This window comes from Podarcis raffonei, chromosome 8 (assembly GCF_027172205.1).
Source record: "Podarcis raffonei isolate rPodRaf1 chromosome 8, rPodRaf1.pri, whole genome shotgun sequence".
Taxonomy (NCBI): domain Eukaryota; kingdom Metazoa; phylum Chordata; class Lepidosauria; order Squamata; family Lacertidae; genus Podarcis; species Podarcis raffonei.
In genome coordinates, this window is record NC_070609.1 from 84,048,173 (window position 1) to 84,250,794 (window position 202,622).

At 45.1% G+C, this 202,622-nt stretch overlaps 7 protein-coding genes across 17 annotated transcripts; 5 read left to right on the top strand and 2 right to left on the bottom strand.

The window, feature by feature from the left end:
• Nucleotides 1-40,261: 40,261 nt before the first annotated feature.
• PPP1CC (protein phosphatase 1 catalytic subunit gamma) lies at nt 40,262-85,958 on the top strand. 3 transcript variants are annotated; one of them, XM_053401293.1, is made up of 8 exons: nt 40,262-40,448; nt 51,372-51,503; nt 52,492-52,722; nt 55,239-55,343; nt 60,627-60,850; nt 61,535-61,669; nt 62,501-62,561; nt 67,347-67,483. In XM_053401293.1, the coding sequence occupies exons 1-8, from the start codon at nt 40,394-40,396 to the stop codon at nt 67,466-67,468; spliced, it is 1,065 nt and encodes a 354-aa protein (XP_053257268.1). In that variant the 5' UTR covers nt 40,262-40,393; the 3' UTR covers nt 67,469-67,483. The 3 variants fall into 3 exon arrangements, with proteins under 3 accessions (XP_053257268.1, XP_053257269.1, XP_053257270.1); XM_053401294.1 differs by lacking the exon at nt 67,347-67,483 and adding an exon at nt 85,871-85,958 and having other exon boundaries at nt 40,263-40,448; XM_053401295.1 differs by lacking the exon at nt 67,347-67,483 and adding an exon at nt 63,326-63,449 and having other exon boundaries at nt 40,263-40,448.
• Nucleotides 73,916-132,372, top strand: LOC128419976 (cytochrome b-c1 complex subunit 6, mitochondrial-like). Its single transcript, XM_053401314.1, has 2 exons — nt 73,916-73,926; nt 131,846-132,372. Exon 2 carries the CDS (start codon nt 131,866-131,868, stop codon nt 132,133-132,135), a length of 270 nt encoding a protein of 89 aa, XP_053257289.1. The 5' UTR covers nt 73,916-73,926; nt 131,846-131,865; the 3' UTR covers nt 132,136-132,372.
• HVCN1 (hydrogen voltage gated channel 1) lies at nt 85,909-103,182 on the top strand. Its single transcript, XM_053401306.1, has 5 exons — nt 85,909-86,106; nt 93,544-93,648; nt 95,687-95,918; nt 98,831-98,943; nt 102,965-103,182. The coding sequence occupies exons 1-5, from the start codon at nt 85,909-85,911 to the stop codon at nt 103,028-103,030; spliced, it is 714 nt and encodes a 237-aa protein (XP_053257281.1). The 3' UTR covers nt 103,031-103,182.
• On the bottom strand, nt 103,524-125,674 carry TCTN1 (tectonic family member 1). The gene is made up of 14 exons (XM_053401315.1): nt 125,180-125,674; nt 123,455-123,575; nt 120,122-120,252; nt 116,294-116,463; nt 115,916-116,003; nt 115,250-115,359; nt 114,941-114,961; nt 113,664-113,789; nt 109,621-109,746; nt 108,655-108,737; nt 107,445-107,585; nt 105,843-105,996; nt 105,457-105,582; nt 103,524-104,324 (listed from the first exon to the last, which is right to left on the bottom strand). The coding sequence occupies exons 1-14, from the start codon at nt 125,535-125,537 to the stop codon at nt 104,181-104,183; spliced, it is 1,899 nt and encodes a 632-aa protein (XP_053257290.1). The 5' UTR covers nt 125,538-125,674; the 3' UTR covers nt 103,524-104,180.
• A 2,567-nt stretch (nt 132,373-134,939) lies between the features above and the next one.
• PPTC7 (protein phosphatase targeting COQ7) lies at nt 134,940-158,543 on the top strand. 3 transcript variants are annotated; one of them, XM_053401304.1, is made up of 7 exons: nt 134,940-135,212; nt 136,215-136,443; nt 146,569-146,748; nt 149,134-149,332; nt 151,879-152,002; nt 153,955-154,084; nt 155,254-158,543. In XM_053401304.1, the coding sequence occupies exons 2-7, from the start codon at nt 136,242-136,244 to the stop codon at nt 155,310-155,312; spliced, it is 894 nt and encodes a 297-aa protein (XP_053257279.1). In that variant the 5' UTR covers nt 134,940-135,212; nt 136,215-136,241; the 3' UTR covers nt 155,313-158,543. The 3 variants fall into 3 exon arrangements, with proteins under 3 accessions (XP_053257279.1, XP_053257280.1, XP_053257278.1); XM_053401305.1 differs by having other exon boundaries at nt 134,940-135,206; XM_053401303.1 differs by lacking the exon at nt 134,940-135,212 and having other exon boundaries at nt 135,574-136,443.
• Nucleotides 158,544-159,551: 1,008 nt separating this feature from the next.
• On the bottom strand, nt 159,552-173,874 carry RAD9B (RAD9 checkpoint clamp component B). Of its 6 annotated transcripts, none has more exons than XM_053401299.1 (11): nt 173,696-173,874; nt 171,619-171,689; nt 170,606-170,669; nt 169,527-169,641; nt 168,626-168,725; nt 167,277-167,383; nt 165,319-165,425; nt 164,882-164,946; nt 164,315-164,437; nt 161,887-162,025; nt 159,552-160,284 (listed from the first exon to the last, which is right to left on the bottom strand). In XM_053401299.1, exons 2-11 carry the CDS (start codon nt 171,648-171,650, stop codon nt 160,159-160,161), a joined length of 978 nt encoding a protein of 325 aa, XP_053257274.1. In that variant the 5' UTR covers nt 171,651-171,689; nt 173,696-173,874; the 3' UTR covers nt 159,552-160,158. The 6 variants fall into 6 exon arrangements, with proteins under 6 accessions (XP_053257274.1, XP_053257277.1, XP_053257273.1 ...); XM_053401302.1 differs by lacking the exon at nt 173,696-173,874 and adding an exon at nt 173,483-173,676 and having other exon boundaries at nt 170,606-170,755; XM_053401298.1 differs by lacking the exon at nt 173,696-173,874 and adding an exon at nt 173,483-173,674.
• A 79-nt stretch (nt 173,875-173,953) lies between these two features.
• VPS29 (VPS29 retromer complex component) lies at nt 173,954-180,464 on the top strand. Of its 2 annotated transcripts, XM_053401310.1 has the most exons (5): nt 173,954-174,128; nt 177,372-177,383; nt 178,588-178,779; nt 179,085-179,320; nt 180,052-180,464. In XM_053401310.1, exons 1-5 carry the CDS (start codon nt 174,126-174,128, stop codon nt 180,167-180,169), a joined length of 561 nt encoding a protein of 186 aa, XP_053257285.1. In that variant the 5' UTR covers nt 173,954-174,125; the 3' UTR covers nt 180,170-180,464. The 2 variants fall into 2 exon arrangements, with proteins under 2 accessions (XP_053257285.1, XP_053257284.1); XM_053401309.1 differs by lacking the exon at nt 177,372-177,383 and having other exon boundaries at nt 174,014-174,128.
• Nucleotides 180,465-202,622: the final 22,158 nt, after the last annotated feature.

The following is a 202,622-nucleotide window of genomic DNA, read 5'->3' on the forward strand; positions in this document are numbered from 1 at the left end:
TAGAAATTTTCAAAAATTACAGAGAAAGAAAAAAGAAGAAAACAACAACAACAACAAATTTTCAAAACATACATAACAATACATAAAAAAGAGGGGGGGGGACATAAAAGCCAATACAACAATAGCAATAAAAACACACATCCAATATTCCATAACTTTATCTTTCATTTACTTGTTTCATCGACCTCCTCACACCTCCCTTTTTGTATTCTAGTTTAGTTATTTATTTCAGCAAATTCTTTCCATCTTTCTCAATTTTTATTGAGTAGTTTGTCTTAACAATCTAACCTATTAATTAACTCAGCAAAACCTTTCCATCTTTCACTATATTCTGTCATTCAGTGTACCATAGTTTATTTTAACCTTATCTTACCATAAAGTACCTTAAAGCTTAAAACTTAATATTTGTTTGTACATAATTCCTTATATCATTTCTACTAAAGCCAAATATTTTCATTCCAACATTTTTCCTAATACTCATTAATTTTACACTAATTCCCAAAATAAATTTTTAATAATTTTCTTCCAATCTTCCTCCAGCGTCTCTTCTTCCTGGTCTCGGGTTATGTCAGTCCTTACTGTCCATTCCATCTAGTCCATCAACCTGGTAATCTTATGTCCGAGGCTCTTAAGTCTTTTCTATGTCCCTTCTGCAGATCTTCTTCTTGTTTATACCTGCACTTTACCTTGTCTTTTGTTGATCTCTTTCTTAATTTCTTTCCTTTCTCATTGAGGAGTAGGTCTCGGGGATGTTCCAACTCGAAAATATCTCCGTCTCTCCTCAGCAGATCGGCCCATTCCCCACAGTCCCATTCCCCACAGTCAACAGTGTAGTCCAGAAAATATTTAAAGGCATGTTTCAAAGCCCCTCCAAGCTTAAGGGCCCCCACAACTCCAGACCCCCCCTGGCCCACTCCAAATTCAGCCTTCAACAACAACGGCTTATGCTCCTGTAGGGCCTCGGGCCTCTCCATTTGTGTTACTTGAGGTCAACAGCAGCCTCCTCCATTATCTTCTGCGTTTGCACTTGCTCTATCAAAACAGGTTCCTGGGTTGGCTCCTGAATGTTTTCTGTATATATATTCACTGTTTGTCCAAAATTTTTGACTGCAGCAATCATCAAATCCATCTTCTCATGCATCTGCTCCAACAAAGCGCTTGTCTTGCAAAAAGCAAGCACCAAAACTTCTTCCAAACACATTTTTATTCAAGGTCACAGTCTGGTCCCACAATCCTAATCTCCACAGCTGTAAGGTCCCCAGATCGACTCCAGCAACAATTTAACAAGCTCCCTCTAGAGGAGACAATTTCTATTTGTATCCATCTTTTGAAAGGAGGTCCAACAAAAGAAAATTACTTTCATTTTTCGGATTTTTTGTTTCTTTTAAATGCAAAAGGCAACATTGGAATCAATTTGTTTCTCTTCTTTAACTATCTGTCAAAAGATGTTCCATTCAGAGTCAATGAACTTCACCAAAAATCTCTGTCTCTGACACCCCGTTCCCAGGTTTGAGACGGTGGAAATTTATCTTTCTTTACTCTCTCTCCTGCAGGCTTGAACAGTCAAAATTCCCCCTCTTTACTCCTGCTTCCAAGAGGGGTTTAGGTGGTTAAAACAGGAGAAATTTTAAACCTTTATGTACAACTTTCCAGACTTTAGCTTCCACAATTTTTGCTTCAGTCTATTTACAAAAGCGGAAGGCGGACTTCCTGTTTAGGACCTTCCCGCTTGAGTGCCAAATTAAAATGTTTCTTAGCCCAATTTTCCGTTCTACTCACGGGTACTTGTTTAGAGTCCAATTGTCCACAGGAAAAAGTCAGCGCTCTCCGGCAATGGCTGTGCGGCTTCACTCCGTAAAAATAGCGGTCGATTCAAAACACCGCGCCGCTCACCCCACGTCGCTTCGGATCCCCGGAAAAGGGGTTTCCTTGCGTGTAGGGGGGGCGCTCCTGGTGTCAGCCGAATCCCACGTTCCCAGGCTTCCTCCGCCTGGGATTTTTAAAGGGTCTCCGCCTTCGCCGCGGCGGCAAGACCCGATTTTCGCGGAGCGGGTTCCTCTGGATCAGAGGAATTCCGCCATTGCCGATGGCGCTAACCCGGAAGTCCTTAACCTAGCAGTTCAAAAGCAGGTCAAAGTGCAAGTAGATAAATAGGTACCGCTTTGGCGGGAAGGTAAACAGCGTTTCCGTGCGCTGCTCTGGTTCACCAGAAGCGGCTTAGTCATGCTGGCCACATGACCCGGAAGCTGTACGCCGGCTCCCTCGGCCAGTAAAGCGAGATGAGCACCGCAACCCCAGAGTCGGCCACAACTGGACCCAATGGTCTACCCTCTATAGTCTAGCTGAGGTTCCCAGATGTCTCCAACATTTTTTTTTTAATGACCTCATGCTGGCACTGTTTGCCCATCTGGTCTCATATCCTCTGAAATAAAGTCTGGGCGCTGGTGAGGTCTTCCTGTTGACCTTTTGAAATTTTCAAGAGTCTACAACTTGTTTTCTTCATCTGAATTTCCAACCTGAATTCCAGAGCTGCCTATTCTTGTTTCCAAACTATATGGAATTATTTAAACATAGACTCAGGAGAGACACTAGAAGTTATCTGGTTGCCTTGTTCTTCAGTACAGGGTTTCCAGGGCCAGAGTCTTGCAACTGCAGCATCCCCTAGTAGATGGCCAAGCAGCTTCCGCTTCAAACATCTCCAGCCAAGCAGAGCCTCCTGAGGCATCCTGTCCCACAGCCAAGCAGCCCTTACAGCTGGGATGTTTCTCCCAATGGCTGGCCCAAATCTGCCATTCTCTGTCATTTCCACCCCTTGGGTCTTTTCCTCCCCTCTGGAGAATGAGCCTGGTCTATCTTCTGCATGATATTTGAAGGCCCCGACCATGCCCCATAGGGACGCAGGTGGCGCTGTGGGTTAAACCACAGAGCCTAGGGCTTGCCGATCAGAAGGTCGGCGGTTCAAATCCCCGCAATGGGGTGACCTCCCATTGTTCAGTCCCTGCTCCTGCCAACCTAGCAGTTATATATATATATAAAATTATTATTATTATTAGAGCCAGTGTAGTGTAGTGGTTAAGAGCAGTAGACTCGTAATCTGATGAACTGGGTTCGCATCTCCGCTCCTCCACATGCAGCTGCTGGGTGACCTTGGGCCAGTCACACTTCTCTGAAGTCTCTCAGCCCCACTCACCTCACAGAGTGTTTGTTGTGGGGGAGGAAGGGAAAGGAGAATGTTAGCCGCTTTGAGACTCCTTCGGGTAGTGATAAAGCGGGATATCAAATGCAAACTCTTCTTCTTCTTCTATTTCTCACCTTTGCAGAGAGTACCGTCACGCCAAGTGGCACTTGTGGGCTGGCCCAGGCATTTTGCCGGTCCCCAGAGGAACTGTGGGGGAGCAAAGGAAGCACAGGTCGTTGCCAAGCAAAGGATGCATGCCACCAGCCTCCCAGATGTATTTTGAGAGGGCATCCTCCGGTTGCTTAGCAACCACAGGCAGCATGCTAGACAGCCACACGCCCTCCAGGCAAAGGAGCAGGGTGTGTGTGTGTGTGTGTGTGTGAAAGATGGGGAGCAGAAGGTGATATGGTCAGATTTGGGGGGGGGGCTGGGCTAGGCAGGAGCAGACATGTATAGGTTGGGGAAGAGGATATCCTCATTCCCAATAACAGGGTCTCATCTATGTCATGTAGATGTAGCCCAGTGAGAGAGTTTCATATACTGTAATTATTCCTTACCAAACACTTACTGGGACAATTGCATGACATTTAGTGCTTGGGTACGTTTCGTTCATTTTGGGAAAAGCAGCCACAAATGTAATTCCGCCCCCTCCCCTCCCAGTTATAAGGGAAGGGGAAACTTGAGGCTCTCTGAGTAGCTTACTGAAGGCTCTGGGGCGGGGGGGGGAGGGGGGAGAAAGAGAGAAGTACATTTTTTTAAATGCACGGTAAATTTGGGAACAGACCCAACTCCTGTTTTCTGGCTCTAACGCACCCTTTTCAAGGAAAGCAGCCGTCACCCAAAAAAAGAGTGCTCTGTTATATTTAGCTCCCAAGGATTTATGTAACATCTCTGACGCACACTGCTTTAAAATTTACAAGCTGTGCTCGCCCTGTTCTCTACCCGGGCCTCAAATGCGCAACCTCAAATTTGCTTTGATCAGCCTGACGGCCACAGAGCGCTTTGACTATCAAGTCTCTTCCAACAATTACCCCACTATTCTCTCGGGATTTCAAATTCATGTGTCCCTTTTTTCAAGGGGAAAAGAAGAAGAAGGTCTTACATACTTGGGCTTTTAAAAACAGAAACCTTGCAAGCTCTGCTAAGCCAGTGGCTGAACATTCTGTGATGTCAGGGGGGGGAAGCATTCTTAACAGCTGAGGAACTATCACTGGGCAGTGAGAAACCACAGATGGGTTCAGTTTGGCAAGATGAATGTAGAACATCAGGAGTTGCCTTATTCCGGGTCAGACCATTCATCCATCTAGCCCAACACTGCTGACATGGACTGGCAGCAGCTGTCCAGGTTTTCAGACAGGAGTCTTGTCCAGCCTGTGATAGGAATTTTGAGGTCTTAGATATATGGTAATGTTCATAAGTATACCAACCAAGCACGTACATAGATCAGCACAGGAAGACAGACCTGGAACCATTTTGATTCCCAAACTGTTCCAAACTGACCAAATGTTTTCTCTGCAAGGTCAAAGGAAAATGGAAAAGCCTCCCCATTGTATTTTCCTTCACAAATCCTGTCTTAAGGGTATGTCTGTGTTTGAATAGGGTGTGAGCCTGTGACCTGGCCCAGGAACTAAGTATTTATCATTACAAAAGACTGGCCAGGCTCCCCAGGCAATCCAATCAAATAACCTGCCAGACAGGAGATAAACAAGGACAGGAGAAAAACAACATTCAAATTTCTGTTTTAGACCGCCTTTTCTGTGATGTAGGTATGATGTATCTGGGGGGTGGTCTTGATCTACAGGGTGGCAATTTTAAAAGTCTTTATAAGGCCTTGCACAGCATTTTTCTGGGTCCCTCCTCTCTCCTGCAGGTGAGGGGAGCACACTGTTTCAACAGATCAATAAAGATCAGGCTTACTAGCTGCTTTGCTTCTCAATATTCTCTGCTTGGCCTCTGTTATTTTCTCCTACCAATAGTGAACCTACGTAAGGACTCCATGGGTACCCCATAAGGGAAAAGGGCAATTTTTGTTTACAACAAGCCTTACCTGGAGATGTTACTGGTGGTTGAACTTGGGACCTTCTGCATGCAAATCAGGTGTTCTGCTGCTGAGCTAGGGCCCTTCGTCTACCTGAAACCACCCTACCAGGCCTTGCATGCTCAGTTGGGGGAGAAACCTAGTATTAATTTTGGCAGCATGTGGGGCAAAAAAATCAGCACGGGGTTGCTGGTCCCGAGGGCTAACCGTGCGGCGAGGTCCGAGTCCAGTCCGAGGTTGAAGATGCGGTATGGAGTCTGTCCGTCAAAGCTGAAGCGGGGTCAAAGGCAGGGAGTCGGGTGAGGTCAGGAACTCCAGCAGAAGAGCAGGACAGGGTGCAGGCAGGAACAGGCTACCAACAATGTTGCTCCCTTAACTTGGGACTGGGGCTGGCCGGCTTTTATCTGCCCCGCGGCATAGGGCGGCCCCGATCCTCCGGTGACTCGCCTCTCCTGGCCTGGAGGCGAGCACTCCTCCTGCGGGAACTTAGTTCCCTCCGCCTCTCTGCCCTGAGCCTCTGCAGCGCAGGAGAGGCTGGAGGGTTACCGGACCCAGAGGCAACCTCAGCTTCCTCTGACGGGGCTGAGAGTGGAGCACCTGCAGGCAATGGGTCCTCCATCACCTCAGGAGCCAGAGCAGACTCAGCTGATGCCTGCACCTGAGGACCCAGCACAGGTGAGGACCCTTCAGGCTCATGCCCCAGCCCCGGCTCAGCTGGTTCTGGAGGCGGGGAATCCTGTGCAGGCTGGGATCCCTCAGGTTCAGCACCCGAGTCCGAATCCCAGGCCATCACAACGGGAAAGTATTCTAGGGTTTTCAACTTTTTTGAGTCCACAGCTCCCTTAAGTAACTGCCTTCTTTCTGCGGCACCCTTGTGGGGCTCAGGAGCCCAGTTATGTCACCCCTTACCTGCAGAGCTGGCAGCCTCTCACCCCTTTTCAAACACCCTCCCTTGTGGAGGGTTCCTTCAGCCTCCTCTCCCCTCTCCTTGGGAGTCCTCTGAGTGGCCGCTGTCCCTGAGTCCCTGAGCTGCCCCCTGCCCAAAAGAGAGGTGCTTCCTCACACTGCCCTACAAGGGCCTAGGACTTGTCTGCCTTTCCCAACAGCAAGGGCTGACAGACTGGCTGGGAGGGCTCCTGTTATGTACTGAGTTGAATAGGATCCAAAATGCAGCAGTCTGATTGGTCCTAGAACAATAGGATCCAGAATGCAGCAGTCTGATTAGTCCTAGAACAATAGGATTCAGAATGCAGCAGTCTGATTGGTCCTAGAACAATAGGATCCAAAATGCAGCAGTCTGATTGGTCCTAGAACAATAGGATCCAGAATGCAGCAGTCTGATTGGTCCTAGAACAATAGGGTCCAGAATGCAGCAGTCTGATTGGTCCTAGAACAATAGGGTCCAGAATGCAGCAGTCTGATTGGTCCACAGGAGCCACCCAATCCAGCTCCAGGTGGAAGTGAATCCGCAACCTGATTGGCCTACAGGTGAATCCCAGAATTAGCCAATCACGTGGGGCCCATTGTGTAAATAATGTATATAAAGCAGACATTCTGGGGGAACTTCCATTCCTCCTCACCACTATGAGCTGAATAAAGAGCATGAAATCTGTTACGAAAAAGGAGCAATGCAGAAGCAAGCACCAGGTGGCTGGAATGGTAAACAGGATGTGGGTGTTATTGGATTGTACCGTGGGAACCAGGAACAGTCTATTCACTGCTCTGAGCGCCGGATGTTAGCTCAGAGTGACACATGACCCTGTACTGGAAGTACATGGGTGGAGTTTATTCTCTCTCTGCAGTGGGAATCAGAGTGTGCAGACATGTTTCTCTGTACTGCTGAAAGACAGAAATAAAGACATGTAGATACATTTCTGTCTGTCTCTTTCCCCCTCCCTGGGGGAGGAGTGGTGTGTTCTTTTCACGTTTGAAAAGGATCGCCGAAGAGACCTCCCTTGATCTTGCCAGCAGACGCTGGCAGGGGAGGTCACAAGGATTCAAGCCGGGCACCTGGAGGGTGGCCAAATTCCTAAGAGCTGGAGGCTCTGCTCGCTTGAATTCCGACATCTGGTAGCAGACCGATGGTTATCTGATCTATGAGAATCTGCATGAGAGGTGAGAGGTCGATGAATCGTTGCCATCCTCTGCACCTAAGGAGATAAAGAAAAGCGTCTGCCTGCAGCCAGAAGCTGAACAGACAAGCTTGACACCGAGAGGAGTGTGTTTCAAGGCAACGGAGCCAGAAAAGGTATGCTGCATTTCGGGCTAGAGAGAATGAACGCAGAAAGGCTTATTTTCTGGTTCACAATAGCTGCGTTTGAAAAACAGCTCTGAAAGAGCAAGCTTGCATACCAGGAATTCCTGTGGTTAGATAAGGAATTCCGTCCTGAGCAGGTTGCTAGGCAACGTCTGCCAGCACTTGTGAAGTTAAAGAATGGCTAAAAAGAGCCTGGGAAATTGAAAGTGTATCTGCGCAGCTGTGCAAGGGTTTTGAAAAAACAGCCCAAAGGTTTGCCTGCCAGTGAAGTAGTAAACAGAGACTTTTGGAGTTTACTGGCTTGAAAAGTGAAAGCTGGCTTGAGATTGACTGTAAAGCTGACCCTTGGATTCAGCATGGATGCCAAGAAGGGGGGAGTGCCCCTGAGTGCCGTGGTTCTAGATGAACACAGCCGGCATGCTGCACTGGAAGAAAAGGACAGGGGGAGGGAGGAACGGAGTTCTAATTCCCCCACCGATGAGGCTACTGGAAAGGATGCTGTAGCTTTGAACGTTGTCCAGTGTTACAGTTGTGGACAGGCTGGGCATCTTCAGCGGAGCTGTCAGAAGCCACGTCAGCCTAAAGGAGCAAAGGGCCGCTCAGCAAAGCCTGAGGCGTCAGGCAAAGGTCACACCAAGACTTCGGTGAAACCTGGAAAAGCTTTGATGGCGAAAGGAACCACGCCAGATGTTGGGAACGCGTTTATTATCGACACTGCAGCGACGGTTCATATGTCCCCACACAGAGAACTCTTTTCAACGTTTAAGAAGCAAAGCTTCACTGTGACACAGGCCAACGGTCAGGAGCTGGAAGCGGCCGGCGTGGGGACTGTCTATCTTAAGAGTCTGGACTTGACAATAAACAATGTTTACTTGGTTCCTGAATTGAAGTTCAATCTGCTGAGTGTTTCGCAGATTGCAAAGAAAGGACTGAGATTGTGCTACGATGCTGAGAGCTGCGAGATCTACAAAGATGGAGAGTTATATCTTTCTGCCAAACAGAAGGATGGACTATATTTGTTGACTTTTGCACAAAGTGATTACATGGAATGTAATTCATCTGTGTCTAACCTAGTTTCTCTTGCAGGTGTGAGCAAGAAGGTGACCGGAGTTAACAGAGCATTTCAGCGGGTGTATGCTGATGTGATTGGTCCTCTAGAACCATCTAGAGGCAATGCAAGATATTATCTTGTGTGTGTGGATCATTTCTCTAACTATGTCTGGGTTTATGTGTTGAGAAAGCCACAGGAAGCCTTGGAGAGGTTTCAGGAGTTTTGTGACAAAGTTAAGAGTATGCATGATGCTAACATTGATTGTCTATTCACAGATGAGAAGCAGATTTTTCTTTTACAGGATTTCCAAAGGTTCCTGCAGAAGAAGGGAATAAGACACAAGGTTTCTGTTTCAGCGGAAGCGTGGAACAGGGGTGTCTGTACGGGTGAACAGAGAATTGCAAAAGGGGATGGAAGCGCAATTGCTAAGTTCACATCTGCCACATGAGTACTGGGCCGAGTCTCTAATGTCGTTCTGTTATACGAAAGTGAGAAAGGTTTCAAAAGAGTTGGGAAGTTCTCCTTTTGAGAAACTGTTCCACAGAAAACCTTCTGTTGCCCATTTCAAGGTTTTTGGGTCTCATGTGAGAACAGAAGCTCCAGGTGGAGTAAAGAATGCCAGAGGCATTTTTGTGGGGTATGAAAAGGGTCTCTACAGAGTAATTTTGTCTGAATCTGGTCAGGTGATTCTCACAAAATTTCTAGAGAGTGCTCCTGAACAGGAGAGAGTGATAGTACACACATTTCCCACTGAGGACGATTCAGATGATGATGATTTCACTGATTTCAGCTGTACAGAAAGTGATGACACAGATAGCTCGGAGAGCTCAGTTGTCACAGTCATTGAGAGGAAGTCTCACACAATCGATAGGCCTTCACAGGTGAAGGATGAACCACTGTTTACCATTGGAACTGGTTCTCCAAAGAGTCCTGAGACTGGACCAGAGAGCAGAGAGGATCAGCACCTCATACGTAGGTCTGAGAGAGTTACAAAGGGTCAACCACCCAAGAGGTACTCAAAAGAGTTTGCTAACTTAGCTGTTGCATGTGTTGCTGTTGTAAACAACCGAGGACAGGTTGGAGCTGTGTCTAAGTCAGAGACAAAGACACAACAGAGAGTTGCTAGCCAAGGTAATGCAGATGCACTCATTCCTTGGAAACCAGACAACCAGAGAGGTACACTGGGGAAACCAGTGGCGGGGAGTTCCAAGGGTGGAACTGAAACAACAGGGGAGTGTTATGTGTATAACAACTGTTTGTTTTCTTCTCTGGATCATGCTTTGCTTGCTGCAACACGCATTGATTCTTTTGGAGGAGGATGTTACGAAAAAGGAGCAATGCAGAAGCAAGCACCAGGTGGCTGGAATGGTAAACAGGATGTGGGTGTTATTGGATTGTACCGTGGGAACCAGGAACAGTCTATTCACTGCTCTGAGCGCCGGATGTTAGCTCAGAGTGACACATGACCCTGTACTGGAAGTACATGGGTGGAGTTTATTCTCTCTCTGCAGTGGGAATCAGAGTGTGCAGACATGTTTCTCTGTACTGCTGAAAGACAGAAATAAAGACATGTAGATACATTTCTGTCTGTCTCTTTCCCCCTCCCTGGGGGAGGAGTGGTGTGTTCTTTTCACGTTTGAAAAGGATCGCCGAAGAGACCTCCCTTGATCTTGCCGGCAGACGCTGGCAGGGGAGGTCACAAGGATTCAAGCCGGGCACCTGGAGGGTGGCCAAATTCCTAAGAGCTGGAGGCTCTGCTCGCTTGAATTCCGACTCTCGACTCCGAGTATATTTCAGCTCCCTTGCCTGCTTGCTTGCTTACTCAGAGGCCACCTCAGCTCCTGGCACCCAGTACCCCCTGGCCAGCCCCAGAGGCACCATTCGCCTGGGGAGCTTGTAGCCAGGGCTGCTGCAACAAACAGCTGTGCAAGCCTTGGGGGAGGCAGAGACACAAGAGGACATCAGAGGAGGGAGGGACAGAGGCCAGTGTTGCCCATGGCACCCCCACAGCTGTCAAGTGTCCCTTATTTGAAGGGACAGTCCCTTATTCCATCACCATGTCCCGCTGCTGTCCCTTATTGATAGATGTTCCTTAAATGATGTCCCTTAAATTCAAAGGAAGCAGCTCCTCTCCCTCCCTCCCTGCCGACCAGGGAGGAGGGAGGCTCCACCTGTGTTGCTTGGCTGTGTTGCTCACCCAATAAAAAGTCTAAGAATGACTGGGGGGTGGAGCTTGCATGCCTTGTGTGTGGCTAGTTAATGCAAGCTGAGGCGGTTTTTGAATGCTGGACGCCATTTTGTTGCACGTGCTGCTGCAAACTGCAGTGCAAAGCCAGGCTGGGGAGCATCTTAAGTTGAGGCTGCATAGGCCTTGTGGTGCATGTGATTCAGATTCTATTCAGTTGAACCTCTGGTTACAAAGTTGATTGGACAGTGTTCTCGAAGCTACCAGCATGAGTTTGACCAGACTGCAGGAGAGCAGGAAGACTGGAGTGCCTGGAACAGGTGAGCCTGCAGGTCCCTTATTTTGGCTGCTGGTCCCTTATTTTCAAGGCCGCTGGTCCCTTATTTTCAAATCTGTAAGTTGACAGCTATGGGCACCCCTGACCATCATTCAAGGCACCGCAAGGTGCCACAGCACACTGGTTGAAAACCACTGCTCTAGCGGTTTCCATAGAGGAAGAAAAGTAGGCTCAACATCTCAGAATGCAGGAGACAATGCAGATGGCTCTACTCCACAAATAGGTTTTGCCAGCTTGATTGTTAGCCCAGAAATGGAAGCAAGAAGAAATTCCGACGAAAGAAGAATGGCAGACGAAAATAATGGACTTTGCAGAATTGGACAAAATGACAGGAAAGATTTGAAACCTGCGGGACCAGAGATTTACAGAAGATTGGAAGAAGTATATGAACTATTTGAAGAGCGATTGTAACTGACAAATGACGCTAGTAGGACTACAATAAGTTTTGTAAGGAGGAATATACAAAGTGTTACAAAGTAGATAAAGAACAGAGATGTTGGTTATGAGTTTTAAATGTAACAGGGAAAATAAGAAATGTATACTAAGAGATTAGATCGGAAAATTTTCAGGGCTGATGGAATTCAAAAAAATTGAATAAAATGTAAAAAATATGTTTAATTACTGTTGAAAATGGTATGTTAAAAAACCCATATATATATATGGTTTTGCCAGCTTGATACAGATTTACCCGTCTTGCTGGTGAGAAGGCGAGCAGGAAGGATTCATCTTTCACATGTGGTGGAGCTGTCCCCATATCCAAAAGTTCCAGGGTCAAGCATTTGCTAGCATTTCAGTCCCACAAGCTGCTCTGATTCACCTGGACCCTGCCTGAGCATTTCACTAGAGTAGTAGCTGAGCCCCTCTATCAAAGATAGGCAGTGCGGTGCCCTTCAGAAGTTGTGGGCCACAACTCCCATTACTCTTGACCATTGGCCATGCTTGCTTGGGTTTATGGGAGTTGTAGTACATCAACATTTGGAGAGCACCGTATTCACATAAGGCCAGTTTAAGTGATGCCAAGCTTTCTTTATTAACATGAAATGCAGCAAGCTCAGATGTCTGTAATTAGTGGCTGGAATTATGTCAAGTCATTGTTGTTGTTGTTGTTTAGTCGTTTAGTCGTGTCAGCCTCTTCGTGGCCCCATGGACCAGAGCACGCCAGGCACTCCTGTCTTCCACTGCCTCCCGCAGTTTGGTCAAACTCATGCTGGTAACTTCGAGAACACTGTCCGACCATCTCGTCCTCTGTCGTCCCCTTCTCCTTGTGCCCTCCATCTTTCCCAACATCAGGGGCTTTTCCAGGGAGTCTTCTCTTCTCATGAGGTGGCCAAAGTTTTGGCACCTCAGCTTCAGGATCTGTCCTTCCAGTGAGCACTCAGGGCTGATTTCCTTCAGAATGGAGAGGTCTGATCTTCTTGCAGTCCATGGGACTCTCAAGAGTCTCCTCCAGCACTATAATTCAAAAGCATCCATTCTTCGGCCATCAGCCTTCTTTATGGTCCAGCTCTCACTTCCATACATCACAACTGGGAAAACCACAGCTTTAACTATACGGACCTTTGTCGGCAAGGTGATGTCTCTGCTTTTTAAGATGCTGTCTAGGTTTGTCGATGTCAAGTCGTACCATTGCTTTAAAGAAAAAGGATGAGGGAGCTGTCTGGTCCCTAGGTGGGCCCCTGGGATGAGAGCCAATTGGCAAAGGACCAGGGGAACCCCAGGAAGAGGGGGGTCCTCCACTTGGCCACAAAGCTCACTGGTGTAGCCTTAGCTCACTGCCTCTGAACCTAAGCTACCTCACAGGGTTGTTGTGATAATGAAATGAGGAGGGAGAGAACCACGTCCATGGCCTTGTGCTCCTTGGAAAACAGGTGGGGATATAAATGCAGAAAAATAAAATCAATCAATCAATTAAAACCTATTTTAAAAGACAGGGGAGATAGAGAAATTAAGCCTGATTGGAAGACTCACTCATATTACAGGGAGAACATGTGGAATGACAACTATTGGGGGAGAAATGCACTCTGCATATGCTCAGAGGTGGCCTTCTCTCTTGGTGTCTGGAAGGAAGCAGATAATGAAAAGCCTCCCACAAAGATGAATGGCTCCATTCTGGAACCAAACCCTCCCCCCGCAAACCCCAGTATGTTGTTTAGGAAAGCTCTCAAAAAGAAAAATGAAAAAAAGACTTTTTATTAAAGTCCAGCTGATATGAAAATATCCGCCCCAATTACTCATCATGCATGGCTGCTGCAGAACGTTTAATCTTCATTAGCTGGGTGGCTTTCCAAAACCTTGCTTGGCAGAAGCTTCTGTGCTTCTATCAAGAGGGCCACTGAATCATTAGCCTGGAAGCAAGGAGAGCCTCTTTAGACGCAGGGACAAGTGCCAGACAATTGGTACCCAACTGGAAAGGAGAGGGAGGAGAGGGCTCTCCTTCCTAAGGGGGCTGAGAACTGCAGCTGGGGGTGGGCAGGGGAACACGACTGACCGTTTCCATGGTTCTTGAGGGAACGTTATGTGCTTTCAATACATGCTGCAGATCTGCCGGCGGCGAGAACGCCAGGTATAAGGTAAAGGTAAAGGGACCCCTGACCATTAGGTCCAGTCGTGGCGGACTCTGGGGTTGCGGCGCTCATCTCGCTTTATTGGCCGAGGGAGCCGGCGTACAGCTTCTGGGTCATGTGGCCAGCATGACTAAGCCGCTTCTGGCGAACCAGAGCAGCGCACGGAAACACCGTTTACCTTCCCGCCAGAGTGGTACCTATTTATCTACTTGAACTTTGCTTTCGAACTGCTAGTTTGGCAGGAGCAGGGACTGAGCAACGGGAGCTCATCTCGTCGCGGGGATTCAAACCACCAACCTTCTGATCAGCCACAGAGAACTTCCACACTCTCTCTCTCTCTCTCTCTCTCTCTCTCTCTCTCCCTCCTCCTCTCCCTCTTTCAGAATGCAAGAGCTGGCTAGATCAGGCCAAAGGGGACCCATCTAGTCCAGCATCCTGTTCTCACAGTGGCCAAGCAGATGCCTAATACGGGAAGCCTGCAAACAGAGCACAAGAGCCCTCTGCCTTCCTGTGGCTTCCGCCAACTAGAATTCAAAAGCATTGCCTCCTCTGAAACGGGGAGAATGATACAAAAGAAGAAGAAGAAGGAGTTTGGATTTGATATCCCACTTTATCACTACCCTAAGGAGACTCAAAGCAGCTAACAATCTCCTTTCCCTTCCTTCCCCACAACACTCTGTGAGGTGAGTGGGGCTGAGAGACTTCAGAGAAGTGTGACTAGCAGCTGCATGTGGAGGAGCGGGGAATTGAACCCGATTCAGCAGATTACGAATCCACCGCTCTGAACCACTACACCACACTGGCAGTTCCCCTGTTCCAAGGAACTTACAGCAAGACCCCAAATTTGGACCTCTGAGTGGCGGAGCAAGGCTTGGGAGGCTTACTCCCAAGTAAGCAGGACCAGATCACTCTGCTTTCAAACCCCAGATGAAAATTTTCTGTTAAGTTGTGGGTGGACATATCAGACGACACAACGATTCTTCAGACAGCTCTTGTTTATTCACAGGCCAGAACAGAACTGAACTGAAGGGTTCAGCCAACCTGCTTATATAGAGCTCAATACAAAGCAACAGTAACCACTTTCTGTAACTATACAATTACTGAATGTCACTTTCAATTCCTTATTTGCATATGCAGACCTGAGTGAAAACTACCTACAGTATCCCCCTGCTGGCCCAGGGTGAGAACTTCAGTACATAACACTTTCCAAACCCAGGAGGAGTGAAGAACTTGTCACTTGCTCCTGAACTCCCGTCAGCCCTGGCCAGTTCAGCCAGTGATCTGGGTGGAGTATTCCAGTAACATCTGGAGGGCACCAGTTTGCCCCCTTGGGCCTGACTGAATTTATTTTCACCGTTTTTGTAATCTCGAGTTGTCCCCTATGCTCATTTTCCCCTCACAGCAACCTTGAGATTTAGGCTCAGGAGAACCGGCCCTGGTGAGATTCGGGGCTGAGTTGGGATTTGTGTCTGTACTTCTCCAGTCGTAGGCCAGGCCAGCAGATGTGGCTGTCCCTGTAAGCTCCTTGGGGCAGGGTTCTGCCGTATGTTATTCTTTGTATTGATGGGGTTGTAAGAAAGATGCAAGAATTGAGTCGAAATCACTAGGCAACATGAAGGAGCTGCAAATTTTAACGACCACAACTGCTAACAGGAAGGGATTTCTCCCCTCTCCTGTTTTTTTTATGTAAAGCAAAATTAAAACAGCTCCCTAAAGGTGAATGTAAGAAGAGAACTGCTGGATCAGGCTAACCAGATGCCTTTGGGAAGCCCACAAGCAAGACCTGAGTGCAAAAAGTGCTCTCCCCGTTTACAGCTTCCAGAAACTGACATACTACCTCTGATCTTGGTGGTAGCATCCAGCCATCACAGCTAGTAGCCACTGATCACTGCATACCTGAATTTGTGCCATTCAAGTTGGTGGTCATCACTATATCCTGTGGCAGAGAGTTCCACAGTTTAATTATGCGCTGTGTGAGGAAGTACTTTCTTTTACCTGTCTCCTGCTCTCCTAACATTCAGGGCTGACGAAAGGTGGAGGTAGAGACCATGCTGTTCAGGAGAGGGAATGGAAGAAGCCCTGCAGAAGACAATTCAAATGGGGGAGGTGGCGGAAGCTGCAACAGAAGCACAGGATGGTGTGGGGGGGGGTGTTGCTCCGGCTCCTTTAATGTTAAAAGGTAACGGGGAAAAGGGACCCCTGACCATTAGGTCCAGTCGTGACCGACTCTGGGGTTGCGGTGCTCATATCTTTTTATTGGCTGAGGGAGCTGGCGTACAACTTCCGGGTCATGTGGCCAGCATGACTAAGCCGCTTCTGGCGAACCAGAGCAGCGCACAGAAACGCCGTTTACCTTCCCGCTGGAGCGGTACCTGTTTATCTACTTGCACTTTGACGTGCTTTCGAACTGCTAGGTTGGCAGGAGCAGGGACCAAGCAACGGGAGCTCACCCCGTCACGGGGATTCGAACCGCTGACCTGCTGATCGGCAAGTCCTTTAATAGTACACCTGCTGAAATTCCCTCTACTGCCAAACTATTAAAGGCACAGGAGCCTCCTGGCCTCTTTTGCCTCCAAACGGGACACAGGCAGATCTGCAAACCTGGAAACGGCTATTATATTTGTGGGTGGGCACCTTAAAATTTTTTAAAAATTAGAATAACACCATTCCTGTGCCTTCAACCTCAGCTTGACATGCAGAATTTTAGTTTTCCTTGCCAGTCAAAGGAAGAGAAATAATTTGCTAAAGGCCTCTATTGTCTTTTTTTTATAATAATATTTATTAAAGTTTCAAAAAAGTTACAAAAATGAGAAAGAAAAAATGGGAAAAAAACAAGAATACAAAATACAGAAAAATAAAGGCAGTTAAAAACATTTCCCTCTTTCCATGTCTTATCTTTCATTTACTTATTTCCCTGACCTCCTCACACCTCCCTTTTTTGTATTCTAGTTCGATTTAATAGAGGCGTTTTGAAGAAACCAGAGGCCTTTCTCCTGGGCATGGTCGGCCAATTGGTGCCAAAGAAGGACAGAACTTTTTTTATGTATGCAACAACTGTTGAAAGACGAGAATGTAAAATTATACTATATTAGTAAATCCTTTCCAGCTTGGTTTTTATCCTAATAGTTTATCCTAATATAGTATAATTTTACATTCTCGTCTTTCAACAGTTAAAAAATCAATTTTTACCTAATATTTTGTATCATTTCTGCTAATACCACATTACTTCATTCCAACATCCTTCTAACATTCCTGAATTTTACAATGTTTCTGTACATAAACTTTAAATGTTCTACAATCTTCTTCCACCAACTCTTCACCTTGGTCTCGGATTCTGCCAGTCGTCTCCGCCAGTTCCATATAGTCCATCACTTTCATCTGCCATTCTTCCCGGGTGGGTAAATCTTGTGTCTTCCAATACTTTGCGATGAGTATTCTTGCTGCTGTTGTTGCATACATAAAAAAAGTTCTGTCCTTCTTTGGCACCAATTGGCCGACCATGCCCAGGAGAAAGGCCTCTGGTTTCTTCAAAACGCCTCTATTGTCATGCCGCTGTAAAGCACATGATGCGGGGAAGGGCGGCTGAACTAAGAAACGTGGCAACAAGGACACTTTGCAAACTGGGAGCACTGCTGAGATTTCTTTTTCTGGGTTCCCCCTTTGCTCCCTTGCAGACCCCCACACCAGAGGAAGGCATAGGCTTCCCATAGGGGGTCAGTCAGATCAAGAATGGCAGATGAGCTTCCCAGAGTGCATCTGTGTTATGTACTGAAGTTTTCACCCTGGGCCAGGAGGATACTGTAGATAGTTTTCACTCAGGTCCCCATATGCAAATAAGGGATTGAAAGTGACGTTCAGTGATTGGATAGCTACAGAAAGTGGTTACTGTTGCGTTGTGGAGCTCTATATAAGCAGGCTTGCTGAACCCTTCAGTTCTGTTCTGGCCTGTGAATAAACAAGAGCTGTTTGAAGAATTGCTGTGTCGTCTGATATGTTCACCCACAAGTTAACAATCTGACTTGCCAATAAACAATCTTCTCCTGCAGTGCACAGTCCTAGGAATGTTACTGTTACTCCAAGCCTGCATTTTGCAATGGAGCAATATTCAGGGAAGTGTCTTGGCTCAGTAGTAGAGCATCCGTTTTTGCATACAGAAGGTCCTGGGTTCAGGCCCTGATATCGCCAGGTAAGGCTTTTGCTTCAAAACAAAGACAGAATATTGCGCTAAATGGATTTTCCATAAAGCAGCATGCTATGTCCTTACATTCCTAACATTGTAACCCAACAGACATACAGAGGAATGCTCAAATGTGGGTGGAAGGATGTATGGGGGTGCATTGAGGTAAAGGGACCCCTGACCGTTAAGTCCAGCCACTGATGACTCTGGGGTAGTGGCGGTCATCTCGCTTTTACTGGCCGAGGGAGCCAGCGTTTGTCCGCAGACAGCTTCCGGGTCATGTGGCCAGCATGACTAAGCCGCTTCTGGCGAACCAGAGCAGCGCACAGAAACGCCATTTACCTTCCCGCCGGAGTGGTACCTATTTATCTACTTGCACTTTCACATGCTTTCGAATTGCTAGGTTGGCAGGAGCAGGGACCAAGCAACGGGAGCTCACCCCGTTCAAACCGCCGACCTTCTGATCGGCAAGCCCTAGGCTCTGAGGTTTAGACCACAGCGCCACCTGCGTCCCACGGGGGTGCATTATTGGGCCACAAACCCCTCCCCAACACCTCTTTCTTTTAGCCAGGTAGTGATTGCATCAAAAAAGCAGCAGGCATAGAGGTCTGCACCCCCTGCAATTCAACGAGGCTGCAATGGTCTTCTAAACCCCCAAACCTTTGGCAGGACCCTCTGCAACATGCAAGAGTTTCATGGTAGAGTCGCAGGTAATCCTCAAGCTGGATAAACCTGGAGAACATTGCTGCACACGACTGGAAGATCCTAGGGAGGCCATGATAGTGTGGTGGAGTGGTTAGAGCAATGGACGTCAAAGAGATAAACAACTACCTGACATTTAGAAAACATCTGAAGGCAGCCCTGTTTAGGGAAGTTTTAAATGTGTGACATTTTAATGCCCTGTGTCCAGGGCAGCTGTTTACCAGCTCCATCTGGTACACAGGCTGAGACCCTATCTGCCCGCAGACTGTCTCGCCAGAGTGGTGCATGCTCTGGTTATCTCTCGCTTGGACTACTGCAATGCACTCTATGTGGGGCTACCTTTGAAGGTGACCCGGAAACTACAACTAATCCAGAATGCGGCAGCTAGACTGGTGACTGGGAGCGGCCGCCGAGACCATATAACACCGGTCTTGAAAGACCTACACTGGCTCCCAGTACGTTTCCGAGCACAATTCAAAGTGTTGGTGCTGACCTTTAAAGCCCTAAATGGCCTCTGTCCAGTATACCTGAAGGAGCGTCTCCACCTCCATCGTTCTGCCCAGACACTGAGGACCAGCGCCGAGGGCCTTCTGGTGGTTCCCTCGCTACGAGAAGCCAAGTTACAGGGAACCAGACAGAGGGCCTTCTCGACAGTGGCACCCGCCCTGTGGAATGCCCTCCCTCCAGATGTCAAAGAGAAAAATAACTACCAAACTTTTAAAAGACACCTGAAGGCAGCCCTGTTTAGGGAAGCTTTTAATGTTTAATAGGTTATTGTATTTTTGTGTTTTGTTGGAAGCCGCCCAGAGTGGCTGGGGAAACCCAACCAGATGGGTGGGGTATAAATAATAAATTATTATTATTATTATTATTATTATTATTATTATTATTATTATTTGTAGCAAGCTGCCCAGAGTGGCTGGGGAAACCCAGCCAGATGGGCGAGGTACAAATAATAAATTATTATTATTATTATTATTATTATTATTAGGCTATGCCCTTTGAGGCTCAGGTTCAAATCCCTGCCCAGCTATGACGCTTGAACTTGAGTCAGTCTCTGCCACCCTCTCCCTGTCTAGCCTACCTCACAAGATTGTTATGAGGCTCAAGGCGGTGAAGGGACAACAAACACTGCTTTGAACGTCTTGAAGGAAAAGTGAAATGCAGTGGTACCTCGGGTTACATACGCTTCAGGTTACAGACTCCGCTAACCGAGAAATAATGCTTCAGGTTAAGAACTTTGCTTCAGGATAAGAACAGAAATCTTGCTCCGGCGGCACGGCGGCAGCAGGAGGCCCCATTAGCCAAAGTGGTGCTTCAGGTTAAGAACAGTTTCAGGTTAAGAACGGACCTCCGGAACGAATTAAGTACTTAACCTGAGGTACCACTGTAGAAATGAGATCTAATGATTTGATGCTGTCTGATAAGGGTCCCTGCCCCAGTGCTGGGCTTTAAAAATCCTTTGTATGCTAGAAACCCCACATGTGGGGGAAACACTTTTCTTTTTATGAACTCTATGAACTTTACAGAACTCTAGCCCAATGGTTGTCATCAATTTGATTTGAATTAATTTTATAATGAAACGATTTTAGAATGTTGTATTATTTTATTGTTGTTAGCCACCCTGAGCCCGGCTTCAGCTAGGGAGGGCGGGATATAAATAAAAAATTATTATTATTATTATTATTATTATTATTATTATTATTATTATTATTATTATTTCCCACCCCCCGCAAGACAGATCGTCTCATCTTTCGTGGACTTGCCACTGGAGGTTTAGTACGGGAGTGCGATCTGCAGGTTGCAAGACCTGTACAAGACCAGCAAGGGGAAGGCGTAGCCCCATCCTGCACCAGGTGTACTCTCTCTGCAGACATGCACACACCTTGCACCTGGGGACCGGCTGACAGTGGCAATTAAGTGCAGGTGCACCTGCTTGCCCAGGAATGTCCTCCCAGGCCAGCCCTTCAAAAAAGCATTCTGTTGCATAAGGGCCCAGATCCTGCCTGGGTGTTCCTTGCGCTCAGAGCAAACTGGGCGTTTCTCATTCTGCTGGTCATACCAGTCTTTGGATTCAGCTGCAGGTATTTGAGTTGCCCTGTTTCTGCAGAACCGGGTGAGCGGATACATGCCTGGGTGCAGCCTGTGCTGTCGTTCTTTGGCTGCAAGTTGTTATTCTTGTAAAGCGTCATGTTATGACTGCAAACTGGCTCTGCTGGTGATACTCCTTCACTGGGAAAGTCACTGCTTCGTGGTTCAGGATGGGTGGTTTGGTGTCTATTTCCACCAGCCTATGCCAACCTGGTGCCCTTGGTTTGCTTTGGACTACAGCTCCCATTGGGACGCGGGTGGCGCTGTGGGTTAAACCACAGAGCCTAGGACTTGCCGATCAGAAGGTCGGCGGTTCAAATCTCCGCGGCGGGTTGAGCTCCCGTGGCTCAGTCCCTGCTCCTGCCAACCTAGCAGTTCGAAAGCACATCAAAGTGCAAGTAGATAAATAGGAACCACTCTGGCGGGAAGGTAAATGGCATTTCCGTGCACTGCTCTGGTTCGCCAGAAGCGGCTTAGTCATGCTGGCCACATGACCCGGAAGCTGTACGCCGGCTCCCTTGGCCAATAAAGCGAGATGAGCGCCGTAACCCCAGAGTCGGCCACGACTGGACCTAATGGTCAGGGGTCCCTTTACCTTTACAGCTCCCATCAGCCTCCGCCAGCATGAGGCTGATGGGAGCTGTAGTCCAAAGCAAACCGAGGCCACCAGGCTGAGAGATGCTGGTGGAAACAGATAGTTATATCAATGGATCAACATAGCGACCTGCTGCATTTTTGGATTCTCCTGGGGGTGGCTATGGGGGCTGGCAGGATGTGGGCTTCTGCACCTCACATTTAACCAGTGCATTGCTGGAGGATGCTCAGCTAGGCCAACAGGAGGTGCAGCATTTCAGCAGATGGATCTCTTTTCGAAACCTGATCCTTGCAGCTGCCTTGGGTGTCAAAGGAGCGGTTTCTCATTCCAAAGGTCTGCGGCTGCCAAACCACAACAGTAATTGCTCCTATTGCTGCAATTTGCCTTATCATGCAGAGTTGCGCTTTCAGAGGAACCCTCAAGGATTATGTAAGCAGGAAGACATCGGCCAACTCCATCGCATTATTTATTCTTTTGTTTATCCCACTCCTCCGCATGTACCTCCTCTCCCCGCACTTCCTGCTCAAACTGACAGGTTCTTCCATCCCTAGTCCAGAGGCTTCCTCCCCACAGGGAACTTTAGGACTACCTGTCTCTTTTCTTTTGCAATGCACTCTGAGCATGCCCAGAGGCTGCCTGTTGTGCTGCAATGCATGGCTCCTTACTGGCTGCAGTGTCGTTTTTATTGCAAGGCACTCATGGTATGCTCAGAGTCTCCCTGCCCTGGGACCAGGCAAGCACATTTCATTTATTGAACGAGTTTTTTAAAAAAGCATTTCACTCCTCCATTCTATCTGCTCCCTGTTATACCAATTAATTCCACTGGGGTCATTATAGTTTCTTTAAAGGTAAAGGTAAAGGTAAAGGTACCCCTGCCCGTACGGGCCAGTCGTGTCCGACTCTAGGGTTGTGCGCCCATCTCTCTTAAGAGGCCGGGGGCCAGCGCTGTCCGCAGACACTTCCGGGTCACGTGGCCAGCGTGACGAAGCTGCTCCGGTGAGCCAGCACCAGCGCAGCACACGGAAACGCCATTTACCTTCCCGCTGGAGCGGTACCTATTTATCTACTTGCACTTAGGGGTGCTTTCGAACTGCTAGGTGGGCAGGAGCTGGGACCGAAAGACGGGAGCTCACCCCGCCGCGGGGATTCAAACCGCCGACCATGTGATCGGCAAGCCCTAGGCGCTGAGGTTTTACCCACAGCGCCACCCGCGTCTCTTTCTTTAAGACCCACTTAAAGCTAGGGTTCGTTAAAGGGCAACGTACGCAATCGAAGTATCTCAAATCTGCCGAAATGCCACCATAGGCAGTTGGATAATATGGGCCTTTGTGGGGAAAGTTTATAGTGATTGCAACATATTAAGTTGATCAAACTTTTGGGATTTTGAAAATCTGTAATAATAATAATAATAATAATAATAATAATAATAATAATAATGCTGCTTTGGCAGAAGCAGCCCCTCTCCAACTGTGTTTGGGGAAAGAGGGGAAAGAGTGAAAACTAGAAAAATGGAAAGGTCTCCTTCAAAAAAGGCTCATATTTTGCACAAGAAGCTGTCCAACCTGCTGAAGGCAGCTGAGCCAGCGACAAGGGCAGATGGGACCTTGCTAATCTCTCTCCCTCTCATTCTTTTCATCGGGGGGGGGGGGGGGAATAACAATCCTTTACATTTCTTTGTTTAATGAAACTGGTGGCGGCAGCGTGCTGGAAAATACATTTTACTGGCAGCCATGCAAGAAGCTTGCCATGCAATTCCCCCTCCCTTCCAAGAATTGAAACAGATTAAAAAATAAAATAAAATATGAATGTTAGCTGCTGGGTTCCTAAGGCTTCCTGGTGACCTACATGCAGCAGAGGAAGAGGAAATTACAGGAGTGGGAATACGCTGCGGGGGGGCAGGAAGTACACAGGATTAGTCCCCCATATTGGCTGGGGGTGGGGGAATTGCTCCTTAGCAGCTAGCAGCGTGCATCTTCCATTGGGTAGCTGCTGAAGGAAGAGGGTGACTCAAAGCCTGCCATCGCAGCTGTGAATGAGAAGGGGAAGAATGGAAGGGCAAGGATTGCGCTACAATCAGGGAAGAGGGTGGCCTGGCCAGGGCGGGTAGGCTTTGGCAACCGTAAGGGCAGCCAGAATGACCAAGGGGGTGGAAGGACTTCCCTACAAGGAAAGGGTGCAATTTGCGGGGTTTTAGGTAAAGGTAACGGGAACCCTGACCATTAGGTCCAGTCGTGGCCGACTCGGGTTGCGGCGCTCATCTCGCTTTATTGGCCAAGGGAGCTGGCGTACAGCTTCTGGGTCCTATGTGGCCAGCATGACTAAGGCGCTTCTGGCGAACCAGAGCAGTGCACGGAAACGCTGTTTACCTTCCCGCCAGAGTGGTACCTATTTATCTACTTGCACTTTGATGTGCTTTTGAACTGCTAGGTTGGCAGGAGCAGGGACCGAGCAACGGGAGCTCACCCCGTTGCGGGGATTCAAACCGCCTACCTTCTGATCGGCAAACCCTAGGCTCTGTGGTTTAACCCATAGCGCCACCCGCATCCCATAAAACCATAAACCAATAAAACCATGCGGGGTTTTAGGTTTAGAGAAAAGGTGAGGAAGAGGTGACATGATAGAAGCTGGCAATATTATGCCTGGCATGGAAAGAGAGGGAGAAAAAACTTCTCCCTTATCCGTTGTACGTGTCACTGGACTTTTCACGTAAATGGCCCTTATTTTATCTCCAGAAAAACTTGGCTGGAGACTTGCGGATTAAACCAATCAGTCAATGTTACTTTGATGATATCTGTCAGGGAACTGCCATCTGAGACGCAGGAGGTGAAAGGGCTCACGGAGGGTGAGAGAGACCATTCAGCTGAGGAGGGGACCAGCAGGGGGAGAAGTGGAGTTCCAAAGGAAAGTGAGTCGGAGGGAGGGCTCAGAGACACTTCAAGCGAGAACAGTGGGGAGGTTTCAGGACCTCCTGTAGGGACACCCACTCCTCGCCGGAAACTGTCACGCCGAGAGTCCAGAAGACGCGTTTCCGTTAAGGAGCTTTTATGCTGGAAGAAGTTCCGTAAACGCCCACTGTCCGATTCAACGAGCGACTGATGGAGCCATGCTTAAGGAGCTCCGTCACAGACAGAGGTTTGTGGACTTAGCCAAACTCTGAGGGACTAGGATTTTACGCACAAGCAGCTCACCATCCCATCACAGCAATCGGACAGTCCCTGAAAGCAGCTTGTGCAGAGAGGCATCATGAGCAACCCAGCCGGAGCCGGGGGAGCAGGAGGAGCTGGAGAGGGTCCAAGCCTGGAAGAAAGGTACAGGGTGTTGGAGGTCCAGCTAGCACTGCAAACGGCGAGGCTAGAAGAAAGGAGGGCGCAGGATGCAGAAAAGGCAAAAGGCGCTACACTAGCAAGAAAGATGCCAGGATTGGTGCAGAAGTTTGGGGGGGACCCCAGGAACTACCAAGCCTTTAGGACAGAGATGCAGTATGCTCTCGAACTGCAGTTTAACGACTTTCCCGACGAGGCATCGCGAGTGGCGTTTGTGATTGGCCATCTCGAAGGGGGGGCGAGAGACTGGGTTAGACCCCTGATGGCAGGGAATAGTGAAATGCTGAAGGACACGAGGAAGTTTTTTCACGCCATGGATTTGATGTTTTCCAGGGAGATTGAACAGGGACTGGTGCGCAGACAATTGATGGCTTGTAAACAGGGGAGCCGATCGGTTCGTGAGTACTGGACTGAGTTTACAATGTTGATACATAAATTGGGATGGGACCTATCGGCGGAACCCATTCAAATGCTCTTTGAAGAGGGGCTTTCTTCGGCGGTGAAAGACGAACTTTCCCGGGCGCCCAGGGCGGAGTCTATGGACCAGCTGACCAAATCAGCGCTGACCATTGGAGCGCGCCAGGAGGCAAGAGCCTTGGAGAAGCGGGAGGGGAAAGGAGAGCGTTGGAGGGATTTCCGCATTCCAGAGATTCCAGAGCCAAGTTTCCTGCCAGGAGAGCCGATGGAAGTTGGAACAGCGCGCGCGCGCGCAGTTTCAAATCCCAGTGAAGGGAGGAAGAAGGAGGGAAAGAGCGCCAAGAAATGTTATCTCTGCCAGCAGCCAGGTCACTTTGCCAGAGTCTGCCCGCAAAGAAAGGAATGGCAAGGGATGGCGGGAGCTGTTGGGGGGAAGGAGGAGGGAGTCCAGGAGCCAGTAAAAGCCAACGCCTGGCTGCCACCGTCAGGGCACTGCAGCCAGGCCAAGGAGCAGTAAAAGTGCCCACCCCGGAACCTCCAAGACCAGCCCTAGTAATAGAGGTGTTGCTAGAGCTGGCAAACGGATACCCACTAAAGACAAAGGCGCTGTTGGACTCAGGCAGCTCCTGTAATTTTATGAGTAAGGAGTTTGCAGCTGAACACCAGATACAGACACTCCCTTTAAGCAACCCCCTGCAGGTGACCACGATCGATGGGAGGGAGCTGTTGGGAGGAGAAGTTAGCCTACAGACCGTCCCAATGGTTATGAGGGTGGCCAGGCACACCGAAAGGATAGCGTTCAATGTGGCCACCCTGGGAGGGGCTCCCGTCATTTTGGGAATGAGCTGGCTAGCGTTGCATGACCCGCTAGTGGGCTGGCATCAGAGAGTGGTCTCCTTTGGGTCAGCACATTGCCTGGAACACTGCAGAGAGAGAAAGGTGCCAGAAGGGGCAAAAGCCTTTCTAGCAGGGACGGAAGTGGCGGACAAAGGGAAGGTGCCCAAACAATACGCTGACCTGAGCAAGGTCTTCAGCGAAAGGGAAGCAGATAAACTACCACCGCATAGAGACTTTGACTGCCAAATTAACCTGGTCCCTGGGGCCCAGCTCCCCGTGGGCAAGCTGTACGCCATGTCAGACAGGGAAATGCAGGAGTTAAGGGAGTTTATTGATAAAAACCTGAAGAGGGGCTTCATCAGAGAGTCCAGAGCGGTGGGGGGGAGCCCAGTGTTTTTTGTGGACAAAAAAAACACGGATAAACCCAGGCTTGTAGTGGACTACCGGCGGCTAAATGCCGTGTCAGAACCAGTGACTTTCCCCATGCCCAGGATTGATGACATTTTGACCAGGGTGAGGAAGGGAAAGATATTCACGAAACTGGACCTGAGAGGGGCATACAACCTGATACGAATAAAGAAAGGGGATGAATGGAAAACCACCATGTTCACCCCTTTGGGGGCTTTTGAATATCTCGTTATGCCATTCGGATTGCAATCAGGCTCCGCCTGTTTTCAATCGCTCATGAACCATGTCCTGGGACCTTTGCTCTACAAGAATTGCGTGGCCTTCCTCGATGACGTGCTGATATATTCAGAGAATGAGGAGCAGCATGTAAAGGATGTCAGGGAAGTGCTGAGCCAGCTGCAAGCAAACCAGCTGTGGGTGAAATTGGAGAAGTGTCAGTTTCACACCAAGGAGGTGGAATTCCTGGGGTACCGCTTATCAGACAAGGGATTAGCCATGGATCCAGGCAAGGTCCAGGCGGTGCTGGAATGGAAGACACCGAAAACGAAAAAGGATGTGCAAAGGTTCTTAGGGTTTGGGAACTTTTACCGTAAATTCATCAAGAACTTTGCCCACTTAACGGCTCCCATCACGGACTGTCTAAGCAGCAAGAAGAAATTCGTTTGGACGGCGGAGGCGGAGCAAGCATTTGAGGAATTGAAAAGGGCTTTCGCTTCGGAAGAACAGCTCCTGCATGTGGATTTACAAAAACCCATGAGAGTGGAAACTGATGCCTCAGACCGGGCGGTGGGGGCGGTGCTGCTTCAGCCAGGGAGCAATAAGTCGGAATGGAGACCGTGTGCCTTCTTTTCGCGTAAGCTGAACAAATCCGAGAGGAACTACACCGTATATGACCGAGAACTACTCGCCATTCACGAAGCGTTCCGGAGATGGAGACACTTACTAATTGGCGCACAGCATAAGGTGCAAGTGTGTACGGACCACAAGAATTTGGAGTATTGGAGAACGGCACGAGTGCTCAACCAACGACAAGTGAGATGGGCCCAGGAGTTCTCCAAATTCCATTTTGAAATCTGCTATGTGCCAGGTCCAGAAAACATCAGAGCGGACGCTCTCTCTCGCAAACCTGAATATTTGGAGGGGGAGGGAGCGCCTGAAGAGAGACATATCATCCCAGAGGACCACTGGGTGTGTGGGGCGGCCTGGGTGGGGCAAAGAGAACTGGTAGAGGGAATGGTAAATGATGAATACGCCCAGGATAAGCTCAGAGGTTTAAGGAGAGAGGGAGAAGACCCCGGAGGTTTTGAAGAAAGAAACGGGGCATTGTATTACAAAGGGGCACTATATATACCCGAAGGGGAATTGAGGGGGAGAGTACTCAAACAGCTGCACGACAATCCCACAGCGGGGCATTTTGGGCAACACAAGACCATGTGGTTGGTGACCAGGGAGTTTTGGTGGCCCAAGGTGAGGGAGGATGTACGGGAGTATGTGAGAAGGTGTGACCAATGCCAGAGAGCCAAAGGAGAAAGGCGGGCACCAGCGGGGTTATTAGAACCGTTACCCACACCAGAACGACCGTGGGAGGCGGTATCGATAGATTTTATGACTGATCTGCCTAAATCCCAGGGGAAAACCGCCATACTAGTCGTAGTAGACCTGTTAACTAAGATGGGTCACTTTGTAGCTTGCTCACATGCAGTCACGGCGGAAGAGACAGCGAAATTGTTTGTAGAACATATTTTTAGGCTGCATGGCGCCCCCTTGAGGGTGGTCTCCGACAGAGGGAAACAGTTCACGTCCAGATTCTGGAGGAAACTTATGAGCTTGTTGCACGTAGAGGTCAACTTTTCGACTGCCAGGCACCCTGAGACCAATGGGCAGGCGGAGAGGGCAAACGGTATCCTCCAACAATACCTGAGGTGTTATGTCAATGACAGAGAGAACGATTGGGTCGAAAAGTTGGCACTAGCGGAATTTGCTTACAATAATGCAGAGAATGTGTCCACCGGGATGAGCCCCTTTTTGGCTAATTATGGGTGCCACCCCAGGGCGTTTCCAGGGGGAGGAGGGGAGAGATGGAGTGTCCCGGCCGCTGAACATTTTGTAGAAGAAATGGAAGCGATCCATCGTCAACTCCAACTCAACTTAGAAAGGGCCAAAGAAGAATATAAGAGGCAGGCAGACAAGAGCAGAAGGGAAGGTGAAACCATTAGGGTGGGGAGTCAGGTCTGGCTATCAACCCAAGGGTTGCCGTTCAAGGGGGGTTGCAAGAAATTGAGACCCAAAAGATTGGGACCATTTGAGGTCATCCAACAGGTCAACCCAGTGGCTTTCAGACTCCGGTTACCGAACCACATGAAACTGCACCCAGTATTCCACAGGTCATTACTGTCACCATATAGGGGGGAAGGTGAAGGGGTATCCACACGGGGGCCAGCCATAGAAGAAAGGGAAAGCAGCAACCATGTGGCGGAAATCATCGACTCCAGGTGGAAGGGTAATCAGGTGGAGTATTTGGTCGCGTGGGAAGGGGAACCGGAGTCGGAAAACACCTGGGTGACAGCAGAGGAGGTCCGTGACGAGATCTTGATCGAAACGTTCCACCAAAGGTTCCCCAGGAAACCTCAGCCAGTAGCGAGGTTCCGGAGGGAGTACTTTGGCACCACCGACGATGAGGAGGAACTGGAAGGATTCAGGGAATCGGAGTTGGAAGGAGGAACAGACTCCGATGAGGAGGAGTACTTGGAAACCGGAAACAGCAAGAGGTGGAGGGAAGTGTTCGAAACTTCGGAAGATGAGGGAGGTTCCTTCAGGGGTTTTGCTCCCTCGCCTCCCGCAGAGGAGGGGAGGGAAGGGGGTGAAGGGGGCCCTGGAGGGGAGGTGGATGTCAGGGAACTGCCATCTGAGACGCAGGAGGTGAAAGGGCTCACGGAGGGTGAGAGAGACCATTCAGCTGAGGAGGGGACCAGCAGGGGGAGAAGTGGAGTTCCAAAGGAAAGTGAGTCGGAGGGAGGGCTCAGAGACACTTCAAGCGAGAACAGTGGGGAGGTTTCAGGACCTCCTGTAGGGACACCCACTCCTCGCCGGAAACTGTCACGCCGAGAGTCCAGAAGACGCGTTTCCGTTAAGGAGCTTTTATGCTGGAAGAAGTTCCGTAAACGCCCACTGTCCGATTCAACGAGCGACTGATGGAGCCATGCTTAAGGAGCTCCGTCACAGACAGAGGTTTGTGGACTTAGCCAAACTCTGAGGGACTAGGATTTTACGCACAAGCAGCTCACCATCCCATCACAATATCCTACCACAAGATAAGAAGACCAAAGTCTATTTACTGAAGAAGATTAGGGGAGTTACCAACTTTTGTGCAGAACACCATTCCATATTGTTTTGGCTATTCCTGCATTAAACTGGAATGTTTAACAGGTTGCACAGGGCTGAACCCGGGTTTTGCTATCAGGTAAACTGGGCAAGGTGTTGCCTACGGACAAGGGTCCTGTTGACAAAAACACCCGTGTAATCTTTGTTTACGCAACTGCCAAATTCACACCTTGCCTTTTTATGTTTGCACTTAAAACATCTCAGGTGAATGCTTCAAAATGCATTCAAAGGATCGCTCCACCATGAAGGAGGGACACCTTTGTCCAATTCATACACATTTCTGAACAGCTTAGTTGTCAAAAAAATTGGCTCCTGAACACTGCAAACCCGGAAGTAAGTGTCAGGTTTGCTAATGTTTTTCAGAAGCCGAACACGGCTTTTGATGAAGTGCAGGAAGCTCCTGCAGCCAATTGGAAGCCGAACCTTGGTTTTTGAACGGTTTCGGGAGTTGAATGGACTCCCAGAACGGATTAAGTTCGAGAACCAAGGTACCACTGAACACTGTACAGGTTAAGAACTGAATTCGTTCTGGAGGTCCGTTCTTAACCTGAAACTGTTCTTAACCTGAGGTATCACTTTAGCTAATGGGGCCTCCTGCTGCTGCCACGCCGCTGGAGCACGATTTCTGTTCTCATTCTGAAGCAAAATTCTTAACCTGAGGTACTATTTCTGGGTGAGTCTGTAACCTGAAGCGTCTGTAACCCGAGGTACCACTGTACAGTAAAAGGAATAAGTGTAATCAATACAAATGCATGCAGAGATAGAAAAAATAAAATGAAGATACAATTGGGAGGAAAACCTAAATGCAACTGAGAATACAGTCGTACCTCGGGTTACATACGCTTCAGGTTACATACGCTTCAGGTTACAGACTCCGCTAACCCAGAAATAGTACCTCGGGTTAAGAACTTTGCTTCAGGATGAGAACAGAAATCGTGCTCCGGCGGTGCGGCAGCAGCGGGAGGCCCCATTAGCTAAAGTGGTGCTTCAGGTTAAGAACAGTTTCAGGTTAAGAACGGACCTCCAGAACGAATTAAGTACTTAACCCGAGGTACCACTGTACAATACAGCCAGGGGATGCAGGTGGAGCTGTGGTCTAAACCACCGAGCCTCTTGGGCTCGTCAATCGCAAGGTCCGCAGTTTGAATCCACGCAACGGGGTCAGCTCCCATTGCTCTGTCCGACATTAACTACAGTAAAGTGGGGGCTATTTGTTTATTTTAATTTTTGTTGCATTACTTGTATACTGCTTAGAGACGATTGCAATTAAGCGGTGCATAAATGGTTGAAATAAGAAAATAATTTCTTGCATGCCACTTTTCTCACAAAATTACAACAAAACATTAGAGCCACAAGTGCACCCTGATCTTCAGCACTGGGGGTGGGGTGAGGGCTTTTTCAGCCCGAGGGGTTTATTTCCTAGTGGGCCACATTGCCATACCCTCCAACATTTCTCCAATGAAAACAGAGACATCCCAGTATTTCTCCGGTGAAAATAGGGACATCCTAAAGAAAAGTGGGACATTCCGGGATCAAATCAGAAACCACGATGGCTTCTGTAAATCTGAGACTATCTCTGGAAAATTGGGACACTTGGCATTCCCCGTGTTGGTCAGGGAGTGATGACTGTGAGCCTTACCTTTGTGCAATAGGCTTTATTCCTTCTGTGCAAAAGTCAGAGGTTTCAACGCATGCATGCGCACATCTTACTGTGGTCCCAAGGTTATATTCCAGCCATGAAAAGCAAGACAGGAGGTGCCTCACCAGGGCTGGGCTGGGAGATGGCCTGGGTGAGAATTCTGAAGGCCTGATACAGAGGCTACATTCAGCTGCCAGTCCTGGGGTGCCACATCCATTTCCTGCAAAGAACCTGGCGCCCTCCAAGTCTTGTTGGACTACAACTCCCATCAGCCCCAGCCAGCTGATAGGAGTTGTAGTCCAACCACATCTGGAAGGCACCAAGCTGCCCTACAGCATCTGGCTGGCTATGGCTAAAGACAGGGAAGGTCTTTACCACCTGACAGTTTTGCGGTAAAAAGGAGCTAAGCCTTTTCTGAAATCCAATTAACTGAATAGCAGCACCTTGCTAAGTCTTGTCTAAAGTCGGTGCCAGTAGGAAGGTCACCAACTATTGGATACGCGTCACCTTCAGCAGCCCAGAATCTTAATGCAACTTCCCTCTGAAGTGAGTGAACTAGATGCTGACTCGAAGGGAAGACTGCAGCAGGCTGAATCATCAGGGAATTTCCCCAGAGGGGGCGCCTTCCCTTCAAAGGAAGAGCCAGTTAATGGATAAGAGCTGACAAGAACATCCTTCCAAGGTGAAAGCACCTGCCAGGGCAAAGTGGCAGGCCTACTGGAAGCAGAGGTTCTGCCAGGTCTTTAAAAAGGCTTTGGGGTGCCATGGCACAGGCTCGAGTCTCCTCAACCACTCCCCAGTAAACCCCAGCTGGAAGGCTTACAACGTAGGGATCAATCCAGTGTGTTAGGGGGGGCAGCTGGGAGAGATGCAGGATCAGGGCTGAATGATTACCTCTAGAGGCACTGATAATGTTGTTGTTGTTTAGTCGTTTAGTCGTGTCCGACTCTTCGTGACCCAATGGACCAGAGCACGCCAGGCACTCCTCTCTTCCACTGCCTCCCGCAGTTTGGTCAAACTCATGCAGGTAGCTTCGAGAACACTGTCCAACCATCTCATCCTCTGTCGTTCCCTTCTCCTTGTGCTCTCCATCTTTCCCAACATCAGGGTCTTCTCCAGGGGGTCTTTTCTTCTCATGAGGTGGCCAAAGTACTGGAGCCTCAGCTTCAGGATCTGTCCTTCCAGTGAGCACTCAGGGCTGATTTCCTTCAGAATGGATATGTTTGATCTTCTTGCAGTCCACGGGACTCTCAAGAGTCTCCTCCAGCACCAGAATTCAAAAGCATCAATTATTTGGCGATCAGCCTTCTTTATGGTCCAGCTCTCACTTCCATACATCACTACTGGGAGAACCATAGCTTTGACTATACGGACCTTTGTCGGCAAGGTGATGTCTCTGCTTTTTAAGATGCTGTCTAGGTTTGTCATTGCACTGACAATATTACGGTGTCCCAAACATGTAGTTCATAATAAAAGCAGTACTAAACCGTAAAATAATACAATGCGGATTTATTTCAACACATGGCAAAATCAGTTTCCCTCGCATAATTTTGATCTATGTTAATAAGACACCCCCTGGTTTAGGTGGGGATAGTTAAAAAGAATTGAAAAAAGGGGGAGTTCTTATTTTCCCCACCATGACTGCTTTAATGTTTTCTTCTTCCAAGTATCAAATTATTTTAATTTTATTCTATTTTACGGTTCAGAATTGCTTTGATCTTATATATTGGGGGCACCATAATTTTCTCAGTTCTTAGGTCCTTTAAAGGCCTTGATTCACCCCTGCGCAACTGAGAAAGGAATGCTGTGTCACTTCCTGTCTTCTCAGTTGTGTGCTGAAACGTCACCAAACTGAAAGCACGTGAAAGTACTGTCATGCTCCTGTTGTTGTTGTTTAGTCGTTCAGTCATGTCTGACTCTTTGTGGCCCCATGGACCAGAGCACGCCAGGCACTCCTGTCTTCCACTGCCTCCCACAGTTTGGTCAAACTCATGTTGGTAACTTTGAGAACACTGTCCAACCGTCTCGTCCTCTGTCGTCCCCTTCTCCTTGTGCCCTCCATCTTTCCCAACATCAGGGTCTTTTCCAGGGAGTCTTCTCTTCTCGTGAGGTGGCCAAAGTATTGGAGCCTCAGCTTCAGGATCTGTCCTTCCAGTGAGCACTCAGGCCTGATTTCCTTGTCATGCTTCTGAGACTCCCTTAAATGTCAGAGAGAAAGGAAGCACACATTTTCCCTGTATTTTCCAAATGCAAAGTAATACCTTTTTTAAATTTTTGAATAGTCAACTATTCTTGTTGGTCATAGGTGCCTCCAGAACTTGGAATCTTTTTCAGTGTGATATTACGTAGGAGCATTCTATTAAATCATTTGGTCTTTATATCATTGGGCAGTGAAACACAAACTTGGGAAACATTTCTGTTGGGAACAGGGACATCCATCTTAACCTAGAAAGAAAATTCCTTAAAATGGGGAATAAGGAAAGAGCCAGAAGCCTTATCACAGAGGAAGAGGACCTTGTAGGGCCATCTATTCATTTCATTTCATTTCTTTAAAAACATTTCTTGCCAGTTCTTAATTGCACATGGATTTCAGAGTGGGTTGCGACTCAAAGTTTTAAATTCTCAACACAATTAGCAAAAAAATAGGCAGGTAAATTTCACAACCAGTCAAAGGCACTTTCAGACAAACTGTCGATTCATTCTGATTTGTTAGTGGGGAGCCAAAGGAGGCTAGATGATATTGCATCAAAGCCAGAGTCACCTCACACTTTCATATCCCTTTCCTTGGTGCAAAAAGTCAGAAATTTTGGGGAAGCGGGTTTGTTTCGTAAACCCTCCCAGTCTACTGAAATTGTGAGACCTGAACCCCATGTGAAAATAGTGACAGCCTGGAAGCAACCTAAAAGGTCTAAATTTCAACATCAGGTTCCACTAAAAGCCTGAGCGAATAAACAGGTCTTGGGCTGGCCATCTACTCCTTCAAGGACTAAGCTCCAACTGTATCTCAGAGGGATTCCAAAATGGGGGCTCCCTTTCCACTGCCAGATTCAGGGAATCCAGAGCTGAATGGCTGCACAACCTCTGCTTGAAGGTCACTTCCCCTCTTAGGTCATTGGCTTCACTGTTGAGCTGCTCATCAAGCAATTTCTCCTAATGTTCAGTCAAAAATCTACCCTCCTGTAACTTACGCCTCTGAGAGTGAATCTTGCCCTCTGGGGCAGCATACAAGGCTCTTCCTGCTTCTGCATGACACCCTTTTCCAGGGCTATCAAACCCCTTCCCAGGGTAACTATACCAAGGTTCCTTCCATCTTTCCTTACAGGACTTGTTTTCAATCTGTCTGACCACCTTTGTTGGCCTTCCGGCTTGTCTACGTTCTTCTTACAGTCGAGTGTCCGGAACAGGGCGCAGAATAAAGTGGAACTATTAATTCTTCCTATTATTATGTTGCAATGTTGTGGTCACGTTGATACAGCTGAGTCACGTCATACGTGGAAGATTCTGTTTTGAAGGTCATGCATATAGGGGGAAATCATGTCTAGCCCATTTACCTTTTCCTTTGCTGGCCAGAGAGGGAAGCCTCCCCCATTGCTGACTCCTCTGACCCCTTCGCGTGCAAGCGACCAGCGGAAGGGAGGAGGGCAGAGAGATGCAGGCTGAAGAAAAAGGCAGGACTAGATCTTGAATGGAACTGCATGATGCAACTCAACTGTGCAAGCTAACAGTGCATCAGCATTTTTTAAGGATCAGCTGGAATCCTATTAGGCCATTATGTCACCTGACCCCTGTCAAACTGGTAAGCTGCAATACTACCCTCTGGCCACTCAAAGTGGTGGCACCAATGTGCAACAGACAGCAGGTCAGCCTCTCCCCTCGGACCCCTGCCATGGAGCTACATAAAATGGACCGTGCCTGGGTCTCCTTTGTCAGATTCTCTGCTTAAGAGCCCTGAAGCCTTCAATAATTTTTCGATCCGTCTTGGAATACATTTATCCCCTTGCAAAAGTGATGTAACCTTTCATTTAAAATATGCATGCATATAGATATCAATACTGCAAATGTGATGACACCCACAGAAAAAATGGGACCTTGTCATCTATTATAACCCAGCTAATTTACAACTATAAATCATTTACTTAAGAAGAAGTAGAAAGCAGCCACAGTCTAAGAAGTCAGCAACCTTTTCAAGAGCAGAAACAACATCCAAGAAGGAGGAAGATATGAAAGGGAAACTTAAACAAATAGAGGCATTTCTAAACTGGGGTCTATTTGTGGAATTCTTAGAGGAGCAGGAGGCGGCTATGCAAAGAACGAAAACGCAGGGAGTGAAATAAATAACATGTCATCTTATATTATTTAGCCAAACTATAATTCAGAGCTTGGAAAATGTCAAGAGGGAGGAAGTACCCAGCGCATGGGGAGGTGGGGGTGGGGGGGCTGTGCCTGCTTAGTTTTGCCAAGTACAGCAAATGTAAGGGATTGTCCCAGAATTTACCTTCAAGAATCACATCACTGCTCTTAACGGGAAGAGTGTGGAGCAATTAAACTGAAACGATTAAAGGCCTGGTTGGTGCTTTGTTGATGCGACAAAAAAAACACAACAAGCAAACTTAAGAGCTGCCTTCGCTAAAGTAACATTAATTCCATAAGAAATGTATCTTCGAAGCCTACATTTTAACAACCAGTGTGTTCACAAGCAAAATGCTATTGCTTAAGAATCATGATTGTACTTTTATTACTGCAGTGCCTACAAAATAAAAAAATTAAAATCCCACATGGAGCTGGCTGTGTAGAAGGAAGCAGTGCAGGGGAGAAAACATGTGAGCTAACTTGGGGGTCTGGCTATCAAGTCAAAAGAGGGGGTGTTGTTTGCGGTTTGTAACTACGGTGCAATGCAAACACATGCAAAAGCTGGGTTGAAAGTTCTTTTGGGAAAAGGATTTTAAGAAACAAACAACCAAATTCCATCTGGAGTGCAAGATCCTGACATGGCCTGCCTTCCCACATAGGACTTTGTTGTCTATTTATAAAGCTCTTCTTGCCCAGCTGGTGCGATTTGGAACTCTTTGAGGCCCAGCCTGCTTCAAAACCCTTTTGCGGTTCCAGAGTCATTACCTATAGGTTGCCTGCAGCAGCGATGGTTACCTAAGCGGCAGGTGACCTACATCTTACTCGCTCTGACTCTCCCTTCCTGACTTGCTTCAAGGTAAGCTGACACTGCAAATTCCTCCGACTCATCGTTCCAGCCTGAACTGTTAACTTGCAAGTTCCACCAGTTATAATGAGATGTTATGGGTATGGTTATTATATAACCGCCAGGGTAAAAGATCCAGTTGGTGTGTACATAAAGATGGCATTTGCCCTGGAGGAAAAGAGAGGCAGAGCTGGCTTTGCGTCAATTAAAAAAACAACAACGCTACCCTAACTATTAAAGGAGCAATAAGTATGCTAATTAAACGACATTCAGCCAAAGATTAAAACCAAAAGTAGTTAAACATTGCACATCCTTTCTCCCTGCCAATGGAATTATAAATATTATCAGCACTTAGCTGATTTAAATTGCTTTGGGTTTTCCTTGGCTTCGCCCTGATTTCTGCAGAATCCAGAAGAAAAACAATGAATATTAAAACATATCCAATTGTGGGCCTTTCTGAAGGAACACAAGTATGTATTTGACAAAAGCTTACTGTATAGCAAATTCATTTTCTGTGTGCTAATCCTTAGGCAGCCAAAATGGCGTCACATGGACAAAAGCAGGTTCGGGGGAACCCCAAGGTTTGCATAAAAACAAAAACTTAAAGGGTGGTGGGGAAACACCACAACAGCCATATAAGGATGTGGGGTGCTCAGAACCCACAGAATGTTGAGCACCTATGGGGCTGAGGAGAAATATAGGGCTGAGGAGAAATGGAGTATCTGAAAGAATATGTGGCTGAAACAAAAGTGATTCATACTGCAAGATTTTGTTGCAGGTCCAGCTCACATGGGTTACATGGGTTCCCGCCTACACCACAATCCCATGAGTGGGAGTTAAGATTTCCGTTGCACAAAGTACCACAAGAACAAAGAGTCTTGTGGTTCCTTGGAAACATTTATTATGGCACAAGCTTTTCTGAACCACTTCATCAGTGGTGCATGAATACACACACAGGAACCTCGGTTGTTGAACGCTTCAGAAGTTGAACGTTTCGCCTTTCGAACACCGACAACCTGGAAGTGAATACTTCTATTTTCTAAAGTGCCTCAGAAGCCGTTCAACTTCCAAGGCGTGTTTTCCCATTTTTTCAATGGATTTTGCCAACTGCCCATTGTGCCTCGGTAGTCAAACATTTTGGAAGTTGAACAGTCTTCCGGAATGGATTACATTCGACAACCGATGTTCCACTGTATACAGAGAGAGTATATGTATATTCATATCTTTCTATAGACATAAAAATGTAAGCCTGTCATCACGCTCTGTTTGCATGGCTGTCAATAGGTGCTCACAGCAATTGCAGTGTGACAAACAGCAAACGGGCAGGGGAGCAAGGAAGCAACACAGGTGGCAGGTGGACCAGGTAAGCTGTTTAATGGGGGAGATGCTGTTTAAACACACACACAATCATGGCTTGCAGGATGGGAGTTTATACACTGTGAGGTCAGAGTGCATCACAATGCAGAAAATACAGGCTCATTGCCTGTACTTTTCTGCACGTACTTTCCTTCCCCCCGCCAAGAAAACCACGTGCCTACATGCCCACAACTAAGGACAAGACTTCATGGTTCTGCTGAAGTAGAATGTAATCCACAAAAGCTTATGCCACCATAAGCATTAGTTTTTCAGGTGCCACAAGACTTTCTCTTGCAATCTCTATTTTAAATCTGAAATTAACATATGGCCCACATTGTGGTTTGTCTACCATGCCCCCCAAATGCCCCCCTTTTTTGCTATATTTAATTAATTTGATATGAAGAAGAGTCCTCTAAAGCGTGCTAGTAAAAATAACACAAAAATGTACAATATTGGCAGAAATTGCTTGCAAAAATGTGTGCCTTAATCAAAAACGCAAATCGCTGCAAAATGTGGAGAACTGAAGTTGACTGGAAAAATGAGAACCTGGAAGGACAACAACTACCAGAGCCTTCCATCCATACTGGGACCTTCTGCTTGGAAAGGTGGTGCTCTAACATTGAGCTGTGGTTCAAGTTGGGTTTCTCAAATAAAATTCATTTAATAAAATAAGTGAAAGTTCACACTTTCCCCGAAAGTAACTCCCCTCTCCCAATGCAACATTCCACATGGAAAGTTCTCAGAAAGAACTGTAGAAGACTTGCGAAAGCCCTAAATTTATAAGCTTTTGTGCTTTATATTGCTGCAGGTTTGTGGGTAGGAACCCCCCTAAACCCAAGAAATCAATAAATGGTAAGAGTTTGATTATTTGGGATATGAATAAAAATGCAAGCTGCAGAACTGTCACAGATAAGGAACCCCTGGGCCAGCTTATGCAAACCAGCCTGGCCAGGCTAGTGAACAGAAGCTTTTTTATTTTGCGTTTGATAATTAATTTCTTAAATGACAGGTGGTGGGGCTTTAGCTTTCGATCCAGTTTATTGTAGCTGAGTTTCTTTAAGGCAGGGCTTAGCCCCAGAGCACAAGAGGCAATTCAAAGGACGAGTGTCTCTGAGCATGAGCAAATTGTATGGTGGCTCAGTTGGTTAGAGCATGGTGCTAGTAATACCAAAGTTGCAGGTTCGATCCCAGTAGGAGACAACTGCATATTACTGCATTGCGGGCAGTTGGACTAGATGATGCTCAGGTCCCTTCCAGCTCTATGAAACTCCCGTATGATGAAAGGTTGCAACTCCTGTAAAATTAAACATCTGGAACTGGGAGAGGGGAAGTGAAGCTTTATGGCCCCAATTTCCAGACACACACCAAAGTTTCTTGAACCCTCATTTTAGAAATTAAGGCTCCGCTTGCATTTGAGCAAGTGCTACATCGTGTTGTTCTTTAGTCATGTCTGACTCTTCGTGACCCCCTGGACCAGAGCGCGCCAGGCACTCCTGTCTTCCACTTCCTCCCGCAGTTTGGTCAAACTCATGCTGGTAGCTTTGAGAACACCATCCAACCTCTCGTCCTCTGTCGTCCCCTTCTCCTTGTTCCCTCCATCTTTTCCAACATCAGGGTCTTTTCCAGGGAGTCTTCTCTTCTCATGAGATGGCCAAAGTATTGGAGCCTCAGCTTCACGATCTGTCCTTCCAGTGAGCACTCAGGGCTGATTTCCTTAAGAAGGGATAGGTTTGATCTTCTTGCAGTCCATGGGACTCTCAAGAGTCTCCTCCAGCACCATAACTCAAAAGCATCAATTCTTTGGCGATCAGCCTTCTTTATGGTCCAGCTCTCACTTCCATACATCACTACTGGGAAAACCATAGCTTTAACTATACGGACCTTTGTTGGCAAGGTGATGTCTCTGCTTTTTAAGATGCTGTCTAGGTTTGCCAGTCACATCGTGCCCCTAGAGCTGTCTGTGCTGGCTTCTTGTGAAAGGCTTAGGAAATAAACAACAGAACTCTGCGCATGTTCAAGGGTGCTCTTTCCCCACCACATGTTAAGGCTGAAAGCACTTAGTGGCCGCTTTCCCCATCTCTGTCTCTCTTTTTTGGGCGGATTTCCTTTCTTCTTTTTAGCCCCCCAAATGCCCTTCAGCCTTTGAGGGGAAGAAAGAAAGAACGAGCGAAGAACCGCCTCTCATTGTCCCGCCCCCGCACCGGTACCGACTTTCTATCGGCGGAAGGATTTGAGAGTGCGAGCGAGAGAAACGAGGCTCTGCGAGAGACAGCGCGCACAAACGGCCCAGCAGGCTAAAGGGAAGCGCTGCTTCCTCAATCTTCCCGCCCTTGCCTGGAAAGAAGTCCCCGGCCGCAGCTTCCTCTCGTATATCCCTGCGCGCCCGAAGGAGGCGGCTCCTTGTGAGGGGAGGAGGGAAAGGCGGCCATTTTGTTGGCCCGCCGACGCTGTTTGCGGCATCTCCACCTCCTCCTCCTCCTCCGGAACGAGCGACCGACCGAGCGAGCTGGGTTGGGGGGCGGGAAAGCGAGAGAGGGAGGAAAGGGGGCGCGCGGTAGGGCATTCAGGAGAAGGAAGGAGCCAGCTCGGGAGCGGGGGAAGAGCCGCGCGGGTCGACCCGGCGGGCTCCGGCTTCGCTCCCTCGCCCCGGCCGCTGAGAGGCGATGGCGGATACTGACAAGCTCAACATCGACAGCATCATCCAACGGCTGCTGGAGGGTGAGCGAGGAGGGCGGCTTGAGGGAACGGAGCGGCGGTGTGTGTGGGGGGGGGATAAGGATGTACAGTGAGGGTGGATTAGGGGGGGGCGAGGGCGGCGCGTGAGGCGGCTTCCTTGGGGGGCTTCCGCCGCCCTCTGGGGTTGCTGCCGCGGTTTGGGGAGGGGGCAGCAAACCATTAAAAGGGGGGTGCCCACAGGCTGGGGGGGGAGGAGCGCGGAGGGGCGAAGGCCGTTTTGTTTTATTTATTATCATCCCACCCTTTAGTTACAAAACAAAAAGCCCCACTGACTATAGCTCTCCTCCACATGACGGTTATGGGTAATAATAGTCGCAAATAGTAATAAATGAAGCCTAATAGCGTGACTTGTGTGCGCGCGCCGTTCGCCTCCTCTTCGTTTCTCGTTTCAGGCACTTTTGGGGCGCTTCTCCCTTCCTCCCGTATCTTGGGAGGGTACAATGGGGGGGGGGAAGCGTTGTTGTGTTTGGGGGAGATGGTTTGGGGGAGACCCGAAGGTGTGGAGGCCAAGGGAAGGGGGTTATCTAGGGTGTCTTGGGGGGGCTGTTGTATGTTCTCGGAGGGGGGGCGCCACCAAAAAATGAGGGACGTTTCTGGAGGGGGGTTGTACTGGTGGACGGGCGTGCATGTAGTGCTTTAGATTTAGGTATGCGTGTGACTTTATTCATTTACAGTATATACGGCATCTAAATGCTGCTGCTGTTGTTCCTTTTGCCACAAAAAAGAAAGAAAGAAGAAGACAGGAGAGACTGGTAGGAAGGAGGATGCTGTAATGGTTTTGTGTGTGTGTAATATATATTTTGAATATGGGGTACGTGGATTATTTGAGAGAGGACTCTTAACAATACAGAGGTGTGTGTGTGTTTGAATATGGGATGTATGGATACACACAGGTCAAAGTGGTATAGAGAGGATTCCCCCCCCCACCGCCCCCAAACTCTCTTGGGGGGGATGAAGGTTTTTCTTGAGAAGAGTAGGGATTTTGGAGGCCCTTGACAGACTCCGCTTGAGGGAAGATGAGTATTTGGAGTGGAATTGGGGGTGGGCTCCCAATATTTATTTGCACTGGTGTTTCTGTAGGGAGGGGGGAAGTGGGTTGGGGTGGATTGCAGAGGAGCAGTGAGATTGAGGAGCATTATTGGGAACGGAATTTGGGGTTGCTTGCCTGTGAAAAAGTGTTCCCATAAGGTGGAGGGGTGAAGTAGGTGGATGCTGTTGAGGGCAGGGTGGGGAGAAGCTGCTGAACCCAATTAGGAATGGTTTTTTATTGCAGTGGGCTCATATTTTTTAAAGTGCCCCTTTGTGGTTCTGTGAGGAGGTGAGGTGAGGTTAAGAGTTTCAGCTAGAGGAAAGGGAAGTAAAGTAGTAATTGTTGTGGGTGGGGAAAGACTATGTGGAGGATGGTAAGAGGCCCCCTCAGATATGCATGGAATACATCAGGGTATCTGAAATCCCATAGCCCTCCGCTCATCTCAATTCTGACTTTGTCTTTGGACTCTCCTGAGTTGATGTGGCAGGGAAGGAGGCAAGACTAAAGGGTCCCCATCCAAGATGGAGGGTCCGGAGGTGCTTTGTGCCTCAGTGATCTCTTTTCAGATTACAACAGTCTCTTCCTCAGTTGTTCTTGTACACTGCGTGTGTCTGTGTGTGCATACACACACAAACATATAACTTAAAGATAGGTGGGAGTGCACACATTAGATGTGCATGCAGTGCTTTATTCTGATGTTTTTCTTAGGGTAAGTGCATAAGTAGTAGGTTGGCCATTTTTCATTGTTTTGCCCTCTGCTTAGCAAAGTGGAGTCTTATTTCTGTAGTAAGGGAAATCAGTGTTGGTTTAGTTTCCCTCCCGAAGCTGCATGACTGCTGGCCTGGGGAATCATGAGGGCGTTAAAATGTTGCTCACCCTCCTATGCCAGTCTGTTGTGGCCATTATTGTGGCAAGGGTGAAGCTTGCAAACAAATTAAAAATTTAATCCTTGTAGCAACATGAACATTTGACTGCTCTAAAGACATGATTGTGAGCCACATGGATGTCTGCTCATTTGAACATTTTCATCTGTCTGACCTTGGTGCTGGCTTTGTTTCTGATATGCCGTGTTCCCTAAATCTTAGATAGTGCATGTTTTGATTTCTAGGTTTGGGTAAACATGCTTATAAATCTTGGCTGAGGTGAAGCATTGTGAAGTAGCTGATGACAAATAATCCTTGTAGCAGCAAGCAATATCACATTTAGCTAGGGAGGGAGGCTGCACTAATCTAGCTTTGTCTGAGTCTATCCAGGACTTATACTTGAAGAGTTCAATCAGGGAATTAACTTTTCATTTGATGCAAAGTAATCTGCAGCAATGTGGTCTGAGCTAAATATAAGGGATATGTCTTGCTGTAGTCTCTCGCCTCACTTCAGCGTCCCTTCCAGTTTTTTAAAGATACCTTTTAAAAAGTCTTTCTCATTTATTTTAGCATAGCCATGTAAATGGATAGGATTTGTGAATGTAGGATATTTGGGGTTGGATAAAATAGAACTAGAGACATTGCTTCCATTGGTTTGGTGTTAGTCCTTTTTCCACCACCTTGATTTACTTAAAAATATAATTTATCATGTCTCCATCTCATCAATGAGCTTAAATTTAAGATGCCAACAATATTGATTTAGTGTAGATTGATTTCTCAGTAATTTCAGTGTTAAATTTCTTGCTACATAAACTTTGAAAAGTTTGTGTAGACAGAACTCTAGGAGCCAAGCAGGGCACATCAACATCTTAGAAGGTAATATAAATCGTATGGCAATTTAATGCCAAATTTGTGTTAATAAAATGTTAAATCATTTAGTAATGGAGAGAATTTTTGAAACATTTCCACTTGGAATTTATACTTAAAAGTAGCTCAGCCCCAATGAACGTGATACTTCAAAGAGGTTAATGTTGCAAGGCATATTTGGTTGATTTGTGTATTGGATAGTGCTGTTTCTTAATTGTATATTTATACCCAGCTCTTATTCAAAGAGCTTGGGTTACTTTGTGTGTGGTCTCCCAGTCTTTTTCCTCACTGTTAATTGGTGAGAATTGTGTAATTGTTCAAGGTCTAAAAAGAACATCTCCTTGACTAATAATTGACACAATCAACAAGGAAGTAAGTTTAAAATTGTCAGAGAAATTGCTATCACAAAAGGTAAGAGACAATAGCAAGATCATAGAATCATAGAGTTGGAAGAGATCCCGAGGGTCATCTAGTCCAACCTTCTGCAATGCAGGAATCTCAACTAAAGCATCCATGACAAATGGCTACCCAGCCTCTTCTTTGGACCCACCAAGGAAGGAGAGTCCACAATCCTCCTGAGGGAATCCATTCCATTGTCAAACTGCTCTAACTGTTAAAGTTCTTACTGGTGTTTAGTCAGAATCTCCTTTCTTGTAACTTGAAGCCATTGGTTTGAGTCCTACCCTCCAGAGCAGGAGAAAACAAGCATGCTCCATCTTCCATGTGACAACCCGTGAGATATTTGAAGATGGCTATCATATCTCCTCTCATTCTCATCTTTTCCAGGCTAAACATGCCCAGCTCCTTCAATCATTCCTCATAAGGCTTGGTTTCCAGATCCTTGATCATCTTGGTAACCCTCCTCTGCATATGTTCCCGCTTGTCAATATCCTCCTTAAATTGTGGTTCCCAGAACCGGACACTATATTTCTGTTGATGCAGCCTTGAATATCATTAGGTCATCGTCTTCTTCTTCTTCTTCTTCTTCTTCTTCTTCTTCTTCTTCTGCTGCTGCTGCTGCTGCTGCTGCTGCATCACACTGTTGACTCATGTTAAGTTTATGGTCTACTAAGTCCCCTAGATCCTTTTCACATGTACTGCTGGTAAGCCCGATATCCCCCATCTTGTATTGGTGCATCTGATTCTTCCTGCCTAAGTGTAGAACCTTACATTTGTCCCTGTTGAAATTCATTTTGTTAGCTTGCACCCAGTTCTCCAATCTGTTAACGGTCATCTTGAATCCCAATTCTGTCTTCAGCTTCATTAGCTACCCTTCCCAGTTTGGTGTCATCTGCAAATTGGATGAGCATCCCCTCAATTCCTTCTTCCAAGTCATTTATAAAGACATTGAAAATGGACCCAGGACATAACCCTGTGGTACCCCACTTGTCACTTTTTCCCAGGATGATGAGAAACTATTAATGAGCACTGTTTGGGTTTGGTGAGTCAACCAGCTACAAATCTACCTAACAGTTACCTCGTTCAACCCACATTTTACCAGCTTCCTTACAAGAATACAATGGGGAACTTTGTCAGAAGTCTTCCTGAAATCAAGATAAACTTATGTCCACAGCATTCCCTTGATGCACCAAACCTGCAATTTTATCAAAAAAGGAAATGAGATTCGTCTGGCATGACATGTCTTAGTAATCACAGCATCTTTTTCTAAGTGCTCACAGACCAACAGTTGAATTATTGTTCTGGGTTCTTTCCTGGTATCAAGGTCAAGCTGACCGGTCTGTAGCTACCTAGGTCTTCTTTTTGAAGATGGGGGCAACATTTGCCCACCTGCAGTCTGTAGGGAACTCACCAGTTCTCCAGGAATTGTCAAATTTGGACAGAGGCTGTAAGATTACATCTGCAAGCTCCTTTGGTACCCTTGGGTGCAGTTCATCAGGTGCTGGAAATCAACACTTGTATGCTACTGCTACTACAGTTTGGCATGGATGTAGAGGAAAACCATAGTTTCATGCTGCAGCAGGGAGTGGCTAGCCTGTGACCCTTAAGATGTTGAATTATAGGTTTCATAATCCCTGGCTGTTGACCATTCTGGTTGGGGCTAATGGGAGTTGTAGCTCAGCAACATCTGGAGGACCATAGGTTACCCACCCCAATTCTATGGGAACAAGCTGTTGCCAGGTATTTTGTCTTCAGTGCCCACAAGGAGTTTCTTAGATTTATAAATGCAGCTCTGTGCCCCAAGAAAGTTTGGGGACCCTGGTTTAAAACTAAAAGCAGAAACTTTCAATCTCCTGGTAGGCATTATGAGGAAGAAGTTATTGTAAAGAGAAACTGGTATTCTATCGTTTCTGGATTGAGCCAGAGTGTACAAAGTGCTTTATGGTCATTTCTCATCCACTCCACTATACAGAAATTCCATTTTGCAATTGGGTAGCTGCTGGATCTGAGAGGGAATGATTTGCCCGTGAATACTGGTCATTTCATGGCTGTATTGAAAATTCGAAACTCGAGACTTTCTGGGAGATGATCTATAATGAAATGAAAAAGGTATTTAAATATACCTTTCTGAAGAAACCAGAGGCCTTTCTCCTGGGCATGGTCGGCCAATCTGTGTCAAAGAAGGACAGAACTTTTTTTATGTACGCTACAACAGCAGCAAGAATACTTATTGCAAAGTAATGGAAGACACAAGATCTACCCACCCGGGAAGAGTGGCAGATGAAGGTGATGGACTACAGGGAACTGGCAGAAATGACTGGCAGAATCCGAGACCAGGGAGAAGAGTCGGTGGAAGAAGATTGGAAGAAATTTAAAGTTTATTTACAGAAACATTGTAAAATTAAGGAATGTTAGAAGGATGTTGGAATGAAGTTACGTGGTTTTAGCAGAAATGTTATTAAAGATTAAGAAAAAATAGATTGCTAATTGGTGAGAATGTAGAGTTACACTATATTAAGATAAATTATTAGGATAAAAACAAAGAGGGAAAGGATTTGCTGAAATAGCTAATTGAACTAGAATACAAAAAAGGGAGGTGTGAGGAGGTCAAGGAAACAAGCAAATGAAAGATAAGTTATGGAAGGATTGATTTGGTTTTTTTGTTTTTTTCTTTTAATTGTTTTTCTTTTTCTGTGTTTTTGCATTTCTTTTTCTTTTTTCAATTTTGTAATCTTCCAAAACCTTAATAAATATTACTAAAAAAAAAAGAAAATTTGAAACTCTGACAATCTGAGATCATCTGAGTTCCAAGACATTAGCCCCTACTTCAGTATTCATAGGTAGTTGAGTATCTGTTAGCAAGCAGTACTAACCACTTTTCTATATGACTGGAATGTCTTGTAAATGTCTATTAACACCAATGTAAATGCTGGCTAGCTTTTTCATTTATTATCAAAGATCAAAATATTCTTTTGATCCTGTCTACAAATAAAATGTAATGGCCTGGTTCTGATATAACTAGAAACTATAGTTTCCCATTATGAGAATGATCCTGCAAGATGACAATTTGGCTTGTATATGTTCCCATGCCAATCATGCATGCGAAGTGTAGGGCTGGGCAATATCTAGTTTTCAATAAAGTGATATATCGCCAACTAAACATCATGATATACTGATAACACTGTCTGAAATAAGGCTGGCTTCATGGTTTTCCCTGCATTGTGATTTTGCTGCCCCCCCCCCACATGAGGCAGGGGTGAGCTGAGCCGGCAGAATTGACAGGGGCTGCAGGAATCGAGAGAAGCATTGGCTGGCTTCACAGTTTCCCCCCATGAAAAATCATATTGTGATTTTTTGCGTAGCACACATATAATGATTTGCGATATATTGCCAGGTCAAAAATTATGAAATGGTATGGATGATGCAGACTTCAAAGCAGTTTTGGACAATATATTGCCCAGCTCTAGAGGAGAGATTATCTGTAACTTCTGCAATCATTTTAAAATGAACTGTAGTTCCCTGTTATGTCCTAATTCAAGGGCCTATGGTTTGTTCTAACTATAATTAGCTAATCGAAATTTATCGATGAAGTTCTGTCAAGTCTTATTTTCTATTAGGTCACACAAATGGCTGACTCTAGTATGCGAGGTGGGGCTACTGATTTTTTATTTTTGTCTTCATGAGATCTGAAGAAAGATATTAAGCATGCATATATTTCATATTTATATATATATATATATGTATGTATATGTATATATATATATTGTTTGCTGCTTCATGGAGAATTTCCTTAAAGCTCAAAATGGTTTCTACAAGAATCACAGAAAGTGACTAAATCAGTTTGCTTTTAGCAGGGAAAAGGGATGGATTGACAAGACTATCCAAGGCTGCACTGTCCAAACCCTTGATGCACACAGTGAACATGGTTGCAGTTAAGCTGGTTTGCAACATGAAGGCTTATTTTAGAATAGTAAAGTTAGTTTAGAACACTATAGAAAGCAAAAAGCTGTGGAGAAGGAGTGAATTCGGGTATCAACTCTTGTACAATGTTATATAATGCTTACATAATGGCCACTAGTGATAGCTGTGGGAGATGACATTAAGGTATCAACTGAGCTCATGAATAGGGTGTCTCCCCTCTCTCTCTGCAAGTAGCCTAGCTCTGTAACCCCTCATTTAGAGGTTAGATCAGCATGACTTCCCTCACAGCATCTTTTTTGTGGGATTCCCTGCCTTGGGAGGTCTGCGTCCCTTCTGCCATTAAGTAAACAACTCCATTTCTGAAAATGTTTTTCCCCCTTCAGACCATAGAGGATGGTGGTTTGATGTTAATATAAAGGAACAATACAACTATCAGGGTATTCGCAGGGAAAACCACTAATTTCTAAATGAAGGTTCACTTAGCTACAGCAGCTTCTTATGAGATATACTGTTCAATGATCCCTTGCAAATAGTTGAGCCCCAGCTATTTTGTTCTTACAGATCAGATTTATGATGACACTTTAAATCTCTGGATACAGGATATTCAGGGAGTGGGAATTTATTTACACAAAGCAAGGTTTGGCAGAACAGTGTTGCTCCTTGGTTGGACCAAGAACAAATCCCTTAATTTGTTAATACTGAAGGAATGTCTGTTTACAAGAGGTTCATAAACTACTGACAAACTACACCTATATTTTTTCAGATCTAGTTCTAACTTGAAATTTTCAACAAGTGCATGTAAATGTCAAATATGAAAGTAGCAAAGGCTTCAATGTTACTGCAACTTTAATTGGTTAGATTAATTAACAAGATATAATTGACTTAAAATATGATTAATTGAGAAGCATTTTTTAAAGCATTTGAGAATTCTGAACAGGCAAATCACACTGGAAAATAGATAGTAGTTTAGCTGTAAGTACCTGCTGGAGCTGGGCGATATTGTAGTATGTTGTCTGAAACTGGTGTGACATTCAGATTGTGATACTGGTTTCAGACATTGAGCTGGCAATAGTTGTTTTCACTTGTTCCTGAAAACAACAAAAATGTCTGAAATTTCAGTGCTTGAAAAATGTATGCTATCTTTGCAACATGTGCAAATTCTGCGTACTTTCTAGAGGTCATCTCTTCTCATTTTAAGTCATGCCACTTTCAGAGATCTTGGTCATACTTCTTATTTATTGGGTGATTTAAGTAGCAAGTTGGAACCTGGCTTGTAGGCTATGTTTTCCAGCTTCTCCTTGAAGACATCTAGTAAGGGAGAGTTTATAGGAAATGACTAGAATTCCGAATGGCATCAAATGCAGATTGCTATTCTAGGATACATTCCTTTTCATCCCTGTCTGGCCAAACTTCTCTGCTTGTGGGGGTGATGAGAATATAAGCTGAGGCAGTGGCAGAAGCTTCTGTTTCACAGATGCTGCTGAATAGTTTTGCCTACAGGCCTTTGGTTCCCTCTTTAAGAGCATTGCTACAAGCATATCGTTTCTAAAATGCTTGATCTGTTTTCTGTCTATAGAAGCTTTTAACACGGTAACACCCTTAACTGTTTAAAAGCATATAATGTAATTATCAGTGGGTCATTTCTATAAACTCTGTTGCTGATGGACACTTTGCATTTGAGGCTGCTTATAGTTTGGAAGGAGAACTTGGGGCAATTGCTCTATTGCTCAATAGCTTCATGCATAATCACACTGCAGAGATGGGGAAATATATTAAGAGGTATATGCCTTATTACTTGTGTTAAATATTTTAATTGCACCCTCAATATATAGTAGTACTGATAATGTCACCAATGAATGCTAACAACTGATGGGGAAGAAAAATTGAAACATGTATTTGCTCATTCTGCTGGTAATTGCAACTCCTTTCTGATACTAAACTTCAAAGTAAATCGTCTTAAACTACAGCCTTTGAGCTTTTCAAAGCTTTGGTGCAAGTACTTTAAACTGCTTGTTCTGCTTCCTGTATAACATCAGTGCACAGGTGGTGTCTAGATTGAAATAGGTCAATAGAATATGTTGCACTGAAAACAACACATGCATCAATTGGGGAAGGCTTAGTTAGTTGCACTGCTCAAACATGAGGTAGCATGTCTGTCTGGTGTGAGAGGAACATTCTTGCCATCAGGTTTAATTGATGTGAAGTGACTCTTATTGGGTTTGGTGTATATCATACTCTGGCTTAGCTTGGGACCCATGCAGTTTTCAAATTCCTTTTGGTTTTGAATTAAGATATTCAACTTTTGCACCTCTTCCCTTCCATGTAATTAAGAATAGTTGGGACTGCAGCTTACATGGGGGTTTTGTTCCTGGGGGTTGCATGCAAAGGCAAAATTTTGCAGGGCAATCGGAGATCCTGTGAAATCTCAAGACAGGCTTGCAAGAACCCCCAGAGCCCAGTAAGCAAGAGTCTCCTGCTCTTTTTCTATTTATTTAACTATTGGTGATAATTTGGAATCCTTTGCTTTGTCAACTGACAGTAACTTGGAAGTTGTATGCAGGCAGTGCCTGAAATTCCCCAGGCGTGTTTTGCAACTGGTGCAGGTCCAATTGTAACCACATGGAGATCTTTAGATGCCTGTTTGGCAACGGATATATCCATCTGGCTGGCCCCTCCAGCTTGCTTAAGCAGGTAAGCAGAAGAGCCTACCTTTTCCTCCAAGGAGTACATGGCTCTCCCCTTTCTCAATCAGTCCCTACAACAACCTTATGAGGTAGGTTAAGAGGCTGTGACTGGCCCAAGGGCATCTAGTGATCTTCATGACTGAATAGGAATTTGAATCCTGATCTCCCAGGTCCTAGTCGGACACTCTAACCCCAACACCACACTGACTTCCTAGAGAGTACTTCTGTGGGGCAGCTATATAAATTAAGTAGGTAAATAAAAATGGGGAAAGGAGAATATCACTTGGAGAAGGATCTGAAATACTTTCCTTGAAGCTTGAATTTGTTTTAATGCATTGTAAACAACTTGCTTTTTTCAATTATGAAGCAGTAGAGAAATGAAATGAGTAATAACAATAATAAATGTCATCTCAAAAAAGGGCACCCAGACATTCCTTTGTGGTGACCCTAACCTAGATTTAAGGTGCCATTGGGTGATTAGCTTATATATCTTGAGTTTCTAACACTGTTGCAGGTTAAACTGAAATAGGACCATAAATGGGTACTGCTATTTAAAACATATTCTCTCTCTCTGGGAAAAGATTTTTAACTGCGTAATCTTGTCAGCTCATCAGAAGGAGCAGTGCCTTAAATCCATGATTAATCCATGTGACTGTTTTGAGTAATATACATGTTTGGGAGAGGATGGAGTTGGAATAAGCAGTGTTGCACTAGATCAGTTGTGCTTCATGGGAAAATAAATACCACTGGTGTAGAATCTGTTTCATATGGTTGTCCTCAAATTATAATTCTTGTATCTGTATCCTAAATATTTCACCAGCATAAAATACATTGGTGCAGCCTATATATGAAGCATTTGTTTCCTGGACCACTAGAATTTAGGAACAACACATATTTTAATAGGCAGTGTTTTCATTATTTGCCTTTTAATTCCAGCAGTGGGCAAACTTCCCTCAGCTTGAATCAAAATCTGCTTGGTAATCATGAGCCTTCTCTGTAAGAGTTCAGAAGATATTTCAAGACCCAAAATTGGTCATTTCCATTTATTGTAAATAATCTGTTTTATGTGTTTAATGATGATTGATTTGAAACTCAGTAGATCTCATTTGCTAAACATGACCATCCTTCTTTTCTTTCACAGTAAGAGGGTCAAAACCCGGTAAAAATGTGCAACTTCAAGAGAACGAAATAAGAGGATTATGCTTGAAATCTCGAGAAATCTTTCTCAGTCAACCCATTCTGCTAGAACTTGAAGCACCGCTTAAAATATGTGGTAAGCATTGAGATTCGTTGGCTCCAACTATTCCTTTTTTAATGAACTGATGATGATGTGGCACAACTTTTTAGGTGGCATTTTCACCATCTCTGAAGATTGCAAATCCATTAAAATATTGCTGTCAAAGTACTCTAGTCATCCTATGCAAATCATGCTACTTGAGGGCAAAAGTAGAATTGATTTGAATAGAATTCTGAAGGGAAACTTCTTCAAGTAGACAGAATAAAGAGGACACAAATCCCAGAAAGAGGAAGCTTTATCCTTCAACCCAGTGGAGATTTGATTTTAGGTTATGGATACAGGCAATGACCAGTTTGCCTGGGGTTATGTTCCTGACCCCTGTGCGCATTGGTGGAGCATGCATAAGCCCGCTTTACCACATTATTCCACTGCCCTTTTACACCCTCTTTTTCAACCACTTCCTCATTGCTGTGATGCACATGGGCGCGCATCAGTTGGTCGTTGTCTGTATCAGTGTTAGTATTATCCATAACCATTTGTATACTAAAAAGTGATGGCCCATTTTTCTTCATCATTGCATGATTCTGTAAGTTGGAGCAGAAGGTCTTGCTTTTCACAAGAAGTCAAAGTAAGTTGTGTTAGATACTGCTTAATGCAAAAGATTTAATATTAAACTGGACTTGCTTAGTCAGAATTAATAACAAATAAAATTTTCACTTCAAGCCAGCTTCAGTTTTTAGGACTGGCTTTGTTGTGCTTCTAACCTCACAGATCACAAATAATAGTATGGAAGTTTCTACTTCGGAGAAAACAGTGGTACAGTCCATTGAACATCTCTTTGCAAAAACACCAATGAGTGGAATAGGAATAATAGGCTAATTGGAGGAAACTTACTATTACATATGCTTACTTTTCTTAATGTTGTGTAACAATTCTTATTCTTTAAAGTGAGTATATTAGCATGCATTTGCTTTAATGAGCCAAACTCTCAAACCATATCAACACCATTTTGTTTTGTTTTAAGGTGACATCCATGGACAATACTATGATTTACTTCGACTCTTTGAATATGGAGGTTTCCCACCAGAAAGCAACTATCTATTTCTTGGTGACTATGTTGATAGAGGGAAACAATCTTTAGAAACAATTTGTCTTTTACTGGCCTACAAGATAAAATACCCAGAGAATTTTTTCCTCCTTAGAGGGAACCATGAATGTGCCAGCATTAATAGAATTTATGGCTTCTACGATGAATGTAAGTACTTCTGGTGCTGTCTTTTGAGTCTTTGGAAAGTGATTCATAGTGTAAATGGCACTATTTTTACTATAAAATAACCTCTGGGTTTGGAGTGAGTTGCTTATTAATGACAATACTGACTTGCCTAGTTAAGAGACTTTTCTATCATTTTGGCAGGTGAAATATAGCCTTCTTGTTCTTCCTTTGCTCTCTTCAGAAGAGAAAGGTGCAACTACAGTCCGGTCTTCACCGTCACTGCTCTGCCAGCCTCTACTTAAGTGTTAAATTAAGCTCATATTTATAATGTTAACTTTTTCAGTTTGAGTTGGCAAGTACAAAGCTGAACCCATTCCTCCTTGAGTGGGCACTGGGTGGTGTTGTCTTCCTCCAGTTGCTGGACTGGATGTGAATTCCTCCCCTTCCTTGGAGGGCAGTTCATTATCAGCCTTGCTTGAAGATAGGGCATACCTTATTACTGCTCTTCTGGTCCTTTAATAATCGATTGATTGGTTGGTTAAAAGCAAGCCTGATTGAATTGCATGCCTTTTTTTTCCTTCTCTGCATGGTGGTTAAGTACAAAAGGGATGCTCCATGCCATGACACAATGTGTAATCTCTGTTTCCTTTTGTTGCACTTTCTGGAATTGACTATAAATTCAGTTTCTGGCTGTTCCATTTGGTGATATAAACCTAGGGTTTGAAAAATATACATACTTGGTTTCAGGACTTTATGAATCAGATAGTCTGCTTTTCCTATAGCCTCTGTCACTTGCGTGTCTTTAGTAACCAGTGTGCCATTGAGCCCTCTGGTTTTAAAATGTGTTGAATCACATAGTTTATATCAATAAACACTGCATTTTTCACAGATACATTTGTACTAAAAGTGGTTTACAAAGAACAGTAAAAGCGTAATACTTCAGTAACTGCCTACAGCAAACCTACTACAAACTTTGTGGTTCGTATTAATTGAGGTGGGAGGAGATCCACTTTTTCAGCAGCTTCAGATTAACATTGCACCATTATTCTCCCCAGTGATTTTATAGTACCAAATGATGCTAATGATGGCATTTGCCATAAGCCTTGCAAAGCATGTTCATATTTCTCTGTTTAACGACTTCTTTAATGGATACAAAACAATTGAGCACCTGCTTTGCATACAGAAGATCCCCAGGTTTTATTCCCCAACATCTCCAAGTAGGGGTGGGAAAGAAGAATCCTGTCTGAAACTGCTGCTGCCAGCCAGTGTAGATAATACTGAATTAGATGTACCCAAGGGTCTAACTTGGTATAAGGCAGCTTCCTTTGTTCTGATTTGTCTGGGACTGCCTGCTCACTGATATCTGTAATCCCAGGAAGACTTGTTAATAAAGCAGAACATGTGATTAAAAACACAGCCAAATGATCCCTTTCACATTACAGCTTTATATTATGGAATAGCCTGCAGTCCGCTGGTTCCGTCTCGGTGGTTTGAACTCCCTGTCCTTTTAATGGCTTAACTCTCCTGATGCTCAGGTGTATTTTTGTATCTTGTAGGCTAATTGCAGCATTCACACTTAGATTCTCCTCATACTCCCCACCCCTTCACTCAGTGAACTTCATACTTAGTCAGGTTTCTAATAGGTTCAGCATAATTTGTTGGTTAGGCTTGCTTGGAAGCAAATTGCGGAAACTGTCCTGAGTGTGATAAGAGGATTTGCACTTGATGCTGTCACCATTTGACAGCATCTTAGGCAGCATGTGCTTCAGTAAAGTAAGAGCAATGTTCAAATAGGTCTAGGATATGGGAGCCTAAATTCGGGGTCAAGACTAAGGGTCAGTTATCAGTGGTGAAGGTGCAGTGAGGGATCATTAGCAAGCTCATGGCTTATTTTTGCCTTGGGAGTCTCTAAAAGCTAGAACAGTTATTAGAATAGCATCTGTATATGAAAAGGGTTGATAGTGATGACTGTAAGAGTCCTGCTTGACTGGGCTAAAGATTCATCTAATCAAGCATCTCATCATCCTGCAGGCAGAATGTGAAAGTGGTCTACCTTTCCCACTGTTGTCCCTCAAAGCTTGTATTCAGGGGTACACTATCTCTGAATATAGCCTGTGTTACACACCTGTGTTACACAGGTGACGTTTGTCATCAAGGGTTTTAGCTGTTGGTAGCTGCTATGAATTTGTGTCACAAGCTCATTCAAAGCCATCCATGCCAGTGACCACACTGTGGCTTGTGGAATGAGCTCCATACATTAATTATGTGCTGTGTGAAGTAGTACGTTTCTGTGGTCTGTCCTGAGCTTCTTGCCAGTTTATTTCTAGAGGACGTATCATGACAGAAGGGGAAAAGATCCTCAAAGGTTTGAGATACCCCTGTGTTTGGGTTTTAGCAGGTATGGAAAACAGTTCCTCTCTACCAACACAGACTAAGACCTTAATGTTAAGCAGATCAAAGATACAAAAATGTAAATGTAGGTCTCCTTGTCCTCCCTATTCTCTTCTTCTGCCACTGTTAAATTCCAAGTGAGTTCATGTACTGAAATATCTCCCTAGGTAAAAGAAGATACAACATCAAGCTGTGGAAAACCTTTACAGACTGCTTTAATTGTTTACCAATTGCAGCCATTGTGGATGAGAAAATATTCTGCTGTCATGGAGGTAAGTTGATATATGATTTACAAAGTGATACTTGCTTGATCATCTTGGGTAAGTCAGCATTAGAGCCACTCAGACCCATGCAGTGGGGCGGCAGCTGGGTACACTTGCCCCGGGCCCTAGAGGATTAAGCTGGCCAGGGGCCCTTGCCAGGCACCACCTTTTAAGTTTATAATGTTATTCTAACAAGACTCCTGCCCCGGGCCTCAGGCAAGCTCTGTGCAGGCCTGGAGCCACTTTCTCTGAGGGCACTGCATTTATTTCTATCTAAAGCACAGGTTGAGCACACTGCAAAGTTTCACAGCTAATGTCAATTGAGATAATGTTTCTAACTCTTAACAGGTTTTTGGTGTAACAATGTATTGAAGAATGTTTTTCCAACAGCCTATTGGTACCCTTGTTTGCATAGGGGAACACCTGTAAATTACTTTGACCGAGTGTGATATAGGAAGGAGTTACTATATACCAGAGTTAGTCTGAATATAGTTCCCTCCCCCATACCATTTGAACTGCAGTCATGACAATGAATCACCAGAGCAACGAATTTGGTGACGGGAAGTACCGTATTTTTCGGACCATAGGGCGCACCGGACCATAGGGCGCACCCAGTTTTTAGGGGGGGAAATCAAGAAAAAAAATATTTCCCCCCCAGCCCCAAAGAGCAGCGTACAGGCTGCGCACAACCTCTCCCTGCCGGAGGGGTTGCGCACAGCTATGGAGCAAGCCAATGCAGCGAGCGGGATGGATCCCGCTCGCTGTTTTGGCTTCCCCTTTAGCCCCGTGCAGCCTCTCCTTGCCAGGAGACGCTGCGGAGGGCTAAAGAATCCATAGCCCCGTGCAGCCTCTCCTTGCCGGAGGGATTGCGCACAGCTATGGAGCAAGCCAAGGCAGGGGGCGGGATGGATCCCGCTCGCTGTTTTGGCTTCCCCTTTAGCCCCGTGCAGCCTCTCCTTGCCGGAGGGGTTGCGCGCAGCTATGGAGCAAGCCAAGGCAGGGGGCGGGATGGATCCTGCTCGCTGTTTTGGCTTCCCCTTTAGCCCCGTGCAGCCTCTCCCTCCCGGGAGAGGCTGCGTGGGGCTAAAGAATCCATAGCCCCGTGCAGCCTCTCCTTGCCGGGAGACGCTGCACAGGGCTTTCCTGGCACACTTTAAAAGGGCTGCACAGCTTCTTCTGGCTTTCCTGGGAGGTGGGAGAAGCAACTGATGCGGCCAGTCAGTCCCTTCTCCCTCCTGGGGAAAAGCCCGCAAGAGCGCACAGAGCTTGGGGGCTTTTCCTGACTGCCTCCCCCCTGCATTCGCTCCATAGGACGCACACACATTTTCCCTTGCTTTTTAGGAGAGAAAAAGTGCGTCCTATGGTGCGAAAAATACGGTAACCCTGTATGCATTTGGTGACTCCATTAGAGAGAGGTGACTATAGGGTGCTCCAGCTTACATGTTACTGTAACGATGGGGCTAATGGATAATCTGAGACAGAATGAGAAGTAGACCTCTACTGAAAAGGCCTAATTTTGTAACTGCCGGAACTCTTCCACTGAAATATGATGCTATAAATGCATGCTATCTGCTTGTGGGTAATTGCATACTTGTAGGTAATTGTAGGTTATCTGGACAGTTCCCAGTGCCATGTTATAAAAATACTTGTGTTATACTAACCTAGCATCTCCTGACCCATTTTTGATTTAAATATTTAGCCTTGCCACTCCTGAACTATAAGCAACTGCAGTATGCTTACAGAGGCAAAAACATGGGAATATTTTAAAGACATTTTACCTCTTTAGGTAAAAAAAAGGAAAGCATGCAAAATGTATATTGTACAGTACAACACTCACTCTCTCACATACATACTATTTACCACCTTGATATATTTTATGAGAAAGCATTATAGAAATATTTTTATTAAATAAATATATGGAAGGAGTTTTGGTTCAGTGCTTGCGTAAGAAAAAACACTATCTCTGTAGTACCGGCACCTTCCCACTTATATAGGGCTATGTTCCTGGGTACCATGCATATACATGAAATCATGTGTAGTTGGAAACACCAATCTAAAAAGCCAAATTCCACTACAACCGCCCTCTCCAAACCGCCTTCTCAAACTTCAACTCTCCATAGGCATCAAAGGTTGGTGGCAAAGGCTCCTGGAATTGTTAGCCATTTTCCTGTTCTTTTTGAGCTGTTTTTGCCCATTTCACACCTTTCTGCAGTTTAAATCAATTTATTTATTTATTTCCCAGCACCACACACATATATGTGGTTGCACATGAGTTGAACATGCATTAAGTGAGGAGATGCCTGTACTATGTTGCTTTGGGTACCTGTTTTCACCGTGGTGATTCTGTGAAGGAGTTTGTTCCTCTTCCTGTTAAATTTTCTCATCTATGCTAGGGTTACCAGACATTCCTGGGGACAGTCCCCGGAGCTGCAAATCTGTCCCCAGACAAATTCCACCCCGGAATGTCCCCAAATTTGCAAATCTGTCCTTGGGAAACGTGGCAGCGGCAGCCTCAGCAGCCCAGAGTCAGCCTGGTAGCGCAGTTGGCTCTGGCTGGCTTCAGGAGCTGCTCGCTGCTGTGACGCCCACCATTTTTCTTCCCTGGAAGTCCCCACATGGTGTGTCTTGTGCGCAACACATCATATGGAGACTTCCAGAGAGGAAAAATGGCAAGCGCCATGGCATCAGGCAGCGAGCAGCTCCTGAAGCCAGCCAGAGCCAACTGCGCTACCAGGCTGGGTCTGGGCTGCTGAAGCTGCTTCCACCACTGCCAAAGGGGAACTGGGGACGTCCGGTGGTACAGATCTCCTGCCCCTTTCCCCCTTTGTTGTGACTGGTCAGGGGAGGCTTGGGAGTCGCGGCCGACCATTGCCCAGTTTTTTAAAAACTCTGTGCATTTATGTTTCACAGAGTGTGAAAGAAGGGCTTCGCACCTTTCTACAATATGCATGTGTGCTTGGGCCCAGGGTCTTTTGCCTTACCATCCCCACTACTTGACACCCTGTTGCTACTCAGCTTCAAAAAAAAAAAGTGTCCCCGGATTCGTTGAAAAAAATCTGGTAACCATAATCTATGGCTCTTTAAATACCCTTGATCTGCCACTTTCTCCTTCCTTCAGATTTTTTTTTTAAAGAATATTTATTAAAGTTTTCAATAGTAATACAATAAAAAGAAAAAATAACAAAAATACAAAAATAAAAATAATTAAAAACACATAAAGTTTCCATTACTTATTTTTCATTAACTTATTTCCCAGACCTCCTCATACCTCCCTTTTTTGTATTCCAATTCAAATTGTTAGTTCAGCAAATCCTTATCAATAAATTTTAACCTATTTCTAAACCTTTTTTTTCCATATTCTCTTAAAGCATTACAGCTGGAAACCACTTAATTTCTATCCGACATCATTCTAACATTCATTAATTTTGCAATATTTCTGTAAATAGTCTTTAAATTTCTTCCAATCTTCTTCCGCCGACTCTTCTCCCTGGTCTCGGATTCTGCCAGTCATTTCTGCCAATCCCATATAATCCATCACCTTCATCTGCTATTCTTCCAGAGTGGGTAGATCCTGTGTCTTCCAGTATTTTGCAATGAGTATTCTTGCTGCTGTTGTAGCATACATAAAGAACGTTCTATCCTTCTTTGACACCAATTGGCCGACTATGCCCAGGAGAAAGGCCTCTGGTTTCTTCAAGAAGGTATATTTAAATACCTTTTTCATTTCATTATAAATCATTTCCCAGAAAGCCTTAATCCTTGGGCACGTCCACCAAAGGTGAAAGAATGTACCTTCATTTTCTTTGCATTTCCAGCATTTATTATCGGGCAAATGATAAATTTTTGCTAGCTTGACTGGGGTCATGTACCACCTGTAAATCATTTTCATAATATTCTCTCTTAAGGCATTACATGGCGTAAACTTCATACCTGTGGTCCATAACTGTTCCCAGTCAGCAAATATAATGTTATGTCCAACATCTTGTGCCCATTTAATCATAGCAGATTTCACCGTTTCATCCTGAGTGTTCCATTTCAACAGCAAGTTATACATCTTTGACAAAATCTTAGTTTTAGGTTCTAACAGCTCTGTTTCTAATTTTGATTTTTCCACCTGGAAGCCAATTTTTTTGTCCAAATTATATGCCTCCATTATCTGATAATAATGAAGCCAATCTCGCACTTTGTTTTTTAGTTTCTCAAAACTCTGCAGTTTCAATCTATCTCCTCCTTGTTCCAAAATTTCCCAATATTTCGGCCATTTGGCCTCCATATTGAGCTTTTTCTGAGCTTTTGCTTCCATTGGTGACAACCACCTTGGGGTTTTATTTTCCAATAAATCCTTGTATCTTATCCAAACATTAAACAATGCTTTCCTGACACTTCCTTCAGATTCCTTCAGATTAATTAATTTTATAATGAATGATTTTAGAGTGTTGTTTGTGTTGTACTTTTGTACTGTTTTATTGTTGTTAGCTGCCCTGAGCCCGGCTTCGGCTGGGGAGGGCGGGATATAAATAATTTTTTTATTATTATTATTATTATTATTATTATTATTATTATTATTATTATTATATTGAGGGATAAACTTACCCTACAGACCACCGCTCTTGCACAGCCGTGATCTCTTAGTACCGAGTACTCTAGCTACCTTGTCTTGGGTCTGAGACGTGTGGATACAGATGTCCTATTCATGGGCATTTCCCCCATGACTCTTTAGTCTTTTTAAAGTACAGCCATTCATACATATTTGTGTGCTAGTTACAAATTTATGTCCTGTAATTCGCTTTGAGAACCTGAACCACTTGTCCCATCATCTGTGAGGCATACCAAATCAGATGCTTCCACCTAGCTGGCTCTGCAGGTGGAACATGTTTTATTTTGTCTCTACGGCTGTTTCTTTCCAGCATCATTTATGCACATAAGTGTCACGACCACTGACACTTCTTGCACAGTACCTAGGCAGCATGTGATGTCTACAGCCTCCACACCATTCATGCAAGGCGCCATGGGGGGCCCACACCAATCACAAATTCCTATGTTCCTAATCAACTCTTCTGCTACCAGTCTCCTTGCCTCACAGTAGCATGTCCTTGGCATGAGAGGATAGTTCATACCAGAAATGGGACATATCTGAGGAATAATTTTGGATTGCACTGGATAGCTTCCTCAAAATAAGCATAGATGAAGTTGCAGTTGGAATGAAGATACTGTCACCGCACAGAGTGTGCATTTGCCGGGTGCCCAGCATGTGAACAAAATGCAAAGCAGCTGCATCTTAATCCCCTGCAGGCTTATCGCCAGACCTCCAATCAATGGAACAAATCCGACGAATTATGCGGCCTACTGATGTGCCAGATCAAGGCCTGCTTTGTGATCTATTGTGGTCTGACCCTGACAAAGATGTCCTGGGATGGGGAGAAAATGACAGAGGAGTTTCTTTCACGTTTGGAGCTGAAGTGGTAGCAAAGTTCCTTCACAAACATGATTTGGATCTTATATGCAGAGCTCATCAGGTAAAGACCAAATGCTAAGAGTTGATTCTGGGGAAGGAGCCACCAGTTCCTGTGCCCCAGTGGACACCCCTTGGTCCACCACGCAAGAAACTGGTCAGTCTCTCCTATTTTCCCCCCTCCCCCTTCAAGTTCACTTGCCTCAGAACAATGCTTGCTTTACGAGTTCCTGGCCTTGCTGATCTAGCCTTGTCTCTGAATTGCAGAATGACATGAAACAAGCAGCTTGTGAGGTTAATGTGGTTTTGTAGCTAGAAGAATGACTGGGCCCTGGAGGCCTGGATTCATAGGCACAGCCATAGAACTTCCTGCATAGACCACTATGCCACTGTTATTCAGTGTCCCATGGTAAAAGATTTAGATAAATGCTCAGAGCTTCATTCATATATGTATATATATATATAGAGAGAGAGAGATGGTTACAGATCATCACAGAATGGGGTGGGGAGCAGGTGAGATTGGGAGTGGTTTACACTAAGACCATGTCGTGATGACATGGCACAACTGTGGTGAGATTTGAACCAGGGACCTCTGAGATCACGACTTGGGTTAGCAACAACACCAAAGTAATTCTGCTGCACTAGAAGGAGTGGAAGGAGGATTATAAAAAGGTTAGGAGTATTAAAATTATTGCTGTTGTGTGATATTCACCCCCTTTCAATTAATTGAATTGTCTTTGCTTTAAAGGTGGTTGAGGATGGATATGAGTTCTTTGCAAAAAGGCAACTGGTAACTCTGTTTTCTGCCCCAAATTACTGTGGGGAGTTTGACAATGCGGGTGCTATGATGAGCGTGGATGAGACTCTAATGTGTTCCTTCCAGGTACAGTATATTTTTAGGGTTTAGGTGCCTCATTTTCCCCAATAATGTTGCTTCTTTTCACTTTTAAGCCGGTCTTCCTTAAATTAAACCAGAATCATAAGCACTAGCTATTTGAAAATGCGTTCCATTTCCTTTAATCTGTGCTGAGGCACCAGCTTGCCATAAAATAAGTAGGACAGCTGTAATCTGTTCCACCTTGAATTGGATTGTCCAAAGAGTCATGGCTCTTCCCTGCTGCCTAATGCTGGTGATCTGAGAGGAGGCATTGAAAATTGCAAGCAGTGGGAGGGAAAGCAGGGTGACATTTATATCCAAGGTGCTGCTGTTTACCTTTATAGCCCTAAATGGATTAGGCCAGAGGTCCCAGGAGCACCTGTTACTGAATGAGCCTTTCCCATCCCGTGCATTGAGATTCTGGTGGCACCCTGCTTAGCTACTCTCTTAAGTGAAGAAATGTTGTCTTCCTCTTGGAGCAAGGCTGTTTTGGCAATAGAATCTGCATAGACATTCCTGAAGACCCTTCTATTCCCTCTTCCCTTTGGGAGTGGAGGGAGTCGTCTTTTCCTACACTGCAATATTTCAGTAAGGTGAGGCTGTTTAAAATTATTGCCCTGAAAAATAATTGCTTTTGTGTGTGCCAGGACCCTGAATGAATGATTTTACAGCTCTAAGCCACCTAGCCATGCCCATTGGGTGGAAATCACAAAATTATGGGTGTAGAATATATATAGCCAGGTTTTGGGATAACGCCAATAGCCCCCTTCTTGTGCTCTCATCTCTGTTGAGCTGCATACAGTGTTTCCATGCTAAGAAAGAACGTTGTCATTCCAGATTTTGAAGCCTGCTGAGAAGAAGAAGCCCAATGCTAGCCGGCCTGTAACACCACCCAGGGGTATGATCACAAAACAAGCAAAGAAATAATCACTCTTGGCCCTGCCTAGTTGGGACTTGTACTATAGTATAAAATCATTTTTAAAAAACGGTAACTTGTATCTGTCAGCTTGCTAAGACTAGATTAATGTGTTTGTGGGGTTTTTTTTTCTTTTCATTTTGATGGATGGCGTTTGCTGGTTGTAACAGCAAATGAGACTTTCTCCCTTCTCAAGAAGAGTTTTTTAAAATTCTTATGTTCATTTGAAGAGAGAGAAAAATGCTTTTTTCCCTTATTGTTCCAGCTGTATACTTCACAGCAACTTATCCTGTCATTCCGGGTAATTGTACAATTGACTCCTTGAACCTGTACAGACCAGGTGGTGTGTGATGCCTGCTTTTCTTTTAGGACCTTAAGAGGCACTAGTGTGCTGCAAGACTAGGAAACTGATTACTGTCGAATTACATATTGTTTATACGAACCACTGTGAATGTCTTTTATTTTATTGTTTTAAAGGGATTGCTTTTTTTCTTGTCATGTACACTAGTTACGTTGCTGTCAGCATTTTGAAACCACCCCATAACCTTTGCCAGCTTCCCTGGTATGATGTATATTTTAATTCAAGCACACTTCCCTCCCATATACTTCAAAATGACAATTAAAGCCATTATTTTAAAGGTTTGTGTCTCTTTTTGTGAAACCAAAGTGCATAGAGAAAACTTGTTGGCACGGCTCATAGGGATTCATTGGCAGTATCTAAGTCAGGTTTTTTCCTCTGCAGGAAGGACGATGAACTAGCAGAGAGTAATGCTGGGATCAGCTGGGATGCAGGATTAAAGCCTTTTGATACTTCCCCTATATTCAATGTCGAAGCTTGCTACTGTGCTATTTTAGCCAGTTCAGAAACCTGTCACAACCCTAATCTTTTTGAACAGATGACAGTGTACAATACAATGTGGAAAAAGCTTATTAAATGAACAACTTGTTAAATCTTCTCGGTGTCAATTTTATCAGTATTGCATGCATGCAGGGTAGAATGCAACTTTGGGGAAAAATGTTTCACAAAGAAGCTTGAGCCTACCATGCTAATGAGTCCTCCTTAAGAAATTGAATTTGAACAGCAGCTGCTCAAAATGACAGGCCAGGATACACACCTCTGAGCCATTCCTGACAGTGCAGTGACCAACTGGGCCTGGCTGTTCCTCCTGTGGTTCCCTTGTTAGAAAGAGTGAAACCCAGTGCTCCAAGAGCGTAGATTTCAAAGGCGTATCTTCTGGGATGAGCATAGATCAGCTTTGCAACAGCTGGTCAGCTTGCAGGCAAGTCTAGATAATAAGGAACTGTACCTAAAGAGTGCCTGTTTCAGAGTCTACTTGGGTTGGATGGGCACAAGATTTAAGAGGCCTCTCGGGGGTCTTAACTGCCCAGCAGATATGCAGGAAGCAGGCAGGCTGCATGAATTGTCAAAGAAGGCTGTCTTGCCCAGGGGACCAACAGTTGTACAGAGTGTGTGTTCATTCCCTTTGTTTCATACAGTGGAAAAGGAAGGAACCAAAACGTACTGCAGACCAGGGCCCTTTTGTTAACACAATTGAAGATGTACTGCAACAAGCAGAAGTGGAAAAGGGTATGCAGAGCTTGTGCCATCAGCTCTTGAGTGAGTCACGGCTCAGAAGAAACTGCAGATATGCCCCGTATATTCTAAACTGTCTCTCATTCAATTCAGTTGCATAGGTCAAAAGCGGTGAGGGGAGGAATGGTATAGCAGGAGCAAAGGAGCCTAGCCAGTGTAACTGTTGGGTTGATATTCCTTGCTCTTCCCCCCCCCCTCCCTATGCTGAAATAAGTGCTTGAATGCTTGGCATTGCAGCTCTCTGTTCTCCAGCCTTTCTAGTTTACTGCTGGGTCTTGAGACAGTCAAATCCCTAGGATGGGGTAGGATGGAGAGAGAGAACTTTTTCCCAGGCCTTCAAATCTCCAGGAAATGTTAAATCTATAAAATAGTTAATACACATCTAGTTTTTCAAATCCCCAGTTTTCATGAGCTGGCATGGTTGAGAGGAGACCCAGCAGGGTCTCCTAAGGTTGGCACAATAGGAGCTGGAAATTTTGTCGCCTGAGGCAGAGCAGCAACTTTTGTCACATCAAAGTGCATCGTATCCAAGCCCAGTCGAGTTGTTTTGGCACCCGAAGCAGAAAAGCCCCATCCTTCCCATAATAAATAATGATTTGCTGTCTTTTCATTACACCCCAATGAAAGGTGGCCATCTCAATCTGCCTAATGGTATGGCCAGCCCTAAGGCCAGTGAACTGAATTCACCTGTGTGAATAGTGTGTACAGACCTGCCTGTGTGTGAACTGCCAAATGGGTTTGGTGCAAGTTTACACAATTACATTGGAGATAGATCTGGAGTTGGAAAAATTACACCAGGCAAATTTCACAGCCAACATGCATGCATATACAAGTCCACATTGTGTAACCACAATCGTCTCTGAAAAAGCATGCAGATGTAATACTGGGTGGGCTCTTAAGATTGGTTCATAAAAACAGCTTGTCATAAGCTAGAAGTAGCTACCCAGACCTAGCCTTGCTCTGAGGCCTTGTATGATAGCAGATAGATCCAACCTATGAAGAAAACCCACCAATATGCTACGCAAACTCTAATAGGAGTGGCTGGCGAAACCCAGCCAGACGAGCAGGATATAAATATTATGTACAAAACATGGACATTGTCAAATGGCAATAGGGGTATTGGCAGGGGGGAGTCTTAGTGGATTGTTTCTACCTTTACCCCAACCTGTTGAGCCTGTGCATGTTTGTAATATGCTCCCTCTTGAAAAACCTTTCAGTTAATTCATATTAATCTCTTTAGTCAACAAAAAAGATGCCTGGAATGGTTTCTTTTGGGGCTGGTCCAAAATACAGCTGCTGGGGGCAAAGGACAAGGTTGCACCCTATTCCATGTGACTGAACAGTAATTTTATTATTTATACCCCACCCATCTGGCTGGGTTTCCCCAGCCACTCTGGACAGATTCCAGCACATATAAAAACAAAATGTCAAACATTTAAAACTTCCGGATACAGGGCTGCCTTCAAATATCTTCTAAAGTTGTGTAGTTCTTTATCTGCTTGACATCTGGTGGAGGAGGGGACGTTCCACAGGGAAGGCACCACTACCAAGAGGGCCCTCGTATCTGGATCTGTGTCCTGGCTGAACAATGGGGATGCTCCTTCAGGTATACTGGGCCGAGGTCAGCACCAACACTTTGAATTGTGCTCGGAAACGTACTGGGTGTTAAATGGTCCCAGCGGCTATTCTCAGTCACCAGTCTTGCAGCCACATTCTGGATTAATTGTAGTTTCCGAGTCATCTTCAAAGGTAGCCCTAAGCAGGAGATAACCAGAGCATGCACCACTCTGGCAAGACAGTCTGCAAACAGGTTGGGTCTCAGCTGGCATACCAGATGGAGCTGGTAGACAGCTGCCCTGGGCACAGAATTCACCTGCGCCTCCATGGACAACTGTGAGTCCAAAATGACTCCTGGGCTGCACACCTGGTCCTTCAGGGGCACAGTGACCCAATTCAAGACCAGGGAGTCTCCCACACCTGCCTTCTCTGTGTCCTCCAAAAACTACTTCTGCCTTGTCAGGATTCAGCCTCAATCCGTTAACCTCCATCCATCCTCCAGCCAGCTCCAGACACACAGGACATTCACTGCCTTCACTAATTTCGATTTAAACGAGAGGGATAGCTTGGGTATCATATGTTTATTGGTGATTGTCCAGCCCCCACCCCTACACCAATGATCTCTCCCAGCAGAGCCCTGAGACACCCCATAAGTGAGTGCCTAGGGGGTCTGAACACTCAACTCCCAACACCACTTTCTGGACACGGCCCAGGAGGAAGGAGTGGAACCACTGCATAACGGTGCTCCCAACTCCTCTAGGCAGTCCAGATGGATACCACACTACCCAATGGTAGGACTGGTCCCACAAATGACTATGGAAGGAATGAAGGAGGTGTGGCAGGCTGAACCTCAGGCAGTTAAAGATCATAAGACAGGAGCTTGCAGAAACCTAACATGTTCTGAAAAGGGGTTGCTATGAGACAAGCTGCATGATAAAATGATCAGCATTTCCACCTGCAATAAGTGAGTGATGACAATACTTTGCAGGATTGTCTAAATCAGGGGTGAGGATCCTGGTGCCCTGCAGGTGGTTCTGTATTCAACACCACAACATCTCTGGATGCCTGGGTCTGATGGGAGTTCAGCAACATCTAGAGACAGCGTGTTTCTCTACAGAGGCATCCCCTGCTCTCAGGTGGAAATGCATCTTCTAAACAGAGGCATTCTTTCTCATCTTGCATGTTAGCAGGGACTGCTACCGGGGCGCAGCCACTCCGCACGCTTGCAAAAAGGAAAAGGGGGAAAAACGGGCCATCAGGCAACGGGAAAGCGAGAGATGAAACTGCCGCTGACCACAATATGGTTTTCCTCGCCTCCAAATTTCCTCCCGCGATGGAGACACGACGAGGAGGAGGACGATGTTTTTGCAAGCCAAGCAAAGAAAGAAAGGAAACGAAAGGAAATTTCCTGTGCAAAACAGGAACTTGAGCTGGAGGCGGGGTGTACGCCTGGATTTGACCAACCCCCAATCCTCACCCAGCTGGGGATCCAATAAATAAATTCCTGCAAACTTTACTTTCCTGGAAAAGCCCGAGGGGCAGAATGGGAGAGATTCTGGGGCGGGCGGGAGTCGCTTTAGAGTTTTATCTACAGTTTATTTATTTATTGCCCCCAGATGGTCCTCCTCCAAGCCGCCGCAATCCGGGTCGCCGGGACTTGGGCTGCAACTGCGCTCCTCCCTCCTCGTTCTCTCTTTTCATTATGAAAATAAATCCCACTTTATGCACCAATGAATAGCAGGAAGGCGGAGAAAGAGGCGGTGGCAGCAGCCTCGCCATCAGCAGCTGTGCAGCGTCCGGTCTTGGGTAGGCTGGCGGCTCTGGGTCTGCTCCCTGCTGCAGCCAGACACGGTACTGGGGATGGTTTTTGGGGGGGAGCGGGGAGCCAGTGGGCAGGGCAGGGGGGCTCCCGAGCAGCACTGCCCCGCCTCTTGGGGTGGCAAGCTGGAAACATGAACCTGAGGCTCCGGGCATCCCAGGGAGGAAGCGTGCGCAGCCCCCCTGGTCCCCAACTCTGCATGGAGGGGGAACAAGGAACAAGTTTCTTTCCCTCGATTCCCCCCTCGAGGAGCTACTTGGGTGGGGGAACGAAGGGGTGTAGAGATGGTCCCTCCCCGTTCTTTGTGTTAGGTCCCAGAGGCCTCGCCTTCGGGTTTTTGGGGGGCCGCTGGGGGTAGTTTTCTGGTCTTGTGGGCTCCTGGGATTTGGTGAAGTCAGGAAGCGAGGGGTTGCTGGGTCAAAGGAGCAACAGCAAGGAGGGAAAACGAGACAAATAAACGGATGGTCTTAAAGGGGAATGGGTGCGTCCGAGCCAAACCCAGGGTGCATAAAAACAATATTTTAAAATAACTCACATATCTCACCCTTCCCTTGGGGAGCTTTGGGTGGTCTGGAGTGGTTTTACTAAAAGGGTTTGAATATGTTCCCTAAAAATTAGGAGTGGAAAATGGGTTGCCTGGGCCTTAAGGGAGCAAGGCGGCTGTGTCTCCAGATACCCAAATTGTGTGTGTGGATGTGCCTTTTTATATATAGAATCATAGAATTGTAGAGCTGGAAGGAACCCAAAGAGTCATCTAGTCTAACCTCCTGCAGAACATGTTTTAAAACCCTTTCCCCCAGCCTGCGCAAACCTCACCTGATACATGAGGAGTTAAAATGTGGAATTGGCTCTTGACTATTTTGCCTTCCTACCTTGTTTGATCCTTGGCAGTCTAACTTCCTCTCTCTTTTTTAAGTGTATTAAAATTGCATCTACCCATAGCACCAAAATTTTCTAGGTGTGGTGTAGGGTTCAGGAGTGGTGCGGTGCCATGAGGAAGCCTGGAGTGTGAATGTGTGAATCCTAGAGTTGGAAGTGACCCGCAATATCATCCAGCAACACAGGAATCCTGGACTTCTTCGTGTTGGCTCATTGGTCCTAGACAAGAGACCCAGTTTACCCCTTCCTGTCTCTGGCTTTGCAACAAGACTCAGGTAGCGAAGTCCTGTGGAGAGTGTATTAACATGGTCTGTGTGTGTGGTTTGGGAGCTGCACAGTCAGGGGAAAAACAATGCTGTCCAGGGTTGTAAAGACTGCAGAGAGAATAATTGGGTGCACTCTTCCCACCTTAGATAAAATCTGTGCTTCCGGGTGCCATAAGAAAGCTGCAGAGATAGCACAGGATAGTGATCTCTTTCAGATTCTGCCTTCTGGAAGAAGGTACAGGGTTATAAAGACTAGGACTAGCCGTCTGAGAAACAGTTTCTACCCAAATGCGTTTTTGGTTTTAAACGCAGTATAAGGAGTCTCTATGGGAGTATATTGCATTCATAGCTGTCAACTTCCAGATTTGAAAATAAGGGATCAGCAGCCTCACCTGTCCTGGAGACAGTCTACGGGATATCTAACAATCCCGGATAGCAGCAGGAAGCAGCGGGAAACGGCGCTGAAATAAGGGAATTTCCCGCAAAAAAAAGGGAAGGTTGACAGCTATGATTGCATTTAAAAATGGGGTATCAGAGTTTTTAGGGGGCTAACCAGGTTGGGATAGCTGGGGTAGCAGGCTTGTTGGTTTTTGAATGTCTTACGTAGATTTTTCAATTTCGTTGTTCTGTATGGGACAATGACAATAAAGATTATTGTATTGTATCGTATCGTCCTGATGGGAGCTGGAGAGAACCCATGCGCAGGGCAACCGATTCTCCATTCCTGTCCAGCTGTCCAGGTCAGCAGCCTGTGTTAAAAGAGCTCTCGGGATAAGGTAATAAGAGATCACTAGCCATGATGCCTCTGGGCTACTGAGAGTGGCATGACACCTCTGGATATCCCTTGCTGGGGGGCAAAGTGGGGCAGGGACTGCTGTGTTTGTCTCCTACCTGCAGGCTTCCCAGTGTTGGCCACTGCGAGAACAGGAGTCCGGATGCTGATATTTAATGATAGCAACCATTGCTGACAACGGGGGGGGGAGAGGCTCAGGCCCCCTCAGCCTCTCTATCTGGCCCTCGGGACAGTCTCCCTCACTTGCCCTTAAGAGCCCTGAACTAAGACAATGCCTCTTGTCTGCTTGCCTTGGTCATTTGACCTTTGCCTGGTTGGAAAATAGAAAGGTGAGAGCCCCATCCATTGCCCTGCAGAATCTTTTGCCTCTGCCCCCCCCCGGCATGCGGCCCCCAGAAAGTTTCCCACAAGGCAGTGCAGCCTGGAGAATCTCCCCCTCCCCCACCTGACTTGTTGCCTGCTCTTCCTCAAAGCGAGGTCCAAGGCAACTAACAACAAAATGCAAAAGAGAATAGTAAAAACAGCAAAAGCAATATAACCTTTCAAGAAATTAGTTGGCATCAAAGATAATTGGCCCTGTTCAAAGCAGTTGGCAGCACGATAAAGCAAAGCTACGAAGCCCTTGGGGACAATCCAGCAAAGACTCTTATCAGGACTAGATTCCCACCCCCCAATTTCATCTGATCCTGCAGGGCTCCTCTGAAATATTTATTGCACGGGCGTTGAGCAAAGGTGCTGCTGTCTGATCTGGGCCCATGATGGGAAAACAGTCAGCAAGTCATCATGAGCACAGTGCAACCTCAGCAGCCCTGCAGAAAGTTAAATTCACGAGGCTACTCTCTGTTCCTGTGAGATTTGTGTTTGTGTGTGTGTGTTTTGGGGCTCAGGTGTAGAGTATGTTTCACATTGCGCTCTTTCAATGGCTCTTCTGCCATTTTCCATGCTGGGCTCCTTTAGCAGGACGGGCAGGATATAAATGAGTTGGAGGAAAAGGAGAGCCTGAGAAGGACGTGGAAGGCACAGCAGAAATCAAATGGGAGCAAACAAGGGAGCCCAAGGTGTTTCAGACCTTGGTGGTCCTCTTGCCGGGACGTTCAGAGGAAAACAGAGCCAACATTCTGATTTCCGGCCAGGCATCTACGGTATTCTAACTTGTTTGCCCAAAGTGACCAGTAAGGTAGCAAAAGGGGAGGAAGCCACCTTGGGCTGTGTCCAGTTGCCATTAAGGGTGGCACAATGGGAAAATTTGATCCACTCACAGGAAACTCCAGCATGCAAAACCCCAGTTGGAAGGCGTGTCTGCTCCTGTTCTGTTCAATGGGGCTTACATAGGAAGACCCCTCTGGACATCTTGGCCATGCGTAGGGCTGGCAAGATTTTTTTTTGCTGCTCCCAGTGACTTTACTTGGTTTGGTGTCATCCTCCTACTCTCCTCCCCACCTAGCTACAAAATCAATTGCTAGGTAATTCGTAACTACGCGATGTTTGTTTATCAATATTTAATACACAAAAGAATTTATAAATGCCTTCTTAAAGGTAAAGGGACCCCTGACCATTAGGTCCAGTCGTGACCGACTCTGGGTTTGTAGCGCTCATCTCGCTTTACTGGCCAAGGGAGCCGGTGTACAGCTTCCAGGTCATGTGGCCAGCATGACTAAGCCGCTTCTGGCGAACCAGAGCTGTGCATGGAAACGCTGTTTACCTTCCCGCCGGAGTGGTACCTATTTATCTACTTGCACTTTGACGTGCTTTCGAACTGCTAGGTTGGCAGGAGCAGGGACCGAGCAATGGGAGCTCACTCCGTCACGGGGATTTGAACCGCCGACCTTCTGAGCGGCAAGTCCTAGGCTCTGTGGTTTAACCCACAGTGCCACCCGCGTCCCTAAATGCCTTCTTAATTTGCTTTAAAATATTTCTCTTTTGGAACTTTAAAAGCCGTAGAAGAGACGTTCAGACAGCACAGTCAGGCCTTCTCTCTTTCTCTTTCTCATTTTTTGGTCAATTAAAATGCAGCCCAAAGCCATTGTTGCTGCCATGCTGGCAAGAGATTTGCGGTTCAACGTCTACCCAAAGTGGCGGGGAGTGTTGTGACCATTTTGTAGATCCCAACTCCCATCATTCTTGTCTGGGGCTGATGGGAATTGCAGACTAACAGCACCTAAAGGGGACCCCTGGCCATTAGGTCCAGTCGTGGCCGACTCTGGGGTTGTGGTGCTCATCTCGCTTTATTGGCCGAGGGAGCCGGCGTACATGTGGCCAGCATGACTAAGCCGTTTCTGGCGAACCAGAGCAGCGCACGGAAATGCCGTTTACCTTCCCGCTGCAGAGGTACCTATTCATCTACTTGCACTTTGACGTGCTTTCGAACTGCTAGGTTGGCAGGAGCACACCGTTTACCTTCCCGCCAGAGTGGTACCTATTTATCTACTTGCACTTTGACAAGCTTTCGAACTGCTAGGTTGGCAGGATCAGCACCTGGAGGACCACAAATTCCCCATCCTGTGTGTGTGTGTGTGTGTGTGTAATTTCAGCCTTAAATAGGGCTGGGGAACTTGTGGCTCTCCAGGTGCTGTTAGACTCCAGCTCCCATCACGACTAAACACTTCAGGTTGCTTACCTCCTTCGCTAAGTGAGGAAGAAACCTTTCAAGGGCCCTTCAATGTTAATGAAAATATCCCTGTGTTTGGAGGTAAACACAGCTGGATGCTTAAGGTGACGGTTGTGACATCTCTGTGTGATGCAATTTTGTTCAGTTTTAAATTTAGTGCAGTTGATGTTAGAGGTCACGGTTAAGGTGTGGTACCTGTCATCATGACGGTAACTCATGTCCTGGGTTGTGACATTCAGACTGAGGTGTGCTTGGTCTTGTTATTCAGCTCACTGGTAAATATGGGTGTGAGTCAAACATAAATAAATCACTATGTAGCAAATTACATGGAAATGCCAAGTCAGAGAAGTGTAAAGGGGATCAAACCGGTTTTTTGCCCTCGTAACTTTTTAAACGACTCTTTCTAATAAATTATAACATATTTCATGGAAATAACATTGCAACTGTAGTTCATGAATCATAAAACAATAGTAAGACAGTTGTGTGGACAATGCCATATAAAATCTGCTAGTAACCCACAATACAGAAGGGAAAGTATGGATGCAGCTTAGCTATATAATTATTATTACAATAAATTATAAAAAAAAGTATTGTCTTCTAAAGTAACCTTGAAAAGTCATTCAGTTTCTCCAATAACATGGTGTCTCAAATCTTTTTTAACCATTTTGAAATGGTTTGTTATCTGTAAAGCTTTCCATTATGTGGCAATACAGATAAGATCAATATAGGGACCGGCCCTGCTGTTAGGTAGGGTGAGGCAGCTGCCTCAGGCAGCAGATTTGGCGGGACGGGAGAGGAAATGGAGGACAGAGCTGTGGGTGCTGTGTGGCCCACCGTCCCATTCTCCAAACTGCTTTGCTGCCTTTAGTTGCAGCAGAGGACACTCTCCAGCCATCAGCACCAAAGTAAGATTCAACGGCCTATCAGTGGTCATCTGTGCACAGAACTGGGATGGCCAAATACCTTTTTCCTAGATGCCTGCCCCCTTAAAAAATAAAATTGCCAAGCGCGTAAACCTGAATGTGTGTAAGTTGTGAGTTACTTGTACTCTGGTGAGATGCTAGTTGGGGCAGCGCCTGGACTTGTGTTGAGTAGCTCATTGTATCCTTTGTACAATGGCAGTAAAAAAAGAACAAAGAACTTTCCCAGTCCTACTAGCCTTTTGAGATAGCATTTCACTTAAATGAAATCAAATGCTATCTCACAAGGCTAGTGGCTGGCAAAGGCACATTTTATCAGAAAGTGTCTGAAGTCAGAAATGGCTGTGTGATGACCCCCTGGAATTTGCATTCCGAGTCTTCCTTTTCTGCAAGCTCAGGACATTTGAGTGGAGAATCTTTAACCAGGCAAAATTCTTTCTTCGGGCTTTAATGAGAGATGGGTGGAGGGAGGTATTAATAGGGCCAGGAGTGTGTAGCTCTTCTGAGCAAAGGGTTCAAAACCTGCCTGCCAGGGTGTTTGTAGCAAAAAAATGGGACGGAACAGAAAAGCTGGCCGTAATAATAATAATAATAATAATAATAATAATAATAATAATAATATTTATACCCCGCCCTCCCCAGCCAAGACCGGGCTCAGGGCGGCTAACAACCAATAATAAAAACAAGTTGATTAAAATACAATTTAAAAGATTAAGATACAACATTAAAACATTAGGGTGCAATCTCTTCATAGGAGGAGAAAGGAAAAAGAAATAGAGGGAGGGAATCAAACTGATTCTAAGCCAAAGGCCAGGTGGAACAACTCTGTCTTACAGGCCCTGCGGAAAGAGATCAGATCCCGCAGGGCCCTGGTCTCATGAGGCAGAGCGTTCCACCAGGCCGGAGCCAGTGTTGAAAAGGCCCTGGCTCTGGTTGAAGCCAATCTAACTTCCTTAGGGCCCGGGACCACTAGGGTGTTGCTCTTTATGGACCTTGAGGCTCTCCGTGGGGCATACCGGGAGAGGCGGTCCCGTAGGTACGAGGGTCCTAGGCCGTGAAGGGCTTTAAAGGTCAAAAGCAGCCCCTTAAACCTGACCCTGTACTTCACCGGGAGCCAGTGCAGCTGGAAAAGCACTGGGTGAATATGCTCCCATGACAGAGACCCTGTGAGGAGCCTCTGTATCACCACTCCCGAAAGAATGCAGAGTGCCTGTGCAAACTTAAATGTTTTGATGCAAATATAGAAATGAGGCCTGTCGTTTAAAGTGAATTGCATCTGTGCCATGGGGGAAGTCTTGTCTCGGTGACCTGTGTGTCCCCTAAGCTGACTGTGTGGAGGCTAACTGTGAATGAGCTGGTTCAAGGTGCCTTCTCTCTTCTAGGAGGGGGGTGTCTTTATCCCCCCCCCCATTCTAACATGGAATGGAAAGTCCTTCAAATCTTCTTCTTCTTCTTTGGCGATCCCTCGTAGCCGAGTAAGATTGTCTTCCATAAACACGGTTTTAACAATGAGTCCGTAAGTGACTGTGGAGGCCAGTTCTGGATCCACACGTCCTTCCACAGTGGGGACATTGGTTTCTGGGCAGGAGTTGATCACGGTGTGGATTTGCCAAGCGTGCCTTCCTCTTAGCACATTTCTCCCTTATGTTCTGAGTTTGAGTGTCTTCAAAGCCCATGACATCTTTGGTAAAGGCTGTTCTCCAACTGGAGCGCTCGCAGGCCAGTGTTTCCCAATTGTTGGTGTTTATCCTACATTTTCTTAGATTTGCCTTGAGAGAGTCTTTAAACCTCTCGTTGACCACCAGCATTACGCTTTCCATTTTTTAAGTTCGGAATAGAGTAGAGTAGAGGAATAGAGGACTGTCAACGAGAGCCAGTGTGGTGTAGTGGTTAAGAGTGGTGGACTCGTAATCTGGTGAACCGGGTTCGATTCCCCGCTCCTCCACATGCAGCTGCTGGGTGACCCTGGGCTAGTCACACTTCTCTCAGCCCCACTCACCTCACAGAGTGTTTGTTGTGGGGGAGGAAGGGAAAGGAGAATGTTAGCCGCTTTGAGACTCCTTCAGGTAGTGATAAAGCGGGATATCAAATCCAAACTCTTCTTCTTCTTCCTGGGATTTGTTTCCAAACCTGAGGAGATCAGTGGCCTCAATGAGCCAGCGGCTTTCTGGGCAGCTGCCCCCATCATGCCATCCACCCATCACAAGGGCATGATTCTGGGCAGCGGGACCTAGGGAAGCGAGCAGGACTGGCACATGACAGCAAGCCCCCAGTGCCAAGTTACACTTTGGGTCCGGTATCAGCACCCACCATGATTTTGCAGGGGAGTCTGTCCCTTTTGGGAGGTGGGTGGCGCTGTGGTCTAAACCACAAAGCCTAGGACTTGCCAATCAGAAGGTCGGCGGTTCAAATCCCCGCGACGGGGTGAGCTCCCGTTGCTCGGTCCCTGCTCCTGCCAACCTAGCAGTTCGGAAGCATGTCAAAGTGCAAGTAGATAAATAGGTACCACTCCGGCGGGAAGGTAAACGGCATTTCCATGCGCTGCTCTGGTTCGCCAGAAGCGGCTTAGTCATGCTGGCCACATGACCCGGAAGATGTACGCCGGCTCCCTCACCCAATAAAGTGAGATGAGCGCCGCAACCCCAGAGTCGGTCACGACTGGACCTAATGGTCAGGGGTCCCTTTACCTTTTACTTTCCCTTTTGGGATTTCTAGCTTGCTAGGCTCAGTGCCCTCTCCAACGTACAGAACGATAGCCACACCTGGCATGCCCTTCTATCCTTCCTATAGAGCAGTGTTTCCCAAACTTGGCTCTCCAGCTGCTTTTGGACTACAATTCCTATCATCCCTGACCCTGCTAGCTAGGGATGATGGGAGTTGTAGTCCAGAAACAGCCAAGTTTGCGAAATACTGCTACAGAGCTTATAGCCAGAGATACCTATGCCCCACTGGTTCTCTCTGTTCCACCAGGTTTCTGTGATGCTCACTGTATGGGGGGGGCGGGGTTGTGTGGAGAGAGTCTCTTCCTTTAAATTCCTGGGAAGTGAAGACCTCCCTTGGAAAAACAATATAACTCAGGTGGTTAGGAAGGCCCAACCGAGACTCCATTTCCTCAGGGTCTTGCGAAAGAAGAATTTTAAACAACAATTGATGACCTCCTTTTACCGGTCCACAATAGAAAGTGTCCTCTCATATTGTAGCACAGTGTGGTACGTTGGCTTGACAGCCACAGACAGAAAGTCTTTACAGAGGGTGGTGAACACAGCACATGATATCATGGGCTGTCCCTTAAGTCCGCTAGATGACATCACAAGGGATCGTTGCCTTAGGACAGCGAGAAAAATTCTCATGGACAATTCACACCCCGGCCAGCACCTCTTTAATCTTCTACCCTCAGGCAGGAGATATAGAAGTCTAATCAGCTGTACCAACAGGCTAAAAAACAGTTTCTATCCGTCGGCTGTTAGGCTGCTGAATGGAAAATAATATAGTGCAACCGACTTTCAGGGTTGGTGTGTCGTGTGACAAGCACACAGAGTGCAATGAGATTGAGTGTTTGTGGGGGGGGGAGAATCTTGATTAATTTCATTGTACACAGGTTGTACATTGGCAATAAAGGTATTATTCTTATTATATCCATGTTGTCCTCTAAGACCTGGCACCCCAGTTCTCCCATCTTGGCTTGGAGGCTTATAAACCCTAGGATAAAGCCTGCATCTTAAATTTGGCCTCTCCAAATTCGATTTCCATTTAAGGTGGCACAGTATTCTTCTTTTTGTCATTGTTTCTAGATGCCTCCCAAACCTATGACAGTTGAAAAGCGCTCCATTTCTGCCAGTGCCTGGAGTGGAGAATGCTTTGTTCTTAAGGGTCAGTTTGCTCTAACCACTGCGCTACAGTAGCTAAGAACAAAGCACTTGGGTTTGGGCCAGCTGACAGCCCTGGAACTCAGCCCTTTATAATAATAATAATAATAATTTATTATTTGTACCTCGCCCATCTGGCTGGGTTTCCCCAGCCACTCTGGGCAGCTTCCAACAAGAAGAACTTCAATAGTAGCGAATCCTCCGGAAAAACAATCTCTCAAAGAACCAGTTGATGGCATTTTTACCATTGTACTGTGGAGAGTGTATTAACTTCTGGTCTGTGTGTCTTGTCTGGGAGCTGCACGGTCAGGGGAAAAACAATGCTGTCCAGGGTTGCAAAGACTGCGGAGAGAATAATTGGGTGCACTCTTCCCACCTTGGATCAAATCTATGCTTCCAGGTGCCATAAGAAAGCTGCAGAGATAGCACAGGATAGTGCGCACCCCAGAAATGTTCTCTTTCAGCTTCTGCCTTCTGGAAGAAGGTACAGGGTTATAAAGACCAGGACTAGCCGCCTGAGAAACAGTTTCTATCCAAATACGATTTTGGTTTTAAACGCAGTATAAGGAGTCTCTATAGGAGTATATTGTATTTTAAAATGGGGTTTCAGAGTTTTTAGGGGTTTTTGAATGTCTTCTGTAGAATTTCATTGTTCTGTATGGGACAATGACAATAAAGATATCGTATCGTAGTACAAAGCAGGGGGGGGAGTTGCTTTCCTTTCCCTCCCACCCCCAAAGTACCCACCCACCTGAGACCCAAACTGCTCTAGGAGGCTTCTGTTGTGGGGCGAGAAGACACACTGCAAGACTTTGTTTTGAGGCCTCCTCTTCTTTCCCATTGTTTTAAACCCATTGATAGTGAGCAGGTGAGCAGGCGTCTTTCAGAGTGTGTTGTGACCCCTCACTTTTGGGCCTGCCTGAAAGCCCTCCCATGGCGGTTATTTTATGAAATGTTTCTACAGTGGTACCTCAGGTTAAGTACTTAATTCATTCCGGAGGTCCATACTGAACCTGAAACTGTTCTTAACCTGAAGCACCACTTTAGCCAATGGGGCCTCCTGCTGCCGCCGTGCCGCTGGAGCACGATTTCTGTTCTCAACCTGAAGCAAAGTTCTTAACACAAGGTACTATTTCTGGGTTAGCGGAGTCTGTAACCTGAAGCATCTGTAACCCGAGGTACCACTGTAAAATGGTCTGCACGAGGGTCTGCATCCATTGTTGGCCTTCCTCAAAACAGATCCATTGAAATGAATGAACATTGGTAACAAGGGTCCATTAATTCCAGTGAGTCTATTCTGAACAAAAACCGGTTGGCTGCAATCCTTGGTGGGCACAAAGACTTTTGTGTTGGCATTTTTTTCAAAAATAAAAATAAAATTGGGTTGTGTTTAATGTGGACATAGTTCTTCATGAGGTTTTAAAAACTAAATTAATTTTTTGAACAAGGACAAGCACAGCTCCTCACAGAATACTCTGCAGTTTTATTTTTATTTTTGCAACGTAACCTTGAAGCGTACCCAAGATGAGACCACTGGATTTTCTGGCAACTTGCTTTGCTTCTTCTAAAATATCTTTGAGGGAAAACCACAAAACAGGATGGGGTGTGTGGTTGGCTTCTGTTTTCTGTCCGGTTACCTGCTCTAAGCAGTTGATAGTTCAGTCGCTCATCCTGCCCTGATAGACCTCCTTGCCAAAGTTGCTCTGTTCAAAGCTAAACCTGTTCTTGAGTGTTTCAGAATTGGTTTGCAAGCGACCTTGACTGTGTATCACAGAAAGGCACCTTGTGTTAATTGGTTCACTTCTAAGTAGTATCAACAGGTGCTAGATTTGGCTAAACTGCAGCCGACCCATTGCGCTCTGGGGCGGATTTGACAGGTATCGGACTCCCCACCCTCCACCCCCATTCATTCACAAAATGTTCCCGTCCAGTTGTCTGACTTTCAAACAGTTCTGCGTCAGATTCCACCCCCCACCCCCCGAATCACTTGGGGCAAGTGGCTGTTAACTTGCCGAGATATGGCGATAGCTTGTGTACCCATAACAAACATGCTGAGAGGTTGTGGAGTGGGTTTTTAAATGACTGGATGTTGACTGTAACCAACATTAGTGCGCTTCTCGTTCTCTCTGTCCAACCCCCCACCCCATAGCGAGATTTAGCTAGGCAGGAAGCAATGCGGGCGTCTTGCATCCGTCTGCATTGCAACAGTATACCTCTTATGCAAAATACCAAAGCAGACAGGAAACTTTGCTTCGCTCGGCTGTCTCAGCGCTTTGCTGATACTTCCAACCCCCGGATTCTCCCTGCCTGCAGTTGTGTTTTCTCCCCACTGCTGCTAGTGAAAGCAGAAGCTGTGCGTGGACCAAGAGAGCGGAGCAGACTAGAAGAGGTAAGAGCGAAGGCATGCTAAGCTAAGTGGGGGATCAGGGATCTACGGTGGCTTTCTAGCTGGATGGAGGAAGTGGAAGGAGGAAAGTTTTCTTCCCTCTCTCCGGACGCTGGAACTTGTGGACGTCCAACAAAGCTCAGGGTTAGAAGTTTTGGTGGAACACGCTGTCACAGGAGGCAGTCATGGCCACCAACTTGGGTGGCTTTGAAAGAGGATTAGACAGTTCGTGGAGGAGAGGGTTCTCCATGGCTGTGATCGATGGCTGCACTGGAGGAAGCAATGCATCTGAATGCCGGTCATTGGAAACTGCAGGAGGGGAGATTCATGCCCTTGTGTCTGAGAGTTTCCCACAGGCATCTGGCTGACCAGGTGAGAACATGATGCTGGATTCAAGGGGCCACCGGCCTGATCCAGCAGGGCTGTTGTTGTGCCTGTATATTCTTATGAATATATATTCTGCATCCATCTTCATAATAATACAGCGGTACCTCAGTTTTTGCTAGGGACGCAGGTGGCGCTGTGGGTTAAACCACAGAGCCTAGGACTTGCCGATCAGAAGGTCGGCGGTTCGAATCCCCGTGACAGGGTGAGCTCCCGTTGCTCGGTCCCAGCTCCTGCCAACCTAGCAGTTTGAAAGCATGTCAAAGTACAAGTAGATAAATAGGTACCACTCCGGCGGGAAGGTAAACGGCGTTTCCGTGCGCTGCTCTGGTTCGCCAGAAGCAGCTTAGTCATGCTGGCCACATAGGACCCAGAAGCTGTACGCTGGCTCCCTCGGCCAATAAAGCGAGATGAGCGCTGCAACTCCAGAGTCAGTCATGACTGGACCTAATGGTCAGGGGTCCCTTTAACTTTACCTTGGTTTTTGAGCATCTCAGAAGCCAAACGTTTCGGTTTTTGGACACCGAAAATCAGGAAGGAATTGCTTCCATTTTCAAACGCTTTTAAGAAGTCGGAACAGTTTCCACTGCGTGTTTTTCAGTTTTCTCAATTGACTTTGCCAAACACCCTTTACCCCTCGGTTGTCGAACATTTCGGTAGTTGAATGGTCTTCCGGAACGGATTACCGTATTTTTTGCTCTATAAGACTCACTTTTTCCCTCCTAAAAAGTAAGGGGAAATGTGTATGGAGCGAATGCAGGCTGCGCAGCTATCCCAGAAGCCAGAACAGCAAGAGAGATCGCTGCTTTCGCTGCGCAGTGATCCCTCTTGCTGTTCTGGCTTCTGGAATTCAGATTCCCCCCCCCCCACTTCTTTTCCTCCTCCAAAAACTAGGTGCGTCTTATGGTCTGGTGCGTCTTATAGAGCGAAAAATACAGTACATTCTACAACCAAGGTACCGCTGTAATTTATTTAGCAGAGATTTATCACATTTTGGACCCCAACCGCTTTCTGAAATGTCCAGTGCAGGGCACATGGAGCTTAGAACATCATCATCATCATCATCATCAATAATTTATTATTTCTACCCCGCCCACCTGGCTGGGTCTCCCCAGCCACTCTGGGCGGCGTCCAACAAAACATTAAAAATACATTAAAACACCAGTCATTAAAAACATCCCTAAACATAGTGAAAGGAAGCTTTCTATGTTTAAGATAGACCATTGACCCACTTAGTATTGTCTACACTGACTGGTAGCAACTCTCCAGAGTTTTTGGCCCTACCTGGTGATGCTGCCAGTGGGGAATGGAACTGGGACCTTCTGCATCCCAGGCGGTTGTTCTGTCACTAAGTTGTGCAACAGCTCTATGAGCTAGGATAATACTCTCATCTCCAACTTACATAGGCGGGTTGGGGGCTGAGGGGGTGGCTTCCCTAAGGTTTGAGACTAAGCTGAGAATTTTCCTTAGGGTTTCCCAGCTCACAGATAACAAGAACATAAGACAAGCCATACTGGATCAAACCAAAGGTCCATCTTTTGTCCAATGTCCTGGTTCCACAGGTGCTCAGCTGATTGGCTCTGGGAGGTGTTAGGAGCACAGCAGTAGCTTCTTGATGCCTGGCATTCAGGGATATACTTCCCCTGCAGCTGGAGGTTCCATTTAGCCGTCATGACTCATAGCAGCTGCTGGGCTTCTTTCTCTGTGGATCTGTAGAATCTTCTAACTGTTGTGTGAAGAAGCCCATGCTTTCGTCTGCCCTGAATCTCCTTCTATTCAGCTTCATTGGATGATGTCTTTTGGCTCTAGTATTACGGGACAGGGATGCGGGTGGCACTGTGGGTTAAACCGCAGAGCCTAGGACTTGCCGATCAGAAGGTCGGCGGTTCAAATCCCCACGATGGGTGAGCTCCCGTTGCTCAGTCCCTGCTCCTGCCAACCTAGCAGTTCGAAAGCACGTCAAAGTGCAAGTAGATAAATAGGTACTGCTCCGGTGGGAAGGTAAATGGCATTTCCGTGCACTGCTCTAGTTCGCCAGAAGCGGCTTAGTCATGCTGGCCACATGACCCGGAAGCTGTACGCTGGCTCCCTCGGCCAATAAAGCGAGATGAGCGCCGCAACCCCAGAGCTGGCCACGACTGGACCTAATGGTCAGGGGTCCCTTTACCTTTTTATATGCTATATGGTCATTTATGGACCTAATAGGCATCTAAAGCCATTTGCACATGTTGCCATGCAACCCGTCCATGCAGAATGTAGGCACCCTATATATAGAAAGGAGCAAACCAGTGATATTTTAGGGAGCAGGCTAGCAAGCTGCTAGCCATTACTTACATCCTAGGAGCCTACACAACACAAAACACTGTTTCTGTTTGTAGATTTTATTTTATTTGTTTTTTATCTTATATTTTGGAAATGTACATCCAGGGTTTTTTTCCCTTTAAATTTTTTTGGGGGCTCCAAGAGAGTGGGGCCCTAAGCTATAGCTTGTTTAGCTCATACGTGAATCTGGCGCTGCTTGCAGTGGCCAACCAGATGGGAACCCAGTGGGAAACTAGGCAGCAGAACATGAGCACAAGAGCCCTATCCATAGCTGTCAACTTTCAGATTTGAAAATAAGGGATCAGCAGTCTCGAAAATAAGGGATCAGCAGCCTCACCTGTCCCGGGGACAGTCTACGGGATATCTAACAATCCGGAATAGCGCGTGAAACGGTGCTGGAATAAGGGAATTTCCCGCCAAAAAAGGGATGGTTGACAGCTATGGCCCTATCCACTGAGTGGGTCTATAGAGAAGGAGGAGGTCTTTCAGCTAATTCAGGGCCAAGTCACTCGGGGCTTCAAATCCCTTGAATTGGGGCTGGAAACCAACTGGCAAGAAAAGCAGCTGCCTTAATACAAGGGCCATTTTTATTCTCAGGGATCCCCAGCCCAGTAATCTGGCTGCTGCATTAGAAGCAGCTGAAGTTTCTGAGTCATCTTCAGAGCACGTCACAAGCACCCAGACTGGAAGTTATCAGAGCACAGAGTACTGCGGCCAAGGCATTTATGCCCAGTTTTAGCCGATGAACCAGGCAGCTCCTTGTCACCTGAGCCCTCTGGGCGCAGTGATGGATCCCATGAATGCTCTGTGGTGGTTTTACGAACAAAAATAGATCCAGAGAAGCAGAATTTCTAGAGCACTGGACAGGAGGTGGAACTTGATGTCCTCCAGATATTATTGGCCTACACCTTCCATCCTCCTTGTCTATTTCCCATGACACCGGGAGCGGAAGGAAGTTTCAATCCAGCAACATCTGGAGGACCGCAGGTTCCCTGTCCACCTAGACCAGCCCCCTGCTTCCATAAGTGCCCGATAGCGCCTGAACTCCATCCTGTTCTTTGTCCCTGGTGCTTGATAGTCAACAGCATTGTTTGGGGTAGTGAATTGTCCCCCAGAACCATCTATCTAAGGCTCTTGGCTCCATTCTAAGCAGTCAGGTGAGAGTGATTCAACAAGGAAGGCGAGCTGATCCTTGTTGATCTTGCTTATCTGGCCAGTGTGAACATTAGCAAACCCTGTAAGCTGTTAAATGAAGTCCAGGATGTGATCAGTGGGGCACATTCTGAGTTAGTCTGCAAAGTTCTTTGCTGCCTCTTAAATCAGTGCTTTATGATGCAGCACAATGCTATCTCTGTCTGCCTAGAAGTAAACCCTGTTGAATTTGGTGGGGCAGACTTCACAGGACATTAGGCTAGGACTTTGGCCTTAGCCTTTGAGGTTGTGCAGGAGGAATTCTTCATTTCCCCTGTGATGCGCCACTGAGAGAATGGCATGATTTTTACGTGGTGGCCTTTTCCAGATTGCAACACTGTGGCCCTCTGACAGCTGGCCTTGTGTCATAGCAAAGAGCCTCAGCTGTCAGCTGGGGGAAAGTCCCTGGTTTCCTTTCTCTCGAATGCAAAGTCACAAGCCTTCGACCTGAAATGAAAATGAAGTCTCAGGAAACGTAGGAGTGGGAGAGCAAAGCGTCTGTTTTGCCTTCAGAAGGCACCAGGCACGACCCCTGCAGTCAGTCAGGGTCGCCATTATGAAACTAGATGGATCCATGCTCTGGCTTGGTATCAAGATCTGTCAACTGCTGTTACCCAGGCATGGTATCCAGTTTCTGGGGAGAGGATTGGTGTGCCCAAGTCCTGGTTGTGGACTTCATGGCAGCATCTGGTTGGCTGCTGTGGCAAACCAAATACTGGATTAGAAGATGGGCCTTTGGTCGGATCCAGCAGCCTGACTATTCTGATATTCTTATGCCTGCATGCTCCCATTTGCTTGCCTTGAAACCTTATTCCTTTGTCTCCTCACCCTTCCACTACCATCCGCCCTGCCTCCCACCAAAAATGAAGATTGTTCCTCTTGGATTGGACAGGGGCTTTTGAGGTTTGTTTTTTTGGTTGGTTGGTTTCTATTTATAAAGCAGCAGGTGGTGGTTGGTTGGTTGAAAATTTGTATACAGTGGTACCTCGGCTTACATACGCTTCAGGTTACATACACTTCAGGTTACACACTCCACTAAGCCAGAAATAGTGCTTCAGGTTAAGAACTTTGCTTCAGGATAAGAACAGAAATTGGGCTCTGGCAGTGCGGCGGCAGCAGGAGGCCCCATTAGCTAAAGTGGTGCTTCTGGTTAAGAACAGTTTCAGGTTAAGAACGGACCTCCGGAACGAATTAAGCACTTAACCCAAGGTACCACTGTACTACTTGAAAGTAAGAAAACCTCTAAGCAGTTTACAAAATTACAATTCCCCCCTGGAGTGGTTTAACACAATCACTCTTTCCAAGGCACTTTGAGAATTGCAGCTCAGACAGAGGAATTGGGGTCTCCTGACAACTCTCAGCACCCTGTAGTTCCCAGGATTTGGGGCAGGGGGTGACTCTTTAAAGTGGTATCATAAGGCTTTAAATGTATGGTGCTGATGGGACCAGGAAGCTACTTTCTACCAAGTTGGGCTATTACCCCAATCCGCTGCTCTGTCCCAGCTCCTGCCAACCTAGCAGTTCGAAAGCACGCCAGTGCAAGTAGATAAACAGGTACTGCTGTGGTGGGAAGGTAAATGGCGTTTCCATGTGCTCTGGCACTCATCACAGTGTCCTATTACGCCAGAAGCAGTTTAGTCCTGCTGGCCACATGACCCGGAAAGCTGTCTGTGGACAAACGCCGGCTACCTCGGCCTGAAAGCGAGATGAGCGCCGCAACCCCATAGTTGCCTTTGAGTGGACTTAACTGTCCAGGGGTCCTTTACCTTTACCTTACCACAATGCTCTTCCCAGTCTCTATCCGTGAGGCTTTTGGGGCCTCTTTTGACCTCTCTCCCAGCCCTGGTACCCAAGACCCTTTTAAATGGCGGTGCCAGGAATTAAACATGAGACTTTCTCCAGGATGTCCTACTCTTGAGCCCATGTCCCTTAAAGGCTAGAAACTTCTTTCTTAGGATGCTGAATGTTGCCCTTGTGTGGTGGAATAGCAAAAGACACGCATGATAAATGGTCTCCACCATTACCTGTGCACAGGGCAGGTAACAAAACAAAGGGCATTGGGTTGGTCCTAGGAACACCCCTGCTTAACCAAACAATGGTTCTGAATCTACCTTTTCAACCATGAGGCCTAGGACAGGGGTCTGCAACCTTTAAGACAAAAAGAGCCCTTGGACCCGTTCCCGAAGGAAAAAAAACTGGGAGCCACAAAACCATTGCGACATTTAAAACAAATATATCTCCGGAGCCGCGATCTGACAGTGGGTGGGAAGGTGACGTCGGGACGGTGCCTAACTAACGCACGCACCGCCCCCATGCGACGCCACAGCCAGTACAGCGCCCGCCACAGTGGGAAGTGTCAGGGCGCACAATGCGCCTCCTCCCCTCACTAGTATCCGCTCCGGAGCCGCGGCAAAGGTGTAAAAGAGCCACATGAGGCTCCAGAGCCGCGGGTTGCTGACCCCTGGCCTAGGAACTTGCTGGTTGCTTTTAAATGCAGCTTGCTCCAAGGGTGCTTCAGATATTTCCAAACTCTGAATAGGGAAGTAGGTAACATCCCACACACACAATCCAGACATTAAAAAAAAATAGTCTTGTACTGTGAGATCACATGGTTTCTTCTTCTTATCCTTTTGTATTGTCATTCCTTAGAGGAAGTTCAGCTGTCATGTTCTCAGGCAGTGATGCTCTCAAGCTTTCCCTCCACAGTGTGTTTCTACAGGGTGATGCCCATTTGAGCTGCCACCATGTCCATGTACCTGAAGCATTTCACGGTGGTGGGGGATGATCCTGCTCAGTGGAACAATGACTACAGGAAATGGGAGGAAGAGGAGATGGAAGAGGAAGCGAAGACCCCTGAGACGGCTGTCAAAATCGACTCTTCCCCCAGGACCCCCACCTTCCGGGAGGTGATGAAGAAGTTGTTCCAGTCACACAAATTTCAGGTACGTGGCAGGTACCTGCTCTTATGTGCATGGAAACATTGGTGGCCAGGAGACCTCAGTGTTGTATGGAGTGCCCAGCTTTGAAGGGAAAGAAGACAGAGGCCTCTAGGGTTAAATTGGTGACCATGAATAACCAGTCATTGTCACCAGCAGGAGCAATTGAACTCCCTGTCAACTTGGGGTCTCCAAATACTTTGTGAGCTTTCCTGGTAATCACAATTTTCTTTGTTCTCGGGGTGTCCTTTTCCTCAAAGGCACTACAGTGGTACCTCGGGTTATATACGCTTCAGGTTACATACGCTTCAGGTTACAGACTCCGCTAACCCAGAAATAGTGCTTCAGGTTAAGAACTTTGCTTCAGGATGAGAACAGAAATCGTGCTCCGGCAGCAGCAGGAGGCCCCATTAGCTAAAGTGGTGCTTCAGGTTAAGAACAGTTTCAGGTTAAGTATGGACCTCCGGAACGAATTAAGTACTTAACCTGAGGTACCACTGTACAAGCATGTTTGGAGCAGCGATAAAACACACTTTTTCCATATCACATTTTCTAATCACCTTCTTAAATGATGACACTGAACTTCAAAGTTTAAAATTTGGCTCATAATTATAATTTAAGAAGCAATTACTTTTATGACACGTGTTTTGCAAATATGTGAAATTCAAAGCACATTCTTTCCTCCTTATGTTGAATTAGTGTGGTCAATCACTTTGTCCCAGATGGGTCAGGGAGATGGTTGCCCTCCATGCAAAGGCTACAGTTGCAGTCACCTGAGATATGCTGTGGAAATTGTGCATCGTATTTGCCATGTCCTTCGGGAGAGTGTCAGGGAGGAGTCTGTAGAAAGTGCTGGCCTGCAGGCCCAGGGGGTTGCCCCTTTACGAGCCACAGACTTTACGCTAAGAGAGTAGAGCTTGGGGAAGGAGAACTTGAGGAAGAGACTTGGGTGGTCAGTTGCAAGGCTGGAGATCATGCGGTTAGAAAAAGAGGGCTGGAATTGGGTAGTTAGAAAGATAGTTCTTAGATAGTTCTTAGACAGCTATTAGAAAGATAGCTGAGAGTTGTTTGATCCAGTGTTTTGTCTGGATCTTGTGATCCCCATCCTAGATTCTTGTTCACTCAATCCTTGTGGCTTCATCAGTCACATTCACTTCACCTCCTTTTACATGACTTTGTGTGTAAAAATCAGTGGATCCTGTCAGTTCCCTGCTGGTAACCTATGAGACCAAAATCTGTGTACAGTGGTACCTCAGGTTACATACACTTCAGGTTACATACGCTTCAGGTTACAGACTCCGCTAACCCAGAAATAGTGCTTCAGGTTAAGAACTTTGCTTCAGGATGAGAACAGAAATCGTGCTCCGGTGGTGCGGCGGCAGCAGGAGGCCCCATTAGCTAAAGTGGTGCTTCAGGTTAAGAACAGTTTCAGGTTAAGTACAGACCTCCGGAACAAATTAAGTACTTAACCTGAGGTACCACTGTATTTTTGTCAAGAGTTCACCCATGAGGGTGTGAGACCTGCAAGCAAGGGAGGACTTGGAAAGAACTAAGTTCAGAGGCAGAATTCACTGACTCAGCACAGCAATGTTGTGGGGAGGACCTGGGGTGTGAAGTCAGTCAATTGGAAGAAATACACAAGTCTTCTCCTCAAGGTCTAAAACAGCCAGGAAGCCCACGTTGTCAAAGAGACCTTCACCAGCTGAATCATCACCTGCACCAGCTTCAGACAGAACCACAAGATAAACACAAAGCTCCTGAACTGGAATCTGTGCCTAATCTGTTAGAAAGAGGGCAAGGAGCACATCTTCAAGATAACTTAAGAGGTTTTGTTGTAAATGACAAGACACTGCATGCAGCACATGCTCATGGAATACTGACTGCTGCTAACAGAAAGTACCGTACAAACTTTTTGAAAGCATTTTACTAGCAGACGCAGAAAACCCAGGAACAGGCTGTGACTTCGGATGTTGCCATGGAGCAGCTGGTAGAATAAATTCCACAGCACTTCAATGGGAATGGGCAGCTTGGATTGCTAGTAGAATGCGCACCTACAATTATCCCTAGGTCGTAAATCAACATATAAAGAAAAAATCCAGTTGCAATAGCATAGCAATATATGTGACAGGGCCAAGGAAAAATTAATTTGCAACTGTGCAACTTACTGTTCCAGCTAAGTTTACCTTTTATATAGTCCAAACTCTAAAACCTGATGATATTGCTAGATGTCCTGGTTCCTGCTGTAGGTTGTATAAAGCTGTAGTTGTTGACTTTACGCTTTTTCTCTAGCATCAGGAAGAAGATAGCCAGGGCTGTCTTAAACATATGCGGCGCCCGGGTGCAAAGATATACCCAGCGCCCGCCCCCCGGTTGCTCAAAATTGTTGACCTTTTTTTAGGGGGGGAACCCCAAAGTTGTTGTTGACCTTTTTTTAGCAACAGAGTTGTTGAAAACAGGAAACATAAGGGGCCCAGCACAACAAGCCAGCCTGAGGCATCAGCGATTGAGCGAAGTCGGGCACCTCATGGTGTAAGCAGCGTGCGCTGTGTGGGCCTCTCCATGGCCCTATGCCAATTCCAGACACGCAGGAGGGCGGCGCAAAGCTGCCCGCAGCAGAAGAGCCCACTGCAGCGCTCCGACTGACAGGCGGGCTCTTCCCCGAACTCCAACGCTTGGGCCCCGGACTCTCTGCCTGGCCCCACACCCCAGGCGCCTATGGTTAAGACGGCCCTGAAAATAGCAAAGGTTGGACAGAGTTTAATTGGCATCTCTCAAATGATGAGGCAGATCTGCGGATTTCATGCCTGTCCTCAGTGCTCAGGCTCAACACCCTCACAGATGCTGGCCTGTTCTGAAAAGCTTAGCCAGAAGCATACGTTGGCCAAGATCTTTTCTGCAAACTTGATGCAGCTGAAATGGGCAATGGACAATCCGTATAAAAATCCATTAGAGGTCCTGCACATTGGGGACGCGGGTGGTGCTGTGGGTTAAACCACAGAGCCTAGGACTTGCTGATCAGAAGGTCGGCAGTTTGAATCCCTGCAACAGGATGAGCTCCCATTGCTTGGTCCCTGCTCCTGCCAACCTAGCAGTTTGGAAGCACGTCAAAGTGCAAGTAGATAAATAGGTACCACTCCGGCGGGAAGGTAAACGGCGTTTCCGTGTGCTGCTCTGGTTCACCAGAAGCGGCTTAGTTATGCTGGCCACATGACCCGGAAGCTGTACGCCGGCTCCCTCGGCCAATAAAGCGAGATGAGCACCGCAACCCCAGAGTCAGCCACAACAGGACCTAATGGTCAGGGGTCCCTTTACCTTTACATTGCACAGAACTTTGCATGTTACTGGAAAGCAAATGGATGGAGCCAGTTTAGGAATAGCATAGATGGAAGGTGGACAACTTGTTGAGACTGCTGCATAGCAAGCATAAACAGGGGAGCCAGGCAGCCATAGAAATGCAGGAAGTGCCTATTACCGTCAGTGGTTCCTCTAGTAGCTATCAGCAGCACTTTAGGGTTTCAGACAGGACTGTTCCCCACCCTTACCTGGAAATGCTAAGGCTTGAGACTGGGACCTTCTGCATGCAAAGCATGTGATCTCCCACTGAGTATCTTCCCATTAAATCTGTCCTTAAATTGTGCAATATTCGCCCACTTGGCAGGCCTCTTGGCAAATGGCCCGTTTTGCAGTTTTCTTATTCTTACTTCATTTTATGTACAGTGGTGCCTCGCAAGACGAAAAGAATCCGTTCCGCGAGTCTCTTCGTCTTGCGTTTTTTTCGTCTTGCGAAGCAAGCCCATTAGTGGCTTAGCGGATCAGCTGTTAAGCGGCTTAGCGGATCAGCTGATAAGCGGCTTAGTGGATCAGCTGTTAAGCGGCTTAGCGGATCAGCTGATTGGCGGCTTAGCGGATCAGCTGTTAAGCGGCTTAGCGGATCAGCTGATAAGCGGCTTAGCGGCTTGGGAAAAAGGGGGGGGGAAGGGAAAAAAACCCGCAGGAACTCGCAAGACATTTTCGTCTTGCGAAGCAAGCCGATAGGAAATTTGTTTTGCGAAGCACCTCCAAAACGGAAAACCCTTTCGTCTAGCGAGTTTTCCGTCTTGCGAGGCATTTGTCTTGCGGGGCACCACTGTACTGGTACCTTAACATACCAGACTCATTTGTAAACCAGAAGTGAAATGATGTGTACAGACACTCCTTTAATCTCCAGCAAAGAAATTGATCACATTATGGAAATTCCACATCAGGAAAATCAAGTGCTTTCAAATGTCAGGCTTTGAGTGTCTATAAAATGGGTGGTACTATAGTAAAAAACAACAACAAACCACACAGTTTTAAAATAAAGTGATTTTAAAAATGTAAAGTACACCACCACCCTGGTGAAGGTGGGTAGAAAATGTGATGTGGAAAAAACCTGATTGTTCACAATAGCCCAAAATGTGAAAATCCAGGGCTATTTTCCAACTAATGTACAAACTAATTTTGGTCAACGTTGAATTTTTGATTCAGTATACTTTTTGTAATTTCACAAACTCTCCCCTCAACCTAATTTCCCCTTCACCTTCCTCAGTTCTGGGAAAGTGGTTTAGTCTAGGAAGACAGGGAACAGGGGTGCATCTAGATCAGTGTTTCCCAAGCTTGGGTCTCCAGCTGTTTTCAGACTACAATTCCCATCATCCCTTATCGCTGCTCTTACCAGCTAGGGATGATGGGAGTTGTAGTCCAAAAACAGCTGGAGGGCCAAGCTTGGGAAACACTGATCTAGATGCACCTTCTCTGCTTCTCTGGGTGGCAGCAAGGTAGGCAGGCTCCTCTGGGTGTCCCAGCAGAGCTCCTTGCCCTGGGCATAAGGGACTGGGGGGCCCTGGTACAGCTCCTTGTCAATGGCACAAGGAAGCCTAGGTATGTATCTTGTTGTTGTTGTTGTTGTTGTTGTTGTTTAGTCGATTAGTCATGTCCGACTCTTCGTGACCCCCTGGACCAGAGCACGCCAGGCACTCCTGTCTTCCACTGCCTCCCGCAGTTTGGTGAAACTCATGCTGGTAGCTTCAAGAACACCGTCCAACCTCTCATCCTCTCTCGTCCCCTTCTCCTTGTGCCCTCCATCTTTCCCAGCATCAGGGTCTTTTCCAGGGAGTCGTCTCTTCTCATGAGGTGGCCAACGTATTGGAGCCTCAGCTTCAGGATCTGTCCTTCCAGTGAGCACTCAGGGCTGATTTCCTTCAGAATGGTTAGGTTTGATCTTCTTGCAGTCCATGGGACTCTCAAGAGTCTCCTCCAGCACCAGAATTCAAAAGCATCAATTCTTCGGTGATCAGCCTTCTTTATGGTCCAGCTCTCACTTCCATACATTGGGCTTACTGGTGCATTGTGCCAGGGCGCTGGCCTCTCAGGGGCGTCCCAGCGAGTGGGGGAGCTGCGCGGCTTTGCCGGCGGCTTCCCCTTTCCCTGCATGCCCACCAGCTGTGCCCAGTCAACCATATGGATGGCAGGCATGCAGCTTGCCTCCCAAGGAGAGCAACTCTGGGAAACTGGGGGGGGGGGGCCCGCCGGAGGAATCTTTGAACCACGGCGCCAGGTATGCTTCAGACGGCCCTGGTTATCCCAAATAGAGAACAGTATCGTTAAACTTGCATCCCAGCTCTAAGCAGTTCCTTTTTTTTTAATACACTTTTTATTAATTTTCAACCAAAATTATACATTTTTGACCAAATTTTCACAAATTATACTTTTGAGACTTCCTTCGATTTTTCTGGTAATCATCCATATTTACCCCTAACGAAAACGCATTTCCTTTGTTGCATTGCCTTTTAACCTTCACCTCTTCCAATATATATTTTCCCAAACAATACATCTTAACCTTTACAGTGCTTCTTGGAACCCCACTAGCGTTGTTTGTAAATCACATACATTTTTCAGATAATCTACAAAGTTCCCCCAATTTTCGATGAACTTTTGGTTTTTAGTATATCTTATTTTTCCAGTCAGCTCTAAGCAGTTCCGTGTGGTTTTAAAGAGGAGTCTTCATTGCAGCCTGTCAATTTTCCTGCCGGGTGCACTAGGCCATGGGTAGGCAAACCAAGGCCTGGGGGCCGGATCCGGCCCAATCGCCTTCTAAATCTGGCCCATGGACAGTCCGGGAATCAGTGTGTTTTTACATGAGTAGAATGTGTCCTTTTATTTAAAATGCATCTCTGGGTTATTTGTGGGGCCTGCCTGGTGTTTTTACATGAGTAGAATGTGTCCTTTTATTTAAAATGCATCTCTGGGTTATTTGTGGGGCCTGCCTGGTGTTTTTACACGAGTAGAATGTGTCCTTTTATTTAAAATGCATCTCTGGGTTATTTGTGGGGCCTGCCTGGTGTTTTTACATGAGTAGAATGTGTGCTTTTATTTAAAATGCATCTCTGGGTTATTTGTGGGGCCTGCCTGGTGTTTTTACATGAGTAGAATGTGTGCTTTTATTTAAAATGCATCTCTTTACATGAGTAGAATGTGTCCTTTAATTTAAAATGCATCTCTGGGTTATTTGTGGGGCCTGCCTGGTGTTTTTACATGAGTAGAATGTGTCCTTTTATTTAAAATGCATCTCTGGGTTATTTGTGGGGCCTGCCTGGTGTTTTTACATGAGTAGAATGTGTGCTTTTATTTAAAATGCATCTCTGGGTTATTTGTGGGGCCTGCCTGGTGTTTTTACATGAGTAGAATGTGTGCTTTTATTTAAAATGCATCTCTGGGTTATTTGTGGGGCATAGGAATGCGTTCATATTTTTCCCCAAAATATAGTCCAGCTCCCCACAAGGCCTGAGGGACAGTGGACCGGCCCCCTGCTGAAAAAGTTTGCTGACCCCTGCACTAGGCTGAGAGACACTGAGCTGCACAAGGCCAAGTCATTCTCTAGGTCTCCTTGGTGCAGAGCCTAATGGTCTACACCACGGGTGTCAAACACAAGGCCCGCGGGCCAAATCCGGCCCGCCAGACCTCGTCATGTGGCCCGTGTAGCCACCGCCGGCCGCCAGCCTTCACCTTTTATTCTCACTTTTTTTTTTTTGACACAAGAAAGCCGCCTCTTCGGTGCATGCGCGGCAGCCTACAAGCCAGAGAACGTCTGCCCTCTAGCGGCGCCGGCCGTTCTACACAGGAAACCTCCACTTTACATGCATTCAGGAAACCTCCACTTGTTTTTATATTGAGCGCATATTGAGTCCTATAGATACAACCGGCCCTTTGAGGGTGACCAAACTGCTGATGCGGCCCCCGATGAATTTGCGTTTGACACCCCTGGTCTACACCACCGCACTTGAGCCACAGCTTTTGCCTCATTCTCCTCATCCCAGCTGCCACCTTTCTTCCATGGCTGATGAACACCAAGCCTTGATTTTGCAATCTTCTGCTTGGCTTCAAAGGTTTGCATATTTATTCTGGTCTGGATTCTTCCTCCCCCAGATCTTAGTTGTCTGCCTGGTTATTTTGGACGCCATACTGGTCCTCGGGGAACTGCTTTTGGACTTGAAAATCATCCACCCTGACAAACACGAGATTGCACCCAAGGTAAGGGCAATAGGGGAGGAATCTGCATATAAATTATGGTTCGTGTAGACAGTGTGTTGCAATTCTGTGAGGTGTAGAATCCAGCTTCCTCAGAACCGTACCTTCTCATTTTCAAAAGAAGCCAGTTGCTAGACCTGTAGAGAAGCATATATATACTTGAAGAGATTTGTGTAGTGCCCTTTCTCTGTGAAGCAAATATGGGAAGGTGTGTATGTACATGTGACCCACACATCCCATAGTTTGCTACGGGTTGGTAAAAGGTAAAGGGACCCCTGACCATTAGGTCCAGTCGTGGCTGACTCTGGGGTTGCGGCGCTCATCTCGCTTTACTGGCCGAGGGAGCCAGCGTACAGCTTCCGGGTCATGTGGCCAGCATGACTAAGCCGCTTCTGGCGAACCAGAGCAGCGCACGGAAATGCCGTTTACCTTCCCGCTGGAGCGGTACCTATTTATCTACTTGCACTTTGAGGTGCCTTTGAACTGCTAGGTTGGCAGGAACAGGGACCGAGCAATGGAAGCTCACCCTGTCGCGGGGATTCAAACTGCCGACCTTCTGATTGGCAAGCCCTAGGCTCTGTGGTTTAACCCACTGTGCCACCCGCATCCCGCTACAGGTTGGAGCCAAGTAGAAATGTATGAACCTGAAATATATCAAATAACCCTATATAAAGATAAAAACTTGACCTGTATAATAAATGAAACATACATTAAAAAAACAGAATCTTTGATCTCAAGGGAGGCCAGAAGGCGTTTTGTAAGTTGAGCAGCCTTCACTGCGAATTTAGCTGCATTAGATGTTTCAGACCTATCTGAACTAGACAATGGATATTTAATCTTATCCATAACAATGAGGGTAGCAAGCAATGCTAAATATGTCTCTGAATCTTTATGCCTATGTGTTTTGTACAATTCAGAGTATATCGCATAGTGTGTGGAGTTCTCAACGGGGGGCGGGGTGGCTTCCACAAATGCAAAACGGGTTGATCTCTGGGGATTTTCTTGAATCTCCCTTCCAGAAAATTAAGACTTTATAGGGTTGTAAATGCTTTGTGGAGTAAAGGTAGATTTAGCTCCAATAGGTATTTCTCTTCCCCATGCTAGAATCTAAAGCTGGGGAAAGTATTTGAAACTCTGGGTGAAGCGATAGCATCCCTGTGCTGTTCTGCAAACAGATCTTGGAACAAGTGCTGTAAATATTGCATCGGCTAGGCTGGATTTCAGCAGCAAAAGGGCCACTGGATAAAACTAGTACAGTTGTACCTTGGTTTTCGAACAGCTTAGTTCCCGAATGTTTTGGCTTCTGAACGCTGCAAAGCCAGAAGTGACTGTTCTGGTTTGCGAACTATTTTTGGAAGCCAAACATCCGATGGGGCTTCCGTGGCTTCTGATTGGCTGCAGGAGCTTCCTACAGCCAATCAGAAGCCACACTTTGGTTTCCAAATGTTTTGGGAGTTGACCGGACTTCTGGAACGGGTTCCGTTCGACTTCCAAGGTACGACTGTATATCCAGTATGTTTCCGAGCACAATTCAAAGTGTTGGTGCTGACCTTTAAAGCCCTAAACGGCCTCGGTCCAGTATATCTGAAGGAGCGTCTCCACCCCCATCGTTCAGCCTGGACACTGAGATCCAGCGCCGAGGGCCTTCTGGTGGTTCCCTCCCTGCGAGAAGTGAGGTTACAGGGAACCAGACAGAGGGCCTTCTTGGTAGTGGCACCTGCCCTGTGGAATGCCCTCCCATCAGATGTCAAGGAAATAAACAACTATCTGACTTTTAGAAGACATCTGAAGGCAGCCCTGTTTAGGGAAGTTTTTAATATTTAGTGCTGTATTGTTTTTAACACTCTATTGGGAGCCACTCAGAGTGGCTGGGGAAACTCAGCCAGATGGGCAGGGTATAAATAATAAAATTTTTTATTATTATTATTATTATTATTATTATTATTTATTATCATCATCCTCACTCAAAATCTACTGCTTGCTCTCCAGGTGTTGTTAAAAGTGAATTAACTTTTGCCTTGCCCTCTTTGCACCCTGGCAGGTGTTCCACTACCTGAGCCTTAGCATCCTCACCCTCTTTCTGGTGGAAATTTTCTTCAAACTCTTTGCCTACCGGTTGGAGTTCTTCCATCACAAGTTTGAGGTCCTGGACGCCATTGTTGTCATCATCTCATTCGTTCTTGACATTGTTCTTCTCTTCCGGGAGCACGAGTTTGAAGCACTGGGATTACTGATCCTTCTTAGACTGTGGAGAGTGGCCAGGATTATAAATGGTAAATCTTGAGGAATAGATGGATTTTGTTATGGAACCATTCACAGTGCACAGGCACTAATACCCATCCAGGAATTTCTTGAAGAAAGCCAGTGTGGTGTAGTGGTTAAGAGCGGTGGACTCGTAATCTGGTGAACTGGGTTCGATTCCCCCCTCCTCCACATGCAGCTGCTGGGTGACCTTGGGCCAGTCACACTTCTCTGAAGTCTCTCAGCCCCACTCACCTCACAGAGTGTTTGTTGTGGGGGAGGAAGGGAAAGGAGATTGTTAGCTGCTTTGAGACTCCTTCAGGTAGTGATAAAGCAGGATATCAGATCCAAACTCCTCCTCCTCTTCTCTTCTTCTTCTCCCAGCCTAACCTACCTCACAAGACTGTTGTGAGGTGTACCTTCCCCCACCCCCATATTTTATTCAAGTGGTCACCCCTGCTACTGTTGGAGGGAATATGCCTCTGAGTATTTCTTGCTGGAAGTCACAAGTGGGTAGAGTTGCTGTTGCACTCAGATCTGTTTGTGAGTTTCCTGTTTGTCAGGTCACTGCAAGAACAGGATGCTGGGTTAGAAAGGTCTTGAGTGGACAGACTCTCTGAGTGGTGCAGCTGGATTCTGGATTTATGAGGTTCTTCATATGGTGTGGCATACATGGTTCTCACCCTCCCCATTTTATTCTCACAACAACCCTGTGAGGTGGGTTAGGGTGAGAAACAGGGGTCACCAGAAACTTTTGAGGCTGTGTGCATATTTGAATGTAGGTCTCACATCCCAGTCCAATGCTCTACATCTCACTTTGGCTGCAATCCTACTTGAACCAGTGTGGTGCAGTGGTTAAGAGGGGTAGTCTCGTAATCTGGTGAACCAGGTTTGCTTCCCTGCTCCTCCACATGCAGCTGCTGGGTGACCTTGGGCTAGTCACACTTCTCTGAAGTCTCTCAGCCTCACTCACCTCACAGAGTGTTTGTTGTGGGGGAGGAAGGGAAAGGAGAATGTTAGCCGCTTTGAGACTCCTTTGGGTAGTGATAAAGCGGGATATCAAATCCAAACTCTTCTTCTCTTCTTCATTGTTTGCTGTCCCAAGTATTGCCTGAACAACAAACTTGCAGCTAGACTTCTTCTTAATCATTTTATTATTTGGCCACAGACCCATTAAAATAGAACAGTTGACAATTTAAAACATTCACTTACAATATGAAGCAAATGACTAAAACATATAGTACATAGTACAAAGATAAAATTTGAGATACAAATTGCAGTTAGAATCAGTGTACAAAGACCTTTGAGTAGAGAACAGGAACTTGGCCATTATCTCTGTTATTAACTTGTTTGTATCAGCCGAGTACTGTTCCAGTGTCCTTCCAAGCTGCTTCCGTATTTTGGAACGAGGAATAATCTCTTGTGACCTTCTCTATGAAGATTACATTCAACAAAGACCTGGCCCAAAGTTTTGACTACTTCCTATCTCCACAAGGTCACAAACAGTCCTCACGCGGGACTGTTTGTACTGTAAAGGGAGGTGGTTAAATCTGGCCCTGGAAAAGGCCTGGCGATACTTTGTCAAATGACCTAGATATGTGGCATATCTAGAAAACGCATGTCAAACTAAAAAAAAAAAAGGTAAAGGGACCCCTGACCATTAGGTCCAGTCATGGCCGACTCTGGGGTTGCGGCGCTCATCTCGCTGTATTGGCCGAGGGAGCCGGCGTACAGCTTCCGGGTCATGTGGCCAGCATGACTAAGCCGCTTCTGGCGAACCAGAGCAGCGCACGGAAACGCCGTTTACCTTCCCGCTGGAGTGGTACCTATTTATCTACTTGCACTTTAAGGTGCTTTCGAACTGCTAGGTTGGCAGGAGCAGGAACCGAGCAACGGGAGCTCAACCCGTCATGGGGATTCGAACCACCAACCTTCTGATTGGCAAGTCCTAGGCTCTGTGGTTTAACCCACAGCGCCACCCGCGTCCCTAAACTAAAAAAATACTAGAGAACAAATTCTATGACCACATGAGAAATAATATTGGCAATCAATATCCTTGATCCATTGTTCTAAAGTAGATTGTATAGCAGAATTTGATTGTGGGCAGAGGAAGTCCAGAGACTTCTGGATCATTCAAATCCAGCCCCCTCTTCCTGGTATCCTTGACCTCTCTTCCCAGGCCTCCAGGCCCTTCCTAACAGGAGTGCACACTGCTCGTGGCTTTGTCCCACGTGCGCGCACACACACTGCCTTGTTTTTACCCTTTCTGCCTCCTCCATCGCCATTCTTCCCTTGGGTCTGCTGAGACTGTTTCCACATATAGGTTCTTGTGACTTAGCCCATAACGCTTGGCAATACCAGTCTGCTTGTAAGGTAAAGGGACCCCTAACCATTAGGTCCAGTCATGGCCGACTCTGGGGTTGCAGCGCTCATCTCGCTTTATTGGCCGAGGGAGCCGGCGTACAGCTTCCAAGTCATGTGGCCAGCATGACTAAGCCACTTCTGGTGAACCAGAGCAGCGCATGGAAACGCCGTTTAGCTTCCCGCCAGAGTGGTACCGATTTATCTACTTTGACGTGCTTTCGAACTGCTAGGTGGGCAGGAGCTGGGACCAAGCAACAGGAGCTCACCCCATCACGGGGATTCGAACCGCTGACTTTCTGATCGGCAAGTCCTAGGCTCTGTGGTTTAACCCACAGCGCCACCCACGTCCCAAACCAACAGATATAATTGCTTGCAAACCAACAGATAAAACTGGACCTGCAGCTGGAGGGCCTTGATTCAGCTCCAGCTTCCTCTCTAGCCTCTCTCTCCTCTTTCCAGTGAGAGGAACATCCTAGAGGACAGTGAGGAGGATCGCTGTAAAGAGCTCATGAAGGTGATCCCTGGGTCTCAGCCAATAGGGCCTGGCTAACTTTCTTGTCTTCTGAATCCATTCCCCAAGGAATCATCTTGTCGGTGAAAACACGGTCTGAGCAGCAGATGTCCAAGCTGAAGCAAGCCAACCTGCAACTCACCCTAAAGGTCCAGGAGATGGAAGCTAGCTGTGCAGAGAAGGTAAGGCCATATTTTCAGTGGCTGAAGCTCTGATCCAGCTGCATGTAACTGAGTCGGCTTGAAATTAAGTCACAGCAGCAAAGGCACAGGACAGGGAGCAGCTTTAGCAGCCCCACACCCAACCTCATATTTGATGCCAGGCACATGGCGGGCGAGTGTGGCTTAGGGAAAGCAGGTGCATGCGACAAGTTAGGGCACGGACCATGCGACATGGGCTGGAGGTTCCCCATCACTGATGTATTCCTTTTGAGAGGTGAGAACTTTGCATGTTCCCTCGGCCCTAAAGGTGTTCAAGGCAAAAGTGGTTGCCGTGCTTGCTTATGCTGCCCCGCTCTGGGCCGTGATGACAGATCTTGCTCCCCTCGAGACTCTGCAAAGCCAATTCCTACGTCGGCTCCTAATGCTCCCCCTGTGCGTAAGCAACGCAGCCATGCGACTAGAATTGAAGATCGCATCCTTAGAAACTTGTCTATGGAAGCAAGTCTTCAATTACTGGTTATCACTGTGGCATAGATTACCAAACCATTACCTTGTCCAATGCTTATGGCGAGATGAATTCTCTAGCCTTTGGACTAGTAGAATTCATGCCAAACTCCTGAGTTATGGAATCTCTCCCTCAGATTCCCTAAAACTAGACCAAATCACTGCTCAAAGATTGATCCGCCAAAGACTGGATGACATCGACTTACAGCAAAATTATACGCTGGGGGGAGGTGTTTGCTCGCCCCAGAACATTGGTATCACTTTAACTTACTGCGTTCCATCATACCTCTCCTCCCTTTCGACTGTTGCCCATAGACTGGCCTTCACCAAAGCGAGGTTTAACGTTTTTCCCTCCAATGTCCTGAGACATAGATTCTCAAAGGGCCAAGCCCCCGCCGTGTGCGAATGTGATAAGGTGACGCCGGAGTCGCTCCAGCACATTATGTTCATTTGCCCCTTGTTCAATGTGCCACGGGCAAATTTGTTGGGATCAATCATTCAGAAACTAGAGGGTACCCCACCAAAATTCCACCTTGCCCAAATCTTGCAGGACAAGGATACCCACACGACCCTGAAGGTGGCTAGGTTCCTGGTCGCTGTCCTTTCCCAAAAGCGACGCCAAGGAGCACTACAAGCTAATTAAGGCGTAGTATGCCTTTCCATCTTATAGTATTTTATTGTTATAGTGGTGTTCTAGCGACTGCTTTTTTTTTTTTCCCCTACGGCACAAGCTGTCACTTATGTGTTGTTTTTACCTGTACCTGGGCCAGACGGTCTACCAATAGAATTATTTAAGACCTATATAGATTGGTGGGCAGAACCCTTAGCTCAATTGTTTACTCTCATAGATAAATATGGGATCATACCTGAGATATGGTTAAGATCAATAATTATCCCAATCTTTAAAAATGGCGACCCAAAAGAACCAAGGAATTATAGACCGATAAGCCTATTATCAGTGATAGGGAAAATCTACGCTAAGCACCTTTTATCTAAACTCCTTACCTGGATGAAAAATCTAAATTTACCAGGGAAAGAACAAATAGGTTTCTCCAAAGGTTGCTCTACATTAGACCATTGCCTTATACTTATGCATTTGGTTGAAAAATACAGATCTCAAAGGCAATCTAAGATATATGCTGCTTTTGTAGATTTTCGTGGTGCATTTGACTCAATTGACCGCCCAAAGCTGTGGAGGAAACTCGCAGAATTAAAAATTGATCAGCGCTTATTGATCCTAATAAAAAATTTATACTCTTCCAATATCTGTCAAGTCAAACTTAACACCAAAGGTCACCTTTCATCAGACATCCCAAACTCGAAAGGGGTAAAACAAGGGTGTATTCTTGCCCCCTTCCTATTTAATTTATTTTTATCAGATTTGCCAGATCACCTTCAAAAAATAGAATCACATGCCCCTAAACTTAATCAGAAACCAGTTTCTCTATTATTATACGCAGACGATGCTGTTCTACTATCATTAACGAGCTTGGGTCTGAAACGCCTTATATCTTCTCTGATCCTTTACTGCGAATGTAACAAGCTCTCTATAAATTACGAGAAGACAAAAATTTTGGTCTTCTCGAATGGTTGGAAATTAGAGAAATGGAAAATAAGAGGGCAGGAAATTCAACAAGTGAAAATCTATAGGTATCTGGGAATCTTATTCCAGAGCAATTTAGGGTGGGCAAATCATTGCACAAGTGCCATAAAACAGGCAAAGTGCACCTCATCAGCTGTTGCCCGTTTTTATTATCAGAAAGGCAATCAATTTATTCCTGCGGCCAATCAGATATTCCAAACAAAAGTGCAATCCCAGATACTCTATGGAATCCCGCTATGGGTCCAAGCATATAATAGTGATTTAAAAAAGATTCACTCCAGCTTTCTGAGACGTATTCTTGGACTCCCAGCTGTGATCAAATATGAAACAATGTGTGCAGAAATAGGCATACACACAATGGAATATTGGGCCTGGTCCACCTCAATAAAGTACTGGTTACGCTGCCATTTTCGCTGCCCTCCATCAAGTCTGCTCGCTGATTTGCTCAAAGACTCCTACAAATCAAGATGGTATCAGTACCTCGAAAAAAAGATTGAATCTTTAGGCATCGAGCTGGAGCCCCTGTACAATTCTAATGAGCAATACATTTTCCATAATATCCTAACTAGACTAAAGGATGTCGAGAGGCAAAATATTATGGCAGCTGTAAACAAAATTTGTTCGCCCATATTCTATGATTTAAATATCTTAGATAGCAGAGCCAATTACGTCACCAAATTAATAATTCCAGCCCAACGTAGGGCTTTTATGCTGGCCCGTTTGAATGTTTTTCCCTCAGCATTTGTCAGGGGAAGATATCAAAACATCCCTAGAAATAAGAGATTCTGCAGATGTTCTATGAATGTCCCGGACACGGTAGAGCACATTCTCTTTCAGTGCCCATTGTACAGTACGCTCCGTCAACGCGTGCTGTCCCCTCTTCTGGGTGGTCTGGAGCCCCAACAAGGTGAATGTGTGGGATTCTGCCTATCCGACGTTGACCAAAGGGTAACGGCGGGGGTAGCCGAGTTTTTGGTAGCAGTCCTCCAAGGAGCAGGTTAACAAGGAAAACCACTGATTTTATATGTATATATATATATATGTATGTAGCCAACTGCTGCCTTTCTGTTTATATCTCAAGGCTTTTATATGTTTCTTTCTCTTTTATCGTTTTATTTGTATAATGCCTAATAAAGGTTTGAATAAGTAATAAGTAAGTTTTTACCTGTATGGGCCTATGGCCGTAATAAATGAAATGAATGAGGTGAGAACATCAAGAGCCCCTCTAAGCTGATGCTCCCCCTGCTGTCTCTCAAGTTTTGCTTCTGCGCTCCAGGCTCCCTTAACTGTCTAAACAGGTGTTTGGGTTCACGATAGGTAAGTGCTCTTGAACAAATCACCGTATTTTAAGAAGTGGAGAGTCAGGTGGATCTTGCAATGTGCCCCCACTGACTAGAGCAAGTAGAGGGACCCCGTGACGCTCAAGATGTTGCTGGATCAGAGCTGCCATCACCCCTGGCTGTTGGCCACCCTACTGAGAAATTGGTGCCCTTCAGAGTCTTGGGCTCCCAAGGTCCCATCCCTGGAGTTGACAGAGGGCAGCTAGCACATGGACCTAATGCATGTTCACGTGTCTGCCTTTTGTGGGGGTTTCATGGGATAGCCCGTGAGAATCCACCACTCCTGACTGGGGCAGAATAAGCTGGCTGCCTCTTTGTGCTGCAGAGGATTAGTGGGTGATGCAAGCAATCAAAGGCTGCATATAGTTTGTTCTCCATTACAGCGCACAAACTCAAAAGATGTGCAGGTTATTCCTAGGATGTGATTTATGCTGAGTGTTCACCTAGGTTGGTTTTCCATTTAGGCTGTTACAAAGTGATTAAGTTTTGACACTTTTTCATCTTTGCTTCTTCCCCCGCACCTCAAAGCTGGGGGAATGTCCTGTAGTTCCTCATAGCCTCCCAAACTGACCTCAGAATTACTCTTCTCCAACAGGAGCTGGAAATTGAAAGGCTTAATGCTGTGTTGAAGCAACATGGACTTGTCGGCCAGTCCAGATAAGGTGCCATCCTAGGGCCCAACGGAGCCATTGCCGCCAAGGAGAAGCTAATTGTGTTTCCATACTGTGCCATTTTGAACATACTCTTTTGTACATTCCCTTCCATGCCTAGAACAATATTCTATCCCTATTGCTTGTTAAGACTCAAGTGTTGGGGGAAAAAAATCCACATATCTGAAAACCAATTATTACAATCTTTAATTGTACAGCTGTACAGTTTTTAAAAAACAGCAAAAATAATTTAATAAAAGTCAAATCTGTGAAACTGGTTGGCATTGATTAGCTTCACAAAACTGCAAGTTACTATTGAAGTACCTAAAGAGGAAGGAGGACGGATGGCAGGTGAGTCAGTGGCCTTTTCCCCCATACGCCCCCCCCCCAAATTCCTGGGTGTGCCTGACAGAGCAATTCCTTAAGTAAAGTAAAGTAAAGTAAAGTAAAGTAAAGTAAAGTAAAGTAAAGTAAAGTAAAGTAAAGTAAAGTAAAGTAAAATAAAATAAAATAAAATAAAATAAAATAAAGCAATGTCTTACAATAAGCTCTTCCTACTTGCAGGACCATGGAAATGAATATAGGAACATGCAGTGGGCTTTGGAGAGTTAGTAGTCCTCAAGAATGGAAAACATGGGGAAAATAAATTCAGAAGAAATATCAAGGTGTGTAGTACAATCCAAGTGTGTGAGTTTGGGGGGGGGCAGCAGTGGTGGGAACTGGAGCTTCCCAGGAGAGGAGGAAGCACAGCATACCCATCTTGATTCACAGCTCCTTCTTTTACGATTCCCTGCAAAGATGGTGACTGCCCACGTATTACAAGAGGAGGCGCGGAATGGCTCTGTCCTGGGGGTAGGCACAGCACAGGAGCTGAGGTGTACTCCACAAAACTTCCACTGCAGCACATGATGGAAGCTGCATTTGCTGAAGGACCCCCCTCTCTCACTGCTAAACAGGATTATGGAGGGGAGTTGCTGCTGTTGTCTCCTCTAGTCCAACCCTGCCACGGCTTAGTTGGGGCTCCTTTCCCCACATACTCCCTTTTCAGACATGCAGCCAGTCAATGTTTTGGAGGGATCTTTGATCCCAGTGGAAGAGTGGTTTAAAACCTGGTTCCCTCTCGCTCTGAGAAAAGGAAGGAAGAAGCAGTTCACGCTGCGACTAAACAAATGGGAAGAAAAAGTCGAAGGGCAAGTTGGCTTCGATGGTTGGTCGTGCTTTGTAACCCGGCTCAGCGGGCGCAGAGACGTCAACAAAAGTGGCAGAGCTGTAGATCTGGATTGTTTGTTCGCTTCCTGAGTCAACCTGCAAGAGACAGGCAGATGCATTCCACACCCTGGCTCCGCTTAGGACAGGCCAAAGAAAAGTTTCACTTCACAGAATGAATCATGCAGAACAGGTCAAATTCTGAGCTCCAAAATAAAAGAGGTTGTTGTGTCAGTGTTAGCTGGCAGAATATATATGATAAGGAGCCAAGGTCAGGAGAGCTTTAAGATCAGGACTGTGCATGTTTAGAGCACCAACTCAGTACAAAAACATTTCCTTTCCAGCTATTGGGGGTTTAGCAGCAGCTAGTTTCAGAACTGAAAGGAAGACACAACAGGCATGCTGGAGAGATAAAACACAGAGCTACTGCTGAAAATGGCAACTCTGCATCTTGTTGCCCCTGCTCCTTGTTAATAGGTAGTACAATCTACCCTGAGTCCACTTCCAGCGCCACACCACTGGCTGCTCCGAGGGTACGTGGCCATGGGAGAACTCACACAGGGCATGGGCACCAGCGGGCAAAGCAAGCTGTACCGCGGGGAGAGGGGGGCAGTGGTTGCTTTCAGCAGCAGTCCTGTGCTGCTTGTTCAATCACATTTATTCTCCTACTTTACCAACATAAAAGCTCAAGGCACCTAATGAAAGAAACATGCAATGCAAAGAGGCCCAAACAGGCTGGTGGAAGTGTCTCTCCCGTGCCGAATGATTGGCTGGCTGGCTTCTGGAGTGCAAAGGTGGGGAGGTGGCAGCTGGGGAAAAGAGGCTGCTGGGAAGGACCTCTCTCTTTCCCCTCTCTTTCTTTTTCCATTCCACCCATATTTCTGAGAGTCCCTTCCTCCCTCTTTCCACTTTAGCCACAAAGAACTTGCAGGGTTCCAGCCACCGCCACAGCTAAAAAGGACGGCTGCTTAGCAGGTCCTCCTACAGAACGCCAGGAGTCTATAAAGCTTCCTTCCAAGCATGCTGGGGCGACCACTTCAATGCCACCTTTAGAGCGGAAGCGTGAACAGAACCTTCAACGTGCCAAGATTTCCTTTTGAGTGGGAAAAGCCAGTTTCATTCGCCAGACTTCTGTCTCATATACAGACATGGAACCTTGCAAATGTGAAAGCCAATTTAGTTAAAAACACATGCGAGGAGCTCCCTTCTATCACAGGAGATCACCACCCACCTGGGGCAAGACGGCTGTCATCACCGTCGCCGTGAGACTCACGATTTTCGCCTGGGGGTTAACTAAGGAGCCATATTTAGTCCATTTCACTTCTATTTGAAATGACACGGGAATTTCGCAGGTGCTCTGAAAAAGGAGACAAGACGTTTTGCTAGCTACAAGGCATCATTGGCAAAAAAAGAGAGAACTTCAGGCTCGTTCCAGCTGCCCGAAATGGATCCCCATTCCTACTTATGCTACTGAAGACCCTCCAGGATTGCAGCCATTACATTTCCCCAGACTGAGACGGAACTTAAAATACAGGTGAAGAAGTTAGAGGGCCAAAAGTAGTAAAATTACCTCATGGCTACCCATATTGACTTAGGGCAGGGTGGGCATACTCTTACCGGTTCGGTGACGTTGTTAGAAATTTGCAGCCAGTCCAGTTCATTCTGGGGCAGAGAATTTCCAAAAGAGGCCACGTAGTCTGGGAAGTTTTGACCCCTCAGCACACTCAGGAGCGCTGGGGCCAAGAGCCTGCAGTCCGCATCCTTGGTAATGCTTTCAGAAAAGAAATTTCTGTGTCAACAGTGCTGGACAGCAACCAACTAATGAACCACTCTTCAAGAGCAGCACATAAAGGCTACTTGTGGAGCAGTCTAACCACGCCATTCCCATATTTGGCTATTCTAATCAATGCGACGGTGCTACTGGCAATGTAAGGCGGGGTTGTATATTTAGGGGGGGGGGGAGAAAACCACTTACACCATTCCCATTTCTCCATTTTGTCTACCCGAGTCAAAAGGTGAGTTTCATTCATTTCAAAGAAGTTAGCATAAATGCAAAGAGGGGGTCTGCGGTCAGTAAACTGGCAATTGCCCTAACAGTGGAAATGCAACCTTGGCTGGCAACTCAGTTTTGCCAGAATGACACTTTGAGCAGGGGGTGACAAGTGCCTACCCCACAGGCCAGGGCTGACCAAATACATTTTGGTACCTGAAGCGAACCACAAAATGGCTCCCCCAAACACACCAGGGAAGAAGGGGTGATTGAAGATCTATACCAGGAACAAGAGGCTGCTGAAGATGTGGCGTTGAGGGGGGTGCTGCTACTGAGGAGGAGGCAGCAGATCTGGTCACCAAAGAGCATGCAGCTGTTGCTGCAATAGCAGCGGCGGGCAATGCATTCCTTGGCTACCCAATTTGCTGCCCCTGTGGATCCAGCCACCTGAAGCATTTGCTTCGCCTTGCCTCATGGGCCTGCCGGGCCTGTCCCTGGCGTGCTGGAAATCAGCTTTACAGCTACCACATCTGAAATTGTTACAGGAGAGATCTCTTTTTCTCTTTCTTTTAGAAATGCGCAAGCAAAGGGTATTGGAAGGGACAAAGCAGGAGGAGGGAGTAGTGTGTGTCAAGGAATTGTATTAGACCATGTTTGCTGAAGCAAAGTCCCAAATTCAAGATGGAGGCACCCAAGGGGCATGAAACTCTGCCACTCTGCTAAGTGAGATGCCAGCGTTTTCCTTGCAACCCAACATTGTGATGAACCATTTCTTAAGCATGGAAGAATAGGAATGGGATGCTGGTGGCGCTGTGGTCTAAACCACTGAGCCTTGGGCTTGCTGATCAAAAGGTTGGCAGTTCGAATCCCTTTGATGGGGTGAGCTCCTGTTGCTCAGTCTCAGCTCCTGCCAACCTTGCAGTTCGAAAGCACCCCAAAAAGTGCAAGTGGATAATAGGTACCGCTCCGACAGGAAGGTAAATGGTGTTTCTGTGTGCTGCTCTGGTTTCAGTGTTCCATTGTGCCAGAAGCAGCTTAGTCATGCTGCCACATGACCCGGGAAAAAAGTCTGCGGACAAACGCCAGCTCCCTCGGCCTGTAAAGCGAGATGAGCGCCACAACCCCAGAGTCATTCGTGACTGGACTTAACTGTCAGGGGTCCCTTTACCTTTTAAGAATAGGAAATGGCATATGGCATGTCTAAGCACAAGACTGGTTTCAGCCCTTACCGTAGTTGGCATCCAGACAGCATGCTGTACCCAAACAATATTGGGGTTCTAACTCCTTCTACAGCTAAGCAATCCTGAGCAGGTGTGCTCTTCATGAGGGTAAGCTGTCCAGCTTCATTTGTGCTCTGAACAATTCCAGATGTAGATTTAGAGTCAAGGGGAAACTGCACAACATCCAGAATCTGAAGGAGCGTCTCCACCCCCATCGTTCTGCCCGGACACTGAGGTCCAGCGCCGAGGGCCTTCTGGTGGTTCCCTCGCTGCGAGAAGTGAGGTTACAGGGAACCAGGCAGAGGGCCTTCTCGGTAGTGGCACCCGCCTTGTGGAACTTCCTCCCACCAGATGTCAAAGAGAAGAACAACTACCAGACTTTTAGAAGTCATCTGAAGACAGCCCTGTTTAGGGAAGCTTTTAATGTTTAATAGGTTATTGTATTTTAGTGTTCTGTTGGAAGCTGCCCAGAGTGGCTGGGAAAATCCAGCCAGATGGGCGGGGTATAAATAATAATAATAATAATAATAATAATAATAATAATAATAATAATAAAAAATCTCTGAACTGCCTTGTCAGAGCATTATTACTTGCTCCAGGTGGTGGCCATTCTTTGATCCTGGAACTTTCTGAGCACAAAGCATGTGCCGTGCTATTGAGCTACTGACTGCCCCTTCCCCCAAAAGCCAGATGCAAGAATACAGAGGTGGCAGGAGAATCCCCTCCAGCCCCCTACCCACGCTGGACAAAGATCCCAAGCCCCACCATGCCCTGCTAGCCCTCCAGCTTCTAAACAGCTTGCCCAAACCCAAGCATCACCCACAAAATGACTTGGCTTCTTCTAGCTCAGTGAGTTCAGAAAAGCAAAACAGGCAAAACCAAAAGAAAAACCCTCGGCCATTATCCCACTAAAACTCCCCAAACCAAAACAGCCAAGATAGTTGGCAATGCTCTGTTGTGTGTGCTGGAGTAAGACGGTAAATTCTGTGCTGACAGTCTGGCACCAGTTTCCAGGAGAAAATTTAGAAATTGCTAATTTCATAGTATTCTTTCCCGTATGGGACTACTGTCTTCAGTTCAGGATTGAACAACTTAAAATTTCTCAGAGAAATAATCCAGAACTGATTCAGCCTTGAAAGAAATGAGCACTATGAAATGCAACTTTTTCCCAGGCAGGGACAGTTCTGCAGAGCTGTGATAAGTCATGAAAAAAGGATATCCAGGAGTCCGAAATCCAGCTTTTATTGGTAGGCCAACAACATAACCAGGGCTTCCACTGAGACGAACAGGCTGAGTTTCTTGCTATGTGCGGAGGGGACACAAAATACAATACCACTTAATTTTCCATTAACCATTTGTGGCAAAGCAGCTAATAGGAAAAATCTCCTTCAGGATTATAGATAAATTGAATTACTGTTTTCTAAGCAGTAAACCATTTGAATAATGGAGCTCATGTTATTATTACATTGTTGCTTCAGGTACATGCAGAAGATACACAGGTAGAAATGATTTTCAGAACCTATGCTTTGAAGGAAAACAGGAACACACTGAGCGACTGAAATCCTTGTTTTTTTAAGACAGCTGTGCCCCGCCCCGCCATCAGCTCTAAAATATTGTTACAAACCAGCTTCCCACAAAGTTATTAAAAATATTTTGGGAAGCTGCAGCCCAAAGGTTTATCTGCCAAGACTGGAAAAAGTCAGAGCATCTGTCAATAGAGGCTTGGGTTAATAAGAATCTGGGACATTGCTTGCCTGATTAAACCAAGATGATTAAATTAACGAATTTAATAAGGGCCAGAGAAGGAAGATATCAAGAAAACGGATTTGTTGAGAAGTGGAGTTTATTTATTAGATACTGGGGAAAGTGTAAGATGTAATCAAAACCTATACACAATGTTGGGTGAAATACAGACTGAGCTATTATAAAGTTTGTTAAGTTCTGTAAGATAAAAAAACTAGAATGATCATATGATCATCAGGACTAACATATTAGGAGGTGATTATGGATGTTTAGACAAATTAATGTGCAAAATTAACCATGCACAGAGGAGCCATAGATTGGTTATTGTATGGTACGAATGCAGCCACAGTAATTGAATTTGTGTTATATTATAATATGTAACCTTTTTAAACTTTTGTTTTGTTAAATCTTTTTGGATCTTAAAAATAATTTGGGAAATTACCTGAATGAAACGGATCTCAAAGGACTGCAATACAAAACGTGCCATCATGTTAATGGTCCCCAGGATCAAAGATACACCCGCACTGGCAATTTCACCTGCCTCTGTGAAGGTAATAAGGTAACTTGCCTGAAAAACAAAAAACAAATGCAGCTTAACTAACAGGAAAGTCCACCGCTCTTTATCATTTACTAAGGGCTGCCACCTCTGCCGACTTCACTCGCCAACCCTGCCAATCCCCCAAACCATGCCCCCACTCCCCTTACAGCAGGGGTCAGCAAACCTTTTCAGCAGGGGGCCGGTCCACCGTCCCTCAGACCATGTGGGGGGCCAGACTATATATTTTGGGGGGGGGGATGAACGAATTTCTATGCCCCACAAAAAACCCAGAGATGCATTTTAAATTAAAGCACACATTCTACTCATGTAAAAACACGCTGATTCCTGGACCATCCGCAAGCCAGATTTAGAAGGCGATTGAGCTGGATCCGGCCCCCGGGCCTTAGTCTGTCTACCCATGCCTTACAACTTACCCAAATCACACTCTCTCCATCGTCCTCCTCTTGATCCTGCCCACCCCCCCGCATGTCATACTGCCCACCTCACGCTGACACCACCATTTAGGAGGGCGAGGAGACAAAGAGCAGCAACAGGAGAGCAGGACACTTGCTGGGGAGCTGCCACAACCTGTCCTGACTTCCTCAGCTGTTTGCCTGGAGTCCCCTCCTGCCTCCATGTCCTTCTTCCTCAGCCTCCAATGCTGCCGAAGCCAAAAAGGGGGCTTCAGTGTGAGGTGGGGAGCTCCACCAGCCTGTCCGCAGCTTGCCTGGGCCACCCACCACCTGAGCGGCTAGCCTGGGCTGCCCACCTGTTTGCTTGCCTGCCCATGTCTCTCTCCTCTTCACTCTCCAATGCTGCTGTTCTGTTGTCACGCGGTAGTTTGCAGCACCATCATTCAGCAGCTACACAAACTGCGGTATGGCGACGTCCTTACATTTTTATTATATGTAACAAGGTAAGATATCCGAGATGGGAAACCTTTTTTCAGACCAAGGGCCACACTGCCATCTGGGCAACCTTCCAGGGGAAGGCACAGGACACCAGTTGGCAAGGGCAGAGACACAAGAGAGCAAAGCAACAAATGCAAATGTTACTTTTGTTCAGCAGGCTAGTTTCTCTCCGATCCGTCCAGGAAATCAAGAGGTCAAAGACACACAAGGGTATGAAGTAGGGCTGGTAAGAGGTGTGGCCTGGGTAGAGTACCCAGGGCCACATGGAGTGGCCTGGAGGGCCACTTTTGGCCCTCAAGCTTAAGACTGCCCATCCGATTTATATAGTGCCCTGGGCAGGTGGTACATGACCCCAGTCAAGCTTGCAAAAATCTATCATTTGCCCGATAATAAATGTTGGAAATGTAAAGAAAATGAAGGTACATTTTTTCACCTTTGGTGGACGTGCCCTAAGATTAAGGCTTTCTGGGAAATGATCTATAACGAATTGAAAAAGGTATTTAAATATACCTTCTTGAAGAAACCAGAGGCCTTTCTCTTGGGTATGGTCGGCCAGTTGGTGTCAAAAAAGGATAGAACTTTCTTTATGTATGCTACAACAGCAGTAAGAATACTTATTGCAAAGTACTGGAAGACACAAGTTCTACCCACTCTGGAAGAATGGCAGATGAAGATGATTGACTGCATGGGATTGGCAGAAATGACTGGCAGAATCCGTGACCAGGGAGAAGAGTCGGCGGAAGAAGATTGGAAGAAATTTAAGGACTATTTACAGAAATATTGTAAAATTAAAGAATGTTGAATGATGTTGGATTGAAATTAAGGGGTTTTCAGCTGTAATGTTTTGAGATAAGGATTTGCTGAGTAAATAATTTGAATTGGAATACAAGAAGGGGAGGTATGAGGAGGTCAGGGAAATATGTCATTGAAAATTACGTATTGAGAACTGTATATCTTTTTTCTTTTTCTTTTTGCTTTTTGTTTGTACAAAATTGGAAACTTAATAAATATCTTTATTAAAAAATATATATATAGTGTCCTGGGCATACATTTCACCTCATCATGTAACAGAAGCAAAATACAGGTCCTTGTCCCATACAATCCAAATATTGATGTGGGGTAGGGAACCCAGAGGGAGAAAGATGGCTGCTTGCTGAAATTTCTGCTTTATATTCTAACGGTTGCATTATTGTGATGTTGATTTTATGTACTGTTTTGCTTTTATGCTCCTTTTTTGTAGCTGCAAGCAGTATTAAATTCTTATTTGAAAATATGAGGGATAGAAGTTTTTTTAGAAAACAAAGTAGGGCAGGGTAACAAGGGATGAAAACCAAGCAAACTCAGTTCCACGTGGTTATTAGGCTTTTTCCACAGCTGAGTTGAAAGTGCTTCACCATGAGGTAGGATTTTACAATGGGCTTGATGGTTTATATTATGTTTTTAACTGTTACTATTGTTCATCCAGTGTTGTTATCAGTTGCCTTGGGCATAATCCAGTGGGAAAATGCAGCATGAATGAATGAAGGCACTGTCTGAGTTTCCTGGGAGAACTCTCCTGAGCAGCCTTTGCAGAGTCTGCTCTAGACGTAACAGAGAGTCCTTTGGTTTCTGATCCTTTGAGCAAAATGGGTCCAGCAGAACCAGCTCTTCACGCCTGCTGGCAAAGTGCTATTTTATGTTCATAACTGGAAATCTAGAGGGCAGGGGGAGTTAAGCAGCTATATTTCAATGCAAGTCAGAAGGGTTGACCAAAAGGAATAGAACAGACCACTTGTCTGCATGGTCCAGCTTTTTATTTTGATGAAGTTTGTTTACAGTTGGAGGATGGATGGTGGCTAACAGACTGGGATTGAATCCTGACAAGACAGAAGTACTGTTTTGGGGGGACAGGGGGCGGGCGGGGGTGGGGGATTTCCTGGTCCTGAATGGGGTAACTGTGCCCCTGAAGAGCCAGGTACGCAGCCTGGGAGTCATTTTGGACTCACAGCTGTCCATGGAGGCACAGGTTAATTCTGTGTCCAGGGCAGCTGTCTACCAGCTCCATCTGGTACGCAGGCTAAGACCCTACCTGCCCATGGACTGTCTTGCCAGAGTGGTGCATGCTCTAGTTATCTCCCGCTTGCACTACTGCAATGCGCTCTATGTGGGGCTACCTTTGAAGGTGACCCGGAAACTGCAATTAATCCAGAATGCGGCAGCTAGACTGGTGACTGGGAGTGGCTGCCGGGACCACATAACACCGGTTCTGAGAGATCTGCATTGGCTCCCAGTACGTTTCCGAGCACAATTCAAAGTGTTGGTGCTGACCTTTAAAGCCCTAAACAGCCTCGGTCCTGTATACCTGAAGGAGTGTCTCCACCCCCATCGTTCAGCCCGGACACTGAGATCCAGCACCGAGGGCCTTCTGGCGGTTCCCTCATTGCGAGAAGTGAGGCTACAGGGAACCAGGCAGAGGGCTTTCTCGGTAGTGGCGCCTGCCCTGTGGAACGCCCTCCCAGCAGATGTCAAAGCAATAAACAACTATTTTACTTTAAAAAGACAACTGAAGGCAGCCCTCTTTAGGGAAGTTTTTAATGTCTGATGCTGTACTGTTTTTAATATTCAGTTGGAAGCCACCCAGAGTGGCTGGGGAAACCCAGCCAGATGGGCGGGGTATAAATAATAAATTTTTATTATTGTTATCATTATTATTATTACAGTTCTACATGTCACCTGGTTTCCAGAATGGAGTACAGTGGTACCTCGGGTTACATATGCTTCAGGTTACATACACTTCAGGTTACAGACTCCGCTAACCCAGAAATAGTACCTCAGGTTAAGAACTTTGCTTCAGGAAGAGAACAGAAATCGTGCTCCGGCAGCATGGCAGCAGCAGGAGGCCCCATTAGCTAAAGTGGTGCTTCAGGTTAAGAACAGTTTCAGGTTAAGAATGGACCTCCGGAACGAATTAAGTACTTAACCCAAGGTACCACTGTACAAGCCTCTTCTCCTGTCTTTTCAAGAAATGCTGAGTTGAAATGCTAACTGCACACTTACCTCCAGAACCACGTTACTGCATGACTGACCATTTAATGTGGGGAGAATCAGAGCATCAGTGTTCTTCAGACGCGTGCGCAGCCCCTCCGGACTCTGCACGGTTATGGACTGGATGGTGACGTTCACCTGTAAAAATACAACAGAGCAGCCTCAACAAATCCAGCTGGCTGCAATCTTGCGCACAAACCAGGCAACGAGAACTTGGCACATTCACTAAGCTTCTCAGCGCTTTATCAAGGGGAGTAGCCTCTGAAAAGCACATTTGCATGGCTGAGAAACTGACGCACAGAGCTTCCGTGGGAGAAAGCTTGGAAAGCTCTGATGTACTGGAAGGAAAGAAAACAAATCCAAAAAATGCCGAGGGGAACAAAAACACATGCACAACCTTAGGAACATTTAGAGGAGTAAGTAGAGAAGGGAAGGCTTGAGCGCCTTTTATCCAAGAAGATTTAAGCCAGCACTCCCCTCCCTGCTGGCCCCTTGGAAAAGGACAGGGATGAGGAGGAGGAAGAGGCTTGGATGTCACTACTTGAAGCTATGCTCCTCCTCTCTGTGATGGCCCTCCTCTTCAGAAAGATCAGCATGGGGAGAGAGTAATCATCATTTTACAAAGGTGCTCAGGGCACTTTTAAACAGCAACCCTCCCACCAACCCAGCATGCACTTTGCTAGCACCTTCCTCCAGAAAAGACCAGGAGGGGGTGTTGAATGCAATTGTGAAAAGGAAAGGGGAGGAGAGGGCCTGGTGTCTTCAGGTTTTTGGCCCAGCCAACCAACAATTGTAGACCCCTCACCATTGGTATCCATTCTTAAGGAAATTAGCTCTGAGTGCTCACTGGAAGGACAGATCGTGAAGCTGAGGCTCCAATACTTTGGCCACCTCATGAGAACAGAAGACTCCCTGGAAAAGACCCTGATGGTGGGAAAGATGGAGGGCACAAGGAGAAGGGGACGACAGAGGACGAGATGGTTGGACAGTGTTCTCGAAGCTACAAACATGAGTCTGACCAAAGTGCGGGAGGCAGTGGAAGACAGAAGTGCCTGGCGTGCTCTGGTTCAGGGGGTCACGAAGAGTCGGAAATGACTAAACAACTAAACAACAACAACAACAACAACAACATTGGTATGGCGGCTGACTCAGAGCCCCACTTAATTGGAAGGTCAATTTGGAGGCAATTAAGCCTTGATTGTAGCATCAGTGTAGTAAGAGACTATAGCCAATACAAAGTGCCCACATATAAACAGCAAATCTCTCAAACAGAATAAAGAGACACTTACCACAAGTCTTGACTCTGGTGCCTAGCGGGAATAATAAAGAAGAAGCATTTTAGACACAGCTGCATTAGCTTTTGCAAAAGTGACAAGCAATTAAACCTCCATCCCAGAATCCTCCACTAATAAAATTCAATTCTTGTTAGAAAACTGGGGGTCCTGCAAACATAAGTTATAGCTGCCACTACAAATGGTGCTTACTTTTATTTCTGAATAAAAAGCAAATACATGTGCCATCCTGATTTCCTACCCCACCCCTCAGTTTGTTACATGCAAAATTCCACCCTCTGGCTGGTTCCCAAAATAATCACCTACAGCCAAAATACTAGGACTGGTGTAGAACTGCATGCTGAGGCCTGGCAGGGTGGTGCATGCATCTCCCGTGATCATCGTGTTGCATTTCACTGCCTGGTTCACAAGAAACCCTGGAGAAACCACAAAATACAAGAGAAGTGCCAAAAATATTTTTTCAGGCTACTAATAAATCCAACTGCACATCGGCGGTCAAACAAAACCACTAAAACGTTTTGCCAGCGGACAGGGACCTTTTTGTTTAGACATGCTGGCCTGTAAGTATGTTGCGATGGGCACAGAGATTCAGTAATTGCTCTCCTGGTTTTACTGCTGTTTAACCTGTCTTGCTTTTATGCTTTTTATTTGACATTTTACTGCAATTTAATTGATTATACTGCAGAATAATAACAGCAGCAACAATACTTAGAAACAACATTATTAAGCAATATGATATATTAGTAGTGGTAATAATGATATTATTTGTTGTGAAACAACCTGTGATCTTCAGAGGAAGGGAAGTATACAAATTTAATAAATAATAAATAAAAATACTTGTTAGCTACCTTGAGCGCCATCTGGTGGAAAGTCAGGTTACATATTTACAAAATTAAGCAATATTTGTTGTTCAGATAAAGCCCAAACAGGAGGGTAGAAAGAGCCAGGAAAGGACAGCACATAATCTCTGACCTGCAGGGTTACTGTGGGTACACCAGGCGAGGAAGAGTGGAGCAGGGAGACTTAGAAACCCATCTGATGTCTGTATGGGATCGTTATACTGTCAACAAAAAACACAGGCGGTTTTATTTTGAACTATAACCACCTCCCTTCCCAGCTGGTAATGCTAAGAACCTTGGGACATTAAGGATATGGTGCTTGAGTTTGCTCGCTTTCCCCTTTCCCTCCACATCCCTTTTCCTCAGATGCTGTGTCTTTTTAGACTGCAAGCCTAAGAAGAAACTGTGCTATTTTCACTGATATGTAAGCCACTCTGAAAGTCTGGTTAGAGAGCTTTCTTTGAATAAATAATTGACAAAATGGGTGTACACATGTACCTCCCCACTTTACCTTGTACTTGCTGGTACTGTTTGTACTTGTAGCCTGCCGGGTGTCCAACTCATCCTCCAGTGCAAGGTTGCTTTCAATACCAAAGGTATTGTCGCCAAATTCTTCAAGCAACCTATCAAAATTGTGCATAGTAGGTATTTCTGGGGCTTGGAACGATAAGGCAGCTTTGTCTGGGGCTGGGTAGAGAAGAAAAAGCGCTTCAATGTAGTACATTTAACTGAATTTTGGAGTTTATTTTTACTGAACTTTTGGGACTCATGGAAGTTCTTCCCAAGTCTGGGATTGTACAGGAAAAATGCCAACACATATTGGGGTAACAAGGTTGGAAACAGGGTAGAGACTGCTTTAAGAGCATGTGTGAATGGCCATTGAGACCATGCTATGGACCAACCCATAAGGGGAAGAAAATTGTCTACGCCTATCAGAGGTGCTGAGTTGCACCCAACATTTTGGGGGGGGGCATTGTGCATGCATGACGTCATGTGCGTGCCACCCCAACCCAACCAGGCTGACTTGGCCCGCCATCCCCCAACTGCCCACTTCCTTGGGGGAGCGTGTCCACCCCCATCGTTCAGCCCGGACACTGAGATCCAGCACCGAGGGCCTTCTGGCAGTTCCCTCATTGCGAGAAGTGAGGTTACATGGAACCAGACAGAGGGCCTTTTCAGTAGTGGCGCCTGCCCTGTGGAACACCCTCCCTTCAGATGTGAATGAAATAAGCAGCTATCTTCTCTTTAAAAGACATCTGAAGGCAGCCCTGTTCAGGGAAGTTTTTAATATTTAACACTGTACTGTTTTTAACACTTGATTGGGAGCCGCCCAGAGTGGCTGGGGAGACTCAGCCAGATGGGCGGGGTATAAATAATAAATTATTATTATTTGTTCACTGCCATGAGACTGAGGCTGCCTCAGCAAGGCCGCCTCCTCCCCCTCTGCCGAAGCGCTTTAGTGCGGAAGGCGCCTTAGTGATAATGAAAAGGATGCACCAGGGAGAAGACACTTCACCCCACCACGTCCCTGGCAGAGATCACTAGCACACCTTCCCAGATGGAGCCCTGGTGATCATCAAAAGGATGTGCCAGGGCGAACCGGCTCCCTGGCGGAGATCGCCAGCACACCTTTGAGGAAGGCGCTCTGGTGATCGTCAAAGGAACACGCCGGCATGAAGGCCCCGTCAACACTGAGGAGGCCCAAGATATCTTGGCCCACAGGAGCTGGTGCACCCGATTCCTATAAATGTACAGAGAGCAGGAATAGCGATGTCCAGTAGACATGTTAACAGGGGCTGGAAGACTAGAGCAGAAACCAATGAAATATACCCAGGTGTATTTGGCTGCTTTTAGCTTTTGTTACCAACTTCAAGTCTTCAGGATGGGGCGATATTCAGATGTCAGTCATACTCAAGAGTTGACACATTGAAATCAAGTAAATTTATGTTGGGTATCACCCTACAGAACAGGGGTGGGGACCTGTGGCCTTCCAAACAGCTGCTAGACACTGACCCATAAGCTCCAGACAGCACAGCCAATAGTCATGAAAGCTGAAGTCCAGAAGCATCTGGAGGGCTAGTTTCCCAACCCTGCTATAAATCCCTCTAAAGTAAATCAACTGTATTAATGAAATACTTATTTTATTATTTAAAGTATTTTTTTCTCAATTTTTCAACAAAAATAACACAAATAAAAAACAAACAAACAACAAACACTTTAAAAAGATTTTTAAAGCACCCTTCATTTACATACTGAAGGCAGTTTGCAAGAAGCAAGAAGTATTGGGGGGGTGCTTTTTGGCAAGTAGTTTACCACTTTCTGTAAGGCTACTTTTGAAGGATTTGTATCTTGAAAGGCAGGATATAATAAAATAATTGGGATAATTATAGGGGCAAAAATATAAAACAGTAAAATAACATTGCCATAATACACAGAGGCCCCTTCATGGATCACTGCCTTGCCGTGGCGAAGGGGCTTGAAGAACTCAGAGAAGCTATGAACTACGCTGAGCAGGGCACACAAGATGAACAAATAACAAGGCCAGTGGAAGTGATGGTATTCCAGCTGAACTATTTAAAATTTTAAAAGATGATGCTGTTAAGGTGCTACACTCAATATGCCAGCAAATTTGGAAAACTCAGCAGTGGCCAGAAGATTGGAGAAGATCAGTCTACATCCCAATCCCAAAGAAGGGCAGTGCCAAAGAATGCTCCAACTACCGCACAATTGCACTCATTTCACACGCTAGCAAGGTTATGCTTAAAATTCTACAAGGAAGGCTCAAACAGTATGTGGATCGAGAACTCCCAGAAGTGCAAGCTGGATTTAGAAGAGGCAGAGGAACCAGAGACCAAATTGCAAACATGCGCTGGATTATGGAGAAAGCTAGAGAGTTCCAGAAAGACATCTACTTCTGCTTCATTGACTATGCAAAAGCCTTTGACTGTGTCGACCACAGCAAACTATGGCAAGTTCTTAAAGAAATGGGAGTGCCTGATCACCTCATCTGTCTCCTGAGAAATCTCTATGTGGGACAAGAAGCTACAGTTAGAACTGGATATGGAACAACTGATTGGTTCAAAATTGGGAAAGGCGTACGACAAGGCTGTATTTTGTCTCCCTGCTTATTTAATTTATACGCAGAATACATCATGCGAAAGGCTGGGCTGGATGAATCCCAAGCTGGAATTAAGATTGCCGGAAGAAATATCAACAACCTCAGATATGCAGATGACACAACCTTGATGGCAGAAAGTGAGGAGGAATTAAAGAACCTTTTAATGAGGGTGAAAGAGGAGAGCGCAAAATATGGTCTGAGGCTCAACATCAAAAAAACGAAGATCATGGCCACTGGTCCCATCACCTCCTGGCAAATAGAAGGGGAAGAAATGGAGGCAGTGAGAGATTTTACTTTCTTGGGCTCCATGATCACTGCAGATGGTGACAGCAGCCACGAAATTAAAAGACGCCTGCTTCTTGGGAGAAGGGCAATGACAGGCCTAGACAGCATCTTGAGAAGTAGAGACGTCACCTTGCCAACAAAGGTCCGTATAGTTAAAGCCATGGTTTTCCCAGTAGTGATGTATGGAAGTGAGAGCTGGACCATAAAGAAGGCTGATCGCCGAAGAATTGATGCGTTTGAATTATGGTGCTGGAGAAGACTCTTGAGAGTCCCATGGACTGCAAGAAGATCAAACGCATCCATTCTTAATGAAATCAGCCCTGAGTGCTCACTGGAAGGACAGATCGTGAAGCTGAGGCTCCAGTACTTTGGCCACCTCATGAGAAGAGAAGACTCCCTGGAGAAGACACTGATGCTGGGAAAGATGGAGGGCACAAGGAGAAGGGGGCGACAGAGGATGAGATGGTTGGATAGTGTTCTCGAAGCCACAAACATGAGTCTGACCAAACTGCGGGAGGTAGTGGAGGACAGAGGTGCCTGGCGTGCTCTGGTCCATGGGGTCACGAAGAGTCGGACACGACTAAACGACTAAACAACAACAATACACAGAGGCAACTAAAGACAAACAGAGCAGACTAAGCAAGAGCCAACTATACGCTTTAAAGTGTCTTGAAGGAAGTTCTGACACACTGCGACAAAATGACTGTATTGCTGGCAAGGGAATTCCACAGAGAAAGTATGAAGTTGGAGATTAGTGAGTGGCACATTGTATGTCTCCCTTTCATCCTCTCTCCGTGTGTGCGTGCGTGCGCGCGCGCACACACACACACACACAGATGACAGGCTTCTTCTTTCTCTCTTCATCTCAACCCTCAACACAAGGCCTTTGAAGAATCAACCAGACAAGAGGTTCATGCCCGACTTGGCTCTACTTACTGTTGGTGGACTGAATACAGAAAATGCTGGGGTTGACCTTGTCGGCTAATTGAAAGATCCTCTCTGGAGGATGCGCTGTTGGATCTATTGAATAGAGAGCTTCTTGCTGCCAGCAGAGATGCCTGTCACCTCTGCAGGGGAAACAAACATAAAAATTAAAGCTAAAAAAACCAAACAAACCTCTTTTCACATAAGACATCCTTATTACGCAGGGCAGGAACAGCCCCCAGAATGCTTTTGGCACCAGACATAACACTGCAGCAACCACGTGCGATTATAGCTCACCACTCAAGCCTCAGAAACTAAAAACAAGGCATATAAATGATAAAGATAATTCATTGCAAAGGATTCTGGGAAAAGGATCTAAAACAGCTGGAGACCCTTACTGATATCATGCAACAATATCAAATCATACAAAGGAGTTTAACAAGGAATATTAGATATTGTTCAATAGATTTTCAAGCTGCAACCTTCCTTTGGAGTGATGTTATCTGTTTATATATGTATATTCCTGTGGAGAGAATCAGAACTCACAGGGTTAAGAAGTTCTGAGTGACGTCTCACATTCTGAGGCGTGGTTTAGAATACTGAGGGGAGCGTTTTTACTGTGTCTCTCTCTGTGTGTGTTTGCTCCGTTGCGTGAGAGGAACAAAGATGTGCGCTTTGTCACCGGGAAAGTTATGATGTTTGTTTTGCTACGGGAATAAAGACTTAAAGTAAGATAAGAAGACACCGTGCGTTAAGCCTGATTTATTACGCACACACACGGAAACTGCTTCTGTTCCGCTGTGTTTACACTCTGCTGAAATCGGAGGAGCCCCGGGAGAAGGGAGTCGCCCAGAGGAAGCGTGTGGACCCCCCGGGGGCTGGTGAAGCTACAAATAAATCACCGAACAATTCCTTTTTAGCCCTATGAAAATAAAACTGTTAAAAGTAATGAATGGTTTCCTGTATGAGACAAAGGAAAGCTTTCTATTTACTAGAAGTATAAATGCGTGGCCACCTCTGAACAGCAGCAGAAGCCAAACTGGAACAAACTGCAGGGACCTTAGTTGTCTCTGTGGAGAATTTCTGATCCCATTTTTTCTGCCACCCAAAAGGCAGGTGTGTGAAGAGAGAGCGGAGGCGGTTTCACCCCAGTGTCTCACGGGGCCTGGGCCAATGCAGCTTTTTCCTCCCTCCACTTTTCAACATCATATTGAGATGTTTGGCTGGTGATACATTGCAATGTTCAAAAGCTGATATTGCCCAGCCCTACTCTGCTGAGGGCTAGATTCAAATCCTGGCTCAGTCACATAGGCTTGAGTCAATCTTTTGTCTCACCTGATACATGTGATTACTGCTATGACCAATGAGAATGGGGCTGAGCCTCTGAAGAGTTTAACAGAAACATTGAGAGCACATTATAGGTCAGCTCCCCTGTAGCGGCTTCAACCGCCACCTCTATCGTTTGTTTTAAGCTTAAGTTTCTAATTTTTCCTTAGTTCCAACTTGTATTTATTGTTAATAAGTGATTATCGGTAAGAAGAATGTCAATGCAAGGACGTGTTTGCGTACAATGCCTGACATTTTAGCAGCACTTTCCAGAGGGAACAGCACAGAACATAAGCACATGTGATTTGCCTCTCTACTGGCAAGGCCACATTTCTTTTCATAACAGAAAATTCATCTAAAATTCAATACACTTTCGCTTTGCTGTCTCTAAGAGCTCTGAAAGTACCTGAACGTGGGTGGCAATCAGCAATGTGGGCCAGAACAATGGCAAGCATCAATCCCAGTGATGGGGTGATTCATTTCCCACAGAGCTGGAAATAAGCCCTCACAGTGAGATTGGGCTGATGTATAGAGAAGGGAATAGTTTGATAAGGGTGGCCTTTTGTCCCCAGAATTCACAGTTATTTCAAGCAATCTTCTTCTTAAAAAAAAAAAAAAAGTGAACAAAACTGGTGTTTCAAGCCCTGAATGCTGCAATAAAAACTTGCTGGCATATTTGTATTCAACAAAAATACCACCAACCAGCCTGGCTTTATTTGGTTGTCTCATTCACAACATACAAAAATACCAGAGGCATAAACAGCTGTTAAGAGGAAAGCAGCTAGATTGCCTAGAGAAAGAAAACCAGAGCAAAGCTCCCCATGCATAATATGTGGTGCTTTAATAAGACAGAGCGGGGGCAGCAGTGGGACATGAATAGCACATGCTGTATACATAAATGCATCCTTACAAAAGATCCCTCGATGGGTAGAGAATTATCCTTCCGGTATGGAGATATGAAAAGCATTGCAACACTTCTTTTTAATTAATTCTGGGATATCAAAGCCAGGAATTTTGTGCTGGATTTTGTGCAATTGATCACATATCAGAAATGCACAACTCGGCATATTCAGAGAACATCATCTTACATTTGGCACCTTACAGTGAGTTTGTGGCTTTAACACCTGCAAGGCTAGCTTGAAAAACTGTGGGTAACGGTCAGCAACATCCTAGAAGTCAGAAAAGGGGTTGAGAAGGGCAAGATAGTTCTTTTCTTGGCTAGTAGAAGTTTGGCAACATTAACGTATGTGAGCAAACTCAGCTCTACTTGCTCAGTTTCTATAATCTACTCCTCTTAGCCAATAGCCTGGATTGCCTTCTTGTGAAAAATGGCTTTTCCTTTTCAACACAGCCCTGTTAATAAATACCCCAGGGAAAAAAGCTTTCTTCTGATTTAAATATTTTTTACTCTGCTCTTCAGCTGAAAAAGGCCCCCAGAGATTTTTAAACAGACAATGAGAAAAATATTTCAGCCCAACAGATATACAAAATCCGTATTTTCTGTCTCAAGCACCATTTCTTAATATCTAAACTAAACCAAAAGTATTTTATATGAATACTATTAAAATAAAAGTTCCTGAATGGAAAGTGGGGGTGGGTGTCAATTCAAACATGTAGCCTCTTACTTTTATGGGGCTGTACCACGTCAGAATACTCAGAGGGACACATCTCCATTTCAAAACCACTGTATATGGAACGCTCATCCATCAGAGAGACTGATGTGCTGACCTTTCACATTCATGCACATTCTGATGTGGGGAAGCTTCCAGAGAAATCACCTCCCCCCAAGTATTTTGGGGTGGTACAGTGCTACAAGCCATGTTCAAAGCTGCATATTTGAACCAGCTCTTCTTTCCATTCCGCTCAGAAGCTGCACTGCACTGGGTTTACAGACTGGTTTTTAGGCAGACATATAGATATTCTGAGATTGTACTGCAGCACAGACCCTTCTTGAACTTATGAATCTGTTCAAAGTTGCATCTTTATATTTCAAGCCATGATGCATGTGCAAGCACTTACGTGACAACAGGAACTGAACACATAGTGAAGAGGCTGAAATCTGCAGCAGTGCATATGGGGTCACAGCAACAATTTACATCACACTGGTCCACCAGGAGGTCACAGACACACAACTTGGCCACTGAAAACAAACAGGTTTTGACAAATAGTACTGAATGTTAAACCTTGTGGGGGGGCAAGGAAGTCCCTCTTCCAGACGCAATACTGGATATGGCCCAACTTCTTTCTTCTATTATATACAGAGCCACAAAACCAGAAGGCTTAAAGAAGACTTGCTTTCATGCATAGTCTCTCAAAGTCTTCTTCTCCATATTCATGCAGCTTACTGTGTGCATTTTAATACTAGTAATTTGTGTTTATATGAATGTACAATAAGGGGGCAGAAATACTGAAATGGCGATACTGAAATAGGGTCACACTTAAATAAATGAACTTGACCTAATTATGACTTAGCTGGCTGCATCCCCGTTGTTTTAAAGATTTTTAATGCTTTTGGTTTCCAATGGGCTTGTTTTATGGTATCTAATTTTAAAACAGCTCTGCATAATCTGCTGTGCTGCTCATCCGCACTGAGAGGAGCTCTCCAGAGCAAACCAAACGGTCCACCTGGTTCTTCATCCTTCCATCCGTGGCAGAGAGCAGCCAGCTGCATGCACCTGCAAGAGGTACCTGCTGCCACATGTCCCTCCAACACCTATCAAAATGCAGAGCGATGTGGCTTCTGAGCAGCAGGGGCTGAACTTGTGCAATACATGTGTATAAGAAATTAGCAAAGATCTATCATAACAGTGATAATCTATGCTGGAAAAGTAAAGAAAAGGAGGGTACCTTTTATCATATGTGGTGGACCTGGCCCAAGGTGAAAGACTTCTGGGAGAAGATTTATAATGAATTGAAAAAAATGTTGAAATATATATCTATTAAGAAACCAGAGGCCTTTCTTCTAAACAGGTTTAGAATTGCCCAAGAAAGATGTTAAACTGTTTTTGTATGCCACAACTGCAGCAAGAATTTTGTTAGCTAAGAATTGGAAAACACAAGGAGTCCCTATAGTGGAGGAATGGCAGATGAAGATGATGGATTTTTCGGAGCTAGCCGACCTGACTGGAAGAGTCCGCGACCAGGAGGAAGAGGAGTACCAGAAGGAATGGATGAAATTCAAAGACTATTTAGTTAAATATGTTAAGATAATTTAATTGGAAAAACTTGCAAATACCAGATAGGTCATGTTAGAGATTAATATGTTTGAAGTTAAAATAGAAAGAAAAAAAGATGTTAAGTGATTAAGTTAATTTTATGAGAAAATTGGTTTTGGAAAACTGTTATAATGATATACACTGAAATTCAACAAGGGGAATTCGAGGAAGTCACTTAACCATGTTACTAAGATTGGTTTAAATACAGTTGAAATTTACGTTTGTTTGTTTAAAAATTTTTGGAAAATTGATTTTAAAAAATTGAAAAAAATACACGTGTATAAGAACATCAGAACTTGCACCACTGACGGGGCCAGAAGTCCGCACTGCTCCGCATCCTACTTTGAACAGCGACTACGACGGAGACCTCCAGGAAACTGGGCAGGTAGAGACGCCCCTCTGTTGCGCCTGCGCTGTGGTTCCGAGGTAGACTCCCCCTGTATCTGGAGGCTCCATTTAGCCGCCGGGCCTACCGCCTCTTCCCTTTCCTACCCTCCCCAGATCGCTCATGGCGGGGCTGGGGGCTCACCGTCGGTCACAGGCGCGGGCCACGGACCAGGTCGGGGAGTCGTTCCAGGGTCCGGCAGCTCCGAAGGGACGGGCACCCCCGCCGCGTCTGTCGGACTGGGCTTGCTGCTGGCGGGGCCCGGGTCGGAGGTCCACGCAGGGCTGCTGGCGGGGCCCGGACTAGAGGAGGCCTGGCTGGGACTAGGGGTCGGGTAAGGCGGGGTACCCGCTGTCGGGCCCCCCGACGTGGCCTCATCCCAGCCGGTCGGGGGCTCCGAGGTGGCCGCGCTCGTTGACGCTTCCGTGGACGAGGAGAGCGGCAATAGAAGGCAGGCCGCGAGAAGCCTCGGGAAGAACCCCAGCGGCGACCCGGGGCCCATCCCGCCTCCCGGTGAGCCCGCCGCGGCCTAGGCAACGGCGGACGCCCGCCGGGCGGTAGCTATGGAGACGGCGCAAGGCACGACGGGAGCATCGCCAAATCCCGCTGCAGACTTGAAGCCGGCGGCGGCTCCTGCAATCGCTTCGTGTAGAACAGCGCCGACCCCGAGGCATCATGGGAAGGAAATACAAGCATGGGGCTGTTGCTGTGGCAACGACTTTGAGGCCCAATGTTGTTGTCGTTTAGTCGTGTCAGCCTCTTCGTGACCCCCTGGACCAGAGCACGCCAGGCACTCCTGTCTTCCACTGCCTCCCGCAGTTTGGTCAAACTCATGCTGGTAGCTTCGAGAACACTGTCCCACCATCTCGTCCTCTGTCGTCCCCTTCTCCTTGTGCCCTCCATCTTTCCCAACATCAGGGTCTTTTCCAGGGAGTCTTCTCTTCTCATGAGGTGGCCAAAGTATTGGAGCCTCAGCTTCAGGATCTGTCCTTCCAGTGAGCACTCAGGGCTGATTTCCTTCAGAATGGAGACGTTTGATCTTCTTGCAGTCCATGGGACTCTCAAGAGTCTCCTCCAGCACCATAATTCAAAAGCATCAATTCTTCGGCGATCAGCCTTCTTGATGGTCCAGCTGTCACTTCCATACATCACTACTGGAAAAACCATGGCTTTAACTATACGGACCTTTGTTGGCAAGGTGACGTCTCTACTTCGCAAGATGCTGTCTAGGCCTGTCATTGCCCTTCTCCCAAGAAGCAGGCGTCTTTTAATTTCGTGGCTGCTGTCACCATCTGCAGTGATCTTGGAGCCCAAGAAAGTAAAATCTCTCACTGCCTCCATTTCTTCCCCTTCTTTTTCCCAGGAGGTGATGGGACCAGTGGCCATGATCTTCATAAGGCCCAATAGTAGGCCCAATTGCAGGTCCAATTGCCAACAGCGAGTTTTCCAGGCTGAAAAGGGATGGCGGCGTCTGCAGCAGCCTGTACACCAGTTGCATTGCTCAAAGTGCCACCTTCCTCCCCTTTTGCAAGAGCGGAAGCAGGCCATGCCATCCCACACACTGGACCAGCTTTGGCCCAAGTGATTCCAGCTGTTGACTTTGACCCTAAGCACCCCAATACATGCAGGTAGACTGAACCTTAATTTTCCGATCCAGCCACTCTGCCCTTACCATCAGAAAGTTCTTCCTGATGCTTAGCTGGAATCTCCTTTTGTGTTACTTGAAGCCAATGGTTCAGGTCCTTGGTCCAGGTCAGGAGAAAACAAGCTTACTACATCTTCCATGGGGCAGCACTTTAGGTATTTGAAGATGACCATCATATCTCATTCTTCTCTTCTCAAGGCTAAACATACCCAACTCCCTCAACCGTTCTAATAAGGCTTTGCTTCAGACCCTTTATCATCTTGGTCACCCTCCTGTGCACCCATTCCAGCTTGCCAATATGCTTACATTGTGGTGCCCAGAACTGGGTACAGTATTCCAGATGTTGTCTGACCAAGCAGAAAAGAGTGGTACAATTACTTCTCTTGACCTTGATGCAGCCTAGAATAGCATTAGAAGAAGAAGAAGAAGAAGAAGAAGAAGAAGAAGAAGAAGAAGAAGAAGAAGAGAAAAGAAGAGTAGTTTGGATTTGATATCCCACCTTTCACTCCCCTTCAGGAGTCTCAAAGCAGCTAACATTCTCCTTTCCCTTCCTCCCCCACAACAAACACTCTGTGAGGTGAGTGGGGCTGAGAGACTTCAGAGAAGTGTGACTGGCCCAAGGTCACCCAGCATGTGGAGGAGCGGAGACGTGGACCCGGTTCCCCAGATTACTCTTAACCACTACACCACACTGGCTTAGATTTTTGTGATGTTGCATCACACGGTTTGACTCATGTTAAGCTTGTAGTCTTTTAATGTTGACTTGATCCTTAAATCCTTTTTACATGTACTTCTGACAAGCTAGGTGTCCCCCATATTATATTGGTACATCTGGTTCTTCCTGCCTAAGTGCAGAACATTACAACTGTCCCTACTGGAATTCATTTTGTCAGTTTGAGCCCAGTTCTCCAATTTGTTAAGGCCATTTTGAATCCCGATTCTGTCTACTGCGGCATTAACTACCCTTCCCAGTTTGGTGTCATTTGCAAAGTTGATGTGCACCCTCTCACTTCCTTCGTCCAAGTCTTTTATAAATACATTGAACGACAGGCCCAGGACAGAGCCCAGCGGCACCCCACTTGTCACTTTTTCCCAGGATGACGAGGAACCAGTAATGAGCACTTTAATTTTTTTTTTAATATAAGATATTTATTAGAATTTTACAAAAGGCAGGAATTTACAAAATAAAAAGACAACAAGAGAAAAAAGAAAAATACAAAAAATACAAAAATACATAGAAAAAAAAGAAGGAAAAAAAATACAGAAAAAGTAAATAGAAAAAATTAAAAACAAATCCATTTTTTTCATATCTTGGATTTCATCTGCTTATTTCCCTGACCTCCTCACACCTCCCTTTTTTGTATTCCCGTTCACATAGTCAGTTCAGCAAATCCTTACCCTCTTTCATTTATCTTAACTCTATATCTCAACATATTATAACTATATATTTTCATCCGTTATCAATCCATTTTTACATATTCTTATTAACCTTGTTGCTAATGCCACTTAATTTCAATCCAACATCATTTTAACATTCATTAATTTTACAATGTTTCCGCAAATAGTCTTTAAATTTCTTCCACCAACTCTTCTCCCTGGTCTCGGATTCTGCCAGTCATTTCCGCCAGTTCCATATAGTCCATCACCTTCATCTGCCACTCTTCCAGGGTGGGTAAATCTTGTGTCTTCCAATACTTTGCAATGAGTATTCTTGCTGCTGTTGTAGCATACATAAAGAAAGTTCTATCCTTCTTTGGCACCAATTGGCCGACTATGCCCAGGAGAAAGGCCTCTGGTTTCTTCAGGAAGGTATATTTAAATACCTTTTTCATTTCATTATAGATCATCTCCCAGAAAGCCTTAATCTTTGGGCACGTCCACCAAAGATGAAAGAATGTACCTTCGTTTTCTTTACATTTCCAACATTTATTATCGGACAAATGATAGATTTTTGCAAGCTTGACTGGTGTCATGTACCACCTGTATATCATTTTCATAATATTCTCTCTTAGGGCATTACATGCCGTAAATTTCATACCTGTGGTCCACAACTGTTCCCAGTCAGCGAACATAATGTTATGTCCAACATCTTGGGCCCGTTTAATCATAGCAGATTTCACCGTTTCATCCTGAGTGTTCCATTTTAACAGCAAGTTATACATTCTAGAAAGTATCTTTGTTTTAGGATCTAACAGTTCTGTTTCCAATTTTGATTTCTCCACCTGGAAGCCAGTTTTTTTGTCCAAATTGTAAGCCTCCCTTATTTGATAATAGTGAAGCCAGTCTCACACTTTATCTTTTAATTTCTCAAAACTCTGCAATTTCAATTTGTCTCCTTCTTGCTCCAAAATTTCCCAATATTTTGGCCATTTGGCCTCCATATTGAGCTTTTTCTGAGCCTTTGCTTCCATCGGTGACAACCACCTTGGGGTTTTATTTTCAAGTAAGTCTTTATATCTTATCCAAACATTAAACAATGCTTTCCTGACAATATGGTTTTTAAATGCTTTATGTGCTTTGACCTTGTCATACCACAGATATGCATGCCATCCAAAAACGTTATTAAAGCCTTCTAAATTCAAAATGTCTGTGTTCTCAAGAAGCAGCCATTCTTTCAAGCAGCAGAATGCTGCTGATTCATAATAAAGTTTAAGGTCTGGCAGGGCAAATCCACCTCTTTCCTTTACATCAGTTAGTATTTTAAATTTTATTCTGGGCTTCTTGCCCTGCCAGACAAATCTAGAAATGTCTCTCTGCCACTTCTTGAAACAATCCATTTTGTCCAAAATTTGCAATGATTGAAACAAAAACAACATTCTTGGCAATACATTCATCTTTATAACAGCAATTCGACCCAACAAGGATAGCTTCAAATTCGACCATATTTCTAAGTCCTTTTTCACTTCTGACCAACATTTCTCATAGTTGTCTTTAAATAAGTTTAAGTTCTTAGCAGTCATATTAACCCCCAGGTATTTTACTTTCTTAACCAATGTTAAGCCTGTCTCCTTCTGAAACCTCTCTTTCTCAAACGGTGTTAAGTTTTTCTCAAGAACTTTAGTTTTTAACTTGTTCAACTTAAATCCTGCCACATGACCAAATTCTTGAATCAATTCTAATACTCTTTTAGTACTAGATTCTGGCTCCTGTAAAGTCAAAACTAAGTCATCTGCAAAAGCTTTCAATTTGTATTGTTTGGCTCCGACCTGTATACCTTTAATCAGACGGTCCCTTCTAATCATATTTAGCAGAACCTCCAGGACCGAAATAAAAAGCAATGGGGAAATTGGGCAGCCTTGTCGTGTACCTTTCTCTATCTTGAATTCCTCTGTCACCACATTGTTAACTATTAGTTTAGCCTTTTGTTCTGAGTAAATTGCACTTATACCATTTTCAAACCCTTGACCAACCCCCATCCCCTGAAGATTTTTCTTCATAAAACTCCAAGAAATATTATCAAAGGCTTTCTCCGCATCTACAAAGATTAAAACTGCTTTAGTATTGATGTTCACTTGCAACTTCTCCAAAATGTTAATTATATTCCTCGTGTTATCAGACAAGTGTCTACCTGGGAGAAAGCCAGCTTGGTCTTTATGTATCTCTTCCACTAATACTATTTTTAATCTTTTAGCCAAAATATCAGCAAATATTTGGTTGGTGGCAGTAATGAGCACTTTAAGTCAGTCAACCAGTTACAAATCGACCTGTTACCCTATCCAGCCCACATTTTACCGGCTTTTTCCACAAGACTATCATGGGGGACTTTGTCAAAAGCCTTACTGAAATCCAGATAAACTATGTCCACAGCATTCCCCTGGTCCACCAAGCCTATAATTCTATCAAAAAGGGAAATGAGATCTGTGTGGCATGACATATTTTTGAGAAACCCATGCTGGGTCTTAGCAATCAAAGCATCCTTTTCTAAGTGCTGACAGACTGTTGAATTATCTGTTCTAGGATCTTTCCTGGTCCTAGAACCAGGAAAACAGTAGAAGATGGGGAAAATATTTGCCTGCCTCCAATCTGTAGGGACCTCACCTGTTCTCCAAGGATTCACAGAGATTATAGACAGAGGCTCTTGGTTTACATCCACAAACTCCTTTAGTAATCTTGGGTGCAGCTCATCAGGTCCTGGAGATCTGAATTCATTTAAAGTAGCTAGGTATTCCGTTACTCTTTTCCTATCATTCTCTGTCTGATGCTGGCGGTGTGCAGGAAATGCGAGTTTCTACATACTGAGTATATAGAAACTTCTTTTTATTATTATGGAAGAAATTCATTATACCCCTGCAGATGGCTTCCTTCCTGCTCCACCTCACTGATCAAGTCCCCCCCCCCCCCAATTATAAATGCTCAGCCAATTCAGTATCTGAGCAGCAGAGGGCACGCTGGAGTATGTTTTGTTCATTCACAGGAGACTTCAAATAACATCTAAATAGCAAAACTTCCAGTTTATAGTTAATTCTGTTTGCGTGAGAGTATAATATATAATAAGTCCCAAGCTGGCAGAGGACAGCAGTGTGAGCTGATTATTACTCATACTGCCCATTGCCAGTGTGACTCACACCTGACCTAACCCAAGAAGGATCGGTCTTCAATGGTCCAAGTCTTTTCTCTCTGTTGAAACTGTTGGCCACTTTCTGATACCACAGCCAACATCATCATGTGTCTAACACAGGGGTAGCCAACCTAAGGCCCGGGAGCCGGATGCAGCCCAATCACCTTCTCAGTCTGGCCTGCGGATGGTCAGGGAACCAGCATGTTTTTACATGAGTAGAATGTGTCCTTTTATTTAAAATGCATCTCTGGGTTATTTGTGGGGCCTGCCTGGTGTTTTTACATGAGTAGAATGTGTGCTTTTATTTAAAAGGCACCTCTGGGTTCTTGCACTCTTCAAAAGGAGTGCAAGATAATTGCACCTAAGCAACGGCAACCAGTGATCAAGGGGATGAAGGAATTCCCCCTACAAGGACAGCTTGCAGCATCTTGAGACTTTTTAGTTTAGAGAAAAGGTGACCAAGAGTGACATAGTTCAGGGATATAAAATAATAGTTTTTTTCTCCTTCTCTCATAACACTAGAACTTGTATAGGCCAGAAATCATTAACTTTTTTGCATCCTGAGAGTCACCTTTTCTTCTATGAACAATCTTCAAGGGGGAGCCAGCGTGAGGGAGATTTGTGGCGATGGGGCGGCAGGATGAGAAGGCGCTGGAGGGCCAGAGCGGGGACCCCGAGGAGGAGGAGGAGGAAGAAGAACTTGTGGATCCTTTAACTACTCTAAGGGAGCATTGTGAACAGATTGAGAAATGTGTGAAAGCTCGGGAACGTTTAGAGGAGTGTAATGCTCGAGTGTCATCCAAGTCCAATACGGAGAAGTGTACAGAGGAACTCTTTGACTTCTTGCATGCTAGAGACCATTGTGTGGCTCATAAACTCTTCAGCAAATTGAAATAAATGTTAATATAAGCCTGTGTCGTCCTCATGCATAGCTGATGAAAACCTGAGTGTTCAGTTTGAGTAAACATGCAGCTCTGCACATGTGATATGAAAGTGAATACAACTAGCTCTGTGGTAATTCTGGGAGAATTTAAGAGTTGCCATCAGGATACATCTGTTATGTAGAAGATTTGTGGCTGCTTAACAAAGTGTTTCTGTAGACTTCTGATATTAAAGATATTTTTTAAAAAAAATCTTCAAGGGGTTGCCCATTGGCAAGGCAGGGGCCAGAGGTAGAAATGGACAAAGCAGCAACTGGAAAGTTTACCACTGTGAAGTAGTCTAGTTTCAACACAAACACACAACTCTGTTCTCTATCCAGGCAAGCAGGAAGCATTATCAAATTTCAAGGGTGAACCCCAGCTTGGCAAAAGTGCTTAAGGAAACTACAAAGCATATCTGGCGAAGGGTGTGACCTGGGGAAAGAGGGCGTTGTCTAGGGAGCACCCCAAGGGCCAGATAGAGCACCCTGGAGAGAAACATGTGGCCCCTGGGTCTCAGGGTCCCCAGCCCTGATATACACTATAAGCTTCTAGGGGCAAAGTCCTGTCCCACTTCTGCTGCAAAGTGCACATGCACTGATGACAAATGTATAAACAAATTGTGATGTTCCCTTGAAAAACAAACTAGTCTAAAATGTTCTTTAAAAGTCCCAAATTGGCACCAACAGGAGATCAAAGTTCATCTCCTTGGTGACTGTGCGTGAGCTGAATCCGCCCCACTCAAAGTCCACATGCACTTTCTACCCAATCAATTTAAATTGCAAAACAAAGTCTTGCTGGGAATTTAACTCAAATGAGCCATGCAGAGTAAGAAAAGTGATATTATTATTTTTTGAGATTCCTAGCAGCTGCACAGTAGCCCCTTGGGAAATCAGAAGGGGGTCTGACATTGAAAACAATCCCTGACTCCTCCTTGGGATTTGGGTTTAAGAAACGGAACCTGCCATGCCAGTGGAATACTCTGCAAAGAAGGACCAAACCTCTGCCAAAGCTTATACCATTTTTTATTTAATTAAAATAGAACATTTGGTGCAAAACAAGTTTATTCATGGCAGCTATAACTAGCTTGCATGTGTGCCTGTGAGATTAAAACAAACGTACTCATCTCAAATAAGATGAAAACTGTACTCATCCCCCCCCCCCAATGCGCTTAGGATCCTTCACTGTACAGTTTTACCTAGATTTAATTCCACGGACACTTTATTATTCATGATTTTAGCTCCTATGAAAATCACAGGCAAAATGTTGGCAATTGAAAAGGCAAGGGTATTTTGCACTGGTACCATACTGATAATGTCTTCCATTATCTCCCCCAAACATTCTCCTTCAATTAATGAACAAATAAATTGTTGAAGGTTGCTCAGAAGAGTCTGCATGAGGTTGACAAATAGAGTGGGAGTCCTCCTGATTCCTAAACTGTCTCTGTCCCTTTGATCTCTGTGCTGAGCTGCACTTTGAAGTCAAACTGATTTGCATTAAGTGGCATCCTCTTTCACTTCTACATCTCCTCTCACGTTTTCTCTGAATCTCGAGTGGCAATGTCATCTTGAAGAACAAAGTGGCAATGTCATCTTGGAGAACAAAGGGGCAAGCATGGCATCTTTGCTTCTCCAGTCAGTTTCCTATCAAGAATGCACTCCCCTAAGATTTCATTCTGAACGCCTTCCAATGAAAGGTGTGCTCAAAGCAAAGATGCATTTCACTAAAGGTAACTTCTTCTGTTGGATACAAACTCTAGATTTCATTCAAAAGACTGTCAAAGGAGAGAAAAAAATTCAGTGAAATTCTCTTGGACAAGACTGAACTATTCCAGAAGTGTCATGATCCCCCATTGCTCAATTAGATATCTAAGCTACTGAACTTTACAGGGCCTACAGCTTAAGGGTGCAGAGAGGACTGCGCTCATGCAGCTGCAATCTTACACACACTTGCGGGAGAGTAAACCTTCACTGTGGGGATTATTCCAGACTAAACCCGCCTCCGCTGCTCCCCCCCCCCCTTTCTGCAGCCGTCTGAAGGGTTTCACGTGTCTGGACAATCCGTCCAGGGAAGGAAGGCGGGATCTGGGAATCTGCGAACACTTCCTCCACGCCCTCCCTCTCCACGCCGTGACGCCGCCGTTGCCCTTTTGTGACCTTGCAGTGAGGCTCGCAGGAGCGTCTTCTGCGGGGATTTGCATGGCGGCACCTCGGAAGAGGCGTCACAATAGTCTTCCTCACTAGAAAACAAAGGAAACGAATAACGAAAACGTGAAGGCCCCAGCAGGGGGAGGGTCTGTCTCCGAGGGGGGGCTGCCACCCGGCCCTCTGCTGCTCAGCCCCCTTTTGCTTCTGCAAGAGAGCGGGCGGGAAGGGAAACTACCTAGGAAGAGCCGCACATGGTCTTGTAGGGCCAAGAACTACAATTCCCGGCAATGCCGCGCTCGCCCGGCGCCGGCCAGAGAGCACCAGAACAACCGCCTTGGGGGAGCGCGCTGCATGCCGGGAGTCGCAGTCCAGGCTCCGAACGGTAGGACGCCACAACGTCCGTCCCCCTCCCTCCCGCGCAAGCGCACTTGCGCGCAGCTGACCTTCACGAGCGGCGAACGGAGGGCTATGCAAATGAGGGCAAGCCGCGCAGCCAATCGCGGGGCTGGGCTGGCGCCGGAGGCCCGGATGTGAGGGAGCTCAGAGGGGTTTCCCCCCCTCCGCCCCTCCTCTCTTTCTCCTCGCCGGCGAAGAGGCGGGGCTGACCTCGCGCGTCTCCCTCCCCTTCCCTGCCTCCCTCCCTCCCTTTCTCTCTCCTTGAGGAGCCGCCGGCGGAACGCGGGCCCGAAGCACGCGACGGGGCGGAAGATGGCGGCTGCAGAGCCCGGCTGCCGGACGCGGGAGACACGCCGCCGGCTGTGAAGGGGGAACGGACGAGGAGAAAGAGAAGGGCAAGGGGAAGCGGCGACTGAGGAAGAAGAAGGGAGGCCAAGAGCGGCTGTGGGCAGAGCCCAGCCCCCGACCTCAGGGGCCGCCTCGCGCCCAGGCGCCTCAGCCTGAGGTGGGGGTTCAGGGCCCTCCCGGGAGGGGAGGCCGGCACTTCTTTCTGTCATTTTTGGGCGCAGCTGAGAGTCGCTTCCTGAAGAGAAAGAGGGGCTGGGAACGGGGGTCGTCGCTCTGAGGGGCGCCGGGCACCCCCCTCCCTCAGGGGGGGCCTCGAGGAGGAGGAGGGGGCCCCTCCCTCGTCGGAAGGGAGGCCCTTAACTGAGGAGAAATTGGCGGGAATCGAAGCAGTCTCTTTTCGGGGAGGGGGGGCTGAGCGCCCCCACCTCAGAGCCCCATTCTGGGCTGTGAACCCTCGCTCTGAAGAGGGGCTCCTTTCAGTGGGGGGCGTCTTTTATTGTAGATCTGAAGCGAGCCTCGTGGGGGGGAGGAGGAGGGGCAGGGGGTGGGGTCCTTGACCCCTGGCCTTTAGGCTAGGGCCTTATTCCGAGGAGGAGCTGGAACTCCCGCCGGTGAACTTTGACGCACTTGGAGGGCCTCGGGAAATGTGCAGCAGGGGGAGAAGGGGTCCTGTTTAGGAGGAACGCAGGTCACGGGGACCTAAGCGTGCTCACAGGAAGGAAAAACCTGCCTCAGCTTGGAGCCGCCTTGAAACTTAAGGCATTGCTTCTGTCTTTTATCTCTCATTTGGGTGGGAAGGATAGGTAATGTAGTTAGTATACAGGCCTCTTCCAGAGAGAGACCTAAGAGCTGAGTTTTCTTTTTGGAAAGGGTGGGTAAAAGTGGTGGATAAGGAAGTCTCCAGGAGACTGAATATAGGTATAGAACATCTATATCAATATCTATCTACACACACACATAAATATATATATACACACACACACACGAAAAGGAAAGGGCTCTATTTCAAGGTTGAAATAACCTTTTGTTAGAGAAGAGTTCAAACAAGGGCCCCCCACTTTTGGAGGGGTCCCCACTGGGAACCCTGGGTCTTGGGGTGGCCCTAGTTCAGAGCGGACTACGTTGGCTCCGGTGGCACATCTGCCCACGGTTTCCCTCCTTGCAGGCGGTCGGCTGCTGGGCTCCCCACACCATGTTCTCAGTCCTCTCCTATGGCAGACTGGTAGCCCGGGCAGTCCTAGGTGGCCTTTCTCAAACAGACTCTCGAGATTACAGCCTGGTGACTGCCAGCTGTGGCTTTGGCAAGGACTTCCGCAAGGGCATCTTGAAGAAAGGCATGTGCTACGGAGATGACGCCTGCTTTGTGGCCCGGCACCGATCTGCAGATGTTCTAGGTGAGTGATGTCTGAGGCCGGTCTTTGTGTTTGTCTGACTTGCCTGTCTTCCTCCTCATGTTTGAATGTTCTAAAATAGCACCCCTGGGTAGTATTTGAAAAGGCCTTATAATTGCATATCTGCAGGCTGCTGTCTGAGAGCAAAGTGTGCCAGGGAGACAGTGAAGTAGACTCCATGATTGTGGGGGGCTCCAGAACTGATCTTGCCCAGTCTAAGTTCCTGTGTGGGTTGGTTTGTTTCTTTGCTCATCAGGACCTGTCCCTAATAGCTCCCCTGCAGTTCCAAGGTGGCTGCTACGTTTTTTAAAAAAGCATTTTAGGTTTCCCCATCTTTTTAAATAGCTTGAACTTAAACTCTTAAGGTGTCCCTCCCCCCTTCTAACCCTGCAAATGAAACAAGCTGCTGGAAGCAAACACTTCCTGCCTTTAGCACACCTTGTGTCCTTGTCAGGTGAAAAGCAAAGTGACATTGAAAGCGGTTTCAGATGTCAAGCTTCACTCCCCACACCCACTTTCCTGTGGTTTCAGAGCTCCCTGCAGATCTTCAGTGCAGTGCAGCTGTGCTGTGTCAGATGTCACAGGAGCAAAAGGGGGAAATCTCCTGAGTGCAGGCCCTTTGTGGGGGATGTGGCTTCTCAAAAGCCCCTTTGCTTGCTGAGCAGCAGCAACATGAATGTAGATTGCTAAACACTCCTTAGTGCATAGTTTATTTAGAGTTGAAGATTGCTCTTGTGTCTAAACATATTATGTTAGTGAAACTTGGTGTTGCCATGGTAGCTTCTTAGCTGTTGTAATGAGTGATTTATTTTTTTTTAAATGTTAGTTGGCTTTGAAACAATGTTTTGAATAGTACATTTAAAAGAATCTTGTCAGATGCCCATGCTGTAGTTCTGGATATGGAGGACAAAGAAAAATATATCAACCTTGGTCATGCAGCGCAGTTCATCTTTGTTCTTAGGCCATAACCCACAATGCAGTTTGGCTGTTCAAGTGTCTTATCTAGCATATGATCCATGTTGAAGGGAAGGTCAGTAGAGTTCTTCCTTTATGTCAGTAGAATTACTTACACTGTGAATGGAAAGTGAGTGAGTGATGGATTTCTATCAAATGAAAGACTGATTGGAGTCTCCTTGGTTCTGCATTGCTCTTTAATAGTATAGCTGGGCATTTTTTCCTCTGGCCCTTATTTTGGTTGGATTACAGTGAATTGTATGGCAGGGTTTGATGATGTTATGTCCTTATGTTGCAGTAGTCCTATGTAAGCAGCCTTGTAGTGTCACTGAAGTGATGCAGGGATTAAATCCTTATTATTTTCATTTTTAAATACTTTGTTTCCTGTACTTTATTACTGTTACACCAAGCAGATTTTATTTTATGTATTACATTTATATCCCACTTTTCCCCCAAAGAGTTCAAGGTGTCATATGTAGTTCTCTCCACTGTAATTTTTTCCTAATTCTTCAGAAAGTGATTTTTGTGGCTTAGTATTCTTTGGATGACTGTTCTAACAGCCCCCCCCCCTCTTAATTTTGATTTAGGTGTTTATGCCCTCTTCAGTCAGTTAAGACTGACTCCTAAAGCAGCTTACAGTGTGCGCTCTCTGTGTTCCATCTCTTCTGGCCCATGAAAATACACAGGTTCCAGGCTTTTTCCTGGAGAAGGAGCTATAGGTGAACTCAGGCTTGCTGGTGACAAAGATTAACCTCTTGCTGTCATTTTTCTATTGGTTCCTTAGCCCAATCCACAGTGGATGAAATAAAATTCTCTTTTTGTTCTTAGTTCTCCATTTAATTTTTTTTTAAATGATACTTTTATTAGCCTATATAATTGGATATTTTGCCCTTCTTTCCCTCTGTTTGCGCTTCTTTCCCTGCATGTTTGGTAACCATGTTAGCTTTGCTACTTGGTGTCCTGTGCTCTGCCTGCATCTTTTGTTCTAAATTTCAAATGTCTTCAGACACTTATGCAGCTTCACTGTTCTGGATTATCTTAATTAATTTTATACAACCTATAAAATGCAGATGAGCTTGGCACAATTAGATTTTTTAATATAAATAACGGTGTAGAATGTTTTTAGCCAAAGAATGAGTTTTAAATGTGTTTCACTTTTCATTCAGTCCAGGTTAGCTTTATATATTACTCATTTGCGGATATAAGCATGCCAAGAAGATCTCTGCCTTCAGTTTTGAGAGTCTTTGTGGGCTGGGTGTGGGTGTGGAGTAGCCACATGAGCTGCTCCCATCCAGTGGAAAAAAAATTGCAAGAGCACTTGGAATCTGCCCAACTTCCAAGTCCCTGTTTGACCACAGTTAAAAAAAACACACCCCTACACATGGCCTTTTTCTGTTGTGCAATTACTAGATCTGAAGAGCAGCCCTGCTGAATCAGACCAAAGACCTGTCTCTTTCTGCTTATGATTCCCAGCGGTTGGTATTCAGAGACATACTGCATCTGATAATGGAGCTATTATGACCAATCGCCACATCCTTTGCAGCTCAGTGGTTACTGCTGCTGTCCTGTGCACTGTTGCAATCAAGGGGGCTTAATTCTAAGAAAGGCATTCATAGTACTGCACTGTGAGCCAGGAAGCCCTCAGTTCAAATCTCACCTATTGTACCATCTTAGCATGTGGATTAAGGCAAAATATTTGCCCAGCTTCAGGTACTCTCCTGCATTGTGGGAAAGGTAATAATGGCCTTTCTTGTAAAAGGGAAGAGGTTGTCAGCAGTTGACACTCTGCTGAAATTCCTACATTAATAGAGAAGTTGTGAAGAAGTGCTTTGAACACTTGCAATACGCTATCTTTATAAACGCTAATATGTTCTGGAGCTACATGGCGACTTCCTGCAGAAACCAGTGCCTTGGCTACCTGAAGTAAGAAGGTTTGGTGCCAGCTGTTGGTGATTGTACATGTTCTGGCCTTTCACCTGTAGCTGCTTTGCTAGCTTTCCTTTCATGGCAGTTATTGTAAAAAATCCTCCATAGGAATTCAGGAGAGATCAGGGTCTGTGGTGATGAAAATTTTAACTCTGAAAGGCTTACGTAAAAAGAGCATGAAACGTGATTTTGTTGCAGAAGTTGAAGGGTCCTCCTTATTCTTTTCCTTAGCACCTTGTTTGGGACATTAGTCGAGAGCAGTTTACAATGAAGCAAAGGCCACACTGAGAATGCATCAAGCATGTTTACATATATGGAGATAATTTGGATAGTTTTTTCTTCAATTAGATTGTCATAGATACTTTGTAAGGAGTACGTTGCTAGAATGAGGAAAGGGCTTGGGAGATTGAAGCGAGGATTACAGGAAGCTTTCTGTAGATTCCTGTGTTTCCAAGCTGTTTTCTGCAACCACAAGGAAAATGTGTGGGCTTTTTAAAAAAATAAAATACTGAAACTAGAGACTTGCAGGTTTGTCAGAACACCAGGTCCTGGGTTTCTGTGCAATTTGGCCAAAGTTAACAGCGTACAGACAGGCACACACTGCTTGGGTTTTCCTTTTTGGCTCTTATACTGTTGACAAATCCTAGGCTGGGCGTTTTATGAGAGATGGCATTCCAAACCGTTTAATCATTTTAATAAGCACCAAAACAGTACTGTTGAAAAGCAATAGATAAATATGAAATCAAAGACATTTCAAATATTTCTTGGAAGATCATAGAATTGTAGAGTTAGGATCATCTAGCCCAACCCCACACAATACAGGAATCTCAATACAGATGGTCTGCCAACCTCTGCTTAAAAATCTCCAAGCGTAGGTCAGCAATAAAAGACACTGTTATTGGAGTTAACTTTTTATTCAAAGGATTCAAAACAGCACAGGCCTAGTGATCCCAGCAACTGACCACTAAGTCTTGCCCCAATGAGGCAGCTGTGAGGACTACAGGCCTCCATCTTCCCATCACTTTCTAAGGCTCCTTTTTTCCAGGGTCTTTCCCAAGCAGTTGCAAACTAGACACAACCAATCTCTGCCCTGCATGTTTCATTTCTCTGAATATTCTAGGAGATAAGGGGGAGGGTAGCTGGCTTCAGTGGGAGGGCCTGTTACCTCTTCTGCTTCCTCTTCCTTCTCCCAGTCTGCACCTTCTTCTCCCTCTGTCCGCTCATTGTTGTCCCACCACCACTTCCCTGTCTCTGAGCCTTCTTTCCCTGGGGATACCCTTTGGGTTTCCCCAGCCTGTACTTCCCACCACTCCTCGGCATCCAGCCAGTCCGTGACACCAAGGTGGAGTCCACCACCTCTTGTGGGAGTGTATTCCCCTATCAAACTGCTCTTGCCATCAGAAAGGGCTTCCTGATGTTTGGTCAGAATCTCCTTTCTTGTAACTACCCTCCGGAGCAGGGGAAAACAAGCTTGTTCTATCTTGCAGTCAAGTTTGCAGTCATAGCTACTCAGAAGCAAGCCTCATTAAACTAAACGGCGCTTACTCCCAAGTAACTGAGTATAGGACTGCAGGCTCAGGAGCATTCCAAGCTCCTGGTAGATAGATAACCATTGCTGCATCCACAGCCTTGCTCCTTGCACTGGAAAGGTGGGGGGTGGGAAAAATGCAGTTTTGCTGCATCAGCCCTCAAGCTGACATAGCAAAGCAGACTTTGCCATCTTGTGGATGGCAGGAGGGTCAGCTGATCCTGTGTTGGCCCAGCTGCACCCCCACAACATACTGTTTTGGCTATTGCTGGCAGGGATACTGCTAGCAGTAACTTCCACCCACCCACCTTTTAGGCTTGTGCATTGGGATGTTGTTCACCAGCAGAGCTCCCCTGCCCCATCCAAAACAGGGATTGAAATTGTTCTGTCAGTCTCTCAGTATGAATGATGCTGAGGTTCTTATTAACTTCATCCCACCTCAAAGCATGTATCAGTCTTAATTCTTCTTATAACTCAAATCTCCTCCTTGGAAAGACAGCTCCTCCAAAGCATAATCAAAACAACTCTGCTTAGTGGGAAAAAATATTCACCAGTGTAAGCCCAGTTTAGGCTGAAGGACAGTCTGTGAAAATGGCAGGTGATGAGCTAAGGGATTATTTTGTTAGCATAAAAAGAGGCTTGCATCCAGGGATCTCATTTGAACCATGCTATTGCATAATTATTCTGCTCTGAGAATGCTGGATGGGTAGACAGAGTAAAGAAAGGCACACACAAGGAACTAATGCAGAATATCCCAAGGTGGCCACTTCAGGAGGGAAGAATGCAGGCAGTGGGCATTTTGCAATATTACTTGCATTTTTAGTAAAAAAAAATGCTTTTGGCATGGCCAGGTTTTCTAGTATCTTAAGATTTAACACTTACAAGCAAATGTCTTTAGTTGGTGTGGAGGGCAGCACACAGGTGTTTTGGTCTCTGATCACTGACAGGTGAAGGAATGCTTGTAACTGTTTTTGGCCAAAGGTGTGGTTTGTTACTGGCCAAAATAAAACTGCATCCTTTAGAATAGTTTGTGCAAGTGGGAAAGTAAAACTTGGATCTGATCCTCTGGAGTTTGAATAAGTGGTTGTACCAGAAATGCCCCGCTTGCTGCCAGCACAGCATACACCTGCCCTCCCCTATAGCCTACAAAGAAGTTCACTGCTACCTCAACTACCATTTGATTTTGTGCTTGCTTGCCTTGAGTATCTGTAAGTGATGCATGCACAGCATGTAACCAGGCAGTAACTCTGGGGACTGTCCTCCATATAGTCAGAAGAACTGTGTAACTGTACTGCTTCCCAATGCTGATGAGAGGATGTCTTTCTGCCCTCACCAAGGAAGCAGAGAATCAGAATGGTTAAAGAGTTACGGTAAAGAACAGACTAACAGAATCAAAGGTTAATTTAGTATGTTCAGTGATATACAAATAAACTAAAATTTGTAAACTGCCTTGAGGGATTTCTTTCTCTTTTTTACAATCAAATGGTGTATAGATTTTATGAAATAAATAGGGTTAACTTATCCAGCCATGTCCAGTTTTTAAATCCCATGCTTCAGATATTTGAGAATTTTTTTATGGCCATGAGTTTCCATTAGTTTTTAATCAAACTAGTTTTTTAGTGCAAGAGGGAAAATATATTGATACAGCCAGGGAATTTATATGGACACTGTTCCTGTGGAACTGTCCTTGGTTAGTTCTGATGAAATGATGCTACTGCTGGTGATTTCAACACAGTGAATAAAGCTAGGTCTGTTGCCCAATTACAGAAATCTTAGTTGATTAATGGACTGAATTTGCCTAAGTGTAAAATGAAGAGTTCTGACATAAGTATGCTTTGTTTTTAGATGCACAGGCATAATCTGTGATAAGACATGTTCTTTCCTACATAAGAGAGAAGGAGCTGGAATGCCTCTTTTAAGATGGAGTTTGCCCTCTGTAGGTTTTTTCCTTCCTCCAATACTTAACAGTTAACCATGAAGCAGGTCTTTAATTTTTAAATCAGGTGAATCATTTAGTTGATCAAAAGTTTTTTAAATTGATCTTTAACTGTAAACTAAACATCTTGGCCCTACCCAACCCCCAAATCCCCTTTTATGCCCAGTTCTGAAAACAGGAACAGATGTAAGTCTCTTTTCTATGATATCCAAAGAGAACTTTATTGTATTAATTAATTAGTTACAATGCTTTTCATTGAATGTCATCAATCCCAGAGCAGGAACCAAATTCATAAAAGTAAACAGGAGAAAAATATTATTATTAAAAATAATTTACAAAAATTACAAAATCATATAAACAAAACCAATAAACAACTGAACAATTTTATCATAAGGTAAACAAGCAAAATTACAGTAACATAACTTAATATTTCCAATGTAACAAAGTACAGGCCTCAGGGTTGACCTTGAACATGGGAAGTTATAGAAGACTTGAACAGTTGGGGAAGTAGGAGTTGCCTTTTTGTACATGCATGAAGGCACTTCTTTTACAGCGTGTTGTGGCTGAGTTGGTGATCTGTAAAGAGTGCAGGTTGGGATTCCTGGTCTCCCAGCTGTCTCTGCAGAATACGGTGTTCAACACTTTCTGATTTGATGCTGAGAGTGACTTGCTGGGTTTCAGAACTGAGGAGTCTGGGGGTGATGGAATTCTAGGATGCTTGTCCAGACGTTGTGGGAAGACTGATCAAATGTTAAGCAGCATTTAGAGGAAGGGGAAGTTGATGAGGCAACCGCAAGGCATACATACAAGGTTGCTTAAATATGTTTTCTTTAGCTAATGTGCTGGCACGATTGCAATCTCCAGAGGCTTATGCACAGGCACACTTTCAATTTACTTGTAGTTGTGTGTTTCTGCTTCTTGTATGCCTTACCAATCAGGTAGGGTACCAATCAGGTACCACAAAGGCATCCCATTGTGTTTAAGCTGCAAGACCTGCAATGTGTCACTTTAAAATGTGAAGGTTCATTATTATTTCACAAATTGTGTATGTCTTTAAGGGCCAGGGCCAGGGCAAATAACAAGACCCGGTCTTACAGCTGTGAAACATAGCAGGTGCTGCTGAGTTGTGTTAATCAAACTGTGTCAGCAATTGGGTATAGTATATAAGGAGCAGCACCTAGCTCTCCCATTACCCTGGGGGGTGGGTTGGTGGTTGGGTCTGGTTTGTTGTTGATGTATTTAGTGTATAAGGAGTTTTTGTTTTTGTTATTAAAGCCTTGTTTAAGTTATTTTTGAGTCCCTTTTTAAATGCATGGTCTCCCCACCAAGCTCTCTGCAGCGCTACTAAACTGCAAATATCCAACATCTTTGGTTATGGGCCCAGCTGCTGAGTGGATGACTGCATATTTTTGGACTTGCCCACGTTCTGTCAAATGACCCTTTCATATCTAATGTAGGCATATAAGAAAATTCCTGATCCCCACCCCAAATCAATTAATCAGATGGGGACTGTGATTTTTTTAAACCACTGATAGAGAAATCAAATGGTTAATCTAATATTAACTTTTAACATATTGCTTAGAGCAGTGGTTCCCAAATGGTGGTCTGTGGACTCCAAGAGGCCATCATAACTGACCCAGGAAGTCTGTGGCACCATTCACATAAAAACTACCATAGAGATACCAACATTTTCAAAAGCAGAGGGGCCATGGCTTGTTTTTTAAAAACAGGGTGTAGTATAGGCAACCCCTGATTTCTGTGGGGGTTGCGTTCCAGGTCATGTGTGTACAATGGTGGAGCACATATAAGCCCGCCGTTTCGCCCACTTTTTCTACCACTTCTGGGTGTGCAGCAAAGTGCACACGCGTGGTCGTGCATGACTCCAAACAGTCATTGCCAATACTTTGCTAATTGGGAACCAGTGGTTTAGAGGATTCATGTGCATTTCCTAAAGAAGAAAGGAAGGGTGTTCTTTGGTATTCAGGGTTATGGTATCCAAGTTGTGCTTTGTACTACTTGTGGTGTTACAAGAGGAGGGTGGTCATAATGCTTGCCTTCTGGTATTGCATTGTTTGGGTGTGTGTTTTTTAAAAAATACAAATCCTTTAAAAATGGTTCTAAAAGGTTATGGACTATTTTGGGGAGAAATCTGATTAATGCTGATAGTCTGTTCAGAGTCTGGCGGTAACATGCCGACAGATTACATAGTTCATGCCAAGGTCAGCTGTAAACCCTCCATCTCCAGTTCAGCTGGCATCCTAAGTGAAGGACATTTTACAGATTAGCACATTTTTATTCATGTGTTTTCAATTCTAGGATAGAGGCTTGCAGCCTTGGGGAGCAGAGATAGCTCAGTAGGTAGAGCATGAGACTCTTAATCTCAGAGTCATAGGTTCATACCACACATTGGGTAAAAAGATTGCTACATTGCAGGGGGTTGGACTAGGTGACCCTCGGGAGCCGTCCCAACCCTTCAATTCTGTGATTTTGTTTAGCAGATTTATCTTCCTTTGACTCACTCCCTGATAGTTGAGACAGTGACTCACACTGCATCCTGAATCATTTAACATGAGCTTCATGCATTCCATAAAATACCAAATGTTGACATTAGCAGGCCTGAAGAGTTTCTGAACCAAATAAGTTGAACGTTCTTAGAGAGAGTGTTGTGTGTGTGTGTGTGTGTAGAGGCTGTAGATACTCAGCAATACCCCTGAAAATATTTCTTACTCATATTTGACCATGGCAAAATTCTCAGGAGTTTGCTTTTGCTAAACGACTTTGCCTCTTATTACTTTACCCTTCAAACCCTTCTGCAACTGCAGAACTGCTGCAGAAAGTTTTCGGCAAAGGGTCATTCTTGATCTTGATGCCTGTCTTGATGGTGTTGGATAGCAATGTTTGAGAGAAATGGGCTCCACACTATCTAGCCATTCTGGGAGCCTACAGCTGTACTAGCTTATCAGCCGACCACTTTCTCCTGGTAAATGTGTAGAAATGCACCATTCTGCTCTCCTGCGTATGTTCATGGTTACGTGGCTGGCGCATGTTTATAAAAAAGGTGAAAGATTTATACGATCTGAGGTGAAGCCAGAGCATGTTTGATATCTCAAATATAGTTAGCCATCTCCTCAAGCTCAAAATCAGCTGAAGTTGAAATGTGCGTGTGAATTCATGACTAAAACTATAGCACTGCAGCCCCTTTTGATTACATTTTGGTGCTGAAACTGGTTAAGATGAGGTGAGGTGCTTATCTTCAAGAAATATAGGTGACCACCAGCTCATAATTGATTCTGTTCAGAGGTAATCCTATCTATGCCCTGAGTTTCTTAATGCATCCAAAGGGGCACAATCACTTTTGGTTAAAACTGCCAGGATCACAGTTCCGTTATGCAACTCTAGGGTGCTGCTTCACATGAGAATGTGGGCCCATTTAGAGATGAAGAAACTACCGGTACTCCTGAATAATACCAGAAAGGAAGTAAAGGTGACTGTACTTGGTCCTGTTGACTTCTGCATAACTTCCCCCTCCCCTGTCTGTCTTAAGCTAGTTGCATAATAAGGCCTTATTTTGGGCTTTCAGCAATCAGAAGTGATTATATACCTCTGTGCTTTCTGCATGGCATATTGAATTAGGAAAGTGATTAGTTTAGAAAGTCTTCTTTAGAAATATTAGCAGATATGGAGAATATTTAAACCTCACCAGCTTTGCATGTTTAATGTAAATTTCATCTTCATTAATGCTGAGGAATGTATTCATAATACGTGTATATATATTCTTTCTTAGGGGTTGCAGATGGTGTTGGAGGCTGGCGGGACTATGGTGTTGACCCTTCTCAGTTCTCAGGGACTCTCATGCGCACTTGTGAACGCTTGGTCAAGGAAGGACGGTTTATACCAAGCAATCCTGTGGGGATTCTCACCACGAGCTACTGTGAGCTGCTGCAGAACAAAGTACCTTTGCTTGGTAAGCATAAACGGTTTCTCCTCTTTCTCACATCAGTCCACTGGGGTGTATTCTTAGCCAGCCATACCTATAGTGCTGTCCAGTAGTTAAGCTGGGGAGTTCTTCAGTTATCACCTCCTGACAGGAACTCCCCAGGAGTGGGGAACCAGTGACCCTCCAGATGTTATTGGACTACAGTTTCCATCAGCCCCAACCAGCATATCCAATTCTCAGGGATTATGAGAGTGGTAGTACAAGAACAAGCGGAGGGCATCACATTGGGTACCCCGGCCAAGGCAAGCTGTCTTGTAAGACTCTCACAAATTATCTTTGACACATGCCGTCTTCCGACAAATGCTTCCGAAATAAAAGGTGGCTCTTGGCCACAAAGGGGAAGTGACCATGGTTTGGTACCACATTAAATAAGCAAGCAAACAAAAATAATTTGATGACATTCCTCCTCTTTCAGAACTGGTTGCTGATGCAGGCAGATATGTTTATTTAGGAAAATAAACTGCAAACGCTTTCAGTTTGAAGGCCCATTGCTTCTCCTTTGAATCTGAGCCCCCCTTTTTGCAGGATGATGCATCCCTTGTACTTTGTTGCTCCTACCTCTTATTTTTGGTTGTCTAAAAGCAATATGGAGTTGCCATTATTGGTTTCAGATTTAACTTCCCCACTGGGAATACATTCCAGCTGGGTGTCAGTTTAGGAGAAGTCTAGTGGTGGGTATTTGCACTATGTGCTTTAACTTTAAACACCTGCTGAAAACTTTTCTATTTCTCCAGGCTTAAGGAGGCAATTAAGAACACATATTTCCACAATGGTTAATTCATGTCTATTTTTAACTTTTCATGTTTTTATTCTATTTTATTATCAGCTGCTTTGATATTATTTTTTGAGATTGCGGTCTATAAATATTTTTTTACATATATAAGTTAAAAAATAAAATTGCTGTTTACATTTTACGTTCATGCCACTCTCTTGAAGTCATGAAAGCAAGTGGGTCTCGCAACAGAACATTGCAGTGTGGAATGTGCCAGTTCACTGTTCCTGCCAGCCAATCAGCCAGGTCTTCCAGATAACCCAATGACCCCACTCTCCACTCTTGCCCCCCAAGACACTGTGATCACTGAGCATACCCAGTCCTTTTTCAGCAGTTTTTTTTGGGGGGGGCTGTTTCCCCATAGGTAGTTTCTCCTAAAGATTATTCGTACTTCTGTGTACCTTGAAGATCCCTATGGCATGCTGACACCTCTTTCTTGTTCCTCAATAGCCCCATTTCCACCCACAGCCCTGTGAGCACTTAAGGGGGTGAGTTTGATGTTAGAGGGAGTGGTGTTGGGGGTCTTGAAGGAGCAGGATTTTGCTGTGTTGAGCCACGCTAATGGAAACGGACAACCTTTAGCACACTTAGTGCAAGTTACTTTTCGCACCGCACATGCTTCTCACCTGACCTCAGCTGCTCTGCCAAGAGGTCTCTGTAAGTATGTAAGCTATATTTAGCTAGCCTCTGCTGAGCTCAGGAAGAGTCATCCCTTTTTCATTACACACCTAAAGAACAGGCATTGGCTGCAGCATTTTCCCTTCAGTTCAGACGTTGCTGGAACTGCTTAAATGAGCTCTAATTTCAACTTACATCATGACTAGTTTTGTGGAAAAGTCCTGACTTAACTGAATGTTGCCAAGGTGGCCTCGTGCTGTGAGTGCCTGTCCCATTCATCTTGACCTTCTCAGTTCACAAGAGCATATGAGCTCCATGTTTGGCACTTGAATTTCTAGTTGCAGTGCATTTCTGACCCGCTTGACTCCTTATCCAACACTTCTAGATTTTCTTGTTTCTTTTAACTACTGTAAATTTCCCCCTTATCTTGAATGCTTTTTTAAGCATTCCTTGTTAGGAATGCAAATATAAGAGCCAATGCTTCAGTTGCTCACATGTATTCAATGGACCAGTGATGAGATAGTAGAGTACATGTTTGCCTAGCGCTGCTAACTGCTGTCCAACCTCCTCAGCACTTCTTTGGGGGTCTGCTTAAATGAATGCATGTTACATGTCTACCTCCACAAATCTTGGTTGAAGAAAGTACTTAGAGTTGGTAAGAATCCAAATAGCTGCTTATTAAGTTTCAGAATAATGGTGGCATTGCTTTTAGAGGTCTGATGTGCTACCTTTAAGAAGAGCTGTGTTGACTTACCAAGAGAACAGCACTGGAAGTCTGTGCCTGCTAATTAGAAATAGCTTCTCACAGTAGTTGGAAAACAATAGAAATTCTGTGCAGCTCATTTCCATGTAGTTTATCTCTCTCAAGTTCTTGTCTTTGCTGCAGTCTGTGGACCCCACTTAAAGTAAAAGCAGCTGCATTTATATGTCATTATCTAAAAAATATTTAATTTTATTTCCAGGGAGCAGCACAGCTTGCATTGTAGTTCTGGATCGGACAAGTCATCGTTTACATACAGCAAACTTGGGGGACTCAGGCTTTTTGGTAGTCAGAGGTGGAGAAGTAGTACACCGATCTGATGAACAACAGCACTACTTCAACACTCCGTTCCAGCTGTCAATAGCACCACCTGAAGCTGAAGGGGTCGTCTTCAGTGACAGGTGAGATTTTTAAGTGTGAGTGATCAGATCAAAATTCCCCAAAACGATTATGTTGGGTGCATCCCCAGTGAATTGTGAGGGGAAGCTGTGCTCACACCCCATGTCCCAGAATGTGTAACTCCCTTTTTCCAAACAAAGGAGCAGCTCTTTTTCTGCTCAGGGGTTTTATGGTTGCCCTAAAGGGGCTTTTCTCTCACTAGCCTGGCTTCACTCATTACAGTGGTTATAAGAGGCAAAGATATCTCCTCTTTGCATGAGGCTGTGCAAGGGTTATGTATGGAGTATTCCTCATCTCTCTGATAGTTGCATGTTACAAAACTCCACTTTACAAAACAGAGCTTTGGCATAAAGATGGTTAGCGTGTGGTGTTAGGTTCCTTTTATGCCTCCAGATCCCTGCTGCAGTTTGACTTTCTTTTTTCTTTTTTTTATAAAATTTTTATTGGCTTTTCAACATACATTATAAGACAATACGAACAACAAACACAAACAAACAAACATAAAAACATGTATAATTTCATGAATTTTTTCATGTACCCAATTTCAACGACTTCCCCGTGCCTCCCTTTTCTGCATCCCTATTTTAAACTTTTTCAGCAACCCCTGATCTAGATTACTTAAAAATTCCTTTCTTTAACCCTTTTCTTTCCTCTTGTCCAATCATTTATCTCTGCAAATCTGCTATGCTTTACCCATGACATTTTAACACTCACTAATTTTACAACAATTTTTAAGATAAAATTTAAATTTCTTCCAATCTTCTTCCACCGTCTCTCTCCCTTGGTCAGTTTGACTTTCATGTGTGGCCACATTTGCCAGGGCCTCAATTGCCACATTTTAAAATTTCCCTCCTCCTGACTTGTTTGCCAAGGAATACTACTGTTTTATGTCTTGCCGTTGGAAATATTTTTTTGGCTATAAGAGTGAATTTGGCTTAAGAGTGAATCAAGCTGCTCTTCCAAGTTGAATTCCTGGAATGGGTGCTAAAAGTTTGTTCTTTGTGGCTGCTCTGCACTTGCAGCAGGATTCGAATGGAGATGTGGAAAAAGCCTTGTCCCGCTGAGTGCATTCACTAGTGTCCAAAATAGCTCTGTGTTCGCCCAGCATGCAAATGCTGTCATGCTGTCCTGTTCATTTTGGGGACCTCCTTCTCACTCTTGGGATTTGGATTGGGAATCTGCTAATTTTGCATACTCGGGCAGTGAGGTAGCAAATGCTTGAAGAACAGAGAGGGAAGCATGTGACTGCAGCTTGTATTTCAGTACGGTTAAAAGCTTCCAGCCGTGTGCTGTGCCCAATCAAAATGAGCAAAACTCCCATTTGGCAGAACACCAAGGTCCATGATGGGAGTGTTGGAAAAGCACATTCTGTTCAATGGGAACTAGCGGCTTAAAAAGGGTACCTTAGCAAAGGACTTGAAGCAAGATTACTCCCTTCCCACCAGCGCTGCACAGCAAGGCCTTTGGTACTTTACAGGTCAAAGCAGGAGTCACTCAAAAATACTATTGCAGGGGAGAGATCATGAGATCTATCCCATGCTGCTCTACTGTGTAAGGTTCCTTCTACCTCTTCAAACTGTCTGTCACGAGAGTCCCAGTCTGTTGTGTCTAATGAGCAGCTTGTTCAGCAGTGCAAACACTTTGCTCGTGAAATGAAAGCTTGTGTAATAGTGATTTAAGAAAGCAAAGCCAGCTAAATAGGGTTGCCCCACTAGTGCTTAAACATTATCACAGTAGCTATGTCAGGTAAGCTGAATGTAGTGTTCTGCCCATTTTACAGATTAAACTAAACTCTGACCTGGGAGCCATTCAAATATATGTAGCTATTTGTGATAGTTGTTTTCACAGCCCAGATGCTGCGGACAGTACTACGTTTGATGTCCAGCCAAATGCAATTCTGGGCTGCATCAATAGGAGTATAGCATCTAGATCAAGGGAAGTAATAGTGCCACTGTATTCTGCTCTGGTCAGACCTCACCTGGAGTACTGTGTCCAGTTCTGGGCGCCACAGTTCAAGAAGGACACTGACAAACTGGAACGTGTCCAGAGGAGGGCAACCAAAATGGTCAAAGGCCTGGAAACGATGCCTTATGAGGAACGGCTAAGGGAGCTGGGCATGTTTAGCCTGGAGAAGAGGAGGTTAAGGGGTGATATGATAGCCATGTTCAAATATATAAAAGGATGTCACATAGAGGAGGGAGAAAGGTTGTTTTCTGCTGCTCCAGAGAAGCGGACACGGAGCAATGGATCCAAACTACAAGAAAGAAGATTCCACCTAAACATTAGGAAGAACTTCCTGACAGTAAGAGCTGTTTGACAGTGGAATTTGCTGCCAAGGAGTGTGGTGGAGTCTCCTTCTTTGGAGGTCTTTAAGCAGAGGCTTGACAACCATATGTCAGGAGTGCTCTGATGGTGTTTCCTGCTTGGCAGGGGGTTGGACTCGATGGCCCTTGTGGTCTCTTCCAACTCTATGATTCTATGATTCTATAAACTCTGACCTGGGAGCCATTCAAATATATGTAGCTATTTGTGATCGTTGTTTTCACAGCCCAGATGCTGCGGACAGTACTACGTTTGATGTCCAGCTAGGAGACATCATTCTGACAGCCACAGATGGGCTTTTTGACAACATGCCTGACTACATGATCCTACAGGAGCTTAAGAAGCTAAAGGTAAGCAGTAGGCACAGAGTTGGGTGAAATGTTTAAAAAGAGACGAGTTCATGTAACTATTTGCATATTATGTTAGTCTACTTGACCCAAAGTTTTTAAGCAAGGTGGACTAAAATCGCTTCTGGGGCCCCTTCAAGATTAGAGACCCTGAAGCTTAAGCTTAATTAGTTTTGTAGCAGATCCCCCCTTGCTACATCATTTATGTAGGAAATGAAACAGACTGGCTGTCTTTCTGATGATGGTGGAACTCTGATTATCAGAGTGCCCCTCCAATAAGCTGAATTTTGAATGCATGAGAGTTAAATACAATGTCCTGCACTTATGCGTGATTGTGTATATGCATGACACTGGAAAATAATTAAATCATTTAATTTAAACATGGAAATGGTGAGAGAGCAGGAGAGCCCTCATGGCTCATGATGAGACCCTCCCTGGAGCCTTAAGAGGACGTCAGTGGGGGCAGAGGAAGCCTCGAAGAGAGGCGCAGCGGAACTGACACAGGGGAACTGACACAGCCACCACTTTCCCATACGTCCTCCTGCTGGCCTCAGAGCTTCAGCTCCAGATATTTTGATCTGGATTGGGGAGACAGTAGGGAAGAGAGGTGGAGAGCAGGAAAAAATGGAGGCTATTTAGAAGGTGCTCCCCACCTTTTGCAATTTCAGTTAATCAGAAAGGATATGTTTCAGAAAGCTTGATTCCGGAAAATGTTTTAATATTGAACTTCCCAGACACTCCCAAAAATCTTCTAAAAGTAGTTGCTAAAAATGACTCATTTGAAATTGGAGTACAGTGGTATCTCGGGTTACAAAATTTGCCCCAGGATGAGAATGGAAAATGTGCACCGACGGCGCGGTGGCAACAGGAGGAGGCCCCATTAACAAAAGCGCGCCTCAAGTTAAGAACGGTTTCAGGTTAAGAATGGATCTCCGGAACAAATTAAGTTTGTAACCCAAGGTGCCACTGTAAAGGGGAAATCTCCTTAGTTGAGTTAGACTGATGAGGTGGAAGAGGCTCTTCCTTTTCAGCCACACTCTCCCAGCACCCCAAAGGGCCTGTTTGATCCCAGCCTGGTTTGGGTTTGGTCTCCTCCATTGGCCATATCTGCTAAGGAAGACAGGCTATGCCAAATGGGTCTCCAAGGGAAGTTGTTTCTTTCTCCTCCTCCTTTCCCAAAATACTGTTCCATTTGTAGTGGCTTTCTTTGCTTATCTAAGTCCTCTGGTGCTGATGGGAAGGGTTAGGAATGCATTTGCTGGAGATAACATGCTATTGCCCTTGTGGATGTGTGGGTTCATGTGGTATTGAGTGCCACCCACAGGCAACCTTAAATTAGGCTCCTGCACTATGCCCTACGGATAGGGTTCCCAGCATTAATCCCTATGGAGTCAGAACGGCAACTTCTGTTGAAATCGTCAGTGATGGCTTTCTCTTATTAAGCTCGGCATTTCAAAGGAATTAAGATTGAGGAAAGCAAATTTGGGAAGAAATTATTAATCAATCTTGAATTCTTTTATTTGGTTTTGGTCCCTTCTCCCCCACAGTTTAGCTATTTCTTGGCGTTTGCCTATGCAGTAAGGAGTCAGATAAAAACTGTGTAAAAGTTAGATGAGTTGAAGCCAAGGGCAAGCTGTGATTTCCAGCCAGCCCAGATAACAACACCCTCAAATACGGAAAGCAGAGGGCTTCAGATATGCTCTTTAAGTCAAGTGCAGCTTCCCAAAACTTGTGCTGTTGTGGAGAGTAGGAAGATGTATTTCCATACATGGCATACTTAAATATAATCGTCTTTAACTCAAAACAGATCCTTTTGGGTTAGCCACTGCTAATATGTAAGTTGGAATAAGGGAGTAAACAATATTCTTCTATTATGTGTACTTATTTGTGGCATATGAAATGTGTAACCTTGGTAAAAAAATAACATTATTCTCTCTCTCATACAACTGATTCAGAATTCAAATTACGAAAGTATACAACAGACAGCAAGAAGTATTGCCGAGCAAGCTCATGAACTGGCGTATGACCCAAATTACATGTCTCCCTTTGCACAGTTTGCTTGTGATAATGGATTGAATGTAAGAGGTAAGTTTTACCATTTTCTCGTGGGAAGCTTAACAATGACTCTGCAGGCTAGCAGTTATTCCAAATTCTGAACTGGCAAGAAGACTTTGTACTAGAACGAGAGACTGGCTAGTAATTGGGGTGGTGTTTTACAAAGAGTGAGATGACCTGTTCCCAGGTTTGCTGCTGACTTGCTGTATAATTTCGGTTTTCATCATGCAAGCCACTTTGCATACTTAACAAACCTGATTATTTTCCATAACTACTGCATATAAGCCAGCTATACTGGAGTCTGGGGGGGGGAAGGGTTTTTAAATTTTCCAGCACAATTCAGTGAAGTATGTCGAAGGCAAGCGCAAACATTTCTATTTAGAGCATCAGCTCTTAGATTTCCCTGGATAGCGACAGGGCACCTGTTGGAACTCTTGGCTCTTAACTTATGGTACTGAGAGTATCTGGAATATGGAAGGTGGTGGACTCTCCTTCGTTGGAGGTTTTAAAGCAGAGGTTAGATGGCCATCTGTCGTGGATGCTTTAGTTGAGATTCCTGCATTGCAGGGGGTTGGACTAGATGAACCTCTATGATTCTATGTCTGCCAGACGTATGTGTTGGGTTTGCTGGAAAGTGCTTGCCCTCTGCTCTGCTTCGTGACCTGCTTTTAATGGCAGTTTCTTTGAAACCTGGAAGCAAGCTTATATTACTCTGATTCCTAAACAGGGTCAGGATAGATCCAACGTTAAAAACTACAGACCAATCTCCCTACTCAATGTGGATTATAAAATTTTTGCAAATATATTGGCCAACAGGCTAAAGGTTTTATCTGAGTATACTCCAGGATTTCTGCCTGGAAGACATATGAAAGACAACATTAGAAATGTTGTGGACATTTTGGAAAAGTTAGAAGCAAGGAAGAGCTGTAAATCAATGTTAATGTTTATTGATGCAGAGAAAGCCTTTGACAATGTTTCTTGGAGTTTTATGTTACATAATTTAGAGAGCATGGGGATAGGTCAGGATTTTTTAAATGGTATCAAAGCGATCTATCTAGAACAAAAAGCTAAAATTATTGTAAATAATGTGGTTTTAGAGGAAATTAGAATTGAGAAGGGAACCAGGCAAGGGTGCCCACTTTCCCCAGTTTCTTGGCCAATTTCTCCCAGTGAAAATATGTAAATGTCTTGCTTTGCAGGTGGAAAACCAGATGACATCACCGTCCTCCTTTCAATAGTAGCTGAATATACAGACTGACTGGCTGACAGCATAAACTTTTGACAACTGACGAGTGTTTCCTGCCGTTCCCTACTTCACACGGACTGTTTCCTGCTGGCAGGATGCCTTTCTCTGCAGCTGATCTCAGTGGCTCTTACATGTTACGTCCATTGCCTGTTTTAAAACGCAGTCGAGGTCTCTGTCATGAACCACTACTGGAGTACACTGGGGTGCATCTGCCAGCAATGAAGAATTTCAATACTTGAAGCTTGTCTTTTCAAACTTTAGTAGTAATTACTTCATAGTGGGGAGGGTGTGTGTGATTATGGTTATGAATCATGATTATGGCTCTGAAAGAAATAAGTAGAATTGGCTATTCATAATTCAGATGTGCAGTTTGACACTGATAGAAAACCTCCATGAGGACAAACAAAATTGTTTTGTTAGAAAAAAAAGCCCATTTTTAATTTGAGAGGTCACAAATCATTCTGTAACTAGCATAGTTTGTTAAAACGATAGTTGAGATTTGTGTCGATATGAATTCTCTGGAGGCTTCCAAGTGCAGTGAGCCTCAAGATATATATGGTTTAACGCAGGAGTTTTGTCTGTTACTAATTTGAAACACAAGATTAGTTCATGAAAAGTATTGTGTCTATAAGAGAGAGGGTGTGTGTATGTGTGAAGGTGCCTATTATCATGCAAATGGAAATTTGGCATATCATTTATTTGCAAGGAGCCCTGTGCTGGCTGGATCTTTCTTTTGGAGAAAAAGGTTTTCTAAAGATATTTCAGTTGCACTAAAGTTTGAAGAAGCCAGGGTGTTGAGAGTTTGGAATGGCATGCTGCCTGAGCACGAATCAGCTGATCTTGCTTTGTATGCCATAGGTAGTTATGAATGATAGAGGCATTAAAGTGGATAGTCTTCTCTTTTGGGTTTGAGGAATTTGATGGTGTTTCAATGTACGTACTTCTGCTTGTGCTCCCACAGCAATTGAAGTTGCACACATGCAAAACGCTGAATGAGCAACATTTACATTTTAGTAGCTTGGTGTACAGGATTTCCAGAACGACCTTTAATGATGTTTACAGGTATCTAATAGCCATTTTGCAATATAGCATTTCCTTTCATTTACATCCACTCAATCTAGTTTATTCTTCAGTCGCTGCAATCTCCTCCCTCCTTTTTTAAGCTCATGTAAAAACCAATCGCTATAAAGATATATATTGGTCAGTTTTTCATAACTTTTTTGCTAGTAGAAAAGTACTTAGAAATGAAAAGCCATGTTTTATATAGCAGTTGGGTAATGTGGATGTTTAGATTCTGAGCTTGGCCAGTAAAGCAACCTTTTTAAGATGAAAGGGTTTTTTTACTGCCAGGTTTGTTGTGTTAAAACTGTAAGATTGAGGTTACCTCAGCCTGTTTTAAATATTTTTTGTGGTTGTACTGTATATTTGCATAATTACGTCAAGCTTTTATTTATAATTATGTGACATGTACCATGTACATGTCACTATTTCAATGCATCCGACTTTTAACAGGCATTTCATTTACCATGAGAATGGGCAGAATCATTTGGAAGCTGTTTAAATTACTTTTTGTGAAATTGGCATCTTGATTTTTCTTAAAACATTCTTCTTTTTTGTCAAAATGCCTTAACCACTTAACAAAATGATTTTTTCCCCAGCATGGATACAGGGTGGAATAAAATGAAATAAAGAAAATCATAGTGCTATAATTCAGAAATGTGGCAAATAACTTTGCACAAATCATTTCAATCCCTTATGCTACTTTAGCTGAACAAGTTATAACTATCAATATTCAACTAGAAGGAATGTATTAATGCTGCAGTTCCAGACTTCTTTCCTGCTTTGCTAGAGGAGCAGTTATCCTTTCATTTGGACTTCCTTTGCATTTTTAATCACCAGTATTTGCTATTGTTTATTAGAACAAGCCCTGATTAGTGATTGACTGGCCTCACCCACTTGCCCTTCCTTTTGGCCTTGGCCCTGACTTGGTGCCTCCATAGAGCAGGACAGTTTCCCTGCTTCATATTTTCTCTTCCTGCCTTTCTGCAACTACAAAGGATGACCCATCAATTAAAACAAATGTGGAAAAGAAGGTGCTTCTTATGCCCAGATGGTCATGGCCTGGAGCCTTTTGCCACTGTTCTTGGATCTTGTTCTGAGTAGCAGAACTGTAACATCTGTTGGGATTGCTGGCCTTGCTTTGCTTAGAACAGTTTTTAGTCAAGCAGTATGTATAAAGCCATTTGTCTCTTCCAATGTTTTTTATGATGATCAAATTGAGTTTTTAAACTTTCAGATACTAAGTTCCCCCTTCCCCTCTCCAGACGCCAAAGACCAGTACAGTTTATAGCTTTTTGCCATCTGTTTTTAGAGCAATACTGTATTATAAAGAATTAATATTTCTATTACATGCTTGTCTTTTTTCCATTTTAAGATGTGCACTCAAACATATCTGAACCTAATTTCTTCCTATGAACTTAAGCTGTTTGCGCACAAATATCTTTTACAAAAGAAAAAGGCAGGACTCATGTACTTGTGAAAATAACATTTACCAATCCTCAAAGCAGTAGTGTTTCCTAACAACTTGTTTAATGTTTTGGTTTGGCACAGAGAAGACATTCCATTTTGTGTTTTCTTAAATCTGAAATGCATGGGTGGAGCCTGCAGAGATCTTACCTGCAGAATTGCTTTATAAAGAATCTGAAAGAAATTACTTGGCATAGCATCAACCTGCTTCACCCAGTAATGCAGTTGCAGCTGCAGGGCTTGCTTTACGGGAATGCCTGTAATTGTGTTACTGAGTTTGTTGATATGAAGGGCTAGGCTAATGTGAAATACCCATATTAATGAAGGAAACGTGAGTCCATGGCTTTCCCTCAATTTGCTATTTCCACAACAAGTGGGGAAAACCTTGAAAATTGGGACCAGATTGGATATAGACAAAACTGTCCATAGTAAAAGCAAGCAAAGATGAAGACACTGTGAATGGAATTACTCTTTGTAATGGATTGCTTTTCCATGGGAAGCCAGGCTAAATGTAGACACTGACTTTTTCTTTTATTTGACAAAGCTGATATAATGAGGATGCCTTCTTGTTAAATGAGACTATCATTACCTGTGCTTACCTAAAAGGCAATTATGTGAATTGGATGTTTGAAGTATATAATTTGTGCAAGAATAGTATCTGTAAATACATTTTAATGAACTGTAAAGATATTTAATAAATAAAGTATTTATACAATATGCATGTGTGCTTGGGCCCAGGGTCTTTTAACTCACCATCCCCACTACTGACTCAGCTCCTCCTCCCCCCACCTCATTCTAGGGGAACTTTACTCAGTCTTCAGGTCATCTGAACAAGGTTAATAATATTTTATGTTGTCCCATAATACCATGATCTGTATTGTTTAATAGCATATGACTTCAGTTTTATTGCTTAAGGGGAAGAATTTATTTCAAACTGCCCAAGTAGGAAATAGGTGCAAAACAATAACACCTGAATTTTCTATTATTGCAAGCAGTGTATAGACTTCAAACAACTGTCCCTCAAATCCTGCAGTAATATGGGCTGTCCTTTCAAATGCAGAAGTCAAAACAGAAAATATTGACAATCCATAAGGAATTCTTCTTGCATAAGTTCAACCACAATAAAATGGAATTTCATTGTAACACATTTGTGTCCTTGTACAAGTTCTGCTCATTTTGGGGCTTGTGGAAGAACAAGTTGCAGATGGTTATGCAGATGGTGATTTCTTAAGGTGAGATGCAAAGGGGACACTGAGCAAATAAGCACTGATAGAAAAACCTTACATAATGGGGAATTTGATTAAGAAGGCAAAGAACCAAATATTTTTACTGCAAAAAGCAAAAACATTTTGAGGGTTTGGGGCATGTAGTAAACAAATATGCTAGAGAAATGACCTGAATTTGCTACTTGAACTAGTTGGACTGTTTTTCAGTACAGTGAAATTTCAACAGCAGTTCAGTTCCCATTGTCCTTCATTGTGGGAGTTGAAAGAAAGTGAATCTTAAAGAAAAGCAGACTATGGAGCCGTGTGACTAGTTGCTCTTTGTTAGGTTGCTGTGGGTAACTGCCTGTTACCAGGGCTGAAACGGCCAAATGCATTCTGACTTCACTGCTCTGAAAGGAGTATCGCTGTGACACAACACATGCTTATAAAATGAGGGAGGCTTCTAAGGCATTTAAATTTACTGGCATAATATACTATGCACACTTCAACACTACTGAGATGTTTTTCTAATAGACTTGAGCTAAAACCAGTTTATTGCTAGTTAATCTTGCACAATTTCGTTTAGAAGGAGCAGGAGAATGAAACTGGATGTATGCCATTTTTGCAACCAGTCATTTGTCTTAAGTTCTCCTGTGTCATAAATCAATCAAACATCAACATTACTGCAATATGTGTGTATACTAACTGGCTTTGGTTCCCTCTGATATGCTTGGCTTAACTGAGAAGTAAATCTCATAAAATTACAGTTGTGATAACTTGAAGAAAAATTCATCCAAAAGCTTCTAGTTTTTTTAAAATACAGGCAATGACCATTTTAAGTGTGTTCAATGCATGCCTGACCATGCAAACGTACATTGTCACAACCCAGAAGTGGCTGGAAAGGGCGAATGGGGGTAGAGCGGGCTTACTTGCACTCCACCGACACGTGTGGGAGTCAGGAACATAACCCCCGTGCAAAACTGCCATTGCCTGCATTATGAAACAGTGGACTACAACAGAGTACACAAAAACACCTAAAATGAGCAGAAGCTCAGCTTGCCTGAACGCTGAACATACACACATTCCTTGGCGACCATCAGAGTTGGCAGATTGATACTTTGTCACTACTAAAAAGTTGGGGAGAGTTGTTCATTGCTAAAATCTTCTGTGTCGCTTGCTGTTGCCAAAGTGTGGAATACACGAGTTATATCTTGTTCCTTGGATGAAACCGCCCCGAAGAATAGGGAATGGAACTAGAAAAGGCAATAAAGGAAGTTAACTGCATTGCATCAGCCCAAACCCTTGAAATATGGCACATATATATTAGGGCCAAACAAGATGTGATGGCAGCAGAACTATGTATTAAAACTCTTTGCAGCTGAATCTCTATAAAGTGGGAAGAGTGGCATGTCTTTAATGTACTGTTTTCATTCAAATTGGATATTACAAGAACTATGTAATGTAAAAAACGAATGTCTGCATTTGCTCATTTTTCTCTTCCATCCACATCCCTTTTTCCCTTTATGTTGGTGGGCCGGAGCAGAATGAATTGTCTTTTCATCAGTCTTATGTAAGCCCCACTAGGAATAGTGGGGTTAAAATGCTTTAAATTATAGACTTCTTTCCTCTCATTTTTTTCTGGTGAGATTCCACAACTGGAAATAATATCCACTGGAATAAATAAGGGTGGGGGGTTTTTTGGGGGGAGGGAGGGCAGGAAGGTTCAGCTCTTCCCCTCAGCCTCAATTTATCAGCCTGCACTCTAGAGATGTGGCATGCCCCATATTTGGTGGTTCTTCTGTCATGTTCGTTTTAGCATTAATGTATACAAATTTTGACCAAGATCCAAAAAGCTACAAGAAGTTCCATGTGTCTGGGCATCCTTTTACTCTTCCTTTGCTAGACAGCCCCTCATACCACATGCTATGCTGCCTTTAAAAACAGATGTGACGTAGGTATATGGTTGGGGCCTGTTTGAAGGAACAGTTGACTCCCACTGCGTCCATTAAATATCTAAAAGTACCCTGTTAAATCCCAACCTTTTCTCTGTTACCAAAATGGCTGGGTGTAGGAAGGGTCTGCTGAATTCCAAGTAGGTCTAAGTTATTTTTCTTCAACGTAAACAAGAAATTTAAGCAGCTTAAGGCTTATGGAATAGATAATCTTCCATTATAAACTACAGTTGCTCTTGGGAGGGACAAAATACTGTTTCATACAGTAATCAATAGGCCCTCTACTATTCAGCTGTTGATCCTACATATCCTGCGTATTTTGCAAAGTGGTTTGTGCACCTGTCTGTTTTCTATAGGCTTGGCATCTCTTGAGATACCATTGCCAAACTCTGCACCAGGGTTCCTGAACTGGGGGCAGCTGTCTTCCATCAATGCTGGAAACCACTTGATTCATGATGGCGGACCAAAATGTCACTTTGGTGTGACTTATCCTATTTTGGGGCATAGGTCTGGTCACTTCTCAAAATATAATTGCCAAATTCAGCACGACTGTTTCCCAGGTAGGGGCAGCAGTTTTTGTTGACATTTAAATGCTGGACACCATTTTGAATCAAGATGATGGACCAAAACATGATCTCATCTGATTTTTGGAGTGAAAACACAAATTACACTATCCATTTTAAAAATCACAGTATTTGGGGGTTTCTAAAATTCCCAGGCAGCAGCAGGCACTGCCTGCTAGTAATGGAATAAATTTGCATAGGGTGGAACACTTCTGAATGGAGCACTACAAACATATCAAATTACCAATTTAATCCCAACAGAAATGTTTTTTTTTCTTTTTTGGGAGTGTCAAGCTGACTTCACTTTTACAAACCATTTCTATATGTCTTCAGCTTTTACCTTATAATCCAGATCAGGTGGCACTGCTTCTTCCTCCGTAATGGTGAAGCCATTTGCTGTAGCTGTGGCTGTTTCTGTCTTGCTAGTGTTTCTGCTGGAGATTATGGGGTCTTTATTGCTCCTCTTTAGTGCAGGGTTCCTAAAATGCCACAGAATTGAAAGAGTTATGTGCCTTTCCATTCCAGCAAAACTCTTACTGCACAGCTACTCTCTGCAGCATTTGTGACCAGGACCTTTGTCAAGATGGATCTCATACTATTCTTGTCAGGCCTTTTCCACTGCAGCAGTGGAGGATACACTTAATGTGATGATATGTACCCTTCTCTGGGGCAGGAGGCTGGTATGATTTGATAGATGTTCCCTCACTTTCAAGGGAGGGGATAGATTATTTACAATCCAGCGCCTTTTTGTCTTAAGGAAGGAAGCAGGTACTCGCTTGTGACCATGTGTAGATAACAAGCCACAATGTGGTCACAGGTATGGTTCCTGATCTCAAATACGAGTGAAAAGCACCAATGGCAGTGAAGAGGCTGGGAGCTTTGGAAAATAAGCAGCTTCTGGCATAGAGCTAATGATACTCTGTTTGCAAAGCTAGGTGTCTGTGGTAACTTTTTGCCCACTTTCCTACATGTGTCACAATCAGTCCTGGTTAATTTGCTTTAGAGCAGCTTACCACAGGGACAGCAAAGATAATTAGAAATAGAATTGAAATAAAGTTTTTGAGCATGGCTATGCCTACCAACTTTTCCCACTCCAATCTAAGCTCTATGGCAGGGGTGGAAAAGCTGTGGCCCTTCAGGAGTTGCTGAACTACAGCTTCCAACATCACTGATTATTAGCCATGAAGGCTGGGGGGGATTGGAAGTCCAGCAACATCTGCAGGGCCATGGGTTCCAGGCTCCCGCTCTATGGGGTGTTGCCAAAGCTTGTAAGTCAGGTTCTCTTGTACACCCACTGAACAGTTACAATTACTAAATTATCAGGTGATAATGCTAACCTCCTTTGAAAGAGGACACAGAAACAACCCATTTGAGGACAGCACTGAGTGACATGGAAACAGTTTTTTGGGAGTTAGGGCTGTGGCTCAATGACAGAAGACATACAGAAGTTCCTAAGTTCAGTCCATGGGTAGCGCTGGGAAACATCACAGTCTGAGCTTGGAGAAGCCTGTCAATCATTATAGATAAATGCAGAGCCAGATGAACCAGTGGGCTGACTCGCTAGAAGGCAGCTTCCTATGTTCTTAAATACATATATGTTGTGTACGCATACGAATGGGTGCCCAAGTACTTTTCCCCCCTTAGACTTAATTCTATCATGAAGGATTTCAAGTCCCCCAACCCTCAGGATTTGGGATTCTGTTTGGCATATGAACAAAACCAGAGAAATGTACAATAGCCTACAAATGTTGCTTTGACAACTGACAAGGGCAATTAGTGTATTAGTTCAACTTGCATGTTGCTTCATATAAATATGCCCAAAGCAGCTTACAACACAACAAATATTCACATCAGCACATCATTAAGTAACTTGCAACGACTAGGTCATATCAATACAAAATATGACAACCCAAATAATTCACTTTGATAGTTTATTTTACAATGATCTGAAATGTTATATTAGCATTAAAATGTATCAGTTAATATCAATCAAACATAAGCATTCCAATACAACCACATACTGTAGTAACAATAATAAAACTGCATGGCAGTACTATACCAACTGGTGTAAAACTTGTGACTAACAACAGAAATTAACAGACAAAAAACTATTTCCTCTAAAATAATTCTGTCCTTCAAATTTGAAATGGTTCCATAATTTCCCCTAACTAGCACCCAGTTTCCATGGCTCAGCAAATGCAAAAGCACAAGCTGTATCCTCTCCTGAATTTAAAGAGACCTCACCTGACTTCGTCTGAAGGCCAAATGACTCATGACTTTCCATGCCTCTTTGCATCACAACCAGCAGAATTTATTTTAAAGAATATGCTTTGCATCAGTTGGAGGAGCTGATAATCCATGCAATTAGAAAAGGTGCAGGGGAGAGTTCAGCCCTTTCAACCTAGGCTGAGGAAAATCCCTCAACTATAGCTAGTATTTGCTGGGGGGGGACGACGACACGCCATTGGTGCCCAAGGGGAATTCCCTTTCCACCACAATGCAACTGCCAGCTTTAGAACTGGGATTTTCCTCAGGACCACAGCAGAGGAGGAATTCCTCCTCCACACCCACTCTGATTCTGTGGGTTATCAGTCCCTCCAATTGATGGAAATGATATTTTATATATATATATATATATATATATATATATATATATATATATATATATATATAATTTTATTTTTTTTAAACCCTCTACCAAAGACTAATGTAACATCAACTGTAGTTTGGTCTTGAAGTCTAGCATAAGTTGTTTAAAAATCAATTACCTTTTCTGGCATTTGGAAAGCAAAGGCGATTCATGAGACGGTGTCTTGCCTTCAGTATCTGCTAAGGTAGCCAAAACAAAACTGGCTTCTATGAGCATATCCTCAATGCTGAAAACAACTGGCCTATATATGTAAGAATAAGGTTGAGCTGAGAGCTACAGGCACATATAAGAATAGGTTGCATATCCATACATCTATACAGAAAAGTGAGGTGGCTACTGATACTGTCCTCTGCTCTTAAAAAGAGTTACTAAAATATTATTTGGCTTTGTCTTGTAGCATTACAGAACACAGTTAATATCCCCCCCAAAAAACCCCCCCAATGAGCTTAAGCACTCTTAGCTGTGTGTTAGATTCTGGGACATGTTTATGTTGTCATATGATGAGCACAATTTATATTCCATAACTTTGATATAAATTTGGTTGTGCATTTATGTGTGAAATGCATGTTCACTGCTAGTTTAACAAGTTTAAGCAATCTTAATTACTGTACAAGAGTAGCGATTACGGAAGTTCAAAGGAAAGCTGTTACTAAAATGCTATATACCAAAGCACCCATCAACCTACTTTCCAGAAACATCAAGATGAATAGAGACTGGAGCAGTGATGGCTTCTGCAAAAGTCAGAAGTCCCTAAATGCAAGTGGAAGGTGTCAATTAGCTCAAATATGACACACTATGGAGCATCAGATTCTTGTTTTACATTTGTGTTACAATGTAACTAGCTATTTTTTTATTACTTGACCATGGGCAACTTGGAGGCTTCCAGCTGACCAATGACAGCAACAGGATGTTAGATTACAAGGATGCTTGGTCTGATCCAGAAGGACTGTTATGCCTATTGAGTTTAGAGATGCCAGTGTTTGACAGTCATTTCCCCATTATTTCACCACCCGCTATGCCCTTCAGCAAGCCACCTAAACAAGACTTTGAATCAGGTGCCCATGGAAGAGCATAACTGTGTAGTATTGAGATACATCAAGGAAATATAATTAGCAATATTACCCTTAGCTCTTTAAGGCAAAATGTGACTTCAGTGTCTACTCCAACCTGAAAGTATTCAAATTCTTCTGGATTGATATGTATCTCAGTGTGCATTGCCTTTGCAAAATCTGTTCAAAATCATGACAATGGCAGAAATTAAAAACAATGGAGCCCCAACCATAACAAATGTATCCAAGCCTTTGAAAATTGAACATTGGTCATTTATAGCGAATGTTGGTTCTGATCCAATGTAAGAGAGACATCCAGATACTGGGTGACCTCCTCCTCCTGTTCCTTACCTCCATGGCAGAGCCATGCGATGTGACTTTTAAGACCTAGGCTGGCTCAGCAGGCTTTGCCCCATGACTGAACCAATAACAGTGAGTAAACAGAGACATTGAAGGAAAAAATGTTAAAGAAACAGAAAATGGGAGCCTCCTTTGAGAAGACCTGGCACAGATGGGTGATTGTAACAGAAGTCATTATGTGACCTTTTTATACAGCAAAGCAACGTAAAGGAAGGTTGGAGCTGGATGCCTACCTCATCCTGGACCAGATGCAACAGGTGCAGAAAGTGACCAATGTTCCATTCTTTGTCCAGTGAGAGGGAAGCATCCATTTATGGGACTTAACCAATCCTACCCCTTCTTGCAAGAGAGCTGAAGGCAGCTGTTAGTTAAGGGCAGCACCTTTTTTTCTAGGAAAAAAGGTGCCAGAACTGCCCCCTCAGTGCTCCTCCCTCCCTCGTGCGCCCCACTGCATGCCCTGCAAGCTCTTCTGCAGTGAGCTGTTGCTGTGCTCACATTTTTCTTGTCTTCAAGCAGGTGGCACTGAGTGTAACAATGATTTCCAGAGTAGCCACCCTGTAGGCAACACATGTTTTTGGTGGCAGAGGCTGTGAACCATGGGAGAAACGGCCACCACAAGCAAGCCTCTGCCCACAAAAAGCATCAAATTGAAGACAGACTGAGGAAACTAATGGAGGGTGAGGGTTAGCTTTTTCTCCCTTGAAAAGAACATAGAAAGTCTTTCTTCCAACTTCCTCCTTTAGCTCTTTCTCATTACAGTGGTACCTCAGGTTACATACGCTTCAGTTACATACGCTTCAGGTTACAGACTCCACTAACCCAGAAATAGTACCTCAGGTTAAGAACTTTGCTTCAGGATGAGAACAGAAATTGCATGGCGGCGGTGCAGCAGCAGCGGGAGGCCCCATTAGCTAAAGTGGTGCTTCAGGTTAATAACAGTTTCAGGTTAAGAACAGACCTCCAGAACTAATTAAGTACATAACCAGAGGTACCACTGTACCTCTTTCATATATTTTCAAAGCTCAAATTAATTCTGCTTCCAGTATTTACCCAAATCCTTTGGAAAAGCAAAGTGTGTACACTGGTGCACTTTCTTTCTGTGTGGGGGGAGTGGGGGGGGAGTGGGGATTGAGAAATAGCCAGACAGAGGGGATAGCAACCATAGCATTTGCTCCAAATGTGCCTATGGATCTAAAAAGGTTGACAAACCCCAGATAGATAATACATTTATGCCAGCCAGGCAGATATTTAAAAATGGACTCCTTTTTTTAGCGAGCAGAAATATTAGGTTATAACTTAGCTGAAACAGCCTAATGTGGGGAATGTTGATATATTATCAATTTCTGGCATTAATTGACTTCTAGTACTTACTTATTGCTTATTAATTGTTTATAAATAAACAGGAACACAGAATGCAATCACAACTTCACAGATCATTACTGAATTTTTTTAAAGTTACCCTTTCTTCTGTTATTCCGGCATGTTATAAAATTCTGATGGTTACATTAAAAAATACCAACATATTTGTTTGCCATGACTGCTAAATATTAATTTTAGGTCATATAATGTACAATACACTTTTCCTGATAAAACATTATTGTAGTCTGAACATTCTTAATTATCACTTTATTGACTTATTTCTTAACCATACAATGAAAGTTCAATTCTTACCCATTTCCTCATCAGTGTAAGTCTTGAAAGAAACTTTTACTGGAGTTACAGCTACAGTTACTTCATTTTGACAGGTTGGAAAATGAATCAGTATATCAGACAGCTGCCTGAGAAGTTTAAAAGGGTAATAGTGTTTCATATTACAAACAGCTCTCTATGCTTTTCATGAGTAATAAAAATTGGCAACTCAGTCTCACTTAATCCATAGCATATTGATATTCCCTTTATCTAACTTTGGCTAATTTATTTCCTTGTTCAATCTGTTCTCTTGCGATTGGGGAATCACAATAGTGCTTAAGGCAGGAATGGAGAATCTGAAGGCCTCCAGATATTGTTTGTCTGTTTGTCTATATCTATATTTTAAAGATTGTGCAACTCCCTTTCACAGGAGGCCAGGCTGGCCCTGTCAGTTTTCCTTTAGCCTGCAGGCAAACACAGGCCTTTGACCACTGACTGACTATTATGGAATGGTCTTCTGTGGCTGGGTATTGTACTTTTTGTGTATGGGTGCTTTTAAATAGTTTTAAGTGCTTTCAGTACTTTTTTTTAAAGAGGGTTACTCAGTGCTTTTTTTCTAGAAGAAGTGCCACACTTAACAACAACAAAAAAGGTGCCAAAACTGCATACCCTTGAGTACCCCCTGAAAAAAGCACTGGGGTTACTTATGTATTAGTTTAAAAAAAATATCCTTCCAGTAGCACCTTAAGAGACCAACTAAGTTTGTTATTGGTATGAGCTTTCATGTGCATGCACACTTCTTCAGAGGTGTGCATGCACATGAAAGCTCATACCAATATCAAACTTAGTTGGTCTCTAAGGTGCTACTGGAAGGAATTTTTAAATTTTGTCTCGACTACGGCAGACCAACACGGCTACTTACTTGTAATTTAAAAAATATATATTTATTGTGTATTTTAGTTGTATCAGTTTTATCTTATTCTTTGAGCTGCCTTGGGTCCTGCACTGGAAGAAAGGCAAGATATAAATAAGATCTATATATTGTGGGAAAGTGGTTTGTGTCTGTCTGTTTGCTCATTCTCTATGAACATGAGTCAGCTCTTGAGATATCATCACCTAATGTGGCATGAGGGTTTCTGAGGTGGAGGTGGCACTCTCTGTCAATGTTTGGATGCTAGCTGCCATTTTGAATCAAGATAGCAGACCAAAGCATGACTTGAATTGACTTTGTCTGAATTTTGGTGTGACTGGTCCAAACTCACAAACTGCACCATCCGTTTTTGAAATCACAACATCATTTAGCTTTTAAAAATACTTGGGCAGCACCAGGCACTCATCGCTAGTAATATATTTTAAAATTAGGTGTGCTGGTAGTATGTTAACTCTATTACCTTGATTGAATCTTCATTGCATTGGGGCACAAATGCTTTGCAAACACAGCTTGCAAAGGTTGACATTCTTGAAAAGCTAAGTTATGAGTTTTCACAACACCTGAGGAGAGAGGATAAGGATGGAAATGAGCAAGCCTGAATATTAGCATTGTAAATCTCCAACAGTTTGACTTCACCCCTGAAGGAGCACTCTTCCACTGGATGCCAGCCAATAGTGCCCTCTGGTGGGCACTGAATGCTCAACATCTTTTAAATAAAAAGTATGTGTAAGGTTCTCTTTGGAGTTAAGAAACAGTATTACTTTGACTAGACCATTTTGTTACATACTGTATCTCTAACAACAATTATTAATGCAATAACGGAAGCACATCATTTTTTTTCTACAGTGTGCAGAAGATTCATTAGACATACCTCTATAAGACGTCCCCTATTTTGGGGGACTCTGATTTAAGAAAATGTGGCAAATCTATCCGTGTATAAGACGGCCCCCCAAATTTTGGACATTATTTTTTAGGGAAAAAACCCAGTCTAATACCGGGAAAATACGGTATTTCCAGAGGTACAGCCATTTTAGTCTGTTGCAGTAAAACATTTTACAGCTAAAATGTTTTAAGGCTGCTAATGAATTTATTTTGGCATGAGCTTTGATGGACTTGAGTACACATATTTTTATTATTTACTTTATTAATTTATTTGTGCTGGAACCTGAAAACTTATTCTGCAGATATCAGGTGCTGTTTTGAAAAGTTCCATGTCTAAGAAATGCAAGTCCAAAGTCTGTCAGCAAACAGAACTAAGTTGTGTTATTGTTTGGATCCTGACCTAGATTTTTTTAAAAAAAACAACAACTTGCCTTTCAGCCCATAAGACTTAAAACATAATGTGCCAACTACTGACCTACCATGTTTGCAGAAAAGCTGAAAAACAACATGGCAGTCATTAAAGTTTGTATAGATGTTGCATTTCTCTATGTTTCTTTCCACTGTGTTTAAGCACCGAAATATAGGTAGGACAGCCTGAAATTTTTAAAAAAGAAAGAATTAATGCAGAGATCAGAGCAAAACTAGCCCTTAAAAACAAGATTATATATGGTAAAAAGTTTGGCTTGTTGTTGTTGTTTAGTCGTTTAGTCGTGTCTGACTCTTCGTGACTCCATGGACCAGAGCACGCCAGGCACTTCTGTCTTCCACTGCCTCCCGCAGTTTGGTCAAACTCATGCTGGTAGCTTTGAGAACACTATCCAACCATCTCGTCCTCTGTCATCCCCTTCTCCTTGTGCCCTCCATCTTTCCCAACATCAGGGTCTGTTCCAGGGAGTCTTCTCTTCTCATGAGGTGGCCAAAGTCTTGGAGCCTCAGCTTCAGGATCTGTCCTTCCAGTGAGCACTCAGGGCTGATTTCCTTCAGAATGGAGAGGTTTGACCTTCTTGCAGTCCATGGGACTCTCAAGAGTCTCCTCCAGCACCAGAATTCAAAAGCATCAATTCTTCGGCGATCAGCCTTCTTTATGGTCCAGCTCTCACTTCCATACATCACTACTGGGAAAACCATAGCTTTTACTATACGGACCTTTGTTGGCAAGGTGATGTCTCTACTTTTTAAGATGCTGTCTAGGTTTGTCATTGCTTTTCTCCCAAGAAGCCAAGAAAGTTTGGCTACTAGCATTTAAATAAACAGAATTAAATAAAAGTTCATTAGCAAGTACATAAGGAAGACCTAGATGGGTGTGCTAGTTTTGGATAGCACTATTTGTTATTATTGTGTGCTAATAATGTTGGGAAACAAAATACATTTTTCAAACATTTTAGCAGCTTCAATAGAAACAATTTATTACTGGAAGAAAAACTACATGTAGTTCAAAAACTATTTTTAGTGGAATGTTGTGTTTTGTCAAATCCCACCAACACACCACAATACAGCAAATAGAACTGTGGTTTTGTGGTATAAAATAGTATAGATTTTCTCATCCACTGAGACTTACCTTTATTACTAATTTGTATGCAAGGTGTGTGTGATTTTTATTCAAACCCAATTCAGGCGTATTTCTACAGGAATAGTGATGAAAGAAGATGGATGAAAAAAAGACACAGGCATAGGCTGACTGAGAAGAATTCACTGACCTGAGGGAAAGCTATGAATAGACAAAATCAGCATGAAATCACGTGAAATAACAAACAAACAAAACGTTTATCCTATGGTAGTATTTAGGGCTTTAGGTGTTATAGTTATTAAAAACTCTCTTAAGCATCTAAAATTTTCTAGACACTGCACATTCTGAATTTGATGTTAAAGAGGACCCTTTGCATCTGTAGATCTTTGTAGCTATGCGTATATATATGATATGTGTACGTTTGCACTTAATGTTAATTTTAAACACCATTAAATAAAATTTAATTAATATTTATTATCATTATTTGTATATGTATATGCAATTTGCTTTTAACCTTGCTACCCCTTACACCTGAAATTTACTGATACAACAGGTGTGTGATGCCGCTTCTCATACTTCAAATCTCTACTCAAACCCAGCTTTTTTCTTTGTACCCTACATAGCAATCCTCCTGGAATTCTTCCTGGCTATTGCTATTCCTAGGATGCCTTGGCAGGAGGATCCCTGGCTCTAAAGATGTTTCAAAATATGCTAAATTTTTGGAGGGAGATATTTAGTCATGCTGGCCACATGACCTGGAAGCTGTACGCCAGCTCCCTCAGCCAATAAAGCAAGATGAGTGCCGCAACCCCAGAGTCGGCAACGACTGGACCTAATTGTCAGGGGTCCCTTTACCTTTACTATTTTATTCTTGTATTCCATTGTGCCGTATTGTGTTCTATTTTCTCAGTTTAATTTGTTTTAAGATGTTATACTGTATATACACATTGCATTTCCTGTTTTGTAAACTATTTTGTAAGACTGTCTTAAGTGTTATATAAGTATATTAAATAAGTAAGTTTAATTCCATATTCATTTTTTCTAAATTTTGAATGTTTACTTACTCCTTTTTCAGTAGGATCAAACCAAAATTCATCACTGATCCGTGCTATGGCATGTATGGCCCTTCCAAATACTGTAGAGGATATTTTGAAAGATGCATTAGTGTTTTCACATTTCAATATGCAATGCAATCTTATATGTGTTGGTTCAGAAGTAAACCCAACTGGGTACCGTAAGTAGACATACTGACTTGCTGGGAATAAGTCACTTTGAGCAAAACAGGACTTCTGAATTGATCATTAGATATAAGAAACCCAAAATAAATTAGGGTCACTAAGAGAAAGCACCTGAATCAGAAACAAACAAAAAGGAGAAAAAGAGGGATTTAGACCCAATTGTGTGCTATTATGGAGCAGAATGAGTGAGAAACACTCATTTTCCCATTAGAACTCTTAATAAAGCATTCAGCCTGTTCATTTTAATTCCCAGCATGTGCATCCTTTATAAGCTTGCCCTCCCATACTCTGCAAAGTCAGGAAACTGAAATATTGGTGTCAACAATTGCGGCGATAATTAAAAGGCTGGAATTTTGATTGCAAGTTCAAGAATAGGAGGGAGCTTTTAGCCTGGATCATTTAATTTGGAGCAGAAAGATGTGAGCATCTGCAACCAATATTTAAAGAGGCTCCAGGACCTTTCTCTGCAGCCCCATTTTTTTGATTTAAAATGGAAGTTTGATTACCACTTCACAGCAGGGCATCCATCTCATAATTTGTACTGATTTGTTAGTCCCTGCGACATGACTGAGGTCATCCGTGTCTATTTACTTAATTTCTCCCCACTACTAGTATCATTTAAAGCTTCAACTGACACGGCTCAAGATGCTCTTACAAATGCTTTAGTGTGATTAACTCTTGGCTCAACCTGATACATAGCTATGTTTTAATATGTATCCAAAATATAGTAACATGGCAAAATATGCATGTTATGTATATGTGTTTGTGTGTTGGTTAGTTGTTGGCATCCGGCTGCTTTCGCAGCACCTTTAGCATAACCAAAGTGACCTTCCCAGGGAGGGGAGTCCCTAAATGACCAAGGACTTGAGACAGTAGTAGTAATAATAATAATAATAATAATAATAAATTTTATTTATATCCCGCCCTTCCCAGCCGAAGCCGGGCTCAGGGCGGCTAACAACAATCAAATAAAATATGTATATAAAATATGTATTTTAAGACCAATGGCTTGATGTAGATGTCGGCCTCTACCTATGACATATGAATATACGCGCGAGTAAAATTCAGCACCAGCGACAAATGCCACACAACAGGCAATGCAAAAAAAAAAAAAAGCATACAGTATATTGGAAAGAAATATTGTAGTAAGGGCAAATGACTAGCTGATTGTATTTCGGTCCCTTCTTTCTACTCAGGGGCTCTATGGCAGGCATACAGCTCTGCAAATTTTAAGAAAATAAATATTTAACACCGTAACTGACGCAGTATGAGGTGATTTGAAATTAACTTTCTGTAAACAAGACCTGCTCTTTTGAAATTTACAAAATCAAACTACTGCATAAATGAAAAGTGCCTCAAAGGGTTTGTTGCTTATGCTCCTATTATTCTCTCCCTGCCTTCTGCGGTTTTTAATACGTTGGACTTTACATTTCAGGAGCGGTATTATTCATAATTGCCTCAGCTTGAAAAACTACACCCATTTTAGGGCGGGGGTGAGGGAACTGGGCCTGGCTAAACTTTATTTTTCGCATTTAAGCAGCTGAAGGATCCAAAAGCGGAAACGTGGAAGAATAGCGTGAGATTTAATCGACATTGTTTCGTGAGGCACGCGGGAAAAGAGTCTGAGGGACCCCAAATGATGACTATTGTTAACGTTCGCAATTTCTGTCACCATCCGGGGCGGCGCTACCTCGAACACCCGCAGCCCCGAAGCCGCACTTCATGGCGAGGCGACGGCGGCGACCGCAAAAAGCGGAGCAAAAGCGCCTTTCCCGCCTCGCCCCCCTCAGCGTCGCCTCACGAGCCGCTCGCAAAAAAGGCGGGAAAACCACTCTGAGGGAAGACGGAGCCAGAAAAAACGGGGAAGGCGTAGAGGTCACGAGGTGGGCGACAGCCATATCACTTCCGGCTCTCATTCCGACGACGCAGCTGCCCACTCCGCCTATGTAAAGTGCCCTCCGGCCCACCTTCTGCTTTCGCATTGGCAGGTGCGCAACCGGGAACCGAAAGTGTCTATCGGTCCTCTTTGCGGAACCTGCCTCCCTTTGGTCTCGCCGGTGCCCGGATGTAGAACCTCCCGCCTTCTCTTTCTCTCCCCCCCGCCCACCTTTGCCCTTTTTTGATTGGGAAACGAACGAGCCCCGCCTCTTCGGCTCTGACTGGCAGCGGTCTCCGCAAACCGTCTTGGATCTTTGCTTGTGGTTGTTTTTTGCGTGCGCGCTTTTTATTGTCCCGCCTCTGCTTCCGTAGGCCTAACTTCCGGCTTGGCACACCGGAAGCGGCTGAAGGCAGGCAGGCAGGCGGTGCAGGAGCGGCACGGAGAGCCCCCCAAGATGGTGAGTTGCCCTGGGAGGGCGAGGGCGGCGAGAAAGGCCGGGGCAGAGGCCCACTAGGCCCCGCTCCTGGAGTCTCTTCCTCTTCCCTCGGTGACTGAGGGACGGAGCTGTCCGTCTTCGTGGCCTCCTGCCTCGGCCTGGCGCCCCTCGAGGTCTTGCTGCGCTCACGGCTGCCCGCCTCCTTGCCGGCCGGGCTGGTGAAAGGCGGAGCCCGGCAGTGCACGGAGGGCCGCGGGTGAGGGGCAGCTGCTGGGCTGCTAACAGCCGGGCCGGCTGTCCTGTGGGCCCTCCGGACGCTGCTGGGCACCCGGCTCCCAACAGCCGTAGCCGGCGTGGTCGGGGGTGAATTTGGCTTGATTCTATTTAACATCAAAGTATATTTCACTTCGTTAAATGGTTCCTCCCATGTTGAACGCCCAGGATTCCCAGGCTGGCCTCGTGATCGGCATCGGGGTGGTGCCTTCAGACCTTACGTTGGGTTCAGGGGTGTTTTTTAAGGGGGGGTTCTTAAAAAACAAAGCGTCTGTTGGTTCTCAAAAGAAGGACAACGTTCTTCCTGTGGCATGATCATTGCCCTGCCACCGTTATGAGGATTGCTGAAGATCCTGAAGAACTAAGGATTACCTTGCCACGCTCAGCCCGGATAAGTTCACTCCCAGTCAGAAAAGTCCCCTCTGTCTTTATCCCTGCAGTTCTTGTTTTGCTTATACAAGTATAGCACCATTAGTGTGGTAGCACTTTTTAGTGGAGCAAAAGTGGGAGGGAGTGAAGGATAGTTCGCTGCCCTCCCCAAGAAAGTGTTTTCTTTCTAAATTACAAGTCTCATTGTTTTCAGTGGAGCTTACTCTGCTTACGTATAGAGTACGGCTGAATTTTATACAAGAGAAATACATCTGAAATTCAGTGATATATGCAAAATGGTTTGAGAAAATGACAGTGTTGTGATATTATCTCAATGAGTTTGCTTGTCAAAGGCAATTTCCAAATTCATTTTGCAGCCAGTAAGCTTCCCTGAAGATTTGCTGAGTTTCTTCTGATTTTGTCCTGCTTTAAATTAACAAGTTTTGATTCCCTTCCTGCAATACTCACATACAGTGGTACCTCGGGTTACAAACACCTCGGGTTACAAACACTTCAGGTTACAGACCCCGCTAACCCGGAAGTAGTACCTCGGGTTAAGAACTTTGTCCCAGGATGAGAACAGAAATTGCTTGCTAGCAGCATGGCAGCAGCAGGAGGCTCCATTAGCTAAAGTAGTACCTCAGGTTAAGAATGGTTTCAGGTTGAGAACAGACTTCTGGAACGAATTAAGTTCGTCACCAGAGGTACCACTGTACATTCATGGTGTTTATGGCAATAACTTTTCTCTCATAATTATGCTTGGCTAACCCCCTTAGATGCATTACGAATCCATGAACTGAGCCATCTTGTGCTGTGTGTCAGTATAACATGAAACTTACTGATGGGGATAATCAGGAACTGGGGGGGGGGGGCAGGTTGTGAATAAGTGACAATGCTTGCTGGTACAAGGAATTTATCCCTGGTAGAAATTGCTTGGTTCCAGACAAGCAGCTTGACACCCCCCCCCCCTTATTGCACTGAAACAGCCATGGAAGTATCTTGTGAAAGTAAACAGAGCTGGACAGCTCCTGTAGTGCTCAGATGCAGGTCTGTGTCTGCAAAGATTCTTGGGGTGGGAATTTCAACTCCTTGAGAGCACTGGCTTTCACTTCAGCCTATCTGGCTGCAATTATGTGCTTGAAAATCTTGGAGCAATGCCTGATGAAATCTCTGTGACCCAAAAGGTTGGCTGAATAAGATTTTCAGTAGTTAGGAAAGGGACTTCAGCTTCCTCCACAACTCTTTCACCCTGCCCATGGTTAGCAAAACCAGAATAAATTATGCAAAAACAGTAAGTTTTGGCTATGATAAGGTGTAATGCGTCAGTAAATAAATTTGGAATCACTCAAGAGAAATCATTTAGTTCTGCATAATTTGTACAGGTTGCAAAATTTGTCATGACGCAGAGTACAGAGCTCTGTTCATAAGAGCTTTTCTGAAGTGGGACCAGAAGCCAGAGCCTCAAAGCATTTGAGGGGAGGGGTTCTCTTTACACTATTGGAGGCTCTGAGCCTCCCTGATGTGCAGCATTGGATACAGCCCTTTTGTATCACTGACCGAATAGCATCAACCTCAAACCCAACTGGATCTCCTATAGCAATATGGCAAGAAAGAGGATTTTGTGAATAAAAACTTGGTTCTTACTCCTCATTGTAAACTAAAATGAAGTGGGTATATGGAGAGCCATTCATGAGCTAATGCCAAAAATCCTGTATCTGATTTATACTACTGTGAACCCATTTCTCTGTATTTGTTCAATATAAGGGTTAGCTCCTTTTCACATCACCAAGCCTATAGAGCTCTCCCTTCCACAGAAGTGAATGGGGAAGCCAATATGGGCAGTGGACTCCTGAGCTGCATATTGGAACCCCTACATCTGCATGGTGAATTGTGTTGCATGTAAAAGGCCTTAGTGGAGAACCTGTGGCATTCCAGTTATGATTGAACTCCAGCTCCCATCTGTCCTAGCCAGCATGGCCAATGGTCAGGGATGATGGGAGGTGGAATCCAACAAATGCACAGAGGGTCACAGGTTCCATGGTGACTGCAAGAGATTAGGATCTGTTCAGGGAAGACTTAAGAAAACCCTTCCATGAATGTTAGGGATGGGGACCTTTTTCAGGCAGAGGGTCACATTATCTCATGGGGAACACAGTCCAGTGGGGGCACATTGCAAGTGGTGGGTGGGGCAAGAAGCAAATGTGGGTAGACTTACCCTTATACTGTAGGCTGTTTTCCAGCCATGAAAATGTAGGAGGTTTCTGCACCTGCCCACATCTCTCCATTCTCCACTCTGGCAAACAAGGGGCATCTTCACAATTCAGGGACACATTTCAACCAGGCAAAAGCACTCAAAGAGGACATGAAGCAGAACCATTGAAGGAGTGGTGGCATGAGATTTCCCAGGCCTGCTTTATGAAATCAGTTGCATAAATCAATTTTATTTTAACATTTCCTTTCCTAACATTCAAATTTAGTTGATGATTTGCCTATTAATTTGGCTTGAGATGTTTCCTTTTCTGTTGCATCCTTTTTATTTAACATTGTTCATGTCTCACCCTGTTTTTTTCCATTCCCCGCTCCCCGCCCCCTGTCTGCAATCAACTTCTTCATCCAAATAAGGCTGGGCACAGAGTAAGTTTGTTCATCTTGGCCTGTTGCTAACGTTGGTGGTGGTAGGTGACAACCCACTTAGTGGCTATCAGAATGCATAAATTTATACAGATTCCAGAGCAATGTCTTGCTAGCTGCAGATGATGCTGCAACTACAGTTTTGGGGTGTGGTCAAACTCTTGCATCATGGTGCTTCATTGTGATGACTCTGTAAACCACTCTCTCAGTTTAGAGGACCCTATCAGCTGTTTCTAAGTGAGAAGATTGATAATGGCAGACAAGTTCTTCGCTGCTGACTGCAGCAACAGGGGAGTTTGGGGTGTGCTCTACAACACAGTATGAGGATGAGACCCTGTAGGCTTGGCCAGCACTACATGTGAGTTCTGCGCATACTTTGGCAAAAGTAAGTTGGCATTATCATTGCCAGGGACCAGGGTTTGGAGCTTGATGCACTGGTGAGCTTAAGCTGTTAAGCATTTTGTGGCTGTAGTTAAGTGTCCTCAGCTCCTTTTGCCAACATCAGGGGCAGTTTAATGCTCTGTATTACCACTGCCTGTCTTGTTTATGGCACACCCCATTACCTTCATCTGACTTGTGCAAGGCATTGTGTGGTGTCACTGCACCAAAGCAACAGCCCAGAGCCTGGAAGTGTTACTACAGAATTGTCTGCTTGCGTGCTGGGAAAAAAATGTATCTGGGGGCGAGATGACTGTCATCTTGAGACAGGGTGCCAACTTGAATAAAATATGGGGGGCAGGTGAGCCCTGCCCTGTATAATGGATCACAAGACATGGCACACCCAAACCATTTGAATGGCAGTGCCCATCAACTTTGGGAGAGGCCTGGACCCCTCCAATATTTTATTGGGGAGTTGGCACCTTTGTCTTGAGATAACAATGGAATTACTTGGATGGGTGAAGTCCTCACTTTTCAAGGAGGAAAAACTGGTTGCCATGTTTGGGCTTCATGCCAGATTTAACTGCAGTGGATTCAAAATCATTTTAAAACAGTCTTAATATCCAAGTGTCACAGGATTTGGAAGGAATTACAAAGTGCAATAAGGATGCGGTAATCCCACTGAAATTTAATGGGGCTGCCTTCGTTTTAGGGAAACGTTATCACTTCGTAAGTGAAGGAATCACGGACAAGATTGGGAACTCTGAAAGTTTCGTGACATGTTGCTGGAGACTTAAATGTGTTGTCTTTCCTTTTACTCCTTTGTAAGTTGGTTTTAGTGTTGGGAGACCTTCATATCCCACACCGCTGCAACAGCCTGCCAGCTAAATTCAAGAAGCTGCTGGTTCCTGGAAAAATTCAACACATTCTCTGCACTGGAAACCTCTGCACAAAGGAGAGCTATGACTACCTCAAGACATTGGCTGGCGATGTTCATGTCGTTAGAGGGGATTTTGATGAGGTAACTCAACTGCTGGATGGGGGAAGATGGTAGATTTCTGTTTGTGTTGTGCTGTTCTTTTTTAGTTTAATTACAGAACTATTGACCTTGCAAGTCTGTTTGATATCATGTGGATTCTTTTGAGTAAACGGGATGCGTGTATTTTGCGTCTGACAATAGTACCCTTTTAGTCCACCAATTAACATGCTGCCATGCTCTTATTCTTAAGAATACAAAATGGCATTTTTCTTTGGAATTGATAAAACAGAAAGGGGGAACGGACTCTTGGTGCATATGTGATTTTTGTGTTGTCGCTTTAATCCTAGAACTTGAATTATCCTGAACAGAAAGTTGTAACTGTCGGACAGTTTAAGATTGGACTGATCCATGGCCATCAAGTTATTCCGTGGGGTGACATGGCCAGCCTGGCGTTACTTCAAAGGCAGTTTGACGTGGACATCCTAATTTCAGGGCACACACACAAATTTGAAGCATTTGAACATGAAAATAAGTTCTATATCAACCCTGGATCAGCAACAGGAGCCTACAGTGCTTTGGAAAAGTGAGTTGCTATATACCACAATGTGCTTGTCATTGCTAACTGCAGTTAGATGACTGAGGTATTCATGGCTGCTTGTTCTTTGCTATCAAGTTGAATTATTGCATAAATTTATTGTAGATTTGGGTACAGGAAACATTCCTGAATCTAGTCTTAGAATTTCTTTGCAGTTTGGAATATTATTTTGATATCAAAGCACATAAGGGACTATGCGCAGTTGAACTTTTCCCAAAAATTTAAAGTCTTAACCAATAAATAAAATAATAAAATACAGTTTGTTTGTGTTTCAGTAGGAGTATCAAGTTGGTTCGTATTTTGCTTGATGCAACTTAAGAGGTGTTTGGTGCTAGAGGATAAAGCAGGAGCTATTAGAACTGTCTACTGAATTATATTTCCTGACCAAGGCTGCAGAAATGTCAGCTGATGTCAAGTGGTTATTTGAGGATGCTAGTGGGATTCCCTTAAGACCATCTGGTACAGGGATTGTAAACCTGTGGGCCCTCCACATGTTCTTGAACTACACCTCACATCATCCCTGACCATTGGGGGTGCTGATTGGCACTGATAGGGGTCCAACAAACAGCTAGAAGACCATGGGGTGACCATCCCCCAGTGAGTTCAGTGGGGCGTTCTCTTAAACAAAGGAGCAGAGGATTGGTAACTTTAGCTTTCAAAGAATTTGCTCAGTTCAGATGCAGTCATTAAAATAACACTCACATGTTTTTTTCCCACAGCAACATCATTCCTTCATTTGTGCTGATGGACATCCAAGCTTCCACTGTTGTTACTTACGTTTATCAGCTGATTGGTGATGACGTGAAAGTAGAAAGGATTGAATACAAGAAATCTTAAAGCAAATTGCTCTACTTGGGTTTTCTCCGTGGGTTTCTTTTTTGGGGGGGACAATATGCACTCAAGAGTCCACAGTGTTTCCAATATTGTTAACTTAGGAAATGAGTCCTCTTCCCCTACTGTAGACAGAAATGTTTTACAGCATTTGACTTACTAAAAGTCTGCCTTGGCTTAACTCTTTTCTTTTGCCTAAAAATTATTCATGTCTGTAAATACCGTTCCAAGTGCACAGCAAAATTCTGTCTGTTCATATGAACTATTCCCAGTATTGTAATAAACACTTGCTTAACTTTAATTTGATTAAGCTAACATTATTTATAAAATATATCACAAATCAAGAAACAAAACCCCCAAAATAAATACAGGTCTTTTGTTTTACTCATTACACTGCTTTAGTGTAGGAATACCAAATGAGTTTACTATGTCATAGTGCAATACTATTATTCAGTAAGAAACAACTTCTAGAAGATAAAAAAAGGTGTTGCTTGTTTTTCTAGTAGTAATGGCAAGGCTTCTATGCCGGCTCACTGAAATACCTCTGGAGGAGGAAAAAAGAAGCATTTATATCAAGTGTTCAGAATTCTTTGGTTACTGAATCTTAATTTCCAGGCTGATAGTATTGTTTACTGTAATGTATTCAAAATATGGCCTAACAAGTTTCAGCCAAAACTACTGGACCTTGTTCAGTTCTAAGCTCCTTTGGGAGGAAGGTTGGGGTACAAATTTAATAAATAAATATAGAATCAGAGAGTTGGAAGGGAACACCCTGTAATGCAGGAATCGCAGCCAAAGAATCCCTAACAGGTGGCCATCCAGCTTCTGCTAAAAAACCTCCAGTGAAAGAGAGTTCACCTCCGTTCAAGGTGGTCCATTCCACTGTTGAATGGCTCTGACCCTCAAAAACCTATCCTATTGTTTAGTCAGAATCCCCTTTCTTGTAATTTGAATCCATTAGTTTGGGTCCCAGGAGTCACTTCAGGAAAGTTAATGGTGGGGTTGGGTTTTGGTTTTGGTTTTATCAGCTTCACAAGATACATTGTCCTCTGGAAGAGTTGTTCTAGATTATCTTAAAATACTCTGTTATGTAGGGCTGCTGCATCATCCATTCCTGTACAAAAGATGTACACACAGTGATTAGCAGAAAACATCTCAATATACCGTATTTTTCGCTCGATAACACGCACCTGACCATAACACGCACATAGTTTTTAGAGGAGGAAAACAAGAAAAAAAAATTCTGAATGAAACAGTGGATGTATCATTTTTGTGCTTCATGCTAAGGCCACAGACATGTGATTTGATGGTGAGTTTGGGGTAGCCCAATGCAAAGATCCTGAGGATCCATGTGGATCCATGCTTTGTAACCACGTTTTTGCACCATTGCAGCCCCAGGCAACACTGGGTGCGTGATTTTTTTGGTGCAGGCTGTAGCCATGGACATGCTATGTGATCTGATGGTGAATTTGGGGTGACCCAATGCAAAGATCCTGAGGATCCATGTGGATCCATGCTTTGTAACCACGTTTTTGCACCATTGCAGCCCCAGGCAACAGTGGGTGCGTGATTTTTTTGGTGCAGGCTGTAGCCATGGACATGCTATGTGATCTGATGGTGAATTTGGGGTGACCCAATGCAAAGATCCTGAGGATCCATGTGGATCCGTGATTGGAACCACGTTTTAAGTAGGGAGGGAAGGAAAAACATAGAAGCGACAAGGAGAGGGGTGTGCAGAGAAGCAGCTGGCTAAGAATGCAGGAGAGGGGTTTTACTGGAGGGAGGAAAGGAAGGCAAAAGTCCCCCCCACACACAAGCCAACCAGCTCTCTCTCTCTCCCCCCCCCCCAACCTGCATGTTGCCTTCGAGTCCCAGACGCACGGAGAGGAATTAGAAGGACGCTCTGCTGCTTTCCACTCTGCTTGCCTGGAGGGGAGGGGTTTTCTCTGCTCTTTGTTCCGTTTGAGCAAACACAGTAAGGAAACAGAAGCGGGTGGGCAGTAAGACCCTGAGGCAGAGCTTCCTCCTTTCAAGGCTTCCCTTCTCCGGACGATTTGATATTTGCCTGATTTTTGCCTTCAAAAATGCTTGTCAGCTCCAGGGACCACACATTCGCTCAATAACACGCACAGACATTTCCCCTTACTTTTTAGGAGAAAAAATCTGCGTGTAATAGAGGGAAAAATACGGTAGCTGAACTATGCAAAAAATTAAAAATGCATATTGACCGAAGAGGGAGGTGTTTTCCTAAAATCATAATCCCTGTAGGGGTCTTTTTTGGTGGGGTGGGGGGAAAGTTACAAGTTGGCATACCAAGGACTGAAATGTGATTTCTGCAAGAGGTGTGTTTACAGACAGCAATGCAGAGTTTGGTGCACAGGTTGCACAATCCACTTGATATGTACCACATGATAGAATGGGACTTGGTTTTGGTAAATTGCCCTGAAGGTGGAATATTTATTATCCACTCTATTTTTACCCAACAATTCGTATGGAACAAGATGTGTATGGTAGTGGGGGAAAGTAGGATTAGCTCCTCATACCACAAAATGAAACCTGACAATTTTTTACAGGTTTTTGTACCAAGTTTTAATTCTGTCAGAATGCATCTCTTGTAACTTCAATAATGGAAAGCATTCTGGGCTTACAACTCTTCACACCTCTCATTTGTGATGTAGTCTCAAATCTGACATCTATTCTGCAAAGCAGTGGAAGAGTTAATCTGGTTAGGTCCACAGGTTATGAGAAAGTCAACTGCGCCTTTGTCTGTTTTGTCCAAAAAGGGTAAACTTGAGATACCTATTTATTTATTATGGTCCCAGGTTCCCATCCCAAATCAATGAGAAAAACATAAATGGCAACCAGCCAGCTGTTGTAGAAGAAACACAATTCACCAGATGCTTGCAGAACTGCAACAAGACCCCCAATAATCTTCTCCCTGAGACCATTTTGGGCCAGTGGGTGGTTGAAGGGAGCCCAAAGAAACATCTGGAGGCTGCCCTGGTTTGTTGCAAGGTTGGGGAAACTATTTTGGAACAATTGACAATTGCAAACATCTGCTCCTTGTGAAAACTGTTCTTTGCATAAGTTGACAATGGAAACATCTTCAGAGAATTCTCTTTTTTATCAGTTGGCATTGCAAAAACTAGTTCCAAAGAAATGTGTTTTTTGGATCAGATGACATGAGAAATACCCTGCTGCTTTAGAGAACTGTCTCTTGGATCAGTCGGTATTGCAACCATCTACCTTCGGAGAGCTGTCTTTTTTTGGATTTGTTGACATCAGAAACATCTGCCCCTTCAGAGAACTGTATTTGCATCAGTTGGCATCAGAAACATCTGCGCTTTTGTAGAACTGTCTTCTTTGGATCAGTTGATATCAGAAATACTTGGCTCATGGAGCTCAGCCTGAAGACCTGCCTTTCTTTATAGACCTTATCATGGAGGAGCTCCATTTGCTTCTTGAGAAAACTGTCTTTTTTGGATCAGTTGGATCTTCGCAGACATTGCTCCTTCGGAGAGCATCTTTTTTGGAGCAGTTGATTTCGCAAACCTCTGCTCCTTCAGAGAACTGTCTTCTTTGGATCAGTTGACACCAGAAACATGCTCCTTCGGTGAACTGTCAAGTTTGCATCTGTTGAGAACAGAAATACCTGCTACTTTGGAGAACTCTCTTTTTGAATCATTTGACATTGCAAACATCTCCTTTAGACAAATGCCTTTGTTGGATCAGTTTCTTAACTCTTACTGTTAAATACAAAAAGTTTAGAGAGTGAAAGAGACGGTAAAAGTGAGCTAGCATTCTTGCTACATGCTGAAAAAATAGGTGAAAAAGCCATTTTGGGTTTTTGTATGAATTCTGAATGGATTTGGTGCAAGAACTCAAACAGTTAAGTTGATAATAGGCTGTAGCTAGGGAGACACAGCTTATGAGATCAAATCCCCAAATGTGCTTTAAAATTTGACTCTGTATTTTAAGGCCTGGAAAGTGGTTTGTTGTTTAAGTTTCAAGCCCAATTGTTTCAATAGCTCATATTGCACAGCGGGTACAAGCGGTCTTTAGATGTAGTCAGAATTTGAGACGGAGTAATGGGGATCCTTGGGACATGGGTGGTGCTGTGGGTTAAACCACAGAGCCTAGGACTTGCCGATCAGAAGGTCAGCGGTTCGAATCCCCGCGACGGGGTGAACTCTCATTGCTCGGTCCCTGCTCCTGCCAACATAGCAGTTCAAAAGCATGTCAAAGTGCAAGTAGATAAATAGGTACCACTCTCGCGGGAAGGTAAACAGTGTTTCCATGCACTGCTCTGGTTCGCCAGAAGCGGTTTAGTCATGCTGGCCACATGACCCAGAAGCTGTACGCCGGCTCCCTCGGCCAATAAAGCGGGATGAGCGCGCAACCCCAGAGTCGGTCATGACTGGACCTAATGGTCAGGGGTCCCTTTACCTTTTAATGGGGATCTTTAACAATTGGCACAGGGCCCATAAAGGAGAGCAGGGCATCTGGCAAAACCACAGTATTCTCCATAAAGAACACATTTTTGCAGTTTTGCCTAATATGGGGAGGTTAAGTTTTGGTCAGCTTACACACATAGGATTATAAAATTGGCTTGCTATATTTTGCTTGTTTGGGTGGCTGGGTGGGTATATTAACCCCTAGATGTCCAAATACCAGAGTACTGACAACAGTACATCTTGGGAGCCAACGGGTCAAATCCCCACTCGGCCATACGCAACTCACAGGGTGACCTTGGGCAGTAGCTCACTCTCAGCCGGACCTACCTCGCAGGGTTGCTGTGGCGGTTAAACGACGGAGAGGGAACGATAGAATAAACGTAACGAACAACAACTGCCACCGTCGCCTGCAGTGCCTCTCTCAAGATGGCGCCCACGATCGTCATCTCTCGTCCCGCGCCGCCGCCAAGATGGCGGCGCTTCCGCCCTTCCTTCCCCTCCCCATCCACTTCCGCCTCTCCCAAGATGGCGGCGGCAGCGGAGGAACGTGCGCGGCTGCTGGAGGGCGGCGGGCGGCGAGTTTTAGCTTTTCAGGAGCCATAGAGCATGTGCAAAAGGACGCCGCGATCACGCTCTCCGGCTTCTTCAAATAAAAATAAGAAAAATTATTGGTTTTCACAATTTTATAAACAGACAAACACATAAGACAAACAAACATAAATCATAGCCTTATTGAAAATTACACTTATTAACTTTAAGTGACTTCCTCGGTTCCCCTTGGTTGAATTTCACTGCATACCCTTTTAACGGTTTTCCAAATCACAATTCTCATAAAATTTAACTTAAACATTGACATCCTTAAATCTTCACATTATGAAATGGAACATTATTCATCACTTAACATAAATAAAATCCTAAGCCGATTAAATATCTGCAAGCTGTTTTCAGTTAATTTAACTTAACACCCTCTCCATCTTCTTCCCCCCGCAATCAGTCCCTCTTTTGGAAGAGCTCTGCAAAGCCTCCATGGCTCAGCGCAGTCTGTGCATTTGGGATGGCAGGAGTTCAGGAACGAGCAGCGCTGCGGCCCAACCCTCCGGATCTGAGTCCAGAGCAGGCATAGGCAAACTTGGCCCTCCAGCTGTTTTGGGACTACAATTCCCATCATCCCTGACCACTGGTCCTGTTAGCTGGGGGTGATGGGAGTTGTAGTCCTAAAACATCTGGAGGGCCGAGTTTGCCTATGCCTGGTCCAGAGGTACTCTGCCCAGCGGCACCTCCAGCTCCTCCCTGCTGTGTATTTTTGCTTGGGCTGGATCGTGCCACTCATAAGGGGCTTAAAGAGGAGGGAAGAGGCCAGTTCAGCCTTGTCTCCCCGCACACTTGTCCCCATGCTGCTAACATCCGGACTCTTCACAGCCTGCTTTCCCGCTGCACCAAATCCCCAGTTTATGGGGGAAACACACTTGGATCCGGTTCCTGGCTTGCTTTTTTTGTGACCTTTTTAAGAATAGAATAATAGTCCTTCTGGATGAGGCCAAAGGGGACCCATCCAGGCTAGCATCCTTTTCTCACAGTGGACAGCCAGCTGCGTGTGAGAAGCCTGCAAAATGACTGTGGAGGCGCAGAGCATAGCCATTGCAGCTAGTAGCCATTGATAGCTCTCTCCTCCATGAATTTGTCCAATTCTCTTTTAACGCCAGCCACGTTGGACTTCTTGGACTTCTTGAGGGTTTGCAAAGGCGCTTTGAACTCCCCTGGGAGCCATTGGGCAGAGAGGAAAGAGAGTCCCCTGGGGGCTGCTGTGGTGTCTCTCCTTACCATGGCATCAAACAGGAAGGTGAAGATCACAAGGGGAAGGGGCAAGCCTGAAGTTTTTGCTCCTACCAGGCCTGTCTAGATAGTGGATGACAAATGTCAGTTGCCAGCTGCTTTAAACAGTTTATAGGATTGTGTTTAAATGTTGTAAGTCACCCTAAGACCTTCAGATGAAGGGCAGGTATAATAATAATAATAATAATAATAATAATAATAATAATAATAATAATTTATTATTTATACCCCGCCCATCTGGGCAGCTCCCAATCAAATGTTAAAAACAGTACAGCATTAAATATTAAAAACTTCCCTGAACAGGGCTGCCTTCAGATGTCTTTTAAAGATAGGATAGCTGCTTATTTCCTTCACATCTGAAGGGAGGGCGTTCCACAGGGCGGGCGCCACCACCGAGAAGGCCCTCTGCCTGGTTCCCTGTAACCTCACTTCTCGCAATGAGGGAACCACCAGAAGGCCCTCGGCGCTGGATCTCAGTGTCCGGGCTGAACGATGGGGGTGGAGACGCTCCTTGAATTGTAGGTAGTCTGACAATTGTAGTGTTGGAAAGTACCTACCCCCAAGGCTCATCTAGTCCAACCCCTTACAATGCAGGAATTAATAATACTAATTAGTAGCCGATCCATTTCCAAGGAAGGCCAAGTTGCCATGGAGCTGCTCAACTCCAGACCAACTTACTGGGTCTTCTGTTTAAATGCAAACAGAATAGGTTCTCTTTTTCTGTCACATGTTCTGCTATTTTTATTGTTACACTAAGAAACTCAAGGTGCCATGCGCAGTTCTCCTTCTCCATCTTATCCTCGCAACAACCCTGTGAGGTAGGTTAGTCTGAGACCGGCTCTCAAGGTCACTAAATTAGTTTAATGGCCAAATTGGGAGCCCTGGTACCTCCTAGGTGGCGCTGTGGGTTAAACCACAGAGCCTAGGACTTGACAATCAGAAGGTCGGCAGTTCGAATCCCCACGATGGGGTGAGCTCCTGCTGCTCGGTCCCTGCTCCTGCCAACCTAGCAGTTCAAAAGCACGTCAAAGTGCAAGTAGATAAATAGGCACCACTCTGGCGGGAAGGTAAACGGTGTTTCCGTGCACTGCTTTGGTTCGCCAGAAGTGGCTTAGTCATGTTGGCCACATGACCTGGAAGCTGTACGCCGGCTCCCTTGGCCAATAAAGCGAGATGAGTGCCGCAACCCCAGAGTCAGTCACGACTGGACATAATGGTCAGGGGTCCCTTTACCTTTACCTCCTAGGTTCCTAGTCTAACCACTACACAACACTGCCTCTCTACATACAAGAAATTACCAAGAAACATACTATGGGGAAAGTTCTGTTTGCTGAGAAACAGATGCAACCCTGGATCAGTTGATGCAACCTCGCCCCAGGCTCCTGACATGAAAGGAAGTCTCACCTGCAAAGTGGGAATGACCCAGAGAATGCATAACATCATTTAACGGTTTGCTCTATCCTGCCCTTCCTCCCCAATGCTAAAAACTCTGCTATGGAAAACTAATAAAATCAGGGTATGGTAGGAGGCTGGGACTAGATGAGCCTTGCGGGTACCTTCCAACTCTACAATTGTAGGACTACCTGCCCTTCACCTGAAGGTCCCAGGCTGACTTACAACATTAAAACACAATCCTATAAACTGTTTAAATCAGATGGCAATTGATGTTTGCAGGCTTCCCACACGCAGCTGGCTGTCCACTGTGAGAAAAGGATGCTAGGCTGGATGGGTCCCCTTTGGCCTCATCAGGCAGGACTATTATTCTAGCAAGGAGAAGCCCCATGTGGCGGTTGGGAGCCTCAGGCTCCTAGCTTGAAAATGGTTGCACTGTGGTTTAAAATACAAGGCACGTGGACCAACTTGCAGCCCCTTGGGAACCCTCAAATCCGTTTTAGAGGGTTGGGGAACCTTCCTGAGAAGATCTGGGTGGCACACATGGGCAGGAGGGCTGCTGGCGCTGCTTGGAATACAGTCCTGAGCTCTTTTAATTGTATGTGTATATATATTTTGAACATGCCTTCTCTGTTTATTTGCAGCATTCACTGCCTTCCTGGCAGACGGTCAGCCCTCTCATCGCAAAGCCCTGGCAGTCTTTCCCATTTCCCTTTTCTGTTTCCTTCTCAGCTGGGTGCTCTGGACCTTTGCCCCACAGTGACAGGCCGTCAGCAAAGCCTGCAAATCCGAAAGAAGGCAGCTTTGTCCCTTTCTGCAGTCTCTTCCGCCTACCCTGTGTTGTCTTCTCCCTCAGGATCCTGGCCAGCTCTAACACTGTGTGTCCCATGAGGCAGGCAGAGAGTCCCCTGCTCCAAACCCAGCCCTCTCTGGGAGGAAAGGCTACAGCTCAGAGGCAGGGCACGTTCTTTTGCACACAGGAGGTCCCAGGGACATCTCCAAGGGCTGCTTCTTCCAGTCAGTGTGGGCCTTACAGAGCTAGAGAGACCAATAGGCTGACTTGATATGGGGTAGCTTCTGTGAATTTTACTGGGTGTTGAGTTTACTGCATCAGCTCTACCGTTTGCAGGGGCAAAGATGGGGCAACTGTTTTCTCATTTCCTGAAGCACCCCCCCCCATTCCACCAACTTCAATGGGAGGGGAAATAACTCAAGTCCCAGACCTGTTGTGAAGATGTGAGGGTTGCTGTTATGTACTGAGTTGAATAGGATCCAAACTGCAGCAGTCTGATTGGTCCTAGAACAATAGGATTCAGAATGCAGCAGTCTGATTGGTCCTAGAACAATAGGATTCAGAATGCAGCAGTCTGATTGGTCCTAGAACAATGCAGCAGTATGATTGGTTGGTAGGAACTACCCAATCATGCTCCAGATAGAAGTGAATCCACAACCTGATTGGCTTACAGTAGAATTCCGGAATTAGCCAATCATGTGCAGCCCATTGTGTAAATAATGTATATAAAGCAGATACTTTGAGGGGACTTTCATTCCTCCTCACCACTATGAGCTGAATAAAGAGCATGAAATCACTTTGCGACTCTGAGTATATTTCAGTTGCTGTGGGCACGTTGCTGGAATGATGGGGCTTAGGATACCGCATTACCACACTAGGCCCACATGTGTATTTGCTCTCTTCTTGGGGAGTATTCTGCCACACGTACGGGAGGAGTTTCATACAGTGTAAATTGTGTTCTGCCAACACAGCTACACCACCGGAACAGAACTCATGCTTCTTCCTGTGGCCCCTTAGTTAGCAGGTCATTATTATTATTATTATTATTATTATTATTATTATTATTATTGGTTTTTACAAGAACGAATTCAAAATAATAAAAAGAAAAAAACTTTTGCCATATCCATATATGAGATTCTCTGAATCTCGTGACTTTCCCCTGCACAGGTGCTTAAAATAATTTTTCTAGAACTACATATCATTACATTCTCCACAGTTTTCGTTTCTCTATCCATATTTTTTGTTTCTTTATAAGTTATTTTTACAGTCCAGCTAACGTTTTTATTTGTTTACAATGGTCTCCTAAGTAAATTATAAATTTCCCCTATTCTTTTTAAAAGTCATTAACTTCTGGATTCCTGAGTCTCCCAGTCAGTTTTGCCATTTCAGCATAGTCTAGCAGTTGGGCTTGCCATTCTTCCCTGATTGGAACTTGTTGGTTCTTTCCATCTTTGGGCTAGTAGCACCCTTGCTAGTTAGCAGATCTTTAATGCAGGATCATGCCCCGCGATGCATATTTCTGTCTGTGCATCAGTGTATACTTGATTCATTCCCTTTTGCTGAGGCAAGGATCTGCACCCTCCTCTATACTGAGCCCAGGTGCGGTAGGTGGAAACTTCTGGCAGCTGGGATGAGCAGGGGTGCATATTCACTCTCCAACATGCAAAGCGTCTGCGGAACGGAATAGGTGGCAAATGCTGCACTGTTTCCTAATCTATCAACGTTTCTTTCTTTTCTTAATCTATTAGCTATAAAACGCTCCTTTGCATCTGGGCACCAGGAGTGTTGTGAAAGCAGCATGGGGGCGGGGAAAGCAGGGAGACTCATAAACGCTCCAATAATTGGTTTTTAAGGGTCCCCCCCCCTTCCCTCCTTTCTTCTTGGTGAATTCTCAATTTCCCTATAAAAGAGGAAATTCATTTCCAGACACTAATGTAATGTCAGTGTGCAGGGTGCTCAGCATGGATGATGTATAGGGGGACACTGCAGTGAGAGGACTACTTAATGATGCATAGAATTAAATCCTGCCCTCCTCAGCTGAGCCTTGTGCCTCCCTCCTTGTTCCCAGGCTCCTAGGGCATCATGGGATGTGAAGGCAGGGATTTGTATTGTCTGTACTGTGGAACAGCAGTGCCCATCTGGTCCCATCCTGACCTTCCCTTCTCTTAAGTCTCTGGCGCTATCAGAATCCTGAGCCCTTATTCCATCTGCTGTGTCTTCAGAGGGAACCTCGGGGCCGTTCAAAACCCCGAGTATTTGGACACAGCATGTAAGCAACTAAACTGAAACCCTCTGAATTATATCCTGGGCTGTCCTTGCTGCCTGGCAGTGTTGAGCCACTGGGATCCACTCTTGACCTACAGTACACGTGAAGAAGAACTGGGGGCCACAAACAGGAACCAGGAGTGCATTGTGACAGCTAAGAAGGTTAATGGAAATCATATAGCTTCCAGAACATGAGAAGTAATGATACCTAGTTCTGCTTTGGCTTGGCCAGGTGTACAAGCTGTCCAGTATTGGGCCACATGGTTTAAAGGGGAATATTGACAAAGTTGGGACATGCCCACAGGAACCACAGATACAGTAAGGGGCCAGGAGACCCCAAAGTCCGATGAGCAAAGATGGAAGGACTTGGGTATGTTTAATCTGCAGCCAATATGCTAGAATGAATTCATTTCCTGTTGCTCCAGTTAGCATGGCGTGAAATTGCAAAAAAGAGGAGTTGGTATAGAAAAAAGGGTTCTGATTTCAGTACGGTGGGGGAACCTGCCTTAGAAGGTGGTAAACCTTTGGTAGAGGTTGTTAAGCACAGTCTGGGTGGCCACCAACCCCAGGTGCTTTAGTACTGGATGTCATGTATCCAGGAAGGGCTTGGACTACATGAGCCTCAAGGGCTCCTGAAGACGTCCCTGGAGGAGCAGACAGCCGCCACTAGGTCTCATGCCAACAAGCTATTGGCAGTTCCCAACCCATAGTAGTGTCTGTCTTGTGCCTTTCAGGCCCAGAGATGCCCAGGCCCCAGCAGGAAGGGCCAAGTAGCACCCAGGATAGAGGAGAGGAGAGATGATGGTTGGCCTGTCCCTGAGGAGGATGTAGGGTGTGTGACTCCATGGGGGTTCAGATCCCAGCCCCCATTGGATTCCTCCCTGTGCTCCGACTGAACCCTTCCATGCTGGCAATAAATCTCCCTGTGTGTATTATTTGTTTCTTGTTGACACGCTCTCTGAGTGCTTGGGGTGTTTGTAGGGACTGTGATTATGGGGTGCTGGGGCTTTCAAAGTGCCATGTGCATTTGCTTGCGTTGTTACCCTTGGGCACACACTGTTTGTATGTGTGTTCACCCATGACTGGCCATGCTATGGGTGGGCACTGCTGGTGGTGTTGCTTGGGATGCCATGTGCTTTAGACCAGGGGTAGGCAACGTAAGGCCCAGGGGCCGGATGCGTCCCAATCGCCTTCTCAACCCAGCCTGCGGACGGTCCGGGAATCAGCATTTTTTTACATGAGTAGAATGTGTCCTTTTCTTTAAAATGCATCTCTGGGTTATTTGTGGGGCATAGGAATTTGTTCATTATTTTCCTTCAAAATATATCCCGGCCCCCCACAAGGTCTGAGGGGTGGTGGACTGGCCCATGGCTGAAAAAGGTTGCCGACCCCTGCTTTAGAGGGGTGGGGAGGAATCGGTTTTGCAGTGTACGCTTCCTGGTGTTTAATCAGAATCTCCTGCTCTTGAATCCACTGGCTTCAAGAGCAGGAGAAAATAAACTTGCTCCATCTTCCTTGTGGCAGCCCTTTAGATATCTGAAGATTGCTATTGTATCTCCTCCCAGTCTAAACATCCCCAACTCCCTCGACTGTTCCTCATAAGGCTTGGTGTGCAGACCCTTGATCTTCTTGGTTTCCCTCCTCTGCACACATTCCAGCTTGTCAATAAAAGGTAAAGGTAAAGGTACCCCTGCCCATACGGGCCAGTCTTGACAGACTCTGGGCTGTGCGCCCATCTCACTTAAGAGGCCGGGGGCCAACGCTGTCCGCAGACACTTCCAGGTCACGTGGCCAGCGTGACAAGCTGCATCTGGCGAGTCAGCGCAGCACACAGAACGCCGTTTACCTTCCCGCTAGTAAGCGGTCCCTATTTATCTACTTGCACCTGGGGGTGCTTTCGAACTGCTAGGTTGGCAGGCGCTGGGACCGAGCGACAGGAGCGCACCCCGCCGCAGGGATTCGAACCGCCGACCTTTCGATCGGCAAGTCCTAGGTGCTGAGGCTTTAACCCACAGCGCCACCCGCGTCCAGCTTGTCAATACCCTTCTTAAATTGTGATGCTCCGAAATAGACACAGTATACTTCATTACCCCACTCCATGTCAGACACTTAAGGAAAGTTGAGTCACATATATTTGTAGAAAACTCGAACATTCGAAACTGGCAAATTGTCAGCCATTAGTGAAAGATGTGACTTGCTTAGTCAATGATGCTATAGCTGCCTTTCTGCCACAGCTGAAAGGAATCGACTGCCAAGTCAATGTGTTGTTACAGACACACCCACCTCCTCCTCCTTTTTTTAAAACCGCATTGCAATATTTAACCCAGCAAGAAAGTGCCTTTGAACCTGGGGGAGACTTCACTTTAGAAAATCCTAACCATTAGGCAACTTCATTTTAGTGTTTATCGGGAAGGTAATGGTTAACTAAGGTCTGATGTTGCTGAGTCACAGAGCATAACTCATCAACCCAGATCTCTCATATAAACATTAATACCGTCTACTTAAACTGCTTAAATTCATCTGAAGCCCCACTGTCATCGAGTAACTGGGTGGGTGGGATTGAAGCTCCAGGGGCAAATGCCCCTTAAGGCTGCTGCCTTGTCTGGGATCTGAGGGGCACTCCCCCCCGCCCAGGAATGATGGTGTGCGATGAAGAATGGCAGGCCTGCCGCTGCAGTTCGATACAAACCCACTACGTACACAGAAGCTGCTGATCTACCTGTGCACGCATTCCCAACTCATTCAGATACAGCCTTGTGTTCCGGAACCACAAACTTGCTTTTAAAAATTCCTCAGCGCTTCCTATCCTTTTGTTAACATTGCTGCCCCCACCTCTCACCCAAACACCCCGAGATTCCAGTTTGAATATCTGGGCAAGTACTTTCCCTGGCACACCTGAAGGGAATTAAGAGTAACCTCGTGTATTCTGATACCAAAGAAAAGCACCATAGGAACACAGGGCGCTTTGTCAAAACACCAAAATGGCAGCCCAGAATTTCAAGAAACCCTTTCTCAAAGACTAAGTGGTTCTGAGCCTTGTCACTCTATGGCTTCCAAATGGCCTGTGCCTTTCCTCTAAGACTGAGAGAGTAATTCCTAGCAAGATAGTAGTAGTAGTAGTAGTAGTAGTAGTAGTAGTAGTAGTAGTAATAATAATAATAATAGTTTATTATTTATACCCCGCCCATCTGGCTGGGTTTCTCCAGCCACTCTGGGCGGCTTCCAATGGAATATTAAAATACAATAACCTATTAAACATTAAAATCAAACCTCTCCATTCTGAAGGAAATCAGTCCTGAGTGCTCACTGGAAGGACAGATCCTGAAGCTGAGGCTCCAAGACTTTGGCCACCTCTTGAGAAGAGAAGACTCCTTGGAGAAGACACTGATGTTGGGAAAGATGGAGGGCACAAGGAGAAGGGGATGACAGAGGACAAGATGGTTGGATAGTGTTTTCGAAGCTACCAGCATGAGTTTGACCAAACTGCGGGAGGCAGTGGAAGACAGGAGTGCCTGGCACGCTCTGGTCCATGGGGTCACAAAGAGTCGGACACAAATAAATGACTAAACAATAACATTAAACATTAAAAGCTTTCCTAAGCAGGGCTGCCTTCAGATGTCTTCTAAAAGTCTGGTAGTTGTTTTTCTCTTTGACATCTGGTGGGAGCGCGTCCCTCAGGGCGGGTGCCACTACCGAGAAGGCCCTCTGCCTGGTTCCATATAACTTGGCTTCTCGCAGTGAGGGAACCGCCAGAAGGCCCTCAGAGCTGGACCTCAGTGTCTGGGCAGAACGATGGGGGTGGAGACACTCCTTCAGGTATACTGGACTGAAGCCTTTTAGGGCCTTGGCGTAACTTAGGATGCCAGGGCTGTGGGAGGGGTGTCTGATAGCCTCCAGTAAGATGCCAAAGAAGAGAAGACTCTGTCAGCCTGATGATTTTACCACAGAAATTCAGGTCATGCAAAGGAAGTGAGAGAGGAACAGCAGCTCATTTGTCTGCAGTAGTGGGGGACAGGGGGGACGGGACTGCTACCCTGCCAGCCCAACTGGGCCACCCAGGTGCTGATCAGCAGGTGGTCGTTGGCACTTTGCAGACTCTGTCTTTGTCCATATTGTTCATGTTAAGTTGTGGGTGAACATATCAGACAACACAGCGATTCTTCAAACAGCTCTTGTTTATTCACAGGCCAGGACAGAACTGAACTGAAGGGTTCAGCCAGCCTGCTTATATGGAGCTCCAGTACAACGTAACTGTAACAACTTTCTGTAACTATCCAATCACTGAACGTCACTTTCAATCCCTTATTTGCATAACTATCTACAGTATCCCCCTGCTGGCCCAGGGTGAGAACTTCAGTACATAACAGTTCGATTACAAACCCTGTGGCCAAAAGCAATGTTGCCCAAAGTCATTGTGACATCAGGTGATTGGCATCTAGCTGGCCTGCCCATTTGTCAAACTTGGCCCATGGTTTGGGGGAGAGAACAATCTGCCCCACCACCTGAATCCAGTCCCCCAACCTTGACCTACTGAGGTCAGCACAGGCAGGTGACCAGCAATATCTTTCTTTTAATTATGTTGATAAAAATACAAACACTTCATGCCACTTTTTGGCTCTAACAAGACCTTCAGAGTGTTTTATATTTTTAAAAAACAAACAAACCGTCAGATAACAAAAAATCTCAAAAAAAGAAAGATACCTTTGACACAATTTGGTCTCCTTTTTCTCCTTTATTGAAGAAGAACAAAATATTTTAATGCCATCATCGGCACATGACTAAAGGTGTTGGTGGCCCATCTAAGAGGGATCTTGGGCCTGGGCAGACAGAGGTTGCCAAGGTGACTGGTGTGTTTGAGAGGGAGGTGACAGGGAAAGAGTGCCTTTAGCAAGGTGTGTTGGGAAGAAGGGGAGAAGAAAGACTGAGATCCATCTTGGGCAGGCTGGCTGAAGGCTGGGTGAGAGAGATGCCTTTGACTCCAGCGCTCCATTGCTGTGGGGAAGAAGCCCTGCTTGAGATGACCGTGTCGTCAGATCTGGACTCCCTCCATGCAGACTGAAGGTGTAAATATGTGAATAAATCATATTTCTTAAAGCTACGTTGGTCTCCATTGCGTCTTCAATTCTCCAAAGGAGCACAGACCTTGGGGGAGTTCCTGGAACCCCCTGGAAACTTGCTATCACTGGACAGAGAGTGTGGGTGGTACCCAACATCTGTGACAATATTAAATCCCATTTCTGTCTTCTAAAGCATTAGTGAACTTTCCCAGTTTGATGCCACCTGCAAATTTGAGGCACTCTGTGATCAAAGATGTTAAAAGCAAAAGATTCCTGTATTGACACCCAGCTCTACCTCTCTTTTAAATCAGAACCAGTGAAGGTGGTGAATGTCCTGTGTGAGTGCCTGGAGGCAGTTGGAGGATGGATGGCGGCTAACAGATTGAGGTTGAATCCTGACAAGACAGAAGTACTGTTTTTGGGGGACAGGGGGCGGGCGGATGTGGGGGACTCCCTGATCCTGAATGGGGTAACTGTGCCCCTGAAGGACCAGGTGCGCAGCCTGGGAGTCATTTTGGACTCACAGCTCTCCATGGAGGCACAGGTCAAATCTGTATCCAGGGCAGCTGTCCACAAGCTCCGCCTGGTATGCAGGCTAAGACCCTACCTGCCTGCAGACTGTCTTGCCAGAGTGGTGCATGCTCTAGTTATCTCCCGCTTGGACTACTGCAATGCACTCTACGTGGGGCTACCTTTGAAGGTGACCCGGAAACTGCAATTAATCCAGAATGCGGCAGCTAGACTGGTGACTGGGAGTGGCCACCGGGACCACATAACACCGGTCCTGAGAGATCTGCATTGGCTCCCAGTACGTTTCTGAGCACAATTCAAAGTGTTGGTGCTGACCTTTAAAGCCCTAAACGGCCTCGGTCCTGTATACCTGAAGGAGCATCTCCACCCCTATCGTTCAGCCTGAGATCCAATGCTGAGGGTCTTCTGGCGGTTCCCTCACTGCGAGAAGTGAGGTTACAGGGAACCTTCTCGGGCCTTCTCGGTAGTGGCACCTGCCCTGTGGAACGCCCTCCCTTCAGATGTGAAGGAAATAAGCAGTTATCCTATCTTTAAAAGACATCTGAAGGCAGGCTTGTTTAGGAAAGTTTTTAATATTTAATGCTGTATTGTTTTTAACATTCGATTGGGAGCTGCCCAGAGTGGCTGGGGAAACTCAGCCAGATCTGCGGGGTATAAATAATAAATTATTATTATTGTATATTATTGCAAGGGGTTAGACTAGACGGCCCTTGTGGTCCCTTCCAGTTCCACAGGTCTATGATTCTATGAACCACCAGGGCAAGACAGAAGCTTGTGCCCGCCCACACAGTCTATGCTGATGAGGAGCCACTACTGAGCACTTTTGGGGAAAGGAACGCCAACCAGCTACAAAACAAATAAGAAATAAATAAATGCGAAATGCTTCTCTGCCTATCAAGATGAGGGTAATAAAGTTGCGTTCACACACTCTTACGGTCTTCCTGCATGATGGACACAGCATGCAGACCGTATAAAATAATAGCAGAGGAGATCTGGCATGTTCAGAATAGCACATAGAATTTGCAGGCGCTGACAGCAGATATGGCAAACAGACAACAGAGGTTTTTTCCTGATGGCTAATGACCAAGGAATACAAACGGCAGCAGGGAAGGTGAAGGTTCAGCAGTGCAACCACTATTTCATGATCCACTGTGGGGGGAACGGACAACGTAACTAAAACTTTTACTTCATTGTACAAATCAAATGTTATCACAGAACATGAAGAGCATGATTGAAGCTGATGATGAGCTCACAGATGTCACAGGAATGTCCATCATTTGGGGAGTGTGCTGATTAATTCTGTGCCATGAGACTGGGGAATCTCAAGATTCTGATGTTACATGGAAACAGAGCTAATCGTCAGAGTGCTGATGGTGTCTCCCCCCCCCCCCAACTCCTAATGACAGCTCCCAGCAGCTTCTTGTAGATATTAAACAGCACTGGGGATAAAATAATGGTCTATGGCACTCCATAGCATAACCAGCAGGGGGCCGAAAAGCACCCTCCCAATCTTACTTACTGGATTTGATCCCGTAAGCAGGTCTGGAATACAGTGCCCCCCAATTTCCAGGCCACAGAGCTGGTCCAGGAGGTATCAAAAGCTACAGTGAGACCAAGAAGCAGGCACCCAGGCCACCAAGGAAGACTCAGTCCCATGACCAGGTGGAGCCCAGGTTGGAATGGATCGAAATATTTTGTGTCATCCAAGGATGCTTGCAGCTGCCCCGCTGCTCCTCCCTCCAACATCTTCCCTGAGAAGGAGGCATTTGCCATTGGTTGACAGTTATTCCCATCCAAGAGGTCCAGGGAAGCTTTCTTTAGGAGTGGCCTGGTATCCTTTTTTTAATAATGTATTTTTATTAAAGATTTTCTTGATTTACAAAAGTATGTGCCATGTCTCTCTCTCTTGTCCCCCCACCCCATGTAACATTTTTACAAATCAGTTTCATTTGTTGAGGCATTAGGAAGGAAAGGGGGAAAGAGGGGGGGAAGGATGCGGGGGTCGGGTGGCGATGTTTCTATTATGCTTAATGTATGTAGAGTTTGGTGTCAGCGTTGCTTGTGCTGTTCACTTGTGTTCCTTTGGTGGTGAGAGAGGTTGGGGTTGGCCTAGGGTGTGGTTGTTTGTTTGTGATTGGCTGTGGTGATCTTTGTTTTCGTGTGTGAGTGGGGTGGGTGGGTGTTTTGGATCAGGTTAGCCATATTGATTTGTATGCTGTTGGTGGATTATTGTCATTGTCTTGTTGGGCTGTGTATGTGATAAAGGGGAGTGGCCTGGTATTTTGAGGGTCAGGCCTGGTTTGGGAACTGTCTCTGCATGAATGAACTTTATCAAAAGTTGGGTGATGGAGTGAGCCCCTGTTGCCCTTACTCAATCTCTCAGTGGCTTTGGGTACCACTGACTCTGGCATACTCCTGGGGTGGGTATCACAAGCACCGGACTGCGGTGGTTTCCTTCCTACCTGTGCAGTTGAGTGCAGAGTAGCACTGTGGAGTGTGCTTTGACTCCCTGGAGCATGTGTTGTGAGGTTCCACTGGACACTATTTTATCCCCAATGCTGTTTAAAGTCTCCCTGAAGCCACCAGTCTATAATTATTTTCACATAAATAAATAACTGGTTAGGACTGCACTGTAATACCACCAGGTGCATGAAGAGCATAAGGAAATGGTTAAGCAACAGGAACGGAACAGCTGATGGCATTGCAATCAAGGGTAACTGTGAGGCATTCTCTACAATATGCTGAATATAGCCCCACCCCCTGCTGGTTTATTTTATTTTTTACCTGTATACCTATTCCAGGTAGTATATTCCAAGCTATATTACTTGGAAACTTTCGGGAATTACAGGGACAGAACTACCCAAACTGTACAGAAATTTATTCATGTATGCGACTACAGTGGCAAGAATGTTCCTCGCCCCAAAATGGAAAGAAGAAGAAGTCCCACCAAAAGAAGAATGGATACAAAAACTTATGGAATATGCAGAAATGGCGAAACTTACCGGAAAAAATCAGAAATCAAGATAACAAACTTTTTTAAATAAAAGAATGGAACTTGTTTATTGAATATTTACAAATAGATTGTAAACAGATAAGAAGATTGGCAGGATTACTGTAATAACCTGCAGTTTTATAAGAGTATATATTTAAAGTAGATGAATAAATGAGTAAATTAACTTAATTTGGATATGCAGAAAATATTAAAAATAAATGTATGGAACCGCAGAAAGAGGAGGAAGGAAGTCAAGTTTTGAAATGTTAAAATGATAATAAAATTATTGAAATGTATAAAATTGAAAATCATTAATGATAACAACAACAACTATTACTTGGAAACTTGAGATTTGTGAGATTAATAAGGAGGAGGGTTTGCTGCCTTACTCACCCTGTTGCCAAAATTCCACAGGTGCCTAACCTTCTTGTCACCTGCAGCTGAGACAATTCATCAGCTGGGAATCCCCTTATGTTTATACTGCCTTGCAAGCTTCCCCTAATTATCTCAGTTGTCTAGGAAATAACCATTTGGTAGGATCAGCCTTGTCTTTCTGGCCTGGGTGTTGTCGCCTTCTCTGCTGGACTGAGTGCTTTTAGGAAGGGATTGCTCTTTGCTAAGACCAAACCACCAGGGGTGTCAGCAAAAAAAAGGGAGCAACTCCATGACTCCCTCTCTTGTGAGGAGCCCTGCTGCCATTGCCAACTGTCTGAGGAAGGAAGGGTGTGATAGGAGCGCCCCTGTCCTCCTGGCCTGGCCTTGGTCATCTGCTCTGCTCCTGGGTCCAGCGGGGTGGGTGGGTGCATTTTCAGGGAGAATCGCTCTCCTACATGGCCAGAATCTGTGCAGACTGCATGACTGTGGTCAGAGAACTGCTGGTGGTAAGAGAACTGCTGCTTGACCTGGATTTCTCCCTCCTCTTCTCTTTACCTTGTTCTTCTTCAACTGCAAGTCTTACTAACTAATTTTTGTAAGCTGCACTGGGATCATTTTTAGCTACTGGTAAATGGTGGGTAAAGTAAAGGTAAAGGGACCCCTGACCATTAGGTCCAGTCATGGCAGACTCTGGGGTTACAGCGCTCATCTCGCTTTATTGGCCGAGGGAGCCGGCGTACAGCTTCTGGGTCATGTGGCCAGCATGACTAAGCCACTTCTGGCGAACCAGAACAGCACACGGAAACACCGTTTACCTTCCCACCAGAGTGGTACCTATTTATCTACTTGCACTTGATGTGCTTTCGAACTGCTAGGTTGGCAGAAGCAATGGGAGCTCACCCCGTCGCGGGGATTCGAACCACCGACCTTCTGATTGGCAAGTCCTAGGCTCTGTGGTTTAACCCACAGCACCACCCGCGTCCCTAAATGGTGGGTAGAAACATTTTAAATAAATAGCTCTGCTTAGTTTTCCAGGGGCTGCAGCAGCAGCAGCAGCAACCAATTATATTTGGAAGGTCTCATTTAAATAAAAAGAGCTGCACCAAATTCCAGTAAGCTGTAAAACAGACTCCAGTGTAGAGACCAAAAATGATGCCCACCATGGTTGTATCATCCCCAGTCTCATGGCACAACACCACCCGCGTCCCTAATTCAAGATTATATTACTGTAATATGTGCCATGTGGGGCTTCCCTTTTGCTTGATCCAGAAAATGCAGCTAGGGCACAGCATATTCATTGTACAGTGGTACCTCTGGTTACATACTTAATTCATTCTGGAGGTCTGTTCTTAACCTGAAACTGTTCTTAACCTGAAGCACCATTTTAGCTAATGGGGCCTCCTGCTGCCGCCGTGCCGCCGTAGCACAATTTCTGTTCTCATCCTGAAGCAAAGTTCTTAACCTGAGGTACTATTTCTGGGTTAGCAGAGTCTGTAACCTGAAGCATCTGCAACCTGAAGCGTATGTAACCTGAGGTACACTGTATTTACAGCAATTTATTGTAAATTCTTTAGAGGTTTTGTTGCAATCAAGTGATACAGAAATTTATCTTTTCTCCAAAAAATTACAGAGCTATTCTGCATTTCATAGCACAGTCCCCCCCCGCAAGAGCTCTAGTGATTTCGCCAAAAGTACCCTGGTCCATGTTCTGCTGTGTTATGTGACCTCACCTCATCTGCTGCCATTTCTCTCATCTTTTCTATTCTGCAGACTTCACACTTACTATATTAACCAGAATGGAATGGTCCACCAGCTGGTGACAGCTGCAAAATAGTAGCTTGAGGGCAGATGCTCAAAGGGTGGAGCCAAGCACAGACTGTGTCCCTGAGTCACACACCTCCACATACCAGAACGAAAGCTACATGTGAGTTGCTGCAGATCAGGGGCCCCAGACACCTAACTGACAACAGCTTCTTCTGGTTTCTAGAGGGAATCAGAAATCCTTTACTGATTCAGCAGATGTGGCAGCAATCTAGCAGTAGATCCTGACGGACTTTTATCCCTCATCACCAGGGGGGCTGGCCCCCATCAAGGACACAGAAATTGTGCACCTCCACTCTGGCTCAGAGTGGCTGGGAGCTTACCTGCCTGTCTGCGAGCTCCCCAGGCTGTTCTGGGTAGCCAACATCTCCTTGCATCTCCTGAGAGCCAGTGTGGTGTAGTGGTTAAGAGCGGTGGACTTGTAATCTGGTGAACTGGGTTCGATTCCCCGCTCCTCCACATGCAGCTGCTGGGTGACCTTGGGCCAGTCACACTTCTCTGAAGTCTCTCAGCCCCACTCACCTCACAGAAGGTTTGTTGTGGGGGAGGAAGGGAAAGGAGAATGTTAGCCACTTTGAGACTCCTTAGGGTAGTGATAAAGCAGGATATCAAATCCAAACTCCCCTTCTTCTTCTTCTTCTTCTTCTTCTTCTTCTTCTTCTTCTTCTTCTTCTTCTTGCCTCAGTCAGCAGACCATGAGACTCTTCATTCCAGGTTTGAGCCCCACATTGGGTGAAAGATCCCTGCATTGCAGGGGGTTGGACAATATGACCCTCGTCATCTTAAAGGTAAAGGTACCCCTGCCCGTATGGGCCAGTCGTGTCCGACTCTAGGGTTGTGCGCCCATCTCACTTAAGAGGCCGGGGGCCAGCGCTGTCTGGAGACACTTCCGGGTCACGTGGCCAGCGTGACGAAGCTGCTCTGGTGAGCCGGCACCAGCGCAGCA

Bases quoted from the DNA above. Each gene is read 5' to 3' on its own strand.
- PPP1CC (XM_053401293.1), top strand. From the start codon at position 40,394: ATGGCGGATACTGACAAGCTCAACATCGACAGCATCATCCAACGGCTG. The intron at 55,344-60,626 runs GTAAGTTGATAT...AATCCCCTGCAG, and splicing joins AATATTCTGCTGTCATGGAG to GCTTATCGCCAGACCTCCAA. The intron at 61,670-62,500 runs GTACAGTATATT...TTGTCATTCCAG, and splicing joins CTCTAATGTGTTCCTTCCAG to ATTTTGAAGCCTGCTGAGAA.
- HVCN1 (XM_053401306.1), top strand. From the start codon at position 85,909: ATGTCCATGTACCTGAAGCATTTCACGGTGGTGGGGGATGATCCTGCT. The intron at 93,649-95,686 runs GTAAGGGCAATA...GCACCCTGGCAG, and splicing joins AACACGAGATTGCACCCAAG to GTGTTCCACTACCTGAGCCT. The intron at 98,944-102,964 runs GTAAGGCCATAT...CTTCTCCAACAG, and splicing joins AAGCTAGCTGTGCAGAGAAG to GAGCTGGAAATTGAAAGGCT.
- TCTN1 (XM_053401315.1), bottom strand. From the start codon at position 125,537: ATGGGCCCCGGGTCGCCGCTGGGGTTCTTCCCGAGGCTTCTCGCGGCC. The intron at 123,576-125,179 runs GTGAGCCCCCAG...GTTTGTTTTCAG, and splicing joins GCCCGCGCCTGTGACCGACG to TGGCCAAGTTGTGTGTCTGT. The intron at 108,738-109,620 runs GTAATTTCCCAA...CTCCGCACATAG, and splicing joins TTGAGATCCGTTTCATTCAG to CAAGAAACTCAGCCTGTTCG.
- LOC128419976 (XM_053401314.1), top strand. From the start codon at position 131,866: ATGGGGCGGCAGGATGAGAAGGCGCTGGAGGGCCAGAGCGGGGACCCC.
- PPTC7 (XM_053401304.1), top strand. From the start codon at position 136,242: ATGTTCTCAGTCCTCTCCTATGGCAGACTGGTAGCCCGGGCAGTCCTA. The intron at 152,003-153,954 runs GTAAGCAGTAGG...CAACTGATTCAG, and splicing joins AGGAGCTTAAGAAGCTAAAG to AATTCAAATTACGAAAGTAT. The intron at 154,085-155,253 runs GTAAGTTTTACC...CTTGCTTTGCAG, and splicing joins TAATGGATTGAATGTAAGAG to GTGGAAAACCAGATGACATC.
- RAD9B (XM_053401302.1), bottom strand. From the start codon at position 173,516: ATGAAGTGCGGCTTCGGGGCTGCGGGTGTTCGAG. The intron at 171,690-173,482 runs GTAGCGCCGCCC...TATCCTCTACAG, and splicing joins CGGGGCTGCGGGTGTTCGAG to TATTTGGAAGGGCCATACAT. The intron at 164,438-164,881 runs GTAGGTTGATGG...TTACATATATAG, and splicing joins CATCTTGATGTTTCTGGAAA to GCCAGTTGTTTTCAGCATTG.
- VPS29 (XM_053401310.1), top strand. The intron at 178,780-179,084 runs GTAACTCAACTG...CTTTAATCCTAG, and splicing joins TTAGAGGGGATTTTGATGAG to AACTTGAATTATCCTGAACA. The intron at 179,321-180,051 runs GTGAGTTGCTAT...TTTTTCCCACAG, and splicing joins GCCTACAGTGCTTTGGAAAA to CAACATCATTCCTTCATTTG.